At 49.9% G+C, this 268,867-nt stretch overlaps 10 protein-coding genes and 1 long non-coding RNA gene across 32 annotated transcripts; 6 read left to right on the forward strand and 5 right to left on the reverse strand.

The window, feature by feature from the left end:
• The first annotated feature begins 6,126 nt into the window (after positions 1-6,126).
• IL15RA (interleukin 15 receptor subunit alpha) lies at positions 6,127-12,950 on the forward strand. 5 transcript variants are annotated; one of them, XM_064441974.1, is made up of 8 exons: positions 6,127-6,351; positions 10,254-10,454; positions 10,592-10,669; positions 10,957-11,178; positions 11,345-11,374; positions 11,639-11,696; positions 11,820-12,143; positions 12,597-12,950. In XM_064441974.1, the coding sequence occupies exons 1-7, from the start codon at positions 6,279-6,281 to the stop codon at positions 11,920-11,922; spliced, it is 765 nt and encodes a 254-aa protein (XP_064298044.1). In that variant the 5' UTR covers positions 6,127-6,278; the 3' UTR covers positions 11,923-12,143; positions 12,597-12,950. The 5 variants fall into 5 exon arrangements, with proteins under 5 accessions (XP_064298044.1, XP_064298026.1, XP_064298007.1 ...); XM_064441956.1 differs by lacking the exon at positions 6,127-6,351 and having other exon boundaries at positions 9,302-10,454; positions 11,820-12,178; XM_064441937.1 differs by lacking the exon at positions 6,127-6,351 and having other exon boundaries at positions 9,302-10,454.
• Positions 12,951-14,822: 1,872 nt separating this feature from the next.
• On the reverse strand, positions 14,823-50,792 carry FBH1 (F-box DNA helicase 1). Of its 6 annotated transcripts, none has more exons than XM_064441824.1 (23): positions 50,707-50,788; positions 49,942-50,116; positions 48,277-48,444; positions 45,627-46,216; positions 44,142-44,272; positions 42,257-42,392; positions 41,819-42,009; positions 38,838-38,951; positions 34,951-35,136; positions 33,769-33,863; positions 31,633-31,801; positions 29,689-29,917; positions 28,748-28,835; positions 27,155-27,241; positions 25,901-26,037; positions 24,163-24,262; positions 23,882-24,003; positions 20,694-20,769; positions 18,744-18,941; positions 17,980-18,102; positions 17,238-17,344; positions 16,261-16,389; positions 14,823-15,386 (listed from the first exon to the last, which is right to left on the reverse strand). In XM_064441824.1, the coding sequence occupies exons 1-23, from the start codon at positions 50,779-50,781 to the stop codon at positions 15,267-15,269; spliced, it is 3,546 nt and encodes a 1,181-aa protein (XP_064297894.1). In that variant the 5' UTR covers positions 50,782-50,788; the 3' UTR covers positions 14,823-15,266. The 6 variants fall into 6 exon arrangements, with proteins under 6 accessions (XP_064297894.1, XP_064297900.1, XP_064297914.1 ...); XM_064441830.1 differs by lacking the exon at positions 50,707-50,788 and adding an exon at positions 50,569-50,643; XM_064441844.1 differs by lacking the exon at positions 34,951-35,136 and having other exon boundaries at positions 33,769-33,860; positions 50,707-50,786.
• ANKRD16 (ankyrin repeat domain 16) lies at positions 50,061-70,573 on the forward strand. 6 transcript variants are annotated; one of them, XM_064441877.1, is made up of 9 exons: positions 50,061-50,196; positions 52,604-52,951; positions 56,081-56,301; positions 61,240-61,282; positions 62,371-62,479; positions 64,130-64,291; positions 67,492-67,570; positions 69,365-69,566; positions 69,850-70,573. In XM_064441877.1, exons 1-8 carry the CDS (start codon positions 50,159-50,161, stop codon positions 69,523-69,525), a joined length of 1,161 nt encoding a protein of 386 aa, XP_064297947.1. In that variant the 5' UTR covers positions 50,061-50,158; the 3' UTR covers positions 69,526-69,566; positions 69,850-70,573. The 6 variants fall into 6 exon arrangements, with proteins under 6 accessions (XP_064297947.1, XP_064297995.1, XP_064297976.1 ...); XM_064441925.1 differs by having other exon boundaries at positions 52,604-52,774; XM_064441885.1 differs by lacking the exon at positions 50,061-50,196 and adding an exon at positions 50,853-50,998.
• A 5,108-nt stretch (positions 70,574-75,681) lies between these two features.
• Positions 75,682-93,611, forward strand: GDI2 (GDP dissociation inhibitor 2). The gene is made up of 11 exons (XM_064441987.1): positions 75,682-75,883; positions 84,637-84,744; positions 85,652-85,751; positions 86,824-86,958; positions 88,281-88,479; positions 88,860-88,991; positions 89,565-89,664; positions 90,657-90,828; positions 92,087-92,231; positions 92,473-92,527; positions 92,602-93,611. The coding sequence occupies exons 1-11, from the start codon at positions 75,839-75,841 to the stop codon at positions 92,755-92,757; spliced, it is 1,347 nt and encodes a 448-aa protein (XP_064298057.1). The 5' UTR covers positions 75,682-75,838; the 3' UTR covers positions 92,758-93,611.
• Positions 93,612-94,899: 1,288 nt separating this feature from the next.
• On the reverse strand, positions 94,900-142,787 carry TASOR2 (transcription activation suppressor family member 2). Of its 3 annotated transcripts, XM_064442000.1 has the most exons (24): positions 142,452-142,787; positions 131,119-131,264; positions 129,527-129,622; positions 127,852-127,924; positions 125,639-125,730; positions 124,853-124,990; positions 124,600-124,724; positions 124,480-124,499; positions 124,276-124,375; positions 123,429-123,529; positions 121,093-121,196; positions 117,868-117,940; positions 117,681-117,755; positions 113,083-113,886; positions 111,601-111,837; positions 108,929-109,856; positions 107,158-107,692; positions 102,291-105,785; positions 100,796-100,921; positions 100,100-100,253; positions 98,867-98,972; positions 96,556-96,737; positions 96,013-96,127; positions 94,900-95,671 (listed from the first exon to the last, which is right to left on the reverse strand). In XM_064442000.1, exons 1-24 carry the CDS (start codon positions 142,492-142,494, stop codon positions 95,668-95,670), a joined length of 7,872 nt encoding a protein of 2,623 aa, XP_064298070.1. In that variant the 5' UTR covers positions 142,495-142,787; the 3' UTR covers positions 94,900-95,667. The 3 variants fall into 3 exon arrangements, with proteins under 3 accessions (XP_064298070.1, XP_064298090.1, XP_064298081.1); XM_064442020.1 differs by lacking the exon at positions 113,083-113,886 and having other exon boundaries at positions 142,452-142,786; XM_064442011.1 differs by lacking the exon at positions 94,900-95,671 and having other exon boundaries at positions 96,009-96,127.
• Positions 141,873-154,427, forward strand: LOC135311841 (uncharacterized). The gene is made up of 7 exons (XR_010371364.1): positions 141,873-142,121; positions 149,402-149,537; positions 149,687-149,797; positions 150,024-150,162; positions 150,788-150,861; positions 152,335-152,485; positions 152,678-154,427. It is a non-coding gene; the product is annotated as an uncharacterized LOC135311841 (long non-coding RNA).
• A 489-nt stretch (positions 154,428-154,916) lies between these two features.
• Positions 154,917-170,912, forward strand: ASB13 (ankyrin repeat and SOCS box containing 13). 3 transcript variants are annotated; one of them, XR_010371367.1, is made up of 7 exons: positions 154,917-155,036; positions 159,095-159,282; positions 160,052-160,202; positions 161,674-161,808; positions 163,139-163,330; positions 165,627-165,806; positions 166,853-170,912. XR_010371367.1 is itself a non-coding variant. In XM_064442041.1 (6 exons), the coding sequence occupies exons 1-6, from the start codon at positions 154,994-154,996 to the stop codon at positions 165,752-165,754; spliced, it is 837 nt and encodes a 278-aa protein (XP_064298111.1). In that variant the 5' UTR covers positions 154,917-154,993; the 3' UTR covers positions 165,755-170,912. The 3 variants fall into 3 exon arrangements, 1 of the variants encoding a protein (XP_064298111.1); XR_010371372.1 differs by having other exon boundaries at positions 167,963-170,912; XM_064442041.1 differs by having other exon boundaries at positions 165,627-170,912.
• A 7,650-nt stretch (positions 170,913-178,562) lies between these two features.
• Positions 178,563-179,559, reverse strand: LOC135311846 (calmodulin, striated muscle). Its single transcript, XM_064442056.1, has 2 exons — positions 179,030-179,559; positions 178,563-178,820 (listed from the first exon to the last, which is right to left on the reverse strand). Exon 1 carries the CDS (start codon positions 179,512-179,514, stop codon positions 179,065-179,067), a length of 450 nt encoding a protein of 149 aa, XP_064298126.1. The 5' UTR covers positions 179,515-179,559; the 3' UTR covers positions 178,563-178,820; positions 179,030-179,064.
• A 4,291-nt stretch (positions 179,560-183,850) lies between these two features.
• NET1 (neuroepithelial cell transforming 1) lies at positions 183,851-239,557 on the reverse strand. 4 transcript variants are annotated; one of them, XM_064442071.1, is made up of 12 exons: positions 239,378-239,557; positions 209,263-209,329; positions 204,006-204,065; positions 191,091-191,198; positions 190,128-190,295; positions 189,278-189,340; positions 188,742-188,838; positions 188,543-188,619; positions 187,784-188,041; positions 187,353-187,523; positions 186,276-186,462; positions 183,851-185,896 (listed from the first exon to the last, which is right to left on the reverse strand). In XM_064442071.1, the coding sequence occupies exons 1-12, from the start codon at positions 239,509-239,511 to the stop codon at positions 185,496-185,498; spliced, it is 1,791 nt and encodes a 596-aa protein (XP_064298141.1). In that variant the 5' UTR covers positions 239,512-239,557; the 3' UTR covers positions 183,851-185,495. The 4 variants fall into 4 exon arrangements, with proteins under 4 accessions (XP_064298141.1, XP_064298151.1, XP_064298161.1 ...); XM_064442081.1 differs by lacking the exon at positions 239,378-239,557 and adding an exon at positions 221,391-221,410; XM_064442091.1 differs by lacking the exons at positions 204,006-204,065; positions 209,263-209,329; positions 239,378-239,557 and adding an exon at positions 195,739-195,897.
• An 11,671-nt stretch (positions 239,558-251,228) lies between these two features.
• On the forward strand, positions 251,229-258,049 carry LOC104049172 (tubulin alpha-3 chain). Its single transcript, XM_064442108.1, has 4 exons — positions 251,229-251,430; positions 254,184-254,427; positions 255,737-255,885; positions 256,614-258,049. Exons 1-4 carry the CDS (start codon positions 251,428-251,430, stop codon positions 257,595-257,597), a joined length of 1,380 nt encoding a protein of 459 aa, XP_064298178.1. The 5' UTR covers positions 251,229-251,427; the 3' UTR covers positions 257,598-258,049.
• A 3,854-nt stretch (positions 258,050-261,903) lies between these two features.
• LOC104051293 (tubulin alpha-3 chain) lies at positions 261,904-264,239 on the reverse strand. The gene is made up of 3 exons (XM_009512319.2): positions 264,011-264,239; positions 263,662-263,810; positions 261,904-262,890 (listed from the first exon to the last, which is right to left on the reverse strand). The coding sequence occupies exons 1-3, from the start codon at positions 264,237-264,239 to the stop codon at positions 261,919-261,921; spliced, it is 1,350 nt and encodes a 449-aa protein (XP_009510614.2). The 3' UTR covers positions 261,904-261,918.
• Positions 264,240-268,867: the final 4,628 nt, after the last annotated feature.

Consider the following 268,867-nt stretch of genomic DNA (forward strand, 5'->3'; position numbering starts at 1 on the left):
TTATTATTATTATATTACTATTCAATATGTTTAGCTTTTAAAATATTCTGTAACACCTGTAGGATAAGGTCTTTTACACTTATCGTCTTCTGGGTGGGAAGCAGTGTCAGGTCAACCTCATTTAGTCCCTTCAGATGCAGGTCACGCTTTACTTTTGCCTCTCGAAACCCTGCACCTGCGTTGAGCATTTGCAGTGTACGCCCAGCAGGGATAATTATTATCACAGCACCAGAAAACCAGCTGCTTCTTTCATTAGAGAGGCTCAATATTTCTGTAGCTCCCCTAAGATAAAATGTAGTCACTGCAATTTCTTCCTGGCTAAGGAAAAGCCTCCAACTCTTTTTTTATTTCAGGGCTTTATTTTGATTTTTCTAGGTGCCTCTGAGCACAGAGGGTAGCACTGCTTTGGGATAGAGTCTGGGGCAATGACTGCTTCTTGCCTGGACTGATTAATATCGGGTAAGAAGATTAGAGCAGGGATGCTAACTTGAGAGGAAATCATTCCACTTTGCAAACCAGACCTTTACAAATGGTTTGTAGCAACCTTTTGTACTTAGCAGAGGCAATTAGCAGGGATGAACCATACTCCCAAATATTCCTGTGAGATAAGAGCATTTTATGATGAACTCACATCCTGAATGGGTTACATGTGCTTGGTGCTGGAACAGGTATGTCAGAGCTGATAAGAAATGAAATCCCCAAAGAAAAATAAAAGCAAATGAATTGCTGGGTCTTGTACTGTTTTCTTGTATAAGGCACTGTTTCAGTTGCTCTTAGCTGGAAAGTAAGGCCAAAGGATCATTTTTGTCCAGACAGGAGAGAGCTCCCCATCCCTGGTGCCAGCAAGCACATAACAAAAATCAAGCAGTTTGTCTGTCTTTGAAGACACTGGACTGACCTTTAGACCTGGCCTAGAATCCAGCTTTTCTACCCAAAAAATCTCCAGTTAAAGAGTCATAGTCCATAACGCAACCCTTCCACACACTACAGCCAAGGAGAAACGAGCAAAACCCAGGTAGAACTCCTAACCCACTTCTACCCAACCCTCCCAAAAGCAATACAAGGCGAGATGGTGGAGGATAGCTCAGCCCAAAAATTGTTTCTCAGATGTTCGAAGCAATTGAAAACAGACGACTCTCTTAAGTTGTTAGCTTGGACGTGGAACAGTGAAGCCCTTTGAAAATACAGAAGATGTGCTCAGCCCTTGGTTCTCTCTGTGTCCCATTGCAAGAGCTGCTTTATGGTCACATCCTTGTCTTGGTGCATGGGACAGGGACAAGGTGGGAAGGATCCTTTGGTGCTGTGTGTTGGGGGACAGGGCGCAAAGGCCTCCCCGAGACAGGGATCAGGCAAGGCTCAGAGGGGCAATGCTAGAAATCAGCAGTCACATTTAATAATTCTGAATTTTTGTAGAAACTCTTCCTATTTAAAACGTGCCATTCTCAGGCATCGCAATTCTCCAGCTCGGCTAATATAAACTCTCGCACGTGGCTTTGCTTATCTTATTGAAGATTAGTAGAAATGGGGCTTGTTTTCACAAGGACGGCAAAAATCTTCACCCAGAAACAGTTATGACATGATTGGGTTTTATATGGCTCTGAAGAATAAGTAAACTCCTATGAACAGACTTCGTAGACTGTATTTTCTTTACCAAATCCCGGAATTATTACCCTCATCTATTCCTTGTGTAAGCAGACTGTGAACTCTAACCTGCTGATTGCTTTTCATAAGGCTCGTTGTACACAATCCCAATTGGTCCAGAGTACATAGATTAAAAAGTGTGCTTAATCAACAGCAATTTAAACACCGGGCCTTGGGAATCTGGGTTATCACTTAACTGGTTGCCATGATTGACGCCAGCTGGCAACTCAGCCCCATGCAGCCGCTCGCTCCCCCCCGGTGGGATGGGGGAGTGAATTGGAAGGGTAAAAGTGAGAAAACTTGTGGGTTGAGATAAAGACAGTTTAACAGGGAAAGCAAAAGCTGCACACGCAAGCAAAGCAAACCAAGGAATTTATTCACCCCTCCCCACGGGCAGGCGGGCGCTCAGCCATCCCCAGGACAGCAGGGCTCCATCACACGTAACAGTGACTTGGGAAGACAAACGCCATCACTCCCAACATCCCTCCTTCCTCCTTCTCCCCCAGCTCTATACGCTGAGCATGACGCCATGCGGTGTGGGACATCCCTGGGGTCAGCTGGGGTCCCTGTCCCAGCCGTGTCCCCTCCCAACCCCTTGTGCAGCCCCAGCTACTCGCTGGTGGGGTGGGTGAGGGGCAGAAAAGGCCTTGGCTCAGTGCGAGCCCTGCTCAGCAATAACTAAAACATCCCTGGGTTATCGACACTGTTTCCAGCACAAATCCCAAACACAGCCTCGTACCAGCTACTGTGAAGAAAAAAACCTCTATCCTGGTCAAAACCAGCATGCTGGTGCATAACTGGTGCAGCATTTTCATCTGTGGCCCTGAATGTTTCTAGTAGTGATCCTCAGGCGTGTACACCTTGTTCTCAAGGTTTGCAGTCTCATACATTGCTCTTTCTACATACAGTTGACAGGGTCAAGTGGTTTGTCAACTGATAGGGCACCATCAGCGAATTTCTTCTGCTTCGGGGAGGTGAATGGAGGTTAATGCTCTCTCCCAGATTGGCAGAGGGACAATTTACTCAATTCTTACAAAGAATTACTAATTAACCATAAAATGTTTTCCTCCAAATAACCTTTTCCTTACCTTTAGAGTTATTGTGAAGGTATTTTCTGATACTCGCTGCCAAGACAAAATGACTTGTGGTCAATAGAAGAGTAAATGGAGACAGAGGAAGCCAGGAGGCCATGAGCTAGGAGCCGTAGGGTGCTTTTGGGAGGATCTGTTGGAAGCAGGACCTGTGGGAGCAGTGCAGTCCCAGGCATGCTGTAGGTTGGAGTCCAAACTCAGGAGCTCTGCAGATCTTAGAATCATAGAATTGTTAAGGTTGGAAAAGACGCTCAAGATTATTGAGTCCAACCACTGACCTATCACTGCCAAGTCCAGCACGAAACCATATCCTCAAGCACCACGCCTACCTTTCTTTTAAATACCTCCAGGGGTGGAGACTCAACCACTTCCCTGGGCAGCCTGTTCCAATGTTTGACAACCCTTTCAGTGAAGAATTTTTTCCTAATGTCCAACCTAAACCTCCCCTGACGCAGCTTGAGGCCGTTCCCTCTCGTCCCATCACTGGTGACTTGGGAGCAGAGACCAGCCCCCCCTCACTCCAGCCCCTCTCAGGCAGCTGCAGAGAGCGAGAAGGGCTCCCCTCAGCCCCCTCTTCTCCAGGCTAAACCCCCCCAGCCCCCTCAGCCGCCCCCCAGCACACTTGTGCTCTAGACCCTGCCCCAGCCCCGCTGCCCTTCTCTGGACACGCTCCAGCCCCTCCAGGCCCTTCTTGTCCCGAGGGGCCCAACCCTGAGCCCAGCATTCGAGGTGGGGCCTCCCCAGGGCCGAGCACAGGGGCCCCATCCCTGCCCGGCTCCTGCTGGCCACACCAGTGCTGACACAAGCCCGGGGGCTGGTGGCCTCCTTGGCCCCCTGGGCACTGCTGGCTCATGCCCAGCCGGCTGTCAGCCAGCACCCCCAGGGCCTTCTCTGCCGGGCACTTCCCAGCCCCTCTGCCCCAGGCCTGGGGCGCTGCCTGGGGTTGGTGTGACCCAAGGGCAGGACCCGGCACTGGGCCTTGTTAAACCTCACACAACTGGCCTCGGCCCATGGATCCAGCCTGCCCAGGTCCCTCTGCAGAGCCTTCCTGCCCTCCAGCAGATCGACACTCCCGCCCAGCTTGGTGTCACCTGCAAACTCACCGAGGGCGCACTCGATCCCCTCACCCAGATCATGGATAAAGACATTAAACAAGGCTGGCCCCAACACTGAGCCCTGGGGAGCCCCGCTCGTGCCTGGCCACCAACTGGATTTAGCTCCGATCACCACGGCTCTCTGGGCTTGGCCACCAGCCAGTTTTTAACCCAGCGCAGAGTGCACTTGTCCAAGCTTCTCCAGGAGAATGCTGTGGGAGACAGTGTCAAAGGCCTTACTAAAGTCCAAGGAGACAACGTCCACAGCCTTCCCCTCATCCACTAAGAGGATCACCTTATCATAGAAGGAGACCAGGTTAGTGAGGCAGGACCTCCCTTTCATAAACCCATGCTGGCTGAGCCTGATCCCCGGGTGGTCCCGCACATGCTGCATAATGACATTCAAGATGATCTGCTCCAGGGTCTTGAATCATAGCTTGAGTTCCAGTTTGGAGGTTTGCCTGGAGACCAGCCTGGAGACCAGCAAGCTTTAGCTCTGGCACTGGAATATCTGCATCCCCAGGGTCCCCTCCCAGGGCATCGTCCCCAGCCAGTTCCCCCCAGGCACTGGAGGAGAAGAATTGCATCCCCCCAGGGCACTGCATCCTCTGGGTATTGCATTCCGCTGGGCAGTGCTTCCCCATGCCAAGTACTGCATCATCTCCTGCCAGGAATTGCATCCCTGCCACTGGTACCACACCCCACTCCGGGTACTACATCCTCCTGGATGTAGCACTGCCCCCAACCTAGTAGCATCACCCCAGGTACTGTCTTCTCCAGGGGCATCATATCCCCTCTCCCCAGCCCCCAGTATTGCATACCCTCCTCCCCCCCAATATTTCATCCCCATGGTATTGCATCCTGTCCCCCGGGTATCTCATACCCCCTGGGCATTGCATCTCCTCTGTGGCTATTGCATCTCCCCCAACGCCAGCTATTGCATCCCTCAGGTACCAAATTCCCACCGCCCCACAGGCATTTTATCCCCCTGAGTATTGCATCCCCTGGCTACAGCACCAACCACTCCTCCCTGCGCTCCAGGCATGGTCTCACTAGGGCAGCGTAGAGGGAGAGGAGAACCTCCCTCGCCCTGCTGGCCACACTCCTTTCCATGCACCCCAGGGCACCGCTGGCCCCCTTGGCCCAAGGGCCCGGTGCTGGCTCAGGGTCACCTCGCTGCCCCCCAGCACCCCCAGGGCCTCTCAGCAGAGCCGCTCTCCAGCAGGTCCCCCCCAGCCTGTGCTGGTGCGGGGGGTTGTTCCTCCCCAGGGGCAGGACCTGGCACTTGCTCTTGGTGAATCCCATGAGGTTCCCCTGGACCCCACTCTCCGGCCTGTCCAGGGCTCGCTGGATGGCAGCACAGCCTTCTGGTGTATCAGCCGCTCCTCCCAGCTTGGTATCGTCAGCGAACTGGCTGAGGTTACGCTCTGTCCCTTCATCCAGGCCACTGAAGAATATGTTGACCAGGACTGGACCCAGCACAGACCCCTGGGGAACACCACTAGTGACAGGCCTCCAGCCAGACTCTGCCCCATTCATCACAACCCTCTGAGCTCTGTTGTTGAGCCAGTTCTCTGTCCACCTCACCGTCCTCTCACCCAACCCACACTTCCTTAGCTTGGCTGTGAGGATGCTGTGGGAGAGAGTGTTAAATGCCTTACTGAGGTCAGGACAGACAACACCCACTGCTCTCCTTTCATTGACCCAGCCAGTCACGCCATCACAGAAGGCTGTCAGGTTGGTCAAGCACGATCTTCCCTTGGTGAATCCATGCTGACTGTTTCTGATAACCTTCTCGTCCTCTCCGTGCCTGGAGATGGCCTCCAGGATGAACTGCTCATCACCTTTCCAGGGGTGGTGGTGGGGTGACTGACCTAGAGTTTCCCATGTCCTTCTTGCCCTTTTTGAAGACTGGAGCGTTACTGCATCCCTTGGGTATTGGACGCCCCTGCAGCTAATGCACCCACCACCCCAGACCCCCAAGGTATTGCATCCCCCCTGGCTGTTGCATCCACCCCCGGGTATTGCACCCCCCTGGTATTGCATTCCTCCCCCCGTACTGCATCCCCCCCGGTACTTCATTCCGCTCCCCCGGTATTCCACCACAGTCCCCCGGTATTGCACCCCCTGCCCCGGTATTCCCCTCACCCAGGGTGTTGCGTCCGCCCCCACCTCGGGTACCGAATCCCCCCCGGCCATTGCATCCCCCGCCCCCCCCGCCCCGGCCACCTCATCCCCTCCCTCCCCCGGGACTCCCCATCCCCGCAGGGCGGCGCGTCCCTCCCGTTCGTTCAGCTTCGAAAGCGAAAGCGAAAGGGGAAGGGGAAGGCGGCTCGGTTCACGCCGGGCATGTCCGGCGGCGGCGAGCGGCGGGGCAGCGCCGCGGAGCCCCCCCGGGAGCCCTGAGCCCCCCCCGCCCCCCCCGCCCCGTCCCCGGAGCCGCCGCCGTCCCATGGCGGGGCCGCTGCTGCCGCTGCTCTGCGGTACCGTCGCTCTCCTGCTGCCCGTGGCCGCCGCCGACACCGGTAAGAGGGTCTTCCCCGGGCTCCCCTGCCCGCCACCGGCATCCGCACGCTGCACCCCTGGGTGCCCACGCCTCTCCCCAGAGGTGCCCTTGCTGCTCCCTGCGTTCCCACACCTCTCTCTAGGTGCCCCGTGCACCCCTTGGGGTACCCACGCTGCACCCCGGGGGTGCCCACACCTCTCCCCAGAGGCACCCACGCCGGTCCCTGCGTTGCCGCACCTCTCTCTAGGTGCCCCGTGCACCCCTTGGGGTACCCACGCTGCACCCCTGGGTGCCCACGTTCTCCCCGGAGGTGCCCGGGCTGCACGCCGGGGTGCCCACGCTCGACCCCGCGGCTGCCCACGCTGCACCCTCGGGTACCCACGTTCTCCCCGGAGGTGCCCACGCTGCATCCTCGGGTGCCCACGCTCCCACCGAGGCACCCACGCTGCTCCCCGGGGTGCCCAGGCTGCACCGCAGCGTTCCCCTTGCCTCTGGGTGCCCACCTCCCTCCAGGGGTGCCCACGCCAGCTCCCCACCTGGGTGTCCCGGCGGGCTGCGGGGTGATTTTTAGGGTCCGTGAGATAGACCCACGGGAGCTGCATCACCGCAGGATTTCACCCTGGGTGGGGTCTGCGGATTTGCCGCTGAACTATGACTTGTCCATGGCCAAGCATCGCCGCCGGACGGGGAATATCTCATTGCGTGTCGCCTCTCCGAAAGCAACTTGGGGAGGAAAAAATCACCATCGCGGCTCCGCACGGAGGAGCCGGTGATGCTGACAGCCCCGGGGAGCCGCCGGTGGCGGCGGCAAGACCATGAGGAAATATTAAATGAACTGAAAACGTGGGATTTGTGAAGGATTTGTGAAGGATTTGCGTGGAAGCGCAGGAAATACGGCTGGAAGGGACTGCAGAGGTTCGGGACAGCTTTAGCGCTCTCCGAGTTCCCGTCTGCTGCTGAAGCCGCGACGCCCTAGAAAAAATGAATTTATGTGTATTTCTAAGCAGCCAGCAGGCACAGAGAGGGCTGCAAAATGACTCCGGCGGCAAAAATAAAGCAGAAGAGCCGTGTGCCGTTCCTGGTAGCGGTGATACAAGCAGGACCGTCGTTTGGGGCAGAAAATGTGGTTATCTGGGATGTCAGAGAACAGGAATAATATTTATTGCTGTTAATTCAGCTGCTGGATGATTCAGGCCATGCTGATGCATCCTGCGATGCCGATGCTGGGCACCATGCCCGCTCCGGCTTTCTACCCCGGCACAGCCCAGTGATTGTAAATGTTTTCCAGTTAAAAATATGGAAAAAAATTTATGTATTTCTGTGATTTTGGTGTTTCTTGTGAATTCTCTGGTCTTGGGCACAGATCAGAGCAATTTCTCTTTTCTCTACTTTTTTCGGCTTATGGTTTTTAAACTGTTAGCACAAAATGGGCTCTGCTGTGGCCCTTTTGCTGATCATTTTCTATGAAAAATAGTCGAGCTTTCCCAATGTGGATTCTCTGGTGTCTAGTTGTGGTTGTGCATTCCCCCCCCCCCCCCCCCCCGCGCAGCCCCATGAAGCCAGAGGGGGACAACCCTGTGATGCAGGATGACAGCACATGGCAGCATTTCCATTCCTGGGACTCACCCTGGCCCTGTGCCCAGCACCTGTGTGGTTTGCTTCCCAGCGTGCCGGCATGAGCTCACCCTTACCGGCATCATTTGAGATCACCGGTGGAGAAAGCCAAAAAGCAAAGTGAAAACATGAATTAATCACACAAATAAAAAACCCGCAACTAATATGGTGCACTCATTTCAACCCAGCAGTTTAATATCAGTGGGATGCAGGGAATTTGGATGGAAATACGGCAGCCAGAGGTGTTTTCCCAAGAAGGCCGCGGCTCGTTTCAGAGGTCGGCTAATGATGCGACGAGCCTTCGAGCACTTGGGCTGCCACATCAGTGGGAAAATGCAACCTGTGAAGCTCAGAGGGAACAGAAACAAGCGGAGAGATGCTTTTGGCCATCCTGGGAGAGTCCTGTGAGGTTTTCCTTGAGTTAAGCAGGAAAATAGAAGATGGATGACGTATTTTTCAGTGCGCAAGTCCCCGGCAGTGCCCAGATCCGGGGAGTTTGATCGATCTGCTTCAATCAAAAAGCAATAAGAAAGGGAGAGGCTTGTAGTTACTGCAGATCATAGAATGGTATAGGTTGGAAGGGACCTTTAGAGGTCATCTAGTCCAGATCTCCTTGCCTGGAAGCAAGAGCTTTATCACGGTCACGCTCTCCCCATCCATCCATGTTTTACACCATTTCCAATTCACTGCTGAGGTATAAAAGAAAGCCTAAATCTTGGCCACACATTTCCAGGGCTGTAGCAGCGCTGGAAACCTGAATCCCTGAAGATTTACTCCCCTTTTGCCCCTTGGCACGTGTTCCGTCTCATCAAATGAACTGAAATCCGTGGAGCGATGGTGCGAGGTGCCGGGGTTGTGATCCCGGAGAGCAGAGACACCGGGGACTTGCCATCGAAGGACTTGGGCATTTTTTGGAGGAGGAGATTATTTGTCAGTCAAATCAACCAGAAAAAGAAGTTCTTTGGTGGGATTAGGATGACGAGATCAGGTTTAAAAGCTGAAAGGCATAAGCAGGACTTGCAGAATGACGCGTCCAGCCGTATTGCCTGCTGCGCTCCCTTTGCAGACACGGCTGTGGGTTGTCTTGGCTCTCGAAGGGCTTTTCATCGAGTTTATGGTACAGCTTCAGGTCCGGTGATGTGCGAGGGCATTGCAAAACAGTCTGTTGTGTTTCCCCAAAATGCTTCCAGAAATGTCGCCGCCGCCTCAAGCGCAGGCTGAGAACCAACGTGCTCAGCACACGTGTGGCTGCCGCATCACTCGTGCCCTCCGGGCACGGCGGCCACAGCTCTTCGGGGTGTCCCAGTGCCAGGGGACGTGCCACAGACCCACCCGAGCACTGAAACGGAGCAGACCCCCCCCACCCTGGGATGTTCTGGGGCTACATTACAGATTGGGGCAGGAGGTTCTTAAGATTAAGGAGATTTTTTTATCTCCAGTTGTTTTGGGTGCCTGGGGGAGCATGTTGCGGTCTGTCCCCATCACCATTGTGCTCATCCCCACTGCCATCACATTCTTGTAGCCAGCAGGCTCCTGTCCCCATCACCGGTGTATTCCCATCCCGTGTGTCCCAGGTGAGCCGTTCCCACGCTGTGGCAGGGGTCCAGGCACATTCTTGGGGCAACCAAGAAACTTTCTCCATTGCACCAGAAAAAGAAGTGAAATTCTAACACACCCTCCTGTGAAACCGACCTCATATCAGGGCCAAAGGGGAAGCACAAGCCCTTCTGGGGATAAGAGAAGCCATAACTCATAGCTCATCACCACCGCATCGCCCGGCCACGTGATGCTCAGATTTCAGCTGCCTCTGGGGCCGTGGGCTGCAGCCTTTGGAAGGGAAAAAACCCAGGAAGTGGCTGGACGCCTCACCTAGTGCCTGGAATTTTTCACATCCAGCTGCAAAACGAGCAGAGGAAAAAGGGAGCGGGGTGGCAAGTACAGCTGAAATGCAGCAGCTGGAGGCAGAAGGCAGCCAGGGCTGTCGGCCCGGGACGGTCACTGCAGGGGGATAAAATTCTGCGAAAAGGCGGTCATGAACCGGAGGAGCTGCTACAAGTGACTGCAAACATGCCAGAAACGGAATGTTCCCCTTCTCCATCCCCCATGCACAGGCACAGCCGTCTCACTGCCATCTTTTTGCAGGCCGGATGAGGCTCTCCCAGCCCTGGGGCAGCACCGATACCCTGTTTCCACCCCCTGGCAGCATTTTACCCCCTTGGGTGCCATTCAGCACAGCAAGCCAGGGCCAGAGCGTGTCTCATCTCCCTGTTGTGATCGTCATCTTTTTTTTTTTTACCCCCCCTCCAGTGCTAATGCGATGCAGCCACCCCAAGGACGTGGCCAACGCACACATCAACGTGGGCAACAACACGCTGCTCAACACCCGCCTGCGCTACACCTGCAACCCGGGCTACAAGCGCAAAGCTGGTACCTCCAGCTTGATCCAGTGCATCCTCCGTGATGGCTCCACCGAGCCCGACTGGACGCACACCACGCTGCAATGCATCCGTAAGCCTTCGCTCGGCAGCCGGGACGCAACAGGGACCGGGGAGGGGAGGCATCTCCATCACCGGGGTGGCGGAGGAGGGTGTGGGGTGGCAAGGGTGCGGCCGTTGACGGCGTCTCTGCATTGTGTCTTCTCAAAGGGGATCCGGCTCTACCTCCACTAACCCCCAGCCCTGAGCTCCCGACCACGCCGTGCACCAAGAGGATGACCCAGAGGGGTGAGAAAGGGGCAAACACATCCCACAGGGGTTGGTTTGGGGCGACCGTGACCATGGTGACAGCAAAACCATAACCCCTGTGGTGTGGAAAGCAGAACATTTCAACTGTGTGATTGAATTAATTCAATTGCCTGAAATTATGCCATTTCGTAGCTGCTGGATGGGCTGTAGAGTCCCCGCTGCGACCTGCCTGAAGCGGCCACAAGGCTGAGCACTGAAGTAATGGCGCTACCCAGAGTGTGCCTTTTAATTTTTCAAACTAAAAGTTTTTACACCATTTTCCCCAGCAGGAACCACCGACGCCAGCCCGACCTCCAGCCCCGCTTCAGCAGCAATGCCCGGGCTGCCGGGAGCTGCCAGCCGGTCACCCGCACCATCAGCACCTGATGAGCTGTCACTGGGGACATCCACGCTGCTGGAGATGTCCCCACCACTGGGAGAGGGGACGGCCCCAGGGATGTCTCTGGGGCCAACCCCGCTGCCCACCGCCTTCACGGACCACACCGCAGGTCAGGCTGCCTCTCTGGGGCAGATAATGGGGCTGCGTTTCAACCAGCCAAGGCTCTTTTACTTTTTCAATGCATTTTTCCCTTCTCTTCAATCCCCCTTTTAGTGAGGGTCCCCCCCTTTCCTGGCTTTGCAGCTAAAAATCTCCATTTCTCCTTTCTTTTCCAGTTTCCATCCAGACCCTGGCCTCTTCCATTGGTAAGCGGGGCAAAAAGCTTATTTTGGCAAGCAGGGGCTTATTTTCTTTACCTTTTAGCTTAAAAACTCTCCTTGGGGCTGCAGAAGGTTTATGTCGTGGTTGAGGGCAGTGCCCCCAAGGAGGCAAAGGACGCAGCACCCAGATTTCTTCCCCGGGGTGGGGAGGGTACCTTGTGAACACGCACAAAGCGTTTTGTTTGAGCTGGACTGTGCCCTTGGCCGCGCGTCGGAAGACGCTCATCAGCCTCCACGTCTCTCCCGCAGGGGTCCCGGTGCTGGTGGTCGTCAGCGTCGTGGCCTGCTGCTACTGGAGGATGCAAATGTAAGTGTGCTGAGCCCTGCCATGTCTTTCCAACCCAGTGAGTTGTCGTCCTTGGCCCCTGTGCTTTTCGTAAAGCTGGGGAAAGCCCTTCGTGTGTCGGTGACGCTCCTCTCCCCTCTGCAGGAGCATGAGGCCGAACTACAGGGTGCCGGTGATGAGCATCCCCATGGTGGCTCTGGCTGCTGAGAACGAGGTGTTGCCAACCAGTGTCCTCCCCACGGGCTGAGCACCCACCGCCGGGCAACTCGGTGCACCCACCAGCCTGGAGGATGCTCGGAGCTCGGATGGGAAGCCGGGCGCTTCCCTGAGCAGCAGCGGTGCGTGACAGAGTGCGTCCCGGTCCCCAGCCGCCCTCTGCGCAGAGCATCCTCACTCCAGGGACACACAGCCGCTCTTCCCACGCTGAACAAGTGACTGTCATGGATGAGACCGCTCCAGCGCCCAAAGGTGCACGGGTGTCCCACTGTGCGGCTGAGCAGGGGGTGGGTGAGCCCTGCGAGCACCCCGGGGTGGCGTGCAGGCAGTGGGTGTTCTGCATCAGGAGCCAGAATTTGGAGGAGGTGGTCCTGTGGGTGTTGGCGGGTGGCAGGGGGCGGGCTGGGGACTGCCTGCCCCAGCCCCGAGGGCTTTTAAGCTAAAAGGAGGGTCTTTGGGGTGCAGGTGATGGGGTTTGGGTGCTGGGGGTGAAGCTGGTCTGCTCTGCCTCAAGCAGTGCCTGTCCCCAGGTCAGGAGCAAGGCCAGAGCTGGGCCAGCTGGACACCGGCCCCTTCCCTAGAGCCGCTTTGCCCCCAGATTGCCCCAAGACACAGAAAGCAGCGCTGCTCGCGGCAGACACAGAGAGGGGGACCCAGCCAGGCACCCCTCCGCAACGTCCTCACCCCACTCCTGCTCTCTTTCAGCCATTCACTGGTGAACCCGCAACCACAGCGAAAAGCGCCGGTGCCGTCCCGCCACGGTCACTCCTCGTACGCAGCTCGGGGACCTGGTGGAGGCATTTTTGGTGCCGACTTCAGATGCCCACCGGCTCCGGCCCCTCGCAGGGGACCACAGGCAGGAGCTATTTCACTACAGACACTACCAAAGACCAAAAGCAATAACATGACCTAGGAACTATTTTCCTTTGCATGTTTTCCTTTCGTCCATCATCAGCTGCTATCGACTCTCTTCCCCCTTGCTACAGAACAGGCAGCTTTATACTGATGCCATTTTATGAATATATACATATATATTGTATATAAAATAACATGCACACACGCAGTTGATTTTTTTTTGTCTGGTCGAGTGTCTGAGCAGCTGCGACGGTGAATTCCGTCTCCGCAGCAGCAAGAGCTCGCCAGCCACCAGTAGTGTTGTGCTCTAGAGCCAAAGGGTGACAGCAAGGTGGCAGCTGCTGTTGCTCAGCTGGATGGCAAAAGGGTTTTCAGCAGCCAGCTGGAAATAAGCATCTGACCTGGCCAGGCCAGAGAGCTGGGCCCAGGGGAACCTCAGGGAATTCAACAAGAGCAAGTGTCGGGTCCTGCCCCTGGGGAGGAACAACCGCCCGCACCAGCACAGCCTGGGGGTGACCTGCTGGAGAGCGGCTCTGCTGAGAGGGTCCTGGCAGTGCTGGGGGGCAGCGAGGTGACCCTGAGCCAGCACCGGGCCCTTGGGGCCAAGGGGGCCAGCGGTGTCCTGGGGTGCATGAAAAGGAGTGTGGCCAGCAGGGCGAGGGAGGTTCTCCTCTCCCTCTGCTCTGCCCCAGTGAGGCCACACCTGCAGGGCTGCGGCCAGTTCTGGGCCCCCCAGTTCAAGAAGGACAGGGAACTGCTGGAGCAAGGTCAGTGCAGAGCTGCCAAGGGGATCAGGGGCTGGAGCATCTCCCTTGTGAGGAAAGGCTGAGAGACCTGGGCTTGTTCAGCCTGGAGAAGAGAAGGCTGAGGGGGGATCTCATCAATGCCTATAAATACCTGAAGGGCGGGTGTCAGGGGGATGGGGCCGGGCTCTTTTCAGTGGTGCCCAACGCCAGGCCAAGGGGCCACGGGCACAAGCTGGAACACGGGAAGCTCCCCCTGAACATGAGGCCAAACCCCTTTGCTGTGCGGGTGCCAGAGCAGGGGCACAGGCTGCCCAGAGAGGCTGTGGGGTCCCTTCCCTGGAGACATTCACCCCCCGCCTGGACGCGGCCCTGTGCCCCTGCTCTGGGGGTGCCTGCTCCAGCAGGGGGTGGGACGGGGTGAGCTCCAGGGGTCCCTGCCAGCCCCCACCAGTCTGGGATTCTGTCATTCTGTGATCTAACAACTTAATTTCCACATCCTCTCCTTGCTGCTGTGTCTTGTCCTCCTGTTTGTGCCACTGCTCTGGACCGTCAGAGCTGGAGGACACAGCACTTTGGATGCACAACAGACCAAACAGGGGTGCAGCAGCACAGCTTCTCCCCAGTGTACCACGGGGTGGTTGGAAAGCAGGTGAGGCTGGAAGGGACTGCTGGAGGTGCCTGGGCCAATGCCCACCCCAAGCTTTGAGGTTACATCCATTGTCCAAGTCTTGGGTGAACTTCTGCCTGCGCTTAGGTAAGCGGAACAGAGACAACCTTTCTGGAATCGGTGCTGCAAAAGTGAAAGCAAAGCCAACGAAGCACCTACTGGTCAATGAATAACCATGAAAATCAACAGGATGCATGAGCTTCCTCCAGCAGGCATGGTTCCTGGCTCCAGGCCCACGTCCGAGAGCAGATCCCTTTTTAAATCAGTTTCAGTTTTGATCTCTGCCTGACATGGGCTCTGTACAAGTCATGGTGTTTCCAAATGGAGAAGGCACTATCTGATTTACAAGACCACCATGCTACTGGCACTACTGCTACTGCGATGGCTGGTAAATAAATACCCCCCCGGACAACCTAACAGAAGGGAAGAGAAAAAAGAAAAAATTAAGGCTGAATTAGACTGAAACCAACCCAAAGCAGTTCTTCAGACGCTGCCTCTCTTCTTCTTGTATGGTTTGCTGCAGGGAGAAGGGAAACAGAGTCTGGGGAAACCCCTTTGCTGCATGTAAGGAAAATTAATTCAGCTGGGAGACACCAATGACTTCCTCCCAGAACTGACAATGAAATTTTCTGCATTAACACAGGCTCCAGGAAAAAGTCTATGTTCTAGGAATAAAGTGACATTTTTGCATACTTTTCAGCATTTTCTCTTCTTACAATGGATCAGAGGCATGACATGATGGAAGAGGCTGGAATATCCTGGCATTTTAGTCACTGCAGGTGTTTTCCTGGTGACAGGTAACTGGGGGTAATGCTCAAAAAAATAAAATAAAATAAAGCTGTCCTGTCCGATACAGTTTATATAGTGCATATTCTCCTGTGCAGCGATGCAGGCCGTGCCAACCAGCTCCTGGAGGACAAGGCAGGGCTTGAGAAAAAGTCTCACACTTCCTCACAGAGAGCCCGGAGGGTTCCTCTTGGAGGTGGGTCCAAAATCTCGCTCCCGTATCCACCTGATTTTGGACTTGGGATGTGACAACAGGCCTCGTCCCGTGCCCAGGATGGCTCCAGGGCACAGCAAGGGCTCCTGGGGAGATGAAGGGCTTCATTAGAGCTGGACGGGCTGTTCTGGAAGCGCTGGGACAAAGGTCAGTGGTGTCAGAGAGCCAAAGCGTTGCTTCATGCAAGCGTGGCAAAGGTAGCCACCGGCATCCTTGCTGCCATTGCTCTGTGGGAGAAAGAGAGATGTGAGAAAAGAGAAAGGCTGGAGGAAGGCTTCCAACCTTCGACACAACCCCCTCACATCCAGGACAGAGAGCATCGATACTCCCAGAGCATCTCCTGCCACCCCCCTTGCAGAGAAATCCCTTGCAGGACAGCTTGTTTGAGAGCTGCGACAACCAGAGTGTCCCCGTGCAGGTCTGTGCTGGTGATGGACGAGGCTTTGCCCGTCTCGGTGCTCGTGTCCCCTGCTGACATCTGCTATCTCTTATTGTGGACATGGAACTCCACCAGATTTACTGTGTGCTTGCAGATCCCGGCACTAGGGAAGCTTGGCCATCACCGTGCCTTCTGGGCAAGGATCAACCCCCAGGCCAGAAGGTGGGACCAAAGACAAAACTGGGCCCAAAAGCCAGATAGTCACTTCCAGCTGGCTGGCAGGGGCGAGGGGTGCTCTGCCAACCCCAGGCAGATGTTCGATGGCCTCCGCAGAGGCTCTAAGAGCCAGAAATGGGATCTGACACAACAAAATACCAAAACCAGCCCCACCTGAGACCACTATTAGTCTCAGAAGAGAGGTCAAGGCTTGAGCAGATCTGTGGGAACTGCACCACCGCCCTGAATCATGCGGTCGGGAATTCACCCCCAGTTATGAGCCGGGGCTGTGGGCAGAAGTAATGGGCTGGGGAGCTATGGGCAATAGATCCAGCTACGGGACGTTCCCTGCTCACTTCCACTGAAACTTAGCACTGAGGTTGTCCCTCCCTGGTGCAATCGTTCAGAATAATCACAGAGCACAGCTGCCCCGCAAGCGGCTGGAGAGGCTCGTGAAGGCTCCTGATTCAGAATCCTGATCACAAAGGCCCAGGGAAGGGACATACATGAGTCAAAGGGAGCTTCTTCACAACCAGCTGGGATTGTAGTGTTCTTGCACACTGTGGTGTGGAGCAAACGATGGCAGCCCCGTCCTTCCCAGCCTCACTTGTCAGCTCCACCCGAAAGAAATGCTCCTAAGAATCAAGAGAAAAGAAGGAACACACCACTCCGAGGGACCTGAGATACTGGAACAGGTTGTTTCATTTTTGTTTTTTAAACTCCCAGGGAAATGACTTGCAAGATGATATTTTAAAAAAACCCCAACACAATAAGAAAAACCCCCAAACACCCAGTGACAACAAAAATCAAGCAGAAGCCAGCAGCAGCTTGCGAGGAAGGAAGTGAAGTAAGAGCTGGCAACCACTGCCATCAGAAAAGGGAACCTATTTGTTTGAATTAAGAAGTGAGGATCTGTGGAAGACAACACCCAAATGCAAGGACTATGGAAAAAAAGCTACAACCTTGTGTCTCGCTACCAAAATCATGGTGCAGAGCAGTGTGGACAGGGAAAAAATGTGACCTCAGCTATGCCAGCACAAGCCAGGGCATAGTCCACGCTCAGCGTGAATCTTAGGATCAGGGTGAATCTTATGCAAACTTCTTTTATGCTTCTATACCACACATCCCCCCTCCAAACATAATAATCAGGGATATGGAAATTTTTAGGGATAATGGGTGCTGCCTCTCTCAGTGCCTTTTAAACTGGCAGCAGCCCATCCTGCCCGAGATGTCATTGCTTGCAGAGCTGCCTCGAGACTCCAAATCCCAACGAGACAGCGGCGTGCCTGGGAGTTCGCCCTCCCTGGCCATCTGCTCTGCCTCTGGAGCACTCACACCTCAAGCTAAGGAACTGCTGCGGCTCACAGGGCTGCTCGGCGGGATAGTACGGCTTGCTTTGGTGCAGTGTGCTATGAAGTGCAGGTATCAGGGCCCTAAATTGCCCCACTTGAGGATTTGTTTACCTTCAAAAGATTTCACTTACCCCAGCCAATGCTAGAAGGTGTTCCAGGGACTTTGACATTAGCAAACACTTCTTTGCGCGTGTCACTGCTACGTAGAGCAGGTTCCATTCATCATCAGGATACATGCCTAGGTTGGAGGAAAGATCATCAATAACTTTAGAGAACAAGAATGAATAGCTCTGCCATTCTTCTAATTCTTCCGCTAGTACTTCTGGAAGGACACTTGGTGCTTCTCCGGGAGAGCATGAACTCGCAGAGCAGCTGTGCAGCTCTCCTGCGTTCGCTGTGCAGCTCCTGACACCACCGATAGCTCCTGCCTCGTTCCTTGTTCTCCCTTCCAGGCAAAGGCAGGACTCTACATGCCCAGAGAAGCAGCTCACTGCTTCGTGTTTTCCTGCCTCTCAGGCACAGACTTGGCACTGAGTTTCTCAATCTCTAGGTTCAACCTGCAGGCTCCACGCTGCAAACTGGGAAGAGACCAGCTCTCCCAAAGCATGAATTGTGGCACCCAAGGAAAAGCAGCGTCCTTCCCAAGTGTGGAGTTGGGTCTTTGTTGCTAGACAGCTAAAAGCTTGACTGGAGGAATATTCCCCTGCCCCTACCTCACTGTGAAGGAAACTATGATGAGATCAATGATCACTAGGACCGCCAGTGGCACTTGATGCCACCGAGCAGCGCGGGCTTGCAGGACAAATGCCGGCAGCATGCTTTGCTTTCCCACTTTCAGATCAGGATAGGCACCACCGGCAGCTGTTCCCTTACCGATACTGAAGCTGGTTCTATTGTAAACGTCGCCCAGATATGGTACTTTCACAAAGTCATCTGCAATCAGCACTGTATCAAACTCCATGCCTTTGGCTTGGTGGACAGTACCTACTAGGTAATCTGTAATCGGCGCGTGTGGGGAACAGGAAGGGAAAAAGGTCAATCATCACAGCAATAATGGTATTTTTAATTTCACAAGGGGCTGTGAGACATGAAATTATTTTATTCTGCATTCATTTCACTTCTCCCCAAATATGAATCAAAAGCAAAGCACCTCTATTGGGAATCTAGACTGCTGAAGACAACTTCCCTGCCAAGGAAAACATCTGGTTGTCAGCAGCCTGAGCCCCAGTCCCAACTCCCAAACAGGAATGCTCTTTATTTGGTGAATTTTTGACTTGATTACTTTGCCCCCTCCCCACATTTTAGTCAGCAAGTTGCAAGGCAACTACAACAGGAATGCCACAAAGGAGGATAAAGTCCTAGTGATTTCCAACTGCAGGATATATTGTGTGTAAAGGTTTAGTTGCCTTTAGCAAAGTCACATTGAGCAATCCTTTGGCGGCAAATTCATTGCACTGAACTCCCCCCTGGAGCCCCTGATGTACCCAAAAAGCTGCTGTTCAACTTCCTTTCTCCCTAAAAGAGTGACTTGATCCAAATGTAGCTTTTTTTTGCAGAACGAGGTGGATTCAGCACTGAAGCTGGCTTGGAAAAAGACCTGAATTTGATCCTCTATTGAAAACACAGCTTGGCTTTACCTGCCATGGCTATTCGTGGCACGTGGCTGCTCTCAATCTTCTGCACCAGCTGAGGGATCCGCTCTTTGTATTTCTCCACTATCGCGATCTTCACTTCCAGGTCTTTGTCATCGATGCGCTCTGCATAGTCCTTTAAACTGAAGAAGTCATGCTTTTCTTCCCATTTTTTTATAAAGGAGTCCTGTATAACAAGGTTTACTGAAAAGAAAGTAGCAGATGACGTGAGTTTATTTGACAGACTGTCCTGGTTTTGGCTGGGATAGTTAATTTTCTTCACTGTAGCTGGTATAGTGTATTTGATTTGGTACGAGAGCAGTGTTGATGGCACACTGATGTTTTAGTAGTTGTTAAGTAGCTATTAAGTGTTGCTAAGTAGTGCTTACACTACTCAAGGGCTTTCCCAGCTTCCCATGCTCTGCCGGGGGCACAAGAAGCTGGGAGGGGAGGGGGCACAGCCAAGAGAGCTGACCCAAACTAGCCAAAGGGATATTCCATATCATGTAACGTCATGCCTGGTATATTAACTGGGGGGAGTTGGCCGGGGGAAGCAGCGGTCGCAGCTCGGTCAGCAGGTGGTGAGCGGTTGCATCGCTTGTTGGTTGGTTGGTTCCCCCCACCCCAGGTTTCACCTCTCTCTCCCTCTTGTTATTTCCCTTTTCATTATATTATTGTTGTTATTATTATTATTACAGTTTTATTTTAATTATTAAACTGTTCTTATCGCACCCATGAGTTTTCTTGCTTTTTCTCTTCCGATTATCTCCCCCATCCCACTGGGGTAGCGGGAGTGAGCAAGAATTTGCGTGGTGCTCTTTTGCTGACTGGGGCTAAACCACGACACAGACACATATAACAGCATTTTTTAATTCTACTCAAATTTCAGAGTATTAGGGAAGGCAAGTGCAGGGCAGTGATGGACCGCTGCTGTGGGATGCAGGGGCTTGGGATATACTCCTCCATCTGTGATGGGTGGCTTTTTCACTCAGGATTTTCTCTTTACTGATGCAAAACACCATCAAAGCTTGATGCTCTCATTGGAGCGGGTGCTTTCACAAAAGAGCATCACTTTGAGATACGGCGCTGGTGTACCACGAAGGGTATGGAAGTTTAAGGAGCTCAGGAGAGAGCAGCTAGCAAACGTTCACTGAGCTCACTCATTTCTCCAGCACGTGTCCTAGAAAGTCGGCACAACCTTTGTCCCCAGAGATATTTGGAAATTGAAGGGGAAAGACTCTGAGCAGTCTGAAAAGACACTAACGTGACTTCAGAGTGGCTGGAGCAGGGGGTCAGGGCAGACACACCCCCAGAGCCCTTCCAACCTGCATTATTCTCTCTTTTTACCCAGATGGCAAGTTCTCCTCATAGCTCACCTTCCAAAGAACCAGTAACAACAGCCATATAATCAATCACTCGTGGCACTTCAATAAGTCTTTTGTTTGTCTCTGTGCCCTATATATAACAATACTTGCCTACTGCTGCTAAGAGATTTTTAATGAATGTTTTATTCCCTAAATGATATCCATCAGTGAAAAGAAAGCATGTGATAGAGGATTCAACACACCAGGTTTAAAAACAAAACAAAACAGTTAGAACCTAAGAAAAATGAAGCCAAATCAGAAAATGTAGGGGCAAAATACCAGCCTATGAGTTTACTGGGCTCTTGCGCAAAAAGATGAGGCATCGCATGGAAAGCTGGGGAGGGCTGCACGACACAGGCCCCGCGATTTTGGCATTTCTGGTATTGACAGCAGCCACTGAAGCAGCCAAAATAGCACAGCCCATGACAAGAAGCCATGATTGAGAAGTCAGCTTTCAACAGATAGCTTCATGAGGAAACATAAAATAGATGACCGAGAAGTGCGCTACTTTCCATCACCGCAGCAAAGCCTAAAAAATCCATGCTGCTGCAGGGAAGATCGTGCACAGAAAGAAGGGTAAGAACATACTCACGTTTTTCCCGTTCACCTGCAGGTTGACTGAGCTTCCAAATATCATAAATTCTGCTCAGGCCAAAACGGGCAAGCCCCTAAAACAATCAACAATTTATCTTAACATACAGAAGTAAAGGTGCTGTCTAGACTTTCTGGATAAGCTGGCAGGGCCCAGTGGTTATTGGAGTTAAGAGGGAGGGAAAAATGGAAATGTGCTGAAAAAGCAGAAGGAAGCTGGTTTTCCAAAATCCCTAGGGCTGTAGGGTAATCAAAAGCAGCTGAAAAATCAACGATCCAGCCCAATCTGCTGATGGACAGAGAGAACAGGACAGTGTCTGAGTGGCATATAACAGAGCTACGTCAGAACGTTATGATCAATGTCTTTTCAAAGAAAAAAAAAAAGTTGTACAATGTTTTCCTATTCCCTAACAAAAAAAGAGTTTTGGTTTTGGCCATTTTAGCTTCCAATCGCTGCAGGTTCCTTTGTTAAAATGAACTTTAAAAGTCTGGTTGTGCCATAAATGCTGACTCCACCCTGTTCTGCGGGAAAACCAACTCCAGCTACATCATCATTCCTGAAGTGATGGGCTACCACAATGACAATAAACCGGCTAAACTGACTGTAAATGATTAAGTTTCAACGTAAACTGAAACAAAAGGCTTCACTTTGATAATTTTTATGCAGAAAGTTCCCCCCCCCCACCTTGTTTCCAGATATAGTTTTGTTTTCTTCCATCAAAAGAAGCATCAGTCTGAATTTAGACTTATTCCAAACTGTAAAGGCAGGCAAGGATTTTGGTACTAGGTAGACAGTTCAAACATTCATTCCATTGTAACACGCAGTTTCTCAGTGGAAAAAAGAAAATATCAGCCTAAAATTCAAAAGACCAGGCTCTCCCTCAAACACATCCAGCACTACGACAACTGTTCATGCGCTTCTATGTTTCTGGGTGCAGAACAAGATCTCAAATTAAATCACAGGTATTGATGAGTCAGAGTTTGAAGACTAATGACTGAGGCTTTGGAAATGTAGAGCCTTTTGAAAGCTTCCCTGCAATTCAAGCATGTGAATTTCTGTAGACGTGCACACACACACACACACACTCTTCAGATACTTGGATGCTTTTTGCAGATGAAAATTCAGCGCAAACCTCAGAACTGTTGCTCCCTCAAGCTGTTAACATTGCTGAAAATCCCAGTTTCCCTCAACAACAATGCAGGTGAAATAACTTTCCCTGGCTTTCCTGGGCGTATCGAGATGGGGAACAGACCATCATGGGGAAGATTATGGAGCAGTTCATCCTGACTGCACTCACCAGGACAGCCGGGGGATCAGGCCCAGCCAGCACGGCTTCATGACAGGCAGGCCCTGCCTGACCAACCTGGCCTCCTTCTGTGACAGGGTGACCCGCCTGGTGGGTGAGGGAAAGGCTGTGGATGTGTCTGCCTGGGCTTGAGCAAAGCCTTTGACACCGTCTCCCCCAGCACCCTCCTAGAGAAGCTGGCGGCTCATGGCTGGGCCGGGTGGCCCCTTCGCTGGGTAAAACCTGGCTGGTGGCCGAGCCCAGAGAGTTGGGGTGATCGGAGCTAAACCCAGTTGGCGGCCGGGCACGAGCGGGGCTCCCCAGGGCTCAGTGTTGGGGCCAGCCTTGTTTAATGTCTTTATCCATGGTCTGGGTGAGGGGATCGAGTGCGCCCTCGGTGAGTTTGCAGGTGACACCAAGCTGGGCGGGAGTGTCGATCTGCTGGAGGGCAGGAAGGCTCTGCAGAGGGACCTGGACAGGCTGGATCGATGGGCCGAGGCCAGTTGTGTGAGGTTTAACAAGGCCCAGTGCCGGGTCCTGCCCTTGGGTCACACCAACCCCAGGCAGCGCCCCAGGCCTGGGGCAGAGGGGCTGGGAAGTGCCCGGCGGAGAAGGCCCTGGGGGTGCTGGCTGACAGCCGGCTGGGCATGAGCCAGCAGTGCCCGGGTGGCCAAGGAGGCCACCAGCCCCCGGGCTTGTGTCAGCACTGGTGTGGCCAGCAGGAGCCGGGCAGGGATGGGGCCCCTGTGCTCGGCCCTGGGGAGGCCCCACCTCGAATGCTGGGCTCAGGTTTGGGCCCCTCGGGACAAGAAGGGCCTTGAGGGGCTGGAGCGTGTCCAGAGAAGGGCAGCGGGGCTGGGGCAGGGTCTGGAGCACAAGTGTGCTGGGGGGCGGCTGGGGGGGCTGGGGGGGTTTAGCCTGGAGAAGGGGAGGCTGAGGGGAGCCCTTCTCGCTCTCTGCAGCTGCCTGAGAGGGGCTGGAGTGAGGGGGGGTCGGTCTCTGCTCCCTAGTAACAAGCCATAGGATGAGGGGAAATGGCCTCAAGCTGCGTCAGGGGAGGTTTAGGTTGCAGATTAGGAACAGTGTCCTCACTGCCAGAGGGGTCAGGCACTGGCACAGGCTGCCCAGAGAGGTGGGGGAGTCACCGTCCCTGGGGGGGTTCAAAAACCATGTAGACGTGGCACTTCAGGGCATGGTTTAGGATGCCTGGGCGTGTTGGGTTGGCAGTTGGACTTGGTGATCCTGGATGCCTTTTCCAACCTTAATGATTCTATAATTATATGATTCTATTTTAGGACTGGAATTCAGGAACGAGCACAGCACAGCCCTCTGTGGCACCTACAAGTCCAAAGATCAGCTTCAGACAATTCAAGCATCGTCTTCGTCTCTCCAGAGAGCTTGAAAAATGTTTATTCCCTTTTGGCCCAGCCAACTGCCTTTCATTGCTTTTTACACTCAGCCTGCAATTAGAGCTGGTTTTTACTCCCCTAATGCAGGAACGCTGTGCCACTGCCAGCAGCCAAAGGCAGTCATTAGTGCCCCATCTAATGCAATACTTGCAGCAGCTTATTACAGCCGTACATCCCTGTGCCCCTGCCCCATCCAGCTGACCGCAGCTGCTGCCATCTCACCTGAGCCTGATGAAAAAATGGACAGATAAGCCTAAAAAGGGAGCCTTGTCTGCACAGATCTGAGGAATAGCTGCTCCAAATAATATTTCCCTAGACACGACAGATTGCTGCTTTCTCCTTGAATATTAGCTTTAAACCTAGGTACTACAGACAACAGCAGATCTATTTCAGGACCTATTTCAGGACACATGTAGGTGTCGCTTGTGCAAGGGCTAACAGGCTTGGGGACTTGAGGTTAGGACGTGAAAGACACATTGGCAATTTCTCCTTACCCCAATCACATGTATTTTAATCTGTCTCTCTCTTCCAGTAAGTTTCACAGCATCCTCAAATACGCTAAAATTGCTTCGTGATAAGATTGCTATCTTCCCTTCCATGCTACCTCTCACATCACCTGCATGAAGAAATTCCCAGTTAGCCAGGCCAGTTAGAAAGCAGGTATCTAAAACATAAAGATCTTCATAAATCAGGATTAATCCTGAGACACTTTGTTTATTATGCCATAGCTGCGTGACTCCCAGTCAGAGCCGACCAGTACACTGACATGACTTACCCTTTTGGTTTCCACCCACTAATGTCTTATTCCTGATCCTCTTGCAGACATCCAGAATGGTTGCTCCAACGTAAGCTATTTCAGGACCAAATCTGAAACTCTACATGGAAAAATGAAGGATACAGCAGGAAAAGAAGAGGAACTTGTTAAAACCTACAAAAGTATTACTATATATGGAACTATACAATTCCCACCAACCTTCTGGACAACGTTTCTCTTAGAAAAAGCACCCAAATCCCTCCAAATTATTCCTAGAAGCCCTGGTCACTGTTATACCCAAGGCAACAGGAACTGTGCTGTGAGATGGGACTATCATACAGGGCAAAACATGGTTTCCAGCCTCTCTAACCCAACAGCTGCCACTGCCAAGACTCTTCCCCAGTAAGTTAATGTGATATGGCATGTCTGTCCTGCAGCAGGGCAGGGGCTAGAGGTGGCAGGAAAGCAGCCAGGTCCCTGACTTGGCTGGGCTGCTGGACTGGAGCAGCAGAGCAGGACTGGAGGTTGCTCCTTATGGTTTCCTAATCTGTAGATCTGGAGCCAAGAGTCAAAGCACCATGAGGGTAAAGCACCATGAGGCCAAAGCTGTAATCAAGTTTCAGGAACACCATGATTAAAAGACACCAGTGCCTGGCTGAGCACAACACCTCCACCAGCAAAGAGAAGTGGAAAATCTTGTTACCCAAAAGACTCCACAAGCAAGGTGATGCAAGGCTGGTCCCGAGGCTGTCACAAGATGTGCCACTGCAAATAAACACAGTCCCCGTTCCTATGTGTCTGTCCCTAGCTCCTACCCCTTGGCAAGGCTGCCATGGTGCGCGGGGAAAAGCCAGCTCAGGTAGGTGGGTGTTTTGGTGGCTGTTCTGGCTTAGGAGCAAGTTGCGCTACAGCTTATATTGCTGGTTTAAGCCAATTCATTCTGCAAAGAATTCCCAAAGGCATAGTTCCTCCCTTTTATCAGCTGTGAGAATTGTGTAGCCATGTGCCTAATCAGGCTAAAAAACTTATCCGGGTGAGCTTTCATTTGGCATAACAGCAGGTTAGGTCCTGGAGACACAAGCATCACTTGTGCTGAAAGAAGGCAGGAGCTCTCTTCCAGGGCAAACTCAGATCAGCTGAAGCCGCTCATGAAAATTACGCCTTTGGCAGATAAACAGGGCAGGAGATATCACGGACAAAGGGGCACTGGTCGGCAGAGGTGGCAATGCTGGAGTTTGTGCAAAGCCAAAAAAAAAAAAAAAGACTGTGTGTACAGCCAGCAAATATGTCCTCCTTATTCAACATGGTTTTATTTCAAGGAGGTCCCTGGCCAGAAGAAAATTCATCTTCTTGCTCCTAATTCCTTCATCTCTCTGCACGGGACCCGCTGCTGTAGCTGACTGGCAATAGGAGCAAGGGGGATATCTGCCCCTGCCCACTCAGCTGGAGCTGAGAACTAACCCAGAGAAAAGGGAATCTCCTTAAAATAAGCCATATACCAAGGTCTCCACCCCAGTACCCGTTTCTCAAGCCACAGGGCTTTCCTAGTGATGGGATCACTGTACTAAGAGGCACAAAGGAGCTCTGCAGCACAGAGTGTGAACAGCAAAGTGTGCCACTAACCCAGGCAATGCAAACACTCCACGGTGACAAACTCAAGAAGTCTGGCTGTTAGATGCCTTTTGAAGAAGGACGTGAAACGTTTTCCACTGCATTAGGGATCTGTCCAGGGAAGGACAGCAGCAGACCCTCATCTTACCTGGGTGAGGTAGTAGACATGGGTGTGACGCACTGAGGAGAGGCTATTGACAGCGCCTCGGAAGGTGTAGATCTGCTGGTGAGGATCTCCTACAAGGATTAGGCCACACGTCTGCGACAGCACAATATCCATGATGGCTGCAGAAAAACATCAGAGCATTATGAGGGAGCCTGTTCATAAACCAAGAGTGAACTATACCATATCTCTTGCCTGTACAGAGAGAGGCAAGAGGTCTTGCCTGATGACTCACAGCATTTAAGAGGTCAACACAGCTGCAGGAGACAAGTTGGGGAGAAGCAGAGGGAAGCATGCACATGACTGGGAGCTCTACAAATGTCCTACCTCTATTTTAGTCTGATGGTATTTTGTTCTGGACAGCAGCTGCACGGCATCTTAATCCCACACATGTGAGCACAGCACAAGTCCACCACCCATCCCCAGTGACCCGGACGCGCTGCACGTGCGCCCATTGACTCAGTGCCCATCTCAGAAAGCCCTTCGGTCCACTTCAACCAAGCCTGTCCAAGGCTCAGTCACACTGGCAGAGCAACCACTTACATCACACTCAGCTGCGAAAGCACAGCTGAACGCCTGCAAGACCAGGTGTCCGGTGAATACCGGTGGGAGATGGTCTGACGAAGCCTTTGAGCTGACTTAATATCCACTGAAAAGGCCTTCCTCTGCCCCCCTTCTTTTGCTCCTCAGCACACAGTTTTGTCCACTTAGATCCCTCTGCGGAATCAGTTCACCTTGCCTTGCAACAGAGAGCCGCTCCCCAAATCCCTGGCAAAGAAAGCCAGCAGCTTTCTGCTACATGACTCAGGAATCCATAGGATGGTGCAAGGAATGGGCAAGACTTGCACCAAGTGCCAGGGTGGTATGGAGCAGCTCTGCTGTTCTCATATCTGACCCATTTAATGTGTCACCACCCTCGTAATAAACTACATCCTCAGCTAGGCTGGTATTCTGTTTTAACCTGGTAGCAGCAAAGCAATAGCAAAAGGGTCTGGATGGCACGTCTGGACACTGAAAGCAACTGAAAGCAACCCCTCAAGCTGATGCATGTATATTCTTGTAGCCCGCTCACAAGCTGCCTTACTGAATTTGCAAGGATCTGGGACCAGGATCTGGCTTATGTTACAGCTGAAAGGAAAATTTTTTTTCAGTTGTGCCCCTTCTCACACACCCCTGAGCACAGGAACATCCTTAAAAGTGCTTAGGAAGGCTGCAGCTCTGTCTCCCGTCACTGCTCACCTGGAGTGCAGTCCTGGGCTTCATCGACAAAAATGGCATCATATCCTGAGAGCTGAGGCTTGCTGAGCTGCCAAAGTTTCAAATACCCTGAGAGAATGAACAAGCCATGTCAGTGAGAGGGTAAGTTTCTCATTATAAAACACCATGACCTTTAAAACAAGACAATTTTTTAAACAGAAAAATTATTCTGGTGCTATTTCTCGCTTGGAATTTGCATGATGTTTGGAGGGGTTGCAAAAATCTCTATTGCTCCCAGATGTTGCTCTGTCTCCCTTGGCTGTATGAAGGGTAAAAAAACTCAACCCAAACCAGCCTGACTGCACGGGAGGAGAGCTACACCGATAACTCCAAAGCTCTTAACGCACAAAGACAGTGACAAGGAAGGTTTTCCCCAGTACGAACCACCTCTGGCACTATCTGCACACGTGCTAGGAAACAAGAGGGAAGGACACGCTGGCAGCAGCAAGGAACAAACACTCACTGTTCGCACTCATCCGCACACTCTCTCACACTTTTTTTTTTTAATACTTCCTAATTTTTTTGCTATTTGCTAATTTTGAAGTTCAACAAGGAGAAGTGTAAGGTCCTGCACGTGGGAAAACATAATCTGGGAGTGCAGTACAGACTGGGATCCACCTGGCTGGAGAGCAGCTCTGTGGGAAGGGACCTGGGGGTCCTGGTGGGCAGAAAGCTCAACATGAGCGAACAGTGGCTGCTGCGGCCAAGAAGGCCAATGGGATGCTGGCTTGCATCAAAAAGGGCATCACCAGCAGAGAGAAAGAAGTCATTATCCCGCTCTACTCAGTGCTTGTCAGGCAACACCTGGAGCACTGTGTGCAGTTCTGGTCCCCGCTGTACAAAAAGGATGTGGATGGGCTGGAAGGGGCCCAGAGAAGGGCCACCAAGGTGATCAAAGGACTGGGAAGCTGCCGTACGAGGATAGGCTGGGAGAGCTGGGTTTGTTCAGCCTTGAGAAAAGGAGGCTCAGAGGGGATCTCATCCCCATGTACCAGTACTTAAGGGGTAGCTACAAAGAAGATGGAGACTCCCTTTTTACACGGAGTCCCATGGAGAGGACAAGGGGGATGGACACAAGTTGCTCTTGGGGAGATTCCGATTGGACACCAGAGGGAAATTTTGCACAGTGAGGACAGTCACCACTGGAATAATCTCCCCAGGGAAGGGGTTGGCTCGGCCACGTTGGACACCTTCAAGAGTCGTCTGGACAGGGTGCTGGGCCATCTTGTCTAGACTGTGCTCTTCCCAGAAAGGTTGGACTAGATGATCCCTGAGGTCCCTTCCAACCTGTGATTCTGGGATTCTGTGATATTTTGCTATTTTTTTCTAATATTTTGCTGCCAATTATACACAGCTGAACAGTTGCACCATCTTCTGAGGCTGCACAGGAGAAATGAACAAACTTCCAGCCTTTGGGCCTGTTTTGAGCTCCCTGGTGAGCTAGTGGCAGGAGAACCTAAATTTTATACTTTTTGATGCTCATTCCTGGCACACAGCCAGAAACAAGTATGAATCCGCTCCATTTTCTACTACAGCTCTTTATCTGAAGGCTATTTGACATCTGTCCTCTCTCACCATCAGAGGTTATCTTGTATTTCTTCTCTGCGTCTCCATCCAAATTCTTCATTTTGTGCCATATCTCCTTCGCCTCTTCCACATTGATCTAGAAAGAGAAAACAGAAGGGTCTGGAGAGATTGCTCGGAGGAGAAAAAAAAACAGTCCAGGCACAGCAGATCTTGAAAGGCTTCTCTGAAGCCTTTTTCCTCTCTTCTGTGTCACCACCAGTTAGGTTTTTCTCCTCCACAAAGTCTTTTCCCAATGCAGCCCTCTGGAAAGAGCATTTCTTTGGCTCAGCTATTAGGACAGGATAATATAATACCCCCTAACTTCTGCACATTAACGCAAACTTTGTGTTTATTTTGACTTCTCCGGACACCTTGCAAAGTGCTTAAAGGTATTTAATATTTTGAGGCTGTTAATTCATTCCCTGCCAGAAATAACGACTGCAAATTGGATTGCTGCTATCTGGGCTGGATCTGATCGGATGTGATCGATGTGGAGCAGAAAGGCTGATTTTCTCCCCAACTCCAGTCCACGCTGTTTGCAATGTCAGTGCTGCCTTTTTAAGTGCTGCTGAGATGTCTACTCTAAATGAGAATTTTTGGGTTTGGTTCTGCATATCAAAATGACTAAAAAAATGTTTATTGCCTTTACATCTAGTATCACAATGCCACTCAGGCACTGATGTAAATGCAATCTTTTATCTTTTCCTTGCGGGGAAGAAATATCTGCACTGAGCAGAGGCACTGGTAACCTCTAGAAACCAGCTGTGCAAACAGGAAAACCAAACAGGCCCAGTTTCTTTGGATTTGTCACAGAGGAAGAAAATATTTTGTCTAAAGCCGTCAGTTCTTACAGCTGAAGCACAAATACCCGTGAACTGAGAGAGATGTGGGATAACTACAGTCCCTTCTAAACCTTGCAGCCCAAGTCTTGCTTCAACTCAGATACTCACTTGCTTTTCAATTGGGTTCATAAATTTCCTCATGCTATGGGTATTTTTGAACCAAACAGGAGTGTGCTCTTCACAGATTTCTCTATGTGAAGAGGCAAAAAAGTTTTCAAGGGTCTGCGCGACTGTTTTCCCTCGTATGAACAGAGATTGTCCCTCGTGGTTCCGGATAAGGAAACTCACGGAGTATGCTGACATCTTGGAGAAGTTCAGCTTGCCTTTTTCTTTATAGCTGCGCCACAGGTGACAAAAAGTAAGAGAGACATGTTGAAACACGCGTGAAAAGCCTACTGGAAAAGCAAGCTCACTTTTACTTCTGTTGCACACTAACACTTGCAGAAGCTCTGTTTTACTCACTCACTTTGACCTCGTAATGGAATATCTTTAAAATCTGCACATATTTATCCTCACTATATTCCTGGTGGAAGCACAAACTTCTTCATTTTATAGATGAAAAGTCAAGCCAGAGAGCTATTCCCATCATTCACCCCTGCAATTACAGATTGTTTCCAGAGCCAGGTAAGCAGATTCCCCTCTTCCTCCATGTTGTGGCTCATTTTCCCTCCTGTCTGCAGGTTAGATGTGCCAACGTAATTGGTGAATGTAATAGAATTCAATAGACTATTTCAGTTGGAAGGGACCTACGACAAACTTCTAGTCCAACTGCCTGACCACTTTAGGGCCAACCAAGAGTTGAAGCACGTTATTAAGGGCATTGTCCAAATACCTCTTAAACACTGCCAAGTTTGGGGCATTGACCTCCTCTCTAGGAAGTCTGCTCCAGTGTTTGACCACCCTCTCAGTAATGAAATGCTTCCTAATGCCCAGTCTGAACCTTCCCTGACGTAGCTGTGAGCCATTCCCATGTGTCCTGTCCCTGGATCCCAAGGAGAAGAGCTCAGCACCTCCCTCTCCACTCCCCCTCCTCAGGAAGCTGTAGAGAGCAACGAGGTCACCCCTCAGGCTCCTTTTCTCCCAACTAGACAAGCCCAAAGTCCTCAGCCGCTCCTCACAGGACATGCCTTCCAGCCTTGTCACCAGTTCTGTTGCCTTCTTCTGGATGCATTCAAGGACCTTCACATCCTTCTTAAATGGTGGGGCCCAGAACTGCACACAGCGCTCGACATGAGGCCGCACCGATGCTGAATACAGCGGGAGGATCACCCCTTTTGACCGGCTGGCTACGCTGTGTTTGATGCACCCCAGGACGAGGCTTGCCCTCTCGGCTGCCAGGGCCCATGGCTGACTCTTATTGAGCCTGCTATCAACCAGCACCCCCACATCCCTTTCTGCAGGGCTGCTCTCCAGCCACTCCTCTCCCAGTTTATACTCCTGCCCAGCATTACTCCATCCCAAGTGCAGAATCCAGCAGTTGGTCTTGTTAAATTTCACCCTGTTAATCATAGCCCAGTGCTCCAATTATCTAGATCCCTTTGCAAGGCCTCTTGTCCCTCAAGAGAGTCAACAGCGCTCCAGTGGTGGTGCCAGAAACTGCATCATTAGAACAATTCAGAGGTTAAGAAACCTCCTCCTCTGCCAAAGAAAAGCAGCATTTAGAGTGGTTGTACCATGGAAGTGTAAATGGAAAACGGGAAAAAGCTGTTTTCAGTGGCTTTATGTCTCCCTGTGAAGTGCTCCTTGGCCGCAAATGCAGGCAGGATGAATGGCCCCCAAAACAGCAACAGGGCTTACGTCAGCACGGTCTGTGTCAGGGCAGGGCAATGATTCTGCTTCCCCAGGCTCACATGGATGCTAAAATCACCAGCCCAAACAATCTGAAAGAACTTGGAAACTGTAAATCACAGTTTGGCTTGAAACAAGCGAAAGAAATATTTTCTCCCATTATTTTTGCTCGAGGCTTACTTCAAAATCAGACCTTCCCTTTCCTGACATGTCTTTTTCCTGCTCCACTGCCCTTCAGCGAAGGAATCTAAAATCTGCACTCACTGTTTGCCAACACTTTCAAATGCCAAAGAATGGAAAGTCTTGCACGTAACATTTCTGGGGAAGACACTTTTTCCCCTCTCTACAACAGCTTTGTTAAACGCCACGTAAAGGAAATTCAGATCAGCAAACTTCTCCGCATACTTCACCAAGGTTGAGGTCTTTCCTGTACCTAAAGAACAGAAGAAAGTAAACAAAAAGCATCCAGAGTCAGGTATGAATGAATCCGCACACCTCTCATCAGCTTTACCTTCCCCATCCTGCTGTCCTAACTGCACAGCAGGACCCTTTGCAGCTAATGGGAATTTATTCACTGACTCAAGTGAAATCAGTAGAAGCTGTGGAGCAAAGTAGCTTTGACAAAAAATCAGTCTGCAGCCAAAAAACCTTTAAAAAAAATAACTTTTTTATTACCCAATATTCTAGAAGTCTGAACGTACATGAAGCTACTAGTTCTCTTGAAAGACAGCTTGGTAAATGAAATGTTGAAATTGGTCTTCTGAATGATTCATGAGCTCATTTCCTTGTACGATCTCCCACTAACGCTGCTCTCATCTACTCCAGTTTGCTTCAGGACAGCACCGTCCTCACCTCATGGCAAAGTTTCTTCACTCATGGAGCAGCAATCACAACAGAAACCCGAGACAAGGGCTCTGCACATCTCCCAGATGACTCGTGAATGTTGGACAAAGTAGGTCACAGAATCCCAGACTGGTGGGGGCTGGCAGGGACCTCTGGAGCTCACCCCGTCCCACCCCCTGCTGGAGCAGGCACCCCCAGAGCAGGGGCACAGGGCCGCGTCCAGGCGGGGGGTGAATGTCTCCAGGGAAGGGACCCCACAGCCTCTCTGGGCAGCCTGTGCCCCTGCTCTGGCACCCGCACAGACAGGTCCCAGCACAGCTCTCTGGAGGACTCCAGTGGTTAATACTCCCTGTACGCAAAACTGACCATCTGCTCTTTTGCTTCCTAGCTTTTAACCAGCTATTCACCCATGAGGACCATCTTGCCTGGTACAGACATCGGTCTTACCAGTAGATTGCTCCCACATCTCCCTGTATAACACCACTGCCACAGCAGCTTTCACACTCAGCTACTGGTTCAGCCACTTCACCCTCGAGTTCCTTTACATCTTCTGGGTGATGCAGTCTGGATCACAAAACAAACAGTACCAACCCATATTTGATCTGCAACCTCCCCCGTATGAATGTGAGACTGACCCTCTGGTGAACCCCCTATCCTGAGGCCGGTCCTTTCCAAGATGTTCTACAAGGAACACAGACGTAGAAATCGATTTAGCTTTTCTACCGCCACATCATTCACTAAGGCATCCTTTACACTGCGGTTAGATAACAGATGCTGTGGCAAGCATCCTCATCTACATGTCTGAAGAAGGATTACAAGTCATTTATGCTTTTGCCAGCAGTTCCTTGAGCTCTTTTCCTGCCCCTCCTTGTTGCAGTTACACGTAACCTGTCTAAGCTCCTGAGCGTTCCCGCTTTTGTCATTTGGACACAGTGACTTTGTACAGGGATAAGAAACCACCATTTAGCTTCCGTACCGTGGTGCTCAGCTGTATGTGTCCTTCTGCAAGCCTTTCGGGCAGAGAGCATGCATTAGCTCTGAGCCCCCAGTGCAGTGTCTTTAAAGAAAACTCTCTGCAGATGCAGGGAAATTATTTACTTTTCTTTTTCTTTTTAAATAGGCTCCCTCAATTTTATGCAATTCCCTTTTTTTGGCTTGTGTTGCTCTTACAGAGGTGCTAAATCTAAACAAGTACGAGCAACTCCGTCTAGTGGCCTGTGGACAGTAACACTGCAGAACAGGCTCAGCATGTGACTGAGCAACACACGGAGGGTTGCTTCTCCTCTCCGGGGTGCCCTGACAAGCTGCTCTGGGCAGTCGTGACAGCACCCGAACACTTGGTTTCGGTGTTGTGTCCGAGTATGACATTTACCTAGCTTACATGGGAGTAACCACCACCATTCCGGAGCAAAAGCCTGCTCTGACTTTTAGAATTGATTAAAAAGTAAGGTTGACCCCCCTGGCATCCACACAGTTCCTTGGACAGAAGAAGCAGGAAGGGAACGAGCAGAATTAGAGGTTATGCATTTATTCTTACACATAATTTTTGGCTCTTACCTGCAAATGCCATAACTTTCACTATATGACCACGCTCAATTTTGTGATTCAAAATCCTTTGCTGTTCATGGGTCAGCTTTATTTCAGGCAGGCTACTAAAACCAGAAAAAAAAACAGAGGAAAAGGAACTAAGAAAATAAATCCTCCCACAAAAACAAATTGGCTAACAGGAGAAGGAAACCAACAAATGATTTATCCCATCCCACACTCAGGAAGGTGGCACTGGAGCAACTTGGTTATTGTACAAATGAGAAAAGCAGGAAATAGGAGAAGGTTGGAGATAGCAAAAATAAAAATTAAACCCTGGGGAAGGTTACATAGGAAAAGATCTTCTCAAGGGCCCTAAGCCATGCTTTAAAAATTGATTTGGCACCCCGGCTCCTTAGGCTTATTGAAAGCAAACAGTGACTTGGGTTTGGGGTGTTTTGTTGCTTTTGAAAGCATGTACCTTAAATTGCCCTCCAATTTCTCAGTACATAGGTGAGATCAATTATCCCTGACTCTCAGGGGAGCAGAGAGCTTTGATTAACATTAAGGCATTCAGTGCTTCCAGCTGGAGTGCACTTGTTTTATTCCTAAAGGTCTGAAATGTGTAATCAGCCAACAGTGTGAACCATCTCTGTGCACAGGGTCCTCCCCGATACCGCGTGTAAGGGCAGAAAGCCTTGTTTAAGTATCCTTGACATTTCACAGCTGGAAGTTAGATGGCTGCCCCCAGGACGCATCTTTTACTGAACAAGCAAAATCTTCTCAGAGAAAGACTTAGAATGAAAGGGCTGGGAAGCCAAGAAGCACTGAAACCCAATATCTGTTTACCTTTGATTTATTTTTTTTGTTACGACCTCTCTCACTGTTGAGCCTCAGATCATTGGCAATTTTATTGGATTTATCTTTGCTAGACCTCTGTGATGGATGAAAAGCATTCCTGTACCCCTTCTGTAGGCAAGGACAAGGAAGCTAAATGTCTCAACCCAGGATAACTGCAGCAACAGGGGAACGAAGCCTGGATCTCCAGAGGCCAAGAAAGCATTTCACTCCTTACTGTCCTTCCTTTCTAGGCAGCAAGCTACAAACTGATACTAATTTGTAACAGCTATATATATATATATAACAGTTAGCATATAACAGTTATCCAACAGGATCCAGAAAACAGGAGCCAAATAAATATCCTGCAGCTGGTACCTTGTTTCCTCTCGTGCACAGGAAGCAGTGTTTGTAAGTGAACAGCCACTGGGCACGAGCAGGGCTCCCCAGGGCTCAGTGTCGGGGCCAGCCTTGTTTAATGTCTTTATCCATGATCTGGGTGAGGGGATCGAGTGCGCCCTCGGTGAGTTTGCAGGTGACACCAAGCTGGGCGGGAGTGTCGATCTGCTGGAGGGCAGGAAGGCTCTGCAGAGGGACCTGGGCAGGCTGGATCCATGGGCTGAGGCCAGTTGTGTGAGGTTTAACAAGGCCCAGTGCCGGGTCCTGCCCTTGGGTCACACCGACCCCAGGCAGCGCCCCAGGCCTGGGGCAGAGGGGCTGGGAAGTGCCCGGCGGAGAAGGCCCTGGGGGTGCTGGCTGACAGCCGGCTGGGCATGAGCCAGCAGTGCCCGGGTGGCCAAGGAGGCCACCAGCCCCCGGGCTTGTGTCAGCACTGGTGTGGCCAGCAGGAGCCGGGCAGGGATGGGGCCCCTGTGCTCGGCCCTGGGGAGGCCCCACCTCGAATGCTGGGCTCAGGTTTGGGCCCCTCGGGACAAGAAGGGCCTTGAGGGGCTGGAACGTGTCCAGAGAAGGGCAGTGGGGCTGGGGCAGGGTCTGGAGCACAAGTGTGCTGGGGGGCGGCTGAGGGGGCTGGGGGGGTTTAGCCTGGAGAAGAGGGGGCTGAGGGGAGCCCTTCTCGCTCTCTGCAGCTGCCTGAGAGGGGCTGGAGTGAGGGGGGGGTCGGTCTCTGCTCCCAAGTCACCAGTGATGGGACAAGAGGAAACGGCCTCAAGCTGCGTCAGGGGAGGTTTAGGTTGGAGATTAGGGAAAAATTCTTCAACAAAAGGTTGTCAGGCCCTGGCACAGGCTGCCCAGAGAGGTGGGGGAGTCTCCATCCCTGGAGATATTTAGAAGGGCAGACGTGGTGCTTGAGGACATGGTTTAGTGGTGGGCTTGGCAGTGATAGGTTAGCAGTTGGACTCGATGATCTTAAGGGTCTTTTCCAACCTTAACGATTCTATGATTCTATGATTATTTGTGCTACAGTAACACCACCAGCAAGCCAGCCCCCATTTTGGCCGGCTGTAGCTTGCAGTGTTCTAGAGGAATACACTGTTAAAATTAAAGCAGGCACTCTCCCCTCTTTCCAGAGCTTCTTATCCATAGGGAGAGCGGTGATTTGGGAACATATTTTGGGGTCATTTGGACTTTGTGAAATTTCAGTGGCCATTACACTGGGGCACACAGAACTGTGTTCCACTGACATACAGACCCTGATATTTGCTGGAAAAGCAACACAGCGAGTCATGCCTGATCCAGAAGGTTCCAGCAAAGCATCAAGGACAACTTTTGATGCAAGTGGTGGAAGAGCCAACGAAGCGAGATGTGCTGCTCAACCTTATCCTAACAAACAAGGAAGGGCTGGTGGGGGATGTGAGAGTATGGGGGTAGCCTTGGCTGCAGTGACCATGAGATGGTAGAGTTTAGGATACTGTGAGGTAGAAGCAGGGCTATGATTCAGGTTACATACAGCCTTGGACTTCAAGAGGGCCAACTTTGGCCTCTTCAAATACCTGCTAGGAGGAATCCCATGGGCTAGGACTCTGGAAGGCAGAGGGGTCCAAGAGAGCTGGACAATATTCAAGGACCACTTCTTCTAAGCTCAAGATCGGTGTATCCCCAGGAGGTAGAAGTCAGGCAGAGGAGCCAGGAAACGCACATCGATGAGCAAAGAGCTTCTAGAGAAACTCAAACGGAAGAAGGAGGTTCACAGTATGTGGAAAAAGGGACTGGCCACTTGGAAAGAATATAGGAATGTTTTCAGGGTATGCAGAGATGCAACAAGGAAGGCCAAGGCCCACTTGGAATTGAATCTGGCAAGGCATGTCAAAGATAACAAGAAGGCTTCTTTATATCCATCAGCAGTAAAAGGAAGAGTGGGGATACAATGGGCCCACTGGTGAACAAGGAAGGGGCCCTGGTGATGCAGGATGCAGAGAAGGCGGAGCTACTGAATGCCTTCTTTGCCTCGGTCTTTACTGCAAGGCTGGGCCTCAGGTATCTCAGCCCTCAGAGAAGAGAGGACAAATCTGGAGAAAGACAGACTTCCCCTTGGTTGAGAAAGGCTGGGTCAGAGATCACCTATGCAAACTGGATCCTTGCAAATCCATGGGCCCTGATGGGATGCACCCGCGAGCCCTGAGGGAGCTGGTGGATGTTCTTGCTGAGCCACTCTCCATCATCTTTGAAAGGTCGTGGAGGACAGGAGAGGTGCCCGAGGAGTGGAGGACAGCAAATGTCACTCCAATCTTCAAAAAGGGCAAGAAGGACATGGGAAACTCTAGGCCAGTCACCCCACCACCACCCCTGGAAAGGTGATGAGCCGTTCATCCTGGAGGCCATCTCCAGGCATAGAGAGGACAAGAAGGTTATCCGAAACAGTCAACATGGATTCACCAAGGGAAGATCATGCTTGACCAACCTGACAGCCTTCTGTGATGGTGTGACTGGCTGGGTCGACGAAGGGAGAGCAGTGGATGTTGTTACTTCAGTAAGGCATTTAACACTCTCTCCCACAGCATCCTCACAGCCAAGCTAAGGAAGTGTGGGTTGGATGAGAGGACAGTGAGGTAGACAGAGAACTGGCTCAACAACAGAGCTCAGAGGATCATGATCAATGGGGCAGAGTCTAGTTGGAGGTGCGTAACTAGTGGTGTTCCCCAGGGGTCTGTGCTGGGTCCAGTCCTGGTCAACATATTCATCAATGACCTGGACGAAGGGACAGAGCGTAACCTCAGCAAGTTCGCTGATGATACCGAACTGGGAGGAGCGGCTGATACACCAGAAGGCTGTGCTGCCATCCAGCGAGACCTGGACAGGCTGGAGAGCTGGGCCCAGGGGAACCTCATGGGATTCAACAAGAGCAAGTGTCGGGTCCTGCCCCTGGGGAGGAACAACCCCCCGCACCAGCACAGGCTGGGGGGGACCTGCTGGAGGGCGGCTCTGCTGAGAGGGTCCTGGCAGTACTGGGGGGCAGCGAGGTGACCCTGATCCAGCACCGGGCCCTTGGGGCCAAGGGGGCCAGCGGTGTCCTGGGGGGCATGAAAAGGAGTGTGGCCAGCAGGGCGAGGGAGGTTCTCCTCCCCCTCTGCTCTGCCCCAGTGAGGCCACACCTGCAGGGCTGCATCCAGTTCTGGGCCCCCCAGTTCAAGAAGGGCAGGGAACTGCTGGAGCAAGGCCAGCGCAGAGCTGCCAAGGGGATCAGGGGCTGGAGCATCTCCCTGGTGAGGAAAGGCTGAGAGACCTGGGCTTGTTCAGCCTGGAGAAGAGAAGGCTGAGGGGGGATCTCATCAGTGCTTATAAATACCTGAAGGGTGGGTGTCAGGAGGATGGGGCCGGGCTCTTTTCAGTGGTGCCCAACGCCAGGCCAAGGGGCCACGGGCACAAGCTGGAACACGGGAAGTTCCACCTGAACATGAGGCCAAACCCCTTTGCTGTGCGGGTGCCAGAGCAGGGGCACAGGCTGCCCAGAGAGGCTGTGGGGTCCCTTCCCTGGAGACATTCACCCCCCGCCTGGACGCGGCCCTGTGCCCCTGCTCTGGGGGTGCCTGCTCCAGCAGGGGGTGGGACGGGGTGAGCTCCAGGGGTCCCTGCCAGCCCCCACCAGTCTGGGATTCTGTGATCCATCAGTGAATAATGACTTTTAAATACAATCAGTGCTTGGTAATTCAATTTTTACAGATTTAAGGCCTGAGTCTGGTTTTCCTGTGAGAATTCAGGGAGTATATGGCAAGGAGCAGAATAAGGTTGAGTCTTATCAACAGTCTCTGCCATGAAACCTTTGCTCCCCCTCCAAGGTTTAGCACTCTATGGTAAAATAGCATTACCTTGACCATAAGTCTTCTCTGCAGCGTGAAGCCAGTGTTTCCTCTTCCACTGTCGGCATAGTTGCAGAAGAATTTTCCATCAGATACAAGCAGTAGAAAATATTGTAATGGATCCTGGTAGAAAGAACAAAAGAGAATCTATCACTGATAAATCATCAGTAACAAATTAAACATCTGCAGCCACCTAACAGACTGACATCTTGAATACTTCCAACAGAACAATGCACAAATCCCCAAGCGCTCAGGGAGTTGCAGGAGACCATTAATATTTTAAAGTGCAGTTAGTTATAACCTTGAAAAGCGACTGCAATGGCACCGTGGGGACAGCTCTGTCTGTGGCCTCTCCCTTACTCCTGCTGGGTTTGTGTTCCAAGGTCTGCTACGCAGACATGACCTGGGATCAGAATCCACAGGATCCTTTTGCTCTCCTCAACCACTATCAGCAATGGGATCTGGGGGAGCCTGAGAGAGAATGTGGGCTAGTTTAGGCCCCTAAAGTGAACCAGTTTCATCAACTGCCTTATGATGATTTTATACAAGCCATGACAATACTTCATAGTGCTTTGCTACTGCAAAGAGAGGAGTGCAGCATCTCTTCGCTTTAATTACCCTGGCAACAACTAGTTTAAAATTTACTTCCATCATACATCAGGGTTGACACCACTGTGGTTTTACCTCTTCTAGTGCAGTTTTGTTCCTGTGACTGAACAGCTGCCACTGCAGGCCACGCTCCAGGACAGACTCTGTGTCTCACATTAGGTGACCTGACCCTCAGACTCACTAGTTGCTCATAGAGCTGCACATAGGTACCAGACCCCTGTGGGCACATTTCCTCCTTATGCCCTAAATCACAAACCTCACATGGTCTGAAGAGATCATGACAGAAGAGACATGGTCATTCCTATTTCTTCTAGTCTAGATTGTTCAAGGAGATGGAGATGGGATGTGGGTGACATTGACCATGAACCCTCAATGCTTGTGAGCAACACCCTCTGTCTGCCACAGCTTCAGCAGGCTTCACCCATTTACGCAAGCTTATGACCTTAGCCAGCAATTTTCTATCACTGACAGGCCAAACAAGCATCCTGACTTCCCTGGTTGGTAGCCTGAGCCCGTGGCCCATGGTTGAGTAAGCAGAAAATGAACACTTCTCTTGTGCCTAACACAGGCTGAACTATAACTTGCAGAGGGCAGCCTACAGAACCATCTTCCTTCTGGCTATAGATTCCTTTTCCAGCGCAGTTCCTTTCCAGTCTTCTCACAAGAAGAATTTACACGTGTCCTTAATCCTCATCTCAGTCTCACTGCAATTCTGAACCAACGTGTGGGCTCTTACCTGCATTACCAGGCACCTCGGCGAACAAAAGGCATAGGACGGATTGCTACACACATGCAATGGGTGCTCCTGGGACTTGTCGTGTGATTTAAGAGGAGTGAAGTGAGTAACTGGTCTCAGGAAGGTAATAATTGCATTAAATTGTTGCAGCTGATGTGTATTTATTTCTAATCAGAAAGTTTCTACAGCTGCTTTAAAACCTGCTTTTGTATCTGAAAAATACTTTTTGCTTGAACACAACTTTCTAAAAAACAAGCAGGCTATGAAACAGTCTAGGAATTAAAGCAAACCTAAAGGCAATGCTCCTAGATGTTCCTGCAAAAAGCTAGGGATGCACACACTGTTCCTGACAAACTGCATGCACCGAGGAACCGAAAGACAATTCCAAGAGGAACATAATTGCTCATGAGCGTATATTCACTGCATATAGATCACTGAGGTTAGTAAAGACCTTTACGATCATCAAGTCCAACCGTTAACCCAGAACTCCCAAGTCCACCATTAAAACATGTCCCTAAGTGCCATGTCTACACATCTTTTCATAGAAACATAGAATGCCCTGAGTTGGAAGGGACCCACAAGGATCAGAGAGTCCAACTCCTGTCCCTGCACAGGACACCCCAAATTCACACCGTGTCTCTGAGGGCCTTGGCCAAGTGCTTCTGGAATATCGCCAGGCTGGTGCCGTGATGCCTCCCTGGGGAGCCTGTTCCAGGGCTCCATCACCCTCTGGGGGAAGGACCTTCTCCTAATGCCCAGCCTAACCCTCCCCTGACACATCTCCCGGCCATTCCCTCGGGGCCTGGCGTTGGTCACCAGAGAGCAGAGACCAGCCCTGCCCCTCCTCCTGCCCTCGGGAGGGAGCTGCAGAGCGCCATGAGGGCTGCCCTCGGCCTCCTCTGCTCCAGCTGAACAAACCCAGGGACTCCAGCCGCTCCTCGTACCGTTTCCCCTCAAACCCTTCCCCAGCCCCGTGGCCTCCTCTGGACACTCTCCAGTACCTTTATACCCTTCATGTCCTGTGGCACCCAACGCTGCCCACAGCACTCGGGGTGAGGCCACCCCAGCGCGGAGCAGAGCAGGACAATCCCCTCCCTCGCCCGGCTGCGATGCAGGGCTCGGTGCCCCCCAGGGCACGGTTGGCCCTCGGGGCTTCCAGGGCACGCTGTTGGCTCATGTTCAGCATCAACATCAGCCATTTTAAACACCTCCAGGGATGGTGACTCCACCACTTCCCTGGACAGTGTGTTCCAGCGCTTGACAACCCTTTCAGTAAAAAAATTGTTCCTAATATCCAACCTAAACCTCCTCTGGTGCAACTTGAAGCTGTTTTCTCTTGCCCTGTTTCCTGTTACTTGGGAGAAGAGACCAACACTCACCTTGCTACAACCTCCTTTCAGGCAGCTGCAGAGAGCAATAATGTCTCCCCTCAGCCTCCTCTTCTCCAGGCTAAACACCCCCAGCTCCCTCTGCTGCTCCTCATAAGACCTGAGCTCCAGACCCTTGGCCACCTTCATTGCTCTTCTTTGGCCATGCTCTAGCACCTCAATCTCCTTCTTGTAGTGAGGGGCCTTAAATATATATTACATATTGGCAAGCCTAGAAAGAGAGGCAGGGAGGCAGGAAGCATCTGCCCACTCGTTACCTGTTAGTGATCACGATGTTCTTCTCTCTCATTGCGTACAGAAGCGTGGCGATGCAGTAGAGTGTCTCGGTCACATCCACCACAGACAGGGTAGAGCAGGGTCTCTGCAGACACGCCATCAGCCTTCGGATGTCGCTGACACCATTGGAGAAAAGCACCATGACTGCAATTATGGCCCACATGTTCTCAGGCTGGTATAGGCAACAACAAGAAAGAGTGAGCAAGAAGCTTTGAGCCTTTAGGAGCAGGGAAACCCTGCTTCAACACTATAAGAACACTTACACCACGATGAATAGTTAAATCCTGTTCAGTCACCCTGAACAGGACCAACTAACACTCCAAAGGGAAAACTTTAGATGCAGGAGAGCAGATATGACCTTAAAGCACCAGCAGTTGTTAAACATTTTAAATAAACCAGTTAATAGCTGTTAAACCTACCCCCGTCTTGCTCTGTAAATGTGGCAGTTTGTTGGCGACGCAGACTTCAGCCTTCGAGAAGAGGTGATGACTCTTCAAACACCGGAGAACCGCACTGGGATTTACCTTCCGACTTGTGGATATGGCAGACACGCACCTGGGCAGAACAGGAACAGCAGCATTTGCAGAGAAGGTTTATCAAGGAAGTTTATTCTCCAAGTAAATAATGCCTCTCCAAAGTACCATCAGTCAGGCTGTAGTTAAGTACAACTATTCCTTGCTGTGTGCCCCACAGATTTGACTGGATGCATTCAGCAGCGAGGCTGCAAGGTGCTGAACTTGGATTTCCAACCCTAGTTCTTGTGCCTAGAGCCATTTAGACAAGTAATTCCCAGTTCTGTTACACAGACATGTGCTTAAATACTTTGCTGCATCAAGCCCTTGGTCTGCAAGTTCATCCTGGCCGTATCCTTCCAGAAGATGGATCTACCTCGCTCCTAACCCAGTTTGACTCTTCCGTTTGCACCATTTAACTGCCATACAAAATTGCCCACTAGACTGCAGAGATCTGAGCAGAGCGCTTGCTTTTATCAGGGATGCATCTTGGGCTTGGGCTTGCTGCTGAGCTGTGACTGGTAAGTCAGTGCTGGTCCAGGAACGCAGCCTTTCAGAAAAGGAAAAGAAGAAAATACATTGGAGATAGGAGGGACCAGGAAGAAGAGCTCACACCCTCTACAAGATATTTCTGTTTTAGCTAAATCCAGGAGATGCTGAGCCACTCCGAGTCCCTGGCTGGTCCAGAGATGGAAAAGCAGTGCTGACATGACAAATCCTGAAATGTAAATGGGTGCTAAAAGGGATGCTTAAACTGAGTCTCGCTTTCTCCAGCATGGTCACCCTGCCAGAAGCAACCATATAACATCTTCTCCAAAGCTTGTTGTTGGGTGCCAGGAGGCAGCAAGCAACAGGACAGCCCAGCCTTTTTACATTTTGTTGTCTAATGCTTGCCTTGGAGCTCCCAGAAGCTTCTCTCAATTGCTGTACCCAACCTGGCTGTGCTCTGACAACAGGTCCATCACTAAAACCTTCCTTTGAGCCTCCAGATCCAGCCTGTGGAAAGCTTGCAGCTGCTTGCTGACGCCCTCTTGCTCAGGCTCTCCTCACCTCTTTCCTCCTTCGGTGCAACAACCACCTCCCTGCCCTCCAAGAGGCAACACCACCCAAGTCAAAAGGCCACCACCAAGACTGTTCTTCTGCTCCCTCTTCCCAGTCCACATTCAGCTTCTCCATCTCCTCAGACATTAGTACAAGCCTATCCCTGTCCCAGGCTTTGCAGCCTCTCCCTCGCTTATCCACCACATCTCACTGGCTATCAAAATCAGAACGACTGCAGAAGCAACTTTGGAAGCCACATGCTCAAAGCAGGAACGACTTTAAAGTTTCGTCATTTGTCCAGTTGAGGTCTGAGCATCTCCAAGAATGGAGATTCCCCACCTCCCAGGGCCAGCATTTGACCACTTTCCCAATATCTAACCAGATTTCCTATGCCGTAACTTGGGATCGTGGCCTCTTGTCCTCTCACTGTGCACCTGCAAAAAGAGTTTGGCATCGTGCTTTCTACAGCCCCTCATCAGGCAGGGGAAGAAAGCAATTAGATCCTCTTTCCACCTTCTCTTCTGCTCACACATCATGTGCTCCCAACACAAAGAAGAGGAAAGGGAGGGGTTTTTTACCTATTTCTAGAACCCTATTAGTGATTTCTACTGTTCCTTCCTCACCTTCCTGTATGTCTCCCACCTGTTTGGAAGACAAACCGTGTTCTCTCCTGGCAATTTGGAAGAAGACCCAAAGCAAGGAAGGTCTGAGGATCTACAGGTACAAAAATCAAGTGCTGAAATGGACTCACCTGATCAGACCCAACACACATTCTTTCTGCTCCTTTGTTATGGCAAAATCCTGCAAGACCTGTTCAACTCTGTGCAGGGCCGTGTCCTCCTTCATTAGGTACCGATGGTACAGCTTCTTCCAAGGAATGAACTAGAATGTGAAGCACATACCACCATCTTTCATCTCACAGCACTGGAAAATAGGTTTCTTCTGGCGATAAGCTAATAAATGTGACTTCCAAAGAAGACCTGGAGTTCAAAAAGTCCCTGTAGTGTGATGGAAACAGGTATCTAGCATGAGATGGGGAAGGAAAGAGGCAACAGAGGAAAGAGAGAAAGACTTGCTCTGCAAACTTGCCTATAAAAGGCTGTTTTTCTAGAATGACAGGAACAGGATCATGACGGTTCAGTTTCAAATGTCAAAGCGTTAAAGAAGCGGGGATTATTTTCAGCACTAGTGCACAGATTTGCTCTGAGCGGGGTCTGAGTGCTTAAAATCCCTGTGTCCATGGAGCCCTAGCCTCCTGCAGCCTGTGCTTTGGACTTCTTCAATAAAAACAGACAGGGCGCTGCCTTTTAGGCTGTGTTATGGAGTGAAGAGCAGATTTGGGAGAGGACTTGAACACACCAAGCATTTAATGCATGCGTTTTCTATGCATCTCTCTAGCTCTTCAGGCTTAAAGCATGCCCATTAAGCTGTTAAAGCACTGAGTGCAGGACACCTCCTGCATCGTGCCCAGCCTTACCCATTCAAATTTATCAGAAGGGCATGAACAAGAACTTGGACCTCTGCAACAATCAGGGCTGTGATTGATTGGTCCCCCACCACGCTGAGACAGCCTCCACGTACAAGCTGAGGATTTCCAGTGTGAGTGGCGAGCAAGTCTAGTGGTTCCAGCTGTCTCTGAGCCACCTTTAATTGGAATGCAGAGATCCTCTCTGCAGCCAAAACAACTGCCAGTGAGTTCACGACTGTTTGTACTGCAAGGGCCTTGACCGCAGATGAAGCAAGCTCCATAAAAACAGAGTTAAAGGCCATTCCTGTAAACATGTTTGAGTATAAGAGACACCACACATACACAGGCTGGAGGACAGTGACGTATACCAGCCATGAGAGGACACTGGCCAGTCTGGCAGCCAGAATTTCCTGCATGATCCCTCTGAGAAAAAAAGGCTGCAAGGAAAAGAGTGAAGGGGGATTTTGTGGAGTCTTACAGGATGCTCTTTTTCCATGTATGGGAAGAATGCATCAAGGGAAGTTACTGCAATATTGATCTGAAACAGGCTGGCATCTGAAGATGCCACTGTAGTCCTGAAGACCAAAAAACAAATGACCTCATGAGAAAGGATGTGGGCATTAGGGAACAATAAAGGGATTTAAAGGAACAAAGAGAGACAGACACAGCACGGATGCTCCTACAACAACACATGCAGCCACAAGACTAAGTCAGAACAGAGCGGTAGAAGAAGGGGCAGGCTGAAATCAGTATCACAGCAGTCCTTACCAGTGGATCACTGACTATCGCCCTCCAGCAGCGACACACCAGGCTCAGGTTCTGATACAGATCAGTCACTGGGAGGAGAGCAAAGATGTACCTAAGGATTTCAACAGGCAGCTCCTCAATACTTCCCTGAGGCACTTCCCAGTTCCGAGTCCCCAGGAGTCCATAGTGTTCATCAGGGACTGGTTCAATTTCCATATTATCAAGTTCCTGCTTGATCTGGCTGCATTCCTGCTTGATCTGGCTGCATTCCTGCTTGATCTGGCTGCATTCTGGATGAACCACCATTGGCTTCTTCTCAGGCGAACCCCACAAATCGTGCTCTGGGTTGCTAATGCCTGCAGCTGCAGTGGACAGAGGCCGTTTTCTGGAGCTTTCTGTGGGAGCTGGTACAAAGTCCCCATCCTCCAGAAAAGAGCTGGAATCACTGCTGATCTCTGTCACAGTGGAGACACTGCTGAAGAAATCACATTCAGTGAAGATGGGATCCAGTTGCTTTTCTTTGATTCTACTGTTCTTCGTCCCACTGGCACCTACTTGTTGAATCTGAGAGATCCTGAAGTAATCAGTGATGCTCTTCTGCTGACCTTGGCCTGCAGAAAGAGGAAGAGCATGAATGAAGTCAACAGAAACAAGCCCACTGCCCCTAACTGAGCTAACAAGGAGACCAGAGGTTGTGTAAGGTGGTAGTCATTTCCACAGGGTTCCTCATAGACGTACGAGCTTACTACAGGTGAACTGCCCTGCTTCATATTGCTTCTCTGGCAACCTATGGAGGTCAGCAGAACAACATTCATCTCTTTGCACTGTCCACATAATCTGGGCACTGTTAAGGTACATCTGACACCTCCACTAGCTTCTAGAAAAAGACACAGTCTGCATAACACTCTCTCAGATCAACAACTCTTAGCTACATAACACAGCAGATGTGTGTTAAATAGAAACACAGCTGCAGAATGAATTTCATGGGAGATAGCTCCACTAGCCAAAGAAACAGAAGTAGGGAAGGAACAAAACTCAGGACTTGAGGAGTTGTGATGTGCCTCAGACTGAGGTTGGGCTCCCAGCGGTTATTTATTGTTCTTAACCTGGTGAATGAGAAGCACACTAAGATTTTAGAAAACCTTCAGGGTTTAACTACTCTGCTCCATGAGCAGGTCACAGCACCAAGCCTCTAGCAGGCTGCTCCTACCACGGCGTAAGAGAGACCAACGCCTTTAAGAGGATAAGCAGCCATTTCTTGCCAGATATTTCCTGTCTGCAATGTCAGAAACCACTGGAGACAATAAAGGAAACCGAAACTTGGCAAGAGATTGCTCTCAGCAGCCTTTCCTTTCTCTGACAGCCACACAGTCTAGGTAGCACACAGACTAAACTTACCAGCACTGACAGTATTCATTCCGCCCAGCTCCTAGTCTGCAACGTATCCTGATGCTGAGCTAAGAGGCGACTCGAGAAGAACAAAATCACAAGCAGCTAGTGCTGATTTTAATGCATTTTATTTCTGGATGCTCATGAAGGCATAGCTTAAAGAAATCTGATTTGCAAGACATTTGCTGCTTAAAAAGCACCAGCTCCCCTGCTGAGAGTCCAATACCTTAAAACTTGGAGCATCTAAGATTACTAGATATTTAAAAGTGAGGTAGCCAAAGATACCGCCAACACGAAAACGGAAAAGAAAAGTATGTCTATGAGCACAGAGTCTAGGACTCTGGTGTCTTGTCCTGGCTCACCAGCAGATATTCTCTGTGAAGTGAGTCAGCTCACACCAAGGTGCAGAGAGATTCCCAAGCCTCCCAGGGCAATGCTGAAATGCTCCTAAGTCTGACCTTCCCCAGAGACTAAGGCACTCAGGAGTTCAGGAATAACTCAAGATGATTTTTCTTTGCTTTCCACCAGTCTCCTTGCCCACGTGTCCAGGGCATCTCTTGCTGTTACACAGGTTTTGAGGCTGAGCCTTTAACCCTGCACCATGAGCTATTTTAAAACAGCTCCTCCACCTTCAGTTCGAGCCCCGAGACCTGTTGTGTGCAGATTAGCTCAAAGTTTTATCAATCCTCAAAAGCCCTCTAAGGCTTCAGCACTTTTGGAACCCACCTCTACGAGTCATGTATCACAATGTTTCCCATTCCCAGGAAAGTCAAAGATCATTAATATGTGTTAAGTGTTCAACAACACTTTTGCAGTCCTATATAACTAGACAGGTCATTATTATTTAATAATATCCTAAAGAGCATTTAGAAGCAGGAGTCACGTCATTAATAGTGCCTAATTGCAGAGGCTGTAGCGTTCTTCAGGGGGAAGCTGCTGTTCTCCCCAGGTAGTCTGACAGCTCAGCGACATCAACATGGAGGCATTTCTGGTGTGAGGAGCGACTAAACACAAATGTGAAGGCAAACTCACTCGCTCCTGGAGGGAAGGACTCAAGGTATCTCTTTTTCTTGCCACTTGACTTTGCAGAGACAGAGATTAAGCCCAGTTTTGCCATGCACCACTCAACCCCAACCAATTTCTTCCACTTGTACTCACCTCACCTGACATTACTCCCCCATCAGCAAGAGTTCAACGATGGATTATACAATGTTCCGCATCCCATTAGCATTTTTCTCCCCCAAATTCCTCACAGCCTTCAAAATATTTGCAATCAGCATACCTCCTTGATGTCTCCTTGTCCGGTGGGTGGGATGGAGGCCCCCGTTTACATCTCCTTTAGTTTGCCTTTGACTCAACGGCTGCATCAGGGAGGATAAACCTTCTGCGCTCTGGGTGAGAGCTTCGCAGTCTTCGGCTGTGAGGTGCTTTTTTTTGAATGGCTTCATTGCTTTTCCAACATACAAATAAAAAAAAAAAAAAAAGACCCCAAACTTTTAGCAAGCAATATACAGTCTGTGGTTTTAACAGGGGCATAAGCACACAGTTTCTTTTCAGAAATTTATAGTCCTGGTGTTTCAGCCAGGAGTTTCTCCGAATAAAGCAGAGCAGAAGCTTGTACAATGCTCTGGTGAGGTGCTAAGGAGGGCACCGCATTGTATCAAGGCAACATGTCTGCAGTCACCACAACAGTGACTTCACCCCAGGTCCCCACCCCTGTGCTGTATGAGGCTTTGGAACAAAAGAGAATGATGTAAAAATCAGAATCCGTGCAAGTTTTGCGGCTTTCCCTACAATACCGTAACACGAAGAAACAGATAAAGGCATTTGTGTAAATGCAAAGTATCATTAGCAGGACACCGAGGAAGCCAGCGGAGGCTGAACCGTGCAATGGAGGCGACAGTGTCATGCCTGGGGAAAATCATAGCCAACGTTCAAACACGCAAACCTGAGCCTCTCGCAACCAGATCCAAGCTGGGATCCTCCATTAAGGAGGAAACGCAAACCACTTGCAGTGCAGCTCTTCCCCATGAGAGGGATGGTTATGAAGCAGCACAAAAGTTATTTTAAGAAAACCTTACTTGAAATCCGCACAAGCTCCTCTTCCGTCTGCAGGACGACCAGCGGAAAAAGGACAAACAACGCAACTTGCTTCTACCAAAAACATGCACGAGAAACCCGAAACCACAGCACAGGATGGGCTTCCTTCCGATAGCAGAATTATCAGCAAAACACTGCTCACGTGGTATCGCTTTTACTTTATTACCACACTGTTTTGCGGAGGATAAACTCCTCTACCATGCTTATGGCAGCCAGGAAAGTAATCGACTGAACTCATACAGCAGGATCCAAAGGTCAGTTTGTTTCGTTATGCTGCTTCCCCCTTTTCATCCACGTCAGCAAAACGGAGCGGCATTAAAAAGCTGTGCTGAGCTCCCCAGGGAGGCTGTTTTCTAACATCCCATGTTCCTCAAAACACAGCAAATGAGGCAAGCAGAAGAGAAAAAGCAATGCAAGACAGTCCCATGACACTTAGGGACATGGTTCAGTGGTGGACTTGGCAGTGCTGGGTTTATGGTTGGACTTGATCTTAAGGGTTTTTTCCAACCAAAATGATTCTGTGATTCTATTCTATGATTCTACTTAAAAATGGTGCTTCTCACTTGAAATTGAAAAGTTTTTCAGATTAAACAGCAGGAATCATTGAAGCACCCCAATTCTCTTAAGCACATGGTCCTGGCAAACATCAAGAGCTGAGGTACCGGCTCTATGCCCGTTCCCGGAGCTGTTGGACACAGAAAGGTCTCGTGGAAGGCTAGGTGTAGGATTGGGGGCAAAACCTCTGCTCCCCTACCCCTGAACAGCAAAACCCCCAAAGCGCCAGGACCCCAGCACAGGGTTCAAGTCAAGAAACCCAACACAAGCAGATGACCCACTCAGACTTCACCTAAATTCATGTTTTTTCCCTTTTCCTGAGATTTTCCACTGGCGACAGCAGTAGACACAGAAGTGCTGAGCAAATGTTGCGTCACACACGACGGGTTTACGGCTTCGATCACATAAGGAACGGCTTCGATCACATAAGGAACGTGAGGGGGAGCGGAGCTCATCAGCCATTCCAGCTGTGAAGCGAAAGGATCAGCCATGAGCAGCAGCCACAAAGAATGGGGGAAGATCCATGGGGACGAGAAATATTTGGAAGGTCAGAGCTGCTCCCACCACCACTTTGCTTCCAAACCCTTTCCCCACACGGATGCACCGGCCTCCTGCACCCCAGCATAGTGCCCACCCGAGGAGATCCTCAGCAGCCCAGGGCCCCCCGAGGCTGCCCCAGGAGAGCCCCCCCTCCCGCTGCCAGCCCCTGCCCCCGGCCTGCCACCTCCACATCCAAGGGCTCTCCTCCACTGTGCCCCCCACTGCCAAAGTCCCCACCATTGCCAAGGCTCCCCCCTGCCACGCCAAGCACTCCTCAATACCAAGGAGTCCACCCATTATCAAGGCCCCCCCCATTGCCAAGGCTGCTCCCCCAATGCCAAGCCCCGCGCCCCCCAACGCCAAGGGTCTCCCCCAATACCAAGGCCCCTCCCATTGCCGAGGCTCCATCCTCAAAGCCGAGGGGTCCCTTCTCTAACCCCTTCTCACCCACCGGCCCCCCACCCCCCGTAGCTAAGGGGAAGGGTCCCGTGTCCAACCCCCTCTACCCGCCACTCACTCCGCTCCAGCCGCGATCAGACCCGCCTCCGCGGCTCCCGCGCGTTGCCGCCGGCCTCGCCCCGCCCCGCCCCATCCCGTCGACCAATCAGAGAGTCAAGCGACCCGGCGCTGCCCAATGGCGCAGCTCTTCCGGGTTCGGACGAGCCCAAGGCGTGGGGGGGGGGTAACGCGCTTAGCGCCGACAGAAATGCTCCTAGAGCTTGTTTACTGGTGTCCTCTCGATTCCACGTATGACGCCACGCCGCCGCGTATTGCCACGAGTGACGTCACGCAGCCCCAGCAGCGCGCGGGTGGGTCCTAATCGCTTGTTCTTATCGAGGGGAGGGAAATGTGGCGGGTCCCCAGCCTGAGGGCGAGGCCGGTGCCTGGTATTCCTGAGGGAAGGGGGAAGTTCCGGTTTCCCTGAGGGAGAAGTTGCCGGTGTTCTTGAGGGGAGGGAGGCTGGTTTCCGATTTTCCCGAAGGAAATGGATATTTCTGGTTTTACTGAAGGGAGAGGTCATTTTCTGAATTTTCTAAGGGAAGAGGGAATTTCCGTTTTTCCTGAAGGAGGGGCCGATTTCTGGTTTTCCTGAGGAAAAAGGGAAATTTCATTTTTTTCTGAGGGAAAGGAAAATTTCTGGATTTCTTGAAGGAGTGGCTGGTTTCTGGTTTTCCTAAGAGGAGAAGAAAATTTCTGGTTTTCCTAAGATGAAAAGGAAAATTCTGTTTTTCCTGAGGGAGCAGCCAGTTTCTAGTTTTCCTAAGGGGAAAGGAAATTTCTGATTTTCCTGAAGGAGTGGCTGTTTTCTGACAATTCCCAATGGGAAAAGGAAACTAGTGGTTTTCTGCATGAAGAGGCCAGTCCCTGGTTTTCCTGAGTGAAAAGGAATTGTCTGTTTTTCCTAACGAGGAGGCGCGTTTCTGGTTTTCCTGAGGGAAAGGGAATTTCTGGATTTGCTGAGGGAGAGCCTGATTTCTGCTTTTCCCAAGAAAAAGGGAATTTCTGGTTTTCTGGAGGGAAAGTTGGGTTTCTGGTTTTCCTGAGAGAGAGGCACCTTCCTGATTTTTCCTAAGGGAAAAGCACTTCCTTTTCCCTTGGAAATTTCAGGTTTTCCAGAGGGAGAGGCTGATTTCTGGTTTTCCCATGGGAAATTTCTTTTTTTCCACTGGGAAAAGGAAATATTTTTTTTTCATGAGGGAGATGCCAATTTCAGGTTTTCCTAAGGAAAAAGTAATTTCTGGTTTTCCTGAGGGGAAAGAGATTTTCTCTTTTTCCTGAGGGAGAGGACAGTTTCTGGTATTCCTGAGGAAAGAGGAAATGTCTGGTTTTACTGAAGAAGTAGTTTTCTGGATTTCCTAAGGGAAAAGGAAAATTTTGGTATTCCTGAGCGAGACGCTGGTTTCTAGTTATCCTGAGTGAAAAGGAAATTTCTGGTTTTCCAGAGGGGAAGGGGAATTTCTGTTTTTCCTGAGAGAGAGGTTGGATCCTGGTTTTCCTAAGGCAAAGGAACAGAGAGACCAGTTCTTAGTTTTCCCAAGGGAAAAGGAAATTTCTGCGCTAACTGAGGGAGAGGCTGATTCCTGGTTTTCTTGAGGGAAAAGGAAATTTGTTTTTCCTGAGAGAGAGGCTGGTTCCTGCATTTCCTGAGGGGAGAAGAAATTCCTGTTTCTCTGGAGGGAAAATGAAATTCCTTGTTATTCTGAGGGAGAAGGAAGCTTCTGGTTATCCTGAGGGAGAGGCCTGTTTGTGGATGTGCAGAGGGAAAAGACAATTTCTGGTTTTCTGGAGGGAGAGGCCAGGTTCTGTTTTTACCGAGGGGGAAAAAGTAATTTCTGTTTATCCCAACCCAGGAAGCAGCCATTGTATTCATGCAGTTTGAAACCATAATCGTGATTTTTGCCCCTTTCTCCCAGAGCTCTAGCTATGGCGGAAGGGGAGAGGCCGAGGCCGCTGCTCCGGCTGGTGCAGGAGGGACGGCTGGACCTCCTCCGGGACGAGCTGCGGCCGGACGACACGCCGGGCCCAGTGGTGCGGAGCCAACGCTATGGGCGCTCGGGGGACACGCTGCTGCACCACGCTGCCCGGTACGGGCACCGGGACGTCCTTGCCTACCTGGTAGAGGTGCTGGGGATGGATGTTGAGGAGTTTAATAGCGACTACAAAAGACCCCTCCACGAAGCGGCCTCCATGGGCCACGGGGAGTGTGTTTCCTACCTCCTGGAGAGAGGCGCGAGCGTAGACTGCTTGAAAAAGGCAGACTGGTAGGTCACTGACTTGCTTTGCCATGGGTCAGAGTGACATCTGAAAGAGGTTTGGGTTCAGAAGGTGGGAATGCGACTGCAGGAGCCGTCACTGACAATCATGGAATGAGAGAATGGTTTGGGTTGGGAGGGACCTTTAGAGGCCATCTAGTCCAACCCCCCTGCAGTGAGCAGGGACATCTTCAACTAGACCAGGTTGCTCAGAGCCCCGTCCAACCTGGCCTGGAATGTCCCCAGGAATGGGGCATCGACCACCTGTCTGGGCAACCTGGGCCAGTGCCTCACCACCCTCACAGTAAAAGTTTTTTTCCTTATATCCAGTCTAAATCTCCCCTCCTGTAGTTTAAAACCATTGTCCCTTGTCCTGTCACAGCAGATCTTGCTAAAGAGGTCGCCCACATCCTTCCTATAGTCCCCCTTTAAGCCCTGAAAGGCCACAATAAGGTCTCCCCGCAGCCTCCCCTTCCCCAGGCTGAACAACCCCAGCTCTCCCAGCCCGGCCTCGCAGCAGAGGGGCTCCAGCCCTCGGAGCATTTCTGTGCCCTCTCTGGCCCCGCTCCAACAGCCCCGTGTCTGTCCCGTGCTGAGGAGCCCCGAGCTGGAGGCGGCGCTGCAGGGGGGTCTCACAGAGTGGGGCAGAGGGGCAGGACCCCCTCCCTCGCCCTGCTGCCCGCCCTGCTGGGGATGCAGCCCAGGAGATGGTTGGCTTTCTGAGCTAAATTCCAGCCCTATCACTGATTTCCCCCTGTTTATCATAGAACTAGTAAATTACTGGCTCCTTAGCAGATCCAACTTAAAAGCCTTCATCCACAGCTATTTGTTCCCCTGTTCGATGGGAATCAGTGAAACTGATTCACATTTTTGTGTCCCAGTTGCTGGAAACTGAAATAAGAAGATAAAAAGTAAGTTTTACTCCTTTTTCCCCCCTCAGCAAACAGAGCCTCTCAGGTCAGATATGCTACTGATATAATAGCAACAGCCTCAGCAACCCAAGAAACAACTGATTTCTTCAGGGCTTTTGTTTGCCTCCCACTAGGGCAACACATAAGCAAATAATGAGGGAATGAGAATTGGGAATAAAAAATAAAGCCTAATCTGCAGACAAGCAGCAGGCCTGATTAATGTCAAATTCTCCTCTTGGGGAGGGAGATTTCTGTGTATCACCTTGCAAAAGGAAGCAAAGATTCTCCCCAGCCCACAAATTAAAGCCTGGGGAGGCTGTTTTGAAGCTGAACTAACACAAATACAAAGGCAGCATCCCCAGTCCTCATAATTCGAGGGTGTGACAGCGTCGAGCTGACATCAGGGGGAGCCGAGGGAGGCAGAGATCTCATGAGCTGTGTGCAGACTCGTGTGCGAGCTTGGTTTTCTGTGATAGGCCCGCAGCATCTTTCCATCCATGGATTAAAAACGGGGACCTACATCCTTGCTAGCGCATGTCCCAGCCTTTGGACAGTCTCATTAGCATTGAAAATATATGCTGATCTGAAGCACTGAAATGGAGCTGCAGGAAACATGGAGCTCCAGGCTCAGCTCTACCCCATCGTTCCCAGCAGCCGCTTGTCTAATCTCTTCTTAAAAATCTCCAGTGATGGAGATTTTATCTCCCTTCTCAGCACCCTCTTCTTGTCCTATCTGTCCTCACAACTGGAGCATTTGTCCTAATGTCTAAGCCAAATCTCTCTCCCTGCAGTTTAGGCCCAGGAGTTCTTGTTTTTTATGCAGTGGGAAGTTTTTGTGCAGCAGCTTTTCCTGAATGAGGAACGGGGTTGGTTTTTTTTGTCTCCCAGCTGACGTACGTGGGTTGGTGAAGGGGAGATAAGCCCTCTCCGTACTGAAGGAGTGTTCATCTTTTCTGGGAAAGCTCGGAGGTTTCTGTCTGAACCGTGCACGCACCCAGCATTTGATGGCTGGGTGAAGTTTATAAACAGCTAAAACGGAGAATGCAGCTCCCGCTTGCAGCAGTTGAACTGTTATTGTTATATAATGTGGTAGTTAAGGAAAACGGGTTGGTGCCAGTGAGGTCAGTGAAATTGGTCACTTAAGTAAAGCTAAACGCGGTAGAGGTCAGTGGGTTCACCACCTCGAGTTACCCATACTTTGCCTTGCCAGTAAACCGTCAGCTAACGCCTGCCTGCTGATGGCTTTCGGCTCGCTCTGCCGAAGGAGGCTGCGCGTCCAGCAACCACACCGATCCTCAGTGGGGAAGGATGGGCAAGAAGGGAATGGGTCACCAGGGAGGAGAGGGTTAGTGGTGAACCTACCCTGCTGCCAAGCAGGAGCTGGGGTGTTTGTTAGTGTGCAGCATATGGGTTATAGGTGTGAAAATGTGGTTGTTGCAGGATACAGTGTTGAAAGCAGGGCAAGATGGGCTGTTCGCTGTGTTCATTTGTCAGAGGTACCCACTGGCTTTCCAGGAGCGCACACACAATCCGTGCAAGGCACAACTTGGACATTGTGGGATGGAGAAGATGCTCTTCCCCTGGGGAGCTTGTAAAAATGTTTTTAAATATCAAAGGTTGTTCCCAGGCATGTGAAACAGGACAAAACTCTGAAAAACTTCACTCCAGGCCAGCTGCTCTGTGTCAGAAATGTTCCAGAGCTGTATTTGCTGGTACACTCATGTTCTACTGCCAGGAGATGTGGAGCTGCCTGTGGTTTGTTGCCTGCAGCCCCATAGCTGCCTGCCTGGGTGACTGGCTGGGATAAGAAACACTGATGTTAACAGCTCTGTCTCAACAGTCCCCAAAAGTCCACACCCCATATTACCCGCATGAAAAAAACAGTGCTGTAAAATCTCATGGGTCCATACACAGTGTGTAGTGAGCCCCAGTCAAAGCATCCAAATGCAGGTAGGACGATAAACTTAGTCTTGGGCTTGGAGAAAGTCTTAGCAAGCAGTTTCCTACTACCTCAGAGTGGTTTTAGCACATCAGTTTCCCCTCTGACTAGCTTACCACAGCTGGCATTGAGCTACTGTCTTTTATTAGACTGTGTTTTATTAGACAAGGTAGTGGGTGCTACAGACAACTTTAAATCATGCTTCAAGCTCAGATGTTAGAATGAAAGCCATCAGGCTCGTATGGCACTGTCTTTCTGGTTATTATGTTCGTCTTGTCTTTCTTTTAGGACTCCCCTAATGATGGCTTGCACCCGGCAAAACCTGGAAGTGATCAAAGCTCTCATGGAGCATGGAGCCAACCCGCTGCTGAAGAACAAGGATGGCTGGAATTGCTTCCACATAGCGAGCCGAGAGGGCCATCCCCAGGTCCTCCAGTACCTGCTGGACATGTCCCCTGGCAGCTGGGACACAGAGAGCATGATAAAGAGAACGCCTCTGCACACAGCAGGTAAAGAGGGTCCCGTTGCTACCAGGCACATTGGAAAAGAAGAGTGAGAGTGGGCTGTGGTGGTAGTGGAGAACAGAAAATGGCTGTTGTTTCAGTTCACATTTAGTTTGGAGAAGCAAAGTGTGACCTATCTTCATGCAAAATCACAGGCAAACCATTAAAAATTAAGTTATTGAAATAAAATGAGAAGATGCTAGTGGTGGGCACTGATGGGAGCTCACTTCTCTGAACTTCCATTTGCTAACAGTGCTCTGCTATGTCTTTGCAGGGTTTCACCGCAGGCTACTCATTTTAGTTAGTTTCAGAAAAATAAACAGCAAGAATCAGACCTACTATTTCTTAATGATGTGCCAAAGACCGAGCTTGTGAGGTTGGAAGGTCCCTGATTCCCATTGTGCTTGATTTTGCCTGTGTTCAAAGCATGTTTTTGTGGTGAATAGCAGTTATCACAGAATCCCAGACTGGTGGGGGTTGGCAGGGACCTCTGGATATCATCCCGTCCCACCCCCTGCTTGAGCAGGCACACCCAGAGCAGGGGCACAGGGCCGTGTCCAGGCGGGGGGTGAATGTCTCCAGGGAAGGGACCCCACAGCCTCTCTGGGCAGCCTGTGCCCCTGCTCTGGCGCCCGCACAGCAAAGGGGTTTGGCCTCATGTTCAGGTGGAACTTCCCGTGTTCCAGCTTGTGCCCGTGGCCCCTTGGCCTGGCGTTGGGCACCACTGAAAAGAGCCCGGCCCCATCCTCCTGACACCCACCCTTCGGGTATTTATAAGCATTGATGAGATCCCCCCTCAGCCTTCTCTTCTCCAGGCTGAACAAGCCCAGGTCTCTCAGCCTTTCCTCACAAGGGAGATGCTCCAGCCCCTGATCCCCTTGGCAGCTCTGCGCTGGCCTTGCTCCAGCAGTTCCCTGTCCTTCTTGAACTGGGGGGCCCAGAACTGGCCGCAGCCCTGCAGGTGTGGCCTCACTGGGGCAGAGCAGAGAGGGAGGAGAACCTCCCTCGCCCTGCTGGCCACACTCCTTTTCATGCCCCCCAGGACACCCTTGGCCCCCTTGGCCCCAAGGGCCCGGTGCTGGCTCAGGGTCACCTCGCTGCCCCCCAGCACTGCCAGGACCCTCTCAGCAGAGCCACTCTCCAGCAGGTCACCCCCAGCCTGTGCTGGTGCAGGGGGTTGTTCTTCCACAGGGGAGGACCCGACACTTGCTCTTGTTGAATTCCCTGAGGTTCCCCTGGGCCCAGCTCTCTGGCCTGGCCAGGTCTCACTGGGTGGCAGCACAGCCTTCTGGTGTATCAGCTGCTCCTCCCAGCTTGGTGTCATCAGCGAACTGGTTGAGGTTACGCTCTGTCCCTTTGTCCAGGTCACTGATGAATATGTTGACCAGGACTGGACCCAGCACAGACCCCTGGGGAACACCACTAGTGACGGGCCTCCATCCAGAGAGGTTATATGGTCCAACAGAGAGGTTATAACCAGTAATGTTCCTTTGGGAGTGGTGGATCCGCACCAGGAGCACTTGTAGTCACCCACTAACTCTGGTGTCCTTGGACCAGAGTGTTTATCTCCATCTCTGCCTCCCTGTGACAGATACGTCCAAGCTCCCACGGCTCAGAACACATTGCAATACACTTTTCCTTGCTGGTGTATAAAGTTGTGAATTGCACTGGGAAAATCTGCAAGGCTCCAAGCATGTCCTGGCATTTTAGAAGTCCTAAAACCAGCAGAGGTGCTGAGAGGCACCTTTTGGGACCTGGCTGTTGATGGACATTTTTACTGGTTTGGTTTATAGTCTTGTTGTGAGGTTTTGTAAGAGACGTATCTCTCAAAATGATCCATTTTTGTCCGAGTGCTTGGTGGGTTCAGTCATTATGGCAAATCTGAAGAGCCGTGGCGTCTCTAGATAAAACCTCCAGAAAAAGCATTACAGGTGTGGTTATTCCCACGTGGTTCTTAAGAAGGTAGTGCTGAGTGGTGAGAAATCCAGGGTGCCTTTCTGCACAGGAAAAGGATAGTTTCTGCTGGGAATACACAGGGGCTGTTGTTAGGGTTGGAGCCCACCACATCCCATTCCCCTGCCTTGTCCTTTTCATGGGTTTAAAATGACATATAAAGGATGTGAACTGGTTTGAGGAACAACAGACATCATCTGTATGCATGGTGGGGAGCAGAAGGACACAGTTAGCTGCATGGTGACCCAGAGGCAGCTTGGATTCGGTTTCTGGCTTTCTGACTCTTTCACCCTTAAGATGGGGGAGTGATAAATTTTAATTTATGAATGATGCATGAGGTGTGCCTCAGTTAAGTCCTCTGAGCCTTAATAAGTTGAATGGCCCAAGAATATGTTAATGCAGAATTAAATTTGTCCTGCCATGTCTCATTGCCCCTTACAGAGTATCAGGTCTGGTTACCCACAGACCCATGCAAGCTAGGCAGTGCAGATAAAGCACAGGTCTTCCCACAGCTTAAATCCCCTTAACTCTGTCCTCCAGAGATGCTGTGGGAGTGGACAGTGAAGGGAGTGAGGGAGTAAAGGGAGAGGTATGTGACGCCAAGTTAGGGTGACATTGTGGGGCAGGCTCGGGGCGGGAGGGTGGTGGCTGACCCAAATCTGAGACGTGCCCCATCCCTGCAAGGGGATTAGGCTGGGTGTCCCAGGGTTTGGCAGTGTCTCTGTAGGAGGGATGAGTGTGGGGAGCCACTGCTTAAAGCTGCGGCTACCTAAACTAATTTCCCAAAGAATTTAATAAGGATTGACTCTCTGGAAAGACCTGAGGTATCGTGAGGGGACCCCTGCTGTGCTGTAATTAATCTGTTGAGTATCTTGCTCCTTGGCTGTCATTCCTGTTACTTCATCGGCCCTCAGCAGCCGCCTGTGCACCGCACTATGCTCATCAGCAGTGACAGTCCCAGCCCAGGGGCATTGGCTGTGCCTTAGTCCTTGTGCTTGACCTGGGAATGAAAAATAGCTGATGAGTTGTTTGATGTTTCGGGCTGGGTGGCGAGGAGCAGGTTGCCTGAATGAGAAATGGCTAATCCTCGTTTATTTACGCGTTCTCCTGTCCTTGCTCAGTCTTGTGTTTCTGTGTCTGGGTTGTCAAGCTGGGCTTGCAGTCCCCTCCCAGCCCTCTCCCCGCAGAGGGGTGGATGTTAAGTTGGGATCTGGGGCTTGAGGATCTGGGGAGAGGGTCGGGAGCAGGGTGAGGACTGTCCTGAGGAAAAGGGGTGCTTTTGACCTTGAGCTTAAAGTCTCCTCCCTGCCTTGTAGCGCTTGGGATATGGAGGTACAGACAGCAACAGTGGGATCCAGCACCCGGTTCTCACTGCTTCATAGAGGTGTCTCCACCTCCGTGTTTCCTCCTACATTTGACTTTACCTGTGGTAAAGCCATCAACCCGTGATTTGGGTTGATTTCTGGTCATTTTACTAATCCAAGTTAGACCTTGGACCACACATTGGTGGAACAGCAGCTGGTGTGGGAACTACTGGGCAGCAGGAAGGGCTGGAGCTGCCTAATCCACCTTTACCTCCAGCATAATTTTAACCCAGGACAATGCTGGAGGGTGCTGCTCGGTGGCTGCTGGTGCCAGCATCCCCATGTGCACTACCACAAAGCCCAGTTACACAGACGCAGCTCCTGAGACAGGGGCCGGAGATGATGCTGGAGCTGCCGGGGGAAATCATGTCAAGATGAACCGCCGTCTCAATGAGTTTACGTCCCAAGGGTGTGGATGTGAGCACATTAACCCGTGACCAGTCCAGCTGGCTTTCTGGCACCATTATCCCTGAATAGATGATGGGTAATTTTCTCCTCCCCATGCAATTTTTTGGGGGGTTGATCCCTCAAGCTTTGCTGCTTCATATATCCGTAGCCTAAGGGAAGAGAGCGGGGGAGGTGTAATTAGAGGAAGTGGAGAGCAACAGTGGATCTGAGCGCCGCAGCTTTCATGTGTCTCTGTTGCTGTGGATGGATGTAATCGTGTTGCTTGGGGTGTTTTTCCTTCACATAGCTTGGGGTTTTTTTAAAGCCTCCATTTCAAAAATCCTTTTCACAGTGTGACTCTGCCTGTATTCACATTAGCTCAGGTGAAGGGGTGATAAACGGGCAGGGGGCAGGAGCAAACGGCCAAGATCTGGGAGGATGGAAACCCCTCGTTGGGCTTTCAAAGAACATCTATTGTGCAGCTGCATCTGAAGGTTATTGCTGATAACAGATATTTGCCAGGGGCCCTTCTTCCATTGCACAGAGTTAATACCCTGATGTAGCAGCTCCAGGCTTGGTCTGACTTTTTTTTCTTTAAGGTATTTCATTTGTTTTGCAAAATGACCTGCAGAAAAAAAAAAAAAAAAAGCCAGATCAAGACTGTCCTTACATTGCTGTAATACGGTGTCTTTTTAAAAAAAAAAGAGAGAGAATATCTCAGTGTGTGATATTCAGATCCTCCCCCACTGTTGTTGTTTTTCCTCTGAGATGCTGTCTGGGTGAGGATGCTTCATTAGGATGATGAGATCAGAGTGACGGGTAGCCTGCGTGGCTGAGGAGGGGTGGAAATGCCATCCAGCTCTTCACCAGCTCCCTGCTTTGTGTTCATTTTGCTTCTCACGGATTTTGCTTCAGGGATTAACAAATACTTGCAAGAAAAGACCTTTGTGTCAGTTTAATTGTGCATAGAGTCTCATGTAGGTAGAGGCAAATGGTGCCTATATCCATATCTCTTTCCTGTTTTTCTGGTATTTTCCTATAGGATCAGGGGAAAGGAAGGCTTAAGATCCAGAGACAATGTTTTAATTAAATTCACAGCTTTGATTTATTTTTTTAAGCCTCTTGGAACCCCTTCCCACATCATGAGTACGCCAAAAGGGTCAGAAACCTGATTATGTTTCACCGTAGGCAGACGGTGGCATGAAAACATAAATTAACCCTGCACTTCTCTCTCTCTCAGCAATGCATGGCTGTTTTGACGTTGTGGAGCTGCTCCTGGAGCGGTAAGCAGGCTTCCTCCCGGCCCTGCCTTTGCCTCCCTGCTCTCCCCCGCCTCCCGTCCGCTGCCAGGCTCACTCCAGCCGCCTGGACACAAAGGGCGTTTATGCCATTTGGGAAGCCTGGTTGCACAGCTGCCCTGCGTGTGATCCCGAGGCCCTCTCTGTTTCCTCCAGGTTTTTCACAGCCTGTTAGGGGCCTTTGAGACAAGGATGCTCTCCGGATGAGCTCCGATGGGTTCTGACTTCGCTATGACATAAACCCTGGTTATATAACTCGGCTCTTCTTCTGTGCTGATTCATTCCTGTTGCCTCCCGTGTGTCTCAGGCCATACGATAACAACAAAACAGTTTTCTGGCAGCTCGGTTTTGGGTCTATCTCCTCCAGGCTAGACTCAGCCTCCAGGCTTTATTTGCAGGCTCTAGCTCCTGGAAGACCGCTGTGAAGTGGCTTTAAATCAGCCCATGCCCAGTCATCCTGACCCTGTTAGCTTCATAACCAGCGCTGCCCGCTGACAGAGCTGGAGCAGCTTTCCCTGGGCATCACAGCCACTGCTAGCTACAGCTTCCATTAGCTGACTTGCCCCAGCCTTGTTAATTCCTGTCCGTGCTTGGCCCAGCATAAACGTAGCCCTGTGATTTGAGCCCAGCTTTCAATTTGAATTCAGTCTTCTCTCATTTCAATGGAGCTCTAACCTGAGTGAGACCTGTGGGCTTTGATTTTTTGATTGTGGTGTTGTTACATGAGGATATGGTTTTCCCCTCCACCAATGCACACCCTACCCCTTCTAGAGATCCTCTGTTTGGGGGGCAAGGGAAATATAAACAATCTGTAGAGCCCTGGCTTTTCTGCAGCCCTGAGCAAGCAGCATTGGCTGAGTACCAGACCTCTGACCCAAAAAATCCCAGCAGACTGTACCCCAGGCCATAAAGCACTGAGACAGGTTTGTGCATGGTCTACGAGCAGGCTCTGTATCTGCCATTTCCAATCCCATCTGCTGATAGTCTCCTGCCCCACAAATGCAAAGCAACCGGTGCAGTCAAGATTTTAGAGCGGCGAACAACTCTGTCCTGGCTTTTGTCTTCTCTCCCAGGTGCCAGTACAAACCTGACAGCAGAGACAGATGTGGAGTCACTCCCTTTATGGACGCTATCCAGAATGGGCATGTCAACATTGCCCGCCTGCTCCTGGAGAAACACCAGGTAGGTGCCAAAACACTCAGCTGCCTCCTCCAGCACCTGACCTAGAACTGCCAGGACAGGCAGTCCATGCGTTCACCATAACCGTATTGTAAAGAAGCAAATTCCCAAATTGTAAAGAAGTGAATTGTGAAAGAAGGCAAATTCCCCCTGGAGATGAGCAATATTGTGCTAAGTAAGGCCACCAGGACTCCGCTCGTGGTGCAGATCTCACCCTGGGGCAGGGATGTGTCCTCACAGCTGGTGAAGGGGGATGGAGAGACAAGGCGGTGGCAGGAGGGGACAGGGCTTGCCCAGTGCTGCAGAGGCAGCTGTGTCAAAGCCAAGAGCAGCACTCGGGAGTGCCAGAGCTCAGCGTGGAAGCTCTTGTGGCAGCGCTGAGGGTGGATAACACCGAGGCGTCTGGCTGTGCGGGCAGCAGCTCATCTCTGGCCTCCCTCTCTCATGGCAGCTGCTGCTCCCGTGTTGTCTCCCAGCAATCTCTGATTTCCTCCAACAAGGCGTAACAAGGATGTCGTTAGAGCCAATTGCGCGTAGCAGCAACCAGACCACTACATTATTTATTGACTGCTGAACTGATGTGAGATGGTTGGAGCCCACCTAATGGCTGATTCTCACAGAGGTGGGGTTGTGCCTCCCTTCTCACCTACATTGCCCTCACTTTGCACCCTCCCCTGCACCAAACTGGTGCCAAACTGGTGTACCTCACTGGCCTGGCAGAAAGCTAGCATGGCAAAACCAATGAATCTGTTTGTGCCACGGCTGGCAGGTTGAGTTGGCCAGCTGAGCCTCCAGCATGGCACAGAGTGGGCCGGGGAAGGTGGTACCACACATTTCGAGATCACGGGCTTTGGATTTACTCCCCTGTAACACGTAGCCTCACCCAGCAGAGACGGTTTGATGCCCAGGTTGTGTTCGAGTGCGTAGACACTTGTTGACTTTAGGAGACGTTCATATGCTTGTTTTTGCTCATCTGGCCCTTACAGGATAAAACATTTGTGAAGTTTGCTTACGTTTTCAGTCTCACATTTCAGAAAATGAGGATGGAATAGTTGATTTAATTTCCTCGTTGTGGTGCCCTGGCTTACTGCCATGAAGCAGCAGCAGAAACGCTAATAGCAGTGTTGCTACCTTCAAGGTTTTATAAACCATGAGTCAGGCCCACTAGAGTTCAAGAGGCTGGATTATATCCTTTAAGATGAGTGCACTGTGTATTACTTCTGTTACCCCTTCTTGATTTTACGTCTTTGCGGTTCATGTTCTGAGACTCACAGAAGAGATCTCCAGAGGTCATCCACCCATGTCCCTCCCTCTGCCTGTGTCCAAGCTCTTTTCCACCAACACAAAGGTTGGATGTGGGTTGGTTCTTGCTGTTTTAAACAGTTGAAACCCATCATATACGTTCCAACTGAAGAGAGGGGGCTTGGTTGTTCTTTTTTGGCCCTAGTTTTGCTTAAGTTCAGCAGAGAGCTGGCTCTGGTCTGCAAATTGTGGTGCTACCAACTGCACCAGTCCTGCTGGTGACATCCCACGTGTTCATTGCTATCACCGTGGCTGTGGCAGGCAGACATGATTCTGCTTGGGCTGGTGATTGTCCTTGAAGTTTTGGCCAGGCTGTTCACTGCTTTCCCTTTCTCTCCTCCCCCATTCCAGGCCTGTCCTACAGCCATGGATGCACTAGGTGCTCAGCCGCTGCACCGGGCAGCTGTCACGGCCCAGGATGAAGCCATCCAGTTCCTCGTCTCGGAGTTGGGTGTCGATGTCAACGAGAGAGCGACGGCCCTCCAACTCACAGCACTGCACTACGCAGCCAAGGTTTGTTCCTGTTCCCAGGCTTCCTCTACAAAGACTTTGCCAGTTGGTGTGCTGCAGGCAGGCATCTAAAACAGCCTATTTTAGATGTTCGCCACTGCTGGAGGATTTACATTCCTAGCTCATCCTCTGTCACTATCTATCTGCTCCTGACCACTCCCATACCCTGTTTAATTGTTTTTAGACCCTCATTAAGTGTGTCTAGCTGTCCGCAGAGTGGCAGTGGGTATCTGAGTTGCTCTCTTCACCACTCTTCTGCCCACGCCGCTGGCTGCTCTGTGGCTTAGTAAACCTTCCTGCCCGGCGTGTGGCTCAGTGGGATCGTGCAGGAGCAGAGGCGGGTGGTGATAGGGCACAGCTCTTTTGCTATGCACCAATCTGGCCGTGCTGTGGATAGGGCCTGACCCATGCCTCTGGTGAGCGTTACTCTTCCAGTCTGCTGCCTTTGGACCAAAGTGCAATGCCTGAAGGGAGTCCACCCTTCTAGTTAATGGGAGCTGTAGATACCAACAGTTCATGAACTGTAACAGTTCTTGACCAGCGTCTTCTCACTCACTTGGCAGAGGAGACATGGATGAAATGCTGCTCAGATTTCTTTCTGTCTTTCTTCAGCCCTGGCAGTTTGGGTCCTGGCAGGTCAGTGGCCAGTCTCAGCAGCTTGCTGGACAGAAGATGGCTCATGTGCTGTGAAACAGCAACTGTTTGTCCCGGTAGGCTGGATTCTGGCCTGCCCACGGGCAGATGTGAGAAAGGAGAGGTGGAAAGGCAGAGGGAGCTCCCGGGTGCTTATCGGTGTCCTTCGCACAGGAGCTGTTTTGAATTCCAGGCAGTGAGAGTTGCTTGAGCTTTCTCCTCCTCCCATCTCACCCCTGTGTGGGAAGCGGGGGCCCCGTGGGCTGTGGGTCCTTCAACACTCCCTGGGAGTGCAGAGCAGATCCCAAAAGCCTCACTGCTGACCAGGATCCCTCCTGGGGCCCTGCTGCCTCCCTTCTGCTTGGTGCTGTTGCACCACAGTGAGCAGCATGCTGGCAGCTGGCAGTGAGGGAAGGTCCCTGCTCAGATCCCTGCATGTTAAACCTCATGAGCTTTAACATGCAGCACTCAGAGCCTGGTCTAGCCTTGTAGTGGGAACGAAGCAGCATCCCAGCGCCCCGCTTCTACAAAAGCATCAATGACACTTACCGGGAGTGCTGGCAACAGTATTCTCCTCCAGCAGGACCCAGCCGTGGCATTTGCTGGCTCCCACAAAGGAGGCCTTTCTCCCAGCTTCCCTTCCTCCTGCTCTGAGAAACCATGTTGAAAGCCCTTTCGGTTGCCAAGGGTACGTTTAACAGCAAGGCTATTGGGGAATATAATGTGTCTTGGAGAAGATCCCAGCTCTGTCTTGGCGAGTGGCTGATTGGGGAGCGATTTGATGGGCTTCTCTTCGTTCCCGAGGCTCAGTGTCACTTTATATTTACAGCATCATTTGTTTGGCTGGTGGGTTTTTTAATTTCTTTTTTTCTTATTACTTTGCATTTATAAATACATGAAAATCAAATTACGCTTTCAACTCAATTTGCTGCCAAGGCTGTGGCAGCTAAAGCAGTTCCTGGCTTGCTGTCTTTGCCGCTGAGAGGGGGTGTTTGTGCAGCAAGGAAGTGGGAGCCTTGAGCAGGGGGGGAAGATGCTACTGGGTTGTACGATAATGGGGGAAAAGAGTGGGCGGTGGGGATAAAAATAACGTCCTTCCAGTCTCATGCCGCACGACAAAGACTAATTCATTGCATCGAAGAAGTAATTACAAAATCAGGCGTGTTATTTAGGGAGAGAGGATTTATTTATGGAGAAGCTTGTGCAGAGAGGAGGGGTGTGGGGGCTGTATTGCATTTTCCCCTGCAGCGTTTAAAACTGTCTACCGGCAGAAGAAAGATGGAGGACGCTATGGGTCGTGATGGTGTGTAAGCGTGGCGTTCTGCGTCTTCTCACAAGGCGTTACAAATACTGGAGTAAACCTTTAGGAAATGCCGGTGCCTGAGGCGACTGCAGACAGATGAGCAACAGTCTGCATCAGCAACAGGTTCTGCTCTCTGAGCTGAAATATGCCTCAGTAAGAGCAACTCTAGATCCCCCGTGGTACTTGAGGTGGATTTACAGTGTGGGAGAAGACACGGCTTTTTTGCTGTCACTTAGTCCTTTTTAACAAACAGCCAGCTGCCAGTAGGGAAAGGTAAGTCAGGGATCCTACAGCTCTGTGGCCAGCTGAAGTTAAAACCAATTTAATTAAGTGAGTTGACTGGAGGTGAGGACTGGAGAGGAAAAGGTAAGATCGGTTGACAAATTAGTGTGCTAATTTGCTATTAAGAAACATCGTTAGATTGTGTCACCCAGTTATATGTCAGAGGTCCTTTGTGCATTAACTCCTCTGCAGCCACTGGTGAAGGCAAAGCCGTGCTGGGGGACAGTCCTCCAAATTCCTCACACCTCAAGGTCTTGGCTATGCAAGGTGGATCTATTGACCGTGATCAGGAAGATCAGATGGGATCTGCGGCTGTCTAAAGGCAGATCCACCTGCCTGGATCTGGGCTGGGTTGTGTGTCTATCACAGCTGCCCTGCCAAGGTGCCGCTCTCAGCCTTTGGCTGTACCACCACCGCTAGAGACATCTCAGTGCTGTAGCATGATTTTTGAGAACTATTGGTCTTCATTGAACACTTTTGATTTTAAAACATTGTGTTAAGTGTTTGCAGAGAGAATTATGCTCCTGGGATGCCTCTTGCTGCTTTTTCAGCCTGTAGGTTGAAATTGGTGCCAGGGGCACACGAGGTGTACAGACACACTGACCGTGGGCCAAGCTCTGACTCTCAGAGCTGGAGAAGGTGCGTGGTGGCATCTCTGTGACCAATTCCTGTAGGGTAACGGCAGTGTGTCTGCTCAGTCCCTGATTAATGGACCCAATCTGCACTGCTACAGGCAGCCGACCCTGATTTCCAGATGCTGTGAGGTGCTCTGGAGCCTGGAGCAGCTCCTGGTAGCCCCAGTTTTGACCGTGACAGAGTGGATCTGCATCTATGCCCTTCCAGGTGCTGTATGCAGTTAGGAACAGATTGCTTGTGGCCTCCTTTTTTTTCCAGGCCTGTGTTATTTCTGCTAAACTCAAAGGTGAGAAATTGTGCAGAGCTGGTTCTGCATAAATAATCCATGTGCCTGTGCTCACCACTGCAGGAAGGACACGTGCACACCATCCAGACTCTGCTGTCCCTTGGCGCTGATGTCCACGCAAAGGATGGGAAGAGCCGTTCTGGTAAGGTTCGCGAGCTATTTGTTCACCCTCTGTATGACAGCGAGAGCGCGCTTTAGTAACAGGAGCCCAGCCTCCAAAGCAGCCTGTGCTGCGTCCGCTCAGCAGAGCGTGAAAGGAGATGCCAGATGCACGTATGCAAGTGTGGGGTTTTTTTTGCAGCTTTCATTCACTGGCTTTCTTCCTGCTGGACTTCCTGATATTTAATGGCATGGTTGAGCCTGCACTGGGACCTTTGCCTTGGGGAAAGAACAGAGATGCTAATTGGTGTTTTGTCTTTCCCCAGCTGCCTATTTTGCATTAAACTTTCGGGAGCTTAGTATCTTTGATACCGTAACCTCACCATCAAATTTGGTTGAAATTAGCCAATTCAAAATGGTTAGGGTGGGCAGGAAAATATGATTACATGAGCTCTTAAGCCTCAATTCCTTAGCAAACTGCCTAGGAATGGCTTATGAGCAAATAACGGAGAGCTTGAACGTAAATATAGTTGCTATAGTAATGCCAGTGAGTTGGTATTCCCAGCGTGAGAGTATGAGGCATCTCTTGCATCAACATCTCTCTCACAAAAAAAGGATATAGAAATGGTTTCAGCCATTGCCAAAATTGGCAACTTACCCAGTCTTTAGGTTTGCTTAATAACACGCTTCAGTGGTGAGCATGACTAGTCTTGTACCTCTCTATGTCTCCCCCCACCCCCTCAGTGAGTAAATTTGAGCTCTGCTGAACTCATACAACCCTCACGCCTGTTGGCTGCCCCGTTCCCTGTCATCTTTGCTGTGTTAGTGTCACTGCGTCCTGAGGAGCTTCTTACCCAGCCTCTGCTCCTGCAAAGTGTCCTGCATGGATTATCCGTGGGGATCAGGATGCCTCATGGTCAGCATCAGCCTACAGCAGGAGCTAATGACCCTCAGCCTAAAAGATGCTCACTCCTGTGTAGGATTCAGCCAGGAGAAGATGACTGGCTCACCCTGCTGCACAAGCCACGTGTAATAGGACAGCCTAACTGTGCTGGAGCTGTGCTGGATCAGCGTGCTCCAGAGGCGTCTGTGGGATGAGCTGGAGCTTGGGTTGGGGTATTTCAGCCTCCTCCTGTGCGATGCTCTTTGCTGCACACAGTGCATGGAAACCTTTCTGATTTACTCCTTGTCCCTGGAGTGAGCTGGCAGGGAGACCCAGCCTGTAAAGGACCCCGGTCACATCCAGAGTAGTTTCAAGCTCCTCAGTTGGACATCATTATTAAATCCACCCCAAACACAGAGCAATAACCTGGAGGCCTTCTGCTCTGCTGGTTCTGTCCCACAGCCTTCCCCTCCTGCCTTGGGTACCTCCTGCCCACAACTCCATCAAAATGAACCAAGTTGGCTTAAATTACTCCCAATATGTTTCCAGACCTGGTTAGCTTTGGCTCAGCCAGGTTAGTACTACTGGAAGGATTGGAGGGACTAGTAACCTGTGAGGGAAAGAAGAGGGCAATAGCTGGGGTAAACTGGGCTGATCGTTCTTCTACCAGTGTTGGCTGGGTGTGGAAGTGGACATGTCCCCTGCTTGGGCAGGTTTGGTCGTCCCATCGCTGATGTAGACGTGCACGGCCGCTGCAGCTGAGCTCTGCTGCACCATCACAGAGCTGCTGGGCTGGGTATTGCAACTGGGAAAGGTCATTTTTCACCCTCAATGCGTTCCCTCTTCTGACTCTGTTTCCTTTCCTGGGAATCTGATGTTCGCATGTGAAGCGGGCTGAGGCCGAACCTGCCAGGCAATCTCAGCTCCTGTCTTGGCATCTTGTCTCCCCGCCAGCCCTGCATGCGGCGTGTGCTGGGCAGCAGGCAGCCGCCGCACGGATGCTGCTCCATGCCGGGCTGCAGGATGCCCCGGATGGCACGGGCACGCTGGCACGGCAGCTCGCGAGGAAGCCGGATGTCATCCAGGTCTTCGAGGAAACGAATGTCAGCACGTGAAACTAAATGGGAAGATGAGAAGCCCGTTTCATTTCAGCCTGGTACGTTAGTTATCACTTAACGACTATTCACATTTAGGCAAACACCTGTTTAAACAGATGGAATTTTTGCCCAAGGATTGAGCAGACAAACCAAGCTTGACGCTTGGGAAATAAAATTAGGAGAAAACATTTTAAATAGGATTATCTCAAAAAGTAATGGACACAAAAAGCATGTTTCAAATAGTATTATCTCAAAAAGATAATGGACATAATTGGTCTGGGCTGTCACATCCCTGTACTCATCCCATCCTTGTAAATTCACAGCTGCTCTTTCAAATTTCAGGGCTGAACTTCACCTCTTCTTGTGCAGCACCCAGTACGTCTGAACAGCTGAGGCCGCAGCTCCCTGAGGTGTCACCATAGATGACCTCTGGGGACCTGCATGGCTTGAACTACCCGGAGCCTGCTTAGCTCTTGCTGCAACATTTCCATATAGTGGATGTCCTGAAGGAGAAGATAGACCTAGAGACCTGCTCTCCACTAACCTCTTAAGAGGCCACCTCTTTTGATAGTGCCTGAGAGAGGCTGAGTGCCAGTGAGGCCTTGGTGACTCTTCCTTCATCAGGTTTGAGCTGCAGAGGAGAAATGCAGGGAATCTTCAAGCTGCATCAACCTTTTATGTCCCTTTTGTGGCCCAAGGCTGATCCCAAAACCTGCTGAAACCAATACAAAGACCTCAACCTTGCAGTGACATCAGGGGTCTTTGGATCAGACTGAAAAAAAAGTAGTATTTGTTATTCCAGACAGCCTTGCTTGGCACTTCTCACCACCAATGGACTTTAAAACAGGAAAAATCCTGCTCTTTGAAGTGTACAGGGAAATGGTTTGGTATTTATTGTAGCCAGTAAGTCTCTAACAGCCTGGAATACACATAAAGGTAAGAGCTACTGTAGCTGTTTGGTTTATTTGTATCCATCTGGAATTATAAATTTTGTTTTATAAATTATAAACATGGCACGCCCCTGTCTATATGTAATGTTAAGACATTAAAAAACAACGGGATTCTGCGGTTTTGCCAATAGCAGTCACTAAAACTCGGACAGGCCTATAACTGAGTGAGCGAGCTAGGTTTTGCTCTGCCCAAGCCGTGGTGCTCACGTCATGGTTTGATCCACGATCCACATGCTTCTGGGTGGGTTTAAGACAATGCTGAGCTCTGTTTGAGTGAGAAATTCCCACTCTGTGGTTCCTGGAGCAGAATTTGCTGTGATGATCCTAAGCCAGAGCTCCTCTTGAGTTAAGCATCCTTTACAGCAGATTTAGGGCCTCCTCCCCTCTGCCAGCTCATGTTGCAGAAGGAGAGGTGGCACGGTCACAAAAATCACTTGAGGGCTACGAGGGGACTGATAGCTCACAGGAGGAGGAGGAGAAGGAGGGCTCGGTAGCATCTTAAGACTTTCAAACATGCCTGCAAAGACCTGCTTTTTGCCAGTCTTCCCCCGTCTTGTTTCTCCATCTGTGAAGGAGGTGGTTCTCCACCAGGGAGGAAAAACAATTTAATGCTGGGAGGTGCTAACGATGCAGGGTGACGGGAGCTGTATCAGGCCCTGGGCAGGCGAGGAATCATAGAATCACAGAATGGTTTGGGTTGGGAGGGACCTTCAGAGGCCATCTAGTCCAACCCCCTGCCGTGAGCAGGGACATCTTCAACCAGATCAGGTCGCTCAGAGCCCCATCCTGCCTGGCCTGGGATGTTTCCAGGGATGGGGCATCGACCACCCCTCTGGGCAACCTGGGCCAGTGCCTCACCACCCTCACAATAAAAGTTTTTTTCCTTATATCCAGTCTAAATCTCCCCTCCTGTAGTTTAAAACCATTGTCCCTTGTCCTGTCACAGCAGATCTTGCTAAAGAGGTCACCCCATCCTTCCTACAGCCCCCCCTTTAAGCACCGAAAGGCCGCAATAAGGTCTCCCTGCAGCCTTCTCTCCCCCAAGCTGAACAACCCCAGCTCTCCCAGCCCGGCCTCGCAGCAGAGGGGCTCCAGCCCTCGGAGCATTTCTGTGCCCCCTCTGGCCCCGCTCCAACAGCCCCGTGTCTGTCCCGTGCTGAGGAGCCCCGAGCTGGAGGCGGCGCTGCAGGGGGGTCTCACAGAGCGGGGCAGGGGGGCAGGACCCCCTCCCTCGCCCTGCTGCCCGCGCTGCTGGGGATGCAGCCCAGGGCACGGTTGGCTTTCTGGGCTGTGAGTGCACGTTGTAGGCTCGAAGTGGCTTTATTCTTCTAAAGATCCTGAATACTTCTGTAAACCCAACCGTGGCCTCCATACAGCAATACTGCAGCCTGGTAAATGCAAGGGGCCTCTTCACTCCCACTTTGCATGATTTTAGCAAACCATGAAATAGCTGTTTCCTTCTAATATCCCTGCTAATGAGCTCAGACTGCTTGTGAGTCTAAGCTTTTATGAGAAAACACAAGTGAGAATGTTTTCAAATGTCTGCCTCTAGCTTTCCTGGCCATGGCAAACACCTTGAGAACACAGAAGGGCATTTGCATTATTCTGAAAGTGCTTTATGATTTTTGAAGGCTTCTGGATAGTAGCAGAGGGCCTGGCCACCTGGGACAGGGAACTCTGGCACTGTGCTCTCATCCAAAAGTGAGACGTAATGGCACATCTCCAGCACTGCCTTTTATTTACCCTCTTTTAAATACATCCCTCAGGCAATTAAAAAAAAAAGCACAGAAACAAACTGGCTGTCGTCATCGCAGATGATCGGCTACAAAAGGACGTTAGAAAAGGAATGCGGATTCAGCTTTATGCCTGCAAAATTAGCCTGGGGAAGAGCCCTTGTTGCCTTTCTTGCTGGTTTTGCTGTTGCTTACTTGCTGCAAGGTAGGAGCAAGGGGTCAGGACACCTTTGCATCCACGGCAGCGTGCGGCAAAAACGCTGAGAAGAGCTCGGCAGCGCTAGACTGCACGTGTGCGACCCCCCGTCGTGTTCCTGGCAGACGTCTCACATGGAGAGACGGAGCGGGCGCCTCATCCCCAGGGAGGAAGCCCAGGAGCCGGGCTCTGTGCCACGTGGTGCTGAAGGCAACTTGGAGCGGAGCCCGGCAGCCGGCGCACGGCTTTGGCGCTGACCTGTTACTCCACCTCTTCCACGCTCGGCACCGACACTTGTTGGGGGCCCTGCAAACCCTCCTGGTGCTGCAGCCACCGAGGAGACGACCTAGTGCCTTTGTCTCGTAGGATGTGGCTGAGATACAGTCAGGGTAAGTAGATGTGTCTGGGTAGGTAAGAGATAACGTTGCAGCGCTGTCAGAGCTTGTTGGGAGATCTTACAGGAAAGGAAGTCATTTTGGTTTTAAATAAAATTGATCTTGCTCTGGCGGTCGCACCACCACCCCTCTCCCAAACTCACAAGCACCAAGACACGTGCCTTTTCTTAGGTTGGTGACCCTGTATTGGTTTTGGATGTGCCATTTTGTACCTCTTAGGATCTGTTGGTGATTTTTCACTCTATCCTGTCCCCCCGCTCTGTGAGTCACGAAGATTCACTCTCTGGCTGTCATCTCTCAACCCTGGTGCCCCAACTAGCTGCTGGTAGACACAAGCCAAGAGCTTGAGGGCCTGCTGACCATGGTGCATCACCACCAACTCTTTTGCCTTCTCTTCTGCTGCTTCCACAGCCAGACCTTCCTACTCATCCTCCATCCAGGCCAGTCTCAACCTTTCTACTTGCAGATACCTCCATAGAGATATCGCTTGAGTCCTCCAAGCCAACCTCCAGCTGCCAGCGAGGCAATCTGTGCCATCCCAAGTGACCCAAGCTGCTTGTGTGTCACTGACTTGTCTGATGGAGATTTGCAGTGGTGGGTCACGTCTGATGCTCAGGGATGTTGGAGAGGGGGGGTAGGAAACCTGTCCCTGCTGCCTGGGCACCAGAAACAAGGGTCCCTGAAGGGCCCAGTGCTGCCACCTGCTCGTGGGTGTTTCTGTGCAGCGCCTGGTGCAGAAGGAGGTTTGTCCTGGTTTTTGGACAGATAATGTTCAGCCAGCTGAGCATGAGCCAGCAGTGCCCAGGTGGCCAAGGAGGCCACCAGCCCCCAGGCTTGTGTCAGCACTGGTGTGGCCAGCAGGAGCCGGGCAGGGATGGGGCCCCTGTGCTGGGCCCTGGGGAGGCCCCACCTCGAATGCTGGGCTCAGGTTTGGGCCCCTCGGGACAAGAAGGGCCTGGAGGGGCTGGAGCGTGTCCAGAGAAGGGCAGCGGGGCTGGGGCAGGGTCTGGAGCACAAGTGTGCTGGGGGGCGGCTGAGGGGGCTGGGGGGGTTTAGCCTGGAGAAGAGGGGGCTGAGGGGAGCCCTTCTCGCTCTCTGCAGCTGCCTGAGAGGGGCTGGAGTGAGGGGGGGGTTGGTCTCTGCTCCCAAGTCACCAGTGATGGGATGAGGGGAAACGGCCTCAAGCTGCGTCAGGGGAGGTTTAGGTTGGAGATGAGGGAAAATGCCTTCCCTGCCAGAGGGGTCAGGCCCTGGCACAGGCTGCCCAGAGAGGTGGGGGAGTCACCAGCCCTGGGGGGTTCAAACACCGTGCAGCCGTGGCACTTGGGGCCATGGTTTAGGAGGCCTGGGGGTGTTGGGTTGGCGGTTGGACCTGATGATCCTGGAGGTCTTTTCCAACCTTAAGGATTCTGTGATTCTATGTCACCATCTCGCTGCCAGCGTTGCTTACTCTTTGTGTGCTCCCCCAATAAGCACTCCACACTGCCGAGGCTTCACCAACACCCTCTAAACAAAGATTTTATTTACCTTTTTTTCTTACCTTTTTTTCTTACAAGCTTGGTGCAAGATGCAGAGCTCAGCCGTGCCCGTATGGAGCAGGCAACTTACGGTCCATCAACAAGCAGCGTTCACCCCTGGCACCTTGGATCTGGCGGGTCCAATCCCGTGGAGCTGTGCAGCCATGTTCATCTCTCCAAGCTTTGCTCTTCCAAATATTAAAACCATTTAAAAGGAGCCGCTCTGCTCCTCATCTGGGTTTTGGCTGCGTAATGGAGCTTTGCAAAATCTTCATCAGCCCCAGCACGCTCCCCTCCACCTTGTGTGTCCTGTAGGTATGGGGGACGCAGCCGTATGATGAAATTAAGATGATTTAACTCTTGCAGGTGTCTAATCCCCACCGTTGGCCACGGGCTGCACTGCAACCCGGCCCCGAGGCACGTAAGCACCTTTGCCATGACTGCTGCATACGTGCACCGTTCCCGGCTCGCTCCTCGTCCGTGGGATGCAGATCCACAGGGTGTTAAAAGCAGCGTGCAGCCGGGAACTTCCTGCCTCGCTTCAAGGAAGTGGTGGGCGGTGGAGTCTGGGTAGGGGCGAGGATTTTAAAAAAAGCCTCTTAAATGCAAAAAAAAAAAAAAAGCCCTATCTTGAAAACGCGCTGTCTCCCTTGCGTCGGTGCTGTGGTTTTGCTGTGGTCGGGGCCATTTGTTGCACCAAGCGTGATCCTGAATGAGAGCAAAAACTCTTCTTGGAGTGTTTCGGGGTGAAAAGGGGGAAATGAAAAGGTGATGTGGGCAAGAAGCGAAACCTGCGTTTGGCAAGTAGAAATACACCGTAATGATCATCGTTTATTGCAATGCTAATTAACAAAGCGGCTGCAGTTCAAAGCATCCCTGCTGTCCCTGGGATGTGGTGGAAAAGTGCTGGTTCTGTGGGAGGATGCCTGGGTGCTGTGGGGGTGCTGACGGTGTTGAAGCCACCCCGGCCTGGGCGGGAGCATCTGGTGCGTGCGTGCACCTTGCTCACGCGTGGAATGGATGTCCCCGTTGCACACCTCCGCGCCCTTTGCATGCATGCAGACGAGGATGCACGTTGCATGCCTGTTGCGTGCGCGCGTGGGCGTCGTGTGGGTGTGTAACCGGGACGCGCGTGCACGTGCGGCCACGCCCCGTTGCACACTCGCACGCGCTCGTTGCACAACCCTTGCACGCAGCGCCGGGGGCGAGGCGGGAGGGAGGGCGGGGAAGCGCGGCGCCGAACCGCGCATGCGTGCCGCGCCCCTCACCACGGTGGCAGCGCCGTCGGGGACGGCGCAAGTGCCCGCCCACCTTAGCGACGGCGAGGCGATCCAATAGCGAGCGGCGCCGCACAGTGATTGGCAGGCGGGCGGGGGCGCTGCAGTCCCGCCCCCTCCCGGCGCGGTCTCCTCACGGCGGCGGCGGCGGCTCCATTTTCTCCCGCGGCCCCGCAGCGCCCGGCTCGCCTCAGCCCCGGCCGGCGGAGAGAGACCCGAGAGACGCCCCCCCCGCACCCCGTTCTTCCCTCCCCCGCGGCGCCATGAATGAGGAATACGACGTGATCGTGCTGGGCACCGGCCTCACGGTGAGGAGGAGCCGCCGCCTGGGCCTCAGGCCTGCCGCGGTCGGCCGCCGCCCTGCCGGGCCCCGCCACCCCCACCCCCCTCACCCCCGCCCCGTACCCCAGCGCCTGGGTCCTGCCTACCTCTGGCGACCTTCCCCATCGCTCACACGGGTGCTGATCCCCGCTCCCTCCGGGCGCCGCTGTCCTTCTGTCCATCCTGATTTAGACAACACCCCCCACCCCCCCTCCCAAACCCGGGCTAGGACGGCCGGGGTCTGCCCCCCCCCCACCCCCCCCCACTCTCGGGTACCGCTTCCCTCCCCTGGATGCTGGGGTCTGTTCCCCAATATCTCACCTGATTATCCCTCCCCCCGCCCCGCCGGGACCTTGTAGTTCTTTTCCTTACCTGTCACCTCACCATCGTAGCCCCCCGCCCCCCCTCCCCCTCCCAAATATTACCCTGAGGTGCCTGGGTCCCTGCATCCCCCTCCCAAATATTACCCTGAGGTGCCGGGGTCCCTGCATCCCCCTCCCAAATATCACCCTGGGGTGCCTGGGTTCTGCTTCGCACATCCTCCCCCCCATCTCTCATTATCACAGCACCCCCCATCACTAACACACACACACACACACACACACACACACCCCCGGTTTGGTCCCTTCCCCACCTGGGTCCTTTTCCCCCATCCCCAACTAGACTCCCCGTGCCGGGTTCTGGGTTTTTGATATGATTATAATAGACCCCCGTGTTCGGATTTGTGTGTGTCCCCCCTCCCCAATCCCTAGCTGCTTGGGTGCCCCCTGCCGCCCCATAGGGCCAGGCTCAGGCTCCCGGGAGGCCCCAGGAAATGCAGTTGTTTAGCGGAGCGAGGGCGGGCGACAGCGGACAATAAAACGCTAATGGGGATTTATTGCCTTATTAATGTATTTTTTAAATTTTTGGTTTTTTTTTTTCCGTCACACACACCCCCCTCACCCCCGCCCCAACCTGAGGTGGCTGCAGGTCCATCGAGCCGTGCCCTCCCCAGAGCCGAGCCTGGCTTAGGGTGGAGGCAGACCTGGTTATCCCCCCCCCTTCCCGCTCCGCCTTTGCAGCCTTCGGCTCTCCATCCAGCCCTGACTGCAGCAGGAGGGGGATGGGGAGGCGGGCGAGCCCTGCACGCCTGTCAAATTTGTCTGATTTCTCCCCCACCCCGCCAAAAAAAAACCAAAAAAATCCTCTCGGTCATCCCTGAGGAAGGCTGACAGCTGATGGCACTTGGGGGTGCGGCGGAGGGAGGGGGATGAGCCGTGGTGGGGCTTTGTCCTATTGTGGAGGATGCAGCCCACGCTGCAGGCTGCTGAGGGAGAAAAAAAACCAAGAAAATATGGCAGTGCCGCTGCCCGTGAGGTTTCCTGGTGGGGATTTCTTATGATTCCTGCCTTCCTTCAAACCAGAGAGATGCCTGGGGCCACCGTTAGCTTATCCACCGCGGGTTTAGTAGGGGCTGAAGGGTGGATTGCAGGTTACAAATAAAAGGCATTGTTTGAAGAATGGGGGGAAGAAAATCCAATATGGTGGAGAGGAGGTTTTTTTTCCTCGCTGTCAAATAGCCTTTCCTGCTTTTGTTTCCCCCTCTTCATGGGGAGAGGTGGCTAGACAAAGAGATATCTTTGGGGTTAGCCGTGAGGGATTTCCCCCACTTCCCCTGTTGATGGTAATTGTAAATAGAAATACATGCGCTTCCTACTGTGACTTTGGCGCTGTGATTGACGGGGGCTGCCACAGTAGCGAAGGCATCATGTCTGCTGACACAGGGCCGTGGCACGGCTACTTCAGGCAGATCTCATTTATTATTCCCACCTTGTTTCTAGTATGGGAATAATGGTAACAAAACCAGGATGTGGCACAAAGCAAATGTGCAACGTGTGGGAGCGTCTTCCCTGCTGCTGCCGTAGGGTAAACCCAGCTTTCCTGGTTGCTTTTATTCCTTTCTCTAAAGGCCCTTCCTTTGAGGTAGCAGGAATGACTTAAGAGGCAAAAGCTTCTTCCTTGATAGGGAAAGGTGCAGGCTGGCCTTAAACCTGTCTCTGGCTCACCAAAGCGGGGAAAGGGACTTTTTGGGAGGTAAAATATAATGAGCTTCTAGTGAAGGGGCCTCCAATAGATCTGAGCTCCATTAAAATGTTAATTTATGCTTTAGAGTGAGCTTTGGTATCAAGTTGGTAAGCACCGTGCTTAATCTCAAACTGACAAATGCCAATGTAAATTTGACAAAAGGCCCCTTGTGAAATCACTTAAGACAAGCTAATGCTAATGATCAGCAGTTGAGTTAAAAAGGAATAAATTACAGCTATATTTTAAGGTGTGTTGACCAAACTCAAGTGCCCAAGAGCTTGCAGGAGCACATATTTTGCTTCTGACATGCAGGCTTTACCTCTGAAATACCAATTAGAACAGGATGGACTTCATCTCGACTTGAGCAGCTTGTGCGGAAAAGAAGGTGACTGGAAACCAGAGGTCCTGGTGCAGCCAGGATGTTCCTGATCCTAAAATGCACAGCGTTGGCTCAACCATTTTGGCTGGCGAGCAGTGTCGGAGTGGAGCCTGGTTCAGGCTGGGCTACAAGACTTCTTGTGGTCAGACGAGGCATCAAACTGGAAGCTTGAAGGTTGCTCTTCCAACTGGTACCAGTGCTGGCAGAGCCAGGCTTCCTGAGGAAAAGGAACTGGAAAACGCTCTACGTAAACATGTTCAGTCTTTTCTTTCCTTTCCCGAGAGCCTTGAACTGTCATGAAACTTCAGATGATGTTTTCAACCAGCCTTTCCTTAAAGTTGGCCCTTGCAGAACTGGACTGTTGGAGTCCCACCAGGCAACTGTTGTTGCTGAGTGAGTTTGGGTATCCTCTGCTGAGAAGCCTGACATGCACCTCAAGTACCAATCTTGATGCTGCCCAAACAAAAGGAAATTAACGGGGGGTCTTGTTTGCTAGATACTCGAGTGCTGCGCCCCACTGTCAGGCTACCTGTTGGGCTGTGCCCATCTTACGTCTTGTCCCACAAGAGTCACCGGTTGACTTGTCCCAGTGTCCATCACCAGGACTTGGACAAAGTCCATAAAATAGCTGTAATGCAGACCATCTGAGAGGGGCAGCGAGCGGCTGCTGATCTGGAGGGGTTTTTCTTTCCAAAGTGAAAGTTCCGTTGTTGGTTTAAAGAGGGAAAAAAATATTGGAGCCTTTGTGAAAGAGCCATTAATATGTCTGTTGTTGTGGCCATTCTGGTTGGGTCTGCAGGGCCACCACGACGTAAGTGCACAAGAGCGTATGCATAAATCCCACTTTTGAAGGATCTGAAAAGGCAACATGAATATTTCAGGTGTTAATCTCTTCTTCAGCCAGTAATAAAGAGCTCAGGCACCTTTAGGACTGGGATTGCTGGCACTAAAATATTTTAACTTTTTCTTCATGTATGTAATTGGGAGACCCCATTGCAGTGCCAAGCTTGTAAAGATATGTCTTAGCACTATGAGGAAAAATAATCCTAGAGCATCTTTATTCATGAATTACTGCTGATAGGACAGCCTCAAACTTACACGAGGTATAATTAAGTTCACAGCGCTCAGCCGAGAGCGCTGTGTTCCTCCGGATCCCCCCGTGTGTAGAGCGATGGTGAAGCGTCGGGCCGTGCGTGCTAACTACAGGACAGGTATCTGCAAAGCATCGGTGAGTCTGGCTGTCCTGGCACAAGAGCTAGTAGGTTTTCCAGCTACTGCATCCTGGAGGTGCTGGTGGGAACGGCTTCTCCAAGTTGCTCGAGTTTAATAGCTTTAAGATCCTTGGCTGAGGCTTGCTAGGTGCGTCGTGCATTGCAGATTAGGCAGCATCCTTCTCCTACTGCACAAACCCGTTTTTAATCTGGTGCGGTAATCGGCAGGCTGGAGAACGCCTAGCGTTTTTATTTTCAGACTTGTCTTTTCAGTTCACCTCAATTTACACCTCTGACCTGGAAGGGACTTGGTCCTCACTCACCGGGACGTTTGGGAGCGGGGTGTTGAACACCAGTCAGAGGGCACATTATCTGCTCCCTGTGCTCCTGACAATGCGGGTTATTTGATGTGAACGTTGGGTGTAATTAAACTATCCTGTTTAGCCCCAGTGGATGAACACCACGTTCCTGCTGGGTTTTCACTCCTTGCAGGCACAAGTGTGTTGAACTAAGCTTCTTGCCAGCTGCCTCGCCGCGTTAAAGCTATATAAATCCAACAGAAAGATACAAATTCACTTTCTGTAGGAGCAGAGTAGCTAAACTCTTTGGTTCGAGGTATATTTAATCGTACAGGCACAGGCCTCATTGCTGAAAGAGCCTAAATAAAGAACATCAAAGTGACTGCGAGGACCAAGTGGAGTGTCACTGGCCCTTGCATCATCCCCTGCTAGCGGAGGGGATTGCTCAAGTGCAGTGAGTAATTGCTTTTGCAGTTTGTGTGGCTAAGCAGAACTTTGAGTCTTGCTTGCTGGGAGTCCGGCACGGTGAACATAGCCAGCGTATGTCAGAGGTGGAATAGCCTGGGCGATGGTAACGAGCTGCGCTAACTCCTCGCTCATCACGGCACAGCCCGGTGTTTCTAAGACAGAGCTCTTGCTGTGCCAGAACCTGTTCTCGACGGTGAAGGGAGTTTGATAAATGTTTTGCGCAGAATCCTCCCCTCGGCGCTGTTAGATGGACTGACAGTGGCTGGAGTTTCCATCGGTCTGTCTGAGCCTTTCTGAACTGCTGCCCTACTTGCAGAAAATCCACGTAAACCTACTTGCTTCCCTTGATTCCTGAAGGCTTCTGCGTGCAGAAGGTCTATTCGTGACCAGTTTGTACAAGCGAGGGAAGAGCTGATGGTATTAAGCAAGCATGGAAACACCAATACCTCTGAGTTACCCCTTACTCCTGGGTTTTTTTCCATGGATTTGTATCGAATGTGCTGTCTCTTCATTTCTGAGGCACGTTGTTCTCTGGTTCTGTGCTCTCCGGCCATTTGAAGCGGCTGAGCGGTGCTGCAGATGACATCGATCGCTGTAAGACTCGCTCCGTCATTCATTTGGCAACACAATGTGAGCTTTCGGGAGCCGGGAGCCCGTCGTAACCTGAACTGGCTGAAGTGGTGGATTATAGTAGCTCAGTGTGACTGTAATTTGCATGAAGATTGTGTTTGACCCCTGCTGGATACCCCGGAGCTTTCCCTCCTCTGTCTTGATGCCCTTTCTGCTGGCAGCAGCATCTCAGTTTTACCTGTTTACACAGGGCTGATGTTTATAATATGGTCACAAAGCCATAGATTTGAACTCTGATGCTTCCCCTTTTTTTTATTTGCAGTCTAAACTGTTTCCAGCCCTTCCCTTACCGGTACGGGCTGTTCTGTTTTCCTTGCTCCCTGACCCAAACGACATAATGACATATCAGGCGGTTCCTAGATGCAGACTAGCGCACCCGTGGATGGGTATAGCCAGCGGTCAGCCAGCGCAGCCGTCGAAAGGAATTGCTGAGCTGGGAGGATAAATCTATTGTGCGTCTCGTGTGTTTTATGATCGTGCCGTTGCCTCACAGGGCTGTGAAGGGAAGCGATGTTGAAAAGCCTGCATGGGATTTCAATGCTTCGGGCCTCTGCAGGAGCCTGGGTGATATAACAAACCTGTTCAATGAGCCTTGGATAAAATAGTATCGTAATACCTCTGCCTCTATCACTGTATCAGTGTTTAATGGGTGTGAAATAAGATTGAGAAGGTACTTAAGACCTCTTATATCTTCTGCTGGTACCCAAATTCGCTCTAGGGGGATGCTGGCAACGTGGGCCGGCAAGCTGCTGAAAGGATACACGCTCACTGGGAAGTGATGAGTGAGCTATTCGGAGAACACAGAGCAAGAAAAGCTTTGAAGGTTCCTTAAATGGAGGAAGGAAATCAGCTGACATCTGGACTGAATGAAGAATGTATCTTCTGCGCTTTTACTGTAACTTCATCCCTCCAGTTGATACTTACGTTGTTTTGAAATCCTGGTTGGCTTCCTCGTGGCTCAGCTCCAGCGTGGATGCTGGCAGTCCTGTACCACCATCTGGCAGAACTGGTGAGCCAGGGTTTTTGGAAGATGTTCCAGGCAGAATAAAACCACAGGTTAGAGCAAGAGTCAAACCAGAGCCCTCGCGTAGAGCTGTGTGAAGTTCAGCCTAACTGAGGAGACCATGGAGCTAGTGGTGGTGCACTTGGTGTGATAGTCCCACCTTGCCTGTGGTAAATCATCGACGTTTGAGCTGACACCATAAAAGCTACCTGTGCTTTCACTTTTGCAGTTCCTCAGCCTTGCAGGGCTCATGGCGCTCTTGAGTGGTGTCTTAACACAGGGTTTGGCGCAGCCACATTTGTTTTAAGGGTCTCTGCTTGCTTCAGCCTGTCTGGAAAAAATGGAGGGGCCTTGTAGGATGTGTAAGATCTGGAGTCGGTGGAGGATGGTGCTGGAAGGAGCAGCTGATGGATCATGGAGAGGTTTTGTGGGAAGAACTGCGGCTAACTGTTCATAACTCTGTTCAGGATCTGTGTGGTGACCACGAAGCCTTGTGGGCACTGCGTTAGAAATCACCCACAACTTCAGGGATTAAACTCGGAGCGGCCCATTCTTGCAGTGCACTAGGCAGGCAGCTCTAGCTTTGCTCTTTGGGGCCTTGGCTGAATTACTGTGGCATCCTGGTGGGCGACAGGCTGGCTAGCAGTGCCTTGCTCTGCCAGCAAGGATGATTTGCCCATTGCCACCTGAAAGTGCAAGAACAGCAAGTCCTCACGCCAGCGATCCCTGCCAGCCATCCACATGCCTACAGATGTTGAGACACTTCAGAACAAAATACCCCCTCCTGCAAGCTGCCTTTGGCCGATTAAGTTGAAGATGGTTTTAAAAGCTTCCTTTACACCAAGGATTTACCAGAGTTAGGATTTGCAAGTCATGTAAACAATATACAGTGGGAGGCTTTTTGTGTTATAACTGTGGTTTGGCTGAATGTGCTAACTGACACCCGTGTTGGTCAGCGTTACCATAACACAGTTTGAAATAAGCCTCCTACATGCTGCAGCGGGGGGGAAGTGACACATGAGGAGAGTCCTGAGTGCTCCACAGGGCGAGATGCATGGGGAGTAAACACAAAGATGCAGATCTCTGCCCGGAGGACCAAGCTGTTGGTTCTCTTGAATGAACGGCTCCTCCACTCCTGAGCGGGCAGATGTGCGGCGGTGGCATCTCAGACCAGCTGGATGTGGGCTGAACGAAAGATAACATGAGACATGGCCAGGACCTAGAAATTAGATAATGTGGATAGCGAACGAGAACTCAATTGCAGATGCAATTCGGCCGTTGGAGAGAGTTGACGCAGAGCAGGCAAGATCAGTAAAACCTCCACGATTTGCAGTCCTAAGCATGCAAGTATTCAAGTTTTAAAGCTCTTTGGCTTGTGAATGCCGGAGCTGGTGACCGGGTTAGTTGCAAAGTTGTGTTTTAATGGGGATTTAGCCGTGCAAGTCCTTAGCTTGCTCCGCAGACCACAACTTGTGTCCCTCTGTGATTAGTCTAAGCCTCTTGGTGTTGGGTTCAGACATAGCAGTTGATCTGCTGCTCAGAGTAATCTTGGTGGTTTTAATCTTGGTGGGTACATAGCAAGGATAGCAAAGTGTCTGCTGAGATGATAAAGCTCCCAAATGGCTTAATTTATTCTTTGTGCTAATTCTATCCTCTAAGAGTAGCTGTTGACTCTCTTGCCTGTCCCAGGGTGGCAGATATCAAAGACTGAGGTTTTGAGGAGACTACCTGGAGTCCTACCTGGAGTCCTTTAAGGCAAGGTTTTGTGCTCCTGGTGTCACCTGTAAATGAAAGTCATGTGTTCTCTGTGAATATGCTTAATTTGATAGCTGGTGGTTGAGGAGTATAGATTTTCCTAATCTAGCCCAAAGTCATGAACTTCCCAGAAATATCCTCCGGGGAGCCCTGGTAGGTGGTGGTTGTGTAGTTATACTGGCCCCTCAGGACAAGAAGGACCCTGAGGTGCTGGAGCATGTCCAGAGAAGGGCAGTGGGGCTGGGGCAGGGTCTGGAGCACAAGTGTGCTGGGGGGCGGCTGAGGGGGCTGGGGGGGTTTAGCCTGGAGAAGGGGAGGCTGAGGGGAGCCCTTCTCGCTCTCTGCAGCTGCCTGAGAGGGGCTGGAGTGAGGGGGGGGTTGGTCTCTGCTCCCAAGTCACCAGTGATGGGACGAGAGGGAACGGCCTCAAGCTGCGCCAGGGGAGGTTTAGGTTGGAGATGAGGGAAAATGCCTTCCCTGCCAGAGGGGTCAGGCCCTGGCACAGGCTGCCCAGAGAGGTGGGGGAGTCACCAGCCCTGGGGGGGTTCAAAAACCGTGCAGCCGTGGCACTTGGGGCCATGGTTTAGGAGGCCTGGGGGTGTTGGGTTGGCGGTTGGACTTGATGATCTTAGAGGTGCTTTTCCAACCTTAAGGATTCTATGAGTCTATAAAACCTCTTGGGTGGCTTGCCCAGAGCAGACAGCAAACCTAGAAAGGTCTCTAATAGAAGCCTTTCGGTGTGCACGTCTTAATTCTGGAGTGAGGCAACTGTTGTGTTTTTTTTTCCAAAGGACTGTGCAGGTACTTTCAAATGCAGGCATGCAGCAGGCTGTCTGAACATGCTCTTTGAGACAACACTGCTAGGAAAAATAGGAGGAGGCTCAGATGCAACTAACATGTCCCTTGCATCCTTTTTTTCCTCTCTCCGTAGGAATGCATCCTCTCGGGGATCATGTCAGTGAATGGCAAGAAAGTCCTTCACATGGATCGTAACTCTTACTATGGAGGGGAAAGCGCATCCATTACACCCCTGGAGGATGTAAGTACAGAGACTGGCACCCACCTATTGTGTCCTCCCCAGGCGCATAAAGGGGGCTTTATTTCGAGCTATCCTAGGGGTGGGTTCAAAGTAATTATTCTTAAGGATTTCCTTTTGAGTAAGAAAGTTTTATGGTGCTTCTACACCAGATAACAGTGGGGGAGAAACCAGCGCGTGTGTTTATACTTGGTGGACAGCACTTGTTTTCTGTAGTTCCCAGCCAAGATTCAGGCATGTGGTGTTTGAGCGATTGTTCGGAGGTATAATGCCCGACAGCTAGATGTTAAAACTCTTCGGCTAAATTGTTACTGCTGCGCTTGCCGGCAAACGTTGGCCTAACGAATGCCATGTGCTCTCTGTGCCTTGGCGTTACTCTCGGTCCTTGGTTGGCAAGCACTTCCAGCTAGGTAGGTGCCATCTCATTGGGTTACCACCTGCACCCTGCGATTGTGTAGTCCCTAAAGCTGTTAGTGTGGCTGATTAATGAGATGTCAGGAAATCACTGCTCTCCTTGCTGCTTAACTGGGTTAAATATTTATGTTGGGGAATCTGATTTAAGTATATGGAGGAGCTTGCCCTCTCCTGAAGCAGGCGCTTTGATCAGATTACCTTTAGCAATGTTAAACAGTGTTTCGGTTCAGCAGGTCATAAATTCCCAAGCTTTAAGCCTTGGAGGAAGAAAGACTGGATGAGCAGAATAATGTTGCCCGATTCTTACTGTAAGAATTTACTGGATGTGCATTGTGTATTGCATCAAAAATCAAACTGGAGCTAAAACGCTGGCCAAAAGCTTGCTGTGAAGAGCTTATGTTCAGCTGGGGAGATGTGGGGGTGGAAAGTGTGTACATGTGTGGGAGAAATTATAGATATTTCCTCTGCTATAATAAGTATTGTATTCTCTCCAAAGCTCTACAAAAGGTTTAATCTACCAGGATCTCCACCAGAATCTATGGGGCGAGGAAGAGACTGGAATGTGGACCTAATTCCAAAATTCCTTATGGCTAACGGTAAGCGATACTGAACTCCCAAATCTGCCTCGTAAGCGTTCAGTGCTGTAATCGAATAAACAGCCCTTCAGCTATTTCTTCACGCACTTGTTGAAGCATTAATCGAAGAGCTGCAGAAAGCTTACTCGAGCTGATCTGCATGTGCTCGTGCCAGCCGCACCGCGGCTTCTGCTCTGTGACTTGTTTTCGCTGTGGACCTCTCAGACTCGGAAGATGGCTCCAGCTTGGAGCGTGCAGCAATGGCATGTCTGGAAGGTTTGAACGGCCATTTTCCAACATCCTTTCTTAAAGCGTTTGCATTTCTAGCCAGAGTTAATGCCTTGAATTTGTGTGTTGTTATTCTTCCATGGCTTAGGAAGAAACAGTTGATTCCACGGTGACTCTTAATCCCCTTTGTTCCTATTTTATGGCTTGCAGACTCTCTCATCCCTTACTGATGCTACAAATCCTGGTTCTTTATGTGTTCCGGTAGTGGGACAGGTCTTCTGGACAAAATCCACTATCGGTGAAGTGGTTATTGATGCAAACAAGTTCAGGGGCAAGTCATTTTGCCAAATACCAACCACTTGCTGCTGGAATCTCTTGTCCCTGCAGCACGAGGGGGTAGGTGTGTTGTGTAGTGCCAGTCTTGCTCCACGTTAGAGCAGTGGAAGAGTTGATAGATTCCAGTCGAGGTTTGGTTACTCTAGTCTCAGCTTCCTTTCAGCTTGCATGGGTGTTGTGGTGGATTTCTAAGGGATGGCATCCCTCTGGGGATGTGATGGTGGGGACAGGTAAGGGGTAAACGTGCTGCAGGATGGCCTTTGCTCAGAGGACTGATGGAAATGGGAGGAGTGACAAGGAAGCTGTTAATTGCCTCTAAGAAAGCTTGAAAATCACCTAATTATTGCACTAGTGAGTATCTGCCACGCCTCATCTGTTACATAAAGGTGTAAGAGCTGTGTGGGTTGAACGCGGCGCTGCCGCCGTTGAAGGGTTTGCTGTGCTGGAAGAGCCTTGTGAGTGGTGCTGTCCTCCTCTTGGCTTCTGGCCCCAGACCAGCTGGCTGACTTGTGCCAAACCTCCTTTCCAGGTCAGTTGGTAAAGATGCTGCTCTACACAGAAGTCACTCGCTACTTAGACTTCAAGGTGATCGAGGGGAGCTTCGTCTACAAGGGAGGAAAGATCTACAAAGTTCCTTCCACTGAGGCAGAAGCCTTGGCATCCAGTGAGTAGCTGCACCTTGCTTTGTTTCCTCCCAGGGCTACCGTCTCTAAACAAAGGCATCTCGGGATGTTCTGTGCTCATGTAGGAAAGAAATCTTATCACTCCTCGCATGGTGCTGTGTGTAGACCCCATCTCAGTTATGAGCCGTGCTTAGCGTAGGATTCTGCTGTGTCTCATTTGACATCAAACACCGCTTGCAGTGCGAGTCTTGGGCTTCCTGAGCCTCCAGTTACTGGTGGAGCTTTCAAATGGAGCCGGTCAAGCTGCCTGTGGCTCATCTGGTGACAGATTTGGCAGTATTTTACTTCCTCAGGAGGTTACATCTGGGGCTTGTGCTCCCAGCTCTGCCATAAATACTTAATGTTGGGTCCGTGTTGGGGTTACACATGTGAAAAATGTTGTCACGTTCCTCAGGGGGCAAATTGGAATGACTGATTCCAAAGTGTGGCACCTAACTCAAATTTTAATTGTTGTCTACTTAAATTTCACTCTTCGGATAAAACTACTGATTATTCATAATAGCGCGGTGAAATGCATTAGTGCTGGCGGAGGGCAGTCCATTAGCTTCAGATGCAGAATGTATTTAGTAGCATCTCTGAAAAGTCTCGTGATGAAGCGAATCCTGCAAATAAGGCTCCCAGTATGCGCTTGTCTGTACATTGGAGCCTTCCTCATGGCAGATATTCCTGTTTGCTGTGAAATAATCGGTCGTTCCTTCAATATGGCCACGTTACTCCCTCCTAAGTGGTCTCTTAAGAGACTCATACTGGCAGAAGTAGGAGGTGCCTTTGGTGCTGCCTCTGCCTTCACGTTTCAGCAAGTCTGGTCTCGCTTCTCCAATTTGTAGGAAACTAAAGCACATAAAAGGTGCCTCGTCTGATCTCGCGGTTGAAGTTTGGACTCTTGCAGCGCTTGCTAGTTCCTCGGCAAGGCTGCAGGAGAGCCCAGCACCGCTTGCTTTGACAGTGAGTCTGGTAGATGCCAAACACAGGTCTGTGCTTAGGGAAGCTCAGGTCAGGCTGTACAGCAGGCCAAGTGGAAACTGCTCTCCAAATGTGTAGAAGCTTGGCCTTCAGTCATGCCTTGGAAAAGGTTGGCCATCCCACCTTGTGAGGTCTGGTACACCAAGACAGCTGTCAGTGCGGACCTGCTCGGCGGTTGTTTGTGTCTCCTGCTTGAGCGGAGAGCCTTGGTTAGCCAAACTCCATGTTACGGAGCGATGTTTGGAATACTCGGCAGTTCTTACCTGCTTCTGATACTCTGTGGCAATGGGAAAAGCCATTTAGTAGCTGTGTAAGTTCTGATGAAATACCTTGTTTTTAGGCTTAATGGGCTTGTTTGAGAAACGCCGGTTCAGGAAATTCCTAGTGTATGTTGCCAACTTTGATGAGAATGACCCCCGAACTTTCGAAGGCGTCGATCCCAAGAAGACCACCATGCGCGATGTGTATAAGAAGTTTGACCTGGGGCAAGATGTTATAGACTTCACGGGCCATGCCCTTGCGCTCTACAGGACTGACGAGTAAGTGTGGGTTCGGTTGCTCCCCGAAATCGGCTGGGGTGCTGCGTGCTTGCGGCGCCGGCTGTGTGAGTTGAGGGTAGGGTGCCTCGCAAAGTGTGTCTGTTGCTGGGTGCTGTGTGAATCTTAAAATACTGGGTCCTCTGCTGATGGGATGTTTAAACTTTGTGGGTTTCTGGGGTTAGTGAAGCATCTCTTTCCTGAATAAAACTTCCTGTGACACTGAGTGCTTCTAAACGGGAACTTCCATGGAAATGCTTGTCAGGAGCAGCCGGAGGGTGGGGAAGGAGACTTCACGGGAACTAAATGTTGTGCGTCTGAGCGTATTCTGCTGGAAGTCTTAGTCTGTGAAACGTTGCAAATCGTGTCACTGCCCTCTCCAGCTATCTAGATCAACCATGCCAAGAAACAATCAACAGGATTAAGCTCTACAGTGAGTCGCTGGCTAGATACGGTAAAAGCCCCTACCTTTATCCCCTCTATGGCCTTGGAGAGCTGCCCCAGGGATTCGCAAGGTGAGAACTTGGTTTCAGACTCCAGTGTTTTCTCAACCCCGCTGTGTTACCTGGTGGGGGATCAGATGTGCAGAATCGGCGCTCGGGCTTCCAGAACCTGAGTCCGCATAAAAATACTGCGGTTGTTAACGGTTCTCTCGCTGTCTTAATCAGGAAGCAATTCCTTTGTGCGAGGTTGCTTCTTTCTGGGCTTGTTCGCTGCGACTCCCGTTAGGGGGGGTGGTTCTGGGTTTGCTCAGAGATACGCTTTGCAGCATGTAGTCTATCAAAGAAGTCGGATTTGCCTACGTGGTGTAGCCTGCAGTGCTTACACTGTAGGACTGTCTGGGTTGCACCACACATTATTTCTAGCTGGATGTAACCGCACCTATAATTTCCTCCAAATGCCAGCTGATGCCTTGCAGAAAGAACAGCAGACAGCACCTGCTGCCGAGATGTTTAAGCAGTGTATTTTGAAGAGGTTTAAGTCTAATGTGTGGTTTGTCCAAGTGGAACAGAAACAAGGGGCTGGAAGGGCTGTTAAAGACCGAACACGCACCTGTGGAACACGCTGAAGTGGCTTTTCTCTTGCAGGCTAAGTGCTATATACGGAGGCACCTACATGCTGAACAAGCCCATCGAAGAGATCGTCATAGAAAATGGCAAAGTGGTTGGTGTGAAGTCTGAAGGGGAGGTACGGTACCTTCCGATTCTTTCCTTACCCCGACCCCGCATCCCGCCTCTCAAAACTGAGGCTGTTTGTCATCGATCTGAACAAATGCAGTAGAAAAACCCTCATCAGAGCCCTCGGACAAAAACTGCTTGGCCGCTGCTGTTTTTCCCCTGTGCCAACTCGCTTAAGACATACTGATATTTTCATGGTGAGGAGTACAGTACAGTCCTACTCCAGGAGCTGGAATGAAGCCTTTATGGCGTGGCAAGGTTGTCTTCTGAATAAATAGGGCTGGCTAAAAAGGAAAGGAGCTGCTTGCTTGTGTCTAACCGGGGAATGGAACCCGCTCTGCCCCTGACATTAAGTATTAGCTGCTCAGACAGCTGGCGCATGGCCTCTCTGCAGCTTCTTCTCAACCTGGCAGTATAAAACTAGCGGGAGCGCTGCGAGCTACTTCGAAGCTATAAATGCGCTCCCAAGTGGAGCGGGAGCTTCACGGGATGGTTTAGCACTTGCTGGGAGGGTAACGTGGCCCTTCGGGGTGGGGGGTGACGTGTCCTGGCTGGCCGTGGAGGTGCTAATCCGTGCTATGGACTGACGTGCCCAAGTGCAGGCTGCCTGGAGGCTTCAAATTGGTCAAATATTAAACTATCACTGTAAAAACGAGTTCTAATGTGAAATGCTCAGTTCTTATCTGTTTGGTTCAGCCTTGACTGCAGCAAGTTACAGTCCTAGACTGGAAGGACTGGGTTCTGTACTGGTTAGAGCTTAACCAGTATGTATGGAATGAAAGCTGTGATTGACGACGCAGCTCTGTGTAGTGTTTTAGGAGTCATGCACTGAGATTTGGATTGTCCAAGCTGAAGCGTGCTGCTGGCAGTGAAATAAGAACCTGCTGCAGGAACAGTTGCCTCAAACCACTCTTGGTTCTCCTCAAAATCAGCCATTTCCTCGCCTCTGGCTGCGTACGCGCCTCTGTGCGGTGGTTGCTCAACGTCCGTCCATCCCTGCAGGTTGCTCGCTGCAAACAGCTCATCTGTGACCCCAGCTACGTCTCGGACCGCGTAACGAAGGTCGGCCAAGTGATTCGGGTAATCTGCATCTTGAGCCACCCGATCAAGAATACGAACGACGCCAACTCGTGCCAGATCATCATTCCACAGAATCAGGTCAATCGAAAATCAGGTGCGTGGAGAGCGGGGACCGCCAGGGCGCGCGTGGGTCTCGTCGCGCTCGGGTCGAGGCAGGGTGGTTGTTAAAACGCCCTCGCACCGAACACGTGCTCTGATGGTCTGGTGAGGTGTGACGTGAACAGGAAAATGCGCTACTGCCGCTCCTGTGGCAGACTTCGTGTCCTTTCCAGAACTTCCAAGGACTTCGTGTCCTTCTTGTCCTGTGTCCTTGGCCACACCTTGAATATTGTAGTGAGGGGCCCAAAACTGTACGCGAGGGACATTGAGGTGCTGGAGCGTGTCCAGAGAAGGGCAGTGGGGCTGGGGCAGGGTCTGGAGCACAAGTGTGCTGGGGGGCGGCTGAGGGGGCTGGGGGGGTTTAGCCTGGAGAAGGGGAGGCTGAGGGGAGCCCTTCTCGCTCTCTGCAGCTGCCTGAGAGGGGCTGGAGTGAGGGGGGGGCTGGTCTCTGCTCCCAAGTCACCAGTGATGGGACGAGAGGGAACGGCCTCAAGCTGCGTCAGGGGAGGTTTAGGTTGGAGATGAGGGAAAATGTCTTCCCTGCCAGAGGGGTCAGGGATTGGCACAGGCTGCCCAGAGAGGTGGGGGAGTCACCGTCCCTGGGGGGGTTCAAACACCGTGCAGACGTGGCACTTGGGGACACAGTTTAGGAGGCCTGGGGGCGTTGGGTTGGCGGTTGGACTTGATGATTCCAGAGGTCTTTTCCCACCTCAATGTTTCTATAATTCTGTGAAATCCTTGAGGCCGCAGCGTGGCTCTGCTTTAGTGTAGAGCAGCGGTGGGGGAGGTGGGAGAAGCCGGGGTGCTTGTGGTCAGAGAGGTGTGTGAGGAACCTGCCGAAGGAAGTGGGAAGTGGGCGAGGAGCCCCGGGGGTGCTCTGGAAGGGGGGGCGAGGGCTGCATGCAGGAGGGGAGATGCTTCCTCGCCCTTGATCATGGGGGTGGGCTGGCTGCCAGCGACTCTCCTGGCTTTCAGGAGCCGTTGTAGCCACAGGAAACAGAATTTTAAAGATCTCACAGGGCTGCTCGTGTCCAGGCGCCTCAGCCAAGAGACTGAGAGCACGTAGGACTGCAGGGCAAGGACGGAACTCATTCAAGCGTGGTCTCAAACAAGACGAGGAGGTACAAAGTGTCAGGGGAGGAGCAGGAAGAGGCGCATGAGTGTGCAAGTTGGAGGAGGCTTTTGGGATGAGGCAGGCCTGACCCGGGCTCGCCCGGTGCGTACTGACCCACCGCTGTGACGTGCTTCCCCAGATATCTACGTCTGCATGATCTCCTCCGCACACAACGTGGCAGCGCAGGGGAAGTACATTGCCATTGCCAGCACTACTGTGGAAACCGCGGACCCAGAGAAGGAAATCAAGCCAGCCTTGGACCTCTTGGAGCCTATTGAGCAGAAGTAAGCCCTTGACGAGCCCCCTCTGTCCCTTTCGCCTCGCTGCGAGCGCTCGGGGCCAAGGTGTGAGGGCAGAGGGGATCTGAAGGCCGTTTGGCTGCTGAAACCCTGAATTTCCTCTGCACCTTCACTGCTGACGCGCTGGGCAGAGCACTGCCCTTCAATTCAGCCGTCCTTGCACCCGCACTGATGCTCAGCGATGCTTTAAAACCATTCTGAAGCTCTTTTTTCTTACTCCTTCCAGGTTCGTTAGCATCAGTGACCTGTTTGCACCGACCGACCTGGGAACCGAAAGCCAGGTCAGTATCGCCGAGCTCGCGTTTGAGGGGGTGAGGCTCGAGGCTCGCTGCTAAACTGCTCCTTCTCTTCCCAGATCTTCATTTCTCGCACCTACGACGCCACCACTCACTTCGAGACGACGTGCGATGACATCAAAGATATTTATAAGAGGATGATGGGATCAGAGTTTGACTTCGAAGAGATGAAACGCAAGAAAAACGATATCTATGGGGAGGAGGAGCAGCAGTAATGAGAATCTCTAATTAGGAGAAATTTAAATCGGCTAATATGAATATATAAGGAACTTAATGAACACTGTATGAAATTCAATATTGTAAGGCCTGCTTTTGTAATCCCATCTCGGAGAGATTGAAGAGTACTGCACTGGTAATGTTCCCCTTTTGGATATCATGTGTTAATTATTTCATTCTAGTAGGGCTGCTGTCCAGAATCTGGCAAATTACTGACTGATTTAACGACTAACCTCGTAAGCGAAAGGCAGACTGAACCAATTTTTTTTCTTCTTCCTTTTTTTTTTTTTTTTGCAGACGTAGACGTTGGTGCAGATTTGAAATAACTCATTGACAGCTGTGTCTTACCTTGTATTTTTAATCATTTGTAAACATCCTTCACAATTATGTGCTTCTGGTGAGCTAGTAGACGTGACGGTTGTCACCCAAACCTGATATCAAGGAAAATAGAAACTGAGCACTCCATTATTGTGGACAGCATCCCTAAAAATCTCTTCCCATCAATCTAACTCTGTGGCAAGTTGTATTATGGACAAAGCCCACATCTATTGTAGCAGCAAATGTTGGCTTAGTTCTGGGCACAGAACTTAACCTCCACTTAAGCTTCTAAAACTGTTTACATCGGTTGGGACACAGCTGTGCCTAAGGCTCCTTTGTGTTTTAATCTTAATAAAAATTGAGAGAACAAATTACAGAGCAGGCAAGATGTGGAAGTATTTTCTGTACCCTGGTGGCTTCTCGGATGGACCAAACGGCACTGCGGTATCGATATGACAGAGCCTGTGCTTCTCGTGTCTCCTGAAGGCTCCAAATGATTTCTGTACTGCGAAGTAAAGCCAAATTCTGGAAACCAGTCCTGTGCTCTGGTCTGATTCACTGCAGTTGTACGAGCAGCACCTCCTTTCCGAGATCCCTTGGATCTCTCCCCGCCAGGGCTGACGCGGGAGCGGTGCAGAGCATTTCCTACTAGAAAACGGGCTCGGATTTCTGTGCTTCGGCTTCCCAGCCCCTGCTGCTCCAGCTGCTCTCGGGGCTGCTTTCGGCAGGGGGAGAAGATGCTGCCGCACAAGGCCTGTCGCAAAGCGGGGCTGGGCAGGAGCCTGCTCGCTCCCTGCAGCCACCCCCTAGCGCCTGCACCCCGCAATAGCACTTGCTTGAAGCAGTAGTTAAATAATTCTCGCTCTTACGGTGCCTCGGCAGAGCTTTGATCTCCCTAAGAGATGCTGCTCTTCGGAGGGCGCCTCGCTGACGCCCCGGCTCGGATCTCCCAGCCTGCAGCGATGCTGCTGTTGGGTGGCAGGTGCACGGCGAGGAGCAGGGCTCGCCTTTACACGCAGCGCTGCCAACCGCGAGGGAGAAAAGGAAAGGCCTTGGAAGAGCTTTCTCCTGCTCTCAGCTGCCGTGCTTGGCCAGGCAGGCTCACGGGAGAGGGTTCATCCTTCCCTTCAGCCGTAGCTGCGCCGCTCTCCTGCTCCTGCTGAAGAGGAAGTGGGTCTTTGACCGCATCTTGCTCGCAAAGCTGCTGTGCTCAACCTGGCCGCAGCTGCCCCTTCTCTTCCTCCCTCCCTGGGGTGGGGGACTTTCAGCACTTCCTCTCCCCGGGGCACTGGTTCCAAGAACCACCTTTCCATTTTAAGCCCGCGTTGCCAGAGCGAGGTGCGCAGCGGTGGCTGGGGAAGTTCTCCCTCGCCTCGTGCTTCCTCTCTTCAGCCGCTTCGGTGCTCACGGTCACCAAGCCGAGCCTTTTCAAAGGGAAGACAGCCCTAACGCCTGTGGGAAACGCGCCCCTTCCCCTCAGCGCGTCGGTTACCCCTCGCTGCTGTAACCTGGTTCTTCCTCTGGCTCCTGCCGGGAAGGAGGCCGGTAGCGATCCCGCAGCCCTCGGGCTCCGGCAGCCCACCGCTGTTGGCACCAAGCGGTCTTGCTCACCCTTTCCTTCCTGCCTGGGCTTCAAATTTGGGCGGGGATAATGCAGAACAAAACGATTTGTGATCTATGTGTGAGCTGGGAAAGCGCCCGTCTGCCGCTGGGAGGGGCTGGGTGCTGAGCGGGACCCCTCTCCAGAGCGCAGCAGTGTGAAACGCGAGGGTTTGGGGTGGTTTGGGTTTTTTTTTTATTTAAGCAAACGCTAGACAAAGTCATCTGGTACAGCATGTCTTGCACCCTTTTATTAAAATTAAAAAAAGAGGACAACACCGTCCTCCGCAGCCAGAGGTAGGGCATCTTACAGAGGTCTTTAATGTGGCATTTTTTCTCCCCAGCACATGTTTGTGTGACCTACCACAAAACAAGAGCTTTACTTTTGTTCCTGCACCCTGTTGGCTGGCTATTTACAAGGTTTCCACGTGCTGGAACGCGCCTCACGTCCCAGCAGTGAAATGGTACCGAGAGGCAGCACAGGCGAGTTGAGCTGTAGTGTAGCGCGGACGGCCGCAGGCTCGGGCGCTGACACCCGTTGACAACGTACACCCGCACCAGCGGCTACCGCAGGCGGCCCGTGTACAGCACGTACGGCGGCGGCCACGTGGAAAACGCATTTAATATCGTAGACTCGTATTGCTCCTAACCTTCAAGTAAACGGCTTTTTAATTCTTTTTATTTTCCTATTTCTTCCAACGTCAGCTGCACTAATCACTTGAAAACACTCCAATAATTTAAAACCGTGTAATGGTAAAATAGTCTCTGTCCTATACGCAACTTGATGGCAGGAAGTAAATCCCCAGGGAGGATTTGCATTAGCCATCTTTAAATAATTTCTATATACAGAATGTAAGCCAATCTTCCCCCCGCCACCTCCTGCGGGCAGCACCCAAAACCCACCGGGGTGCCGGGGCCATCCCGCAGAGGCCCAGGATGCCCGAACCGGCGCTGCGGGGCCTGGGGAGGAGCCGTGCCGCGGCTTCGCTTCGTCACCTGCAACACAAGAGACGCGGCACGGGTAATCGCTCTGCTCCCCTCCTCGCTCCGGGCAGCGCCGGCCGCTCGCAGAACTTCCCCGAGGGAAGCGCCAGCGCGTTTCCCGGTGCCGAGCGCGGCTCTGCCCAGCGCCGGCCTTCCCGGCTACAGCTCCAGAGTCGGCCCTCGGCGTTGGCAGAGCCGGAGCAAATCCTGCAGCTGCCCCACTGGGAAAGGTGCCGGCTCTGCTGCGGGAGCGGCTGGACCCCCCCCTCCCTGCCCACCACCCCGCGGAGAACCCGGGACCCGCTCCCGGACTTTGTGGGTAGAAAGGGGATGATCCCAACCTCCCCCCTTACCAGTAGCTGCTTCTAAACGGGGCAGCCGCTTTCTGCACCGTCCCAAGGAAGGTGTTGACATCGGCCACAAGGATGCCTTTGCTCTCAAGGACCTCCCTGCTGCCGCTGGGCTTTTCTGCAAAGGAAAGAGCGGCACCGTAATTCAAGCAAGCGACCGAGGTTGTTCTGAAACCTATAGAAAAGGTCCCCAAATCCCACTGCAGTTATCCCATTTTTGCGAACGCGTGAGGATTAACAAGCGCTGCTTTGCAAACAGCCTCAGCCCAGCAAGGCCAGAATTAGAGCGTGACGTAAAGCCAGCTGCAGGCTCGAAAAATTGCCAGAATTTACCAGAGCTCCAAAAAAACCCTGTTCATTTTGCTTTTTAAATGCACTGACTTGCAATGAATCAACTCGCCCCTTACCCATGACTCCACTAGAAATGGGAGTAAATGGGGTGTGTCTTGTCTCCCCCCCCCCCTCCCTTGTCCCAGGCCATTTTAAATTTAATTTAACTGAAATTCAAGGGGGTCGAGGGCGGCAGCACCCAGCGCGCGGCCTTACCTGTGAGATATACAGCGAACCTGGCGCTGACGTGCTGAACCTGCAGGTTCAACAAGCACTGGACGTACTGGGATTTGGAGGACGACCGGGAGTCGCAGGCGTGGTAGTGCAGCACCTCGACGAGATCGGCTCCTTGGCACGATTTGAGGATCAAGTGCTTCTTGTGGGCGTCAGCATCCACCCTGCCAGGAGAGGGGCACAGTGAGGCGGTGAGGGGCTTCACCCCTCTCTCCCCGCCCAGGAAACGAGCAGGAATGATGCCACCTGCCTTTCCCCCCGTGTGTTTTTCTTCCAGCCTCGTGGGTGCTTTTATGCTTGCCACCCTGCACTAAATGGAGACGGCAGGAGCAAGCGTCGCCGTACGGCTCGTGTGTGCAGCACGAAAACAAAGCGGCCCCTTGCTCGAGGCAGCTCCAAGAGCCTGCAGCTCGTCAGCCCGCAATGGAGATGAGAGACGCTACGCGAGGGCCGCTGACGGAGCACAAAGAAAACGCTCGCTCCGCAGCAGCATCCGCTCCGCACAGGCCGCGTCCTCGTCTCACGGCCGGCCCTGAAATACCTGACCCCGAGCTCCCGTGACACCTCACCCCTCCAGAACTGAAAACCAGGTCCTCAGAACAATTTGTGCTGTCACCGTAAATGCTGAGTGCGGAGAGGTTCTGAGATGTCTCCCCGTTTGTTGCAGCGTTTTCTGCTCAGACAGAACAGACGGGTTTCCTCTTTGTTTGCAGGGCGTTACTAGGAAGCCCTCCTTTCTGGCCCGTGGTCTGGCACTAACAAAGGCAGCCTGCCCGATAAGAACTTCCCCCTCTACTTCAAACATGATAAAAGCAGGATATTTCCATGGAAAATTGTGCTGGTTTTGGCTGGGATAGAGTTAATTCGCTTCGCAGTAGCTGGTACGGGGCTGTGTTTGGGATTTGTGCTGGAAACAGTGTCGATAACCCAGGGATGTTTTAGTTATTGCTGAGCAGGGCTCGCACTGAGCCAAGGCCTTTTCTGCCCCTCACCCACCCCACCAGCGAGTAGCTGGGGCTGCACAAGGGGTTGGGAGGGGACACGGCTGGGACAGTGACCCCAGCTGACCCCAGGGATGTCCCACACCGCACGGCGTCATGCTCAGCATATAGAGCTGGGGGGGGAAGGAGGAGGAAGGGGGGGATGTTCGCAGTCATGGCGTTTGTCTTCCCCAGTCACCATTACATGTGATGGAGCCCTGCTGTCCTGGGCATGGCTGAGCACCCGCCTGCTCGTGGGAAGGAGGGAATTAATTCCTTGGTTTGCCCTGCTCAAGTGCGTGGCTTTTGCTTTCCCTGTTAAACCGTCTTTATCTCAACCCACAAGTTTTCTCACTTTTACCCTCTGATTCTCTCCCCCATCCCACCGGGGGGGAGCGAGCGGCTGCGTGGGGCTGAGCTACCAGCTGGGCTTACCCTATGACAAAAATATTCACTGTCTTATTTCTCTTTTTCAAGTTGCATAATTTAAAGACACATTGTTGCAAATAACCTAAAATAAGTAGCAAATACGAACAGGAAAAGTTCTGCTTTTCCCAGCAGGGTTTGATTTTACGCGCTCCCCAAGACACCCCAGTTCCTCTCCACATTACAAAGCCAGAGCTCCTCATTGCTCACCCAAATCATGCAAGTGATGGGACAGAAGAAGAAACAGCAGAGAGATGGCAGGGCTGAGAGAGGCCCAGGAAGGCACCCCGAGCTCCTGGTGTGGGTGCGTGCAGGAGCTGGGGCGAGCTGGTGGGAAGGGAGCTCGGTTTGCAGAGGCAGCTTTTGGAGCGTGCGGCTCCTCAAACAAAATTCGTGCCTTTCCTCGTCCCCTTGCAGGCTGTAGCGCTCACAGAGGGCGTCTCTGCCAAAGAGAGGGGGGACCTGCCTTATGGAGATACAGCGGGGTGCAAGAAGCAGCTGCCAGAGCTCTGCCTCATCCGGGATCACGTGCAAGACACAACGTTTCAGGCCATCTGATCCTCTCCAGGTCCCACGTCCTGCTGCTCCATCTCATATAGGTATTAAAAAAACAAATCTCTATCACCCTTCACTTGCTAGTGTGCAAATGCTGACCTCCGGCAATTCCAGACTTGAGGCACATCATCTCTCACTGGTAAGAAAAGCTCTTATTTAAACAAAAATCTTCAGATTTATCTTTTACGAGGCCAAAACCCAACCAGAGGCACTAAACTCGCCCTATGTCCCTGCACTGAGTGCACTGACACCACACTCCACCATGGTGGGTCATCCCCGCTGCGGTGACAAGGACAGCAGGGATGAGGGAGCTGCCACCGCGGAGCTGTTACCTGACGTCTTCTCTGAGCTTCTTGCTCTCCTTGTAGTGAAGGAACCACTTCCACCTCCCACTTCTGTTCAACCTCTCCAGCACCTTCACCACTTCCTTCAGTTGACCTGCGGAGGCAGGAAGAGCCAGAGGGTAACTGAGAGTGGAAAAGGTGCCCGGGGGGTCTCTGGCCCAAGCCCTGCTCAGAGTTGGGCCACCTGAGCTTGCTCAGGACTTTGTCTAGGTGAGGTCTGAATATCTCCAAGGTTGGAGAGTCACAACCTGGGTCATGAAACTGGGATCCTGTCCTGGTGTCTGAGCACACTTACCGTGAATTTTTTCCCCTAATATCAGTTTTGGGCCCCTTGGGACAAGAAGGACCTTGAGGGGCTGGAGCGTGTCCAGAGAAGGGCAGCGGGGCTGGGGCAGGGTCTGGAGCACAAGTGTGCTGGGGCGCGGCTGAGGGGGCTGGGGGGGTTTAGCCTGGAGAAGGGGAGGCTGAGGGGAGCCCTTCTCGCTCTCTGCAGCTGCCTGAGAGGGGCTGGAGTGAGGGGGGGGCTGGTCTCTGCTCCCAAGTCACCAGTGATGGGACAAGAGGGAACGGCCTCAAGCTGCGTCAGGGGAGGTTTAGGTTGGAGATGAGGGAAAATGCCTTCCCTGCCAGAGGGGTCAGGCCCTGGCACAGGCTGCCCAGAGAGGTGGGGGAGTCACCGTCCCTGGGGGGGTTCAAACACCGTGCAGACGTGGCACTTGGGGACACAGTTTAGGAGGCCTGGGGGTGTTGGGTTGGTGGTTGGACTTGATGATCTTAGAGGTCTTTTCCAACCTTAATGATTCTATGATCTAAAAGGGTAAGAGCAACTTGTCCCTGTCACCTCTTGTCCCGTCACTGCACATCTCCAGGAGTGCGGCTCTGTTTTCTCCACCCCTTCCTATTAGACAGTTGAAGCCAGCAACAGGGTCTCCCCTTTGCCCTCCCTTCTCCAGAATGAATGTTCTTGTATAAGCCCTGCTCCAGCCCCTCACTGTCTTGGTGGCCCTTCCTGAACTTAGATAGTTTTGGGAGCCCTGACCCAGACCCGCTATCCGAACAGGGTCTACAAATGTCAACTAGAGGGAAAGAATCACCCCCACTAAAGCAGGAGCAGAGGAGATGCCCATGGCAAGTTTTTGGAAGGTGCCAACAAACCAGCGTCAAGGCCGGGAGCCAACACTGTGTGTTTGGCTCCGAGCGAGAGGCCGCAGCGAGACTCACCCAGCGTTACGGTTTCCAACACCTCGTTGTCCGACACCACGAAGCCACCGGTGTGGAACAGCTCCTGGTACACGTGACCTGTTATATCTTCGGGGCTGTCCACTCCGGCAAACACCACGTTCGGACAATGCTTTAGCTCCAGCAAGCACGGGACCTGCTCAAGGCAGACATGCTTTTGCACACGCAGTTGTGTTTCAACAGCGTTTGCAACCTCTCTGCAGCTCACACCTGCTTCTAGGAGACCTGGGGAGCCCACCCTGACCTCTGTCTGCATCATCCCAATGTTCATGTCTCCATAGCCCGACCCCAAAGCTGTGAACAGTGACAGCGAGCTACCGGCGGCTCAGTCTGATGCAATATTCACTGGAGCCCACGAGCCAAAGCCCGGCTGAACTGCCCTGTGACTCAAGATAAGCCCAGCCTGACTCCTTTCAGCAAGGCTACTCCAAATGATGTTATTCAGTGATCAAATACAGACAGGAGAAAAGCAGAACTGACAGGCTTCATGTTTTTGAAATATTTGTTTTTAAGAGCTCTTCATGAAGGACTGTTCTTTCAGTGGAGAGAACAGTGTATCCGCAGAGGCTGACAACTAAATCTACAACTATGTAAAGTGTAAAACGTAAAAACCTTTAAAATGGATCCTGATATTCAAAAATGGTGTTGGTAGAAAAAAAGGACGGGCTTAGGCCTTACGTTGTGGATGTGTGAGGAAATGTCCTCGTTCCTGATGACGACGAGCAGCCTGTCAGCATCCTGGTGTTTCGCTTCGCAGAAGCTCAGAGGCTCGATCTCCGTGTGGCCGTCTTTCTTCAGCAAGCTCTGAAACAGAAATAGTATAAAACAGTTTGTACGGAGAATATCTTCATGGCAGCGGTGCCACGCGTCCGTTACACACGTATCTGGGGTCAAGGAGAGAGAGGAACGAGACAGCGACCCCAACCAGACACCCTGGTGTCAAGGGCATCCTATGGTGTCCCGTCTGTCAAAGGAACTGGGCGCTCCAGGCCAGGGCTCCAGCCAGAGCAGGGAGAAGCAGCCATTTGTTGGACATTGACATTCACAGGGCCTGGAGGGGCTGGAGCGTGTCCAGAGAAGGGCAGCGGGGCTGGGGCAGGGTCTGGAGCACAAGTGTGCTGGGGGGCGGCTGAGGGGGCTGGGGGGGTTTAGCCTGGAGAAGGGGGGGCTGAGGGGAGCCCTTCTCGCTCTCTGCAGCTGCCTGAGAGGGGCTGGAGTGAGGGGGGGGCTGGTCTCTGCTCCCAAGTCACCAGTGATGGGACGAGAGGGAACGGCCTCAAGCTGCGTCAGGGGAGGTTTAGGTTGGAGATGAGGGAAAATGCCTTCCCTGCCAGAGCGGTCAGGGATTGGCACAGGCTGCCCAGAGAGGAGGGGGAGTCGCCGTCCCTGGGGGGGTTCAAACACCGTGCAGACGTGGCACTTGGGGACATGGTTTAGGAGGCCTGGGGGTGTTGGGTTGGTGGTTGGACTTGATCTTAGAGGTCTTTTCCCACCTTAAGGATTCTATGATTCACCTTTGTCGTCAAAAAGCTTTTAGAAAACTTCCTCAAGCACCTCACCGTACCATGCATTGGGCCTCCTTGCTATTTTTGAGCAGGAAATCTTCCCATGCAATCACCCTCCCCAAGTTTCCAACCCTTTAATGACAGCTCGAGCAAAAGCCACCTTGGGGGGGGTTGAGTCTGGGCTGCTCCTGCATGAACTCCCGTCTGGTTTGGGCTGGGAGATGTTCAAGCGATAGGACAGAGGAAATGGCCTCAAGCTACATCAGGGGAGGTTTAGATTGGATATTAGAAAATATTTCTTCACTGAAAGGGTTGTCAAGCACTGGAACAGGCTGCCCTGGGAAGTGGTGAAGTCACCAACCCTGGAGGCGTTTCAAAGACATGTAGATATGCCACTGGGGGACATGGTTTAGTGGTAGACTTGGCAGTGCTGGGTTTATGGTTGGACTTGATCTTCTTAAGGGTCTTTTCCAACCTAAATGATTCTACAATTCTAATTTCTGGCAGTGGGAGCCGAGATGAAATGGCAGAGGCAGCTCCTGGCTGAAGGGAACCAAACACCATTCGTGTCAGGCTGAGCAAGCTCGCCCTGCGCCTGCTCCTGCTGCCCTCGGCTCTCCCCCCAGGGCCACCCATCCCCATCCAGGCTGGGATGGACTGGTTGTTACCTTCACTCTTGCAAAGAAAGGGTCCGTGCCCGTCTCCACCAGGTAGAACATGCCAGTGCGGCTGCAGGCCTCTTTGGCCACGCTGCACAGGCGGAAACGCAGCGCGCTGCACAGGTCCGTGATCATCTCCTCGAAGGCAGCCATCCTCCGGGGGAGGGACATGCACGTCCACTCGCTCGCAGCCTCCCCGTGCTCTGGGACCGGCCCTTCGCCCTCACTCCCCGCGTCAGCCCTGCTCAGCATCACCCTGTTGAACTCGGCGTACTCGTCGAGGATGGCAGTGATGTCCCCCTGCAAGTCCTTTAGCTTATTATCATATCTGAGCTTGCTGAGGTGGAAGGGAGCTGCGCAGCCCTGGCTCTGGGTTTGGGATGTGGCCCTGCTCCTCCTGTCACAGAGGGTGTCCTGCCACAGGGTATGCGGGTTCCCATGGCAGCTGCTTCGCCGGTGCCAGCCGAGCCTGCTCGGCCACGAGTCGGAGGGTAGGATCGTCACCTGCAAAGGGCTCCTGCTCCGCGGGGAGAGCGGGACGGGAGCTTCTCGCACAGCCAATGTCTCAGACTTCACCTGAGGAGAAAAGTCTTTTGGAAAGATGCTTTTGGAGGTAGAAAAGGGTGTTTTCCTGTTTTTTAGGATTTGTTTTAGCTTATAATGGAAACGAAGATGTTCCATGTCCAAAGTGTGTTGGGTGATTTCCTGAAAACCCCTCCAAGTTCCCATCAGTGACCTTAACAAATAAGACTGCCTTGCACGGTGGTTGCCCCTCTTTGAAGACTGCAAATTTCCCATCCTCTCCCGGCACTTTTTGGTGACCGCGAAGTTCTGGTAGTCCTTGGTGATCCCCTGGCTGTCCCTAATATTGACGTACGGTGGAACGTGCCCACTGCTGGTTTCCCCCGGGCCGATCAGCCAGCTGCGCTCAGCCCATGAGCAGCCCCCCGCCGTGCCCAGCGAGCCCCAGTCCTCGCCGCACCCCTCCCTGCGCACCGAGCTCGCGGAGGGGGAGTCGCAGTTAGTCCTTGTACCCTCAGCATCCACGGATTTCCTGCTGTAGGAACGCCCGGCTGTAAGCAGGGACTGTGAAGTCCCTCCAAAATACTCCTGGTCTGAGTCACTGGAGAAAGTCTCAAACGGATCTTCAGATGTCAAGCCCACGCATCTGTCTTTGCTGGGATGCTGCTCTGCCCTTGGGAGCATGTCTGCAATATCCTCAGCGTCACTAAGCTCCAGGCTGTCTCCAGAGAGCCCCCTGTGCGCGTGTAATGGCAACATCAGGAAGGGGAGAGTGGGGATTTCTCCCTCTCCCACCTCCATGCTGGCACGGTGCAGATCAGCAGACGTGTCGGATCCCTCGGCCTCCTGCTGGCGGTTGCACACAGACTGGGGCTCGCACAGTGGCATAAACAACTCCCCGTCTGAAAAAGATGCAGGACTGGCAAGAAGGATGCTGCTCTTTCCTTCTGAATCCTCTGGTGGGATGGGTTCCTCCTCACAGCTCCCTACTGCATTCACTGCTTGGCCCCCAGGGCTGGCACACCTGGGGCAGGTGCCCACGCAGCAGGACCATGGGGTCGGACTCGTGCCAGGAGAGAGCGTCTTGGGGTGCACACCGAGGACTGAGTCCGGCTTAGCGTTGTGCAGACCTGCCTTGTGACCATGAGGAGGAGAAGGAGGCATCGATCCCGGGTCACCTGGCACAAGCACATCCACGGGGGAGCTCTCCACCGGCTCTCCATACCACGGACCCGTGTCTTTTTTCACCTGTTCTTCACATCTGGGCTTTAAGGAACCATCCGGACTCCCGGCAGCCACGCTCACCTCTGCAGCACATACTTGCTCGCACATCTTCCCGTGTTGGCACAGGACCAGCCCCTGCTCGCTTTGCTCTAACAAGTGGTGGGGGGAGTCTGTGTCTCCACCACGGGGGACTGGGTCCTGTTGCGGGGCAGAAGCAGAAGCTGAGCCTGCACGGGCAGGTGGGGACTGGCTGTCTGGGGAGCTCTGCTGCTGCCTGGGGTGCTCCTTCATGGAAGACATCCTCTCTCTCACCAAGGAGGGCTCCGATTCCAGAAAGTCAGGAGGAGAGGTCTCTGGCTCCTGCAGCGGGTTAGTCACCATCCCTGTGTTCGCTTCATTGCTGCCAGGGGAATTCTCTGCGCTGAGGCACACATCATCGCTCTCTCCAGCTTGAGAGTCACCTGCTAAGGCTGCGCGGTCAAAGGCGAAGCCCTGGCCATCACTTGCTCCTGAGGACTCATCCAGCATATCCATTTTGTTGGCAGAAGGACTGCTACACTGTTCTTCCACAAAAAACTTGTTCCCTCCTTGGTTTGATTCACCAGTGCTCAGCAAAGTGAGGTCAGCATAAACGTTGCCTCCGCACCTTTGGGAAAGGCAGCTCCTCTCTCCCATGTCGCTCTGTGATGGAGACTGGATGCTTGCCATGGCCTCCTGGTCCTCTTGAGCAGCCCCTGGATCTGTTCCTCTATCAAGAGATGTGAGGCAGACAGAACTGGAGTCAGGGGACGAGGTTAGTGACAGTCCCTGGCCGCACGGTGACTCGAGGCCAGCTGTGCCGGCAGCTTTGCTCCCAGCAGGCGCCCACGTTTCTGCAGAGGGCGCACAATCCTTGTCTTCCTGCTCCAATTTGTCCCTGAGCGTTTCTCCAGCAGGTCCCACGTTGCCTGTAATGCCATCTGGCTGTGCCCCACAGACAAGGCTCGGATCAGGCAGCATCAAACCGCAGTCACAGGGCGACCCCACATCAGCTGGACTGGCTGCGTGTGCCAAACCAGCACCGTTTGTCTCTGCACCCGAGGTGGCCAGAGCCTCCCAGGGCTCTTGTGTGTCCAGGCTTGGTGCCATCTCGCCAGGAAGCCCTTGAGAGCCAGTCCCAGTCCCATCTGACAGCACTGGTGTTGATCTGCCTGGGCAGGAGGACTCTAAGGCAGTGGGGCTGGGCACAGGGTGCTCTTCAGGAAGGCCAAAGTCCATCGGAAGTGCTGAATCCACTGGCTTCTGCTCGCTGTGTTCATGTTCCATGTCGGGTTCACTGCTTTCAGAAAATGCTAAATCAACAGGTCCCAGGATTGTGCTTTCATATTCAGAGTCCTCTTTCTCTTTTTTCCCCTCCTCCACTTCTTCCTCCTCTTTTTGTGGATGTCCAAAGGAGTCTTGTGATTCCCTCCCTTCCTCAACGGTGGCCCAGCTGCTGTCCTCAACCTCCATACATTGCCCAGCATCTCCCATGTTCGTCCTTTCCTCAGGAGGGCCGGGGCCACCCCCAGACCCTGCTGCCCACCCGTTCTCTTGCTGCTCTCCACGTCCACTCAGGGGACTTGGTGCATCACTCCAGGGAGCTATATTGGAACTTGGGCCTTGGCTGTGTGGGCTTTCCCTGCCCAGTGCAGCTGGGGGCTTGCCAGCATTGCCAAGCTCATCGGAAGGGCTGGGGGCGACTGTAGCATCCGGCAGTTCCTCCTTGGGCAGCTCCTCCTGAAACAACACAATTCAGAGGTTAATCTTCAAGGGAGTCAAATGCAGAAGCTGAGACACCCATGCAGGAGGACATGGATGCTCGAACTCTGTGAGCACAACCATTTCAACAGCATCTGAAGACAGTAGTTTGAGTCTGTCTCTAAAATAAGTCTAGGTTGAATCCTTACCCAAAGTCAGCCACTACCATCCCCACTGCAGCCAGCAAGCAGAGTCCCACAGACAGCCAGGGAAAGGTTTTGAAACTTTCTACCTTCTTTAAACCATGAAATTGCTTAGAAACAGGCTGCACTGTGCAGGGGCCATCAGCCGGTGCTCAGAGGTAACGTATGTAGCAGCATCCTCTTATCTCTACTGAGTATACCTGTCCAAGCAAGCTATATGGACATTATGGACAGAGATCCCACATTTCCTCCCAAAACACTTCTGCCAGCTCCACAGCACTAAACCCAGGTGGTAAAAACCACTGGGATATTTTTTCCTTCGTACAAAACAGTTGCAGCCCTATGGCAGCTGCCTGTTTGTTCAGAGTAGAAGTTTTAGAGGAATTATTTTAACTCAGGCTTGAAAAATACCATCAGACACCCATGTTTTAATTTTACCCAAGTGCCTCCAGTCCTGAATATCTGTAAACTGTAGAAACTATAGAAAAAATAATTTTAAAAAAACCCTACCCAGAATGGAATATTAACTAACTTTGCCAGAGAGGCGAGGGAAACGTTGCAAACCACTGCACTGCTATCTGTGGGTGGCTCTCCAAGCCAGCAAACCTCAGCTCTCCCAGACCTGCGGAGGAAAGGTGGTGCTGTGGCCTGTGACACATCTGGGCTGCTGCGACCATGGGCAGACAAATGCAGTTGCCCACAGGAGACAGGTAGGCTTCTGAGTTTCTGTCTGGGGTGTTTGTGGTTCCTCTCCTCCCTCGGTTAAGTGCAGGTCTGAGACCTCGGCCAGGCTTGCCCAGCTCACAGCCAAAACCTGGGACAGATGCTGAGCTTGACATTTCACTGCTCTAATTCTTTGGAATTCCTCTCCATTGGAGAACATCCATGTCGAGGTCCTGCTCCCTTGGACAGGGACCTGTGCCAGAGCCTGGGGACACCAGCTCAGGCCACAAGGACATCCAGCCCTGGACTGAGGCCTGAAAGCTTCTTTTTTACGGTGGCTCTGAGCACATCTGCATGGCAATGACTTGGAGCAGCTAAATGCTGGGGGGACGTTTCTCGGTCCTGCTTTGGGCATCACCACTACCTGGCTCTAAGAGAGCCCACAAGGACGTCAGTTCCACTTATCTCAGAAGAGCCTGCTCCAGTAGGCGCAAAAAGCATTGTGTGCCCTGTAGACTCATACCCCCCAAACCCCAAGCTCTTACCGCAGTGATGGTTGGGACCTCATGCACGCGCTCCTCAGGAATGACCGCTGGCTGCCTGTCTCTCACAGCCAGACTCTCGTCAGCATACTCAGCGAGGGAAAGGCTCTCAGGACAGCTTGTGGAAGAAGGCTCCTCCTCCCCAAAGGGCAGCTCCCCTGATGAAGAAGATACTGTACTATCAACAACACCAGGAGTCCCATCAGCATCAGTCTGAGAGTCTGCAGGGCTCTCCTCTGAGCGGAAAGGTCCCTGGTACCGTGTGCTGCGATCCAGAGAGCTGCTGGGAGTCTGATCAGGGTCTGACCGAGAGTCTGCAGGGCATGTCTCCAACCCGAAACAATCCTCACCATCATCACTCAGCTCAAGGAAGTCCCCAGTGCTGTTTATTGAGACGTACTTCTCAGGGTTGCTGTGCTCCACCACCTTCCTCGTGCTGCTCAGGTGTTTGCTGGGTTTGCTGTAGAAGAGAGCCACCCACATATGAAGTATCAGTTTCATCTCTTCCATGTCGTCAGGCAGATCAGGGTCCCAGGGCCTGGAAGGAAAAGCAAACAGCCTGAAACGTCTTCATCCTCCCTCTGGTTGACTAGCCAAGGTAATTCATCTCCTGGTCCCCCACAGCGCTAAGCCCTGATGCAGCAGGGCTGCAAATGCCCAGATGCAGATATGGGTCACTTGACGTGGATTTTCCAGGTTGTTGCAAAAAAAGAGAAACTCACGGCTGCAAAGGAGGATTTCTGTTCATGGCTCTAGGTACAAGTTCTAGCTGCAGAGCCATGGGAATCATACAATGGTTTGGGTTAGGAGGGACCCTTAAGAGATCATCTAGTCCAATCCCCACCTGCTGTGGGGGAAGGTGCCAGGGACATCTACTAGATCAGGTTGCTCAAAACCCCCTCCAACTTGACCTTGAACATTTCCAATCCCTAGAAACATCCAAGGCCAGGCTGGACGGGGCCCTGAGCAACCTGATCTAGTGGAAGATGTCCCTGCTCACGGCAGGGGGTTGGACTAGATGACCTGTAAAGGTCCCTTCCAAGCCAAACTGTTCTATGATTCTATGATTCAATGATGGGGTATCCACAACTTCCCTGGGGAACCTGCTCCAGTGCCTCACCACCCTTAGCATAAAACATTCCTTCCTTTTGTCCAGTCCAAACCTTCCCTCTCTCAGTTTAAAACTGTTGCCCCTTGTCCTGTCACTACAGGCCCTGGTAAAAAGTATCTCTCCGTCTTTCTTATAAGCCCCTTTATACACTGAAAGGCCGCAATAAGGTCTCCCTGCAGCCTTCTCTCCCCCAGGCTGAACAACCCCAGCTCTCCCAGCCCGGCCTCACAGCAGAGGGGCTCCAGCCCTCGGAGCATTTCTGTGCCCCCTCTGGCCCCGCTCCAGCAGCCCCGTGTCTGTCCCGTGCTGAGGAGCCCCGAGCTGGAGGCGGCGCTGCAGGGGGGTCTCACAGAGCGGGGCAGGGGGGCAGGACCCCCTCCCTCGCCCTGCTGCCCACCCTTCTTTTGATACAGCCCAGGGTACAGTTGGCTTTCTGGGCTGCGAGCGCACATTGTTGGCTCACATCCAGCTTCTCATCCACCAGTACCCCCAAATCATTCTCTACAGGGAAGACACACCAGCAAAACTGAGTATCTGAGCATGGGGAAAAAGGCAAGTATCATGCAATCCAAAGCAAAAAAGCGCAAAGAAAGCCCCTTCCAAAAGTGCTCCAGATATCCAGCAAGAGATGTCCCCTGCACGTGGCCTTCCAGGCTGACTTACCCATGCAGGGCGCGGATTACAGTTTTCTCCAGGGCATCTTTGGTGTACCTGCTGTCCAAATCGAAGACATACTCTGCCTCCCAATGGCACGTCACCTTCACGGACTCACCGCAGATGTTCACTGTGTGGGACTTAACAAAGTCCTCCTTCAGCCTGCGGGAGAGCAGGCTGCTCCTGCGCCTCATCATCACAGCCTCAAAGGGTTGGGGGTGGTGGGTGCTGTTCTGCTGGTGGCGGAAAGGTAGGACTTTCCCAACCAGGGGTCCTGCTCGGGTATTCCTGGTCCCATTTCTGGAGGGTGCTGGCCCAGGGTAGGGGGCACCTCGGGGATACATGTGTTTCTTTGAGTGCTCAGGCATCTGCGAGGCGTACGAGTGCTCGGCAGAGATGAAAGAGTGCATGTTCACCTTGTCAGATTCTTGAGTCTCTCTTGGAGGCAACTCATGGGGTTTTGGAGGGCTGGGGCTTGCACTGTTGTTCTTGCTGAAAATCCCAGGGCTTTTCTCCCTGGAAATAGAGGCCAAGTCATTTAAGTCTATTTGTTCAGCAGGAATAAGCTTCTGGTTCGGCGATGCTTTGCTAAGAGAGGCGGCTCCCTTTGCAAGCTTGTCCACCCTGTGGTATTCATGGTCAGAAGCAACACGCAAGGATTTGTGCGTGCGTGGACTCTGCTGCTCCTTTGCAGAGTCGCTGGAGGGGCTGCAGGACACAGCGATCATCCTGTTGTCCCTGGGGATAAACGAAGGAATACAAGAACCCAGAGCCAGATCAGCCAGCAAGTTCAAGGCGTGGGACTCATAGTCGTTCCCCTTCACATCGAAACCGAGATCAGCAATGCCGCCCGGGTGGATCTCACTCATTTGGCTATCTGCTCCGTAGCACTGGGAAGGAACTTCGCTTGGGAGGACAGAGAATGGCTCCTTCCACTCTGCATCAGAAACACAAAGTCAGGGAATAAACAAAAGGCCACAGAACTCTGCCTCGGGAAGGGTTTCGAAGCAGGCTTTCAGTTTGACAGGAAAAAAAAAAGTCTTTCCAACATGGAATTTGCACACTTGAAAAAATAACCACCTCCACGGCTGCTACAAAAGGATCCAGAGGTGGGATCTAAGCAACTTCAGGAAAGGGGTTTATTCTCAGAAAGAAAAAGCACAGGATCCAGAGTGAACAAAATTTCCCTAGGCCTCTGTGCACAGGGTAGTTTGGCCACTTAAATACAACCTGAGATATTTTAAGTGTTTCCTTAAACCTTTTTTTTTTCTTTATATTTTCTTCGACTTTAAGCATTTGCAATTTTCTCAGATAAACCCTGTGCCATTCTTTCAATAACCCACAGTTACAAAAAACCCCCCTCTAGAACACTGAGAAAAACCATCCTGCTCTCGTGCTTCCCACTGCACACCCTCTCAGGAGCATAACCTGCCCCTGAGCTGTACTTCAGAGCACACACAGAAACCTGGGGGCTCCCAAAGGCAGTCGGAGCACAGCAAATTAGGCGTTCATTTAGTTTTCAGCATTAGAAATGCCCCTCACCATGGCTCAAGGCCCATGTTCGTATAAACAGTATGAAGTTATTAAACAAGGTTAATGCCTTTCTACCAGAATCTCTCAAGTAAAACCTTATTAAATTACATCTGTGCTGAAGTCCTACGTGTTGCATTTAATTTCCTTAGGAATGGCATAGGAAGACATAAAATTGAGTATTTCTTACTCCTAAATACTCATATTTTGCATTTTTGGCTGATCCTGGCATTCAGCAGGGCCCATCTGACACCCTGCCTGTGTGAGAGCACTGGCCAGATCAGCTCTGGGAACCCCCACGTGATGGGGCAATGATGGGCTGCGTTTGATTCACCCACGCTGAGGAAAAGTGCCACGTTTCAGGAACATGTGGCAATAAAAACCCAAGAAGAACAGATAAACTAAGCCAGGGTGGCTAAATCGGTCTCCAAAGCCTCCACCTCCCCCAGGAAAGAGAAAAAGAGACCAGAGACCGATCTAAAGGAGGACATAAAAGCGTGAGTGTGAGAAAACACAACAAATTAACCGCAAAGGACTCTCCTGTTCCATCGTTTATTTTGGCACCATAATACTGGTTCTCAGTTTAACAGCAGACTCCCAGCCAGCACCTGCAGACGCTACACTCAGGGGCTGTCCATGCTGCCTCTTAAATCCGCTGCAGTCTGTCTGCGAAGGCTGCAACTATCCCACTCTTTAGAACAACTGGATTTACAACGTAACAGACTAAAAATCTAGGCACATGCTGGCTACAAGCAGAGGTTGTAACGCTCTGCCCATGAGCTGCCTCAACACAGTTGTAGAGCTCAGCAGTTAAAAAACATGAGGCTTTTTAAACTAGCCCAGCAGTTTGCCAAGGATGCAAACTGAGGGCTTAGGAAAGGACTCAGAAGAGCCCCCGTGTGGTTTGGACACCCTGTAACGGTGATTTTCACAGTCGCCTTCGTATTTTACACTATGAGTGTGTAACTGTGAGCCTGCAGGCTGTGGGGCAGCAGCTCTCAGACCCCAATCCGGACCCTCAACACTAAACCTTGTAAGGCCCTTCGCCTGCTGCCGAACGTGCTGTTACTACCGTATGGGCATGACCTGACCGTGACGTTTGATGGTTCAGCTTTTAAAGGAAAGATTTCCACAGGGAACAGCTCTCTTACCACTTTCTGCTTGCTTTTTGGCTTGAGGTTTCAATGGGATGTTAGCCACGCTTTTTAGCATCTTACTTTTCACTGGCTTCGTGACGGTCTCAGCAACAGGAACCTTTTTCATGTCTGGGTTCTTCAGTGTCTTTGGTCTCTTTGTTTCCAAGCCAGAATCGTTGTGAGCTGAGGTTTCCTTCTGGACAGGTTCAGACTGCGTTTTGTGCACAAATTCTGCAGACAGGACCTCTGCACCTGGGACGAGGAAAAGGGAGGGCATTTGTTTTGGTTTGAGACATATTCAGATTTAAAAGGAATAATCGCAAAAAAATCCAGTTAAGGAAAATGGAAGGACTGCTCTAGAAGTGATTGGCAGCAGCAGAGTCTTCAGTGACTAATTTATGCATTTGATCTTACAAATGGGTTTGTTATTGATGTGAGTGATCAGTAAGCAGTTATTAAAAATTAAGCATCACTTCTTAAGCTCATTAAAAGCCTGCTTTCCTGACCTAGAATAGGTATTCTCTGGGGATAAGTCACTCTAATGCCTGCCTGGCACACTTGCACCCCGAGGGTGCTTATTTACCTCTCCAAGAGGCACACAAGAACCTCCCCCAGATCCATCAGCAACATCACTCAGCCCTGAGACAACGTGGCCCAGGCCAGAGCTTGACGGACTGCGAATTGGAGCTGACTTCAGCCCACAGCGGGCAGATGCCGTGCCACCCCCGTGCTGCATGACAGCCCATTTCTGCAGTCACTGCCTCTACCTATGACGTATGTAAATACCAGGAGAGGGTCCTTTGCATGTTTTCAGGCATGTTTTATCACCAAGGTTGAGATTCATCTCAACCCACTTTGAGTGTCTCTACAAATCAGGTGGAGGCTCAGCCTGGCTCAAAAGAACAGGCTTAGCCTATCCTCAGCAGTGAGACAGGAGCCTTCAGAGGACAGTTTATGCCACTGAGACACCTCACAGGAGCGGCTCAGGCCGCTCAGCTTCCAGAAGAGTAAGTGGGGTGTGATCAATCTCACACTTCTTGTTTCCTCAAGGCCACAGCAAGAAAGTTGACTCTCAGGGAGTCACAACATGACCACGTAGGGCAGCTGGTTATCTAGGCAGCCTATAATGACCACAGCCTTGGCAAATGCTCCTTGCCTGAGCCATCAACATGCCATGGACAAGGGATGCAATAACCATGACCTGGCTGATGTCCCTGTACAGTTGCTCCTAAGCAAAGGAAGGCAACAGCATAGATGACTGCACCGGGTTACAGGCACCTTCAATGAAATCCCCTGTCATTGCCCTGGGCTCCTCAGGTTGAACAAGAGACTGTGGAGACATCACCACAGACCTATTTGGATACTCTCAGGAGGTGTCTGCGTGCTCTGAGCACCTGGGAAGGCGGCGAGGGGACATGGCTCGTAGTGAACACTCGCTATCCCAGCTGATACCCCGGAGAAGCAGGAGGAAGTCAGTCCCATTTAGGTAGCACTTACCTCTTTTCCTTCTGTGTGGAAACTGCAAATTGGCTAATTTAAGCATGGGCTCGTTGGAACTGGCCATGAGCCCTGGCTTTTTAGGAAAAGAGAAATTTAAGCTGATTTTCTTCTTCTTGGTTGCTTTCCTGCCACTGTCCCCCATAGGATGCATTTGCATCTTGAGGGGTGACCATTTCTTCCTGGTGCTGGTCACAACTGCTCGGCTGGATTTCCTCCTGCTCTGCTGCACCCGTAGCTTGCTGGCTGAGTTGATGTCTTTTGTGGGCCCTTCACCACTCTGGTCCAGCCCCACTACGAGCTTTGGGTTTTCACTTCTGGCTTTTATTTCCACTGCTGTGTTGGGAGGAACAGGATCTGGTGGCACAGCTGAAGAGAAGTCCGCTTTACAATCGGCCTCTGAATCGCAGCAAAGGGACTGAACGGCACCAGTCAAACATCCTACGGCAGCCGACATTTCAAGAGTGTAGCTGCTGGGGTCGGAGAGGTAACGCTGCAGCTGGGAGAAGGACTGCTCCGAGCGTTTTCTGAAGGGATTAGTACGTTCATCCTCCATTGGTGAGAGGAGAGAAGAAGAGGGAACTTCGCTGGTGTGACCAAAGGCAGGCTGTGGATTTTGATCAAGCTTTGCGTATTCCTGGAAGTGCTGTTTGATACATGCGCTGGTACTGACTGTGTCCCCCCATGAAGAAAAGCTAGCTTTCTGTAAGGCATAGTGAAGTCCAGGCAAAACTGAGGCTATTTTTAATGAGATGTCACTATCGTCACTATCTTCCCTTTCACCTTTTGGATCGTGCTTTTCAACTGCGAAAGGAAATCAAAATAGAATTTTAGTCATATTAAAAAAGGATTCAATTCCCCAAACCACCTCACTGTTGCATGCTAAGAGAACATGAAAGCTAAGAAAAAGCCCCAGAAGCCAACCTACAAAAAACTAGCCCCAGGGGCAACGCCCTGTTTTGATGGATGTTTTTAATTGCCGAATGTAAGAGAGAATTGAACGTGGGAGTCAAAGGTGGATTCAACTAAGATGAAAGACTGCTGTTGTATCAGCTAGCCCCCGTTCTGCAGAAAAATATAGGGTGAGATTGCATACGTAGTGCTCTAAGTTCCTTCATTCCAGCAATTCTCACTAAATTCAACATTTAGGGCAGTCAGAGCTCTGAAAATACATGGGTTTTGTAGGGTTTTTTTAAACCTGTTGAGATTTAGGATTGCCTATGCAGGGTCTTTAGACTAGCACCATTTTCAGATCACTTGTGTGGTTTATGTCCCTGTTCAGATGCAACTTCCAGCAGCTCCATCTCTATCTGCTGTCAGCGTAGACAGACACAGTTCACATAAAGACCCCCGCATTAGTGCTCTGGCGTGCAATGGGTAACACACACTTCCCTAAGCAGCCCTGGTGACCATATAAATAAAGAACACAAACCCCTGGGTGATTTTCTAAAGCTGAAGGACTGATCCTACAGAAAACAGTTGGTGCTTCTCATTTCAGCAGGACTAATGCCCTACCACGTACAGCATATCGTACCATAAAGTTTAGCTCGCAACAGGAGTCATCATGAATGAGTCCCAGAGCTCAAGGGTGCCTGCGCTCGCAGATGTCACCGTGGAAGTAGGCTCTGCTCGGCACTGCAGCATCCTCTTGGTGTCTGGAAACGCCTGGAGAGCCGGGGTGATATGCAGAGCCTGCCAGCGGAGCTCCCTTTCTGCACAAGCCAGACTTAGCCACCTTCATCCGCTGCAACCCAGCAGTCTGAGGTCGGCGCTTTCCACCCACAGGGCTGGCCCATCTGCATGTTATGATCAGATTCCGAGGTTTCTTTTGGCTGCAGGGCCAGGCTGACAACCCCAGTGACCTTCCCTGTCACATCTCTTCCCAGCAAGGCAAAGACATTTCTCTTCCCCTCCCAGATGTGTGATTTTCTTTACCTATTGGCCCTGCTGCTGCCTTGCACTGGCAACGCTGGTCCTTGTTACCAGCAAGCCCGGGCATCCCCGTGAGCCAGACCCCAGCTGCCTGCCTTTGCTGCTGGCTCAGGAACGCTGCGGCCTGTCTGCACAGCGGGCTTGTTATGCCTGCCCTACATTCCTCCTGACGGCTGTCTGGACAGGAAGAGAACAGCTTCAGAAGCCGCTTGTTTCGAAACAGGAAACATTATTCATGCTTTGAGTCTGAGCTGAGCAACTTCAAGTGTGTCTTTCCTTCACCCTCCTTTCCTCTTTGCATCACCCCTGCAGTCTTCGGTGACCATCCCTTTTCAACCCCAAGCCCCTGCACAGCTCTGCTTATCTTCACAGAAAGGAGAAGCCCTAAAGGAAAAAGGGTTTATAATCCCAGTGAGAAGAGGTCTCGGATGCAGGGGACAGCCAGGGCTGGCTGGGGTAACGCCGCTTGCGTAGGCAGAATGCGACATCATGTGCAGTAGTCCTGCTGACACCAGAGGGAAAACATCTGGAAGCCATCAACGTTCAGACCATGTCGCGTAACAACGTGCAGCATTTGCTCAACGCTATATCCTCTCTCCCTGCCTCTTTGCTTCACTGCCAGCTACTCTCCGGTTGTCCAGGCTTTGCCTCCTCTTCAGCATCAACACCAGCCACAGGCAACATCTGCTACAGCCCCAAACCTCCCTACCAACTGGCTGCTTGCACTGTCCTTGCTCTGAGATGCTCCTTAAGCCTGGTGCCCTCCCTTTTCTCCACCACTTTCTTCCACAATAACCTTCTTCAAGATAAATACCTCCTTGCCCTGTTCTCCTCTCCCCCAGCATACAGTGCTCACAGTCAGCCTTTCAGGAACAGAACCCTCTGCTCTGGAAGGTATTTTCTGCCTGTTGCAGGGCTGGTCAGCAAGATCACAATACCTGGGGGGTCAGTTCCCACCTCCCGTCTGCTCTCCAGGCGTTCTTCTCCCTCACCTCACCCAACTTCAGGCCCTTGCTTCAGCCATCACGGGAACAACCTGATCCCAGGTTTGACCTGGTATTTTGGATCTTCAGTCTGCCTCAGCAGGAGCCTGCCTCTCTCCTTTGCTACAAAAGAAACTAGAGAAGTTGCCAGGCTAATACAGCCACCAGCAGCACGTCCTTGAAGTTAGGCTGACTGAATTCAGGCAAAGACATCCACACGCCGCACTGCCAAGTTACCATCGCATCCCTACCCGACTCACAAGCCCACTTTGTACACAGATCCCGAAGGAGGGAGTTTCTATAACTGGAGGTTAAACACTGAAACGGACAAAGCAATCCATGCTCGGATGTGCCGGTAGGTCCTGTCGGCTCTCCTGCCAATTTTGTCTTCTGGGGAGGGGAGCTGGGTATGTCCTGTGCAGCTCTGTCAGCAATGCCAGCCACCACTCACACAGAGGTGGACTGAAATACCACTGTATGCTGGTGTAAACAGTACCTTGGCTCGTCCCTGGGGTGACTCAACAAACAGCAAGCCAGAAGTTACAGAGAGAAAAAGGCCCCTGTTTATATGTTTATATGTTGCTTGGAGATCTGCAAGGCTGGAAGTGTTACTGGTGGAGTGGATGCAATGACAGGTGTGTGGATGAAGCTGTCCAGGGGAAGCAGAGCAGTAACTTTATGTCCACAAGAGGAAATCGTAGCGTGAATATTTCCACATAGACAGTGCAGCAAAAAGCCAAGAGATACAGAGAAAATCCGAGGCAAGTGAGCAGAGGTTGAAGCTCATTCTTATTTCAAGATCTGCAGCTTCAAACGGTGCAACCTTTATTTTCTCTTATTTAGTGCCTCTGTGTTTGTTCTGCATGAAAAGTAGTACATTTTGGGGCTACAAACAGCCAGGTCCCAGAGCTGTGACTCACCTTGATGGCAGCAAAGCTCCACGGCTCTGCCCAACACCATCTCCCTGCCTCCCTCCCTCCCACATCACACACTCTGACTGGTCATCACGGCCCCGCTACCAGCATTTACACGTCCCACAGCAGAGAAGTCACACAATGCGGCTCAGCCTCCAAACCCTCACTGCTCTTTAGGGAGCAATGCCCCTTCCCCACCTCTGCTCTCCCTCCCCATGCCAGCAGTGCCCTTTTATGGAGCCCATTTTACTTGTTATCTCAGCAAAAAAAACAACTAACTTATTCTTTAGGGCAGGCTGTTTTCCTGCTGGTTTATCACATCACATCAGCTCCCTGCAGGGTCCAGTGAGTGCCATATGTCACACTGTCCCCTACGCACAGCTCCAGAGCACCTTTAGGGACGTAAGCCTGGCTCTGCACGAGTCAGACTCCCACGTGCACACCTAAGACAATTCAGGGAGTGGATGCTGCTGAAACCTGACTGAAGGGGAGAAAAGTAATTATTTGTCATTCCCATAACTTCCTGCAAAGGGACAAGGATGTGCAGTGAATGGGCGAGGCAGGGAACCTGGTTTCAATCAGCTTAAAAATGCAGCATGGCTAGAGAGTTGGGACTTTTCTCTCCTCTTTCAACACCCTTTGCACTAAAGCTGTAGGTGGTTCTGAGCAGAGAAATCAGCTCTTCAAGAGGAACGTGTCTGTGGGGACCTTCTGGTGAGGATCCCACACCCAGAACAGTGTCTGAAGCCTGCAAAGGGAACCTCCCTACCTCTCAGGCACACCGACCGGGAGGAGGTGAACAGAAACAGGGCCAGGAGGCTGACAGGCTCCTTAGGGTCGAATCCTATGAAAGAAGGCAACAGGTTTTGTTTAGACCGAGGGCACCCACCCTCCCTCTCTAAAACAGAGCGGGATGTATAAGCACAGATACTGGTTTCTACATAGCCATGACTTACCATCATCTCGTGCCAAGGCAGAGGACGTGAGGAGGATAAGGACTCCTTGATCTTGTAAATATTTGATGATTGCCTATAACACACACACATAAAGTCAGAGCAACCACTCCCTTTTCTCCTTAGCACACTTTATGTCACTTATCATGACTGTCAACAAGCCCTAAGTGCCAGCAAATGTGTGCCAACACCGCCAGCTCATCTGCTGCCGAGGATAATGCTGTTCGGTCCCTGCCACTTGGGTCAACTGGGACCTGTAACCAAAAGTGTTCCGCTTATGTTGTTATACAGCTCAAATTCCTCCCATCTGTTCCTTAAAAAATAAGTATGCTTAGCCAAACTATCTGTAATTAAAGAACAAGGTTAATAATTTTAGTCCCTTCAGTTCAAAAGCTCCTGGGCATCTCAGCCGGTGATTGCTTTCTGCAGCCCAAGGAGGCAGTTTTTCCAGCAGGGAAAGCAAAGCTGGACACCAGCATCTGACAAAACACGACCAACCGTTCCAGCCACAAGCCTGACTGAGGTTTGGGCCATGCAGCTTATTAGCAGCATCGGTATCAATGAATACGTGAAAAAAAAAAAAAAATTCGCTGAGTCTAAGAGGCTCCTGAGACTGTCTCGGAGCTGGATGACTGCACGTCTAAAAAGATCATAGAATCACAGAATCGTTAAGGTTGGAAAAGACCCTTAAGATCATCGAGTCCAACCGCTAACCTATCACTGCCAAGCCCCCCACTAAACCATATCCTCAAGCACCACGCCTGCCCTTCTTTTAAATACCTCCAGGGATGAAGACTCCATCACCTCCCTGGGCAGCCTGTTCCAATGCCTGACAACCCTTTGGGTGAGGAATTTTTTCCTAATATCCAACCTAAACTTCCCCTGGCGCAGCTTGAGGCCATTTCCTCTCATCCTAGCACTTAGAGGCTTTTCTTGTGTTTGGGTGTTGGCTGATACTTCAGCGGAGAGCTTGGCTTGGACCACCTTTCCCTCTGTGGAGGCATCCATTTGGATCTCTTTCTTCCATGCAGACATATCTTTCCAAGAAACTTACAGGAACTGAATAACCCTAGGGCTTCTAATGCTCTGTGAAACTTTGCTGATCCCATTCAGTATGTTCAGATGTAACAGAGGAATTGGACTAATGCCCACAGCCTCATTTCCTCAGGATAACTGAACGACTTTGGAAATGCTGAACAACTGCAGTGTAATATTCACTATTCAGAACAGTAGCTCCTTGCTTTGGTTGCCTCAAGTCAGCAGAGCAGAAGGGATAAGAGCCAGCATCTCTGCTGCAGAAATCCAGCTCAGAGAAACAGCTGTGATTTCTCACCAACAGGATGATTTTCAGGCAGGTGAGGAAGTAAGTCAAGCCACAAAGCAGCAGCCATCTGACACAGAGCTGAGAGACATCACTCAGCTGCACTCAGAGTAGTGCAGCTGCCTTCAGGCAACCCCACCTAGCCCCAGCCACCCTTTCATTTTCGCTTGGGCCCTGAGCAAGGTGAGTGCCTGGCTCATGCACCACTGAAAGGGAAAGGAGACGGAGAGCGTTTTTCATTCATACTTATGGGAACTGCCACCAAAGTGGATTCACCCCTGGGCAGCATGCTAAGGGGAGGGTGGAAGCACACCCAAATTGGGCTATGACTGTTTCCGCATTAACATAGGGGTGATATTTTAATCTAATTTGACAGATATATGACGGTAGGGAAGCTCTAGGGAAACAGTACTCCTGCTGGCTTTCAATACCACATTGCTCACAGCCAGAACTCAACTATCTCATCTTCCCTGACTCCTTCAGAAAGCCCAGATCTGCTGGGCTTGGCAGGATGTATGTTACAACCCTCAGTGGCTGCAGACATGGTGTAATGCACCGGAACAAACGGTTGTCATGGATCCCAGTAAGAAAGGCACTTGGACTCTGAAAAGTATTGATTAAAATACCTTTTACTGGTGAGAACAGGAGAAGAAAAAAGGGATCGCATAGATAAGCTTATGTCCCTTCAGATGCTGGGAACCTCAAGATGAGCTGCAGCACGGACAGATCTGTGCCCCAACCGGAGGGCCAAAAGACGCTGCGTGCTTCAGGATTACCCGCACGTGAAGGGATGTTAAGATTGTCTTTGCTATCCCCTTTTTTTCTTCTCATGTTGTTACCAAAGATAATTTAATCAATACTTTAGGGAGTCGGAAGTGTGTTTCTCACAGGGATCCACAGCAAACACTTGCTCCGGTACGTTGCATGGGGGAAGCTGCACGTCAGTGGGCAGCACATCAGCAGCGCCGCACAGCGATAGCACATCCAGGCAGTTCATGGACTGCTGCCAACTTATTGTGAGGGGAGGATGTGCCCAGCCAGCAGTGAGTTTGGTGAGTTTGTGGCCACGAATTTGCAATCCTGAATCTACAGGAAGCATCAGATGTAAGAGAGCAACCAGCAGCAGCAAAGCCAGACCCAACCCAATCACAAATCCCGGTGGAGATGCAGGTGCTGGGCTCCACAGGGGTGAGGTTTAACCCTTGGAGTCACAAGGGGATGTGACAATCACACTGGGAACAAGAAGACCCTGGTGTGCTGGAAAGAAGCCTTATCAGACAATAGGGAAGCAAGGGAAATTCCCCATTATAAAAAGGATAAATCTCAACATCTGCAGAGCTCCCGAAAGCCCGTGACCTTTTGGCAGCATAACTGTGAGCATCTAGCTGAGTGGGGGCTATTTTTCAGCCACGAAGGATAAAGGCAGGCACGTGACAGCTTAAGTCTTTTGCTTAGTAATTATCATTTTGGCACTGGGGGACTCTGCTTCTGCTTTCTTAATATATGGGATCCCTTTGGAATCCTTGACCACCACGCTGTTCGCAATGCAAGGTGGAAAATCATTAATAAACACTCATAAACATTAATAAATTCATTAATAAAATAATCTCATCTGGCATAAGCATAGCCAAAGAAGAGGTTTGCCTTGTACAATGCCTTCTGCTCAGCTGGGTATGCTCACCCTAGAAATCAGTTCCCAGCTCATAGTGGATAATCTTCAGTTAACAGCTTATCTACAGAAAGCCTAAACCATGTTTGAGAATAACAAAGCAGGAAAATAATACTTAAAGCCAGGAAATTCACTCCATTTTGCATTAGTTCAGAACCTGTGAATAATATTACCGAAAGTTTCGAGAGTTCATTTAAAAGGCCACTTTCCTCCCAGAACAATGCTTTAAAATACTTACCACGTCTTTTTCCTTTAGATTTTCTACTAACTGATCCATTTTATATTTATCCTTTTTTGATATTTCTACTTCATATAGACTGAAGTAAACACCCTTAAAGCAAACTGCAGACAAAAGAGAGAGAATTTGACGTTGAAACAGTGCCTTTTGCATGAACTCTGAACAAACAAGTGCTTCTGTACCAGGAAGATGGGTGTGCAACTGGTACAGAAGCACTGGGTTAAAACAAACAAACAAACAAACAAACAAAAAACTACCCCCGAAAACCCCAAACAACTTATCAAGATTTCCTAAGCTGGTATATGCATTCGTATCGCAGGGAGCTTCCTCTTCAACCCATGGTTAACAAGAGATGTTTCGTATCTTATCTCTGCACCTAATAAAATCAATTTAACCAATGCTGTGTCCTTCAACAGAAACAGGGAGCCTTTCAGAGGGATATAGCTCGTTCTAACATGCCACAATCTCCCCTCCTATGGGGTATTCCTTATTCTGCACTCTGATCCCCAGGGGAGTTTAACAAAGGCAAGATCTCGGTCCCACCTTTACCCCTCCTGATCTTGCTGCAAAACTCTCCTGCTCAAGTATTTCCTGTCTTTCACCAGCCAACTATAAAACTGGCTCCATAGCACCCTCATCAAGCATTGCTGTGGCCTCCCCCACATCTCCTGCCTCCTCCCCTGCCCTGGCACTATCCGGTGCCCATCTGTACTGCAAGCTGAATGCTAACCTCCAAAACAGGCTAGCCGTCACCCAGCCTGGTCTGTGCCCTGACCCAGCTCAGCAGAGCTGATACACAGATGGGAGGCAACACTGCAGCAGTCCACACTTATTTTGGTGCAAAATGACATGGAAACGCACCTGGAGCTTCTGCAAATCATATCCAGAGCTCTCCATGTGCAACCTACAGCATCTGTGTCCATAACTGTGTGGCCGCTGCAATGCACAGCCACTCACAGGAGTGCTCAACACCCCGGGGCTGAGAGCTGCCAGGCTTGTCAAAACTCCAACCCAAAATATCAATCCTAGAATCACAGAATGCCCTGAGTTGGGAGGGACCCACAAGGATCATCGAGTCCAACTCCTGTCCATGCACAGGACACCCCAAATTCACACCAGGGCTCTGAGGGCCTTGGCCAAGTGCTTCTGGAATATCGCCAGGCTGGTGCCATGATACCTCCCTGGGGAGCCTGTGCGAGGGCTCCACCACCCTCTGGGGGAAGAACCTTCTCCTAATGCCCAGCCTAACCCTCCCCTGGCACATCTCCCTGCCATTCCCTCGGGGCCTGGCATTGGTCACCAGAGAGAAGAGACCAGCCCTGCCCCTCCTCCTCCCCTTGGGAGGGAGCTGCAGAGCGCCATGAGGCTGCCCTCGGCCTCCTCTGCTCCAGCTGAACAAACCCAGGGACTTCAGCCGCTCCTTGTACCGTTTCCCCTCTAAACCCTTCCCCAGCTCCGTGGCCCTTCTCTGGACACTCTCCAGCAGCTTTATACCCTTCATGTCCTGTGGCACCCAACGCTGCCCACAGCACTCGAGGTGAGGCCGCCCCAGCGCGGGGCAGAGCGGGACAATCCCCTCCCTCAACCAGGTGCAATGCAGTATCAGCAGTATGATCCCCAAAGTGTAATTAGACTCAGGTCAGACACACTGACCAGGGCAGAGAGTGGTTGACGATAGGCAAGTCACGTCTCTTAGCACCACAGTAGAGCCCTTCTCTCCCTTCCTGAAATCCATGCTTGTATTTGCTGATTGCTGAGCATTCCCTGCCTCTCCCCAAGGTTTCTGGAGTCCTCTTCCCTCTCACGCTGCCACTCACTGTCAGTCTCCTTGCAGTGACAAGTAGGTTACCCATGACCCAAAGCTGCTGCAGGCAGCCACATCTTTTGGCTTTGGCTGGCAGCTATGTCCATCCACCCAGATGCAGGAGACACTGGGTCAGACCCCAGGAGGCGGAGTGTTCCTCACCTGGTGGGGAGATCATGTAAGAAGGGGAAAGTTCGTCTCCCTGCATTTGCTCTCAGTTGCACCATGTTTGGCACCTTGCAGAATGGGAGCCCAGGTCTCCAAACAGGGTCTCTCCCACCCTATCCTGTCCCAGGAATGGGCTGATTAAAGGGCTGATTTGGGAAGAGGATTGTATCATACCAGGAGGCCACATGAAGTGCAGACAGGAACAGATCCCTGTGCTGCCTTGGCATTTTCCCTCGCTTATCTGCAATCAGCCACCGTTCAAGACAGGACCCAGCACTATGTGGACCTGAGCTCTGACCCTCTGTGGCAATTCCTTTGGCACAGCACTAGCATATGCCATCATGCCATCGGATTTTGCACTCACCTTCATTCTCAGTGTAATTTTTTTTCCCAAATGCAGCTTCTGGTAGCTTTTTCTTCAAGTCGGACAAACCCATGACATGGTTAATGTCCAGGTTGGGAGGCCTGTGGGGATAAAGCAGCAGACGGTGAGATCACAAGCATAAAAGGCTCTCAGGATTAAGCACAGCAAAGAGCCCTGGTTGCCCTGGCACTGTGAAACCAGAGAGACCAGTCCAGAGACTTCTCTGGAGAAGGCTGGAGACTGTGCAGCTTGCTTAGCACTTTGCTGATTTGAGGATCCTGTTTGTAAACACCTCCAAATACTGACATTGGTTGCTGTGTTACTGGCTGTTTAAATTACTGCCTGCTGGTTGGCTTCTGACTGCTGAGGATTTTAAATGTCTCTCTTTTTTTTTTTTTTTTTTAATGCTTTTTGACAAGTTACCTCAATCCTTTATTGATCGGTAAACACAACTGGCTGATCACACATGCACCATCAGGAAGCCCACTTCTCACAAGAAAAGTCCTGAGCAGGAATAATTAATTTGGAATAAACATCCCAAATCAGCTAACAAAAAGAGATAACAACAAAATACAGCCGTTTCTGGCTGCAGTTCAGGGCCTGATCTCGTATCCTCACCCAGCTGTTGCTGTAACACTGCACCGCTGGCTGCTCAACACCACTTTCCTGACACTGATGACTGCCCCGACAGTGCAAGTGCTAAGTGGGTACAGTGCAAGAAGATGTTGATCAGCGAAGGAATGGGGCAGAAGAGACAAAATTGGCTTTTAGTGGTACACAGACGCCCAAAGGTGTAATGCTTCACACTCCACAAATTGCACAGAAAGAAAAGAAAGGGGGAACTTACAGCTGGGCTGGAATCGTGGAGCTGTACGGGGTCCTCAGGGCGATGTTGCACAAAAGCTGGCCCCGGATGGAGAGCTGCCCCCTCCATGGACAGTACAACGCTACAGGGGAAAGGGAGAACGGCTCAGAGAAAGCAGCAGAGGAGAGGAGGGCAAACAGAGAACGGTACATTTATAAAACAAAAACAACCACCAGATGCTCCTACCTTTGTGGTTAAGCTCAGGTCTAGAGAAAAAGGGAGAAAAAGAGGAACATTTAGCAATGGGAAAAAGAAAACAGCCCACAAAAGCAACCAGGTATTTTGGAACGACAAGAAGTTGCTTACAGGCTCTCTATAGCTAAGACGGACATTTCCTTCGGCTCCCTGTACTGGCAGGCGATGACTATGTACGGGCAGATCTGCCTGGGCCGCTCTGCAGTGCTGCCATCGGACACTTCGTACATGTAATACTGGGGTGAGAAGGGAAACACTGATGAAAAAAGCCACATTGAGGAACGAGTGAGGCACCTGGGCCAGCGCTGTGCTCCCCTGCGGCCCGCGAGCGAGCTGTCTGCACAGCCCTGTTGCAAACCTATACCTGGCTCTGCTCGAAGGCCTGGCAGTGGCTGGTCTTTGACGTTATGCTGTTTCTGCTCACAGCGACGTGGCAGTCATAGCCAGGAGATGGGCAGGTATAGCTCGTTGTGTAATTCTCAGATACCACCTTGACTTTCCCCTGTGCCGGAAAATTTACCATAAAAAAAAAAAATTACACAAAATTGTTTGCAGAAACTTATTTTAAAAGACTCCTGAATCCTCCTTTTCCCCCAAGACAGCGTTGCTGGCAGCCCCACATTCCACACTGCGCGGGGGCTCTGTTCATTTGCATCCTTCTGAACAGGAGGGCCTGACTTGGCCGAGCTCATCACAGCAGACAAACCTGCGCTGCTCAGGAGAGCCAACAGAAGCAGTGTGTTTTCCGTGCCAGCTACAGAGAGCAGGAGCCTATGGGGAGGGGAGAAAGGTTCCACACACCAGTCCCACATTGGAAGGGGACTGGGCTGTGATCTCAGCCGCCTTAAGGTTACCCCCTCAAATCCCCCAAATGCATGAGAATCCAGGGAAAAGGGAGACACTATGGGGAATTTCGGATCTCCACGGTCGAATTTGGAAAAACCGCTGCATCCTCTGCTGCCCTGCAGGCCACCAGGCCCAGTCTGATTTCTTGCTTTCTAGTCTGACACATCCCATAATAAAAATCCCAATGAGTCTCAGAGCTGATTTTACACCCCACCCCACCGCAGTTATGGGCGTCAATATCTCCTTAAAAACTGCTTGCACTTCTGAAAACCATTCCACCTAAAAAGAAAGACTTGCGTTTTACCTTAATTAGCTTACAAATGACAATATAGCCTGATTTTCCATGATACCAGGGTCTCGGATGAAGACAGTCTGCATACTTGGAAATATAAACTCCTGTGAAAACAAAGCAATGCAAGATATCGTCAATCGTCTGTTGAGTAAAGCTGATTGCCAAAAAAAAAAACCCTGTAAAAAAGACCCTCCTTGTGGGAACAGGAGTCTCCGCAGAGCCAGTGCTGCAAACCAGAGTAGCACTTGCTGCTATAAAAAGGGTGAAACTCCTTCTGACTCTTCCATTTTTTGACTGCTGGTATGGAACAGCATTATATCTTTCAGGGTCAGCTCTAAAAAAGGAGTTAAGCTGGGTTTCTCCTGGGAGAAGTAGCCCAGCTAACATCAGTTCTGCCCACCCAACATGAAAACAGACCGACTGAGGGCTTGTCTCTTACATGAAGACCTGCGAAGGGCTTCCAGGTCAGCCTGCAAGCGGGGCAGGTACTTTGCTCAATTTGGAGTCACACAAAGGCAACGTGGATATTTACACATGGGGAACACACACTGCAAAGGCATGAAAGCAGGCCCATGGCATGGCATAGACCCTCCCAGGCCCCTTCCTTGGCTCCTTATGGCCCTTCAGTGTTCCAGATGCCAACGTGAACCTTCCACCCTGTGACAATCCGGGGAGTGCAGCACAGACTGGGATCCACCTGGCTGGAGAGCAGCTCTGTGGAAGGGGACCTGGGGGTCCTGGTGGGCAGGAAGCTCAACATGAGCGAACAGTGGCTGCTGCGGCCAAGAAGGCCAATGGGATGCTGGGTTGCATCAAAAAGGGCATCGCCAGCAGAGATAAAGAAGTCATTATCCCACTCTACTCAGCGCTTGTCAGGCCACACCTGGAGCGCTGTGTGCAGTTCTGGTCCCCGCTGTACAAAAAGGATGTGGACGGGCTGGAAGGGGTCCAGAGAAGGGCCACCAGGATGATCAAAGGACTGGGAAGCTGCAGTACGAGGATAGGCTGGGACAGCTGGGTTTGTTCAGCCTTGAGAAAAGGAGGCTCAGAGGGGATCTCATCCCCATGTACCAGTACTTAAGGGGGAGCTACAAAGAAGATGGAGACTCCCTTTTTACACGGAGTCCCATGGAGAGGACAAGAGGGATGGACACAAGTTGCTCTTGGGGAGATTCCGATTGGACGCCAGAGGGAAATTTTTCACAGTGAGGACAGTCACCATTGGAATAATCTCCCCAGGGAAGGGGTTGGCTCGGCCACGTTGGACACCTTCAAGAGTCATCTGGACAGGGTGCTGGGCCGTCTTGTCTAGACTGTGCTCTTCCTAGAAAGGTTGGACTAGATGATCCCTAAGGTCCCTTCCGACCTGGGATTCTGTGACAAGGCCTATTCTGACATGGCTTATTCTCATCCCCTCTCCATGCTCAGGGCATAAGATATGTAGATTTATTGGGGTCTTCACTCTTCACTCCTGCTTTATATTTGTAGACAAGATGGGTGAAGAAGTACATGGTGGGGGGAAACAGGGACTGGGCAGGTGAAGGGCTAAAAAGAGACACACCGTAATATTAATCTCAGTCCATCAGGAGTAAGATATACACCCAGAAAAATAACCAGTTCTTGCTTGTTTTTGCATTTGCTGCCATTGACTGTTCAATAATTAGGTGTCTTGGCCTGCAAAGACTTGCAGGATGAGCACTGGAAGATGTTCTGCTTCTGGCAAAAGGATTTCTCTGAGTAACATGTCCGGCACTGCACGTCTTGAGGCCCCAGACCTTTGGGCAAGGAACAAGCAGAGCACGAAAAGGGCTTCGACACGTCACAGTCTGCTCTGGTTATTAACAAGACTGGCAAAAGTTCAGCAATGGACTCTGAAGAGCAAACCAGTAGGGAAAGCTGCCAAAAAGCCACTTTGGTGACAAAGTTGTTATTAATGAGGGGAAAAAAAAAAAACTGAAATGGAGAGGTGAAGAGACGATAACATTCCCTGGGGAAGATCCCACCCTCACCTGGTTTAGCTGGTTAAGGGACAGAAGGAAAACACTGCTGCTTGCTTGATCCAAACAAATGCAGTTTCCCATGTAAGAAACACAGGAGTTTCCGCAGATCTTTGTGGTAAATAACAAGGCAGTATCAGGAGTTTGTCTGGGCTTTTGCTTTTGTTTTTAAAGGAGTTGATACCCCCAGAACAGTAGGTCTCTTGGTCCTCTGAATGGAAATCTTACCTTTTGCTGGGTCACCAAGTGTGGAAATAGAACTGCTGTTCACACGGAGGCCTGTCTGACACACCTCTTTTGCCTTCAAAAGAAGAGACAGCCTCTTTTACCATCTATTTTCAAAGATACGGGGCACAGCTACTGAAATCTGTAGCATGACAGTTGGCAAAACACTTGCAACAGGCAAACAAGTGCTGCAAGTCAATTACAGATTGTTACAGTCCCGAAACACCCACAGCATAAAGAAAACTAAACACAATGTCCACAGGAAGAACTAACAGGAAGAATATCTGTTGTTTCAGATACTAAATGCTCGTATTTATCATCGTTGTTACAAAAAACCCTGTGGAAGGAAAAGCTTAGAAAAATCTGGAAAAAATCCAGCATCTCCAGAAAGCACTGCAAGCGCAAGGCTGGACTTTGAGCTTTCTTTACCTGCATGGGCAATTTGTGGAAAAATAAATGCAATGGGGCTGGCAGGAAGGCAAAGGACTTCTGCTACTCTGTGCTCACTCCTCCATAGGCACAATTACTGCCTTGGGAGCATCTCACCAGCTTTGATTTAACCCACGTCCAAAGCAGGTTCATCAAAGTCTGTGAAGACCAAATGTATATTGAAAAGAGAGTGACAATAGGAGCAGTTGGAACTCACTGCGGTGAGAAATAAAAGCAAACCAGTCAAACTACTCAGTCCTTTTGTAAGCAACACGAGGCACTGATCTCACTTCTCTGATATGATTAGATCACTAACTTCTGACTCCTAAAAGGCGAGTGTCTAGCTTAGACTAGCCAGCTAGACCTCTCCTCGGAACAACGGAGAGAGAGGCACCTCTGGAGCGTGATTTAGCCTGAGGATTTTTGATGCCTGCATTAAAAAAGGTCCAACTGTCCTCTGCAGAGCTCCCTCTTTCCTAGGGTCTGTACAAGGAGCTCAGTCACTTGGCACAGACTATGCTAAGCTTCAGACAGCTAAAATGAAGTGGGACAATTCCTGCTCCCAACCCAAGACTGAAAGTGGTTTATTTTGCTATAGCTCAATCCAAACTGAACAGAACTAAACTGCATTCAGGCCACTCTCATCCTGAACAAAACCACCCCTACAGTCATTGAGGATGGCATCACTAAATCACGTTAAACATGAATTCCCACTAGATTTCCTGAGCATCCTTGTGCAGACAAAATCTTCCCACAAAATCAGAAGGATCCTTGTGAAAAATGGGCAGGAATAACTGTCTCCCAATAGCTATGTCAGGCTGTCTCTCCACCTAGATGGTAAAACCAAGGGAACTTGCCCAAAACCACCGGACAAACTCCTTTCTTCTGTCACAAAGGCTCTTTTCTCTTCTAAGCGTACGTGAAAGGTTTCGCCTGCCTGTACTTGACCATAAATTCACTGGGACAAAGGGAGACTCCTTGTTTCTCCCTGCTGAGGGCAAAGGAGGCAGCCAAATCTCAAACATTAATCAACTGGAGAGATGCAAAACAAGGTCCATCACTAAAACCTCCCAGGAGCTGCTTTCAGAACTAGCTCTGGACTATTTATACATTAGTAATTGCACTGGTAACCGGGGTACAGAGAGCCAGGACACTTCAGTCAACAGATCTGCTGGGCTTTGATGGGACAGAGCACATGTGCAGGCACTCAGCATCAAACTTATTAAGCTGAATGAACATTTCAGGTTACCTCTTCTTCATTATCAAACAGGAGAAATGCAAAGGTCTCTTCCAGCTCCTCCTGGCTGTACCCAGCGGCTTCCTTTGCTTGGGCAAAAGCTTGGAGCTGCAGAAGACACAAGAACACTTTGTTCTAGTCCATTCACGCCAGAGCCAAGTGACGTGCGTGCATGGTGTGAGGAGAGCGTGCCCCACGTACCTCCAGTCATGGTCAGTATGGGGCAGCTGGCAGCAGCCACCTGATGCTGGACCAGCTCGTGCGCCCACACATCATTCCCTCCCCGAAGCACACGTACACCCAGTCTCCTACCACAAGGCCCCCAATCCACGCATCTGTCTGTCTGCCTCTGCCTTTGCCCCCAGCAGAACATGTTCAATGCCCTCCAAGGGAGAGCAGGCACACCCAGCCCCGCAGTGTCATGCTGTGCTCATCCCAGGGAAGTCCAGCCTTGTTCCACCCCGCCCCTCTTGCCACACACCGTTGGCTACTGGGGAGCTTGTTTCACCGAGCAGCACGTGGACTGGTGGAGTTTCACATTTAGTAGCTGGCGATGGCTGTCAGAAGACAAATCATCTCAGCCATGAAGATGCCTGCAGAAGGGGAGATGCTTGGAGGCACCTCTCTTTTTCTGTCTCCACTGACCAGGAAAGCCTAGATTATTTGACCAGAGGGAAGGTGCTATCATGCAACTACAGCTCAGAGGGTTTGGCTACAGCCAAATAAGACATTACTCCAATTTCTTTCGTCTGATAATTAAAGCAGAGCACGTTCTCAGTGCAGGCAGGGAGAACATCACGGGAGCAAACAGAGCTGGGTCTGAGTCCATGATGTTTTGGGGCTTTAATAAAAGCGGTTGTAGAAGTTGTGTTTTTAAACGGGGTTAGAAGATAAGAAACCAACAATCTCATCATTGCTTTTGCTTATTTTGGCTCTAGAACTCACTGGCAAATCAATAAATTACTTGATTCCTGCTTTCTCAGTTTTTTATCCAGCTCCACAGTTACTATCCCAGATTTAGGCGGCCAAAATGTCTAAGCTCTATTTAATTCATGACAGCAAGCAGAGTGGTCATCCCCAGTCCCCAGAGGAGACAGCCTGTCTTCCATACCAACGACAGTGGGACTGAAGGGATGAAGGCATTTTAAAAGTGGTTCTGTACACGCTCAGTCAGCTGAAGAAAGGGAAATGGGTTTAAAACTGGTCCCTGCACAGGTGTGAGTGCGCTCAAAAGAAATATCAGGTGGAAATCTGCCTTGCTGCGTATCAGAAGTGCAATAACACTAAAGCTCTCCTGCTAGGTATCAAACCAGCATTTCAACCTGCCCCGAAGGCCTGCTCCAGTAACTGCTGCCTCATGTTTGGCTACATTGGCTGAATGGACCTTTTGTTCCTGATCAGACCGGGAAAGAAGAAGCACAAGAAAGCAAAGGCTCCCTTCACTCCGGAACTGCAAATGGGGCTCTACAAGGCAGGCAGATCAGCCATGTGCTGCCAAGGAAAAACCTGCCAATAAACCAGCATTTACAGATGGCTGCAGCTTCCAAAGAAATGTCACCGTTTCCTGAGCCACCAGCAACCCCTTGCTGCCCCACCAGCCTTACCTCACTTAGGAAAACATCATTTTCCACCAGAATCGCTTGGCTGTACTGAAAACCGTCCTGAGATGTGGAGTACAAGTAGGAGCTCTGCAGCACTGAAACCGCCGTCTGCAAAAGGGAACTCGACTCTTCCGATTCTGGATGAAAACCTGGAGAAAGAAAGCAAAAATGCAGGTGCAAATATTAACTCTGGGCATCCGCAGATGAGTATGGGGCCTCAGCAGAGGCGGGTGGCAGCTGGGCATGACTCACCGCACACGGGCCTCATTTATCACGCCCAGATCTCCACGGAGCAGATCAGCTCCATGGCTCCCACCAGGAGCAGCAGCTCCCCTCCAGCCATGCAACCCCCAAGTCTTTGCTGGCAAATTAAACTGCCCTTCCACAGGAAGAATACAAGCTCCCTGTTTACCAGCGAGCCCTTACAATTTTACCTTTACAACAGAAAAAAAAAAAGTAGTTAGCAACTACTAGAAGTAAAGCCTGGTGCTAAACTAACGTTACGCTCTCTGAGCAGGTCAGTGTTTTCTCTTGAGCTAAAAAGTTACTTGGATTCATTGCACTCCTTTAGGGTGTGAGAGTTGATGTCTGCACACGGGGAAAATATCAGTACATGCTCAGTTCCTCAGGGCTATCTGTTCTACTATAAAGACCTTCAGGTCTTGAGTGAATGTGGTTTTCAGTACCACAAGAGCAAACCTTCCTTCAAAGCCTTAATGGGCAGAGTCTTCTCAAAGGCCAAATTCTCTCGACATCTCTGAAGGAAAACATCCCAGTTAAACACTTCCCAACAGCATCCCACCAAGAAGTCCCAAAGCAGTTGACACAGAACACCAACACAAAGGAAAACCCTGCAGTATTTGTGCTCTTGCAGCTGTTACGAGCCAAATACTAAGTAAAGCAGCCACTTAAACACAGGAAATCCTGGGCTCAGGCTCTGTTGCACTTTAAAAAACCTCTATTACCAGTGGTGATTCATGAGCTACGCGGTTTCAAATCTGAAGTGGAGTCTGCAACATAGACACATTGAAAAGGTTTATTTCTTCTGACCCATAAGCTTTAGAAAATAAAGCTGTCGTCTATAAGGAAAGAAAGGTAGAACCGGTGAACCCCACCCGAAAAGCAGGTTTTTCATGCTGGTCACTCTTTAAGAAAAACCTCACCGAAATTTTTGAGGACAAACAGATAAGTTCTTCTTTTAACCTCTAAAGTAGAAAGGCCCGCGTTCCTCTGGTGATAAGCAAGATACCATCTGTTGACACCCTGCAACCTACTTGGTGTTTTGACTCCTGTATTTAAAGGGTAAATTTTAATCTTTTCTTCTTTTCATCCCCTCAATTAAAAAGAAGAAAAGGCATAATCACTCCCTATATCACAAATCCTGTTATTCCTCTCAAATTACTCCAGGCCAAAAAGGACTTAATACAAGGAAAAGGAAAAATAACAGTTCAAATTGTGGGTATGAAACTCATTTAGCTACACTGTTCCAAGCCAGTTCAGCCAGTCCGCACTACGGGGCTTAACAGGGGAAGGGAGACAGCGCCTGCATTGTCCCAAGCAAAAGAAAATCCGGACAAGGCAAAAAGTGGGGGGAAACAGTACAAAAACAGCTCTAAAAATGGTTCAAGGAAAAGCATATAGAGGGCAGGCGGGAATGGAAAGTGGGAGAACAGAAAGGAAACTCTTTAAATGTAATGCTGCCTCTCTTAAGCTTGCTCTGGGGTCTTTTGTGCCCTCTGGCATTCCCTTTCTAAACCTCCCACTTTCAGCTGATGCCTCTGTAATCATTAGAAGCAGTAAAAAAAGCAGGTGAACACAAAACCTGGCTCTCCAGCGCAGAAGCATGAAAATAAAGAGGTCTTCCAGCTCTCTCTCGGTATTATACTTTTCTCCATTTGAACCTAATGACGATAGGAAGAGATATTAAGTTTGCTCACTTTTTTTCCTCACTTGTCTTTCATTTTGCTCTGTGCCTCTTGCATCCTGTGGAATCACAGAATCCCAGACTGGTGGGGGCTGGCAGGGACCCCTGGAGCTCACCCCGTCCCACCCCTGCTGGAGCAGGCACCCCCAGAGCAGGGGCACAGGGCCGCGTCCAGGCGGGGGGTGAATGTCTCCAGGGAAGGGACCCCACAGCCTCTCTGGGCAGCCTGTGCCCCTGCTCTGGCACCCGCACAGCAAAGGGGTTTGGCCTCATGTTCAGGGGGAACTTCCCGTGTTCCAGCTTGTGCCTGTGGCCCCTTGGCCTGGCGTTGGGCACCACTGAAAAGAGCCCGGCCCCATCCTCCTGACACCCGCCCTTCGGGTATTTATAAGCATTGATGAGATCCCCCCTCAGCCTTCTCTTCTCCAGGCTGAACAAGCCCAGGTCTCTCAGCCTTTCCTCACAAGGGAGGTGCTCCAGCCCCTGATCCCCTTGGCAGCTCTGCGCTGGCCTTGCTCCAGCAGTTCCCTGTCCTTCTTGAACTGGGGGGCCCAGAACTGGCCGCAGCCCTGCAGGTGTGGCCTCACTGGGGCAGAGCAGAGGGGGAGGAGAACCTCCCTCGCCCTGCTGGCCACACGCCTTTTCATGCACCCCAGGACACCGCTGGCCTTCTTGGCCCCAAGGGCCCGGTGCTGGCTCATGCTCTCAAAGAAGCAGTCAGGGAGTTCAGACTCCTCCATGGGTATCAGATCAGGGAATCACACCCCAAGCTCACAGCTCTGCTCAAAGGCTCAGACCGAATAGAACATCCCTTTTCGCTTCTTGCTGGAGCACCACAACACTTGTGTCTGGAGTCATCCTCCAAGGAGAGACATCCCTGTCCTCAGCATCTTCTCCACCAGCCTAAACAAGCCCAGCTCCCTTGACTGCTCCTATGTCCCAAAAGCACGGGACTGCAGTGGGTACTATTTAATTTCACAGCTGCTGCTCCAAACCACTTCACTTTTCAGGGTGTGATATTCTGCTCCTGCTCCTGATAGCATCTTGCAACTCTGCATCATCGACAAGTTTGGGGTCTTGGAGCATGAGAAAGGCCATGTCTAAACGTGTGAGCTTGGGAGCCAGTTGTGTGTTTCTGCACTGAGAGTGTGAGCCACCGAGTTGACAGAGAGAGGTTATGGGGTTAAAAACCCCACCGGGCGCAGAACACATTGAGGGTGCGGGGTGTTAAATCAGCAAAAGCATTGGATTTTCAGTATCTTTTGGGGTAAAAGTTGAAGGCTTTTAAAAGAAAAAAAAAAAGCCTGGAAGTTCTTGGAAATGCAACATAAATAGCAAATTTGCAGGTGATAACTCAAACATTTGTTCCTCCCTGTAAGTTCATCTGCAGTGTAAAATTGAAAGTCCAAAAGGGGGGGGGGGAAAAGTTGCCATAGTAATATATGAATACATGAGATGAAACAATCATAGAGCGTAGCACCGAGCCTGGCAGCTTGCTGTGACCGTCGTCTCCCCTTTCAGATTTAAGAGGCTCCTTCAGATCTGTTCACACCCTAAGGAAGAGCCTGGGCTCACAGAAATACATGCAAAACCCTGACACATCCAGGTTTCGTCTGCAGGAGCAGAAGGCCCTGCACAATCTCTGCGCAGGCTGTGAGGAGGCGAAAGTGAAAGTGCCTAAGCCTGAAGTGAAAGTGTCTATTCCCCCCGGCCCGCTTGGACATGCCACTACCACCACGTGGCATCCTCAGGGAACGGGACTGACTTCTTGCACGGGCAGAGATGCATCGCAGCGCCGATGGCTGGAGAAACCCAGCACACCTCTGCACCAGCACGGCCCACATGTACCCGCCGTGGGCATTATCTGTGCCCTGAAATCCTTGGGGAGGGGATTTGCAGCCAGTCCTGGTGATTTCCTACTGCAAGGGAGAAAAAACAGTCACCTTTGCATCTACTAACATCAGCTGCCAATGCTACAAGAAAGGCTGATCTTTCCCTTGTGCTGTGGCTGTGCAGAAGTCATCCTCCAAGACACCTGCATTCCTTGGAAAGCTGCTAACCTACTCCTTCTTCCTCCTTTTCCAGACTTAGAGCCAGCTCCTTTGACCTTTCCTCCCCAATCGTGCCTGCAAATGTCTCAGCGTGCCCTGTTCTGTCCTCTGCAAAGCACTGGCTAAAGCCAGCCTGGGCGGCCTTGCGCCACCGGCAGACATGCGCAACCCAAACGCCTCCTGGGAGCTGCATGCCTTTGCTCCCCTTTCCAGTTCAGGAGTCCTGCAGGTGCTGGATGCCCATGAGGAGGGCCAGCCAAGGCCAAGAGACACACCCATCCCAAAAACGGGGTCCTCTTTTGGCTCATCTGTTTTCATGTGACCTCTGGATGGCCTCCCCAAGCCAAAGTCAGCCCAGGAGGAAAACCTACAGCTTTTGACCCACTTATGGAGAGAAAGGTTTGCTTTTCTTCCCAGTCTTTTTTAAAAAAAAAAAAACCACTTAAAATTTTAGTAGCACTTGCTGCAGACACTTGAATGCTGTCAAATCTCCAAAAGTCTGCAACCCAGCATGGTCAACGCACACTTGGCACAGCCGCACTGCTCACTGATGGGGCTTTCAACCTGTCCTCAGCACCGCTGCTCCTGCACAGTCCCTTCCCACAGTCCTTCTCCATCTTGCCTCTCGTCAACCGGGATTTCCTCCATTTTCCTGGCTTGGTCCCATTGTTAGTATGAGCTGTAATGGCAGGCATCCCTGATGGTGTCAGTTCTGGCACCACCACATGCCACCGTACTGTCAACAGTTCACATACTGTCAGCTGAAACTCCTTAAGATCATCCTCCCAACTTCTTCTGCTCTGCTGAAGTCCATTTTCTCTCTTCTTTTTATAATCTCCCATCCTGATTTTGCTGTTCTCACTCTTCAGTTTTATTTTCCAGTCATTTCCAGCATGCAGTAATTATTATGACAACTATATGAACTGTCCCTTTTAATTCTCCATTATAAAGCCCACGGTAGTGGTTGCTTGACCAGCAACTTACCTGCAAACTTCTCCTAGCTACAGCCTGCTGACGGAGCAGCCACAAAGGTGACCTGGTAAACATACTGCCAAAGGAGGATGTCTTTTCTTCCAGAAGTCCTGAGACATCCCTGATAAACTCTGCCAAAACCTCCTTGATGGGGAGCAGTTGGCAGGACAAAGAAATTGAGATAATGAACTGACCTTCCAGGAAAACAGAAGTCAGCAACAACTAAGCTGGGAACTGATGTCCTACACCCACTTATGCCTCTACACCAAAAAGGTATAAAAAGTAGCTCAGTACCTACCCAAAATGAGCTTCTCTGCAAGAACTTCCCTGTATGAGATCTCCCAGACAGACCAGACCAGACCCTCGCCAGGGGCGTCTGGCTGACTCTGGATTCAGTGACATGGATCACCTTTGAAGTGAGATTTTCCTCACTGTCTGGCCCTGATCCTGGAAGCGGTTTGGCGAGTGTCACACCAGTGACACCTCACGTAATATACTTATAGCTGCACATAGAGGTAAAGGCTCATTAAGTATATACTTGCTTTGCTAGCTGGAGTTCTGTAATAACTTATAATATACATATATTTGCTTTACTCTTGTAATATACATACACTTGCTTTCTTAGTGGTAACTTTGTAGTGACTTGTAGCATATATTTATATAAATTTTTTTACTAATGGTACTTTTCTAGTGATTTATAATAAAGAAATTCTCAGAAACACAGACTTTCATGTGCTTGTGTATTGCAGAGTCCCCACAGTCACAACCTTTACCCACCTGCGAGTTGGGCCACCCATACAAGTTGTGACCACGACCACTACACCTGTGCAACCCAACTTTTATAATGAGTCTTGGCTCATTACTGCTCCAGCACAGAAGTCACTTTCCTCTTTCAGTTTAAGCCAAAAACTAAGCTAAATTAAGCCAAACAAAGTCAAAACCCACCATTTTCCATAAATGCCTAGGAGCAGGCAGGTGTCATGACTGCAAAGTAACAAGATGTTGACTATGGCAGACGCTTCTGACTGTTGTAAGGTATTTCTAATTAACGACATGATGTAAACTAAGCTTACATTTACTCTCTGGGAGTAATCGGGCAGGCAGACAGGCCACTCACAAGGCTAGCTGATATTAGGTGTATTTGCAAACTGATCACCCGATGCAGACCCCAGAGACGGCTCTGTGCAGCGCAGCAGAGCTATCCCCACCATGCAGCAGGTGTCCTATGCCCATGGGGACCAGTCCAGGGCACGGTTAGCATGGCACTGAAGCAGAAAGTTATTTGTCTTGCCATATTCAAGCCTCCTGGGGGTTCTCTTTTGTCTTAGTGCGGGTTCTTCAAAGACTTTCAGTCTCAAAATACTCTCTCCTACATCAGACAAGTGCCTCGTTCCTGCTGCGCCTGCCATTATCTGCAACTTTTACAGCTTTGCTGCTTCCCCAGCATCATCTTCTTTTGCTTTCTCCCCTTTTTCCTTCTCATTTTTTCCACTCTGAAACACAGACAACTGTTCTAACTTTGGATTTGTCAGGCTGCTAATAAGCAGAGCTGGCTGAGGCTGTGATGGAGTAACAGATCTGATCTAAATCTTGCATCAACAGAGCCAACACAGCTGGGATATTACATACACCAGAGGCAGATATTGGACATGGGATGGGTTACCAGGGCAGGCTTGTGCTCACCGTCAGAGTAAGACCTCTGTCTTAAACTGGACTGATGGAGGCAGCCATTTGCAGAGATGAGGAGCAAGCCTGTTGGCAAATGAAAAGGGAAAAGGCTTCCCACCGGGGATGGGAAAGGCTGTCTGGCAGAGCCAAGAAGGGCTCTAATGCAAGCACCGTTTTCAGAAGGTCTCACTATGGGTTGCTGCAGAAGGGTTCAAAGATTTGTGGGGAAAATACTCCATTACATACAAAGACTCCAGCCCTTCCTCTGGAAGTCCCTGAGCCACAAACCTGTGCAGCTGGCGTGAGTTTTCAGAGAAAGAGCGCTGTACCTTTGTCCCGTTCACGTACTTTTCCCTAAGCAGCTACTCCTGGAGTCAGGATACCAGCCAAGGTGGGTATGTGGTCTCAGCTGGGACACCCCATTAAATCAGCACAAGGTTTTACTCTTACTCCAACACGCATGCAGCCAGGCTGACACCATATGATGGATATGCAGTGCCACGTTAGCGTGACCATGGTAGGAAGCATCTCTTACTCTATACAGTGCTTTCATGGGCAAGACCAGGAACTTATCGAGTCAATTATCCTGCAACCGCCACAGGCCTCCTACAAGTAAATCATCATAACAGATCATTACAAACCACCTCTCTGCAGTGGATGCGTCCTTGTACTCTCAGGAAGAGAGCAGTTGGCTCTCACGGAGGTTCAAGAACTCTCGCAGCTCTAGAGCTGTTTTCCCCCAGAAGAACCGAGCATTCAAATTGCCAGGCAGGTGGGAATTTTCAGGTGTCACAGCTCCCTCACCTTTGCAATTAGCTGAAAAAAGCAAGCAGGCTGATGCAGTTCTGCTCTTCTAAATTAACATCCTTGGCCTTAAATCCAGGAGTTATGTCCCTGTTTGAGGTGAGATGGTATCTTTTGCAGTCTCCTGGTTTGATGCATTAAAAATTCTTCCACAGTGAGACAAGGTGATTGTTGCTAAGCTGGAAAACCAGGTGGCTGGATTGTATTTTAAATCACCTCTGGGATCAGGTAGCCTGGGAATGCAGATATCCAGGCTGCAAGAGCTTTTGTAATGCTTTTTGTCTCAATATCAGAGACTAACAGTATTTATTTAGGACTTTCAGGAGTCAAGTGATGCAGGGAACCCCTGGCACCCTCTCCGGAAAGTTACCTCTCTGCCCAGAGGACAGACAACCTTTACATAGACAGCTCCACCTGAGATCTGCCAACACAGATTTAATCTCACAGCGACATCTGAATGCATCTAGTTGGTTGGGGAGAAAACATTAGTTTCCTCAGGGGTAGGGAAGGTTATGATCCTACACTATGTAAAAAATCCCTGTGTCAGAAGAAATTTCAGCAAATCTGGTTGTTTCAAACTGTCCCCCAAATTCCCCACCCAGAGAAGGCAACAAGACCCCAACAAGGCCATACATGATTACACAGAGAGCAGAGGGCTTGCTTAGTCTAGGGAAGAAAAGCTGGGGAGATCCAACTGCAGCCCAAGACTCCCTGGTGGACAGACACAGAGATGGAGCCTCTCTTCTGGCACCGGCAGATAGAAAAAATAAGGGAAACACCTCAACTTGCACCTGGGGAGGTTCAGACGGAACAAGAGGATGAAATTTTTCCCCTGGAGGGTGATGCCGCCTTAGGACAGGTTGCAGAGAGGTGGAGGTCCGCATCCTTGGCTGGGTAAAGCCACAGTTGCCCCACTCTGATGCTGGTGAAAAATCTACTCAGAGCAGGAGTACTACACCAAAGAAACCTTCCAGGTAACATTTCGTTGATTTTATAACCTCCCTCCTGTTACTTTCAGCTGCTCATGTAGTTGAGGATGTGGTTGTTACAGGTTTTCCCTCACTAATTCACTGCACAGGCAGTTGCTGCTGCCTTTTTGTCTCAGCAGCTGCTCCTCAAAGCCCCATCCTGCCACAGCTCCCCTCTTCTATCATCTTGTACAGGTTTGCCACCTGTTGTGGGCTCACTCAGCTTCAGGTGTCTGCAATGACTCTTTCCAAATCTAGCACCAACACAGGTAGTTTAGCACTTAAGACAACTAAAGACAACCCCTTCTTTGCAAAGCCAGCCAGCCAGGTGATTCTCCATGCTAGTGCAGTAGCCTGATGGCTTAAGGCAGCCAGACTCGATGTTCTTCAACCTTGTGGGAGAGCCGTAGACTACTGCACAGCAAACTAAAAACCTGCTGATGACAGGCTCGCCTTTGCTAGGTTACGTTTCGAGGATCCCTTGCATGCAGCCCGCAGACGTTATGTTGAAACCCACAAGTTGAAACCCAGCCAGCCACACAGCACCCACAGAGCAACATCAGGCCCTTCCAAGAAACATCAGCCTGCTGCCACGCAAGCTGGAGTTCACCTGGTGCCTCCTGGGACCCCGAAAAAATCAACGCTGGGGACATCCTGGATCTAAAGCCCACGCGCCATCAAGGTGACTGCACATGCTGCAGTGATGTCCAGGGTTTCTGGACAAAAAGGCAGCCTTGTGAGAGCAATAGCAACAGTTCATGTGTTAAAAACAACTTCCCCAAGGTAAAGCTCCCCCATTTGGGAAAAGAAGAAAGGAAAAAACCAACTGGCTTGTGGCTGGAGTAAGCGGGCATGCAATTTCCCTGCCTGAAATCCTGCAGCTGCCTTCCTCCAGCCTGCTGGTTACTTACTCCTTTTGCCTTTGAGCAAGCCTGAAAAACTCCCAAACAGGGATATAGCCTTCCTTAGGTATGGTTTGTTGCATTACTATTGCTCTCATTAGAGATGTTCTCCTTTCAGCGTTGACTTTCTTTCCCCCAGCCTCTTGTTCTGCTCGATACGGCAATCGAGCTCTAACCACAGGCTCTCTACGGACCCTTTGGCTGGGGAAATTACCAGGACACACTTATAACTTCAAATAAAAACAGAACGAAAGCAAAGTACTAAAATCCCCATGACTCCAAACACCACATCAGAACGAGTGGGTAGTTATTTCACCACCAAAAAAAAATATCCCACAAAACCCAAAAAAGCCAAACTGTGCAAAAATAGCATTTACCGCAAATAATAAACATTTCATTTTCTTGTTTCAAAGCAATTCTAACCAAGAATAATCAGCTGGTCACTTTGGCAGGTGCCAGAGTGACCAACATATATATTTCATCTAATAAAACCAGCCCACTCCACCAAAGCTGTAATCCCACATGCATTTTGGTGGGTGGCTACAGGGACCTACACAAGCCCTTGCCCCGATGCTCCTTCTCTTTCCCTCCTGGTACAGCTGGGGCTGTGTGATGAAGAAAATCAGCAAACTGCAGCAGAAAAATGAAGAGGCTATTTTTAATCCAGCTAGATTGAGCAATCTGGATTTCTGCACAGCTCCACAAGAGTTGTACCAACACAGCTCAAAGTTGGGCAGGATGCAGATGTCAGAGGGTATTGGGGGTGAGTATCTGGGAATGGGGAACACTTAAGCTAGCTCTACCTCTGCCAAAAACACCGGGTCTAAGAGGAACACTAAAAATAGACCAAACTAGTATGTAAAACCAGTTTCAGAGCCAGGTAACACAGTCTCTGGTCCTAGGCGAATACTTACACTACTTAACAGAGCAGATAGGGAATTCTCTGACAAAATGATTTTTCAACGGCAAAGCAGCAATTTCTGTGAAATCAGACATCTTCTTGACAACACACTATATCTAACAAATTTGTTCGACTGGTAACTTCCAGACTCAACCATAGCACAGCTAGTGCCAGTAGAGCCCTGTGTTTGCCTCCCTGTTCATTACCAGTGTTATAAGCACTGCAACGAGATCTATCGAGCAGCACTACAAAACACTGACTTTGACTTGGGGTAAAACCATGAGGTTAAGGTTCCGACTTGAATCCCCCGCAGAGCTGAGCTTCACCCAGCATCTCCTGCACCCACTATGAGCACCAAACCACCGGGCTACTGATCATTCTGGGCCAGGCAGGCTTTAAACTTTGTACCCATGGAGTAAAGAACACGTTCTACAGCTATGTTTGTGCTACCCACCCTCCTGCTTGCTTCGTCTACCCCAGATTGGCCCCCGTTAAGGGGTGCAGACCCACAGTTCGGCAAGCCCTGCTCCCATCCAAGCCTCTGTGGGCCAATTTGTTTGAGGACGATCTGGGAGCAGAACCGCGCAGGACCACAGCAGAAACACATTTTTTCCCCCCTTTCTTCTAGGGTCAATTCCCAACCCTGCAAGGCCGTACAGTCGCTCCAAGGGGAGGGCAAAGAGGCCTTCCAGCCTTCAGCTCCCCATGCCAGTCCCAGGACGGGAGCAGCACGCAGCTGATCTCTTTGTATTTCCGTATCCCATTCCTGAAGGGCACCTGCATTGACCGGCATGGCTCCCCACAGACAGACTGAAGGTGTGTACAGCTACAAAACTAAAAAGGACTGCAGTTCTCCCAGCTGCATGGGCCTTGGGGTCAGCTACCGGTGCAAACCGGAGCTCGGAAAAAGACGTGTCCCCAATGAGCCAGTTAAAATTAAATTTTAAAAGCTGCTTTTAGGTGTCGAAGGCCTCCGGACACGCAGGTGCTTAGGGCAGGTGCCTCCAGCCCTGACCCGGGGCTGCTCCCCCTCAGAAACAGCGGGGCAAAGCCGGTTTAACCTCTCCTCCCTAGACGAAGGGCAGGATGGAGCCGGCCGCCCCCGCCATGGCTCGGTCCCCGCCCGCCGGCCCCGGCCCCGCTCACCCGTGCCCGGCCCGCCGATTTCCTCATCCTGCCGCTCTCCCATGGCCGAGGCTCCTCTCCTCGCCGTTCCCCCACCGCACCCGGCCCTCACGCCGCCCGCATACCGCCCCGCCCGGCCCTCGGCGCGGCTCCGCTCCCGGCGGGGCCCCGGGAGGGTGCGGCGCTACCGGGCCGGGCGGGCCGGTGGGCTCAAGCGATGCGGGGCGGGCGCGATACGAGCCGCCGCCATTCGCCGGCCCCAGGAAGTAAAAGGGCGCTGCGGAGGGACGGGGCTGGGCGGGCGGAGAGGCAGGGCCGGGGCCGGCAGCGGGGGGGAGAAAAAAAAACAGAAAGTGAAAACTGAACCGGAAAGTAAAGTGTGGTCGCGGTTTTCCTCTTCCCGCGGGTCACCGCCGCCCCGGCACCGGCCCTCGGCGGCCCTTCCCGCCCTCTCCCGCGTCGTTCGCCTCCTGCCCTGGGTGCCTCCTCTCGCCTCGGTCCCCCCTCAGCCCCTTTCCTGCTCACCTCGGCGCCTCTCTTCTGCTCTTCTCTCTGCCCCTTCCCTCATCCCCTCAGCTTTCACCTCCTGCCCCTCGCCTCCGTCCTCTCTCAGCCCTTTGCTTTGGATCTTCCCTCAGTCCCCCCTCAACCCCTTTCCTAACCCCCTCAGGGCCTCCCCCCATCTTTCTTTAGCCCCCCCGGCCCCTTCCCTCATCTCATCCTCTTTCCCTGGCCCTTGCCTCACTGCCTCCCTTCATCCCTCAGCCCCATCCTTGTCCCTGCTGCCCCCTCTTCCCCCCCCATGGGGTGACTCCAGGCCCCACTTCGTGGCAGCAGCCCCTGTGCAGTGGGGTTGCTCGGTCACCCCTTTTAAATAGGATTTTCCCTGAGGTGTTAAAAAATGCCCAGTCCCACCCAGATGTTCTGGGGTTTGTTCCTGTCAAAAACATGGAATTGCGTGGCCCGGCGGTGGATTTTCTTCAGGATTGAGGGGGATAAATGAATGTTTAAGCAGAAAAACTGAATAAATAATCCAGTTTCCTTCCACCACCTAGCATCTGTCTAGATGACCGCCGCAGGGAGATGGTTTGTCACTTGAGTAGCTGGGTGTAAACCACAAGACCAGGTTGCTCAAAGCCCCATCCAACCTGACCTTGAGCGCTTCCAGTGACAGGGTGCCCTCAGCTTCAGTGCCTCATCACACCCAGTGCAAAACACATCTTCCTTGTGTCCAGTCTAAACCTACCCTCTTTCGGTTTAAAATCTTTGCCCCTTGTCGTGTTCCTACAGGTCCTGGTAAAAAGCCTTTTTCTATTTTTCTTACAAGGTCCTTTCATATGTTGAATAGACAATTTCATTAGATTGTAGCTTTCTAGCCGCACAATGGCCTCCAGCTCCTGCTTGTTACCCATACTGTGTGCGTTGGTATAGAGGCACTTCAGGGGGGCTGTCGACCATGACACCTCTTCAGAGGAATGTGCCCTAATTCCTCTGAGGCATTTCACTGGTGTTTCCTTGTTGGTTCCTAACGCATCAACAGCCCCTGCCTCTTCCATGTTGTACAAAACTCCATGCCCATTCCCTCCTAAGTCTAGTTTAAGGCTCTCCGTACAAGTCTGGCCAGCTTGTTAGTGAAAACTCTTGCCCCACTTGGTCAGGTGAACCCTATAATTGGTCTCCTCCTTCCTAAACAGCTTCCTCTGACTGGGAGGACAGAGAACACCACCTGTGCTCCAGATCCTTTTAATATTGCTCTAAGGGACATATTGTCTCTTTTGGTGTTCTGAGTTGCCTTGTCACGGTATTGACGGTATTGTTGGCCCCTGTGTGGAACAGTAGGAGCGGGTGATAATTTTTAGGGTTCACCAGGCTCAGCAGCCTCTCAGGGATGTCTCGAATGCAGCAAATAGTCCATGTCACAATAGACATTAGAGCAGGGAACAAGGCGATCTGGGCTTACCCAACCTCTTGCGCAAGGGGTCACGTGAACACAGCGTGCCAAATTATGGGTCAACAGTTGTGTTGCACAAATGCCCTTTTGGCCATGCCGCACAATGAGTCCGGCGGGTGCTTGGAGGAGATCTCAGATACTTTTGGCAATGAGTTATGGCTGCTGGTTTGGCCAGAGATCTATGGTGCTGTGTCCCCACAGCAATGTGCATCATGGATGTGCTGAGTTGTCACCCAGCTGAGTTGTCACCCAATATGTCGCCCACTATATGTCACCCAATAATAAATGTACGGAGAGGCTGGTTTCCGATTCTTGCTGGTGTTTGCACGGCCCATTTGGATGTCTCTGTGCTCAGCTGCCCAGTGCCCAGGCTCTTGTTCAGCTCTGCTCACCCAGTTCGGTGTATTTTCGCATACTGGGGTAGTTGTAGATTTAGCAGGAAAGATTGACAAACAAAGGAAAGATGGAGAAAGAGCAATGAGATGATGATCTGACAGCTTGATTATAAGTCACTTATTACTCAAAGCAATGCTGCAGGTCAGTAACATGCCATTACAGATATTTCATCCCTCCTAAGAATTCGCTACTGCAGCAGCAGAGAGTGCAAAGTGCTACTACCCAGTGAAAAAACGAAGGCACCGGGAAGAGTAAGTGGTTTTTCTGGTGTCCTAAGTCAGTGAGGGCAGGGTTGATAGCAGTATCGTGCTCTGACCGCATAGCAGTGTGTCTCCTAGTTACTAGATCCACTGATTTTTCAAGCTCCTGCTGACGTATCAAAGACTGGAATTCTTACTGGTGTTGCTGGTCCTAAACACAGCTAGCCTAGAAGTAAGAAAAAAGGCTTTCCATGTTCCCGTGCTGTAGTACTCAGGTTAGGTGAGACAAAAATGTCTTTGTGGGGTCGGTGTCCCTGGTTGCCCTGGGGTGTAAGATGAACAGCATGCCTTGTCATAGGAGGTGGGAGAAGGGCTCTGAGCTTCTGCAGCAGCTACAAGGAAGAGCAGATCCGCAGTCAGAGCACCTGGATTTCCACTTTGAGTGTGACCATTCAGCAACCACCACAATGAAACACAACTACTTTAGTATTAGGAATTATTTCTGATGAGGAGATGTAGGACTTCTGGCGAGAGCTCCTTTCTCAATGATCTATTCCCATTTCACCTATTAGAAAAGCAAGGAATTTGAGGGAATTTTGGCATCGTTTTGCTGGGGAGAGTAATTGGAGCCTCTGGAGATCAGACCATTTCTAGCTGGAGTTTCTGTGTTGCTATTTGGTGCCTTATGCCTTTTTGGGCAGTGTCACATGTGGTCTGTGCAAGAGGAGAGCCCATGATCTAACTGTGGTGGGGACCTGGTTCCTGGCAATACTCTATTTTGGCTTCTTTGAAAGAATGACTCATAAAGTTCTGGCGTACTTGTAAACCTCAAATAAAGTAGTCGTCATTTGAAGATCTATTTCCTCTTTTATTCAGAAAAAAATGAATAATGCCTGCACGTGCTGTCAGTCACTCCGTAAAAGAACATAGTTGTAATGAAATGAGTCAACTGGAAGCTGGAAGGAGCAGCTCCTGAAAACGACAGTGTCCTTCTTCTGAAAGAAAACACACAATGACAAAGCAAACAATTTCATTTGAAATCATTATTGACTGGGTGGGGCAGCTGCTGCGTGAAGTGTACAAACACAGCCTGCAAACACTGGATGGCATAGGACCTGCAGGCTCCCTCCGCTTCTCCTGCTGTGTGTGAATCATGGGACAGCAGATGACACAGAAATACGTGGAAACACTGAGTTTCTCTCTGGTTTTCTCCTATTTCCTTTTAATACGTGGCATGAGAGATTGGTTTTGGCTTTGCTTGGTTTGCTAAGGAAACGAGGCTTGTGATCGTACTGTTTCTGTCTGTCTGTCTGTCTCTTCCATTATCTTTTGAAACCCGTTTCAAAAGCCCAATTTGACAGCAAGGTAGTGGTTTCAGAGACCGGTTTCCTCAATTTTCTAGAAAATCAGTGGTCTTCTGAAGGACCCTCTTCCTCTCCTGCTTCTGAGAACATCCAAAGCTTAGCTTCTACAGGGGGAATCCAGATGGGAGCTCCGCGCTGGGGCGGCCTCACCCCGAGTGCTGTGGGCAGCGTTGGGCGCCACAGGACATGAAGGGTATAAAGCTACTGGAGAGTGTCCAGGGAAGGGCCACGGAGTTGGGGAAGGGTTTAGAGGGGAAACGGTACGAGGAGCGGCTGAAGTCCCTGGGTTTGTTCAGCCTGGAGCAGAGGAGGCCGAGGGCAGCCCTCATGGCGCTCTGCAGCTCCCTCCCAAGGGGAGGAGGAGGGGCAGGGCTGGTCTCTGCTCTCTGGTGACCAACGCCAGGCCCCGAGGGAATGGCAGGGAGATGTGCCAGGGGAGGGTTAGGCTGGGCATTAGGAGACGGTTCTTCCCCCAGAGGGTGGTGGAGCCCTGGCACAGGCTCCCCAGGGAGGCATCACGGCACCAGCCCGGCGATGTTCCAGAAGCACTTGGACAACACCCTCAGAGCCCTGGTGTGAATTTGGGGTGTCCTGTGCAGGGACAGGAGTTGGACTCGATGGTCCTTGTGGGTCCCTTCCAACTCAGGGCGTTCTGTGATTCTGTGGGAGGAGGTCACCAGTGGCTAAAGGTAATTCTGAATAAATTTTTGCATTTGTGTAGACCTCAAAGCCAAATCATGACCCCCATGGCTGGCTGATGCCCAGCGTGATTCGTTTTTCATTGACATGGTTGTCGGGATGGATTAAAGCAGGTTTAAAAGGTAAAATGCAAGCACATGGAAATACCATGGGTGCCTTTTGAAAGGGTGCTTGAAACCCTGGTGTTCCTCTGCTGCAGAGACTTTGGACAGATGTGTCCAGAGGGGAGAGGGGCAACTGCAGAACCCGAGAGGAACCGCAGGCAAGTGGCTACAGCAGGGAGAAGAGGCGAGATGGGCTTCTGTCGCAGTGGGATCCTAGCATGGTTTTATTTCAGGATGAGGTTTCCTTTCCCAGACAGTGCTTTCAGGAATGAAGCAGCGCAGGACTGCTCCTGACTGGTCTTTTTGTACAAGTCTGTGCCAAGAAATTGCCTGGTTTTGAACAGAAATGAGCCTGAACCAGAAGCCTCCCTAGATACAGCATCACCAGGCCAACCTGGAGGGTCAGATAGGTTCCAACATCTGTTGTTTGAGGAACTTCTGATGTGCTATGGTAAAATATCAAGTTCAGAGCCATTTGGCTTGGGAAGTGTTGCCTCAGGACCTTAACTGAAAGAGAAAGTGGGGTAAGAGAACTTGTGGCCTTCTTTGACCTCGTTGGCAGCCTGTTGTGTTTGGTCGTTCCTGCCCATATGCCCAGAAAAAGGTCAGAGCTCTTTTTAAAGTGTCACGTTCAGACCATGAAAAGTTTATGCTAAGATTTCTGGACACCTGAGAAGGGGTGGGAGGAGGCAGCTAGCTCAGAAACGGCTGCTGCACACCAGCACAAAGTTTGAGCCCTTCTGGTTTAATCCACACGGACAGAACGAGGTTTGCTCCCACTCATTTCTGCTCTACTCTACTCCAGTCAAACTGCAAGGGAAAGCATGAAATGCAAAGTCAGGAACTTCTTGATTCAAAGGTCTACTTTATTCTGCAACACTGCCAGGGTGTATGTCATCCCCTGTAAAGCTGTCTTGCCCCATCCTTCACTCAACTCAAGCAAAACTCCCATAATCACTTTGGGGTCTTGCAGCAAGAGAACCAAATTTTGTCCAAGACCTTTAATTTTGTCATGTCTTTCAATAATAGGGGAAAGTCTTCAAAAATACCACAGTAAATGCCATCTCCACCTCTATACAGATGCAAGAATCCTCCAGCATGACGATACGTGTACGTGGTGTCTCTGTAACATTTATCACGTGCTTTCCAAGCCTGCGGGTGACAGATTGAGATTAAATGCAGAGGATTACTCCTCCCAGAGAAATAGCCGATTGAGTCTTCTCCCTCAAAATCTTCCTTCTTGCCTTCCCAGCACATGCTTATCTAGGTAGGCCAGCACATTTTCCGAGCCTTCCGATCTGTCAAGAGTGTTCCGTCTCCTCAAGGAAATCCCAAGTAACTCTCCACTTCACGACGTGCCCATTAGCGACATGCTGCTTCTTGTGTTTGTCGGAAAATGCGTTGTATTTTCATTGTCGTCAAACGCCGGTATTTGCTCATGGTGTATTCATGCAGTGTAGACCTCCCACAGCAAAGCACAGCTAAGATTTTCGGTTTCTGGTTTGATTTATTCTTGTGTTTGTTGGTTGTTTTGGGGGTTTTTTTGGCTATTTTGGTATCTTGCAACTTCCTAAGAAAAAAACTTTTTGAGTTGTGATGACAAACATTTAAATAGTTCTAGCGGAACTGGGGAATCGGAGCCAAAGTTGTTAAAACAAGCAATCAAACCCCTACAAAAGCCTCTGACAAAACCCAGTTTGTTTTATGGTGTTTTCACAACTGTGTAAAACCACACACCCCACAGGCGGCTACAAGGTCTGCTCAGGAAATCAAATATGACACGAACGTGACAAAGTGCAGATGAGCATTTTCAGTGGTGGGCAAGTGATTTTTTTTTTTCTTCTTTTGCCCCCCATTTAAAAAAATTATTATCAAGGTAATTATTAAAAATAAACAGCTGTGCTGCTTACTGTATATTTTTGCAATGTAAACCTGACAAGCTGGGAAGATAGGTCAGGTTGGACGGGGCTCTGAACAACCATCAGATTGCTCACAGATGTCCCTGCTCACTGCAGGGGGGTTGGAGTAGATGACCTCTAAAGGTCCCTTCCAACCCAAACCATCCTGTGATTCTACAATAGTTTTACGTAGTACTTTCTAAACATTAATTATTACTCCTTACCGGGCACAAGACTGGACCCAGGAGATACAAGCTCTTTCTGTAACCAAAACGTTACTGTTTGATCATGGCAAAACGCAAGACTGCGAGTTTGAGACCATCCAGGTCTAAACAGAATATCTTTTTCTTCTCTTACAGTAATCAGTCCTCTAGTTCTTAAACAGAGGGAACGTTTGCAATTGAGATGATACCGGCTTGTGTGAGGCTGGAGTTGGTCGTGCCACTCTCATTTCAGGCTATCTGCAGATGCAAGCAAGTGATCCTGTCCAGCTAAGTAATATTTACAGTGGATTATTTTCTTATAGGTGGAAATTGAGATTGTATCCATGATCCTCCTCCACAACCACTTCTTTCCCACTTTGACTGTACTATTTCCAACCTCTAATCTATCTCATTCCCTGCAATCCTGCATTCTCCCTACAGAAGAGCCAGGGGAGGCTGAAGAGGTGCTGGCTGGTCTCAGAGAATAAAGTTCCTCCTGCCACGAGCCACATCAGCCCAATACAGTGATGCTTCCACTCCTCCATCAGGCAGGTAGAATATCTGTATTTTACAGAGGAAAAAACTGAGGCAGCGAGCACCAGGTAAAGAATTTGGGAAGGCTGAAATGCCATCGTTCTTAGCCTTCTGCTTTCAGGTGTTGTGTATATTTGATTATATTTTGAAATAGGAACACTTACTCCTGATCTTAACAAACTGAGGCAGAGACCGCATTTATCGCTTCGTATTGCTGCCTGTGTCATATTTGTGTTACCTACAGCTGATTAACCCCCAGCACTGTCTGAACTGCGGGTCGCAGAGTATTTTCATCTCTACCTGGCACTACCTGCTACTCTCCTGCACTAAGCTGATGAGTTTATCCACTTAAATTCATCCCTGGACTCACCCTGGGGCAAGAGGTGAGAGAATTTATGTGATTTTTGTAGATACTCCCAGCCCTGTTATCTGTGTTTCTGTTACAGTGCTGGCATCCCAGCACTTTGCATCTTTAAATAGGGAATGGAAACCCTGAACAATTTAAAAACACTTACACAACAATCTCATCCTGCCTTTGAGGCTGGCGTGAATGGCTGCAACATATGGACATAAAAGATAATATTTTGTGTTTTGAAAGGTGCCGTCCTGGGCTAATCCTCGTACCGTTGCAGCCGACAGGGTGTAGCAATTTCAGTTTTTATGCAGTTAGTGCAGACACACTTGATTTTCTTCCTACATGAAAGTGGCAGCAGGTCCACCACTGTGCCGACCAGAGGTTTCCCACTGGAGTTATTTAATTTCACCTTCCTGCAATGGAAAATTGGTTTTCTTCAAAAATAGTATTTTCGAGAGAAAAATGTCCACAGCTGGAAAACATTGATTTTTCCCTCAAAGCAGGGAACAAGCACAGGGCAAGTTTCTATTTTAGAAGTGTAGTCATTGCAGAACAGTAAGAAGGAATAGAATTTAAAATTTTTTTTTCTAAAAGTGTAATTTAAATTTTTTTAAAAAATACGGTTTCATCCTTTATCCTGCTGTGGATGGGAGGAGCTTCAGCTGGCTGTGTACCCTGGATCAGAGCTCCCAACCACCTGAGAAATGCCCGTAAGAATGCCAAGCAGGTAGGCAAAATTAAAAACATGAACGGAATTGCCAATGTATGGCAGGACCGTGACGAGAAGGAATCCTGCAGCGTGTCTTCTCGGAGAAACAGCTCTCCTTGCAGATTTACTCCTGCAGAAATTGTTTGGGCTGAAGAGGATTTTTTTCATCTCCGTTTTGCATCTGTCGTGGTTTAGCCTCAGTCGGCAACTGAACACCACACAGTCGCTCGCTCATTCCCCCCACCCCAGTGGGATGGGGCAGAGAATGGGAAAAGCAAAAGCAAGGAAACTCATGGGTTGAGATAAGAACAGTTTAATAACTAAAATAATAATAGTAATAATAATAACGATTATGATAATCATAACAATAATAATGCTAATATAATAAAAAGGAAAATAATGAGAGAGAGAATTGAATTCTGGAAAAAAGGGAAAACAAAACAACCCACAAGTGATGCAACCGCTCACCATCCACCAACCAGTGCTGCCAGTCCCCGAGCCGCGATCGCTGCGTGCCCAGGGCCAACTCTCACCAGGTAACATACTGGGCATGACATCATATGATACGGAATATCCCTGTGGCCAGTTTGGGTCAGCTCTCTTGGCTGTGCCCCCTCCCCTCCCGGCTTCTTGTGCCCCCAGCAGAGCATGGGGAGCTGGGAAAGTCCTTGACTAGTACAAGCACTGCCCAGCAACAACCAGAACATCGGTGTGTTATCAACATTGTTTTCATACTGAGCCCAAGGCACAGCACTGGGGCAGCTGCTGGGAAGAAAATAAACTCTATCCCAGCTAAAACCATGACAGAATCAATTTCTTATATCTCCTTGCTTACTTACTCCAGCAATTTGGGAAGGATGTCAGGGAAAGACTGCAAGACTGGGAGTGTAATAAAAGTAGGACACACAAGAAAGCTGATACACGCCTCCTCTTTCAAGACCTGGATGTAAATGAGAAAAGGTTAACACCGCTATCGCCTGGCAGTTGCCCAAGCTGCCGGCAGCTGTTGACAAAGCTTGGCTCCACTAGTGACTTCAAGGCGTCAGTGTTTTGAGTATGCGGCACCTTTCTGAGAGTTCAGGAAGCGCAGAGTCAAGTTGCGTTTCTCAACCCGGCACCCAAATTTAACTCCTTGCCCACACAGATGCCAACCCACAGGTCTAGTTTCTCTTTGGGTAAATTGCATTGCCAAAAGAGAACATACAGGCACCGGGGCCTCTTACAAAGTCCTCATAAATATCAGCTGCCTAAATAATCTGCTGGGAATTAGGACAGCAAACACGTCGTATTTCTGGATGCGACTATATGAGTGTGGGAGGGGGAACCTGGCACGCAGGGGAAGAAAATCCAGGGATGAACAGCAGATAACTGCACAGCCTGGGTTCTTCCTCCTAATTTCTAATGCAAAGAACAGTAATTTAGCGATGGAGGAGGAGTGGAATGTGGAAGATGAAGTCTGTATATCACCTGGCTCTTTGATTTCTGTCCTAGGTGTTAAGATGGGAGAAACAGAGGAGAACGTGGAAGATTTTAGGGAAGTCACCGACATTTATGCTCATATTCTGAGTGTGATATGCTCCTGTTTGGCTCCCGTCTCCTGCACTTTGGTTGCTGTGGCTTCTCTCCCACTCCGTGACCCTGGGTAAGTGATCAGCAATTTGTAGATGAGATGCAGTTGCTGCCTAGGGCTCCTGAGCCGAGGAAAGAGATGCCCGGAGCCGTGTCCCTGAGGCAGGCGAGCTGATGTGATGGGGACCGGATGCCTGAGACACCAGCAATGCTGCTGATGGTTTCATCAGCATGATCGAGCCTGGTATGTGGCTGTTCCCTGCAGGTTCTGCTGCTGCCTCCATGTGGGCATACTTATTTTGGAAGATTTAAAATGAAGGTTTTAAGGAATGCATCTTACCCTAGCTGCTACCCCAAGAGAGGAGAGATTTGGGGTAGACAGCAGAGAAGTGGTAGAGTTGCACTTTACTGGTGATTCTGGAAGAGCAGCTCCCTCAGCCCTTGGACGTGGGTGGACTCTGCTGCCATCTGGGACCCAGGGAAAATAGATCCACCCCATTTTTGGTACGTTGCCCCAGTTCTCCCTGCCCAGTGCTGTCCCCAGTCCACTCCAGCGCACCCCAAACCTCCCTTTGCCACAGCAGCTCCCCCAAACACGTTCTCACCCAGCTCCTGCACCCCATCGCGTCCCAGCCTGTCCTTCCTCTCTGTGCTGAGCCCCCTCCCCAGCTCTGCACAAGCACCGGCCCTCCCAGTCATAACTCCCCCCCCAAAACACCCTGTGTCCCCAGATCACCCTCCCAGCATCTCCCTGTGTCCCACACCAGTTTCACAGGCACGTTCGGCCTCCCCCACCCCGTCAGCACCCCAGTCTCTTCTCACCAGTGCCACCACTCCCCCCTTCCCCACATACACCAGTACATCCACTGCCCTCCCAACAGTACCCCCAGTAGTGCCTCCCCACATACACCAGTGCTCTCAGTACCTGTTCCTCCCATACACTGGTGCTCCCAGTATCCCTCCCACCCCCAGTACCCCCTCCCCACATACACCAATGCCCCCAGCACTCCCTACCTACACACACCAGTACCTCCACTACCCCCCACAATGCCCCCAGCAACCCTTCCCCACATAAACCAATAGCCCCCAGTACCTCTCTCCTCACACCTGTGCCCCCAGTACCCATTCCCCTGATACACTGCTGCCCCCAGCACCCCCTCTGCCCTCACACCAGAGCCCCCAGTACCTGTTCCCCCCCACACACCAGAGCCCCCAGTACCCCCTGCCCCACTGCCCCCAGTGCCCCCAGTACCCCCTCCCCCCTGTCGTGTTTTAACCCCAGTCAGCAACTAAACACCACACAGCTCACTCCCCCCACCCCAGTGGGATGGGGGAGAGAATGGGAAGAGCAAAAGCAAGAAAACTCACGGGCTGAGATAAGAACAGTTTAATAACTAAAATAAAACAGTAATAGTAATAATGGTAATTTTAATAATAATGATTATTATAATAATGATATAATAAAAAAGAAAATAACGAGAGAGAGAAATGAATTGTGGAAAAAAAAAGGGAAAATAACCCCACAGTGATGCAACCGCTCACCACCAACCAGTGCTGCCGGTCCCCGAGCTGCGATCGCTGTGTGCCCAGGGCCAGCCCCCCCCCAGTTAACATACTGGGCATGACGTTACATGATATGGAATATCCCTTTGGCCAGTTTGGGTCAGCTCTCTTGGCTGTGCCCCCTCCCCTCCCGGCTCCTTGTGCCCCCAGCAGAGCATGGGGAGCTGGGAAAGCCCTTGACTCGTACAAGCACTGCCCAGCAACAACCAGAACATCGGTGTGTTATCAGCATTGTTTTCATACTGAGCCCAAGGCACAGCACTGGGGCAGCTGCTGGGAAGAAAATTAACTCTATCCCAGCTAAAACCATGACAAGGCCTATCATATATTCCAAAAAAACCCCAAACTTCAAACTGCAGGCTCCTCAAATTTCTTCTCCCCTACTGCACAGTTCCTTACGGGGCAGGCTCACGTGAGAGAGAACATCATCAGCCCCCACGGATGCGGCTCCATCCACATCCAGCCGGCCGCACCCGGGGTTATGGATCAGGAGGGAGACCCCAGCCGTGGTCATGACACTCCCCAACCAGTTCCCCCAGTATCCGTTCCCCCAAAAAACCGGTGCCCCCAGTACCCTCACCCCCCAAAACCCCAGTACCCCCTCCGCCCCGCAGTAGTGCCCCCAGTTCCCCTTCCCCCACCCATTAGTATCGCCAGTACCCCCTCCACCCCTCCCCAGTGTCCCCAGTCCCTCCTCTGCCCCTTCCTAGTGCCCCCCGTCCCCCTCCCCAGCGCCCCCAGTACCCCTCCACCCCACACTAGTGACCCCAATCCCTCCTCCGCCCCTCCCCAGACCCCCAGTCCCCCCTCCGCCCCTCCCCAGCGCCCCCAGTCCCCCCTCCGCCCCTCCCCAGCGCCCCCAGTTCCCCGCCTCACCCGCGCCGCCCGGGCACTACAACTCCCGGCAGCCCCAGCGGCCGGTACCGGCAGCGCGGGGGCGGGGCGGGGCGGGGCGGAGGAGGCCGGAGCCCGGAGCCCGTGGCCGCCGCGAGGCTGCCGGAGCCGGTGGGCCCGGGCCATGGAGTACCGCGCAAGGGGCAGCTCCCTGCTGGACGAGATCAGTGCGTGGGGGGCGGCGCGGCCGTGGGGTGCAGGGAGGGGAAGGGTCTGTCTGCTCCGGGAGGAGAGGGCCGGTGGTAGCGTTGGGTTTTGGGGGGTGGGCAGGGTGGTTTGGGGGGTGGGCAGGGTGGTTTGGGGGGTGGGCAGGGTGGTTTGGGGGGCGGGATGGATGGTTTGGGGGGTGGGCAGGGTGGTTTCGGGGTGGGGTGATGGTTTGGGGGTGGGCAGGAAGGTTTGGGGGATGGGCAGGAAGGTTTGGGTGGGTGGGCAGGGTGGTTTGGGGGGTGGGATGGATGGTTTGGGGTGGGATGGATGGTTTGGGGGGTGGGCAGGGTGGTTTCGGGGTGGGGTGATGGTTTGGGCGGGTGGGCAGGGTGGTTTGGGGGGTGGGCAGGGTGTTTTTGGTGGCCGAGTGGCCTCTCCAAAGGAAAGGGATAAAAGGAAGGTCTGGATGCTCCCGGGAGACCCCATGCTTCTGGGCAAGGGGAATTATCATTTTTTCCCCATGAACTAATGTGCATGTGCGATCTGAAGAGCCAGTGTTGGGGCGCTGGGGGAGAGGGGATGGCCCCCGCCTTGGAAGGAGATGGATGTGGGTGGGAGCCACGCAACACCCCGCAGGGCCCAAACCCTGCCTCCCGCCAGCTGCTGCCCGCTGGGTTACCTCCTCGGGGCTGGAGGTGGGAAAGCTGCTTGCATAGCTACCGAGAAATCGTGTCCCTGGGATGGAATGTCAGGCCAAGCCCAGCAACCTGCCTTGCGAATGCACTGGAGCGAAGACCGCAGCGGGCGCAAGGCTGCGCTGCCTGGCTGGTTCCCCTGGTAGGGATGCTCTCTAGGTGCGTCACGAACTGGCCGTGCTCCCCTGCGCTGCGCTTCCGTTGGCAAGGCAGAGGCTGGGTCTTGAATGGGCAGATTTAGGAGGTCTGGGCACGGCTGTGGTCTCCCTCCTGATCCATAACCCCGGGTGCGGCCGGCTGGATGTGGATGGAGCCGCATCCGTGGGGGCTGATGATGTTCTCTCTCGCGTGAGCCTGCCCCGTAAGGAACTGTGCAGCAGGGGAGAAGAAATTTGAGGAGCCTGCAGTTTGAAGTTTGGGGTTTTTTTGGAATATATGATAGGCCTAGTCATGGTTTTAGCTGGGATAGAGTTAATTTTCTTCCCTGCAGCTGCCCCAGTGCTGTGCCTTGGGCTCAGTATGAAAACAATGTTGATAACACACCGATGTTCTGGTTGTTGCTGGGCAGTGCTTGTACGAGTCAAGGGCTTTCCCAGCTTCCCATGCTCTGCTGGGGGCACAAGGAGCCGGGAGGGGAGGGGGCACAGCCAAGAGAGCTGATTCAAACTGGCCAAAGGGATATTCCATATAATGTAACGTCATGCCCAGTATGTTAACTGGGGGGGAGCTGGCTGGGGGAGGCAGGGAGCATCGGTCGGCAGGTAGTGAGCAGTTGTATTGTTTGTGGTTTTGGTTTTTTTTCCTTTTTTTCCTTTTCCTTTTCATTATATTATCATTATCATAATTATTATTTTAATTATTAAACTGTTCTTATCTCAACCCACAAGTTTTTTTTTCTGCTTTTGTTCTTCCAATTCTCTGCCCCATCCCACAGGGGTCGGGGGAGTGAGCGAGTGGCTGCGTGGTGTTTAGTTGCTGACTGAGGCTGAACCACGACACTCCTTTAATGAAGTACTGCTGGGCTTTGTTCTTCTTCCCAGTCCTGTTGGTGACAAAGTGATGCTCTTCAGTTGTCTGGCAATTTGAGGGCTCCATCCTTAGACAGGCATAGTCTTTGCTGGGCTAAAACCCGGCTGGTGGCCAAGCCCAGAGAGTTGGGGTGATCGGAGCTAAATCCAGTTGGCGGCCGGGCACGAGCGGGGCTCCCCAGGGCTCAGTGTTGGGGCCAGCCTTGTTTAATGTCTTTATCCATGATCTGGGTGAGGGGATCGAGTGCGCCCTCGGTGAGTTTGCAGGTGACACCAAGCTGGGCGGGAGTGTCGATCTGCTGGAGGGCAGGAAGGCTCTGCAGAGGGACCTGGGCAGGCTGGATCCATGGGCCGAGGCCAGTTGTGTGAGGTTTAACAAGGCCCAGTGCCGGGTCCTGCCCTTGGGTCACACCAACCCCAGGCAGCGCCCCAGGCCTGGGGCAGAGGGGCTGGGAAGTGCCCGGCGGAGAAGGCCCTGGGGGGGCTGGCTGACAGCCGGCTGGGCATGAGCCAGCAGTGCCCGGGTGGCCAAGGAGGCCACCAGCCCCCGGGCTTGTGTCAGCCCTGGTGTGGCCAGCAGGAGCCGGGCAGGGATGGGGCCCCTGTGCTGGGCCCTGGGGAGGCCCCACCTCGAATGCTGGGCTCAGGTTTGGGCCCCTCGGGACAAGAAGGGCCTTGAGGGGCTGGAGCGTGTCCAGAGAAGGGCAGCGGGGCTGGGGCAGGGTCTGGAGCACAAGTGTGCTGGGGGGCGGCTGAGGGGGCTGGGGGGGTTTAGCCTGGAGAAGGGGGGGCTGAGGGGAGCCCTTCTCGCTCTCTGCAGCTGCCTGAGAGGGGCTGGAGTGAGGGGGGGGGTTGGTCTCTGCTCCCAAGTCACCAGTGATGGGACGAGAGGGAACGGCCTCAAGCTGCGTCAGGGGAGGTTTAGGTTGGAGATGAGGGAAAATGTCTTCCCTGCCAGAGGGGTCAGGCCCTGGCACAGGCTGCCCAGAGAGGTGGGGGAGTCACCGTCCCTGGGGGGGTTCAAACACCGTGCAGACGTGGCACTTGGGGACATGGTTTAGGAGGCCTGGGGGTGTTGGGTTGCTGGTTGGACTTGATGATCCTAGAGGTCTTTCCAATTGTAATGCTTCTGTGATTCTGTCCTCATTTGGACTTCTTGGTTCTCCTGACCTATGCTGTGAGAAGCTCCAGTAAAGGAAAAACATTCTGCCCAGGGATATTGGCAAAGGGAATGAGGATCTAACAAACAAATAAAAAATCCTGAATATACGGTGTGCTGTGAAAATGCTGGTGATTCCCTTTCAGGGGTGATTTCAACCCACCGTACACCTCAGCATTGTGTTATTCTTTGGGTCTGCTCCATCTTTCATAACCACTGGCTTGTCTTGACATTTACTGCTTTATGCTGGTAAATAATTGCTGTGTTTGAGGATGGAGAGAGGGATGGTCACTCCAACTGAACTACATGACAAGGTGGTTATTTTTTTAAAAACAAGGCAAATCACCCTTTTTCTCCTGCTCTGTCAGTGCTTGCCTTGAAATGGGGGTCTTATGGAGATAGATTCAAAGGGGAGGAGCTGTAACTACAAGGTCTGGTTTGCCAGTGGTTTATAGTGTCGACCTTTATGCGAACAGCACCATACTGCTCCTCTAAGCCCTGCTTTTGCAGGGTACCAAGGCACTTATTTTTACAGAGAGGACACGTTTATCTTGCTGAAGGTTGCATGAAAATGCACGGGGCTGTTTGTTACTCGTTGCTACCTTGAAAGCAAAACACAACTGAAAGGAGATGATATTGTCAGTCAGTGCTGGCAAGTGGAGCCCAGACTTGCCCCGTGTAGATGTAGATGCTCAGCAAAGGAGTTGAAGCTAGAAACTTGGATATTGAATCTCCGTTGACTTCGTGAGAAGATAGTTTTTGGGTGGGCTGAGTTGCTCTCTGGAGGTCTGCCGTTTGCAGTGGTTTTGGATGGAGCCGGGGGTGACAGCACTCTTAATGCTAAATAATTAAGAGCTCACTGGGATGAATTTAGACCTAATGGATGCTGCTGGGGTTTGTACTTGGATAAAGTTTCCACGTATAGCAAAGTGTTTCAGAAATTGTAAGGGAACCCAGCATTACAGACAGTCCCTGAGAGGGCAGCGGTCAACAGGGAACCCACAAACATGAAGCACCCGATTTAAAATCGTGTGCTGAGAGAGGGCATGGTGCGGAATAAGCTCCTCATTCTCAGCTCTCTCTTCTAGCTGCCAGCCCACGTTCCCTGCCTGCTTTTCTCCAACACAGGGACCCATTTGCTCTGCATATATGGTTTTCTTTATTTACTTATTTATCAATTCTTTCCTCTCCAGGCTTCTGGGCTGATCGAACGCCAGTTCATGAAGCAGCCAGGCAGGGAGAGATCCTGCAGCTGCAGCAGCTGATAGAGAGCGGCGCCTGCGTCAACGCCGTCACCTATGACTCTATCACCCCGTTGCACGAGGCGAGCCTGCGAGGACAAACGCAGTGTGTCAAGCTCCTGCTGGCTGCAGGGGCCCAGGTGCGTATTTGAGACTGACCCAGCTGGGAACATCATCTGGATGTCTGCAGTTATTTCTGGGATCTGGATTCTCCCCGTGTAGCTCTAGGCTCTTCTTCATCACCCTGGGCTTTCTTGACAGTCAGCAGAGGATGACAGGCCTCCTCAGAGGGTGTTTGAGCTTGGTGAGGACTTAAAAAACTGCCTGGAGCATTTCTCTGTCTCTCCCCCTCTCTCCTCACTATCAACTGAGCCCGGGGTGGCTAGAAATCTAATTTAGATGACTCAAGTATCTAAAGCTAGCTGGGTTGAGTCAAGGGGCCAGAAGGGGAGCAGGGGGCATATGGCTTCCAGAGGGGAAGCTTGTGATATCTCACACGCTGAAGACAGCTGTCCTCAGAGCAAAGCCGGTGAAGTGGAGCACGTGCATGGTCCGGGGTCCTTCTCAGCGCAAAGTCAGCCAGCTAGGCTGAGTCCGCTGGTGAAGCCAGGCTTTGCGCTAAAGCAGGTGAGGAATTGTTGTGTTACTCAGCCTCAATGTTTGTGACCTTCAGCAGGAAAGCGGTAGAAAAATATAATGATGGAAATAACAGCCTAAACTTGTGACATTAATGTACGTCTGTGCCTTGAGAGCGATGGGAACAGCACAAGCCAGGTTGCTGGCTGTAGCTACCAACTCTGTCCTGAGCCCAGACTATTTCTAGGGTTAAAAGAAGTGAAAACATAGGCAAGAGGGTACTGCCACACAGCAGCCTGCGGGTACTTAGATTTTTTTTTTGCTACCTTGAAGGTGGATGCCAGGAATATCGACGGCAGCACCCCGCTCTGCGACGCCTGTGCCTCGGGTAGCATAGAGTGTGTGAAATTGCTGCTGTCCCATGGTGCCAAGGTGAACCCTCCCCTTTACACAGCGTCTCCTCTCCACGAAGCCTGCATGAATGGTAAGCCCGCGTGGTCTTGTCTTTGCACGGCTATTTGCAGTTCGGGGGAAAAAAAAAAACCAACAAAAGCAGCTGCTGAGTATCTTAAATTGACCATAAGCGGTTGTTGCTCATCAGACCATTACAGCTTGTAAATATCTCAGCCTTACGTGAGCACAGCTCCCTTGGAAAGCAAAGCACTGCGGTATCCGATGAATAAAGCCATCCCTTGTGTTGGGTGCTTTTAATCCCACATGACAGACACGGGATAAGCTGTTAGGCAGACAAAGCACCAACTTCTTGATCCTCTATTAGAAAACCTTGAGCCAAACCAGTAGCTTTGCTCTTGCGAGCAGAGGGGAGTTCGCATCCTTTCCCTCTGATTCAAGTTGAGATGGGATAAATTGTTCCATTGAGACACAAGACCATCTTAATCAGGTGGTCCTGCCCGAGACCACTCCTGGTTGTCCAGAGCTGATGGATGAAGCTGTCAGGTGGGAAGAAAGTGCCAGGGACTGTTGGGCAGCATCGCTGCCTGTACTGCTCCTTGTCCCTCCCTCAGCCTTTTCCAGCTGGACGGTCTGTCCAGGGAGTAAGAGAAAACTGCAGGAGCCAAAATAATGTTCCAGCTGGCACCTGCCAGCCGCTCTCTGCTCCCCCCGTCCTCTACTCAAGCCTCTCCTGGATGTTTGGATCTGGGTTACGGAGCAAGAGCAAGCATCAGGCGTGGCTGTGGCAGCAGCAGAGGCGGGGGGAGCAGCAGAAAGGGGTTTGAGTGTAATTCCATCCCTGAACTTACACGCACACGAACGCAGAGCAGGAAAGCCAGGATGTGAGAGCGGCAATGTCGCCGTTAGGTGACCGTGACCAGATCTCTTCATTGTTTTGTGCCTCGGTTTCCTCTTTGTAAGATGTAATACCTCCTCTCTCCTCCCCTTCACTGTTTTTTTTTTTATGCTCTCCTGGACAGGGTTTTCCTTCAGCTATGAAGGCTGTGGGAGACAGCATTTTTGACAAAGAGGTAGTTACTTAAATATGTAGTTGTAAGCTCTTGCTTAGCTTTTCCTTTTTAAGCCTTTTTCCTAAGGCTTGTTGATGATGACCGCCTGCTTTCTGTTAAGTTGTATTATTAGCATTGGGAAAAGTAAAGCTGGAGTGGTCTTGAAGGTGATCTAATCCACCCAGGGCAGGATCAGCAATACCACCAGCTCCACGATGGACAGGCGATGTCGTACGAACCCTTGAATCCAGGTTTCCTTGACCTGCCTCCCTACGAGACCTGTTAGCTTTAGCTCAGTGCCGTGCAGATGTGACTCTGTTTCTTGTGCCCTCGATCCTGCAGTGTATTGTGTTGGCTCACAAGCATTCCTATTTTGCAGCCGTCACCCCAAATATTAAACAGGCTGTTTGTGGGTCAAGCTGATCTCAGCACGCCCTATGCTCCCGTTTGAGCTGGGTTCTTTCCTTTGTCTCGGATCTTTCCTTTCTAAAGGTAGCTCAGAGTGCGTGCAACTCCTCATTGACGTCGGTGCAAACTTGGAGGCTCACGACTGCCATTTCGGGACGCCCCTACATGTGGCCTGTGCCAGGGAGCATCTGGACTGTGCAAAGTTGCTGCTCAAGGCAGGTATGGCAGCCACAGGCTTTGCTTCTGGGTGGGCAGGAGACGGTGGTGTCTGCGCAGCGTTTCCCTTGCTCTGCAGCAGCGTTCTTGTCGAAGAGCTTAATCATTCACAGCATAATATAGATGGCAAAGATGAAAGGTTTTGCCTTTACCTGAGCAAAGGTTAATGCTTACGCATCTTTTCAGCGTATGCCTGTCAGTGTCCAGTTCGGGATGTTCCCAGTGAGATTCCCATTCTCTTATTTTAATAAAATTCAGAACTTTTCAGCCCCCTAGAGCAAAATTTCAACAACTTCTTCCCAAAAATGGTATCAGCTGGTGGGCACGCGTTCAGCTTTGGTAGCACAGTCGTATGGTTTTGGATGGGCGTTAGGGAGAGATGTTAGGGTTTGATGTTGTAGAGAAAGCCAGAGATGAAGTCACTTCTTGTCTCAGGGAGATATGGTTAGCGTTATGCCCAGATGAGTTTGCTAGATGTTCAAGTCCATGTTTTGTGCTCCAGTTTTCACATCCTAGTTTTCTTGCTGCTGACTTTGGGGGACTTTGAGGTTGGATTTCTTGCCTTTGCCTGTGCTTACCAGATTTGTCCCAGGGATTTGTTTCACTGAAAATTAGTTGTCTAGAAATTACACACCTAAGCTAGTTTGTTTCCAGCCGCTCTGCTTCCCTGTTATGGGCACCCATTAATTGATTCCCCAGAAATGCCTGTTTCTCCCTGTTAATTATAAGGGCAGTTCGTTGTGGCTACGCACATCTAAAATTCAGTTGTTTGAATTTAGTGAGGTTCATCTCAGCTGAACGGGTCAGTTGATAAAATGCAAGCAGTTGTGGGGGGGGATTGGAAGGACCTTTTGCTGTCAGCTGATAAAAGCCAAACTTTCTTCACAAAAATATCTGTAACTAAAAGTTGATCCTGACGGTGAGCTGCCACATCTCGTGGGTCTGGGGTATTTCTGGCAGCAAAGATGTCACTGTTTGCCTTGCGTGGGAGCAGTCCATTGAGATGACTGGGAATGGCTCTTTGCTGGCTTTGGACAGCACAGATTCAGGAAGCAATTCTGAACTTCGCACTCAGCAGCTTATTTACCCAGTAACATGGACTACAATCCTTTCTCTGCAAGGAAAACATAAAGCCAGAGGAGAAAACTCATGCGTTGCCAGCACCAAGAACTCGTTCAGCGGTTTGGTTTCCTGTTTGTGCTGTTTTGTTTGGATCCTGTTCTAGCTGCTCGTGTGTTTTTAACCAGCATTTTGTTTCTCCACTCAAACCACTCCTTGTGTTTGGGTCAAGTGAGGCTTTCACGAACAGGTTTGTTTTCCTTTCTGGCCGCAGGGGCAAATGTGAACGCAGCTAAACTTCACGAGACAGCCCTCCACCACGCAGCAAAAGTGAAAAACGTGGATCTGGTGGAGATGCTGATTGAATTCGGAGGAAACGTTTACGCAAGGGACAACCGAGGAAAGAAGCCGTCGGATTACACCTGGAGCAGCAGTCCCACGGCAAAGTGCTTTGAGTACTATGAAAGTAAGTGAGATACGATCCCCTGCCCCCGGAATTCAGCGACTGCTAACTCCGTTGCACCACGTCGTGGTTCTCAGTCCAGTTTGATTTGTAGAGCCCTGATCATCTTCCTGTGAGGGTGTAGAGTTCTTGGTGGCAGATGTACTCCAGCTGGCCATAGGCTAGCTCGGCTTAATTGTGGTTGAATGAGCGTGGGAAGATGGTTCAAATCGTGCCCTCACTGAATTCAGGTCCTTCTCACGTGTCAACGTCGGTGTTTATACTTTGGTGCATTAAGTCAGGTCGAGGAAATCGCCCACCTAAAAACTCATTTTGTTTGGGGCAGGGAACGTGTTAAACTTTAGCGGCACCGGCTGTCTGATTTTGAAGGAGACATTTGACTGAGGTTTCAGGATGGCTTTAAATCAATCTTTGTCTTGGTTACCCTTACAGGAGTAATTCACAGACCTTCCCGAGCATTTGCAGACTGCTGCTGCACTAGATGATCCTAAACATCATGGAACAGTTTAGGTTGGAAGGGACCTTTAAAGACCATCTAGTTCCAACCTCCTGCCGTGGGCAGGGACATCTTCAACTAGATCAGGTTGCTCAGGGCTTTGTCCAACCAGGCCTTGAACACTTCCAGTGATGGAGCATCCAGTAGTCCTCTGGGCAACCTGCTCCAGTGTCTCACCACCCTCAAAAAAAAAAAAAATAATTCTTCCATATAGAAAGAAAAAATTCTTCCCTGTGAAGAACAAAGTTTTTTTGGCTTTGCAATCCTTTGTGTGGTGAGCACCTTATAGCCCCTTCTCCCTCTGACTTCCCCCTTAGCAGTCTCTGCTCCAAGTTATTCATCGCTATCTTTTCTTACAGAGCAGTGAAGTGTGCTGGTCTGGCTGGAGCTGAGCTGGCTGAAGAGATTGAATCCTCCATGCCCATAAATATTCCTTATATCTTGCCAGTTTACTGCCCTCTCAACCCAGCTGTCACATGTAGTTGCTTTTCAACGCAGACTGTTGTAACAGTACTGTGCCAGCTTTAATACTATTTTTTTTTTTCCTTTTGATTTGTATCATTAAATTTGGGACTAGATCCAGGACTGATGCAGATCTTGGAGGCTGGGGATTGCAGAGGCTGTGGGGATAGAAATAGCAGCTTGTTAGGACTGGCTGCTTCCAGAGCAATGTGCCCCTGCGTCCGTGCACGAGCACCGACACCTGGCGTCGAGGCTGCGGGCTGCAGACTGGGGGCTGTCTGGAAGGGCCTTGGCGAATTTTACTGGAGCTCTCAGCAGAGTGCTGCACAAAAAGCATTAATGCAATCCTTAGATGGAGAAACGAAGTGGTAAAGAAGTGTTGGAAGTCACTTTTGTTCCTATATACAGTGTTTCTGAGGCTCAATATGGCGCCACTGAGGGAAATCTGAAAGTCTTGGGTAGCCTCGGTGGATCAGAGCAGGTGATCCAGTGGGCACCATTGGCCTTTGGGGGATGCAGGTGAGGAAGGGAGCTGGGAGAAGCGTGCTGCAGCCATGCTTACTGTTTCTGGTGGGAATTGCATCGGGATTGATGCCATGGCTGTGAAAAGTCGAAATCAGGACTCGATAGTCTGAACGACCATTAAGCAGGTGTTCTTTATTGCAGCGCTGGACGCACGGGGGATCACTCCCCGCGCAGGGCTAGTTGCATAATTTATACAAGCTCTACATACATATTCATTAGTTTTCCAGGAAAAGATATACATATTTATTATTTCCCAAGAACTCATTATCATATGCAAATGTCCTTTGCACATGCCTGTTGGTGTCTCCAGGTAGTTGTCAGGGGTATCTGGATGAAGGATATACTCTTCCTCACCGTGTCCTCTAGTTTGCTTTTGCTTTTGCGCAGACTCAGTTCTGAGATTACGTATATATTGTCCTTGAGGGATCGTCTGTTCTGGTGTAGTGTTTGCTCTGCAGTTCCTTATCTTTATGGTTCTGTACATCTGCTTTTCCAAGGTCAAATGTCGTCATCGTATATTTTTGATTAGGCGCTTCTTGTCTTGAAGCCTTTCTGACTCCCCCAAAGCAACAAGTTTTAGTCACAACAGTTCTAACTCCATGAGGATGAGCCTTGAGAGAGCACGTCCGTGGCCCTGCAGTGCCTTCCTTGGGCCTGGGTGCCGTGGGAGATCGAGCGCTTGTCAGCAGAGCCAGGCTTGCAATCACAGTGGGGGCGATGCCAGGCGTCACCCTCCTGGGAGGCCTGTGCTCTGCGGGAAGATCAGCCGCCCTCTGAGCTGCAGCCCTAATTTTGGATCCTCTTTTCTCGTTTTAGAAACGCCTCTGAGTTTGTCGCAGCTTTGCAGAGTTACGGTGAGGAAAGCCGCCGGGCAGCGAGCGCTGGAGAAGATTGCCAAGCTAAATATTCCTCCGCGATTAATCCAGTACCTGTCCTACAACTGACAGGGGCGAAGGTGGCCGGGAAGGACGATATCTCTAGCTCCTGCAGTATGAAGTATCTGTCTCTTTCTCTTCTACCTCCCCACAAAAGACTAATTTTAATTTAAGCAAACCGGTGTAAATAGTATTTATGAGGCAGCACTTCCTCTTCTCCCTGGGCAAAGGCAGGCTCAGGCAACATGTAGCACTGGCTTAAAGTTGTAACCTCTCCTGGGGGGATCGGTTAGACTGTCGCTATGTTTGAAGCTGTAGCGCTCGCTCTTTGAGCGGGATTAATCTTGCCTAATTTTACCTGTCTCTAGCCTAACGGCGTCTCCATATGATCTAGCCAGGCTCCCTTTGCAGTCAGTGGATAGAAATAGATACTTCTGGAGCATGATTCATCTGTCCTGTTTTAGACACCCGTGCTGGGATGATAACAGTATGCCTCGGGAGCACCTGCCCCCACTGACTGCAAAGGGATTTAGAGGAGATACCCTCGGATACAGACATCTGTGTTTCTGCAGCGGGAGCACTGGATCCCACCTCTGTGTTAATAACTCAAATGACAACTGCCTAATGCCAAGGGACAAGGCTCAAGAGACCTGGGCATTCTAGCTGGAGGCAAAATAAGTCCCCAGCAAGCTCAGGACTAATCAGAGGCACTGCAACCGGTTACTGACTTGCCATGAGCTTCAGGGGGCTTTGGCTCAGCACCAGCAGTGAGGACAAACTGCTGCCAGATCAGGGTTGACTTTGCCCATCCTCGCTGAAGGTGAGCCAGCTCTTACTGTAGAGTTCCTCTAGGGTATCACCACATCTAATTTTCAAGCCCAAGCAGGAAGCAGGTCTCTCTGCACGTCCAAGGATGCTTTCCTCCAGACGGCTGGTCCCAAAGAATATTTCTCTGCTTGCTCTGAGCCACCGCGGCCACTCTGTTGGTTTTATATGCAATAAATGGCAGAGCTGCTGCCTGGTGGTGCCTGAAGTGCGGCGAGGACACGTCCCTCGTGCAGGGGTGCCGCAGATCCCCGGGGCGTATACCCACATGTGAAAGGCAATAGGAGGGCTGGGCTCTGCCTTGGATTTTGAGATTTTTATGTTTGTTTTTCCCTCTCTGAGTTTCTCTCTCAGTGCTGGAGCCTCTCCAGAGGTTGGCAGCGGGAGCCAGCCCTGAGCCTTGTGCTGCTGAGCGTTGCGCTCGAATCCGTTGGCTTCAGCAGGCGCGACTGCAGCTTTGCCCTTCGGTGATTTAAACCTTCAGGGTGCCATTTGTATGAGCAGAGCCAAAATTGTCATCTACCTTCCAGATGAGACGTTACGCGTTGTCTGAAGGCAGTAACCTACAGGATATGTGGTACTAAGGGAATGGAACTCCCTCATGCCCTCATGGCAAGTCTTAGCACTGTGATGAGAGCAAATTCCTCTGAACGGCAGCAAACGTGCACTGTCTAACGTGGCATCAAGCTAAGTCAGGGCTCTCAATGTCCTTCGTGCCGTGAACTAGCACTTGAGAGCAAATGGTTGCTTGCCTGCAAGATCTCGTGCTCTCCCAGCCAGCACGATGGAGCTCAGCCTCGGCAGGGAGGGGGAAAACAGCATAAGCGCAGGCTTAAAGAGCTGAGGTGGAACTGAACACACTTTGATGGTGACCAGCAAATCGCTTTGGTTTTGAATTTTTGCTTAGGTTCATTCCCCCCGCACCCCTTTGTTGTTTTGGGTTTGTTTTTTCCTTCCGTGTGGTATCATATAGAGCAGGACAGAAAAACATTTGAGATCCTGCTCTTTGGGGATTGTCTGTTTATAATTGTGATTTTTCTGTTTGAAGTCTGAGAAATGTGAAACTGCCAAGAAGCTCAGGGAAGCCCTAGAGATGTTGTTTTGTGGGATTCATCCCTGTGATCGATAGAATAAAGTTTTTGTATTGTATCTTTCAAGAAAAGCTTCCTCTGCCCAACATGCATGTCCTTGCAGATAAATACGTGTTAGGAAAGTTGCACCTCTTGGTTCTGGGGTGAAAACCTTCCCCCTTGGTTCAAATTCAAATCCCTTGTTAGGTTGTTTTTTTAGCATTGCCTAAGCAATGTAAAAACAAAAGACTCCTCCAACAACTGAGAATAAACTTACAAGTTCCTATTTATGTAATCTTTTTTTTTTTTTTTTCCTCTCTTTTAAGTCATCTCTCTGGAAGGTTCTTAAATTAGCTTTTTTTTTTTTAATATCTCTTTTAAGAGGTCCTCCTGATCCATGGACGCATCCAGAAAGGACTTACCGAGAGAGCTGAGCCCCTCTTATTTGGTGGCGCTAGCCAGACTCATTCAGTAGCAGTTTTCTTAAGACATCTGCTTCTTATGGCCACGTCTGGAGGAAGAGATGTTCCCAGAAGGTCCTCTGAGAGCCAGCGAGCTAGAAAACATCACCCGAGTCGTTCCCCGGTGTGCCGTGGTGCTGAGGCAGGCGGCTGGGTCATGCCATGGCGGTTTATGCCCCGATGGGGGTTTACTTGTGCGTTTCTGGGTTTCTAAACTGCAAGTGAAAACTGAGATTCTTTTTAATCTTTTATCCAACTTGGACTTGATGATCTTAAAGGTCTTTTCTGACCTCAACGATTCTATGGTTCTATCAACAGCTTGTCTAGTCCTCAGTTCTTTTAATTCTGCAGGGATTTTTCAGCTGGTTGTGAAGCATCTTCTGAGCTATTGCGTTTTACAGCTCAGAGTAAAGGCAAAGTAAGTGCCGGATTAAACCAATGCGATCTTTTGGCTTCCCTTGATATCTCAGACTGCAATTTTTGTGGCAGTTAGCAGTTACTGCAGGAGTAGCGGCATCATCCTTGCCGCAGGTATAGTCTGGATAGCTGAGAATCACTGTAGCCGCCCAAACTAAGAGGAAAATGAGCAGCTGTGGAGATAATGTTGCCCTGACAGGGGTTGGGGGCTATGCTGGGGGTCAATTTTGGATTTCAGTTTCCTCTCTTAGTGAATTGCTGAGGGTACCTCCAGTTAGTAATACAAGAGGCCACAGTGGGTCACTGGGGAGCCATCCCCAGCACTCTGCTTCTGCAAACCATCGTACTCTGTCGCCCTGCTTGACATGAGCCACAGAAATGGTCAGCTCATGATTCCCCACAAGACATCCCAGAGGCCGTGGACGCGCTGTTCTGTAGCCCTTTAAGCCGTACCCGTCTCTCGTTGCACCATTGCATCACAGGTACGGGTTGGGACAGGCGGTTGTGGCTGCTCCCAAGAGATTCCTCTTCCAGTTATTTTTGCACTGGTTGTGTTTTGTTTCTTATGGGTATAAGAAAGAAGGTCTCAAGAGGACCTTATCTTCTGGAAGTTTTATCACCCAATTTACGCTTAGTTTATAGGGACTGGGTGCCTTTGTTTCAGTGGCAGCTGAAAGACCCGTGGGTTTGCAGAGTTTGGGGATTGTTGGGTATGAAGGAGAGTCTCTAAATCCCAGGTATTAAGTGAAACTCCTCAGTTGACTCTGCTGGGGTTACACCCTTTGCTTTATTCATATGTCAGGTTCTGGCTATTATTTCACTCCTTTCACCCTTTAATCCAAATGTCAAATGAGGGCATGAATCCAGTGCAAACAAACCCAAACGCACCAGGCCGGTCCTGCTTTCATCCGTCCCCTTCCCGGGCTCCCCAAACTGCAAACCCAGCTGAGCATTTTGGGCCACCTCCCCTCTCCTGTGGGTTTCTCCACCAGCTTTGCTACAGCAGCACGGGGAGCGGTCTGAAATAACCCTGCTGCTTCAGGGAAGCCCAGGTGAGAACAGGGCTTTGCTTTCATCCGTGAAAATCATCTTTTGGACAGTCAGCCTTGCTCCTGGGTGCTGCCAGTTGCTGCTGGCCGGGCTTCTTAAGGTCAGCTCACAAGCGGGGAGCTTGATTGTAGCAGCTTTTCTCCGACTATGTGAAGTTTGTCCAGAAAAAACAAGGTGTGACTGAAGCCAATGCCTTGGAAGAAGGCCTCGAGGTGCTGAAGAATTAACTCCTTGTAACGCCAGCAAATGTTGCTTTCCCCGGACGAGGCGGAGAGGAGCCACCCTTCCCCTCCGTGCATGAGGGAACGATTTATGCCGTTGGTTGCAGCTCCCCAGGTCTCAGCGTGAAAAAACAGTGGCAAAGGGAGGACATCAAACACCAACAGGGTTGGTGTTTTAATTTTTTAATATCTTCAGGGGACTTCATACAAGACAGCAAAGCCCAAGAGCTGCCCTAAGCTTTGCATCAGCAAACAAAGACCTTGGTGTCCTCTGGAAAGTGGCACCTGAAGATGAGTAATGCAGTAGTTGCATCACGTTTAGGGCAAGCATGAGCATGAAGTGTCTGTTCTACCTCTTGATTTAAAAAAAAAAACAACAAACCTCCAAACGCTGAAGATGTTGAGTATTTACCTGAGCTTTTGCACACCCTGTTCATCGCTTCCCTTCTCTCTTCAGGGGAACGAGCGATCTTGCGGACGCTTGCAAGAAGATGGCGCCTGTCCCGCACGCTTGAGCGGGAGCCGGTATAAACCGAGTTGGGGGCGTCTCTGCTGACTCGCACTTGCTTGAGCTCCAGCCTTGGGCAGCTCGGAGGCTGGTGAACATCCTGCTTCCTGGCCCGGCTGCGGCCGGAGCACCGGTTGTTTTGAAATCAGGGTTTTTAAGGCCAAGGTTGTTATTTTCAAACTGAAAGCCAGCACCTAAATCCATAGCAAGGTAGTGAAGCACGAGGGAGGAGAAAACCCTACTGATATCTTAGAGTCTCTGTAAACCACGACTACTTCTAGGTGGCACCTTTAGGTTTGCCTGTGCTGTTAGTCAACCCCAGGCTCTCTTTGCTGCATGCCGCTGGGGACAAAAACCTCCTCTGTCCTGCAAAAAAAAAAAAACCCCAACCAACTCACTTTTTTACCCAACAGCGTAGATACAGCTTGTGCTTTGGTAACTGCCCTATAACTGTGATACCCTGATGCTTCTCTGGGTTTAGGCACTGAGACACCGGGCTCAGAAAGCGTTGACCTCTGTTTGGAAAGAGTACAGCACACTGCAAAGATGCTATTTGTATTTATACTTGATTGTCTGAGTTTTAATGGCTCCTAGCACACCGTGGCGGTAAGATTTGGGCAGGTAAAAATGTGCTGGAGTGTTATTTGTGATTAAAACTCTCTCTGAAAGGTTTCATTTGTGTCCGACTGTGCTTCTTCCATAGACGGTTGGGGTGTGGGGTCGGCACGGGAGCCCCGCCAGCTTTGTCAGCCTCATCCCTAATTGCAACGAGGCTGCGGGCCGGCAGCACGTCAGCCCGTGGCTTTACAGACCTGTGCAACCAGCTGAAATTACCCTCTGGAGGATGAACCAGCCCAGGTCTGCGCTGGCTGGATGGCCACGTCCAAAGAGTTACAGGCAATGGCTCAACGTCCAAGTGGAAATTAGTACCAAGTTGTGTCCCTCAGGGGTCAGGACTGGGACCAATACTCTTTAATATCTTGATCAATGGCATAGTGGGATTGACTCTGCAGATGACACGAGGCTGAGCGGTGCAGCTGACTTGCTAGAGGGAGGAGGTGCCATCCAGAGGGACCTTGACGGGCTGAAGGAGTGAGCCCGTGCAAACCTCATGAAGTTCAACATGGGCAAGTGCAAGGTCTTGCACCTGGGCCAATCCCCGGCATCCACAGAGGTTATTGAGAGGGGCCCTGTGGAGAAGGACTTCGGGGCACTGGTGCAAATTGGACATGAGCCAGCAACGTGTGCTCACAGCCCAGAAAGCCACCCGTGCCCTGGGCTGCATCCCCAGCAGGGCGGGCAGCAGGTCGAGGGAGGGGGTCCTGCCCCCCTGCCCCGCTCTGTGAGACCCCCCTGCAGCGCCGCCTCCAGCTCGGGGCTCCTCAGCACGGGACAGACACGGGGCTGTTGGAGCGGGGCCAGAGGGGGCACAGAAATGCTCCGGGGGCTGGAGCCCCTCTGCTGCGAGGCCGGGCTGGGAGAGCTGGGGTTGTGCAGCCGGGGAAGGGGAGGCTGCGGGGAGACCTTATTGCGGCCTTTCGGTGCTTAAAGGGGGGCTGTGGGAAGGGTGGGGGCGACCTCTTTAGCAAGGCCTGTTGTGACAGGACAAGGGGTGAGGTTTTAAACTACAGGAGGGGAGAGTTAGACTGGATATAAGGAAAAAACTTCTACTGTGAGGGTGGTGAGGCACTGGCCCAGGTTGCCCAGAGAGGTGGTCGATGCCCCATCCCTGGAAACATCCCAGGCCAGGCAGGACGGGGCTCTGAGTGACCTGATCTGGTTGAAGATGTCCCTGCTCACGGCAGGGGGTTGGACTAGATGGCCTCTGAAGGTCCCTTCCCACCCAAACCATTCTGTGATTCTATGATTCTGTGAGAGGGAAGGTTTGGCCTGGACATAAGGAAGACATTTTTTACAAAGAGGGTGATGAGGCCCTGGCCCAGGTTGCCCAGAGGAGTTGTGGGTGCCCCATCCCTCAAGTGTTCAAGGTCAGGGGCTCTGAGCAACCTGATCTAGTTGAAGATGTCCCTGCTCACTGCGGGGCGGGGAGGGTTGGACTAGATGACCTTTAAATGTCCCTTCCAACTCAAACCATTCCATTACTCTATGAATCTATAAAAATAGGCTTGTTTTTATAGCAGTCACAGGCTTTCAGGGGCACGCTGGCTGAGATTTCTGAAAGGACATTGAAATGATGAAAAAACCAATCCCCACCACACCCCCCAAAAGCTTTAGTCCTTGATTCCCACGTCTCACTGAAACCTGGGGAGAAGGGCTGGGACTGGGGAAGCCTCTTCCCCCTGGGCTGCTTGCAAAGGAGTTGGGGGAAATCCTGAATTCTGGGAAAAAATGGAGGCTGGAAAAAACATCCAAAAGAAATTGGATGCTTGGAAGGTGATGCTGTTTGAGGAAAAAAGGGACCGTCCCTCTCTTCCCTAAGTGATGCTCTGGCCAACCTTCTTGTGGCCTGGAGGAGCTGGTCGGGAGAGGAAATGGTGCCTGTGGGTTTTGGGGGAGGTGTGTTTTTTAGGGAATTGGCACCAATTTGTGGTGGGAGTTTGAAAAGCTTCAAAACCTGCCAGTTTTGTTGCAGCTGAGGTTGTGGGGAGCCTCTTCCCGCCGTGGTGCCGCTTGGCGGTGCTGCTCCCCCCCCAGTGAGAGCAGCAAAACCTCCCCCCCCTCCCGGGGAGTGGGAAATATTTAACCGGCTGGGTCTGCACCAGCCGCATTTTCAAGGGAGAAAGACAAATCCTGGAAAAGCTTTGAAAACCTGCTCCCCGAAACAAGCCCAGGCAGCTTTTCATGGGCGGGCGGCAAAAGCATCGCGGGTCCCCCCGAGCCAAGACGCTCTTTTATTCCAGCAAAGCTCTTAAATCTGCAAACATGAGCCCCATTTCACCTGTATTTGGGGGTTTTTCCCCCCCCTTATCCTGGGTAAAAATGAATAGCAACCACAAATCACCTCCAGGCGATTCAATTCCTACCTCCAGGCTTCAGTTCTCTGCTTTGCAAAAAGCTTTCTCGCATTCCCCAGCTCTGTCAGTAACAGAATTCCCGCTCACCTCGGCTTGGGGTGGGGGTGTATGTGTATTTTTAAGGAGAAAAATAGGAATTGAGGGAAAGTTGTGCAAACCCAGCCTGGCTGGGGGGAGACGGGGAGTGCTGGGCAGGTTGTGCCTCCCTAGATGGGATGAAAACAGGGCAAAAAATGGGGATGGAAGGACTGCAAAGCAGTTATTTCTTTATTTGGGTTTTGCCTAGGCTCACTTTTTTTTGTCCATCTCTTCTTGCAAGGGCTGATTTGGGGTTTGTGTAGCCCAAAGTGGGAAATTAAGGGGGTTTTGTTTAAGCTATAAAGAAGGACGGCGCTGGGCTTTAAAGCTGTTGGGATGGGGATGGAGTTTTTTAATTGTTTATCTCCAGGGGTGATTTATAGAGCTACAGCACCATCCTCCTGCCTATCCCAGGGGAGAAAAGAGGGAAAAGGCCCCAAAAATCTCCTCCGGCTGGGATCTGGGGGGCTGCGGTTACGTGGGGCTGCCGGCACGCCAGCGAGCGGGGCCGCGTGCGTGGCGGCTGAGGTCATGGCGCTATTAATTTCCCGTTAAAAGCCCCGACGGCTCCTGCGCTGCAGGGATGGAAAATGAAGCAGCTCCGATTGCGGCCGCTGCAGTTAACCCCTGCGGGGATGTCTGGCTTTTTGGGTTGAGAGCGCCAAATCCCGCGGTGCCAACGATGGACTACATCCCTTGGAGGTTGATGGTCACCACTTTGGCCACCCCACGGCTGCTGCAGGTCCCTCACCTGGCTCCTGGGGCTCAGGGTCCCTTAAGATATCCGGGAAGCCCTTCTGGCGCCTGCAACGACCTTGTCCGATTTAATCCCCCGCCAGCCATCCAGGCTGGAGCCACATCTGCCCGCACCGTGATGCTGGAAACACGGCCATCACTGAGCCCCTGGGTGGCTGGAGGCTGGTTGTATTTCATGCTCAAAAGCCCTTGAGGCTGCAACCGGGGGCTTATTTTGGTAACTTGAACTTGGGAAACCCCTTGGCTGTGGAAGGTGGGGAGAGGAGCCTTGTGAAAGATGGTGGCAGCTGGGGGCTGCTGGCGTCCCTGCGAGGAGCCCCAGGTGTCTTCGCAAAAACCCTTGGGGCTTTATGTTGTGCCTTGGGAACACCAGGGAAGCGAGATGGGGGCGCTGGGAAGGTGTCCCCCCTCCTTGCAGTGGGGCACAGGGCATCAGAGCAGCCTTGGGGCCGCTCTCATCTCATCTCATGCCCCAACAAACTACCTGGCATTATCAGAACATAAGGACCCCCCTGTCCTGGTCCCCTCTCCTGGTCACACTTGTCCTCATCTCCTGGTTGTTCTGGTCCTCTCTTCTTGTCCCACTTGTCTCCTGCTCCCGCTTAACCCCAGCCCAAAGACTTGTCCTTGTCCCCTGGTCCCGCCGGTTGCTTCTCCTGGTCCAACTTGTCTCCACCTTCTGGTCCCATTTGTTCCATCTTTTGGTTGTGCTTTTCCCCTCTCCTAGTTCTTCTTGTCCCCAACACCTGGTCCCGCTGGTCCCCTCTCTTGGCCATGCTGGTCTCATTTGTTTCTCTCTCCTGGGCCTGTTGGTCTCCTGGTACCATTTGTCCCCTCTCCTACTCATCCCCATCTCCCCATCCCACTCATCCCCTCCCCTGGCCCTGCTCTCAGGGGCAGCAGAGGCAGTTTTGGTGCAGACCCATCAGGATTTAGCGCAGACTTTTGGGGCAGGAGCTTTTCCTCACTGGGCAAAGCCCAGCTCAGCCACCCCAAGCCCCATCACTGGATGCCCTGGCAAGCACAGCCAAGAGGGTTAATGTGATTTTGGTCCAGCTGTAAGCTGAGTCCAAGGAAACGTGTGTCATGCAAAGCAGCTCGGTGCCTTGGATGCTGCTGGGTATCTGCATCGTGGTGGTACCCAGAGTCCCATGTAGGACAGAGGGACTAAGGTCCCCAAAAAAAGGGGAGGTTAAAACCAACCGCTGCGGTCCCTAAATCAAGCACTTTGCCCGAAAGCGATACTCTGCCTGGTGCAACCTTGGACTCAGCGCTGGATCTGGCACCAAACATCCCCAGGCACCGTTGCCCACACTGCCCTGTGCCCTGTGCCTGGTCACGGGGCAATTTATTTGTCATTTTGTTTTGGTTTTACTTCTTAATTTCTGCCACGGACAGTAATTTCTCCTTTCACAAATAACCTGAAAATGGAAAATCAGCCAGAAAAAAGCACTTTAAGACAGGTTATAAAACACCCCTGAGAAATGAAACACTTTCCCGCCAAACTAAATATTGGAAAGACCTATTTGCAAAAGGGTTTTTTTCTGGGTTTTGTTTAGTTATTTATCCCCCTGTGCAGAACCTGGCTTGCTGCAACCCAGCCGAGCTCTCTGTGGCATCCCTAACCCCTTGCCCCATGAACCCGGATCAACCCCACTTCAGAAATCCTTTTTTCCCCCACTTTTTTATGGCAGCTGCGTGTCGAGGGGCCTCCTCTTCCTGCGGGCAGAGACATTTCCCGAGCAATACGTCATGTTTGCTTAAGAGCAGAGTTATTGTCGGGGAGGAGGCAGGGTGCTGCGGCCCCCGGGCTGCTGGAGGGGGAAAAAATAGGGAAAAAAGGGGAAAAAAATCCTGCCCTTCTTTTCAACATCCTGTGGGAAGGTTTAGAAAAGCTCCTCGGTCCCTGTTGGGGGGGGCTGTCTCAGTATTGTTTCCCCAACATTGAATTAATGTATTTTTAAAGCCCAGTTGTTGAAATGTTATTAAAATATCTCATTTCTCTAAAATAAAAGGGAATGGGGAGAATTTGTGACTGATTCAGCAGCACTAGAGCAGAAGTATCTCTGGTCCCCCATGGTGGGTGATGCTTCGGGATTCATGAGCTGCTTTTCTCCTAAAAAGTATAATTTTAGAGAAAATCTGTGTCCAAGTGAAGCAGAACCATGAGCAGAGAAAGGGGAGTGATGGTCGGGCCCCTTCTTTTGAGTGGCACTGGAGCTTCAGTGGCTTTTTTTTGTTGGAAAGGCTGGAGGAAAATATAGAGAAAGGTGGTGGAAGATTGTTTGCCAGCGGTGGAAATGGGATCAGCTGCTACAGTCTGGATCCAGGGGATCCGCCCAAGTCCCATCCCAAGGGATCCCCCACGCCCCATCCTACAGGATCCTGTGCGTCCCATTCTAGGTGATCCCAATGCCCTATCCTAGATGAACCCCCAGGTCCCACTCCAGGTGATCCCCCATGGCCCATTCTAAGTGATCCCTCATCTGCCACTCCATGTGGTCCCCCTCAGGTCCATTCTTAGATGATGTCCCACATCCCACCCTAGATGATCCCCCAGGTCCCATCCTGAGGGCTCTCCCAGGTCCCATTGCTTGGAGGATCTTCCAGGCCCCACCCTAAGTGATCCCCAGAGTGCCATCCCGGGTGACACCCACCCCCCCCAGGTCCCATCTTAGATGGTCCCCCAGGTTTTATTCCAAGCAATCTCCCAGGATTCATCTGAGATAATCCCCCAAGCCCCATCCTAGATGGTCCCCCATGTCACATTCCAGGCGACGGTCCTTCAGGTCCCCTCTTAGCTGATCCCTCAGGTCTTATCCCAAGGGATCCCCCAGGTCCTAGCCTAGATGATCCCCCAGGACCCATCCCAGGTGACCCCTACCCCAGGTCCCATCCTGCAGTCTCCATCCCCAGGTGCAGGGGACCATCCTGACCGGGTTTTGGGGTGGAAATGGCCGATCCCTCCCATGGCTCCCTACGCCCCCCCCCATTATCCTTCACCTCCCGGGGCATGAAGTGCACCACCTGCACCCACTCAATTAATTTAATTATTAACCAATGCCTGATCCAAACTGCCCTGTGAGTCATGGACGTGCCCTGCGTGGTGGGAGGCAGTGCGCAAGCTCCGGGATGGATCCTGCACACCCCGCCAGCTCCTCCACCTCCGCTGGGGCAGTCTGGGCCTGGAAAGCGCGAGCTGGGAAGCAAAACCCACTCCCTTGGAAGAGCTTGAAGCAAGCAGGACCCTCCCGTCTGTCTGTCTGTCCATCCCAAGTGGAAACCTCCCCGCTGCGCTCCCAAGCATCGAACTGGGGGACAAATGGGGAAATGTCTCTGGTGGAAAAGCACAGATAAACTTTCTTCTCTGGGCTGGTGACGCTGATGATGGGGTTGTGGGGCTGGTGTTTCTGGGCAGGGTCCAGCCCCCCATTAAAGACCATCGTTAAGTAAAAGCTCAGTATAAGTGGCATGAAAAAATACTCCGGTAATTAAACAAGCCGAGAAGAGAAGGAGAAAAGGTCAAGCCTAAAAATACAGGGTATGGTTTTGCCCTGAAACACAGCATTAATAAATAATTATGTTTTCGGGAAGGTTTAATTTTAGCACCTCGGGTACAATAGGCTGGTGTGACCCCTTCGCTTCTCTTGATTTTTGATGGATTTGGGGCTTCTTTTTGCCAGGCTTTGCCCCGCTCTTGTCCCCCGCAGAGCTGCAGGCAGGTTGGGCACGAGCAAGAGGGCAGCACGTGGTGAAGGCGCTGGGTGCTGGACTGGGGGCCGTGCCTGGGGTGGAGCGAGTGTGGGCGTGCTCAGCCCCACCAGCCGGCGTGCAGGCACCTGCCCAGTTTCCCAGTATCTAGAAAACAACTGGGGATTGCCAAAGATCCCGGCCCCAGGGATCCCACGAGGTCCTTGTGGTAGCTTGAACATCCCTGGAGCCACGATGTCCCCCGCGAAACAGCTATACCCCGCTCACACCGGCTCCCCGTTCGCTCGTTGGTGCCTGAGCATTAGTAAGACCCATTATAATTAATTCTGACCCCGGGGCAGGAGGGCTCCTGCAATTGGGTTTCACCTTCTTTGTAGAGAAACTGAGTCACAGGGAACATGACGGGGTGGATTATGGCCTGGAAAGGTGAACCCTGCTCTGCTTATCTTTGGGATGGTGCTTAGGGCTGAATCCAGCTGCCAGCTCTCCTCCTATCTTGTGGGGGGAAGAAAAGGGCCCCCAACACCCTGGGAGTGCGGACAGCAGACCCCAAAAGTGATGGGGATTTGGGGTGGGGATGGCCACAACCCAGGGGGCTGCAGCGGGAGGGTGCCCAGCAGCCATGAGGGGCATCGTTCCAGTTTGTAGGGAAAAAGGATGGGTGGAAAGAGGATGGGTCTGATGCAGGGCCTGACCCTGGCTGGTGATTTGGGGGGACCTTTTCAGCTGGGACACCAAAGAGAAGCCGAAGGAAGCACTGGCAGCCACCAGGACACGGAGGGACCTTCCTTTATTGGACTCAATGTGGTGCCGGGGGACGCACCGTGGCCATCGGCACCTCTACGGACACGAGGGGTGCATCTCGTGGCGGGCAGTAGGGAGAGACCCCCCCTGTGTTCATCTGCACCCCGAGCCCCATCCTGCCAGGTGGAACGGCCGCATCTGACGCAAACGCTGGCTGGTGATGCTCCTGTTGGGATAAATGAGGATGTTCCAGCCCAGGATGGTAGAGAGAAGGCGGTAGGGGATGGAGGGGCTGGGGGACCACCACAATCTCTGTTTCCTATAAAGAAATTAAGGAAATATTAAAAAAAAAGCGCACTGTGAACATCAGTTTTTCCAACTGCCAGCAATAGTTACAGGACAGGTGGTGGTCAAGATGGGCGATATGCAAGATTTGGGGTGGCCGTTGCAATGGGTGGGGTGGAACCCTTGGTCTGGGGCTTTCCATGGACGTGGGGTTGGGTGCAAAGCCGCCTCCTAGCAAGTTACCTGTGGGATGGGGTTGGAGGTGGGTGGCAGGGGGCTCACTTCTCCGTCATCATCCTCACGAACTCCTCGTAGTTGACCTGCCCGTCATTGTTGCAGTCGGCCTCCTTGATCATCTCGTCCACCTCCTCGTCCGTCAGCTTCTCGCCCAGGTTGGTCATGACGTGCCGCAGCTCCGCCGCGCTGATGTAGCCGTTGCCGTCCTTATCGAAGACACGGAAAGCCTCTCGGATCTCCTCCTCGCTGTCCGTGTCCCTCATCTTCCTCGCCATCAGTGAGAGGAACTCAGGGAAGTCAATGGTGCCGCTGCCATCGGCATCCACCTCCCCCACCATGTCCTGCAGCTCTGCTTCGGTGGGGTTTTGCCCCAACGAGCGCATGACGGTGCCCAGCTCCTTCGTGGTGATGCAACCGTCTCCGTCCCGGTCAAAAAGGGAAAAAGCCTCCTTGAATTCAGCGATTTGCTCTTCCGACAGCCGCTCAGCCATGGTGCTCCCCGCTCGCACGCGGCTCTGCCCCGGCACGCTGCGGCGCCGGCGGGGAGGCGCGGATGGGGCCTCCTCCCTCCAACCTGCCTCTCCCCGGATGAGGAGGAGGAGGAGGCAGGAGCTTGGGCACGTGGGAGAGGCTGAGCCATGGCGTCAGCAGGAACGGTTTAGCTGGACCTCAATGGAGAGGGCAGGGGAGTTTTGGGGTGCTGGGGAAGGAGGGTGACCACCAGCCCCCTTGGGCCACCCCGGCTGCCGTCCCGCTTGCTCCACCGGGGGCATTTCACAGGACTGGCTTCTAACGAACCCTCCAATTAAGGGATTTGCGCTGTGGCTTGCAGCAAAGTGGTGGTTTCTGGGAGAGGCAGGGCGCTGGCGGAAGGGGGGGCGTGAGACACACTGTTTTGCAGCTATTTTAAGGCAATTTTAGTAGGGTTTAGAGTTGTGCAAAGGCCTCCAGCCATGCATGGGGGGGTTGAGAGGGGTCCACCCAGTCTCCCCACGCCCAGGGCCACCACCGCGATGCTGGCAGTGTGTCAAACCTGCCGAGGGAGGGTTTCCTTGTGCAGGTCCAGGCAGAGCCTGGCTGCCTGGAGCTGATGTGCTCCGAGCTGACGGAGACCTGAATCAGCCGTGATGCCTCTTCTGGGCTTCCTGAGAAGCTCCGGGGCAGGTGACGTGGTGGTGCATCAGGTAAGCAGTGTCATGAGCCGTGCCCTGGTTAGTCAGGGGTTAACCCCGGGGCTGAGCAAGGGTTAACCATGTTGTAATGGCCTCCTTTCAGTTTTACTCATCTTTTACAGCAGGGAGTACAGCAGGGTTCAGAGCCAAATGGCAGACAAGGCGGGTTATTTCTCTGTCCATCTATCCATCTATCCACCCAGCCATCTATTCTCACTGCATTCCACCCCTCCAGCCATTTGTCTGTTCATCCATCCACCCATCCATGCATCTACCCAGCTGTCCGTCCATCCATCCAACCACATCATCATCCATCTATCCCACCATCCACCCATCCAGTCATGTGTGCAGCCATACACCCAACCACACTGTCATCCATCCGTTCATCTGCTCATCCACCCAGTCAACTGTCCATCTATCCAGCCATCCGTCTGTCCATCCAGCCATGCGTGCCCGTAACAGCCAAGCGACCTTCACCAGCCGGCCAAGGAGCTAATGGACCAGATGATTGGGCACAAGTAGATGATTTTTTTTCTTCTTCAAGCAAGAGGAGAAGAAAGTTTGATTTTCTCGGCTACAAGAAAATGGCACCAGTTTACCCCAGTTTAATCCAGTGAGGAATCAGAGCTGTAGGAGTTGGAGCGAAGGCCACAAAACAGAAACCGACCCATGGGACAGCTGAGGAACACATGGGAAATGGGGTCTCCAGGTGGGACAAATGTAGGAGGGGGTCGCTGCCTCAAGGAAAACCTCGTCTGGAAAAAAACTCCGGGCACGTTAAATGCTGCAGTTGCGGGGAGGAATCGGCCGAGCAGTGCCGGGAACCTGTCTGGCGAGAAGCACGGGGCTACTCGCCCCGCGAGCGCGTTTCGGGGAGGGGAGGTCCTGGCACCTCCTCTTGTGTAACAAGCTGCTCCCTAATTGTCTGTCTAATTGCCCACGCTTGCTGTTCTGCTCCAGATTTAAGAAGATCGAATCAAAATTGCAGTGAAAAAGCCCCGGGCAGCCAAGCACGGAGCCAAGAGGAGGGGGAGCTGGCTCGAACCCAGCTGGGAGAAGCAAATGCCATCAGATAACTGGGGGTTTTCAAAGCCCGGGAGGATTAAGGTGTTTGTTCAAGCTATAAGGGGAGTTGTTTGAGTTCCAAAACAGGGTGGGCTGGGTGGGGGGGACCCTGGGTGAAGGGCGAAGGGTCCTGGGTGTCTCTTGGTGCTGACTGAAGCTGGAAGCTGCTGGGGGTTTTGCTTCCTCATCACCTCCCCATCACCAGCACCCCTCACCTCCCCATCACCAGCACCCATCACCTCCCCATCACCAGCACCCCTCACCTTCCCATCACCTCCCTGTGACCAGCACCCACGGCCTCCCACGTCTGCATCCATCTTTGGGAGAAGGTCAAGCCAGCCCTTGATTTTGACTGTGTTTAACTGCCCCCTCGTTAGCATGGCAGGATAATTAACCTAATAAAACTGCCTGCTGGCCCATAAAACCCCACCGTTTATGGCCAATTCCTGCTTACGGGCCGTGGGGAAGGACGGGAAGGCGGCGAAGCCACCACGGTGGGAGGCAGGAGGACGCAGCCGATTTTCCCGGGATGTCTCCAACCGGAGCCGGAGGGGGGGGTCGATGCTTTGGCGAAGGAGGGTGCATCGGCCAATATTGAAGCCTCACAGGGCGTTTTTTCCAGGCGGCATCGCCCTGCTCAACCTCAGTGTCTGGCTTTGAGCGGTCTGATCCAGGTAACGGCTAAAAAAATAACCCACCAGACCAGATGGTTAAAAGCACCCAGCTGGATTATCCCGAGCCCGCGCGGCTCGGAACGCAAGCACAGATGTGCGCAGATGTGTGCGGCGACGTCTGGGATGCAGACGAGGCGGCGGGGGTGGGGGAGGCTGACGAATTTGTGGAAAAAGAGAAAGTTGGAGGTGGAAACTGCTCCGACAGGGAAACCTCCGCGGGGCCCCCGCGTGAGCTCAGACGCGCCGAGGCCGGTTGGTCCCACGAGCATCCGTGGGGATGGGGAGGAACCTCCGCAAATCGCGGCACAAATTGCATCAGGGTTTAACGTGCAAAATGGGATTTTTGGAAAGGCTGAGCTTGGGCGTGAGCCCGCAACAGCTGCGGGGGTCTCCAGGGGACGGACGGCAGCTGCTGGGTGTAAAATTTGGGATTTGGTGGCTTGGGTTTTATTTTAAGCATTGTTTTAACGGAGGTTTCCAAAGGCGAGGGCGAACTGCAGGGTCGAGGTGCCCACGCGTCCGCCGGGCGCGGACATCTTCCCTTTCCCCGGCCAGGAGGGACGTGTTGCTCAGCGGGGTTTGGGGACACGGCGCTGGCCCACGTCCCCCCTCTGCCCCTGGGTTTTTCACCCCGCCGAGTCCCGGGGTCCCCCCGTACGTGGGACAGGGGGAGCTTGGCTCAGCGGTTTAGCAGCACAGGCGAGGAGAGGGCTGGCCAAGACCTGATGGAGTTCAGGGCAGGAGGAAACCAGGAAAGCCCGGCTTGTTTAGTCTAGCAAAGCGGGGGCTGAGGAGGCGGACGGCTGCGGTCTGCACATTCCTCCCAGAGGGAGGGAGCTGGGAGAGGAACCGCCAGGAGTCTGGGGGAATCTACTTTTAAGTTTTTGGCTAATTTGCTGTCTATCGGCTACAGACACCAAGGTTCAGGCCCAGCCTAACGCGTGGGAGGATAAGCAGCCTCTCTGCAGGATTTGGTCTCTGTTGAGAACGAGCCGTGTGCCCCAACAGCTCACTAACCCTCCCCCCCCCTTTTTTTTTTGTGGGACAAAAGAAGCCTTTTATCCAGCTTCTCCCTGCTTAGGAAGGGCTGAGTCGCCTCGGTTTCACATGCCAAACCTCAGCTCTAAACCTCATCCGCAGAAGCTGAGCCGTGCCTTCCCTCGCGAGCAGGGCCCCGGGGGCGCAGCGGGGACCCTGGGGGAGCGCGGCCAGCCCGAGGGAGCTGCTGCGGAGCCAGGGCCGCTCTCCCCAGGAGCTGCTGTCGTGCCCAGACACCCCCCTACATGGTCAGGCCGCAGCTTTCAGGAGGGCTGTGAAGAGCCGACGGTTTCGCCATGGTGCCGATAACTGGGGCAAGCTGCCCTAGCCGAGGGGAGTCTGCCCAGTGGGGTCCCCGCCCAGCGGGGTCCCCTTTCCGCTCAGGGCTGCTCCCCAAGGTTCATCTAGGAGAAGATTTTAAAAATACTTGCTGAACGGGAAGCGTTTCTGTTCTGGGGGGTGGTTTCTCTTCCGTAGGAAGGTTTCGCTGCCCCAGGAGGGCAGGGATTATTGCTGCTGCTCCCTTTATCCCCTGGAAATGGAGTGATGCAAGCGCTGGAGTGAGTCACGCAGGGGTGCCCTGCTTTACAGCAACTACAACTCACAGATGAAGGGCGGTGGCAGCTTCGCAGGCGAAGCCGTAAACCACCGGCTTGTGGCCTGTGTCTGGCTGCAGTGGCGCAAAAAGAGGAACGGTGACAGAAAAAGGCTTTTGAATAAAGTCACGGGTTCCTCCTGCGAACTACAGCCCTGCGCCCGGAGGGTGCGGCTGTAGGCCAGCTGCGTGTCCTTGGAGAAGTACAGGTAGGCGATTCTCCGCTGCTGTCTGGCAGCACCGGTGGCACACGCTTCTAGGCAGAGACTCAGATGAGGCAGGCGAGAGTTTGTCAAGAATTTAATTTGTACTTGGCACTCGAAACTGTACAATACATTTACAGAGAACCACACGTTTGTGTCTATGTACACCTTTTCCCATTTCTTAACATTACTGGCCAAACACGTGACAGGTAACAACAACCCTTTATACGGGAGTTACGGCTCCTTAAGCACAGATTTCAGGTAATGCTCAAGGACGGGGGTGTTGGGGGATCGCTGCCCTCGCCCCATCATCATCGGTCGAAGGACAGGAACAACCCCTTGGCTCTCCCCAAAGCTGTCACCGCTTTGCTCCCTACAAGGCTTCGCAGCGCAGTGACCAAGCTGGCATCTCTCACACAAGTCTTTGGACTGCTAGAACACGGCAGCGTCGCCGTTACGAGTATATACAACCACTATCTCTTCTGTCCTTACACCTCATCAGCTTCAAACGCTTGCTTTTCTCTACCATTCTACAACATGCAATAACCCCTTGGTTGCCTCCAGTCCTGCCTCCCCGCGGGAGGCACTTCATTTCCAAAAGGCAACAGTAACAAGAAAAAATAAAAAAATCTACCTTCACTCCCTGCTATTCCCCTCTAGCTTCTGCTCGTTTTCCCTCCCCAAACCCTTTACAACGTGCCTAAAGCCTTCCTAAACCCCGTCAGCACTGCAGTTCTCTCTCAGTAGGCCGGAGCGCGCACAAGCCGTTTACCTCGCTCATCGTAACGGGGTACGTTGAGCGTCTCCCTCCCAGCCAGCGGCTCGCTAACGCTGCGGCTCGCCTGCGCCCCGCAGGACCGTGGAGTGACGTGAGAAATGGTATGTACACGCGCACCTCAGAGCAAGAAGGATCAAGTACTGGAAAGGAAATGCCAAGTCTGAACAACAACATACAAAAGTAAAAAAAAAAAAAAAAAGGAAGAAAAAAAAAAAAACCAAGGAAAAACCAAAAAAAACAGGAAAACCAACATGAAACAAAACAACTAATAAAAAATTTAAATACCTGGCAGGTTACAAGAGTGAAAGTGTGGAATGTACAAAGGACACATTAAGATGAAAGATTCCAGTAGGTAAATTGAGAACCTGTTGAACCTGGGGTCTGTTTTGTTTGTGGTTTGTTTTTTTTTTTAAAAAAAAACACAAAAACATTTTTTTTAACACAAAAAGTCGCACAGGTTACGGTAACCGTACGCTGCAAAACACGTGCTGCACAAGGCAAGAAGAAAACCTAAATTCAGATTTCTAGCCCGCTTTTCAAAGGACTCCCGCAGCGTCGACCCAAACCCCCTGCCAAGGGAGGCGCTGCCAGGCTCGCGCTGACGGCCCAAACTTCTGCTTTAGCTTTACTGTTTTCCAGCCTCAAAACGTCGCGCGTGGAAACCTTTCAGAAACCAAAGCGCGCCCTTCAAATCTGCCACGAGCAGTCAGAAGCACGAGGGCTTCTGAATCACTCACGGCGTTAAAACCAGGCTCAAAACGGCCATGTTTGTAAAAACAGATTCCAGTTCAACAGCGTTAACTGTATACCAGTAGCTGCCATTACAACAGGAAAAAAACCAAAACAATAGAATTCAGCAAAATAAATGGAATCATGCTCACATTTTAAGAAAAATGTACACGCTATTTATAAATAAACAATCTTCCGCCGCGATGTCGCTGGGCTCTTTACACTAGCGTTTCTTTCTGCTTGCCACTTAGCTGCTTCTCCCTCGTCTTCCTGTGCCCGGACGGCGTTCGGTGCGTTTTCACGCCCTTGGCTTCCTCCGAGTCCAGGATGGAGCCGCACTCGGATGCGCTTTCGTCCAGCTCCATCGCGGTTATGCCAGACATGGCAGACTGCCTCTTCTGGGCTCTGACGTTGGGCGCGGAGGGGTTGTTCTCCTCCGACTCTTCGCTCAGCTCTGGCAGCTCCTTCAGCTCCGCTGCGGCGGCAGTCCGCTGGAAGGGAGCGATGGCGGTTCGGATGCAATTAACCCATTGCTGCTTGTGGAAGACATCGTTGGCCTGTAGTGTGTGGGACTGGCCTGGGAAGGGGTCTTGGAAACGAACTCGGAAGATATTTTTAGCTGAAGATAAACATAGGAAAAAGCAGATCAGTTCCTAGCTCAATATTTAGAGATTCCATTGCTAAACGAGCGACCTGGACTGCCCTGCTCCGCTTCAGGGAAAGCGTTCAAAAACCTCTCCCTAAACCCCCACAGCCCAGCAGAGACATGCTGAAATAGATGTTTTCTAATCTGAGCACCAACGGCAAAGCGCCGTATATAATTTTATGGCCACCAAATATAAAACTGCAAAGCCCAGCAGTGACTGTCTAAAGGTGGACATTAACACTCGTCACGTGTCTGCTTTCCTAAAGGAACCTCAGTCGACAGGGATTTATGGCTGGGTGTAATCTCTCATCACCAAGAGACTCTCGGGCAGATGAGCTGGTTTCGTCCGTACCTTTATCAGAATTGCCAAAAGCTCCTCGGAAGGATCCTCCCATTTTCACGTCGCCATCCTGTAGGTCTTCGAGGAGCAGCTCCTGGACAGGGATCGGCTGCCTGTACACTTGGTAGGCCTGACGCTCGTTGCGAGTGACCGGCCGGGTCAAAACCAGGATGTCTTGGAAGAGGAAGACGTAGAGTTTCTGAAAGGGAAACCACATTTGAATATGAGCAAAACGTTTCATTCTCTATTCAAAGTGGTTACACATCCTCTGGGATTCAAGGCCACATTATCTGAAGTTTCACCCACATGAACTTTTCGACAGTTTCCTGCCACAGAAATGCAGGGCCCTGGCAGTGGCGTGGCACAGACCAGACTTACATCAACAGGTTTTTTATCTTAATGACCCCTAAAAAGTGAATTATGATTTACAGATGCTAAGAATAGGATTATCAGAAGCAATATCTCTTCTGACAATACAAAACGCTTCACATATACAGAAGTGTAATGGCCAAATTAAATTAAAAAAAGCCCCCAACCAACAAAAAATAAAGAAAGCACAAAAAGATTTGATGTTTAAAACGAAGTTGCTCCCGCAAGCCAGAACAAAAGGCGGCAAGCCCTCAAGTACAGCAGGGTCTTTCAGCGCTGCTGCAGTGGGAGATAAACTTCTGGCAGTTCATCTCAAAGCCAAACAGGCGTTCGCAGGAACACTTCTGTTTGGAAGAGCTGCGCGCCAGCGCTCATAATGGGGAATGTCAGAGCACCTGAAAGTAAACAGCCGGCAGGAAATCCCTTTTGATGGAGTGCTCGGGCACAGAGCGCACTTTCTATGGTAATTTTGCGCTAATTATTTTCCAGCTTCTGAAGGCCAATTGTAAAGCTGTCAGCAGGAAACTTTCCCTTACACCCTGAAATGCGGACTGCCATCAGGTACTTTCTCTTCTGCTTTTTAAGTTTAGCTAATTGTCTAAAGTAACCCTGAGGATGGAAGGGCTCCTGGTCCTCCTGTGACAGAGAAACGGTTTTAACTACCTCTGAGGGAAGGTTTTCAAACTTGAGAATTAATTACCATGAACGGGAAGGACTTACATGTCCATTTTTATTCTTCAGCTCCCCATGGCACAGTAGAGCTTTGCTGCCTTCAATCCTCGGGTCCTTCTGCTTCTCATCCAGGTATTCCAGCTTGTCAATGTAATACTGGCACTCTGACTCCCCCTTCTTCAGGTTGATGTCAGAGAGGACGCCTTGGATTATAGCTATCTATAAAACAAAACATTTACAAATAATTAAACAAGGACCTGCGCTTGTGTATCTTTCCTTTAAGTGCTGTTTAAAAGCTCCAGATGATGGAGTCCATGTGGGCTGATCTCTCACTCGCTTTCACAAGGGGTTACAGTCACAGACTCGTATCCACTGAGAAAACCACCCCATGACATTCCTGAGGGTTTAAGAAAGCTTTCTGAAGCTCCCGAATTACATGTTTATGTCAGAACAATGATCACGAAATCACTATTACTTACAGCTTCTTCCAGAATCTGGATATCGGGATGGTCTTTGGGAGTGTGCCTTAGGATCTCTTTCAGGAGCAGCGGGTATTTGACCAGCCGACTTCGAGGAATGTCCAAGAAGCTCCAAAGGTCTAGCTTGCGGCTGAAAGGAGACTCCAGGCAGCGCTGAAGGAAGTCCTGCACTCTTCGGTCCTGCTTCTTCTGATCCAGAAGTGCTTTGGCTGCCAGCTGATTGCTACAGTAACCTTTGTAGGCATGGAGCCGTGGTAACTGCAGGAGAACAGAACGATGTTCAGGAGTCAAATTCCATGTAGGAAAAGCAAATCACACTGACTTGTCAAACTCAGGGAGTTCCACATCCCTCACTGCGATACTTTGCCTGATAAAAACCAAAAAGCTAACGGACTATCTTGTATATGTAGCTGGTCTTTTGTGAAGAGAACAAGGGCATCCTGCATGCGATGCCTTTGAAGTTCAGATGTTTGAGATTAACAGCGATAGCACTATTGAAATCACATCAGTGATGAACAGGCCAGAAGATATAGACATTTCAAACATAAATCAGTAAATAATTGCAGTCACACTAGTGTAAGTCTCCAGGGTGAAATCGTGGCCCATTACGGCTGACAGACTCCCATTGTTTTCAATGTAGCCAGGATTTCCGTTTCAATCTTTCGCTCAAGGCCACAAAAGCCCACAGCTTTTCGGCTTCTAGCTTTAAACGTTCTTTAAGCTTATTTTTAGCCTGCTGTCTCTAAGTTATGTACTCACCCACTTCACAAGAATGGGCCCAATCTGCTCCACTGTTCCATCTGGTTTTGTTGCTTCTCCTAAACTTGCCAACAAGTCTAGAATTGAAACACAAGAATAGAAATTGCATCAATGCCCCAGTAAGCTCTTCTGATGTGAGAAAGCACAGAGTTTAACTCTTAGTCAGCATATTATGTGAAAGCAATCCAGTTGCTCTTACCTTCGTGCAGAGGAATATAAGAATCCAAGTCTCCAAATATGTGGGTGAGTTCCTCCTCGGACATGATAGAGAGTTTCAGCATGGGATCGTGATAGGCCTGTCAAAGAACACGGTTTTAAACTACATTAAAATTTCCCAAACCCAAAAGCTGAGAATTTAAATATCAGGCAATGTATCATGTGCAGGACAGATATGAAACGAAGCCAACAGAAACAGTAATACCGACTTTGATCGGTAAAAGATTCATCTCTGTACGAAGGTATCAAATGAAAAGGACTTTCCTGTCGGAACTGTTCTCATCTGGGAGAGGGATTCCCCAACTAGCTCTGCAGGACTGCAAAGCACAAGCCTTTTTTGGCTGCGTTTGTTGCAATCACACACTACTGGGGGACTGCTCACGTCAACTTTTCAGGCCAGCTATCAAACTGTGGATTCTGGGCCTGATAAAGCTGATATGTAAATGTTTGCAGGTGCAGAGAAACTGTATGCCATTATCTGTAATATAATTACTGACTGCAGGAAGAAAAACCACTCACCTTTCTGGCAAGCTTCAGGTCTTCGATTAGGTCCTGCTCTCCCCTGGACATTTCGTATATTGCCTGTGAGGAAGAGGATAAAGCATCGAGTGTCATTTTTAATCCCAGCCTTCCTCTCAAAGAGCCTTTCAGCTCACACAACGTGCATCCTGTCTCTGCAGCTCGAATAGGCGGTTTTGCCATCTGAATCGCTGTACGCCACCTGGGCATAACAACCTCAAGTAAATCTGCCAGCTTTCCCAGCTCCGGGAAAGCAACATTACTTACAACTGTGTGAAAGCTCTGACGCTCATGCACAAGCCAAATTAAATATTAGCGCCTTTTAAATCACTGCTTTTACACAGGCAAGTACGAAAAAAACACAAAACCCAGAAAACCACAGAGGTCAAATCCCAGGCGGCTTTAGTCAGCTTCTGTGTTGTCACTAGACAATTTGTCTAAGAACTACAGGAAAAAGGCAAGCCAAGGCCTTGCTATTTGGCTTTCAACCAATTGTCAAGAGCTTTAAGAGAAAGACAGCTGGCTTTACAAGAAACCCGACTTTGGGTCTGCTGCAGAGCAACCAGCGTGGCTGGGTCTCGAATTTCAGAAATGCTGAGCGCCCCCGTGGAAAGAGTTTGGCATCTCTCAAGGGTCAAACTGGGAAGATGAACTCCCTAGTGACTCGAGAGAGAGAAGCCTACCTTTTCCCATGCCTAATGCAGAAATAAATCTAGCGGTTTAGAAATGAAGGTGGACGGGAAGATACAGCCACCCACAGATGCTCGTTACCCCTTTACTTGCCAAGGAAATGGCCCAAGCCAAGGCTTCGGCTGCCTTTCCCAGTCCTGCTGTTTAATGGACAGCCTACCTCCTGGCGCTTGATTTCTTTGGTGCTCAGGGACTCTTTCATGTTCACATCTAACATCTCAGACCAAAGTATGCTGTTTCTTCTTTTAGGAGGAGTAGGAGCAGCAGATCGGCTACATGACTTCTGGGGACAGCCAGGAGACTTGTTGTCACTGCGAAGGGCAAATGACTATAGGGATTAAAAAAAAAAAAAGTAAAAAAATTATGTAGAGGCACCATTTAAGAAGTACCAAAGTATTATAGTATTATCCATATCCCTCCCAGTCCTTCATCCTCGTCTGTTGTAAAGGGCAGGAAAACACACCCGGACACTTTTCCTCAGATAAAGGAACACTTTAATCAAGCTGCGGAGAAAGCCTCGAGAGCCCAGAGACTGGCAAGCTTTCCCATGTGCCGCTCCCTACACTGATTCAGCAGCAGTGCCTGAGAGGAGGATGGGCAGGTAAAGTTTGGGTCTACTTCCAAAGTATGAGGAAGTAAATAAACTAGGATCATAATCCTACCTACAATGGCACTAATCAGGACCGACTTGAACTTTGCTCTCATAATTCGCAACATTACTAAAAGCCAGACACAGAGGTGCTCTTATCTGCATGCAGGGGATATAGTGTTCCTTAGACAACACTTAACATTACTGAAAGATCACTGAACAGCAGGGTTGGTTCACATCTAAGCACACGCTCCAATATACATATCTCAAGTACTGGCACAGTTTATCTACTAATTCTCCCTATCTGCATGAGTTCACTTTTTTACTGCTTAAACCTTCAATAACAGCAAGCTACCTCTGAATTCCCAAACTCTTCTTCACCCCCCCAAGGCCCAAGCGAGCTTTCTGTCCTTGCGAGAATCATACAGGTTTTCAAGAGATTCCTTGAAATCCCAGTGCCTGTTTTACGCCTGTACAGCCAGCACCTTTCCCACATCTCTAGACTTCTAGGACCAGAAGGCTCTGCTTTTTTACCTGTATTGTCTGCCCAAAGCGCCGAACTGCACCATTTCTTACAGGAGAGATCAAGTTCGCCAGGGATGTGACCCGTGCTAAAGGCCGAACCCGCTTATTGCTTGGCTCCTGTAAATAAAGCAGAGAACAAATTGTACTGGCTGTGACTCCCACTTGGTTTCTCAAGCTGCCTAGGCAGGTTTAAAAAGCATGAACCCACTTAAGGAGTGGGAAACACAGCAAAGTGAGTGTTTTGAAGTAGCCATTCATCTTAAAAGGAAAGTAGAGGCTGTAAATATTTGTCTGAACTTCAAGGCTGCAATTATAAACTGCAGGGACTTTGCCCAGTGTAGAAGAGGCAAGAAGATAACATACATGTCAGTCAGCATTCAAAACAGGGCTCAAACAGGGCCCATTATGGTTTGAACATAAATAGACTGAAGCATTCTCCTCCGCAAGGCAAGCGACCTCCATCTAAAGACAGAGCTGTGATCTGCCTCTCTGTTTTATCATGTTTTCCTTTGTAGAAAGAATGTGTTTTTCCATTCTAATTTTATTTTGGAGAGAAAAGTAGCAGTCAGAGCCCAGGCCAGCCTCAGCAGCTATTCTAACAAATAGCAAATGACCACACGATGAACATTCCTGTGAGGGACACACACACACGAAGTGGATAAAGTTTAAAACCTCCAGTTTACAAAGCTTCCTCCCCCTTCTGCTCCCCTCCACCCCCCGCAAGGCATCATAATTTTTCTTATACGTTGTTTAGATTTGAAAGATAGAGCTTCTGCTTTTCGACACCACTAATCCCTGCCGGGAGCCCAGAGCGTTTTCAATTCTGTCCTGCCCGAAATGCTGCCAAGAAAGAGGAAACGCCCCATGGAAACCTCCTGCTGCTTAAGCTCAGATCAGTTTTTAAAATCATGCTGGCAACCCTACATATTTCACATCAAAAATATTGTGTTGTAAGCACTGTACAGGAAAGGTGTGCACAATGGGATACCAGGAAGAGGTGGACTCGGAGCTTAAGGCTAGGAGAAAGGCTAGACGAGGTACCCTGGTGCTCTTAAACATCTGGCAGATAGTTGGACGTGACTCATCATCACAAGGAAGTTTCTTAGCATGAAGTTCAGATGAGCTGATGGCAGCAGCCTCTTTTTTGAGTTCATCTCAGTAGAAATTTTACCAGAGCTTTATTAGGCATTTTTGGTTAATTACAGTTGAGCCTTTCCTCTTATGTTTCAAAAGACTAAAAGGCAAAGGCGGAGAAGACCACTTAGGACAGGGTCTCCACTGTCTCTATTTCCCGTCTGAGATTGCAAGATAAGGTGCCCAAACCCTTTGCTTCTGTGTAACAGAAGTGACAAATGCTGAAAACTAAAAAAGGGAATAGGAACACACAGAGCTGGATTCCAGTCATGAGACTGAGGAAGCATGAAAGCTACATATGTAAGATCTGATTTCAGCAACATGACCCAAGGAGTGGCCCGTCTGTCTGCCTACACACAGCATTAAGCAACAGAGGTTACTCACGCTGAATTAAGCCTTCAGAGTTGCAGGGGGGAAACATGAAAAGAAACAATTTATGAGTGATGCAGAACAGAAAGACCTCTTGGCACAGCACAAAGCATGTTCAAAGCTGTGCTTGAAATGTTTGGGTAATCTCAAAACTATGAGGGTACTAGAGAAATGGGGAAAAGCTATAACAGAGTGGCCTCAACCCCGGGACCCCAACCCTAAGCGGGACCTAGGTACAGCACTGAGAACACTGCAGTCAACTTCTTCGTTTTGCCAACCATGAGCCACCGCACTCAGGGCAAGGAAAAGGATTACGCAGAAGGCTGGAAAGTTAGGCCGGTCTCAAAAGAAGACAAGGAAACTTTAATTAATTACAGATGTTCTGAGTGGAGGAAAAGGATAGGTAATTCACTTCTAGAAAACCCTGTATCAGCATACTAGAATAAAGGGATGCAAGCCAAGAGAAGCTTAGGAAACTGCGGGAATGTAAGCAGAAAATATACAGACATAAGCCACACACAGCTCTGTCAAGGCCAGCGATATAAATAGCATGGAAAAGAAAAACGTGACTCTGAAAATTAATAGCAAGAAACCTCAGTGCTTTAGGACGCTTGTACAGCCTTTCGCAGCTTGCCGTTCAAGGGTCAGCTCTGCAGCCTTTCCAGATACGAGATACAAGGACACACTATCTGCGCTAAGGGACACGTGTGAATGCCTTCCCAGCACATCTGTGCTAGGCTGAAGCGACACGTGCATATGCACGAGGCCTGGCAGAAGGCATTCCTGCCTCTCCATGTGTGACAAGATGTACAAAGGGGCTCCCTGGGATTATAAACTGTCACTTTTCTGAACAGTTGATACATACTGAGACGTGTAAAGGCAGGCTTGAAGTGAAAAGCGCTGGTCTTTTGAACAAGAGGGAGCACAGCTCCCGAGGAGCCCTCCTCTGCTCTGCAGAGGGAGGAATTTCACACAGATTGGCACGACCACAACGTTTTCTGTATATGTGATATGCTCCCCTGGGGCGTTCGGCCAACAGAAAAACTTCTGTACGCTATAAATTCAGTTTAGCAAAAGGCCATTTCCCCTCTCCTAAAGAGAAACAAATCCCACTTTCTGTCCTGCGAGCGCTCTCAGACATGAATGGCTCAACTGCCAAAAAAACGCATCTGTTTCTTCTTCTTCTCCTTCCAGCAATATCTTTTGATCCAAGGCAGGGAGGGGAGAAAAAAAATCCCTCTCCTTAGAAACCTCACCTTCTCTGAGATCTGCGTTTCAGCTTGGGGTCATGCACTCCACTTACAGTCAAACCCAGTTGCGGTGTAAGCTGAGACTCGGCGCAGTTCATGCTATGGATAACTTTGGCTCAATGTTTTGTTGGTGGTTTTTTTTTTAATTCTGTACTTGCAAACAATGACAAGCCTGTCTCTGTGCTGTATTACTTACAGAAGCCCAGATTAGAACGAAGTCTGCAAAGTTTCTGTAACAAGCTAGTAGTGTTAAGCCTTACAGCACCAACAGATAATTAAAACCTCAGCGAGTTCAACAGCACTACTGCTTCCATTCAGAATTTTTTTTTTCCCAGGGGACTCTTCATTAAAAGTCAATATAAATATATCATAAACGTACAAACAAAAGCTAAATTTGTGCCTTCGTGCCTCAACTGGCAGACAAGACCTCACACTAGTGGAATTTCTTCAAGTGCCTCTAAGTGCAGGTTAACTCTTCACGTTGTGAAAAGATTGCACCTTGCTGCTCAAAAGAAAACCAGGCTCCACTTTTGAGCAACGAACGCCTATAACCTTTCCCCCCACACTAGGTGATAATTAGTGGTTTTTACAAGGACCACTTACTAGAGTGCAATGTCCTATGTAGCAGACCCATAACAATGCATACAAACACGGTGACGCATCTAAAAACGACGCACAGAAAAACTTTTCCTATTAAGCCAAATAAGCAAAAGGCGATTTTAGTCACCGGCTTGAATAATTCCTGCCAGAAATCATCGCCACCTGACTATCTCATTTTAAGATTCACGTGCAAGGAGCTCGCTGAATCTCAAGCTCTGTCCTGAAAACGGCTGTCTGCCCTCGAACCGAACACCCAGCCTTCGGCTTGACACGTCGGTACGGCGATTACAACCCTCGCCTTTCTCAAATTCAACAGGCTGTTTGCGACCAAGGGAGAAATCCGGCATCACGCTCTGCTGATAACTTCAGTGGCTCTTGATAGCAACCCAGGACCTAGCCCTGGTAGGAGTGCTGCATTAGGAGTCGCTACTCAGACCCAATGTTTAACTTCAGATACCCAGCGTGATGGTAATACCCTACAGAAAATACCCGTTTAACCAATCAGAGATGCATTTACTCTCCTTTAAGAGATCTGGTTTATGTTATTTCTCTCCCAGCATCTGGTTTTCCTTTTGCATAATAAGATTGCCTAAGTTTGGGCTGTTTTAAAGCCAGGATTTTAAGAGGCTGGCGACTCAGACCGGAGCCCTCAAGCCCCAGAGCTGTCTGGAGCCGCCTTTTTTAGTTTTCTACCTCATCCCACCACTAATCTCGGCATTAAAACCCTGCCCAGGGCAGAGTGCCCGGTGCCTACCTGACTGCTGAACTTTTGCCTCCTATCGCAGCAGGAGGCATGCGAGCACCTACCGAGGATGCAATTATTCTGATCTACATAACAACAGTAACTATACTTAAAAAAAAAAAAAACAAACCAAAACCCAAACCCCAACCAAACCCCTCAAAACCCCAACCAACGCCCTTGATTATTATTTTTTTTTTTGCTTATACAGCAAACAAACGCCCTAATTAGGAAAAATCCTGTCAGTGGAACGAGCGCATAGAGCAACGGGTTTTTTTTTTAATGAAAATCCCACTGAGAGGAGGGGGGTCAGGTGAGGCGAGGAGCTCGGCTTCGGCTCCCAGGTCCCATTCCTCCAGGAAACCCCCCCTCAGTGAGTTATAAAGTTGTTGATTCTTTTTTAAAAACTTTTTTTTTTTCCTTTAAATCGCTGCCTGCACCCCACTCCGGGGCCGGCTCGCCGCCTCCCCTCAGGCGCGGACGGCGGGAAGGTGGGGCGCTCCCAAACCCACCACTTCCCCCCCCCCCAAAAAAAAACCCCTCCTTTTATCCCGCTCCTCCTCACCTCCTGCTCCCTGAAGGACTGGTTCTGCGCGTCGATCACCCGGATAGTCCTTTTGATGGGCAGCAGCCCCCCGAGCTCGTCGTGAGCCACCATGGCCGCCGTCCGCGGCGACCCCCGCCTCAGCCCTCGCTCATCCCCGCTCTGCGCCCGCAGCCGCGCCGCGTCCCAACCTCACCGGCGGGGGCGGGGCTACCGGCACAACCACGCCCATTCACCAACAACCACGCCCATTCGCCAACAACCACGCCCACGTGCTGCTAGCCCCGCCCCAAGCCCAGAGCCAGGGTGCCCAGGGTGGGGGGTGGGGGGGGAGGAACTTCTGCGCCCCTTTCCCAGCGCTTATTTCCTCCTAAACTCCCCCCCAAAATAGGACCTCTGAGAAGCTCTACGTGATGCAGGCACCCACTAAGGATCAAGGGGACTGCTCCATCACAGCCCATGATGGAAAGTGGTTTGAAAAGCACAGGGGGTTTTGCTGTTTGTGCTGAAAAGAGACAAAGCCAAATGCACATTTTAGTTTTTGGGGGATTTTTTCCCCCTCTTTTTCTTTGCTGGGGCCCACTGCTGTCTACAGCCATCTCGCAAGTGTGGCAGTGGGACACGTTCCTCCTGACAGCAGCTCTCATTGCTGCCGCTGGAGCATAAATCATTTGCCACCGCGACTTGTTTTTTTTTTTTTTTTAGCAGCTTCAGCCCTCCTTGCTCAAAACAAAAAGAATTCTTGTCTAGACCTGTGCTTTTAAGTCTGCTCTCAGCTTTAAAGGTTGTGCTGGCACAGGTCTGTTAGCCAGGGGCTGGGCTGAGCCTCTCCCCCTCTTCTAACAGGGCAGCCTGTCCCAGCAGGCCTGGCTGTAGATGCAAAGGGTTTGTATTTTTTGTTTGTTTGTTCAAGTCATATTATTCCTGGCACCGCTACAAATCTCCAAAATAAAAGGTCTCTTGTGCTGGTAAAAATAAACCGAGTTTATTTGGCAATAGGAGGCCAGCTGCGTTACTGCCTACCTACGCTAACCAACTTTCTTCTCAGAGGAGATAAGTTTGGGGTGGCCGGGAGTAACTGCGGGGTCCCAGCCGGGCTGGTCCCCGGCTCCCACGTGGCCACTGTAGGACAGGCCAAGGGTTTGCAACAGCGTTTTTCAGAGGAATGGCCAGGAAGAAAGCCCTGCCATCCCCTCCTCTGGCTTATTATTCTTTTTTTCAGCTTTGCTTCTCTCCTACAGAGAGCTGCTCTCGGCAAATCTGCACCCGTTTAACCTCTGCGATGCGAGACCAGGGCATTTAGGATCATCCACCGCAGGATTCTCAGCAACACGGGATACGGTGAATTTCTGTACCCTTGTCGAAAGGACAGACTGTGACTCTTTCAGATACGGGTAATCGTTTTTAGGATTAGTGAAGTCAACCACTTTTAAGACAACAAAAGACCAAGGGGATGATGACTCCAGGGAGGAGCAGGCAAACCCTCCATTGAGTTTGATCATTTTTTTGGGAGAGTATCAAACATGCCCATTTCTCCTACAATCTAAGATCAAAAGTTTGTTAAACTTAGCCTAAAGATTCAGGAATGCTTCTCAACCCCAACAGCGCATCTCTCTTCACTGAGGTGCAGACAGGCCGTGCAGTCAACTAAAAATAGGGGATGAACAACCAGGACCCGAGAGGGAAGGCGTGAAGCAGAGTCATGCACACAAAGGTGGCATTTAAACGCTTCTTGTTAAGACCAGAATGTGATGTCCTGTGTCCTGAAGGACTTCATGCCATATGAAGTGTTTTCTGTGACGTGTTAAACAGTCCTTCTCCTTCCCGAGCCCTCGGGGAAGGGACCTGCTGCTGTACACCGGGCAAGCACGTGAGTCACCGGCGGGGAGATCCCTGACTTTCTGCGTGTGACACCTTGTGAGGCTAATTAATTTGTGGTGATGCAAGCCCCGGCTGATGCAGCCTGCTGCTGTCATGTCATGGAAACATAAAGCGCTGGCCTAATGCAACGGGGTTCACCGTATGCCTCCTGGCATGGCACGTGCAAAGGGTTACACGCCCTGGACAACTGCCCTTGGTTCAAAGCAAGAGGTGGGTAAGGCCTTATAGGAACAGAAAAACTTAAGCAGTTCCCAGCTGTCCCTGTAGCAGACGGGATGATTTCCATATGCCCGCTATATCTGTATAGATCAAGCGCCATTTCGAGGCAAAATCCACCCTGAGCAGTCGAGACACGCACTGTGCAATGGGTGCTCGCTGACCAACATGCAACGCGGGTAAGGCAATAAATCTGGAGAAGCCTGAAGGCAGCAGAGGTAAAATAACCAGTCCTCAGGCCCACGGCATCCCCTCTACAGGAACAGCATCAGCACGGTCTCAGAGCGTGCTACGATACCTGCGCATTACTCGCCTGCCTCTGCTCTACTTACAACACATGCAAGAGGCAGCGTGAATATGACCTTTCAGGTAGTAAAGTTCATTGTAGTGCAAACGCCGCTCCAGTGGGTGACCCGTCCCAAGCAAGGCTGTGGTACTTGGGAACCCTCTGATGGAGCCCAAAACAAATGGAAAAAGAAGAGAGAGTTGTTCCTCGTGCTGCAGAAGCAACAAAGCCAGCCCGGTACACCCCGCACCATAAATCCCAGCTTCTCTCTATCTCAGGGCATGTTCTTCTACCCAACACCATCTCCCTCTGTCTTCCCAGAGCCCCCTTACATGTCTGTCCCAGCCCCAACCTCCTCCCTGCCCCTCCAGCCCACTGGCCAGGGATCAGCCCACGCCAGGGTGGCTCTGAAGCCATGAGAATGCAGCTGGGCCGGTCACTGTGCCGAGCCATGGATAACAGACCAGTTCTTCCTGCTGTCCTGCTAGTGGGTATTAATAACATTCCTCCCCTGCACTCCAGTGGGGATTTTCACTTCTAGGAGCAAAATACCTCGGTGACTCCTATCCTACTATCAAATTAGGAAGCCTGGAAGTGTTCAAGTGACAGAGGAGTCAACCAGCCCTCATTGTTTTACTCTTATTTTTAGCTTGGGTTTTCATTTCCACAGAGAAGGGAGGACTGCTGTTACACAGAGCTGTTTGCTTGAAGTCCTGGGTGGCCTCATACCTGTGCCATTCCTCGCTCCTGCGAGTGATTCTGGGTAGGGCTACTACTAAATAAAAATGCTCTCCGGGGTATTGACATACCATTTTGTTATTTCAGCCCCAAAGCATCATCAAATTAGTTTTAGATTAACGAATGATGAATTCCTACGAAAACATGCATCCAAATTCCAGTGTACAATTCCAGACTGATGTAAGTTTTCACAGTTAAAAATACTCCATCGTTTAAGCGACACATGGCATCTGGCTAGTGCCAGGGGTTGCCAAGCGTGGCATGCAGGAATGCTGCCCCAACAGCTGAATATGTCCTCCAGCACCTGTGTCCAGGGTGGCCGGCGCTCCCAACCTGATCCTGTCTCTTCTCTTGGCAGTACTCAAGCAAATCATGTGCGAGAATGACAGGCAGACACCGTTAATGTAAAACCCTAGCAGGCCTGGATTGTGGTTTTTAGCCCACCTTCAGTGGAAGAGAATCATTTCAGCACCCTCAATATCCTCATAGTTCAGGTCTGGCCAGGTTACACAGCCCCAGCCACCAGCCAGGACAATTCAGGGTTGCTTTATTTTGTACCTAACCCTGCAAGAAGGATGTTTGCTGCTGCAGACATGAGCCAGTAACAAAAGATCTCTGTTCTGACACTGGCTGGGGAGGAGAAGAATTGAGCTGGTGCATTAAGAGAGTCTGGAGGCAGGGGGGTATTCCTCAGTGGGCAGTTTTCCCAGTTTTCACAGGTCCTGGATGCCTCTAATGTGCCTGACATCTGGATTCAGTTTCTTCAAAGAAAGAACCTGTGACATTTTAATCCCTTTGGCGGCTTGAAGTCTCGGGGAAAACGAAAGCATCTATTACATTCATAGCATATTCATTTTCATTGTTGTGTGTGTATGTTTTGAAATCCTATTTACTAGGAACTGAAATCCACATAAAAACTCACTTTACGGCTATTCTTAATGTGCTATATATAGCGTAACGTGCCGAACACTTGAGGACTGGAATAAATAAGATCTCCACAGGCAATCATCTTCTCCCATACATGTTCACACACCCAGGGCAATCAGAGCCCCTCTGCCATACACAAAGTTGTTTACTGTCCATGAGCTGTGTTTAACATTCCACTCCCAGATATTTATATTCAGAGCCAAATTCAGAGCAGTATTCTGGAAAATGAGCAAAAGTAGGCTATGACCCATCAAGAGACTATTGGGTCTTCTGAAAAGTTTACAAGCCTTTCTGGAATCCAGCATTTATTTTGGATGGAGGGATGTCACTATAATTAGCTGCCATTCAACGCCATCATACAGTTACAAATACAAAAAAAACCCAAGCCACGGTGCTGATGCATTTTTACTGAAATACAACCTATGTCGTTCTGCAGACCTCTGTAGAAAACAAGTTGCCTCAACATTCCCAGAAGTGAACATTTGTGCGCTCAGGCCAGAAAAGCAATTTCCATCTTATGAATATGAATGCAACACCAGAAAACACAGACCGTCCAATCTCGTGATATTATTAAACACAACATCTACTCTAACAACCGAGTAATGGAGCGAGAAGCTAGGGTTGACTTCAGCTCCCGACCTGCTCACATGCCAAATGTTGTTTTTCAGAGTTGCACGGTGTAGCCAATGCCAGAGATGTTCGTTTTGATCAAAGTCTATTTCCAAATACAAATTTGTAACTTATGCATGGGCACGTTCTTGCATGAATCAGACATGCCAATAAAATTCCCATAAAAGTCCTCTAGAGCGGTTGTATCTTTGGGAGGGGGAAAAGAAGAGGGAAAGACTGTTTTTGTTGTTTTGTTTTTTAAACTTTGCCTGTATATATTCTAAAGGAAGGAGTTACAGCTGCAGTTTCTTGCATTATTTAGTGGTGATCTTCAGGCTGTTATCCCTGCCTGAAGCCAAGCTGCCTGTAGGGACTCTGACCATTCAACAACACTCATTGATGGTTTTAGGTGATCTGAACCAGCAAGAATGCAGACACACAAGGATTCTCTCTCCCCCTGCTCTTTTCTTCCCAAGTAATTTTTCACATTAAAAAAAAAAAAAAAATCAGGGCCTTCCCTAGGGAGATAGTGACTGTCAGCATTATCATCACAGTGTCTCTCTCTGCTGCCAACACTACTACGAGTCTAGGGCTTGTTTGGGCTGAACTCCTACTAGGCTGAGTAATATTCACAGAATTGGTCCCAAAAAGGTGAGTAAGGCTTCGAGAAGGGCACAGCATTGTGGTTCATAAAAAGGGTCCTCACTAAGACTTCACTTCCTCTCTGAAATCAGTCTTCCTAAAGCCTTACAAGGACATCCCAAAACCAACACAAAACACCATTCAGATAAGATGTGATTCCTACACATTACTCAGCCTGGCTTAACTTTGCCTCTGGTAAAATACACCATTGCATCCGTCTGTACTGAGAAGTATTTATCTAGTTGCTAACAAACATCAAGATACACACATACCTCTTCAAAAAACACAGTACTGCTTCCTTCCATGAATCATTCAACACCTTACATAACTGCGGCAGTAATAAGGAACCATTTCATATGTGAGCACTTAACAAAAAGTTGGTCATAAACCTACCTGAAATACAAAAATAACTCTTAGTTTTAGAGCATAAAGATCTGCTTTATAAAGAAATTCCTGTCCTCAATCTCTCATTTCTGTCCCTGTACTGCAATTCCCTCAGCCTTGTCTTATCCAGACAATTGTCAACAGCCCACGGTGTGGTACGGCTCCAGACGTGATCGAGGAGAAAATACCTTCTTTCTCTGAAAAGGGAAGCGTTTTGGCACAGAAGGGGTGGCTCAGTGCTGAAGGAAGTGGATGCTGTAACTGTGGTCTCAGGTTGTAACTTCCCACTCAGATTTTGGTAATGTTTGGAGGGGTTTAGGCTGTATGTCAAATTAGAAACTTAACAGACCTAACAGATCTGGTTCACTTTTGGGCAGTGTAGGACTCTGGGCAGCAAGGAGGAAGTTAACAGGCCAAAATAAACACGAATAGCCAGGGCATTGCACTCCATCTGGGCTGGCCTGATCTCCCCCGCCATTTTGCATACCATCTTCCTGGTACGCGGAACAATGGTCTAGAATACATGAGGTTTAAATGTCATTAAAGGACTACTCAGCCTTTTCAGAGAGACAGGTACATATCCAAACTAAATAATCCCTTCTCCCTACCTTTATTTTAAAAACATACATTGGGTAGGGTGCCAAGCCTGGGGTACTAGGATGCAACTCCCTGCTCCAAAGCCACCCTTCAGTGGGATCACCATCTACAAGGTAGTTTTGACAGCACAATTATGTCGAGTAGGAGTGAGACTGGAGTATGCTGGCAGAACTCCTCTGTTATTACAAGTATGATGATAAAACAGCAGCTTGTCAGCTGAACTCTATTTGCCGGGGGAGATAGTGGAGCTGTAATAACAGTTATGCTGTGGAATTAGACACTTTACAGAGACAAACTCTGAAAAATCTGTTCCCGTCTGTAAGATGGGAACAAACAATATATGGTCTGACCAACATGTAACATTCTTAAATTATCTTGATCTTCTCTCGTGACCTTATTTCATTGGTGAAATAGATATATCCATGTCTGATGGAGTCAAATTTTAGGCTATTAGTTCATCCTCGTCGAATCTAAACAGAGCAAAGTATAATCTGCACTACAGCATAAGTGCTCAATGAGGCTTAGAAGTCCTGCTGATGTGTTTTGAAAATCTGACTATAAATAGCTGACTGTGGTGCTTTGGAAATTTATAACAACCCTGAGAGTTGGCATCAAAAAGCCTGAAAATTACAATTCAAACAGTACCGTTAGTGTATTTTAACAAGAATACTGGAGTGTATTTGGTTGGTGTGCTTCACCCTCAAGCCTCCAGGAGAGCCTGATCCTTGCAAAAGAACAAGTTAAAAAGTCAGGTTGAACAAAAGCTGCAGTTTGAACTTTGACTGCATTAGCCCAGGGATTTCCCTTTTTCCTTAGAAGATTTCTGTTAAAACTCTTAAAAGGCAAGTACACAAATTACTGTTGATATTTTAGTTTCACCTTGAAGCGATTGCTTTGTGGGAGAAACCTTAATTCATGCAATTTTGTCCAACACATAAAAAGGTAGTCCAATTAAAAAGAGAAGAGAAAGAAAATCCTCTTCCCCGAGGGCAGATTTCCTAGCCCTAACACTCCCATCTGCATCAGAAAACCAGAAAGACCTCAGAAACAAAACAAGCCCAAAACACAGTCAGTTCAGAGGCATCAGCCCTCTGCAGATAATCTTTTTTGCTCTTTTCCCTCCCCTACTGGGAAATTACAGGGGTGGTCTTATCTGGAACAGGAGATCTAGTGTAGAGAGGTCAAAGCCCAGAGTTAGCCTGCTGGACAGGACAATCAGTCATGGAAAGCATCCAGCAGTAGCCAGGTTAAGTGAGGCTAATAAATAATGCACAAATGCAAAGTGAACGACAACAGAGGATGCACTGATCATTAGGTCAAACAGGAAATTCCCCACTAACAAATTACTTTTAATCCCAGTCTAATAAACCATAAAACCCACTTAGTTAATGCTCAACTCGACCTTCCTAGTAAAAACCCTATTTCTCTGAAGAAGGGGAACAAAGAGAAGTGTCTGACAGCGAGATCTTCAGGGCAGGTGGACAGCGGGAAGTAGTTTCTCTTCAGAAAACTAAGCTTGGATAGTCCTTAGAAAAAGATGCAGCTCTGCACCTCCCCACCCACATTTTCATAAGTCAATTTAATCCATAGCTTTAAGAACAATTTACCACCCAGCCAGTCCAGCTTGTTTACAACGCAACGAAGTGCACTAAAGTCAAACAAAAGCAACATTTGAAGAGGCTTTGCACAGTTTTGCTTCCTGGCACTTGAAAATGCTTATGTTCTTGCTAAGTAGGGGCTACACGCATTTATTTCACACAACATTAAAACTGTGGCAGAATTAGGATTCAGATGATTAAAACAGGAGATCACAAAGAGTGTTATGGATATCCCTAGCAGGGCTCAGCCCACCCCAGAGGTGTATGCAAGAGCAAACACAGCTGTACGCATCTCTAAACTGTTGATGGTGAAATGCAAACAGAGAAAGTATGTTATTCCCTGGGAGAAGCCGCTACAGCCGACAAAGTAGATGATTGCACAATATTGTAGAGGGACATGTTTTGATTACCTTGAAGTCAAGGCTGCAAAGACTGACTACATCATCATCTTTCTCTCGGCGCTTCCTCTTCTGTAAGAAATGAAACAGAGTTATCGCTGTGCACTCGGTTTGCGTTCAGAAAGACAACTGCTTTTTATAAAGCAGACTAGAGACATTTTCTTTCTTTACACCCCTAAATAACTGTAATAACTCAAAAACCTAAAGACTGAAGACTAATGCAAAGCATGTTTATGATGTTTCATGAGGCTTGTCACCTGACCAATACCTATAAATTACATGCTTCTTAGGTTGTTTCTCTGTACTCCCATAACCGTGGTTGTGAGTGAAGTCTTGAGTAGGAAACCTCAGCAGCAGGACAGAATGCAGCGGTTACCATTGTGAAATGATCTGAGATTCATTTAATTAAATGAAACATTTTTTGTGGTTTCTGAGGTCAGCAATCCAGCAATAAAGTTGGGCTTTTTGAAAGAGTTAGGTACTAAAAGGGTCAGACTTGGTAATCATTAAGGTCTGAGGTCTCTTGGGGACACCAGAAGACACCATGCCTAACTCTCATGACGTTTGCTCACCAGCACGGCTGGGCTCGGGCAGGGGTCTGTGAGCGAGGGGATCTACAGATTTCACCCTGGGGACAGCACCAGCATAAAGCAGTTTTGCACTAGGCCGGTTGTTCCTGCTCCTCAGTTACCCTCTAATACCCAAATATATTTTATTCAGGAGATTCTTATTGTGTATCAGGGATTTGTTTTAGCGTGGTTCCCTAAACAGCTGAATGCGTGTGTATGTGAGGGCATTTCCATCACCTGTTTAATTCATTACTTTGGACACGGCCGGCAGGCAGCTGTGGCCGAAGCATCCCTGTTAGGAATGCAGTGGGCTAAAAGAATAAGCTTTTTTTGTGGGAGAAAGATGAGGCTTTCGGCTAGGGAGCTCTCAACTGTTTTCCTTTCCGAAGTGCACAAACCGGTAGAACAACGATCAAAGACATCTGCACCGAGCTTCCTGATACCTCCCACTATTTCTGTACTATCTGGGCTTCTACATTATTTTTTTATTACCCAGATAATGGAAAATTAATTGTGGACTCATCCTGTTAGGCTGTGGCAGCATGCAAATCACCTGGTCTGGAAAAAAACATGGGTCATGAGCATAAATTATTTGGTCACCCATGAAACAAGTAGCTGATTTTCATCCTGTGTTTGACCCTTGTCCTTCAACATTTCAGAATGAGTCAAGTTCATATCTTCCATTTTGTTAAGCACAAAGGGAAAAGAAATTGTTTTGTATTTTTATATGGGTCTACACGTTGTTTTATCAGTTTAACAGACTAGACACTGAACTAGACGTTGAGACAGGTGAAATAGGGAACACACCCTCTCTGGAGCTGCAGAGGGAACTACTACCACAAGTCCACCCTGAACTTCAGCACGTTTTAGTTTTGTGCTCTACCAGTCCAGCAGCTTGACCTGTCAGGAGCAAATATGTAATTCCAGTTTTCTTATAATTTAATAATATATTCAAATAACTTAAAAGTTTCAGCTTTAATAGAGGTTCGTCATCACTCTAAGTGTATTTAAAAAAGTTTGAATACAAGTATTCATTCAAATTATTTTTAAATGCTGACCAGCCTAGTTCTCATGGTTCCTTTGAAAATGATGCTGCTGAGGGGATGTTCAGCTCCCCTGGGGGGTTCTCAGAAACCTGTTCTCTTGTTTGCTAGTCCTTCGTACTATGTGTTTTTAGGCTCCAATGCGTCTTCTCGCCTGTCCACGCTATGCTGACTCTACCATTTAACTATTAAATACACACACGTAATGGTGAGATATTACAGAATTGCACTACTAGTTTCTTATATTTTGGGTTCTGGTGCTGTGTTTTTTTCCTCGCCTATTCAAACTAGCGACAGAAGTGGACTCAAGTACAAAGTTCCCGCATGATTTCACTTTTTCTGTTTGTATTTTTTTTGTTGTTCTCTGTAGTTGCAAAGATAAGATACTGACTGCCACGTGAGTGGGTCCCTTCATTGATAGACCTGCTGACTACAGAGGAAAAAATTCTCACATTAGACGTTATGTCTTACCATATTTGTAACATTGACACTGACTTAATGTCTCAGCACACTCCATACTTTTTGAACAGACCTTTGGCAGGCTTGAGAACACATGCAAATGCAGACATTTGTTTTTTTTAGGTTTAGTAAAATATTCAGGGTTGGTTATTTATCAAACCCTGCAATAAGACTGCTATAACCACACCTTTTTGGTCTGCAGATTATTTTTCCCATATGTAAGTCAAGGATATTAGCATCTATTTAACAGAAGAAAACTTGCAATAAAGACAAAGACACCACGCCTTTTTAGTCTGAATATTATTCGTTCCTTATGTAGTCAAGTATATTAACGTCTTTAACATACAGCTCCAGACCAAAGCCCAGACACGAAAGGAAGGCCAAAGTTTTGTTTTTAAACTGGCTAGACTTATGCAATAAGTATTGCATTGGCTGGACCCCATTTCCTTTGCCCAATATAGTTTCATACAAAAACTTAGACATTTCGCTACAGAGCCAGCTGTATCATTCCTGCGTGGTGCCAGAACAGAAACAGACTCCAAGAAAATGGCCTCTTCAGACTGCTCAAATCTGGGCATTTAAAGCTACACGATAGAAAAGCAACTGCTATGGTACTGTTTTCTCACATTTTTGAGACTGTCACCGTCAGAGATCTGATATCCTAACCTTCTCACGAAACTCAAGTCATGTGGAAAAAGTTACTTCTACGAAAGTTATTAAACTGTAAAAACCGTGAGACCCGATTTAGGCTCTCAAAGAGGTATTGTAAAGGAGAAGCATAAAAAAAATGCTAATCAGGAGGAGAAATCTAAATATTTTGTTACTTTATTTTAGAAAGGCCTCAACAATACCATGAGCATGAATGTTAACTACATTTTAAGGATTCCGATTAAAGCTCCAGGAACACTGTTTAAGAAAGTACTGCTTTTTGATTTAAAAACAATTCTAGTGCTCCTCTCTCCTACTGAGGGCTTTTGCCTTAAACCAGGATATTTTGTTCTTTAGGGATCAGTCTGGTTTTTGCTCCTTATTGCCCACCTGAAGTCATAAAACACCAATAAGGTTTCAGGTGAGGAATGCGCATCAGGGCCGTTAAGTCAACAAAGATCAAGTGCCTGTTTCTCATAAATGAATCCTCCTTAATGAAAAGGAAGAAAGGGAAACAGACCATGAGTAACCTTGCTTCCAGCCAGAAGCCATCCAGAGAATGTTTTAACCCAAACTGTATTAGTCTTGTCTTAGAATTGTGCAGAACACGCATTAGTCCTCTTTAAATGTACCCCACCTCTGCAGGCATGAAAAGGACGCTTGGCTGAGCTACGCGCTTCCCCTGAGACTCAGGCCAGATACATCTTACAGACTTTTGGCCAAGCAGCTGCACAAACCATGGCACGAACGGATGCTATTTGTGACCAGCATATAAGTACTTGGTGGTCAATGGGAAGAAAACCCTGTGCGTGACACACTCCAGTGCATGAGAAGCATGACACTAAGAAAAGTAGAGTTCTTGCTGGCCTACAGGCTGCTGCCAAAATACAGGGTGCTGGTCAACGTATGCCAGTGCAATTACACTCACAAAGCCTCTAAGCAGAGACCCGGTCTCCAGCCATGCAGTACCGGTATGTCTGCTGGGTAACCGAACTGCACAGCTATGTGCTTCTCCATTATTCTTTCCCTCTCGTATTTAATTCTCTTCCAGTGTTAGGTGTATTAATCCAAGATTAACCTCTAGCTAGTCACAGGAAAGCTTGGATTTCCAGAAAATGGCTGGAGTTCAGAGCTACCCACCATCTATAGCTGGGAAATGAAGGTATGAGGGCTTGAAGGGAGAAGTGGCGGTGGACCAGGTTGATGAGGGACATGATGGAGGAACACAGTTAAGCAATTAAGTCCTTCAAAAACATTTTCTTTGGCTTTTGCAGTCTGTGTCACAACATACAATACATTCTAACTGTAATTTAGGGTTGATCTGAATATGCATATAGCCAAATAAAGGCAGATTAAAAAATACGCAAAGAACAGGAATAACTTGAAATTCAATCAAAATGCTTTTAATTTGTGATGTTAGAGCACAATATTTCCAAATTTGAAAGAATATAATTTCTAGGGCTTTGTAATATTCAGAAATATATGTTTAATGTAGCTGTAGCCACCAGATGAAAGTTTCTAAAATGAAGCAAAACAAAAATCTACAAGAGCTTATGGTTTTGTTTAATCCGCTCCCACACTGGACTGGTGTTTGTGCAGCCTCAAAATTGCACGTGGCTGCCTGTCTAAATGCACACTTTCACAAGAAGCTCCATCCGATTTTAGATGGGATTTCTTTCATAAAAGGTAGTTCTGTCCCTTCCCCCACCTCCAGACTTGTTCTGACACCCTCCCTCATGCCGACACAGGCATTCATACAGCTTGTGCAGTCAGCTGGAATGGCTCATCCAAAACTCTTCCTTTTCTTTTTGGTACGGCAAGTTTTTCAGCCAGATCAGTTTGCTGTCTGAGGATGGGATCACCGCTTCCAGGGGCAGCGGGGGGCAAATCGGTTTGGGCAGCTCATGAAAATGAACTTTAAGATGGGACAAGATCTACGCACCTACATCAGCTGACTAATTGCCCTGCAGTTCTCTGTGCATGAAGAGGGACAGACTTCATAAAGCAACAATTCAGAACAGAAACCCAGCGCAGGCCCTCTGAACCACTCTCCAGCGTGGTTCATCTTTCTCAACCAGCTCTAGAGGCTGGATATGAACCATTTCCATAGTAAGGGATGCATGTTATAGGACAGGGAGCGGAGAGTACAAGGCAATAAAGGCCATGCATTTGCTCTAAGGTAGTTTCTCCATACTAGATGAAATACAGATTTTAGCATGTAAGGAAAAAAAGGGTTTATTTCTACACCATGTTTTACATCTTGCCTATTGCATTGCCAGCTTAACTAGCAGGACTGCTGAAACACAGAAGAAAGTAAGCAGTTATAAAGAAACCACAGTGTCCAGAATATCCTGCTTCCTCTTAAGCCCTGTGTGCAAAAAGCACCTTCCAGCTAAAGCTCAGAAGCCTCAGTGGCTCAGAAAGTGTCTAGCCATGTAGAAAGGAATGCACTGATTTTATTTCTTCTCCAGGGAGAGGGACTTTCACCTCTGTATTCCTGCTTATGTTTACAGGCTTTTGCAATATGCAGCCACCAGCTGTTTTACTCACCAGGGTGAAGTCCCAGTGTGATCCTGGAGTCAGAAAAGTGAAAGAACTGCCTCGTCTCAGAGGGTACCTGTGAGTAGAAAAAAAGGAATAGATTAAATAATTTATAGGTTGCTGTAGCAATTGATAAACTACATCTCTTTTCCGCAGCTTTGACGGTATCGTACATCTACGGCTCCTGGCAGAAAAGTTGCAAAGACAATGATGTAGCAGAGTCTTTAGGAAAGAGAGACCAAAAGGATTGCCAGTATTCCTCACCATGATTGCAGGTGTTAGATTAAAAATCCCGGTTTACTACAATAAACAGCTCTGTGCAACAGAGGCAGGCAAAACCCTCCCACTGGGCCCTGCGGGCTGGTCTGGAGGAAAATCTCTCTTTGACCACTAATCTGCCAATCTGACCAAGAGGAAGGATAAAACAACAACAACAACAATAATAATAGTAAGGAATAATAATATTGTGGTCTCATTTTCCAAGGTTAATGAAGCTGAAATGAAAGGAGGCAACAAACTGCACCTTTGACAATACAGCCTTGTAGTTTCCCATAAAGTTACAACCAGGAATTGAGTTGTGGTCTTTCATTAAGTCATTCTCAATCCAAGAAAGTTAAACCACCAGAAAGCACTACACACAATAGACCATTTGTATAATCCTTGCTCTTTGAACAATGGTAAACGAATTGCCTTATGCAAGTCATTTATTGTACTAGCACCGAGTTAAGCAAACAAGTTATGTTCCAACTTTCACTGTCTGGTGGACTTAAGGTATGTTTCCAGCAACAATTTTTTAAAGCTTATTCTGGCTGTAATATGGAGAAACATTTTTGTCTGTCATTGGGTTCCTGCATGTAGAACTTTAGTCCCAAACGGGCCACACGCTTTTTTTCAAAGGCAGCCAGCTGTATCACCTAATGGGGAGAAGATTTCCCCCTTGCTGTCACAAACGCAGCCAGAAAAGGCATCTTCTTGCCAGCTGCACCTTTCTTCTTTGTACTAAGATCCCACAGGACTATAGAAAAACCTGGAAATAATATAGGAATGCAAATCCTTCTGACTTTCAGGGGACTTGCACTCCAGCATTGCTCAGACATTGCTGAAAATTCATCTCAGAGTATTAGTAGCATTTAGCGTCAGCAGCTCTCCATATTGGAAGAGAAAAAGCATTTGTCTGTAAAAGGTTTGTGCAGGGTGGGGTGTTCTGGGATGGTATTTGGAAAATATAAGTCAACCACCCAGAAAATACTTTTGTACTTCTACCAGCCAATGCAGAGCAACAAGATAAATGTTATATGAAGTGTACCTTATTGGAAGCAAGATGTGAAGGAATGCAAGAGCTTTTGATGATGAGACACATCTTTTATGCAGCAGATATAGGCTACACAGGTGAGCTTATTAGCACTTTTCCTCTAGAAATATATTGCTATGCTGACCTTTTGCTTAGCATACATTTGGTTAATACAAGCGATGCCGTAATTTACTTCAGACTCAAATCTGAGAAGACATCTAACCAGCTGCTGAATGCCTGAGGTGGTTCTGTGCTCCTCACTCCAGGAGGATGCAGTGTCCGGGCAGCGGATTTTGTTTCTTGGGATAATCCAAAACTGTTCTCTGGTACCTGGTACCAAAAAGACACGACGACTACACGCAAGAGCGTATTCTCGTCATTCCCCACTCGTGGTGAAGGAATGCGTCTACCACGCATAGAAAGCTGAAGCAGCCTTAGCAGAAAATTATATACTTTGATCCAGACGTGAGCGAGAGCTGTTTGGCCACGTCAGTAGGTCACACAAAATAGAACAACGCTTCCCTGCAGCTTTTGGGGTGACTGAAGTTCCCTAGGGACCTGTTTAGGGAGCATTTCACCTGCTCCAAAGGTTTGAGCAAGGCAGCTGCCATGTGAGCAGTGAAAATGCTAAGCAAGCAGCATCCACAGTAGAAAACCAGGAAGCAAGAACATTGTCACGGGCGTCAGAGTGGTTAGAATAGTAAATATGCCATCTATGTTATATATACCCATGTACTTGGGTATCTAAATATATAGATCTCTAAAATAAATACCTAAAATCTATAATGTAAAAAATAAGCCTGTTCAAAGTACCGCACACACAAATTATGACTTATGTAAAACCAAAGGAAACTTTTCTTCAGACCACACAACCTTCAGGTACCTTAAGATCAGCCAAAATCTTTTAATACAATCACTGTGTCTACGAGACTGCTCCAGAAAGGAAAGTGGCATTTCCAAGAGCTGCATACCAGTACGCTGATTGCTAGATGGAGAAGAAACTTCTGGAAGGGAACATTCTTTGGGACTTACAAGAGTACATACCACTCCGGAAGAAAATCTGGGAATCAGCACTGGATTTCTTTGAAATTTAAAATAGAGTAACTTTTTTTCTCATGAGAAAGAAAAAATCCTTACTGTTTAATCCCAGCATCTAACCTGCTAAGCTGCCCAGACCAATATTTATGAGTTTGATTAAACCTTCCTTGTCTACAGATAGAAAAGCAAAGAGATAATTAATGGTCTGCAAACTGTGCCCCGTGCAGCTATAAAGAGCTACCAGAACGGACTACACCTGAGTCTCTAAGGCAGGCATGAGTTTTCGTGAAGCAGGAGCACAATTTTATTCCATGAATCTTGATCTCTGACACCAGAGGCAGCTAAATTGTGGCCTAGAAGCCACATGAGGCTTGCAAACTGTTCAGAGTAACACCCAGTCATCCCAGTATGGACGTGGGCTGCTTGTTGCTGCTCCAGATGCATTGTCTGGTGTCCTGGGTGCGCCTTGAGTTGTGCCCTCCTGCCCATGGGGAACAGCGGGACTGCAAGTACAAAGCTGCTACTGAGAACAAGCAAGAGTTCGGCCCATTTGTACTAGTGCACTCAACTTCCAACCAAATGGAGGTTTTATGAGTTATAATCAAGTAAGTTTGGCTACAGCAGCCTTTCAAAAAGCTCAAATTTAAATGTACTGTACAACTATCATCATGACCTCTTATGCTCCAAGTTTAAAGCAACCACCACAGATTTCCATTTGCTGCCCAACGTGTTTCATACTTATTTTACAGGCATTCTAATAGGTCTTTAATCCAAAACGGTGCTTTATTTTGGCACTCACACTGTACCTCGTGGGACTGCCCATGCAGCATTTCAGATACCCCTCTGCTCAAACTGGGGTGGGACTTATATAGCTAAGCACGCAAAATGACTCCCACTCTGGCCTCCCCACTGTCCTTGAAAAAGAGGCTTTTCTTGGTGTCTCCTGGGAACCTGCCTGTTGGTGCCTTTCAAAACACAACCTGCAGAGGTGATCACACAGGAATTAACCTCTCTGCTGCTACTGCTCAGTATCAACATAGTCACTATTCTTTCATGAAAAGGAGAAGTGATCACATATGAGTGGTGTTAATTTGGAAACCTTGGTGTTTTAAGTAGGGGTGGGGAGTACAATAGGATTAAGGTTCAAAAATCTCCAGGCAGCTTTGTTTCCAGTTGTCCACAGGAGCTGGAGAGAAATTTCTCCATCTCAGACTCCATCATCCAGACTTTCTCCCTCAGTCACTCAGCTGTGGGGAGAAATGCAGCTAATACCTCCCACAAAAGGCATGTAAAATAGAAATATCTGGCCCAGTTAAAAAATTGCCATCAGTCCACCAAACACCCAAGGCAGATCTTCTGCAACAACAAAGCCCATTATAGACCGGTTACTCCTTCTTCCTCTTCAATGGTCTAGTAAGAGGACTCAGTCAAGAAAAGAGGGCAAAGTAGAAACCAGAAACCGCTCCTTCTCACATGCCACCAACATCAACAGTGCTCTGGGTGTAGAAGTTCTCTTATTTGATCTATATCTTGGTATCACAGATGTCTTCTGACCATCTTCTAATAGGAATGAGCTTTTTGTGGTGTAAAGAGATCTCACTGATCCTCCTTCCTTTTTTTCAAGTCTTTGGCCAATGTGGAGAGCTGAGATCTGCCAGGAATTATCAGGAGTGGCAAACGGACAGACATAGAGGGGAGACAGTGCCTTGTGCTAAGTGGAAAAAAGGCCTTTAGGAAAGTGGCCTCTGTCATCCCAAAGCTTCATCACATCTCCCGGTGTCCCCTCTGCAGTCACTTCTTGCTAACTGAGCCTCGATGAGGTACCATTTAAGCAAAGACCATTTGGATGATTGCCTGCAGGATCACTTTTTTGCTCTGCCTGTAGCTCTGCTAGAACCTGCAAAGCTCTTCAAAACTATGCAGCCAAATTTAGTCACCTGCATGACTACCCTGTGTATTACATGCAAATGGATGACTCATGATTGCAGTACTCAGATGGGCATCACTTACAAGCTCTGTCAAGAATCTGGAGACAGGCTGGTGAGCTAAAGGTCAGCGATGACCGTAAGAGCAATCCTGGAAGTTTTACCTGACGCATCTCACAACACAACATGAGAAAAAGCAGAGCTGCATGATGGAGCACTGCGCTGTTGGTCTTTGCTCAAAACATGGTATGATTAATTGGAACAAGTGCAGAGTGGCCTGTGATGTAAAGTTTTAGTACCTGAAGATAGCAGAGAAAAGTATTGGGCTGGTGCCAGCAGCTGGATATAGTTAATTGCTATGTTTACCACAAAGCTGTTCCAAGAGCCCAGCTATTATAAGGCCACCCATAGATAACCCTGCTGTGTCCCCCAAACAAAAAGACCATAGTAGCTGTGTTCAGTCACTTCCTTGAAAGAGATTTTTCTTCATAGACTGTCTCCAGCATAATTTCCTTGTTTAAGAGACGATGAGCAGATACAGACTCTTGCCTTACCTTACCAGGCTCAAGACAAGCAGAAAGTGTCAATTACAGCTGGCTGATTCATGTACCTTTGAAACCTATTTCAAAGTTACTAAGAGCTTCAGTGTTACGAAGACAATTACGTGAACACACAAAAATAATTTTTGAGACGTAAAATGTTGCGACAACGTGCTGGCAAAGCAAATCTCTTCAAACTAAGAGCAGGGGAAGGGCAATCTTGTTGAGACTGTACAGAAAGAACAAACACTTCTGTTTTGGTGCCCTCTGTTTGCTTCAAGAAATGAATGTTCCAGGCTGCTTACCAGCAAATGATGATACTGCCAGTCTTGCCAAGACTAAATCTTTCCAGGGCCTGTTAAAATAGAGATTGCCATGCTGATGGTCCATAGAGATATTAGCTATGAAACATTTTTTAACCTTAAAAGAGCGCGTGTCACTTGTATTTTCAAGTTGGCCTGCAAACTGGTTTAGAAAACCAGCTACCAAGACTGAGAGAGGCAAGGGAAGTCCTGAACACAAAACCTGTTCGGCAACATAGCAAGGGAGGAGATGGGGCCCCAACTACCTTAATAGAGGAAGTTTGGGCAATTTAGTAGATAACGTATTGATAAAGGCCAGTGTTGTTGCCGAATTGTTTCACATTGAAGCCAGACGAAGGAAACAGTCATTGTTCACCGCCTTCCTTGAATAAACATCGGGATCCTCTCATCAGCACAGGAGGGTATGGGTGAAGCAATGGCAGTGAGCACTTGGCCAAGGTTGTCCTCACAATTTAATTTCAAGGTTGATGATTCCCTTCAGAGCTGGACGTGTTTTGAAGTTCAGAAGGGAGGGGTAAAAAGCAGTGAAAAACCACACCTAATCTTAAATCAATTTATCAAAAAGCAAACATTTCTGTCAAGTATTCTGTTTCTTCTTAAGCATCTTTTTATTGCTTGTCTTCTCCAGAGGTAGGGTGCTTTTGGGTTGACTTTTGCGATTTTTTTGAGGAAGGAGCAGCCGGGCGGGGAGGGGCACAGAAACCACAGAAGAGATTTTGGGGTCTCCAAAAGATATCCTCAAAGGGCGTGCTAGAATAGATTCCCATTAGTCAGACTAGAGGATAAAGCACAGAAGAGTTTCATTCAGCAGGTTAGAGCAACTTCCCATTAATGTTATTTGAATCATTTTTCTTCCTTTTTACTGTAAATCCACACCGCCTAGTCAGCATCATTCGACAGTCTGCGCTCTTTTTTTACTTATTTTTGATGACTTATCCAGGAAACTGCAGAAATGCTTTGATCCGGCAGTTCTCTTAACTTTTTAAAGTTCCAAAATACATTCTTCAGACTGGGCAGCAACTCTGTGTTTCCTTCCCCTCTGACTTCCAACCCCCTCTTTTTTTTTGTTTTCAGTGCAATCTGTTCTTAAATATAAACCACTTGCACCAGTTAAGTACTAAGATGGTGACTATTACAGCAACATGAACAGATTAAAAAGCAAGTCTTTCCCCAAACGAGCAAGCCACACTGGTGTATCCTGTTCTGAAGGACAAGAACAGAAATGTTCCACAAAGCGGCTTTTGAATTTTAATTTAAAGCTTTTCGGGGGGGGGGGGGAAGGGGAAGAACCTCTGGATTTCCAGCCTACTATAGTTAATATTTCCACTTCAACAATATCCAGAGGCCTTAGCCAGTATAAGAGGCCTCCCAAGCACCGTGCAAACAAACTCTGACTAAGGGCACTTACAGCAGTGCTTGTCACGGTTCCTTATCTTGAAAAGCTCCAGGGTAAAAGCTTTACTTGAAGCAAAACCTATTGACAGACATTTTAAATATCTAAAAGCAAGACAGAAGAACTCAGTACTTCAATAGCTGAGAGGAAAATGGTGCCTGTGAACTCTGCAAGGGGGTTCAAGTTTGCAGACTGTGTCTCCATCATTAAGTCATTAATACTACCTCATTAATGCTATTGCTGCCAGTAGCGCACAAAAGGAAGCGGGATACTTACAGCTGTAATTATATAGAGAGCAAAAGAATGACTGGTTGCTTTCTGGAAATGTGGTTTAGAAAGCTGCAATAACTTTCTGGCAGCAGCAGCATCACGATTTGCAACACTGGTGCAATTAGTAATTCTAGCAGTCTCAGCTTTCAAATAGCAAAGCCACGAAAACGCATGGCCAGCAGTAGAGTTAAACAGCGATCAAAAACACTTCCATCCATCTACCGCTTGGACAGGGCCGAGCAGCGCTACTGCTGAGCTGAGAACTTCTTGTACTTTTCAGACACTCTGGAATAGCTATTATTTTGTTCTTTTATGTTGGAACAACCTCTGCTTCTAAAAGGAAGTGCCTTCAGACACCCTGGGCAGGTTTAAATTATAGAAAGAACATTAAATTTTTGTTTAAATAGTTTTATGAAGTCCAGCACAGACTGAACGGGAAGAGTGATTTTCCATTTTAGAAGTGTTTGCTCCTCACATGTATTGGTGGAATATTATAGCTATTTTTCTGAAGAAGCAATCAACAGCAGCACTGAACATGAGCAGATAAGCCCCAAGGAGATTAAACATGCACTGGTATCCTTTAAATAATCACACGCTTGACCTCTCCGGAGCTGAACATTAACAGCCTCTCCACAGCCAACACAGCAACATCTAGTTTCATCTGAGGATTGAAGTGATATCTTTTCACTGCAGACTTCCCTTATGACCCAAGCATCTTCCTTCCAGTTTGCCTTCACACTTCCCTCCCCGACCGGGTATCTGCTCCAAGTCAAATTCAGTAAACGCTAAGCTCCCCACACTGTTGCTAAGGCTGGCAGCCAGAGCTTTCTGCAGGAGAAAGAGGAGGTCTTTTCAGTAGCACATGGTCAAGTCTCTCTTCCCCACCCCAATCGCCGTCCAACTGTTCAAGTTACTTCAACATTCATGCTTAGCACGCAGGGGCATTTTTCAAAGGCTTCTGGTCAAATGACGCACTGAAGTACACTGTGAGCCGAGCACTGAAATGAAACAAATATAAATAATCTTCGCAAAAGGCTATTGGTAAGAGCACGGTTTCAGTGATTTAGTTTACAACATGACTGTGCAAACATTTGCACTGGCCAAACTGAGAGGTAGCAAACACAAGCCTGTGTAGGAAAATCTTTGTTCTGCTTTGCTCGCGAGCTGGCCTGCTGAGACAACTCTGCAGCTGCACAGACCATCTTCAACTGCCATCGTGGCCTAAGGTTGCCCCTAAACGCACCTGCAAACACAGTGAGGTGGTGATGGGGACACTGTGAACATCCTAGGGATCGTGTACTGCTGAGGAAACAAAGAAAAACTAGGTGCCTCCAGGAGTCCATGAGTCCAGGCCGTGCCCAAGCTGAGAGGACAGAAGCACCTCTAGGTGTGAGCCGAAACTGTGGTGCTCTAGAAGTATGGTTCCACTTACAGGGCACAGGAGGGAGCTGGTGTCCCTACAGACTCATCAGAATTAATGTCTTCATGCTAGTGACTGCCCAGAGCATGGCCCAGATGTTCCTGCTCCCTGGCATTTGCCCTTGCCTCCACTGGTTCTTTGCTTTGGAAGATAGCAAGAGCAGACTCCCCTCCACACAGCCTTAGGGCACACAGGGGCAGAGCTGGGCTGAGAGCTCCGGTTCTGCAGGCAGGTATTCTTGCCTGCAAGAGAGGATTATGGCGATAATCCATCACTAGAAAGAGAAAAAACTTTATTCCTCTTTATTATGAGCAAATGAAAGCTACTGACAGAACTCACATCTCCTGATACATGATTAAGCACACACTGGATGTAGTAATTCTTCCCACTTCACAGAGCTATTTGTACTCTCATTACCAGAGATATGTAAATGCTGAAGCGGAGGGGGGAGGAGGACTGTAGGGAGAAGCAGTGCAGCTGCTGATAAAATATTTTGCTTGTCAGCAGCCGTGCAAGCGCTCTCACTGCTGCAGGATCATCTCTGGCAGAAGAGCACAGCTCCCTGCAGCAGAGCTAACGCACCCCCAGCTCTTAAGCCGCTGCGTTTCAGGCATCAGGCCCTTGTCAATCAGGTCTGTCGGCCGTGCACGACTTCTCACATGAATGATGGACTAGAAGATAATCCTAACAATTAAAAACCAAGAACAGAAATAAAACCACACCAACACTACATGCCAAACCCTGGCTCCCTTTTCCGGCTGAGTGTGTAGCCAGGCCAGGGCTCATCTCATCTGTCAGCCCCCCGACAGAGAGGCAGTTGTCCAGGCTCCCCTGTCACTCCTGGAGAGAGGCTGACACCTCCAGCCAGGCATTTTAAGCTGGCTTGGCTATGCCCTCGAGGCGCCTCTCTTTCTGCATCGGCTATAAAGGAACCTTGTGTGTGGCTCAGATTTAAGCAATCAGCTTTTAGGTGACCAAAGTTAGGTGAAATGAATCTTCCATGCAATGCTTAGGAGATACCAGCAGACAAAGTTTCTAGTCAGAGCTCAGATGCAATATTCATAAATACATTTTTAACTCACTTGATCGTGTCATCCTAGCTGTAACAGTTGATAGCAGTTACCTCTAGAGGCTTACTGAAATCTTTAGTCAGGCTTTATTCTAAATAGTTCACATCGTCTTGGCCAATTTTGGTCCAAGGTCAGAAAATGAGCTGGTTCCAGAGAAACCACCTCCATTGGAAAAATAAAATAAGAGTGGACTTCTCAATGCAGAGATGTTAAACTTAGTGTGACAAGGTGATAATGCACAAGCACAAAAAATGCCACAAATAAATGTTTAGGTATCTGGACTGCATTCAAGGAGGAAAAATAAAGGAAGCAAATGTTGTAAACAATAGCCATGCTCACAGGAAAGCACTGTCTCATAGAGACTAGGCTTGAAGATAAGGCCGCCTTCACAGTGTTTTTATGTACCAAAGTGAAGGCCACTGACTCTGGGTGCTTTCATGAACCACTGACCCTTTCGGATTAACTTTACCTGACTTTTTTTTTTTAACTCCCACAAAACCAGGCTTTTGAGGGCTGCAAGTGAACTTTAAACTTTTTGAACATTTCCAGGCAGGGAGCAAAAGGCTCCAAGTTCAGTTGAAACTAGTTGTACTTTAAATGTAACTGTTTCCACTTAGAGTCACCCCCGCGAACCCCTTTGCCTGTGATACCTATTTTGAATGCTCTTGGGGGAGAACAGTTGGGATGGAGGAATTCCAAGTGCCCAGAAGCCATGGGAGCAAGCTTCACTGCCCGGCAGCCGTGCCAGCCAAGGAAGACTGCGCTGGTTTAAATCCAGGCAGCTATTTTGAGTTCTTGTGGGAACCAAGCTTGATCCAATAAATATTAGAAGTTATCACAAGAGAACAGTCAGGAAAACATGCATTTTAGTGCTGACAGGCACAAACTTCTCTTTTTAACTCTAAGTAGCTATGCAAACAGTCACTTCAGCTGTATGTTTTTCCTTTTTTATGCAAGCTGTCACTGCAGCCCCGGTATGAATGCAGTTACTCCAGTGGTAGGGCTCAAGGGCTGGAGCAGCAACTTAACATGGTGTAACAAGTTACCACTGACCAGCTGAACCGCTATCAGAGTCCACAGACATCCTTGCAACCTGAAGCAAGCACCAGGTAGAGCTTGGTTAGGCTTATGCTCAGTGATAGACAATCGTCTTCTGCTGAGGCTGAACATATGCATGTAAAGGTGATTAAAGAACAGCTGAAATGTGGTTGCTTGCTTGTACTAGCATAGCTTTTTTCCTACTATACAGGACTATGCTGCAGCTCAAGGCTTTCCTAAAACTGGGGGAGGTGGGGGATTTGTAACAGCAGCAGTAGTGCCACGTGTGTATTTAGAGGAAGCCATCTTGCCCTTTGCTATAGCACCAGTATGGGGACTCACCAGCACTAGAATGACGTGTTCGTAATTACTTATAATTCACAACAAAACCAAACCAAACCAAGCCACAGGATGGCTTTGGCTTGAAATAATTTAAACCAGCATTTTTCCTACTGCTCAGGGCAGTTTTGGAGAAGCCATAAAATACAGCTTGACTGGTGTGGGGGCAGGTCGCGTCCTTTTTCCTGCCCATTTCAGCAGAGGAGAGGCTTCCCCAGCCACAGCCCCACTGGGAACACCCTGGGTAAACAACTGGCCTGCAGGAGTCCTTGCCAAAAGCTGCCTTAGATGCAAGGTCTGCATGGGATCAAGATGAGACTAGACAAAGCCTTGAAAGAGATTTTCTGGGGGGCTGCTAAGCAGACGACTTTAAAACTGGTAGAGACTGAGACGGCATAGGAGAAGGGAGCATCATAAATGTCAGACTTTCTTACTTCTCACCCAGATCACTGTTGGAAACAGCGCATTGGGTCAGAGGGACCCTTATTCTGAACCAGTTCTTATGTTCTTAAGAAAGTTCACCTCCTTCTCATTTATAGCAGGGCTATAAAAAGATGCCCTGCATTGCTTTGCGAGCTGGAGATTAGCACTTATCCCACACAGTAAAAAAGAAACGGGGGCAAGGTTAGATTTGGGCAGAGCAGAGTAAGCCAGCAGAAGCAGCCTAGGAACCATGGATTAAAAAAAAAAAATGGAGCTGTAGGAAAAACAAAAAAGAAGACAAGAGAAAAAATAATCAGAAAATACAAAGGACTAAGGAGCTGGGCAGGAAATGGCTGCAGGGTGGAGCTGCATAATGTAATGTCTATACAATTTAAGGGTAAGTTTGGAAGAGAAACAGGCCTTAGTAGGTGGGTGGTAAGGCAGCAATGAGTGACTTCATATTTTAAATATTTAAACATTACAAGGACTTGAAGGTGTACTTTGCTCTTACAAAAGAGATTGTTTAATGCTTTTACTTTCTGAAGGCACAGTCCCTTTCATTCTTTTCTTACTAAATGTAAAAGTAAGTAAAACACATTTAGTGCTGATATCCCAGGCAGCTCTGCAAGCCAGTACAAATCGACCTGTGCTAAGTTGACATAGGCCAGTAACCACCCCAGGAGAACTCATTTTCTCAAACAGGGTTTGCGCTGTTTTATTGAATTCATTTAAGGCACTTTAACTAGTGCCCCTTCTGTGCTCAGGCAAGATAACAGTTTCCTTTCACTCTGACTACCCTTCTTCACACTACTTTAACATTGAATGACCTCGTTTCCCCTGAGTTTGGAGGCTTTCGATTCTTCGATGGGTTCCCTTTTCATGTAGGGTTTCAGCCTTGCCCATTCCGTGAGAGTTTCAGTGGTGGGTCCCAACTAAAGTTGGTCCAAACGGTTGGTACCTGTGTCTGACCCAAGCTTGCCATCACAGAGCTCCAACATAAAACCACAGCAATGTTTCTCGGTCCTCTCTGCCTCTGCCTGTGCCCACCTGTGTGTGTTTAGGACATACCTCATGATGCTTCCTGCTGAGACCCTCCACTCTCTCCTGCTGGTGGGAGAGCATTAGAGGAGTATCAGCTCTCAAATGACATGGTTCACGTCTAGATAACAATTTCCAGTTTGAGATAACCTCCATGCTCCTAATCTGGCACATTTAGCCCAGTTTGCTCATGGACAGTGATAGAGGTCGGGTTAGACCTCAGGCTGGAAGCCAAATCCTCTTTAGGTGGATGACAGTCTCAGATGTTATTTGCCTATCTGAACATAGAGGTTTTAGGGGCAGTAGCAGATAAGGAGCAGAGTAAAGAAAGGCCTGCAAGGAGAGGAAAAGAACTTGAAACAGACAAAACAATACAGATGAAGGATTAAGAAATCAGGGAAAATGTAGTTACTGCAGTAGAGGAGGAACTGCTGCCTCCAGGGATAAATTTATGGAGGCTGGCAGGGAAAGACAGCTGCTTGAGGGCCAAGGAAGACATATGAGCTAGCATGATGAGAAAGGGAGGAGAGTTCAGACACAAGTCTCTAATCTCTTTCCATGGGAGAAGTATAAATACACCTGAAGTCTGTTTTCAAGTTTTAAACAGAGAGTAATAATGAAGTTAGTAAAAGCGTTATAGCCATTTACAGTTATTACAACAAACAAACCACCCACACACAAAATAAATCTCACAGTGCAAGGGGAAAAATAGCACCTCTCTAGAAAGCATGTACAATCTTTAGAGAGGAGAAAGTCTGCTAGACATGTCCACAGGAAACCCCTCATTAAAACTGGCTCAGCTCAACAAGTGGTTATTCATGTTCAAGAGAACATTCTTGGACACTTAGTACAGATATTACTCTGTCTCTTCTAAAGATTATCCCGAAGCAATTGTTTACACAAAGAAAATCGATGTAGGTTCCAGAACAATCTCAAATCTGCCCCCTTACGTGTAGGGATCAGTATTACAACAGACCCACTACAGGCAACTACAAAGCACAGTAGGCTCGATGCAAGGAGATAATCACTAACAAATCAAAAATTAATGTTAACACACAAGCAGGAGATACAGCTGAAATAACAAGCAACAACACAAAACGTTACATATGTAAAGCTGGTTCAGAAAACGTAGCTTGATACAACGATAAGGACTATTGCATTGACAACATTGTGTATCTCAACACTTCTCCTATTACGGAGAGCACCTTCTTTTCCAACTGTTGATACAGCACAAGTTAAAACACCAGCTCATTTTACTGATATAAACCACCTTAGGGAAGGGGACATGACACCCACAGCAGCTGGCAGCCTTCTAGGCAGGCGAGCCAGAGGCCAGGCTGTGTTGTGGTTAATAAACATTTTGCTGAAAGTCAGCACTTCTGCGTCGGCCTCGGTCTGCCCTTAACCACTGAGTTTCGAAGCTGACCCCTCTGTAAAACAGTTAAAAAAATCAGCTGCTCAGGCCTGCTGCTTCGAAAGATCACTGTACAAAGTACAAAGTCTCATGAAATGAACAGCAGTGTAATTTGTGAAGGACAGGGCCACTAATAAGTTAATGCTTCCTAGTGGTCTGGGTGATATGCCAGCCAGTTTAAGGGACCCATGAACAAAATTGCCATTAAAAAAAGAAGCCACCCACAGGAATTAAATCTTAGTCTCGCTGGAAAACCTTGCGCATAGAGGTTTAAACTAAGCCAAGCGCTGTAACTGACTCTTCTCACTAAGCAAGATATGGAAGCTGTTACAAACAAAGTCTTAAGACCTTTATGTGTGCGGGGGAGGGAAATCAGCTTAATTGTAACTTTATGCAACAGGTTTTTGTGGTCTCTCTGATGCCAAAGTAACATATTCTGGATTCTCAGAAGTGAACCTGGAACCACCCAGACAACTTGCAGAAGAGCTTTTAAGACACAGGTGATGAACGCTCCCAGCCCTGCTGTGTTCCTCCTCCAGCCCACCCAAGTGCCAAGAGCCCAGGGCACCCAGGACACATTCACATGCTTTGGTTCCCTGCTCGCTTTCCTGCCCCCCAAGTCACCTTGGACCTGACCGAGTTTAAATGGTTTAGGAAAAGGATGTGGTCAGCAGACAGTATGTCATGCAAGAATATTAATTCAGTGCGGGAAAGGGAAAAAAAAAAATCAACCTGTAGGATTATTTCCTTTCATTCTGGGTGAGGAAGCACTAACATTTGATTCAGTAAAACGAAACTAATCCTACATGGAGCCCAAGCAGTCAGTTTATTGTAAATAATAAGCTCAAGGTTGGAGTGAAAGCAGGAAGAGATCTGTTTCCCAATCCAGCAGTGACACCTAGAGGGAGAGGATTTCATCGCATGCTTGGCAGCTCCTGAAGGGACTGAAAAAGAAATTGGAAAGCTCTGCCAGAGCCAGGAGTGGCTCTGGGAGTCCCTTACTTCATACTCTGGAGTTCCCTGCATACTCCAGTGCAGGAGGACACAGGGAGAAGAATGCTCCTGGCGGTAACTGATCCAGAAAGATGTGGAAAAAAAGATAGAGGAGAAAAGGGAGAAGCCTGAGTCTCTTCCAAATGGCACTGGAAAGTCTCTGCCTTCCCAAGAGCTCCCCTGTGGCAGCTCCTGCTGCCCAGCCACCCCACACATTGTAGGAAGAGCAAAGTACCTTGCACAGCAGCATCAGCAGGATGCAAATCCTGCTCAGCCACCTCCAGGAGCATAGCCCAGCAGGGCCCAGGCCCCCAACAGTGGGTAAGCCCGTTTATGCCTTTTCTAATAGACCTTATACATTCCCCAGATTCAAGGACTCAATCTCCACCTGCCTTTTTATTTTTTTAAACCTTTCTTTCTCAACTTTGCACATCGTGAATGAACTGTTACACCTCAACCATGGAGGTGGGAAGAGAGATACATCACAGGATGCAAGCACAAGCCAGCTCCGTAGGAAACCAGGCTGCATTACTGTCTGTCCTTGGGACTGCTTGCTAAAACACGCAGGAAACTTTAGCCAAGGTTGTTACTACTCCTCCACATAAGGTGGGGCCCACCTAGATTTGCAATTCTAACTATGTTATTGGCTTTATGCCTTTTTTGTTGAAGTCTATTTTCTTTCGCTCCACCAAAATAAAGATCAAGCATAAAGGTGAGCAGTCACCCATCCAAATGGAGCAGGGATAATGCTTGCAGCACGGAGCCTGTAAGACCGTGGCTGCACAGATACACTTTGCGTCCCTTTTCAAGGAGCTAAATGCTTCTTTTGGAGAACTTGTTGACAAGCATGGGGTCCTGCTCACGGAACAAAGAAGTTGCCTTGTCTACCTGGGACCCATCCAAACATCTGACAGTCAGGTCTAAAATAAACTGTGCCCTTTTTGGTTCTGTGAAGACTCCTGGGAGGGCCTCTGTCCTCACTTCAATTTCTGGTAAAACTTCAAAGTAACCCTAAATAAAATTGCCTGAGGAAGGCAAGGCACCAGGAAGCCAAGGTCTGTGATCAAGCCTGCCTTCCTGTCCATTTGCAGGTAAAGTTGAAGGTTTCGTCAGTTAATTGCTTACAATTATGTCAGCACATTTAATAAGGTACTTCCCCTCTCACCAGGATGTGGTAACTGTGGGACCACCAACTCTATAGCACCACAGAGTTAGATTCGCTGGCAACCTGCAATTTTGGGTGCAGAGGAACTGAAGATTTACATTTTTCACAGCAAAGGGAAGAGGTACCCCAGCTGAAACAACAAAGCTGCAAATTTTAAACAGTTAAAAGAACAAGGTGCATATTTAGGTATGTGTACACTACATGAAACTGGAGCTGCTTTCCAGGGACTGCTGAAATTTGCCCTGGAGAATATAAAAACTAGGAAGCAAGGAAGATGTGCAGCTAGGAGGACAAACTTAATGACCATTTAAAATCCTATTTGGAAGCAAGTCACAAACCTTCACCTGCCATTTTCTCCAGTTCATTTGGTATGTTAATAGTGTGACATGGTTTAGTTCTGAAGATGAATCAATATCCTAAGCTCATGACTGTAGCCTTTGTGTTCAGGACTTGTCAGGACGTGACAAAGTCACACTCAAATGGGACACTGCCCAAGCGTGGCTGTGAAGACGTGCACAAAGTAAAGCACTGGTTGCTGGCTGAGGACACACTCCTACCTTTACTGAACCTATGTTTACTGAAGCCCATTTCTCCATGGCACTCCACTGCATGAAGTGTTTTTCCCCTATAAAACACAAAGCAAAAATCCCTCAGTGACATCCACCCCAGTCCCAGAATGGTGGGATTTGGAAGGGACCTCTGGAGCTCATCCCGTCCCACCCCCTGCTGGAGCAGGCACACCCAGAGCAGGGGCACAGGGCCGCGTCCAGGCGGGGGGTGAATGTCTCCAGGGAAGGGACCCCACAGCCTCTCTGGGCAGCCTGTGCCCCTGCTCTGGCACCCGCACAGCAAAGGGGTTTGGCCTCACGTTCAGGTGGAACTTCCCGTGTTCCAGCTTGTGCCCGTTGCCCCTTGGCCTGGCGTTAGGCACCACTGAAAAGGGTCTGGCCCCATCCTCCTGACACCCACCCTTCAGGTATTTATAAGCATTGATGAGACCCCCTCAGCCTTCTCTTCTCCAGGCTGAACAAGCCCAGGTCTCTCAGCCTTTCCTCACCAGGGAGATGCTCCAGCCCCTGATCCCCTTGGCAGCTCTGCGCTGGACTTGCTTGAGCAGTTCCCTGTCCTTCTTGAACTGGGGGGCCCAGAACTGGATGCAGCCCTGCAGGTGTGGCTTCACTGGGCAGAGCAGAGGGGGAAGAGAACCTCCCTCGCCCTGCTGGCCACACTCCTTTTCATGCAGCCCAGGATACCGTTGGTCTTCTTGGCCCCAAGGGCAGTGTTGGCTCACGGTCAACTTGTCCACCAGCACTCCCAGGTCCTTCTCAACAGAGCCGCCAACCTGTACTGGTGTGTGGGGTTGTTCCTCCCCAGGGGCAGGACCTTGAACTTGCTCTTGCTGAATTCCATGAAGTTCCCCTGGGCCCCGCTCTCCAGCCTGTCCAGGTCTCGCTGGGTGGCAGCACAGCCTTCTGGCATATCAAGCACTCCTCCCAGCTTGGGATCATCAGCGAACTTGCTGAGGTTACACTCTATCCCATCATCCAGGTCACTGATGAATATGTTGACCAGGCCTGGACCCAGCACAGACCCCTGGGGAACACCACTAGTGACAGGCCTCCAGCCAGACTCTGCCCCATTGATCACAACCATCTGAGCTCTGTTGTTGAGCCAGTTCTCTGTCCACCTCACTGTCCACTCACCCAACCCACACTTCCTTAGCTTGGCTGTGAGGATGCTATCGGAGACAGTGTCGAATGCCTAACTGAAGTCAAGACACAACATCCACTGCTCTCCCTTTGTCGACAGTCGCCGTGACAAACTCTGTGGAAGGTGACACAGCGGCCGACTCACTGTAGGACCTGCTCTTGGCAAGACAAAACTCCTCTCAGGAAGAGGTTAGGTGATACTACTTGTTTCCAAGCCAAATTCAACTTGAATTATCTACCTAGAACTTATTTTCAGAATCTGGTGGATGCATTTTCCTAATTTGGAGTATTTCATATTTATATTCAGCTGATTACCAGATGAGGTAATTCTGGCATTTACTTTCACTGCAGATTTTTAGAAGGCCCTTCAATTACAGCAGTAAAAGGTGTCAGGTACCAGGACACTCACACTAAATAAAACCCCACACTCTTACAGAGACGCTATATTAAAGAACAGCTCTGATGCAAACATGCATACTCTTTACCTGTGAGCAGAATTTTGAAATTTAAAATTCAGTGTATTCAGAAATGTTTACTCTCAACATTTTCACTCTCAAAAAAGAAGTCAAATATTGCCAGTATAAAAGGAATATAGGTAGTCAAATTCCATTATCTTCCCTGGGAATTGTCCATATAAAGCTTGAGTACTGTCTAATCTTCATTCAACTGACAGTTACTGCTTTACATCAGCAGCTTCAGGATCATTGCCAGCTGTTCCCTCCACACTTATAAATTATTTTTTAGGGGAACTTCATATAATCATTCTGTTTCTCTCACCCCATTGCTTTCCAGTGTTTGTTCATCTCTATCACATTCCTTTCTGGGAAGAGTTCTTCCTTCCACATATTATTGTCAGGGCTGCCTTATCGCTGCTTTCGTTTCTCAGGCATTTAAAGACTTTCCTTTAAGTTTCATTGCTTCGGTGGCTTGACACTCACCAGAAACCTCAGGTTTCCTGCTGTTCCTTCAGAGCAACACCACAGATGATAGCAGATTTAGAGCTGATGGAGAAAGGAAAGTATAAAAAAAATATACTGGCAGATGTGACAGTAAAGGAAGAGAAGGGGGGAAGGGAAAAAATAAAGAGGGAACATGTAACTTTAGCCAACTGATAGCAGCACTAGAAAATAAGAGCTGATGGTAGGGATGACATTCTTCCAGTATTCAGAGAGGAAATCCTTGCAAGTCAGCTGAGTTTGGAAGTTTCCGTGGCTGTCAGATTGACTAGCACTTGAAATGAACCCATCATCTATGGTCAAATCCTGGAATACTATGGTAAAAATCAGTTAATTGACTGGGAATTGCACCATCAGTTTCAGTGAGGTCATATTTTCATCTACACGCTGCTTTTAAATCTTAGCAATGTTTTAAAAGAAAAACGGTGCTGAAAATCCCAACAAGAAAGAATTTGCAAATCAGGAAATCAAACAGTAATGATGACAACTCAGTACAACCAATGTCTGTAAGAAATTGGATGGTTCTAGGTCCATCCAAGATTTAAAATTCTAGATCAAATTCTTTCACCAGCGTGCCTCCCTCATTCGTGTACTTTCAGTCATAGGCTCCCAAACGGTGCTCGCTTACTCCCACAGACAGCAACATCCACTACAACTGCCAAAAGACCCCTCTTCCACAGTTATCACCTCACACAATGTATAAATAGATGTCTTTTAAAATCACTTACCCCCAACTGTCTTTCTCCAAGCCTCCAGCAAAGACTACTCCCTATATAGGAATCCTTAATTTAAAAACTTAACATAATTTTATAAGTTAGTGCTTTTTCATTATCTTCCTACAGAAAGATTCATGGGTTAATCTGCAGTCACTAAACTTGCACACTAAAATGCTCTGAACCATTTCTCTACACTTTTAATATATGCCAATCTAGACAACTGCTTATAAAATTCTCATGTTCTAGATCAGGCAAAGACTGAGTAAATCTTTCTTTTCCGGCAATAAAAATTTACCTACAGCTTATCCCGAGTACTTTATAAAAGATATTGATAAAACAAAATGTCTAATATTTTAATAAGCTAAATTCAAGAAAAAAGTCACCCTCCTGAATACATGAGGAAGTACTTTGCATTTCTGTTGTACCCTATTGTATTAAAAGAAACTGCATCTGTGAAGAGGAAGACGACAGCTTGGCAGATTTATTACTTCTAAGAACTGAAGGGGGCTTTAGTAAGTGCAGGACACCTACTTTGGCACTTCTAAAAACTGGTCTAAGGCATTTGCTTACATCCTTCCACACGTAAACCGTTCCCAAAAATCGAGTTCAGAGGAAGAAGAAACATTTTCAAATCCTCATGGGTTGGGTTTTACTTGGCGTAACTTTGGCAAGAAAAAGAGCTGCCCAAAAAATTGAAACCAGAAGAAATTAAGCAAAAGATTCCTAATACAACAGAAACTGAAAGGCTTGACATCTGATATGTCAAATGTGACTACTGAGCATTTAGCTCAGTAGGCATAGGAACAATGTGAATACTTAAAGTACACAGCTCTGGCATTGGGAAAGCTTGACCCAACAGTGGAAGTTCAAGACATCCCACAAGTGCTCTGTTGGTGAAACAGCACCACAGTCTCATTCTTCTCCCATCAGACACATGAATGCCTCTTCTTCAGCCTGCACAAGCTTCTCCCCTTGTCTTCCTACCCCTTTATTTTCTCCATAGTCCAAATCCCTTTCACAAAGATACCTGGGTCTAGCCCCACAGAGAGCTGCCACAGTGCTACAGTGCTCTGCTTCCCCAAACCTACTCACATTTCCAACCCTTCTTTGCAGAATATCGCACATTAAAGCCTATCCATGCGACAGGCAATTCTGCAGGTTAACAACAATATCATCCTACTTGACACATCCAGTGCTCTATTAAAGTCAGTCAAATACCATCTCTGCAGAGAAACAGGCAGGCTTTGAGGCTGTCAGTTTTCCTCACTCCCTTTTGCTTAGCTGTGTTTACCAGAGGAAATGCTCCCTCCTTACCTATTGATCACTGCCAGCCTTAGAGAGTGCTTCGAGGTATCTCTAGCAGGCACACCAAGAGCAGCATGAGGTTTCCTGGCTACCACCTGTAAAACCTGCATGCCAGCACATGGGAATGAATGACAGGTGATTTGATAATCAGCAGCCTTGTGGGTCCAGCTGGGCAGGAAAAGATTTTTGGAAGCAGTCTCTACATTTTTCATCTCCTCTTTGATCTGGACAAGAAAAAAAACTGGCCAAGAAACTAATTTTCCAATTCTTTTCAATCTGAGCCCTTGAAAACACTCTGGAAACAAAACTGGGTGTTTAAGCCCTTTCAAAGGGTTAAGGGCAAACAATGGGAGCTGGTGGAATATTTCCAGTTCAACAGTTTCAAGGCTTTTGCATGCAGCTAGGGCAGACTGGGAAGCAGTGGCACCTTGAGTCTGTGCTGTTTTTACATCCACTTGGCATGATGGAAAGCACCAGGAGGCTGGTCTGAAGCATTGTCTGCCCCTTCCCAGATAAAGTTCAAGTACTTGCAACTCCTCATTATCCAGTAGGGATAGGAGTACAAGGTCTGTTACGTTCCTGGAGCTGAGGAGGGAATTAAGTTAATAAAACCAGGTCTTCTCTTCTTTACAACAAGCTTCTCTTTAACCCATAGGCTGTTCTCACCTAGGCTTGTTAGACTTGAGGTGTAACGTAGTAGCAGCATACGTGGTACATCCAGGCTGCCTCTCTGGCAGTGGAATACAAGTCAAGAGGCAAGAGAACTTTGGTGTGTCTTGGACCTCACACTTAAGCATATGTCAAAACCTTGTCCTGGCAAAAATAAGCCTTCACTGGGAATAGATGCGGCCTTTCCCAACAGCTAAACTCTGCTCCCTGTTTGGCGATATTACTGATGTAACATATCCCTTACTTTAACAAGTCTAAAGGACAACACTACACACTTCTCTGGCAAACCACTATAAAAATAATTTCTAGTCCTCTGTATTAACTCATATTCCTCTCTGCACCCTCCAGCCCCTTTTGGAGGATCCATCTTTTTCTATAGCACCACATGTATTTGCCTTAATTTTAAGGCTCCTCACAAGATATCCACTGCTATCACCAATGAAACCTCTTCCCACCACTGTTACTTAGAAGGAAGGCTGGTAACTTCCTGGTGTTCTTGATTAGCTGAACTCTGGTATTTCCCAACGTAGTCTCAGACTACCTACCTTCCACAGTGTCTAACGATCATTCTTCCATCCCTTTCAGTTCTCCTGATCTTGTACTCCCTTGCCTGCCTTTACCCGTTGTTTCTTGTATTACAGATGCAAGATTCAATCCTTTTCTCAAAGTCATCTTTATGTTGTTTCAGTTTCCTCTGCTCACATAGGACATAATCAAGACATGCAGAGTCTCCTAAAATTAAGATAACTGAGGTAAATGCCTGGATAGTCTCTCACTTGCATGATTTCAGTAAAATAATTCTCCTTATTTGGAGTCAGTTCTCCCCTGGCCAGATCAGCAAGACTGTAAGGATTAGTTGCTTTTTCTTGGCCTTTACCTGCAAAAGCAGCAAGGCCCATTTCATAAAACTCTTCACATGCTAATTTTCCTATGAGACCAACAGTGCCACTGATTTTTATCTCTTCTCTTCCCACAGCAGATTCCAGATCATCAGCAATCATAACCAGCAGCTGTTAAACTTGCTCAAGGGATCTGGAAACATGTGTAGTCTGCAGTGAGAGGGCGTGAAGCAGACATTTTGTAGGTTCTATTGCACTGTTGCTTGCAATTACAGGAAACACCACCTCTGTGCTCTCTTCCTATCCAAGTAGGAAATGTAGGTGTTAACGTAATTTGTTAGTTCAGAAGGAATATTTTAACATTCTGCCTCTTAGATACCAGACAGTAATACCAATCTCTGCTGCAAGTGCATTTGATTAAGTGCTTTGGGTTTTTTTTCCTTCTTAAGAACTCCTGCAGCTACTCACAAATAAAAAATGGGAAAGAATGAAGTTTCCTCCTCACTACATCGAACCATGTAATTGCTGTGGGCTCATACCAACTTTTGCCTGATACTTCAGGCAGAAGCAAGACCAATCAGAAGAGATAGCTAGAGTTAAGCGTATCCCTTACTGTAGAAAAGATATCTTCAGCACACAAAGGTTACTTCACTGGATGCAAAAGCACTGAAGGGCTCATGTTTCTGGAGATATGTTATCCTTGTCTTTTGACTGGCAGGACTGAAGTTGGCTAGGCTTGGGCTGTAATATCTTATCTGCATCCACATGAGTTACTTATCTGAAAGGAACATTCTGCAAGGCACCTGTGATGAGCTTGCCCTGAAAAATATTAATTGAAGCAGTAACAGCTAGCTTAAGCAACTGGATGTTGAGGATAATGATTTGTGAGTGAAGATAATTATTTGCTAAGTGTAGCATGACTTTTGTTTTACAAGACAATAACAAGCAGGCTATCATCAGCATATAGTAATTAAGAGACTGGTGTTACCCACAATCAACATTCACACAGAGGGATGTTGAGAATGCTGAAACTTTTTAATAGGTTTTAATAACTGGCTGGTGGCACTTGCCAGGTAGGTTGGGAAAGCAGCAGTACCACTGTTTAGAAAAAGCAAGTTCTGAAAGATTTTACAGATCTTTCCTTCTCCCCCCAACCTTCATCTCATCTTTCCTATGAGATATTTCATTCATTTCCAGCATCTCCAAGCACTGAGAAACACCAAGCTGCACTGGGAACACACTGGGGGTGGAAGAGCATTCCCAAAGGCACTACCAGCATTTCCTAGAGATATTGTTCAGAGACCACCAAAAGTACATGAAGTATATATACTTCAGCTTGTTTTATTAATTCTGCCTGTGTTTAACATATTTCACATGTTCTAACAAAAAAACCAGGAACTATATCCAGAGCTGTGCAGCTGACTAGTCAGGTACGCTCACACCTTCTTGGTCCCCTGCAGAAAGACACCAGGTATGAGACAGTTCCTCTGTACCAATAGTTATTAACAGTAAGTTAACATGTCCAGTAAGGCTAGGATTTCATTCCAGTTTGCTACAAGAACAACATACTGGATTTTAATAAACCCTCTGACACTCAGTGTAGGGAAAGATAAAGACGACCTTAAAAATGGTACTATTTCACTGAAAGACAATCTATAGAGGAAGAAAATACAGTGTCTCAAGATCACTGCTACCAGTGTAAAGCCTCTTGGTTTTAGGGATACTTTGTTCCTGGTCCTCTCCAAGTCACAGAAACATAGTGGAGTTCTTGTGCCAAGGACAGCTGAGGAGAAGCGCAAGTAACAAGGTACATAAGTGGGGTATGAACCCTTAAAAAACCCAAACCCTTATTTGATTTTTTTTTTTCCATGAACAATTGTCAAAGTATCAGGATTCTCTTATAGTAACTTCAGGCCAAAATATGGACACACAATTTAGGATACTCTGGTCACTGCAGTATTACCTGTCCCCTCTGAGCTGTGTGCTTGGGGCCTAGGGCAGGATAACAAATTGAAGTGGCTGCATATAAACCTGCTGTGCCTTGAACACATTCAGCCTCAGACACTCACAGCCTGCTTTTGGAATAAAAACCAGTGGTAATGAAAGAGCCTCTAGACATTTTCTGAAAGCTACACCGTAGCTTCCAATTATGTTCAAGTGATGCATTTTAATAGCTACCTTCTTCAGTGGAGTAAAAGTTTCCATTTGTGCCAACTTTGACATGATAATAGCAAAGAAAAGTGTATGTTTGGACTCTTCATTACTACTTTACCAGCCCAAGAAAGTCTGATGGAATATAGGCTTTAATCACAACAGAGATCAAGAGCAAACAAGCATTTATTTCAGAAAAGCCATAATTAGGGAGAAGAAAGGAAAGAGCGCCATCACCATCAAAACCACTTGGCCTTCACAACAGAGTGTTAGGTCATTGGCCAACAAACAGCTGACTTTAAATAGTATAAATGTATACAGTGAATAAATAAAAGCCAATTGAATAGTTTAGTGCAGATTGTGCCGAACAAGCGGGTGAACAGGGAAGATATTTAAAAGCTTTTTTTTTTTAATATGTAAACATATAATTCAGGAAGGACTCTCTCTCTTCAGATGCCTCCTTAAAAAAAAAATCACTATTTTCCCATGTGGACAACCAGCTTCTTTGCCTCTGTTTCTGCTACAGAAACAAATCTCTTCTTGACAAACCTCCTGCGCAAGCTGCAGTGAAGGATCTCACTTTGCATTACATCTCTCCAGTGTGACTGCAGGCTGCCACCAAAAGAGGCCACCTTCCTCCCAGCAAGCCTAATTCAGCAATCCCATGGTCACAGGGAAAGGTGGTTCAACTGCTGATTTAATGTAAAGCTATGCTTTTTTTGGGGGCAGGTTCAACAGAAAACCAACTACCCAGTTCACCCTGCAGCCGCACAGTGCCTGGGACTGCTGCAAGGAAAGCAGCAGCAACGGAGCTGGTTTGGGGAACCCAGACCCCACCTTTGGCAGCAGTTTGCAGTTGCACCATCTGTGAGAAAACACAAAACCAGACTCTCAGATCTTCTCCAGCACCTGCTACTCTACAAAGCTCATTTGTCAGCCCCATCCATTGATCATACCAGAGAGAAACTGTTTGCCCTTGCTTTCTGAAGTCAACACTGATCAGCCTGCTTCAGACCACCTTTTGTCAGGGGTTTACCGTGACACCACCCTTGCTTGCACAACTTTACAACTGAGCATCTTTTCCACCTTCCACCCTAACATGACCCTCAAAAGCACTAGTTTCTTTTAATCCTTCCATACAAAGTCAACCAGTTAATTGGGATTAATCCCATTTAAATAACTACTGAGAAGTGACTGTTACAATTCAAATATTTACAAGTACATGAATACGTACAATCAGCTGCAACTCTTTCCCCTTCCCACTGCAGATAGCTTGTCTCAGAGTGACACATCGCTGCCTCTTGTTCAGACCTGCACTGTCTTTACAAAGTCTGGGACCCCAGGTGCCAAGCAAGTACCAACAGATCACAGAACAGGCACAACACTGCATACAAGTTAGTCACAGGATCAGTGGTTGCAAAGGATGGTGGCTCTGCGCTACCAGAGATGAGACACTCAAGAAGGGAAGTGTGAGGCAGGGCTTTAATAAGATTGTGACCTGACGGCCCATCTCCATCCTCAGAAGCTCAGCACAGCAGTATTCCGACCCTGCATGATCGCCTCCGGGTGCTCCTGCAATATGAAAGCTACAGAATGCTTCTAGATATCAGAGAGAACAGTTGACTCTGGAAAAAGATAAAAACATTTTGCAAGCTCCAGGCTTGCCTGGGGTTGGAGGGTGCCTGTATTCTCCCAGCAGGGTGCTGGGCCATCCCAGCTGGAGGGAGCTCCTTCAGTGCCAGCCCCCACACCAGCTTCTGCAGCTTGGCAAAAGATGTATGCAAGAGGCAAGTCGGGGTTAAATCGTGTGTCCGGTGCAGGAGACACAACCTGTTTTATTTATATATTACCTCAGAAGAGATAACATGCCCCATAGCTGTCAGCTTCACCTGGACTCACCTTGAGATTAGATAAACTATGAAGCTGGGAACAAGATTACAGAGCAAACAAACCCCAAAGCAAAGTTTCTTTTATCTGCTCCAGAAGCCTACCTGCAATTTTTTGGTCATCTAGCTGCCAGAGCTGGGGGGACAAGGTTTGGAGAAACACTCATCCAGCAATTAGCAACACTGTCTGATTCTGGGTGAGAAACTAGCTGGCAACAGAGAGAATGTGTTCTTGGTAAACCCATTCCTTACTCCAGTGGACTGTTCTTCTTTGGGCATACTCTACAGCTTCCTTTCTCTCTGTTCAGCCTCTCGTGTTTATACCTTAAACCTGATTCACATTGCCATGCAAGAGCTACAGTCCAGTTGCCAATGGGGGAAAGGGATGAATGGAAAACTATAAGATGTTAAAGCAGTCCCCAGATCAGAGCTATCAGAGGAAATATTAACTGTTCGTAACTGTGTGAAGTCACTGTCTCTAGTATGTTCTCAGCTGTCTCCTCCCTTTTTAGGCACAACTCTGGGATTACACAGACAAGAGGCTGACTACAAATACTCTGTCCAAACCACATCCCTTCACACCTCCCTGGCCACATACCCCTCTTTTGGAAGTGTCAGGAATTCTCTAGCATCACAGAAGTGAAACTTGATGCTTCCTATGAAAGTCAAGCTAATACTTAAAAACCTCACTGAAACAGCAGATTTGAGACTACTCAGGAAAGTTATAGTCATGAGAATCTAAGGGTACAAAAGCAAGGCAGGATCTGCAAGAGGACATGTCTAATAAAGGATATTACCTTGCCCTCAAACATTGCTGAATGTATTTAGTGCACTGAGAGATTCTCTTAGAGGCCTCAGGCCTGCAACTGGAGCTCTGTTTCAGCCCGGACAGATATTTGACTAAAATCAGGCTGGTGGGCAGAGGACTCCTCCTCCAGGGTCCGATTACAGGGCTGGAGACAAAAGCTCTCTCATGCATGTGTGCACACACACTCACAAGGTTAAGGCAGTTTAACTGGTGAAGTAATTTATCACGCATATGTTTAAATATATTTATGTTCTAGTGCAAAAGTGCTGGCTCAGGGAGCGGGGGCAGCCTTTGCTTAAATGCCCCATGCGGCTCTCCTGGAGGCCCAGCTGAATTCAACCCCCCAGCTTGTGGTTTTCTCTTAAGAGCAGCCCTGCACAGCAGGCTGGCTGTTCAGACCACAAACACAGTGAAAACAGTTGGAGCTTTTGCCTGACCTAGCCCAGAGACTCAAGTACTGATCTTGCCCACAACAGGTGGATAGAGGCAGTCACCATAAACAAGGTGGGGCGGGGGGGGAAATCAGAGTAACCTATACCAGCCCTTGCAAGGTTAGACCAGTTTAAAGCTCACTAATTGAGCCCAGCAACTGGACCACTTGAACATAAGATACAGATTCTGCATATTTGGCTAAAGTGGTTTTAAAAAAAGAAAACAAACTTGCTTCCAGGTTTTTTTTGCAGGTGGGTGTTTTTTTCTGGGTATTTTTGTCTGTTTTTTTAAAAACCCTGTCCTTCTGCCCTAGTTTGCCACTTCCCCAACAGCTGAAGAGATTAAACAGTTTAAATTCTGTTATTAGTGTTTTGCAACAATATAGTTGTCTCTGCATTACTAGGGCAGCAAAACCACAGCGAACAGGTCAAATGATGCCAGTCTGTATTTGTGAGACCCTGTCTAGATACTGGGTGCAGCTTTGGGCCTCCCTACAAGAACCACCAATAACTGGAGCATGTCCAGCCAAGGGCAGACAAGATGGTGCTGGGGCTGGAACACAGGATGAATGAGGGGCTGACAGCATGTTCACTCAGCCTGGGGAAGAGAAAGCAAAGGGGAATCTAACTGCTGTCTACAACTATCTAAAAAGGGTGTAGAGAAAAGACAGAGACCCCCTTCTTGGGCAGACACAGCAGAATGGAAAGAGGCAACAGGCACAAGCTGCAGCAAGGAAAATTCCCATTAGCTAGAAGGAAAAAATATTTTCCCCCACAATGAGTGTGGCCAAACTCTGGACCAGGGACCCAAAGAGGTAAAAAAAAAATCTCCGTCCTTGGAGGTTTCTGAAGCTTACCTGGCCAGTGCTCTGAGCAACCTGACCTAAATTTGAAGTTAGACTTGCTTCGAGCAGGTATTGGACTGGAGACCTCCCACAGGTCCCTTCCAGTTAAAGTCTTCCATTATTCTGTGAAAAAGCCTCAAGACAGTGACTTCTTGAATTGCTCTACCTACATCACAAGACCACATCTAGGTGCCGAGCTGGCATCATCTTGCTTGTGAGTCTCCAGATAAAGATTTAATACATATGTCTTATCTGCATAAACTCCTTTCCCAGTTCTATCATGATTTCCCTGGGCCTCTCCACACAGACAAGCCTCACAAAGGAATGCACGACCATCCCAGAAACAGAGCCGGCGTGTTTCATCACCTCACTGAATCACTGAAGCCTTCAATTATGCTCTGCTTTTCAAGTGTGGTAATTAGGGAGCTACAATTTGATCTTAGAGATGATAGTGCAGCATGTTTCTATGAAAACATTTATTTTTAAAAGTTCATTAAAATGTTGTGCCATCCAGAACAGACAATGGTTCCTAAAACCAGCCATTACGAAACCCAAGCTCGCCGACATTTACCTTGCTTTAATTAAAGTCGCCTAATAAAGACCATCCACTCCAGCCTGTGGGGAATTTCACTACATCTCAAAACAAGGGACTGCCCCGGTCACCTTCCTCTCACTCATCCCCATGGCACAAATGGGGCTGGAGGAAGAGCAGGAGCATCCCTCCCTGCTCCAACCCAAGCAGCTGCCAGGCTGGGATGCAAAGGGCTGCAATCCCCCATCAGGTGCAAAGAACCAGGGCAGGAAGGAATAGACTCTGTTCACAGCTGGGGGTGAACCTCTGCTCAAATATAACATCTGGAGGTGGAAACTGGGCTGATATAACCAGAGCCACTTTTGTCAGAAATCGGTGGTTTCTACATCACCTTCATGCTTGCAGAAGTCATTTCCTAACCTTGAGGGCAACAGAAAGCACAAGCCTCTGCTGATCAATCTGGGTTTGTCTAGATACCAGTCAGAGGGAGACAAGTCACTCAGGGGTCAGCTGCTGATAGGGCAGGAGCTGCTTATAAACACATCCAGGTATCATCATTGGGGTCAACACAGATAAGATGATCTTCAGGTTAAGTAACAGTTTCTTTCACAGGGTGGTCTTGGGAAAGTCTCCCAAGTTCAACGTATCAAAGTAACACTAGTAGAAGACACACATAGGGATTTAAAATCATAACAAAAGCCAAAGCTGACACTGCTGCTGAGGCTGGTGTCCCCATACCCAGGAGAGGGAACTGATCCAGTGTTATGGCCTGAGGATATCCTGGAGGCTCAGCCAATCTGTCTAGGGAATGTAAAAGACACCCCACCTCCAAATTATTCTGACCCCCAAGGAGCAACTACGATCCTCTCCTCCTTCTCCCAAACCAATGTCAGATGTAGGCGGCCTGCCAGACAGCCCCACAAGAGACAAGGGAGGAGGAAAGTCTTTGCACGAAAGCCTAGGGACAGTTTGGCACACAGGGCTGGAGAGAGGAGCAGCTTACCCCCATTTACGGGACTGGAACAGGCATGGAAAACAGTTATGATCTGAGGAATGCCCCTCCACCACTTTTACTGTATAAGATCGGGCATTGGTAGACCCCCCTGCCTAATTACAGGGTAGTTGGGGATCCCCTGAATTCACGGGCACATTCACCTTATAAGACAGGAGGGGAAAGTCTTCTGGGGTGGGTGGGGGGCGTCCTCTGTTATAGGACACAGAGGAAGGTGCCCCCTACAACCTTAAGGGGGGGGAAGGAAAGAAGTGCCCATCTCATAAAGTAAAGGGGCAAAGAGTTCCCTTACAGCCTGCAGGAGAGGAATTCCTCTTATTAAATAGGAGGGTCCCGTACAGCCAGAGGGAGGGAATTTCCATTGTAAGATAGGAGGGTGACGGTCCCCCACAACCTGCCAGGGGTTCCCCCTTACAAGACAGGAGGGCGTACAGTCCCCTGCAAGGTGAGGGGAGGCCCCCCCCCATTAAGACAGAGGAAACATGAAGCCTCCCTTTGCGAGGCGCGCACGACCCAGGGGGAACCGCGGGCCACTGACAGATCTTCAGCCCCTGACAGGTGGATGGGGAGGGGTCGTGGCTCCTACCGGCTGCAGGAGGCGGTCGAGGCTGCCGCACCGGGAGTGCTGTCCGCCGGAGGCGAGCGGCTGGCGCGGGCCCCGGCACTGGCCCTGCCCCGTCTCCGCCGAGGGAGCTTCTGGCCCACGGGCTCTGCCTCCATGGCGACACGTCGCGGCGAGGACCGGACCAAGGCTCACCACTTCCGCTCAGCGGGTAATGGCGGCAGCACCGGCAGCAGCAGCGACGGCGGCGAACCGGCGGTTTGAAAATGGCGGCGGTAACGGCGGCGGCCAATCAGCGCGGCGGGAGGGGCGTGTTGCTAGGAGACGCGTGGGCGGGGAAAAGGGAGAGGGCGGCTCTGAGGGAAGCTGGGCGGGCTGTCGCCCCCGAAGACCGCAGCGTCCCCTAGCGTCTCGCGCCGTGGGAGGACCCCGGCTGGCGGGAAACTGAGGCACGGAGCCGGTGAGCCCGGCCGTCGCCAGCCATCTCCCTCCCGGCCAGCGCTGTTCTCCCTCTCCTCCCGTCCTCCATCCTTCCCCTCAGCCTTTTCTCCTCAGCGAATGCAAGGCCACCACCCTATGTCCTCGTGGAGGGCAGAATATCCTAGTCCCTGTCAGAAGGAGGCAGAAATCAAAAGGGCATTGGGGGAGGAACAACTCCGACCCCTCTAAAAGAAAACCCATACCTCAGAAATCAGTTCAAATCTCAAAAATTTACCTCAGAGGCCCCCCCTCAAACCACACACAGGCAATTTGAATGGGGTGTGAGCTTGGGGATGTGCCCTGGGTGTGGGCATGTGGTTGAGGCAAAGGTTTCCTTCACAGAGCTGCCTACCTGTGCTCCCCGGCCTGGTCCAAACAGTCCCGGTGCGGTATTGCAGAATGACAGAATCCCAGACTGGTGGGGGCTGGCAGGGACCTCTGGAGCTCACCCCGTCCCACCCCTGCTGGAGCAGGCACCCCCAGAGCAGGGGCACAGGGCCGCGTCCAGGCGGGGGGTGAATGTCTCCAGGGAAGGGACCCCACAGCCTCTCTGGGCAGCCTGTGCCCCTGCTCTGGCACCCGCACAGGGAAGGGGTTTGGCCTCATGTTCAGGTGGAGCTTCCCATGTTCCAGCTTGTGCCCGTGGCCCCTTGGCCTGGCGTTGGGCACCGCTGAAAAGAGCCCGGCCCCATCCCCCTGACACCCACCCTTCGGGTATTTATAAGCATTGATGAGATCCCCCCTCAGCCTTCTCTTCTCCAGGCTGAACAAGCCCAGGTCTCTCAGCCTTTCCTCACAAGGGAGATGCTCCAGCCCCTGATCCCCTTGGCAGCTCTGCGCTGGCCTTGCTCCAGCAGTTTCCTGCCCTTCTTGAACTGGGGGGCCCAGAACTGGACACAGCCCTGCAGGTGTGGCCTCACTGGGGCAGAGCAGAGGGGGAGGAGAACCTCCCTCGCCATGCTGGCCATTCAAAGGAAGAAGGTGGGATTTTCATCTCCTGCTCACTGGCAAGGGGAGGGTGAGATCTCACAGGCTGTGGTCCATTGTCTCTGAGCTGCACCATGTCCTGGTAAAAAACACTGTGCAAATGGTTTACAGCGAGGTCTTCAATTCTGATAGTGCTGGACAAAAGCAGACGCCTTGGCTAGACAAACCACAGAAACTCTGCCTTGAAAACCCATCAGGAGCCCTCACGGTTCCTCCTGTCCCACTTTGAGTTAAGTAGTGCTTTGAGCGAGACACTGGGAGAAAGTTTAGATATGCTCAGATGAGGGTATTGATTAGAAATGTGTCCCAGTTGGCTGAGATTTTTCTTTTCCTCCATTTCAGCCTGTTCATTCTGTGGAAAGTGGCTGCCATGGAGGGGATGGGGTGTCTCCCTTTCATGGGGTAGCAGCCCCAACTATTCCCTATAAAAGAGGGTGGGTTATGGTTTATCATTGCTTATAAATTGGAAGTATCTCTTCAGGAGTGCAAATCTGCCTTTAGACCAGACAGTTTTGGCAGAAAGATCTGCTTTTAACAATGCTGGCACCCCAGGCAGCTATTCTGGCATGGTCTTTTACAGTTTATCATGTTGATTTCAGTCGCAGGTTGATCTCAACTTCTGTGTAGTAGTTGGATGAAATGCTTTGAAACCCATAAAAAACCCCACATATGCACAAGGCATTTCACTTGACTTGGCTGTATTTTAGTAATGAATCAGAAATGGATTCTTCAGAGATACTAAAAACCAAGTCTACCTTTTGAAGTGGAACCTGCAGCTCAATTCAGAAAAGTAGATGCCCCCGCTTTAAGCTGAATACAGCAGCCTGCCAAAAGGTTTAATATAACCATATGTGAGACAAAGATTGGAAGGGTATTAGAAAGGAGTTGTGCTTCTATTTTGAAATGTACCATTGGGATAGGAGAAAGAGTAAGCATGCCCAATACACCGGGCTTACTCTCAGCAGAGTATGCCAGAGAAGTCAGACTCAGCACTGATATTATGCCAAAGCTAAGGGAATTAATTTTGCTTATTTTATTCCAGTGCAGACTTAACATGACAAAACTGTGAAGTTTCTATTTTTATTCAAACCTAAACAGTTTAAACAGTTTAGCAAGTTGTATTGCCTCACTTGGTGTTTCATTTATATTGGCTTATAGTTACTGATAGACATTCATACACTTCATCTCTACCAGACAAATTCTTTCACTTCTTTCCAATCCTTCTCCACAGCTGTCTCCTACCCCAGAGACCTTCCCTGCTCAGCTGGACCCTGGATTCTGCATCAGCCATCCACAAACTGGTGTATCCTCCTGATTTTGAAAAGCTTCCAGTCTTTCAAAACCTCCTGTTTTTTGCATTCTCCAGTGGGGGCAGCTGCATCCCTGAGCACTGCGTCCTCCCTGGTACAGTAGGCAGTGAGCCATGGACTTATCAAATGAATTTTCCATCTAGTTGGAGAACTCAGCACAGACATTAATGATCTGAAGGGTGCTTGTGGCAGGCCTTCTCTGCTGGAACTCTAGCTGTGTAGGTCATGAGGGCAAAGCATATCCGAGGATGTGTTCACCAGGTGTGTCTCTCTTGGTGAAGTCAATACTGAAGGCTCTGTTAAACCAATGATGGGATGGGAGAGGATGCCACCCCATCAACAGGTTCAAGCAGGATGCTTGGGTATTCAGGTTGTGGTTGGTGATGCCATAGATCTATGACATGGCCTTCTTGTCTCCTGTGGAGCCTGAGTGCTCCAGGGTGGGGTGGGAGGTCAGCACAGAGCTGCCTGTGGAAGCTCCCTGACTTCAAGTCAATTTGCAGATCTACAGCTTGGATCTGAATGACCAGGAACCCTCGCAGGGTCTACCGATCAGCAGTCAGTAGAAGGGAGTTCTGAGAGACTGCTACAGATGAGTGTACAGTCCAGCTGTAGACTTTTGAAGGCCACGCTTCATTCAGAGTCAATCACAACTGGATTGAACTGTGGCCAGACTGGAGAGGGCAACATGCACTGAAATCTGGACTTGAGCAGAGTCAGGTCTGCTTGTTATCGACTTGTGTCACACCCACGTGTCTTTGCTTTCAGTTACATGTTCAAGAAAAGAAAGTCTCCATCCATCTTCAAGCAGCAGAAGCGTGACAGAACTCAAACTGCCTCCCCTCTGCACCCACTGTGCTTTATCTACCATTTTGGAAATCTCATCAACCAGTGCCCAAATCCAGCATTACCTTCCCAGGGGTGCAGCAGTCCGACTATTGGCAGCATCTCCCTTCCTGCTGATGTGCGACTCACCGTGACAGTAGAAGAGTGGATACCATTCTGAATTTCACGCATAGTGAAACATGTTGGTTGGAGACCGTAGTAAAAGAGAGGTCAGGTGGCACTGGAAAGAGAGGAACAGAGCAGGGAGAAGGAGGTGGAAAATCAGAATCACTGTTACCTTTCTCTAGAGGAGTCTTAAGTCTTTATATTAAATGAATTTAAATTAAAGAGGCTCACCAACAACTCTCCTCAAACTACATCCAGAGTAGTCACAGAATCTGCTGAACAGTGGAAGACAAAGGGGACCTCAAAGCATGGGCTGCAGCTCAGAAGAGGGAAGAACCTCTCATTGTGGGGAACGGGACTCCTGGTGCAAACATTTTAGGAAAGCTGAGAAGCCAGTCCAGCTCAGGGATCCTTTTCACATCGCTCGTAATCCTCTTTATTAGATTTCCACCAATTTTTGGTATCTCTCCAGTGACTGTGGGCTCTGGAGCTGGGTGGATGCTCTGGACAGCTGCTCCCCCCGTCCCCTCTCACTGATGAAGGACCCCGAGGAGCTTGTTTGTTTGCTTGGTTATGCGGACAGGGTCTTGTGGTTGGAGCCCGTGCTTAAGGCAGTACTGCACTGTCCATCTGCGCACCACCCTGTCCGGCAGAGGCGGAAATGCAGAACCCCTGAGGAGGACCGGGGAAGAAGCAAACAGATGCTCTGTGAAAAAAACCTTTCCACATTTTCCATTCCCTGCTCAGAGGCAGTAGCAACAGCACTGATTTCATCAGAGGAGACGGAGGCTGCACAAGAAAATCCTTCCTGATGCTAAGGAGTCCTGCCTCTCACACATTCCTCCCCCGTTCCACCGTATGGCAGTGCCTATCAGACTGGAGGCATCGTGCCCAAGGGTTTCCCCAGCTGCTCGTCACAGGCAGCTATGAGGGCAAGCACTGGGCAGGAGGGGTGCGTGACTCTGATAATCGGCACATGAGCAAGAGTCTTCAGCTAGACACGCCAGCCTCACCCTGACTTACGCATGAGACTTACCAGCTGCATAGCCCCGATAACTGCTACTTGTGCAGTATATGCGCTCACCAGAGCTTGGAATTTTAATAAGCAGAAGTGGATTTAGGATGCTATATAAAGATACTATCTCAAAGTCAGGCATTTAGCTCAACACTGGTTGGTACAACTAGCCTCTTTTGCGATGGGCAGGATGGAAGCTCTGCCATGCTTCGGGCCACATCCTGACTTTGTGGCCGAGTGCCTGCTAGTGTCTGAGACTGTTTACACCACTGAAGATGGATGTGGGCAGCCCAGTGCCCATCAAAGACAAGTAATGGTTGAAGATTATGCCCATGTGATATCCGTGAGATCTCGAGTGGTGCACAATTAGAGTTACTGACAGAGCACAGCCTCTCAGGAACTTGCTACGAAGGTGGTGAGAATCCCACAGATGCTACAGCACCTGCCTGCTCGCAAGTGCTGTCAGGGGTTGCAAAACAGTTTCATTGCATTTCCAGAAGGTCACAATGCTTCAGGAGAAATTTTAAGCTTGAGTTTTGCTCCGTGCTTCATCTTTGAGGCCAGAAAATATTTTGCCCGAAGGAGGCCTTTTGCCTGCTAAGCTTTCTCCTCCCCGCTCTCAGCAAGGAGTGGTAGAGACTCTATTGACCTAAATGTCTGTCTTGTTGGGCCTATTCCCTTTCGGAAAGATTTTTTGGATTAGGCAGGGGATTAGTAACACATGCATTAAGGACTTGTGGTACTCAAACAAGCAGACTTAATTAGGCAAAGATGAAAGCACGCTTCATTGACACCGATCTCTTTCAGGATTCAAAGCGTCAAGTTGTTTTGTAGAATTTTATACACTTGGCAACATTGCTCATTTAAGCACTTACGCTACTTCGAAAGTAGTCATCTGGAGGATTCAAGGCAGCTTAGACATTTATAGTGCCATGAAACCTTAGGCCATAAATTGCACATGATTAGGGTGTGTGTCACCATCAGTATTTAGAGCCATGAAAAAAAAACAAGCCAACCTGTCTTGTATTTTCATCTAGGAAAAAAACTCTAGAAAATAAGTGCTGTAAAACTACATGAAAATTATCCTTGCATTCCAGGTAGTCAGCAAGCATCAGGCTAGATAATACATGTGATTTGCAGCCACGACAGAAACTCTGCCAAGTGACACAATCAACTCATGAAAGGTTTCAGAGCTTCCTCTTCCATGAGGCTTACGAGATACCCAAGCTGGCCAAACTGCCACTCAAAGCCTCAAGTGATGCATTTCCCAACTGTTGCACACTGTGCAGAATTGATTCCTTTTAGAAAAAAAAAAATATCAAGCAAATTAGTTTAGATAATCCAAGTCACTCTACTTTTCCATTCTCAGTCCTTGCACCTTCCATAAACATTACAGTTGAGACTCGCTCATGTTTTGTCTTAGCCAGAGAGCTGAACAATGCAAAAAAAGCCAGTTTTAATAATAGCGCAGCCCCACGTGTATTTTTGAAATGCGTTCCAACTTTCAGAAGATGAAGGAAAAACTGTTTTGCTTTTATATCCTTAAAACGGTTGTTTATGTGGGCCTAATGACAGCATTTATCATTGTCAGAGGTTTCGGACCATTAGAAAAGCCCTGTGAACTGTAAGTAATTAGAATCGTCAGTCATCTGTTAGCTTTGTCTGTGGCAATGGGAAGGGCTCTTCCTCAAAACTTCTCCTTTGCACGGCTCGGCACAGCAGACAAGCAGGTGTCTAGCTACAACATTACAACGCCCTTTTGACACTGCTATGGATTCGATTTCAGCAGCTCCAAAATCATCCTTTTGCATAAGGGAGCAGATATATGTGCAGGAATGGGAAGATCCCACGCAGCCAAGAACAGCCTGGATAATCAAATGTGTCTACCTACCTTTTCCAGCCACGCAGCAGATCTCTGTACACCACACATTCAAATTAATCCCAATAGCTCAAATTGAGCCTCTGTGCTGGAATTTAATTCTTCTAAAACACTTGATGCAAAGCTTCAGTTTTCAGCCCCACTAAAGGCAGTGTTGGTAGCTCTGACGTTAACACGAAGGGAAGCGCTGAGGCTGAGTTCTTCAGCTGGTCATGAATTTGGCAAGAGCTTTTTTAATCCCATCTTTGCTCTAGAAGTTTCCCATGTACAGACAGGTGGGAAGGAAAAGTCTCACTGAGAAGGGCCCTTCGCAGAGGGTCAATAATGAATTGAATCAATGCTGAAATGCGTCAGGCAGTTCCATGGGGAGGACTAACAGCAACGCCCTGGGAACGACAGGGATTCTGGCTCAGCCTCTTTTATTAAAACAAAAACTTGCAAGACTGGTAGTAGGGTCAGCTGCTAAGAGAGCAGAGAGCTGCTAGGATCCCCTGCAGAAGCCGATAAAATCACTGTATTGGCAGAGAGAAAGACACAACTCAGTTTCTTCCAGAAACCTGCGCACAGGCTCTTGACTGATGAAGATAGTTTCAGCTTTGTAGACAGAGAAACGCAGGAGAGAGATCAAGAAATAAATAAACGGCTGTCACAAAGATGAAAACGACTCACGCGGCAGGAAGTTAGTTACTTGGAGTTCTGCTGAACAAATTGAAACTAAAAGTGCCCGGGAACAGATGCTAACGTTGGACAACGTTCAAGGGCACGAGACAAACTGATGGCAGGGAAATGCATTGAGGGTTATTGAGTATGTAGAAATCACACACAGTTCGGAAAGTCCCCGAGCTGAATAAAAATCGGAGGAGAGACTTCAGGGGATATGTTATATACATTTTCCCTGCCCTTTCTGCTTCTCCAAGCAGCTGCTCGTGGCCTCAGCTGGGAGCAGGGCACTGGGAGGCAAACCTTTGCCTGACACATTACAGCCACCCTGAAACTCATTAAAGCATATAAGCCCATCTTTCTCTGAGTTACTTTAGAAGAACTCTTTTCCTTAAAGCATTTACCTCATTACTCCTAAGGCAATTAAAGGGAGAAGAGTAGAAATAACGTTGCAACTTTTGCAAATTTTGCAACTAACCCTTTGCGACTGGAGAATAAATAAAAATATATCCTTGTGCACTCGCTATTTCTACAGCTTAACCCTGCTGCAAAGAAGCCCGTACCCCACAGCTGGTTCCTATCTGCTTTAGGGAACGCAGAGGAAAAGCACAGCTGTGCAGACACAAATAAAGAGATGGTGCTTTCTCCACCCTCGGTTACGGGAATAGCTTTGAGGCAGAGCTGGTTGGGGGAATTCTGCTGGAACTGTGTTCTGCTGAAATATGCAGTTCCATTCCAATCGAGCTGTCTAGCAGAGCGGGATGGGTCTGCCAGGGTTTTATTTGGAAAGAAAAATGAGGGGAGTTGGGGGGGAAAGTGGGATTGTCAAAACATCCCATCCTGATAGCCTTGAAATGAAGGTTTTCAGTTTTAATCGCTTTTTGCTGTAACTATTTGCATTACAATAGAGAATGTTAAAAGTTCCTACTGATGCTGAATGCTTCTTTTGACAGTACGGTATTAGTAATTTACTTTTGTGGCAAGTTAAATTCTTCTTTTTTGTGAGTATATCTGAATGGATCCCCCTGCATCCAAATTGCTCCGCTGTCTCACGCTGCCAGGATGTGTTTGCAGATGGAGGTTGGCTAAAGCAAAATCTGTACATGGGAGGGAGGGGAAGGAAACAACATCAGCAAAACAAGGGGAATTGTCTCTGCTTGCATCTTTCACGTGCACGAAGCAGAAAGGGCTGATGCCAAGGCCAGAGAAGGAGCGGTGTAAAAACGAACCGTGCATGGACAGAGACACATGCAGTGAAATGCTAGAGATATGCAGGGTAATGCTTGGATAAATCATCTCCGGTTATCAGGAACAGATGCCTGAGCTGAGGTTGGGGCCTCACTGCATGATAGATAAAGGACAACTGCTATCAGGAGCAGCGCTTCAAAGTCAGTCCTGGCAAACCTAAATTAGGGTAACAGTGGCCTGAGGCCTCCCTACAAGGAGAAGCAGGGGTGTTCAGAGGACTAGTTGGTCCATCGATAAGTGGGTGCCCCTTGGCAGGGTCCTCATTTGCTCATCAGACATGAGGGTGAAGACCATGTAGCAAAATTTGCGGGGCCACCGTGCGATGGCCACCAAAGCTCCTGAGGGTCGCAACGGCCTTGTGAGTTATGTGCTCGTCGCCGGATGAGCTTTGGGAACAGCTGGCACGGCCTAAGTTCCTCCCCTGTCAGAAGCTCGTTAGCGGGCACCGGCATTAAGTGGGACGAGTCCAGTTTTGCCCAGGTCACTGGGGAGTTCCCATTAATGGTGTTAGTGGCTTTATGCCTCTGGAGGACAACGGATGCAGACGGAGACCTGCTGGGGAACGGGATCTGGCAGTTCAGGCTAAAGCGGAGGATGGAGATCTCTAGGACTGTCGTTCTGCATATTCGGCCAGCGCTGAATTAACTTGAAAAGACAATAACTGCCTTCGGGGGGCTGAGGGTGTGGAAAGTTGGCAGCTTTTACTCCCCAGAAAAAGGCATAATGAGAGCCAGTGGCTGGAAGCTTATGCTAGAGAAATTCACATGTGAAACAGGGAGCAAATTTAACTAGGTGAGCAATTAAACATGGGAACAAATTATTTCTGAAATGGTGGATTTTGGAACTACATGAATCACTGACTTTTTTTTTTCAGTTCAGCCAATGAACCAAAAACACTGAAAAATCCCACATTTGGCTCGGCCTGAAGCAAAGTGAATTTCCCCCCCCCACCCCCTACTTTTTCCTGCTTCAGCAACACCAAAAATTAATATTGAATTACACAAAATAATATTGAATTAAATATTTTGTCTTCCCAGGGACAAAACCTTTTGATTCCATGGGGGCTCCTCTAACAAAAGTAAGGGACAGGCATCAAAGGTGACATTTAAACGCACGGCAAAAGCAGTATCTTCTCTGTTCCTCAGCAGCCTGGTGAGTCAAGTGCTTGCTCCCGGTGTGGCCACAGATCAGTTCTGCCCTCCATCTCAGCACACTCATCCGGCATGTTTTGGGACACCACCCACATCCTCACGGGTAAGGATTTGCCCTGTAGAGGCGGCGAACAGCAGCTGGTGCCAGACCACATGGTGGGACAGCAATAGGAAGACCAGGGAGAGTGAGGAGGCAATATTTAGGGTGTGGGAGTGGGAAAAAGGAGGCAGCAGCTGTGAGGTCTGGCTATAAAAAGGCTGGGAGCTGCCGCGAAGGGTCCTCTGAGGGGGGTGGTCTCTGTCCTTCCTGTTGGTGCCAGTCTAAATATGTCTTGGAGCTGAGATTGCAGGCAGGTTTTCTCTGTCACCACCAGACTATAGCATTTGCCTCTTTTGCTATCCATTTCCCAAGAAAGAGAGAAATCAGCCCCAAATTTTTTTGGTTTGGGGTTGACCAAAAGCACATCATTTAGTGAATAAATCCGTCATGCTCTAAGTGGCCCGGGTTCCTCATTTTCTCTTTTCTCATTGAGGAACAGATGCCTCTTGGAAAGAGATCTTCTCTGACCAGCAGGCTTGGTGCACACATTTGGGAGGCTCTTTGTTTAAGCCAGAAGAGAATAGCTTCTCAGAGGCCACCTTTATTCCCAGCAGAGGTTTGGAGGCCACCACACTGACAGTGTTTGCATGATCCTCCATCTAGCAAAAGAACCCTGCCTGACCCAATTATGGCTGAATTCCTCCACTTCCAAAACAGGCAGAGCCATGTGCTCAACCTGCTTGGTTCGAATTCCCTAAAACCATGGCATAGCCCCAAGCAGGAACAGGGTAGCGCTCCCATCTGCCCTTAGAGGCCAAGGTTGGGCTGAACATGCCAGTGGAGGAGAGCTCTTCCATAGAGGCCTTCCTTTTGCAGATCAGCTCATCTCTTTGGCCGTTGAGTCTGCAGTCTTGTTCCCATGTCTCAGCAGAGCTGGGGGTGGATACCCACCGCGCTCTGGGCTCAGCTGAGCCCATATGCGGTGCTGACGTTATAAAGGGAAATAAAGATTCTCTAAAGAAATTTACCCTGTGGCTGGGGATGTTCTTACCACCAGGTCGGCGTATAACAGGTCCTTGGCGAGAGGGTTAATTTTGCCTCCTAAGAACACCTTGGGGTCAACTTAGAACAGGTTGCTTGAGGACTTGAGCAGGTGAGTTTTGACTACATTCAGGGATGAAAATTTCCTTATCTTTAGGTTCCTGCTCGAATGCCTGACCACCTTCATGGTGAGATGAAAGGTGTCCCCTTCTCGAGGATGAACAAGCCCTGTTACCCTGTCTGCCCCTGTCCTGTACTCCAAATCTGACCAGCTCGGTGGTCTGCAATGGGCTTTCTCTGGTATACCTGCATCTATCTTGTACTGGTCAGCTCAAACTGGAGCCAGTAAGCAGTGAGGATTTTACAAATTCTGAACAGAGGAAAAACTCCTCATCCTTGACTGCCTGGCTTCGCTCATGCTGATACAGTCTGTGACACGGTTATCGTGGTTATCTACCCCACCCCAGAGCTGTTAACCTGTTGCAGCTATGGTTGAACCACAGAAGGTTTGGGAACATTTTAATGGGAGAATGCAGAGGTAAATAAGAGAATTAGTAAACAAGTTACCACTGACCGCTCTTGTCTACCTGCTGCTAGTAACCACACGGGCACTAATGAGTCTTCAGGGCAGATCCAAAGCAGTCTTAAAGATACAGCTACCTCCTTGCAGGATGAGGCCAAAACTGGCTCAGAGTCCTTATGTCAGCTCTTGGCAGGAGGGCAAAATGAACCCTTAATAGCTAGCAGGTGAGGCAAACAGAGGGTCTGAGCCTACACCTGAATGTCCCAGAGATGCAAAAGTCAGCAGATTCCCATGAAGGTGATAGAGCATACGGAGCAAAGACCAAAAATTGCAGGATTCTCCCTAAAAATAGACAAGACACAGCACATCAGTGGCAGTGCTCTGAAAAATGATAAGGGGAAGATTGTTTCTGCTGGATAAAGTGAATCATATGGGGGCACTCCGACTTCCCCAGAGTTTCCTTCTTTTTAGCCAAACTTTGGCATCTATTCTTTTCCTGCCCCCGCCCAGTTCAGGCTCTTTGAAAAAAAAAAAAAGTACTATAAAAGCTCACATTGCACTGTAGCCAAGGCTGTTTAATCACAGAAATTGCACTAGCTAGACACTAATAGATCATTTCATCCCTTGCTATTTCTAGAGATGCAAAGGAAAAGGAGCTCTGTTCCTTTAAGCTAGCAGAAAGCTTCTTTATATTCAGGTGGAGTCAAGCCTTCCTGGGCTATAAAGTTGCAGGGAGAGGCAGGGGTAGCAGCTGTTTTGCTTAGATCTTAGCAAGCTTCCAGTCTCACCATGGTAAGAGCATGCCTTGTATTTGTGTTAGTCTAAACTTAAAATATAGACTGTGTATTTTCCAAGTGTACTGAGCTAAACAGCTTGTTCTTTTTCTCTCCTTTCTCCTGGGGATGTTAATTCCAAACAGCTTTGTTTAATTGCTGATTACCTTATGGTTTATTGATTCAATGTTTGCTCCTTATAAGGGAAAAGTGAGGGACTTGGTTGGAGAAGAGCTATTTAGGTGGCCTCTTGCTGCTTTTCTCTCTGAGCTTGCAGCTCCTGAGGTGTGGTCTGTAGAGTTGCAAAGTTCCTGTCCTCTTTAATGCAAGTTGGGTTTTACTTTTTTTGGGGGGGAACCAGCATATCTTGATACACAACTGTGTGATAAACTGAAGTTTAAATTTTGACACTGCTGGCCCTTTTCCCAAAGATTAATGCTTCAACTCTTGCACTGCCACAGGGAACTAGTGCAACTTGCAGAGACCTTTAGGGTTTTTTCCTTAGGAGTGAGCTGCCATGTTGCCTTTGTCTGCTACAAACCCTTGGGATTAGATATTAAATGAATAAAGTCCCCCTTCCCTCTAGCTTTTTTAATTGAATCTTTAAAGAGTTTGCAGCTGTGAAACTGAAGTGGACTGATCTGGTTACTAAAAAAACTGCAACCCTGAGGAGGGCTGGCTGATCTAGCTGAAACTCTTTGTAAAGAATAACGTGACTGTCACCTTGTTGTGCAAAAGACTAACTTGTTGGAAAGTCTGATGGTGTCCCTTTGCATGTTGCAAATGGAAGAAAACTTCAAAGGAGCTCTTAGTGAGCCAGCTTTTGAGCTTTTCCTTTTATCTGCTGACTTCTAGAGTCTGTCTTGGCTATAAAACAGTTAAACATTTACATTGTATTTCCAATGGGGAAATCAGCTGGACAACAATAGGCTGCCTATAGCCAGAGTCTGTAAAATGCAGTTCATCTTGATGCAAATGTTGGAAATCTGGAATCTCAGAAAACCTTCTGGCATACTTGGGGAGGGGGGAACCTGCAGAAAAAAGCTAAAAAGCTGCACTTTCTTCCTTCCAGCAGATTCTCTTTTTTCTTTTTTTTTTTTGTTTGCTTTTTGGTTTTTTTTTCCCCATTCCCTGTGCTCTGGGCTGAAAATACCAGTGCTCCCTTGAAGCAGGTGTTGGGACTAGGGAGCTGGGTGAGCGGAGCAGCTGTCCCAGCTCGCGCTGGTGAAGCGGCTGTGGCGCTAACCCTCGCAAACTGTGGCGAGGAGCTATTGCAACCATCTTGCTGAGAGGGATGGGCAAATGGCAGTCAGCATTTCCCACATAGTGCAAATATCAGGTTGGAGAGGGAGGACTTCGACACGGCCTCCGCACCCAGCAGAACTGGTGGCCTCGGCCCAGACTGGGATTAAGCAGTGTTTAGCCAGCTGCGGGTGAAGGGCTTGGTGTACCTCTGCAGTACCAGGAAGGTCCATCCAGTTGGTGTCTAGCTTTATGGTGGATGACCTGGAAATGCAATGGTCATTGGAGTTGCTGGTGGACTGAGAAATGTCCTGGCACATCCATGCTTAGAGGCTGAGAGGGGAGAAGTTGCATTGCGTCCTCTCCTGATGGCTACTGCCACAAGTGGTTGGTGGCCAGGACTGTCTAGGATTACTTAGAGGGTAGTGATTTTCAAGGGGCAGAGTCCTTCTGGCAGGATAGTCATGCTTAGGACGGCGCACACATAGAGTGTCCTCTCAACTCTGAGACATCTGGGCTGTCAGTGGCATTTATCGTGCTCTGCTCAAGGTGGGCTACTTGGAGCAGGCGAGATAAGCTTCTCTGTAGAGACCCCAGCTCTGGGTAGGACTGGGTGGTGGTGTGAAATGAGGTGACACCTGAACCAAGCTGCCCATCAATGCTACAGATAATGGGATCAGCTGTACTGCTTGCAGCTCCCAGGTGGGATCACCAGCTCACTTTCGTGGTGATCCCTTGGGAAGCAGCACTGCCCCATGCTGTGTATGGCAGTAATTGGGAGTCTCTGCCTGGGAGCTGGGACATGAGCCTCTGACATAGCTGAAGCAGTGCTTTGATCTTGGGGTGGTTGAGACAGCAGAGATGCCAATTACCCAGGGAAGTGCACAACCATCAAAAGTCCTCAGTCTCCAGAAGACGCCAGTACCTCCAATACTGCCCTGGAGGGAGTCAGAGGCTCCTGGAGGGTGACCTGGTTACACAGGACTCTGAGCCTCTCCCCGGGTGTCAGCCTGCCCTGTTCTGGCCCCAGGTGACTGCTGGTTTCCTCCAGCCTCATTTTCTGCTGTGAATCCCAGCTTGGCTGTGGGTTTTCCAAGCTTGGCTTCTCCCTTCTTGGTGAGGAGCAATTTTAGTTCAGGGAGCCTGGAGCTGTTTCCCCTGATGCCCCATTGCTCTGAGACCTGGGAGACTGACAGCAGCTCCACTCCATGGCAGGGCCAGCTAAGCGCTGATCGAGGAGCTAGCACTGCTCAGCTGCTTCCTGCCTCAGCATGAAGCCCACCACCTCCTTCCTTCCTTCTCCCCTGGGCTGGGAGAGCCCTTCCTAGGGATGCTATGTGTGCAGCTCAGCTGTGTCCAGCTGTCCTGCAGATTACAGTTTGATCCTCGTTCCAACTCCTGGTGGTGCGCGGAAGCCGCCTGTTTCCCTAATCAACCGCAGTAGCAAATGGCTCAAACAAGAACTGTGGGGGCTAGCGCTAAGTTACAGGATATCTAAAAATCACCTTAACAAACCATTTCCCCTTCCAGAGGGAATGCATTTCCATCCACATCGGGCAGGCTGGCGTGCAGATGGGCAATGCCTGCTGGGAGCTGTACTGCCTTGAGCACGGGATCCAGGCAGATGGGACCATTCCTGGCCCCAAGCAGGTGAAACCTGTGGAGCTGAAGTCTGAACAAGTGGATTCTTCTTTTGAGACCTTCTTCTGTGAGACAGCGTCTGGGAAGCACGTGCCCCGGGCGGTCTTCATAGACTTGGAGCCCACTGTCATCGGTAATAGTGGGGCAGCTGGGTGTTGTGGCATCTTTAACTCCTGACCCTTCTTTCTTGGGGCTCGTGCTGTTGCCCATATTGCCCAGCAGCTCCCACTCCTCTGCTCTAGCAAAATATCTCCAGCTATCCAAAGGGGACAAAGTTTGCATTTCCAAGTGGACCTGGACTGACAAACCTGTTACTCCTATTACACTGACTTGTCTTTAGTTGATCCCTCCTTTTAAGAGACCTGCTGTCTCAAGCAGGATTTCAGCAGGTGTAAAGTGGCATGGGCTTATTAACCTCAGTGGCTCTGAACTGAATTACACCATCCTATGACCTGATGTGGCACATTTGGTTTTAATGCTACCTGTGAAGCCTCTTTGGGCAGATGGATGCTACACATTTAATGGTTCTGTGGAAACTGGGTGTCTTGCTGCTGCAAGCTTTCTACTTCCCCTTCCAGCCCCAGTTCCTTTAGTGATGTCTGGGTATTTGAGTCAGTCGTGGAACTTTGATTTGGAGTACCTTCCTAGAAAACAAACTATTTTTTTGCTCAAGCTACTGGTGGAAATGACTCCCAACCACCTGCATCCATCTACCTGCCTCTGCCTTCTAGGCTTCTCCCAGGCATTTGCTCCTATCTTACCATCTAGTATGTGTGACTCATTATCTCATCTAATGGAAGGAATGTAGACTTTTGTTCTGGTTCCACTTAATTTTTAGGCACCTTATCAAGGCACTAAATTGAGAACCTAGTGAGTGAGCCAGTAAATATGAAATGTATCCAATATTGAGACTGACTGGGTTTAAATAACCTCTGGAGGTGTCTCCAACCTCACTGACTGCATGGAGCCTAGAGAAACTGTTCCTAATACCTGTCTTCATAAGGTGCCTGAAGCTGGGTCAGGCACATCTAGCAGAAATGTCAACACTGGAGGCACTGTCTCCTCTTCAGTGTGCTGCAGAGCAGAGGATGGAGGTAGTGCTTCCAGTCACCTCCAGATGCTTTGCAATAAGCAGGAAACACAAGCTGCATATGGTAACTATAATCCTACAATAATATTGGAAACATAGGCAGTGTCCTAACTCTTTAAGCCAAATTGTGTTAGAATCTCAAGGTGGCTGCTGGGTGAAGATGGAGGAGGTAGAGTAGGACCTGGACAGGGTTATTCTTACCCCTTCCATTGTTCCCAGTCTGAACTAACCATGCCACGACTGTCATCTCACATGGACTCTTGGTAGATTTGCTATGTGTTTTACTCTGTCACTCTAGTGTCTAACTTGTAACTGTGTGCTGCTTTCTCTGTGACTGCTTTTCCTTGTGTAGATGAGATCAGGACTGGGACCTACCATGCACTCTTCCACCCAGAGCAGCTCATCAGTGGCAAGGAAGATGCTGCCAACAACTATGCTCGTGGCCACTATACCATCGGAAAGGAGATTATAGACACTGTCCTTAGCAGAATTCGTAAAATGGTAAGAGAAAAGATTGTCTTTCCCTTAAAATAACACACCATGGATAATACAATTAAACTTTAGGTTTGGGTGAAAATCTTAGGAGAAAAAACCCTTTACATGAGTTCAAGGGCTGCTGCTGCTATGATTAGATTTGGGGCTCAGCAAATCAAGGGGCCATGTGAACCTGTACATCTGCCCTAAAAGCAACTGTCATTGCATATCACACATTTATGAAGTGACAACACTAGACCTAAGAGACAGAAGAGAAGGACTTTTGACCACAGGGTAAGTTCACACCCTGGTTGTGCAATTGCAGATACTGATTCTGAATGGACAACTGGTAGTCAGGCTGGGAAGATCAAACTCCACATATGATAGTAATGAAGGAGGAGTGTAAAAATGTACTTGGATGCCTGTTGGTGAAATATTTTTGAGATGTCTCCTAAGGGTCTAGGACCCACATGCTACCTCCCATCCGCTCTCAGGTGCTGAGGTGCGCATTGAGCTGATAATGCAGCAATTTGCCAAGAGTTTCCATCTGACCATACAGAGCTCCCTATGCTGCCATTGAGTAAGACACATACATTTAAGATGCTCACTAGGGTGATGTACTGAGTGAATCCACCCTAGGGACTGGGTGCATTCTGGCCAGTAGGTGCTCTAAGCAGAATTTATTGCTTTTTTCATTTGGGATAGTTATTCCAGTCCTTAATAGAGAGAGGTAAATATACATTCTTCTGCTGCAGGCTGACCAGTGCAGTGGACTCCAAGGGTTCCTGGTCTTCCACAGCTTTGGGGGAGGCACAGGCTCCGGCTTCACCTCCCTCCTCATGGAGCGGCTCTCTGTGGAGTACAGCAAGAAGTCCAAGCTGGAGTTCTCTGTGTACCCAGCCCCACAGGTCTCCACGGCAGTGGTGGAGCCCTACAACTCCATCCTCACCACGCACACCACCCTGGAGCACTCGGACTGCTCCTTCATGGTGGACAACGAAGCCATCTATGACATCTGCAACCGCAACCTGGACATCGAGCGTCCCACCTACACCAACCTCAACAGGCTGATTGGGCAGATAGTTTCATCAGTCACTGCCTCCTTGAGATTTAACGGTGCTTTGAATGTTGACCTGATTGAATTTCAGACCAACCTGGTGCCCTACCCACGGATACACTTCCCCCTCACCACCTATGCACCCATCATCTCAGCGGAGAAGGCCTACCACGAGCAGCTGTCAGTGCCAGAGATCACCAACGCTTGCTTTGAGTTCTCCAACCAGATGGTGAAGTGTGACCCACGCCGTGGCAAGTACATGGCGTGCTGCCTGCTGTACCGGGGCGATGTGGTGCCCAAGGATGTGAACGCGGCCATTGCAGCCATTAAAACACGCCGGTCGATCCAGTTTGTGGACTGGTGCCCCACGGGCTTCAAGGTGGGTATCAACTACCAGCCTCCCACGGTGGTGCCTGGGGGCGACCTGGCCAAGGTGCAGCGGGCTGTCTGCATGCTGAGCAACACCACGGCCATTGCGGAGGCGTGGGCTCGCCTGGACCACAAGTTTGACCTGATGTACGCCAAGCGAGCCTTTGTGCACTGGTACGTGGGGGAGGGCATGGAGGAGGGGGAGTTTTCGGAGGCCAGGGAAGACCTGGCTGCCCTGGAGAAGGATTATGAGGAGGTTGGAAGGGACTCAGCAGATGGAGAAGAAGATGAGGCTGATGAGGATGAATATTAACAAACTTCAGTCTGTTTTTAATGAAGTCAAACCTCGGATGAAATACAAACCCTCTGTCATCAGGCTCAACAGTTTCTAAGTGCCTGGAGGTGCCCAAGGATTGGCCTGAACCTCAATGCTACTGTTTGACGTATTATACCTTTCCTGCTTGCATAGTCTATGTGCTCATAGTGCACTTCTGTAGCATGGGTGTCTCAAGCTTTATCACACTGCTTTTTATCAATGAGTGAAGCTGAATAGGTGCCTGGCTTAGTGTTGGGGACACATCCTGCCTGGGCAGAGGATCCTGGTTCCTAGTCCAGGGGAATGCTGCAAGCTGCCTGCTTTGGCTCAAATGGCAATTTCTTGCTCTGGCTTTTACTGTAAAAGCACCTTTTAAGTAGAAATGTACCTGTACACTTCTATGCAACTGTCTTTTTTTATTTGAATAAAGACTTTTTTTTTTCCTCCAAGTTCTTTAGATTTAATCAGGCTGTCTGTGTGGGGATGTCCCAACTGCATGGATGTTGTCTTGGGGAGAATAGCAAATGCTGATAAGGGTGTGTTCTGGGTAGGCCCTCTGTGAGGATCATCAACCATAATTATGGCTGTGAGGGAAATGACCTATATCCTGCAGGGACTTGTCTGTCTGAGGCTGGATGATGCTCCCCTTGTCTCTAAGAGAAGCCCAGAGGAAGCTTGTCTGGGAGCAGGCAGGGATGGTCCAGTTTGACTAGTGCCTTAATGGGGAGTGGGTAACAAGCATATTCCTGGTGGGGTTTTGCCGCCTCACCAGCTCTGGTGAAGGTGGTTTGTTGCCTGACAAAGTCCTGGTTGTTGAGGCAGTGCTGGAGCTCTGAGCTGCTGTCTTGCTCAGGAGTTGGTGTGTGTGAAACCAGCCCTGTGTGCCTGGGGTGGGAGTTTGCCCATGTCATGGGGTGGTGCAGGAGGAAGAACGGTGAAATGCCCCGATAAGATATGGAGAGGGAATGTTTGTAAGCCTGTGGGATAGGAGAATGGCTGGCTCCATGCTGCACAGAGTCTCTAGGTGCCCTGCTCATGGCTGTTGCATTATGCTTTGTTTTATACCATAGCCCCACATCCACCTTCCATTTCAATGCTGGGCTCTGTCTCAAATTGGAGTTCTTTCCCCCTAGACCTCCTCTGTGCCTTGTAGCTACAGCTGCCCTCTCCCCTGGTTGGGGTATGATTCTGGAGATGTTCCCAAAGCGATGCACTGGGAGGCACAGCCAGGGATAGTTAGAGGGATGGGGAATTGTTCCTGTGTCCTATATGTGGGAGATGAAGACGGAGGAAGCCCTGAGGCCCCTCTTGGCTGCAGTTAACCTAAAAAGCCAGGGTACTGACAGCATGACTGGGCAGTAGATCAATCCCTAGGAAGAACCCTGTTGGGCTGAAGCCCTCTCTGTGCTCAACTCACTGCTGTCAGGTTGCCTGAGCCAAAATGTTAGGCATGGGGGAGGCTGATGTGCTGGGAATTTTCCAGGCATGGCCTTGAGGGCTGCCACCTTTCCCTGGTGGCTCCATTCCCCACCCCCCCGAGACAGCTGGGGCTGGAAGCCACTTGCTAAATCTCCCAGAAATGTGAGTGACAGCAGCCTGGGGCAGACATGCAGAGCCCATCACTCCCACTTGGAGCCACAAGCCAGCCCAGCATAGCCAAGCAAGGGCAGGAGTGCAGCCACAGGCTTCTACAGCTTGGAAAGCCATCAGCACAGCACGAGGGCTGATGTAATTGGAGCAGTTTAATACCAAAATCAATTACTCCGCTATGTCCATCAGCACAGACCCACTCCTGCCCTCCTGCAAACACAGTGAGGGAAGGAAGGAAAAGATTTTCTTTGGGAGTGGAGAGCAATCCCATAGATTCTGGGGAGATGGCATCTCCAGTTCTATGGACATCGAGGATGATTTAGAGCCTTCGTGAGTGGTGGATCCTCCAGACCCACACCCAAGAACAGCACACATTTCATTGCACAACATCAGCTTTATCTTCCCTACCTGTGTGTTGCAATAGCAAAGACAGTGATAAAAAGCCTCAAGGTCCCTGTAGAGCTCTGCCACTGCCTTCTCGCAAGGTCTTGGGCAAGTTCCCTCTTCCACAGTGCTAGCCATCCCTGATCCAACAGCACCCACCACCACTTGCTTCTACCCTGTGGCCTGATGCAAGCTAAGAGCTGTGTCTGGAGCAACAGGGGACCTGTGCACAGTCCTCATGGGGCCAATGGTGATGAGGCTGCTCAGGGGGATTGGTCTTCATCTGGCTGGGTGACAAACTGTCTCACTCCATCATCACTTCTGGGCCCAGCAGGGTCATCACACACAGATGTGCTTGAAAGGCTCCTGTTACCAGCACAAGCAGATGAGCCTGAAGCTTATAAGCATTCACAGAAATGCCCTGATGGAGATGCAAGGCTGTCAGGGCAGTGGACAGGACTGTGCTGTGGCTGCAGAGACACTCATGTCCCCAGCCTGACCACCAGTTGGACCTTTTGTCCAGTCCCAGCATGGATAAGAGCTGAGATACCAGACAGCTCTGCCTTCAAGAGTTTTCAGGCCCACCAGAAGAATTAAAATGAGAATAAAAAATTAAAAATAGTACTTTTTCCAAGCAGGAGGTTGACCCTCCCCAGCATGTAGAGTATTCAGCAGATCCATGGAGGAGAAGACCCTCCAGTGTCATAAATTCACATGGTCTAGGTGTGACCTCAGGCCACCAGCCTTGGTACAGCCACACTGGCTGCTGTGGCCTCCCTCCCATAGCCTCCATCCCACAGGCAGTGGATGACCTGCTTTACCAGCGGGACACAAAGAGGGCAGACCATGAACCCCAAAAGACGACCCCCATCCCAAGGCCCACCAAAAAAAAAAAAAAAAAAAAAAAAAATCAAGCAACCCTCACCCAGCTCCTGGCCAAGTATCCAGGATGGGGAGGAGGAACTGGCCTTGCACCTAGTCAAGCTTTCTACTCTTTCCCCTCCTTCTTTGCTAGAGGGAGGTTTGGGCCTTGCTTTGGGGTCTGCACCAGCCCTCTGCAGAAAACCATTTCCCAGCCCATAAAACTGCATGGGGGGTGGGTGGGGGGTGTGTGTGCAGGAGGCTCAAGGGAGGCAGATGATTACTCATTCCCTTTTCTGCTGTCATCACATTGCCGGCCCCGCCACCTCAAGCAGCCTTGCTCCCCCAGGCAGGGGGGCAGCTGGAGGTGAGACAGCCCCCAGGAGCTCCCACCTTGGTGACCTTGGGAGATTACCATCCCCAGGAGCCCAGCTGAGTAATGACAGAGACAAGCTTTAATAATAACCAACCCCCACCACCCTTGCCTCAGGTTGTTTAGACCTTTCTCCCAGCGCAACCCAGAGCCAACACTGTCAGCCCTTCAATTACAGCCTGACTGCAAGATCCAGCTTCCCCAGCATAGCCCAGCCAGCTCTCTTTCTTGGATCACTTACTGGGAGGAGACTCCCCAGTGGAGAAATAACCTGCTGCAGTCCAGGGGAATCTACAGAGATCAAGTTAAACCCTCCTTTTCAGCTCATTAGCTGCCTGCAGGAATTCTTGCATCATGCCTGGGGAGCAGCAATCACCCAGTACAAGAGGGAAGAAGTCTGACTGGGGAGGCAGCTCCTTGCATTAGAACTTAGAGATAGGACATGGTTTAGGTGCTTTTCCAGGGATCTGACAGACCGTAGAGGTACTTGAATTCTCATCTCAACTCCAGTTAGACTTCCAGTCAGGGCCAGCCCTGGCAGCCAGACATGGATTACTTTAGCAGGGCCCTGCACAGCAGCAGGGGAACAGAGAAACCTGATCCCACTCCCTGCTATGCCTTGGAGCAGAGAGCAGCACAGAAAACCCAGAGCCAGCTGTGTTTGAGCATACAGACAGTCCATGGGCAGCCAGTGCCTGAGATCATCACCCCAATGTCCATTTTAACACAGAGGTTCAGCCCCAGGGCAGATGGCTCAGAGCATGCTGTCACTCGCCCCAGTCCACAGGGCTCTCCAAAGATACACAAGAAGGAAAGCCCTATGCATAGGACTGAAGTGACCGTTGCAACATGGGAACCACCCTGCCACCACCACCCCCAAACCAGTTTGGAGGCACACCAAGACAGGAGAAGATATTTTGCTGTTCATCATTTATTCAAGCCACCTTGACACATATACAAGTCTTGACCAAAGAGTTGTTTTTTTACCAAACTGCAAGGTTTCCAAGTCACATCTCCTCGGACCCAGCCCACAACTCCCTTCTCTGGAGAGAATTGCAAGACTAGCATACAAAAAACTTCATCCAAGCTGCCTTCCCACAGGTAAAAATATTATTCCTCTTCATACTCCTCTCCATCTGCTGAGTCCCTTCCAACCTCCTCATAATCCTTCTCCAGGGCAGCCAGGTCTTCCCTGGCCTCCGAAAACTCCCCCTCCTCCATGCCCTCCCCCACGTACCAGTGCACAAAGGCTCGCTTGGCGTACATCAGGTCAAACTTGTGGTCCAGGCGAGCCCACGCCTCCGCAATGGCCGTGGTGTTGCTCAGCATGCAGACAGCCCGCTGCACCTTGGCCAGGTCGCCCCCAGGCACCACCGTGGGAGGCTGGTAGTTGATACCCACCTTGAAGCCTGTGGGGCACCAGTCCACAAACTGGATCGACCGGCGTGTTTTAATGGCTGCAATGGCCGCGTTCACATCCTTGGGCACCACATCGCCCCGGTACAGCAGGCAGCACGCCATGTACTTGCCACGGCGTGGGTCACACTTCACCATCTGGTTGGAGAACTCAAAGCAAGCGTTGGTGATCTCTGGCACCGACAGCTGCTCGTGGTAGGCCTTCTCTGCTGAGATGATGGGTGCATAGGTGGTGAGGGGGAAGTGTATCCGTGGGTAGGGCACCAGGTTGGTCTGAAACTCAGTCAGGTCAACATTCAAAGCACCGTCAAATCTCAAGGAGGCAGTGATGGAGGAGACAATCTGCCCAATCAGCCTGTTGAGGTTGGTGTAGGTGGGACGCTCGATGTCCAGGTTGCGGTTGCAGATGTCATAGATGGCTTCGTTGTCCACCATGAAGGAGCAGTCCGAGTGCTCCAGGGTGGTGTGCGTGGTGAGGATGGAGTTGTAGGGCTCCACCACTGCCGTGGAGACCTGTGGGGCTGGGTACACAGAGAACTCCAGCTTGGACTTCTTGCTGTACTCCACAGAGAGCCGCTCCATGAGGAGGGAGGTGAAGCCGGAGCCTGTGCCTCCCCCAAAGCTGTGGAAGACCAGGAACCCTTGGAGTCCACTGCACTGCTCAGTCTGCAGCACCAGGGAAAGAGCCAGAAGGACCAAGTTACTAGAGTTATTCTTGTCTTCTTGGAATTAAGCTACAGTATGTGTTCAACCAACAAGCTTAAGGCCCTCTATTTATTTTACAACTGCTTACACAGACCTTCCACTTCTAACAGGTGAGATCTGTTAGACACAGCAAATGTAGCTGCTTCTAAATTATTTCCTCTCTTAGCAGAAAGAAAGGTCTGGCCTGAGAGAGTGCCATATTGGGTCAGATAGAGGGTCATGATATTAGCAGTCAAGAAAATAAGGAAGAATGTGAAGACCACTAGGAGGTTCCACCTAAATCAAGACTATCTTAGTGATATCACAGCTCTTTTGAGGGCCTGTTTGAGGAAAACCTCATACCCCAGGGGCAGCTGCACAAGGGAAGGGGGGCCTAAGGGGAGATACCAGCCAGAAGCTGAGCTGTGACATTGGCTGGGATGAGAGGTTGGATCAGGACTGACACAGCAGACACTACACTCATTAGGAAAAAGCCATCTTGCCTGGACAATTAAATCAGAGCTGCTTGTTTTCCTGCTTAATCCATGGGCCTCTTTAGTACCTTGTTTTCCCCTCAAGTCCCAGTCCCAGGCAGCAAGAAAGACACCCACATGCATCCTGTCATGTTGTTCCAGGTAACAGTGGCATGGTCAGACTGACCCAAATCTGCTTGCCCCCCACCCCACATCTCTGGATGGCCAGGGCAAAAGCAACCAGAGGGCTAATGCCGAAGAGCACCTGCAGGGTTTTTACCATTTTCCGAGTCCTGTCCACAACCGAGTCAATGATCTCTTTCCCAATGGTGTAGTGGCCCCGAGCATAGTTGTTGGCAGCATCTTCTTTGCCACTGATGAGCTGCTCTGGGTGAAAGAGTGTGCGGTAGGTCCCAGTCCTGATCTCATCTGGAGGAAGTTGAGATCTCATGAGTGTGACCGGCACAAGATCCACTGTCTACCAAGTTACTTGCACTAATTTAGATGCAGTTTCACACAGAAACTGGCAGCCTCACCAGGAGTTCAGGTGGCCAACACTACTCCTCAGGTCAGATAAGATACTCCCTCACCTCCCTCACCAAGAGGTTTGAAGACCTTGCATGACTTACCAATGACAGTGGGCTCCAAGTCAACAAATATTGCTCTGGGCACATACTTTCCTGATCCTGTGTCACTGAAGAAGGTGCCAAAGGAAGAGTCTGCTTGCCCTGAGGATGCATGGGAGGAGATGACACCATCTGGCTCAATCCCATGCTCCAGGCAATACAGTTCCCAACAGGAGTTGCCCATCTGGACACCAGCCTGGCCAATGTGGACAGAAATACACTCCCTCTGCATGGGGATGGGAAAGAAGAAGGGGTTAGAAATGTACATTGAGGAATTAGACTAAAGCTGGCGCTTGTGGGTGTCTTTCTAGAGTGCATAACCATAGAATTGTTTAGGCTGGAAGACACTCAAGATCGAGTCCAACTGTAAACTCAACACTGCCAATTCCCACTAAACCATGTCCCTAAGTACATCTTGTAAATACCTCCAGGGATGGTGACTCAGCCTCTTCCCTGGGCAGCCTGTTCCAATGCTTGATAACCCTTTTGATGAAGGGAAATTTTTCCTAATATCCAATATAAGCCTCCCCTGGCCAGGTGGTGGCCAACAACCCATGGAAAAGAGAAGCATTAGCCCTGGCTGCCACACAGCTAGGCATTTTCTCCCTAGCAGGCACCCAAGAGCTGCTGAATGAGCAACAAATAACCATTAGCCCTTCAGAGACACGTTGCAATCTCGCACCAAGGCAGACGGAGATTAGGGCATTGCACTAGGTCCATCTGCATCCCAGCACTGTCATTACATTGCCCAGCAGCCCTGTTCCCAGGAGCAGCCACCAAGCCCAGCTGCTGAACCTATAGCACATGATAGCTGTCAAGCACATGATTCTGCCTTGGGACAGAAGACAGGGCACAGACAGCCTTCTCAGGTACTTCACCTGGTGCTCTTGGCTGGGTAGGAGGGAATGATTCAGCTCAGCCAGCCTTAGACAGCAGTGCAGGTGCTCCCTCCCCGTGCCCTTCCCAGGGGGGTAGAGGCAGACCTCTCCCCACCAAGACAGGCAGCAGCAGAGAGCCTCAGCCTGTCTCTAATATGTGAAGCCTGTGCTGTTGGGCTTCAAGTGTTGACAGTCAGCAGTTTCTCATCTCCATTTAGACTAGACACAGCCATGCAGCATCAGCTGGCTGGAGACAGCTAGAAAGGCTCCAAGCCAGGGTGGCTAGGTGTCAATTATTCATCTCAGCCATACAAGACTAGCAGTTGCCCCATAAAGCAACTGCTCTTGGCTGGAACTGAAGGGAAGGGTCCCTGTGCAGAGAGTGTGGTTGAGGTGTTGAACTCCTTAACACAGGAGGCTGTGGGAATCAGGCTTTTCAGTTCAGAGAGACTGGACTGGAGACTTCCACTGAGGCTTATTAGGGGAAAAACCCACATACAATTCAAGAAGTCCTGAGCTACAAGGCAGGAAAGTCTCAGATGGGCTTACCCAAGGCTTAGCCTGCCTTCACCACCTGCTTTTAGCTGTGGTCTGGGCAGGACACCCAGCACAACTCTCAAGTTATCTTTATGCAAGAAGCCTGGCACAGCAGGACCCCTACCAAGCACCAGAACATCCTACACTAGAGCAGAGGGCCCTGCCCTGAGGGTTGAGATCTAATATATCAGCCTTCAGCTACCACTACATTTCTACACAAAGAGCTCCAGGATAGCCTCAGCCACCCCCTACCCAAGGGCCAGAACAGTGATGCTGAGCCAGTCTTCACAAGGAGACACCTTCACACCCTGCTCCAGGCCTGCCTCAACCCCACAGCAGCAGCAGATGGGCACCTAGATGAGTCTTGTATCAGATGCCACCAGCAAGACCTTCAAAGTATCTTCATGGAGAAGGACAGGCAGGTCTGAAGGCATTTTAGCAGGGCAGTCCTCCCCAGGCCAGGACGAGGTGGACACCAGCCTCATAAGGCTAACTCAGCTCTGGAGACTAGCATCCAAGCATAAGCTCTGTACCCCTAGGAGCTCCTTCTCCAGGGCTCACATGCTCCTCTGTCACCCACAACCACATTCACTCCCAGGGAAACTCCCAGCCAAGGGCAAGACACCTTCCCCCAGCTGGAAAGAAAAGCTACCTCCAGCTCCATCCTCCTACAGAGCTAGGAAGGACCAGCCCTGGCTACCAGAAAGCAAACCCAAAGCTACTCACCATGGCTCTGAACCACTTGGGCTCCTCACCACAACCACCTCACTGAGAGCACACCCTGCCTCCTTCTCTCTTGGGCCTTTTATAGCAGGTAGAGCTGGGGTTTCTGCTAAAGGGCTCCTTCCTCCTGCTCCCTCCTCGTGCGAACACCTGCTGGTAAAGGGTTCAGGTGTTTCTGCCCTGGGAGGGATAGAAATATGGGGTAATCAGGGGGCTTTCAAGGACTTGCACCTGCAAACCCATGGAGTTTGGAGTTTCTTTGGCTTTTAAATACTCCTTCAGCATTGCTTTCTCCATGTTGTCTAAGAGCATCTTCTGTGAAATCAGGAAAATAACTTACAATGGTTTTTTTGCGGGGGAGGATCATCTGGATTTATTTATTTATCTAAAGAATGAGGCTCATTTTTAAGGCTTTCTTTGGATTCTTCAGGGCTGGAAATGTGTTCTCTACTTTCCATGCCCCCTTTCCAAGTGCAAACAGCACATCTGTTGGATGTCCTGGGGGTGGACTGGAGTTGCAGGATGGGGCTCCTGCCTCGGGGTGGTGTCGTAGGGCTGGGCTGGCTTCCCCAGCACTGGTGCCATGAGAAAACTGGGCTTTCTTGGCTCCAGGGCAGCACTGGCTCCTCTCATGCAGAGTCACAAAAGTTGGATGCCCTGGAGGACTTGGGGTAGCTGTGGAGAGAGGTGACAGTACCTGGCACTAGGCAAGGACTTAGAGGCACCAGTGAGACCATCCCATTGCAAATGGATAAAGGTTTTATTTTCCATGCGGCATACATGAAAGCAAGAAACTCACTGACATGGGATGTCCCAGAGGGCAGAAAGACAAGTTTTATAATCTGATCTAGACTTAAGATGTGGGGACTGACTCTACAGGAGCCACTAAAACTCATGATCTAGTGTCCTGGATGTGGGTGGGATACCTTCTGTCCCCTTCTTGAGTTTGGTGGCAGGGTTGGGGCCTGCCAAGAAGGAGAACCAAAAACAGAACTCCCCCAGGGGTACAAGCTGCAGAAAATGGCCAGGAAGGCAAAGGTCCTATAGTCAAAATAAAGGCACGTGAGAGGGACACGGAGCAGGGCAAAGCACCCACCCACCAGTCAATGGAGTTGGGGCTGAGAGTGGGGGCAATTTCCAATGCTCCTCTGAAGAATGGGGTTGGATTTTGTTCCTGTCCATGTCATGAGTTGTGTTGAGGGGGATCCATGCAGAGCTCGTGGGACAGTTGGCCACAGCCCTGCCTGGCCCAGCTCAGAGCATGACAGGACATCCCAGGAATAGGGCAGACCATTCCAGGAGCAGAGCTAGACATCCCAGGATTGGAACAGAACATCCCAAGAGATGGAAATCAGCTTGGTTTTTCTACCCAAGCCCCTGTGGATGTGAATGTGGGTATGTCCTTGAAATGGGAAGGCATTTTTGGCCAGATGCCCAATGCCCATGCCTGATTCCTTTCCTCAGCCAGATGGGCATGGGGTCTCCTTGATGCCAGGATGAGGTTCAGGACCTGCTGTCCTTGGGGGCTGTCTAAACCCCTGCAGCATCTCTGCTTTGCTGTATGTTGGTGAAAGAAGCCTTTGAACATTGGCATGTGGAGGAGGAGAAGGAGGACAAGGGTGTTCCAGGAGGCCAGGGAAGATCTGGTTGCCTGGGGGAAGGATTATGAAGTGGCTGGAAGGAGCCTGACAGTGGAAGCAGAAGGATATGTTGGCTGGAGTGAGCCTGCAGCGGCTGTGCAACCGCGCCTGAACAAACCACTCTTTTTGAGTGCGATATGGAGAGTTTGGGTTTCATCCCTGCATGAAGTGGCAGGAAAGACCAAATCCTCACCTGGCTTTTACAAAACCACACATCTCACCCCAACCAGAAATGCTGTTCTTCCCAAGCATGGTGGCCTTGGCTCTGCATGCTCCCAGACCCAGGTGGGTGCTGATGGAGATTTCAGTGCTCCTATTTCCATCTGGCTTCCTCAGGAAATTAGGGTCTTCCAACCTCTGCCTGTGCCTCAGTCCCTCTGAGCAACCCCTGGTCTTACTTGGCAGAGGTTGAGAAGGAAGATTAATTTTGGAAGGGTTTGTCCAAGCCACTGCTGGTGTGGGTGAGACTCCCCTGCGAGGATGCAGCTGGGGAGGGAGGATCTCTGCTTCTCCCATCACTCGCTATCAGCTGGTATCTGCTGCCCCTGTCTCAGCTTTGCACGTGCAAGCACAGCCTGGCGCCAGCAAACACCTTGGCTCATCTGCTCCCATGCTGTCGCTGCAATGTTAATTGCCTTCGTTGAAGGGGAGCAGAAGAAAGACCCAGTGTGAGCCCCAGCCATGTGATGTTTTGATTTCCAGGCACTAGGACAGGGCTGAGATGTTCCCCTTGTCTAAACTGGGGCTGGGAAAGGACCCTGAGCAGGGCTGGTGCAGATCCCCATGGCAGCTAATGGTGGGGAAAAGCCTGTTCCCAGCTTGGGCCAGGGATTTTTCTGGAGCTCACTGGGGACCACTGAGGAAAATCTCTTCAACTTTCTGCTCAAAGCAGTTTCTCCCTCAGCTCTGAGCGGATCCCTCTGTTGCTCCTTGCTGTACCAAGGCTCCTCTAGACGGCTCTGTGCATCAGAAAGGCTGAGCCTGGACAACCTGGGGACACCTCTGGCCAAACCCAGAAAGGGACGAGAGTGCGTCCAGCTCAGCGCCTGGCCAGGTCTGACCTTGCTCTGCCCCGCTTTGCC

The sequence above is a fragment of the Phalacrocorax carbo genome, chromosome 1 (assembly GCF_963921805.1).
Source record: "Phalacrocorax carbo chromosome 1, bPhaCar2.1, whole genome shotgun sequence".
Classification (NCBI taxonomy): domain Eukaryota; kingdom Metazoa; phylum Chordata; class Aves; order Suliformes; family Phalacrocoracidae; genus Phalacrocorax; species Phalacrocorax carbo.

Bases quoted from the DNA above. Each gene is read 5' to 3' on its own strand.
- IL15RA (XM_064441947.1), top strand. From the start codon at position 10,028: ATGTTCCCCTTCTCCATCCCCCATGCACAGGCACAGCCGTCTCACTGC. The intron at 10,455-10,591 runs GTAAGCCTTCGC...GTCTTCTCAAAG, and splicing joins CACCACGCTGCAATGCATCC to GGGATCCGGCTCTACCTCCA. The intron at 11,179-11,344 runs GTCAGGCTGCCT...TTTCTTTTCCAG, and splicing joins CTTCACGGACCACACCGCAG to TTTCCATCCAGACCCTGGCC.
- ANKRD16 (XM_064441877.1), top strand. From the start codon at position 50,159: ATGGGGGAAGATCCATGGGGACGAGAAATATTTGGAAG. The intron at 50,197-52,603 runs GTCAGAGCTGCT...CCTTTCTCCCAG, and splicing joins GGACGAGAAATATTTGGAAG to AGCTCTAGCTATGGCGGAAG. The intron at 67,571-69,364 runs GTAAGGTTCGCG...TCTCCCCGCCAG, and splicing joins GGATGGGAAGAGCCGTTCTG to CCCTGCATGCGGCGTGTGCT.
- FBH1 (XM_064441824.1), bottom strand. From the start codon at position 50,781: ATGGGGCGGGGCGGGGCGAGGCCGGCGGCAACGCGCGGGAGCCGCGGA. The intron at 33,864-34,950 runs GTACCAGCTGCA...TTCTGGTTTTAG, and splicing joins TGTGCACGAGAGGAAACAAG to TAGCCTGCCTGAAATAAAGC. The intron at 20,770-23,881 runs GTAAGGAGAAAT...TGATTGTTTTAG, and splicing joins TTAAAATACATGTGATTGGG to GGGCTTGCCCGTTTTGGCCT.
- GDI2 (XM_064441987.1), top strand. From the start codon at position 75,839: ATGAATGAGGAATACGACGTGATCGTGCTGGGCACCGGCCTCACG. The intron at 75,884-84,636 runs GTGAGGAGGAGC...CTCTCTCCGTAG, and splicing joins TGCTGGGCACCGGCCTCACG to GAATGCATCCTCTCGGGGAT. The intron at 92,232-92,472 runs GTAAGCCCTTGA...TACTCCTTCCAG, and splicing joins TTGGAGCCTATTGAGCAGAA to GTTCGTTAGCATCAGTGACC.
- TASOR2 (XM_064442000.1), bottom strand. From the start codon at position 142,494: ATGGGAGAGCGGCAGGATGAGGAAATCGGCGGGCCGGGCACGG. The intron at 109,857-111,600 runs GTAAGAGAGCTG...TTTCTGATGCAG, and splicing joins CAAAAAGCAAGCAGAAAGTG to AGTGGAAGGAGCCATTCTCT. The intron at 96,128-96,555 runs GTAAGGCCGCGC...TTTCCTTTGCAG, and splicing joins GTTCGCTGTATATCTCACAG to AAAAGCCCAGCGGCAGCAGG.
- ASB13 (XM_064442041.1), top strand. From the start codon at position 154,994: ATGGAGTACCGCGCAAGGGGCAGCTCCCTGCTGGACGAGATCA. The intron at 160,203-161,673 runs GTAAGCCCGCGT...TCCTTTCTAAAG, and splicing joins CCACGAAGCCTGCATGAATG to GTAGCTCAGAGTGCGTGCAA. The intron at 163,331-165,626 runs GTAAGTGAGATA...TTCTCGTTTTAG, and splicing joins GTGCTTTGAGTACTATGAAA to AAACGCCTCTGAGTTTGTCG.
- LOC135311846 (XM_064442056.1), bottom strand. From the start codon at position 179,514: ATGGCTGAGCGGCTGTCGGAAGAGCAAATCGCTGAATTCAAGGAGGCT.
- NET1 (XM_064442071.1), bottom strand. From the start codon at position 239,511: ATGGAGGCAGAGCCCGTGGGCCAGAAGCTCCCTCGGCGGAGACGGGGC. The intron at 204,066-209,262 runs GTGAGTAAAACA...CATTTCTTACAG, and splicing joins CACACTGGGACTTCACCCTG to AAGAGGAAGCGCCGAGAGAA. The intron at 191,199-204,005 runs GTAATCAAAACA...CTTTATTTACAG, and splicing joins TTTGCAGCCTTGACTTCAAG to GAGCCAAGCAATAAGCGGGT.
- LOC104049172 (XM_064442108.1), top strand. The intron at 254,428-255,736 runs GTAATAGTGGGG...TTCCTTGTGTAG, and splicing joins CTTGGAGCCCACTGTCATCG to ATGAGATCAGGACTGGGACC. The intron at 255,886-256,613 runs GTAAGAGAAAAG...CTTCTGCTGCAG, and splicing joins TTAGCAGAATTCGTAAAATG to GCTGACCAGTGCAGTGGACT.
- LOC104051293 (XM_009512319.2), bottom strand. From the start codon at position 264,239: ATGCAGAGGGAGTGTATTTCTGTCCACATTGGCCAGGCTGGTGTCCAG. The intron at 263,811-264,010 runs GTAAGTCATGCA...AACTTCCTCCAG, and splicing joins CTTGGAGCCCACTGTCATTG to ATGAGATCAGGACTGGGACC. The intron at 262,891-263,661 runs GTAAAAACCCTG...CTGGTGCTGCAG, and splicing joins TGGACAGGACTCGGAAAATG to ACTGAGCAGTGCAGTGGACT.